Source organism: Sorex araneus, chromosome 1 (assembly GCF_027595985.1).
Source record: "Sorex araneus isolate mSorAra2 chromosome 1, mSorAra2.pri, whole genome shotgun sequence".
In the NCBI taxonomy this organism is placed as follows: domain Eukaryota; kingdom Metazoa; phylum Chordata; class Mammalia; order Eulipotyphla; family Soricidae; genus Sorex; species Sorex araneus.
Genome location: NC_073302.1, coordinates 71,854,793 through 72,098,585, shown reverse-complemented (window position 1 = coordinate 72,098,585; position 243,793 = coordinate 71,854,793). Strand labels below are relative to the sequence as shown.

Below are 243,793 nucleotides of genomic sequence, written 5' to 3'. Positions count from 1 at the left end.
ATTGCATGGAGGGTGACACCAAATAATTGTGTAATGTGCATTTTTGTTTGTTTGTTTGTTTTTACAAAAAGGAGCTTTAAGCTCTTTGCCATCTTTGGTCATCCCAGGAAGCTGCAGCTACAAAGATCAGGCTGTGCAGTTTCAGTGGGGACAAGATGGACCCTGGACATGGGAGGTGCCACACCAAAACCCGCGGGAAGGGGGTCCAGTTTCTTAATGCAAGCTTGAGTCTGCACTCCTAGGCAAGAGGAATCCTTGACAATTAACATGAAACAGAAGACGAAATAAACTGAAATGGAAGACATTCAAATGAAAATAACTCACTGAATAGTTTCCAAAAGACCATCAGCATTATGTCTCTTGATGATGTAATAACCAAGGAAACATGAGCCTGAAGTTAGAAAGTCTTGAGAACCAAAGAAGCCAAACAAGCATCTCAAAGGACAACTGTGACTGCTGCTAAAGCAGTACTTGCAGAGGCCGCCACACAGGCAGCCACAGGACCATGACTGTCAGGCCCATGATGGTGTCTGCTTCTGAGTTGGAGGAAATGCCGAGCTGCCAGAGTTGAATTTTAAATAAAGATCTGACTTTTAAAAAATTTTTTATTTAAAAAAAATTGATTTTATTGAATCACTGTGAAAAAAGTTACAAAGCTTTTAGGTTGACTTTATTTTTTAAATAAAAAATAAAAATAAGTATTTTAAATATAGCTTAAAAAAAGCTTATAGCTTTAAAAAAAAGCAGTGAAAAGGGGCCTGAGGTAAAGTTGCTCTAGTCTGAAAGTAGATATCCACTACTTTCGTACTATGGAAAACATTAAGTGTTCATCTATTCTCTCTTGTAAAAGTATATGGCTACCAAGTTAAAGAAATGTACTTGAAAGGAAACTATCAAGGCAGTGCAAAGACAACCTTCAGAGTGGTAGAAAATATTTTTAATGAAATATCATAGAAAGGATATTTATCAGATATAAAGACTTCTTGGGGATGGTTAAAGAGGTAGTCATGGGGATAAGGCACTTTCCTTGCATGTGGTCAACCTGGGTTCGATCCCTGGCACCACATATGTTTCCTCAAGTATCACCAGGAGTGACCTCTGAGCACAGAACCAAGAGTAAGCCATGAGCACTGCCAGGTGTGCCCCAACTCTCCCCTTGGTCCTCCACCCCCTCAAACCCCCCTCCCCCGCCAAAAAAATACCTTTTTACAATAAATGCAATGAAAAGATATCTCATGCCAGAGGTATGGCTTGGAGGTAGAGCATATGCTTCACATATGCCTCACATGGAGGGCACTTGTAGCTCCCCTCTGTGATGTATACCAGCCAACTCAACATGAATAAAGGATTTGAACAGACATGTATACAAAGAAGACATCCAAATGGCTAATAAGGATATGATAGATGCTCAACATCATTAGTCACTGGGGAAAGGCACATTAAAATCACAGTGAAATACCTCTTCATATCCACTAGGGTTTATATAAGTGCATAATATGTAATCATTGTATCAAGATGACAATACAACTGTTGGTGAGGATTTGGAGAAATGTGAGTTGTCATGTATTTTTGATGAGAATATAAAATAGTACAGCTATTTTGGAAAAAAGTTTATTCCACAAAATATTAATCATAGCTAACCTATGGCCAAGAAATTCCACTCCTAGATAGTCATCTAGGAGAAATGAACTTGTGCATGCCTGTTCATAGCAGCTTCATTCATCAGAACCTCAAAGTGGAAAGAATCCAAAGTGTCCACCATTGTAGGAATGGAAAAAGAAGTGGTGGTACCCACACAATGGAATATTATTTAGCTATAAAATGGAAGGATGTGCTGACACATGCTGCAGCATGTATGAACTCCGCAAATGTTATGTTAGGGTTAAGAAGCCAAACAGTGCTAGAGAAATAGAAGGAATGTTATGGCATTTACCTTCTGCAGCTGCATGCCAGGTTGAAATTCTGGCACAACATATCATCGCCCAGCATGACCAGGACTGGCCTCTGAGCATAGAACTAGGTGTGGCCCCTGAACCCCCCCCCCATGTGCCTCCCTCCCAAAGACTACATATTCTGTGTTTATACTTTGAGAATTGTCCAGCATAGGCAAATCAGTGCAGATGCGAAGTAGATTAGTGGCTGCCAGAGGCAAGGGTGGGGAGCTGGGGAGTGCCCACTGATAGGAATACCCTTATTGGAATGACAAAAATGTTCTGGAATTATCTAGTAATGGCTGTTGCATAAATGAATACATTCAAAATGACTTGATTGCATAATTTAAGAGTATGTCCTGTGGTATAGGGCCATTGAAAAATGACTCGAGTGGAAGTTTTCAAGTATAAATCTACTAAAATGGATGGGTTATCCTCTTAGTGGGGTAATTTCTCTTGCTCTTAAGGCGGGGGTCTCTTCATAGTAAGATAGACAGTTTGTAAAGTGGGGAGAATTTTGTGGATTCCTATTTAGTGCATGTGCCCTTATCTACAGATGAAACCCAGGCAGCTTGTTGACAGGCACGGGTGCGTTGGCACAGAAACTGAGGCTAAACAATGCCATCTCCTGTCCCCACATATCTCGGAGCTGTCTGCTCAGCAGGCAGGAGTCATCAACTTCAGGAATTCGCAGGTGTGGGTGCAGGGAAGCATCCATCTCACCGGTTCGTCTTCCCAGAGGCCAGCGTTGTGCTTTGCTCACTTTCTCCATTCTCAGCTCCTTGCAGGATATTGAGAAAGGTCCCTGGGTCCCTCAGGAGGGTGCGCCCTGCTGGAGAGCTTTGGGGAAAGGACGTGCACCATTCCACCCCCACTTTTCTTTAAAAAATGTCAGCAATTGGAGATCTGACATTTCAGTCCCTGTTATGGTCACACTTGAATTTCATCAAGTCGGCCCTCCCGTCCTTTCCCATCTCCAAGTTCTTCCTCGGTTTACCAGAAGCATCTTCGATAGGAAAGAAGACCTAGACCATTGTCTCTCCTCTCTGCTCCTCCCCCCTACCCACTTCCTGCCCTTGCTCTGGATCCAGTGCCACCCCTGCTTCGGTCCTCCGTTCCGGAGGCAGCCACTACGTCCTTGGAGTCTCGGAACACTTGGATCCATCTCGTTACGCATCGTCTGCTGTGCGCCGACCTCTGTCCCGCTGCCGAACCGGAGCGAACTCACGGAGGAAGCTGGGCGACAGTTTCCGCGCCCGTCCCGGCCAGGCACCTGCAGAAAGCAAGGAGCCTCGCATGCTCTAGTCCTCGCTCGCACTGGCGGCGGGAAAAAAACCCCACCAACTCACAGCCGGGTGCAGAGAGGTGGTTGTATGAAGTGAGCGCTCCTGGGGTGCTGCTAACCGTAGTGCCCCCCTCCCGTGTCCAGGTACCCTACCGGGTCACCGACTGAAGCCTGGGACTGGGGGTGGTGGGGGCACTGGGTTTTTATTTTTTCCTCCCACGGGGGTCAAAAGTAAACGCACGTCGCTGGACCGAACGTGCTGGGGTGGAGGGAGCGCGGCCGGCAGCCGCTCGGGGTGCAGGAGCCGGCGGGCCGCGGGCGGAGGAGGAGGTGCGCGAAGGTGCCTCGTGGACCGGGTGGAGGGGGAGCGGCGCGCAGGCGCACTGGGGCCCGCCGCCGTCGGCTCCCGGGTACAAAGAGAGCGCCGCCGGGGTAGCGCCCGGGTGCCTGCAGGTCTGCGGGACCGTCGAGGCTCCGCGGGCCCGAGCCGTCCCTCCCGCCGCCCCCGGGACCCAGCCGCCGCTAGCCGAGGGCTGCGGGACGGCTCTGCCCGGGCGGTGGCTGCCAGCCCAGGTGGCCGCGGCGCGTTTCAGGGTTTAATTCTGGCGCTCGCCAGCCTGGCCGGCTCCGCCCCCCGCGCTCCGCCCCCTCCGCCGAGGTCCGGGAGCCCCGGGCCGCCAGCGAGCGGCGCGGCAGGTTAGGAGCGGCTCCTGGAGGTGAGTGGGGCCCCCGGGCCGCGCGGCGCCCTTTCCCCCTAGCCCCCGGGGCCCTGCAGGGTGGGCGCGGGGCTTCCTGCCCGACTCCTGCGCCGGCCCTGGCCGCCGCGCCCGACTGACTTGGCGATCGCCGGGGACGCACGGGGTCCCGTGGAGGGCAGCTTTCCCGCGGGGTCCCGCGCGCCCGGGGCTGCTCCGGCCGGGCCTGGGACGGGTCCTGGGGCTGCGTGCGCCTCGGGCCCCGGCAGAGCGCGCGCGACGGCGGGTCCCGGAGGGGAGCGGCGAGCCGGGCCGGAGCAGACGGCGAGTGCGTGCGTGCGGCCCCGGGCCCCGGGCCGGGGCGCATGGCCCTCGGGGGCCACGGGGGCTCCCGAATCCCCCGGGTTGAGCTTGGTGACTCTTTCCCAAGCGTCTCCCCGTGAAGTTCTGGGCTCCGATCCTTCGCCGGGAGTGGCGGTCGGACCCCTTGATCTAGGTCTGTGAGCGGCAGGTGGTCTCACTGGCCCTGCGACTGGTCCGGAGGTGGCTCCCACCCGGCCGCAGGGGATGGGAGGTGGCGGGGAAGAGGGGATCCCGGGGCCGGCCGAGCCCGCGGAGAGGTCTGGGCTTTGGGGGCCGGGGATCGGCGGCGTCCGAACGAGGAGGGTGCGAGCACCCCCGAGCGGACTTGGTCCCGGGCGCCCTCTCTCGCCCGCCGCTTCTGCAAACGCGCCAGGAATCCTGCGCTCGCGGCAGCCACCTTCTCCTGACCTTTCCTCCCCTCCACCTGGGTCCCCGAGGAACTTTCCGAGGCGACGCTTCCTGGCGGGTCGCGCCGTGCTGCAACGCCAGGGTGTCCGGGCTCCTCGGCCGAGTTAGCGCAGAAATAATCCAAGGTGTCCCCGGCGGCGCTGGCTGTGCGCCGACGTGCAGCTCTGCGCGCCGCTCCCGAGCCTACGACACCCACCCGAACCCGAACCTGAACCCGAGCTCGGCCCTAGCCAGGTGAACCCAGCCCAGCTGCAGCCGTGCGGGGTTTGGCCCCCGCCGTCATGCCCCGCCACTAAGTTGGATGGAAATCAGAGCCTGTTTCCTCATCTGTACGTACGTCGGTGCCCTCATCTTTAATTCATAACTTTATGCAGCTTGGATTTTAGATGCTGCTGAACTCTTCATCTGCTCTTTCCACTCAGCTCCCTCTAATGAAGTGTTGGACACATTTTACCTTATTTTGTTGGGTTTTGGGTCACTTCCGGCCGTGCTCAGTTTACTCCTGGCTCTGTGCTGGGCTTGGGGGGACCTTATAGGGCACCTGGAATCTAACCTAGCATCTGGGTGGGCTACGTGCAAGGCAAGCTCCCTACCTGCTGTACTATTACTCCGACCTGTGTGTGTGTGTGTGTGTGTGTGTGTGTGTGTATTGTGTGTGTAGATCTCTCTATCTAATATGTGTGTATATGTGTATGTGTGTGTGTAGATATCTCTATATAATATGTGTGTATGTTTTTTATTTTGTTTGGAGGCCACACCGGGCTGTGCTCAGGGCTTACTCCTGGTTCTGTGCTCAGGGATCACTGCTGGTGGGACTCAGGGGTCCAGGATGGAATCCAGTCAGGAGCATGCAAGGCAAGCGCTTTACCCTGCTGTACTATTTCTCCCGCTCAGGACACATTTTATTTAATTAAAAGTAGCGTAAGAGCTAATGGGCCCTCAAAGTGTATGTAACAGTGGATTTTGGTATCATCACAAAGCTATGTAGTCATCACTCCAGTCTCTGCAGAATGTTCTTCTAAAGGAATTCTTACACCCTTCAGCAGTCATTCCCGATTTCCCCTCCCCAGTTTCCGACTCTCAGTTTTGGAAAGTTTCCCTGGATAGTGAGAGAAAAATGGAGAGATTATTGATTTGGTCCTTTTTCAGTTAATGGATTTGGGGCAAGATACTGCTGTAAGACAGTGTGTATATGTGTGGGGGAGATGAGGGGTGGGGAAGGAATTGAGCGCTGACCATGATGTGGTGAGATTTGGCTGGCTAAGGAGGAGTGACCCTCCGTGGAGTATTAACTGTCTCTAGTAAAGACACATAAATTAGGAATGCAAATATGTGCCCGTAAACTTTTGAGAATGCTTTGGGGCACTCTTCCTGCACTTCAGATTTGCGAGGTCCATAGACCGCTTTCCTTGAGGTGCTGTCTCTGCAAAACTGAGTTATGGAGTGCGTGAGTTGAGCTTGCTTAGGGTGGAAGGAGATGTCAGAAGAGAAGGAATACTGATTTAAAAATAGTTTTGTTTTCTATCATCCCATTTCCAAAAGAAACCACAAGCAAAACAAATGACCGCTAGAATCGATTATTTAAGACGGGTTCATTTCATGGGTATCAGCATCTGTGCATAAATAGTCTGTGAGCTCATGTCTTGCATTAGCCCTGTATTCCAGGGAGGAGGCAGGAGAAAGGGCCTAATTGGAGAGAGAGCAGGAGAGCTTAAAGGTGGGCTTAGAACAGATGAAGGGGGTGCAGATTCAGAAGGAGGAAGGGGGAGTGTAATGACACAAAGGCCCTTTACTGGGCCTTTGTTGGATTCTTTGTGCTTAAAAAAAAAAACAAAAAACCTTTTAGTGAGCAGACAGTCTCAGCTCTCCAGATTTTGCAACATCCACACTGCACTTCTGCCCTCCAATCAAACTTGCTTTCAAATGTTACAAGAAACGTGGTGCCTCTTGCACTGGCAGTTTGACTAACGCTGCTTTGGAAAATGTTACCACTGAACTATAACATACATACAGATCTTAAGAGTACACTCTGACACGTTTTCACAAAGTGCCCATAACCATGTAATCTGCACAAAGACCAAGAAACGGGACACTGCCATTTTGAAGAATTTCCCCATCACTGTCTCTCCCCTAGAGATACCCCAACTCTAGGTTAGTTGTTTTTACCTCTTTCCATGCTCTCTAGAGGTGGGATCATATAGTCCCTATTTGGTATCTGGCTCATTTCTCTCCATATGATGTTTATGAGCTTTGGTCAATCTGTTTGAAGTTCAGTAGGGTAAGTAGGGTTGGTAGGATTTTCTCCAGTGGATAGTGTGATAATGAACATTAATTCTGGATTCTGTTGTGTACCCATTTACATTGGGCACATATACTCCAAAACTCAGGAGAATTCTTAGAGGGTGTGGTTGATACCTGTCAGAGCCCTCTCTCAGAGTTCTGCCCTCTCTCCTCTTACGTGGTGAAAGCAGAAGATAGTTTGGCAAAGGGGAAAATAGTCCCTATTGAGCATCCTAGAGACTCGTTATTTCTTATTTAATTAATTAATTAATTAATTAATTTTTTTGCTTTATGGGTCACACCCAGCGATGCACAGGGGTTACTCCTGGCTCATGCCTCAGGAATTACTCCTGGCAGTGCTCAGGGGACCACATGGGATGCTGGAAATCGAACCCGGGTCGGCTGCATGCGAGGCAAACGGCCTACCTGCTGTGCTATCGCTCCAGCCCTGAGACTGGTTATTTCTGTTGTGTTCACTTGCACTGCTTTGCCAGGTCTCTTCCTATTTTCATGAAGTCCACACAATTCAGTGCTGTACTTTATTATGAAGTTCTAACACTCAATGCTGTACTTTATTACACTATATCTTAATATTAGTTTCAATAATTTTTTGGGGGGCTATTAACTAGAGTTTGGGAGCCATAGGGCCGCTCCTGGTGATCTTTGACCCTGCTGTGTTGGCCAACCTGCTCAGTGCTCGAGCCCATGGTGCTCAGGCCTGCCAGGGCCATCCCAGTCATGCTTTGGGCTATGTGGAAGTTCTGGGGACTTAAACTCAAGAACATTGCACCTGCAAGGTATGAACTTTGGTCCTTGGTGTGTTTTAGTCTTTGCATATTCACCATCCTATAAATAAGTTTTCATTTAATGATATTCTGTATTGGAAATGTATGTTAATTTCAGAAATTTTATAGTGTGTTTTGTAAAAAAAAAAATGACCTTTGTGTATAGCCATTTCCCCTTTATTTTCTTTTTTACAGGGGAGTGCAGGTAACACATCTGGTGGTGCTCAGGGCTTTACTCCTTACTCTAGGCTCAGGAATCACTCCTGGAGATACTTAGGGACCATATGCAGTGTTGGGCAGAATTGAACCAGGGTCAGGTACCTCCAAGACAAGTGCCTTAATTCCTGTGTTGTCTTTCCCCTCCACCCTGTCCCTTCACTTTTGGATTATTCCATAAAATAGCACTTTCCTTTTTATGACTTTAGATTTTAAAAATACTCATTTTAAAAATACTACCTGAAGAATCACACTGCTTTTGAATCTATTTCAGAACTGATTAAAGGACTCTTTAAGTTCCTCATATGTCATCTAAAAAGGGTGCTAAATTTATTTAAATTGCAATTCTCAAACCAGCGGTAAAATCAACATTTTTGTCTTTACAAATGGTGTAAATGGAACTCTTGTTGCAAGGCCTTTTACCAATTGCACGCTATAAAATTATTCTTTACATGATATTTTCAAAAATTATTTTTGTTGATGCAGTGACCACCAGTTGCACAAACATCTGGCTGTGCTGTTCACACATTTTTCCAGTGGTGCTTGCCCACTCAGCCTGGTTGCTCAGCATGGTTTGCACACCTTTAGCGGCAGTGCTGGCTACTCTAGTTGAGGCACAGAAGCCATGGTTGTAGAGGACTTTTGGGCCATGGTGCTCACACACTGTTTCGAGCTTTCTGGGGTTGTACCTCTTTTTGTGGTGCTTACACAGCTGACTGCAGCATGGCCAGAAGTTGCTCGAAGCACCAGGGATCGAAGGTAGCAGACCTACTAGGAGTGAGCAGAGACTTATGTAGGGCCCAGGATTAGAACTTGTGACCACATACTTGCAAGGCAGCTTCTCAGCTGCAGATACATTCCTTTAGTTGAGATGGCACTCTCTTTGCAAAAGCATTGACCTAGAATCCTGAAGGGACATAAGACGGAGCATCATTTTAAGGATTGGTTTTTTTTTTCAATTTCCCAGGAATGATCTGTATAAATTAAGAATACCAGTTCAGCAGAATCATTGTATGTGATAAAGGAGTGTTTGGTTCACTTAACAAATATACAATGCTTATATGAGTTCAGGTTCAAAGAGGAACGTTTAGGCATCATTTTGCCGAGGTGGTAAAAATCGGCGTCCCTAAAAAGTAAGGCTTGAAGCCAGGGATGCAGCTCAGCAGGGCACAGGCCCTACCTGCACGAGGCAGCCCGGCGCCTGCCCCACACACAGCCACGACAAAAATGCAGGGCTTGGACTGGGACAGGAGGACTTGAGGTTGGACCTTGAAACAAATGTCCAGGAGGGGATTAAAGGGCATTGCAGTTCAGGTCAGAACATTTGAAGAAGCAGCCCAGCCGTGCTTGACACATAATAGTGTGGTTGGTCACAGGACCCAGGTGAATGGCCCTGCGAGATCCTATCTGCATTCAGCAGCTCGTGACTGCTGAGCCTGCCTGGCGATCTTAGTGGAAATGTAGCTCTGGACCCAGGCTGGCGACTTTGGGTGTAGGTTTGCTTGGTTCCTCCCTTCCCCACTCTCTTCCTCTCTTTCTTCTTCTTTCTTTCTTTTTTTTCTTGGGGGACCATACTCGGTGATGCTCCTTGTTTTGTTTTTGGGTCACACCTGGGGGTTACTCCTGCCTCTAAACTCAGTAATCACTCCTGGTGATGCTCATGGGATTATATGAGATGCTAGGGATCAAACCCGGGCCGACTGTGTGCAAGCAAATGCCTCACTCACTGTACTATTTCTCTAGCCCCTATAGGCTATGTTTCTTGCCGTGTAATATTTGGCTTTGTTATTGAAACTCTCTGTTCTTTGATTTTTCAGATACAGAGAGGGAATAATAAGTACCCTTCATGTGAGGACTGCATTTTTTTTTTAAAAAAAGGACAACTCCTGGAAAACTAGTACATTAGTAAGAGATAAACGTTTTTAAAATCTTTGTTTAATTTTCCTTTTAGTTTTGGCTTTAGGAAGGTAAAATCGGCAAATGAAATGGGAATGTATTTGAAGTAGGGACCTGAGAAATTTTTAGGGGGGAAGGCATGAGGGTGGCTCTGGTTCTAGCCCCAGCACTACATGGTCCCCTGAGCATCGCTGGGTGTGTTCTTGAGAACCCCAAGCATCTATCTCTGGGTGTAGCCCTGAAGGCCCCAGAGCATCACTAGGATAATCCTTTGCACTGGAGGGCACTAGCAGCACCTTATCCCGGGGACCTTGCTTTGAGCTGCCAGCCTGGTTGGTCAAGAATCTCCCCCAAGTCTCCAAAGTGCTGCTTAGGAATCCCCCTCACAGCAAGAAAAAAAAAGATATTTCAAGCAGTACAATAGGTTGCTTTGATACATATATACATTGTGAACAATTTCCTCCCATCCAAGTAATACCCCCTTCACTATGTATGCACCTATGTATACTTGTAGTATACAAGTTCAGAAACTGAGTAGCACTATTTATAATTAAATACTTCACTTTTACTCTTTGCAAATTTCCCTTTTACAATGTGGTATTTTTAAACTTATGAAGCAATATTTGCACATAACAAAAATGAAATAATGTGAGAGAAAGAAACTTCAGCCTGAGTGAGAACTAAAACCTGTCACTCCTCTCTGCTCCTGCCTTACCTGAGTCTCCTTAGATGCACAACTGCTGACTCCTGGTGCTTTTACTCCCAGTAGTTGTCTTTGAACGAAACATCTCTCGTGCTCCAGCTGTGTTTCATGGTGCTGTCGGTTCTAAGGGCCAGACGTGCAGACAGGGACTCCTGAGCCTCAGCCCTCGCTTTCTCCCTAGCCCCGGCTGCTGTGTGAATGGGCAGATTGGGAGCACCCCAGGAAGTTGTGACACAGAGTACACAGCCCCTGTGCCGTGTACCTTGTTGAGATGGCTGGACTCCAGACTCGGTGTGGACTTGAGTGGAACGCCCACCCAAGCAGACCCCCGAAAGTCAGGCTGCACTCATGGCCACCCTCTCTATGCAGGTTTTAGCAGGTTGATGCCAGCGATGGCATCTGCATTCATTAAGGTACTTCCAAGTGTGAGCTCCCATGGCACAGGCTGGCATCAGCCTGCTGATCAGGGCTCTCGAGGGCAGGGATTCTCATACTTTGCCCACTGGGGTCTGCTTTGTGCCTCAGAAGCTTGAACAATATAGATATCTAAAGTAGGCATTGCAAGGGCCTGAGAGAAAGCACAAGGGCTAAGACGCTCGATTTGCATCCTGTCAACCTGGGTTTAAATTCCCAGCACCATATATGGCTTGCCAAGCACCGACAGGGGTCACTCCCGAGTCAGGAAGAGCCCCTGAGCAGCACTTGGTGTGCCCCTCTCCTCCCACCCCCCAAAAATCCAAAAGGTCAGAGTGATAGTACAAGGTATAAGGCCTTTGCCTTGCACACAGCTGCAGCTTTCATGCTGGTTCAAATCCCAGCGTCTCATATGGTCCCCTGAGCACCACCAGGCATCTGAGTGATCAGCCGGGTGTGGCCCCAGCAACAACAATAACCAAGTATATACAAAAAACATTTACTAGGAATAAGTTGTGGTAATTTTATTTAATTTGTTTTACTTTTTGGGTGACACCTGGCAATGCTCGGAGGTTACTCACGCACTCAAGAATTACCCCTGGCGGTGCTCAGGGGACCATATGGGATGCTGGGAATCGAACCTGGGTTGGCCACGTGCAAGGCAAACGCCCTACCCGCTGTGCTATCGCTCCAGCCCCTCAAACTAATTTTAAAGCTGCATGACCTTATATGAGATTGTGAACTACAGGTTGAGAAACAGAACCCAGAGAGATGGCTTGTCTGTTTATAGAAAGAAATGGTTGGAAGGAATTCCTTCTGTGGCGATTATCTCTCTGATTCAGGGAGGCCAACATCCAGTGGCCAGCTTGTAGGCTGGAGACGAGGAGAGCGCGTGCTGCAGATAAAGAGCAAAGTCTCATTTGCTGGAAGAAAATGTTTTCCCCATTTTGGAGGGGAGCCTGGTGTTTTGGTTCTCTTCTGGCTTCAACTGGTTTTTGGCATGAGGCTCACTTGCATTAGAGAGTAATCACTTGCACCAAAGCTCACCAGTGGAAATTTATCTTCACCCAGATGATTTCTGGGCTGGCAAATGCAATTTGTGTATCGGGCACCTTTCGTGAGCCGGTTTGAAGTGTGGTGGCCTTTTACAACCCAGCCTGAGAAGTTGCTTGTTTTGCACAAAACTACAGTTGGTGTGGTCACAAAGCCTGCTGAGACTCCAGGAGAGGGGACTTGAACTTGCCACTGGATGGGAAGCATGTCCGAGCATGTACAGATTTTTTTTTTCATACCGTCATTACTTTTGATTCCATAGGTCTGTTTTAGCGTCCTGATCAAGAGCGGATTCGTATTCCCTCCTACCTTCCTTCTCTTCCGCCGCCTCTCTCCCTCCCATGGTTCACTAAGATCCTGTTATTTCTGGTTCTCTCTTTTTTCAGTTACCTTCACCATTTTGAGTAAAGCATTCCCTGGAGAGGTGGAGAAGTGAGGTTTTCTGGAGAGAGAGAGAGAGAGAGAGAGAGAGAGAGAGAGAGAGAGAGAGAGAGAGAGAGAGAGAGAGAGAGAGAGAGTGTTTGTGTGTTTTGAGGAGGGGCAATGGAGGACAACAAAACTGGCTTGAGTAGGGGAGTCCTGGCAACAAGGCTCTTATTAAAATCTCCAGCCACTTGACATGTGAATTACTCTGAGCGTATCTTAGGCACATGCATAGCAGGTGGCAGTCTCTCGTTTTTGTTTCCTTTCTCTACCTTGTAAACTTACATTCTGGGTTGCCATTTCCTTTCTTGAGCTTTTCATTTCGGGTATGGCTGCTGGAAGCAAATGACATCTCATGGTGGAGATTATTAGAAACAGAGCTGGGGGGTGGTTTTTGGGTGAATAGGCTGAGGAAAACCTATCAGGAATAAGTATTCTTGTGCTTTTTTCATTACAGAAGCAATCAGGTAATTGCAAACAGTTATATATGTAAACAGTGGCGGGAACTCTGTAGCTTTGTTGGAGGGGTGTGCGTGTATGTGTTTGGAAAAATTCATTTAGTTAATGGATTGAGCAATGGGGTGAGTTTAACTCTCAGAGGACATACTAATCCCTTTTTCTAATTATCTGATCCCCTGAGAAACACACCAGAACACAGCTCCTGTTAGCTGACATTTATTGTGTCTAGCAAAAAAAAACTCCCTTTGATATTTTTATACAACTATTGACTTGATTAGAGGCAAGAATGTGATAAATGTATTACAGTTTGGGGCTACATTTATTCAGTACTTCTGTTGGTAATTCTGACTGGTTCAACATTCAACCTAGGACAAAATATTTTAAAAAATAAGAGCTGCTGAAGCGATCATTCCCTTCCTTCCTTGCCTGTCCTGGTCTGATTTTCCTCATTGCCTCATGTCTCCCCCATCTTTTTTTCCCAGCAGAATTGCTCTTTCCTAGAAAAATAACTGCTGAGTGGTTCTTTTTAGGGACTTCAGTTGTTCCTATTAGGTAGTAACAGGACTCACTTTTTGGGCCAGCTGCTCCCTTATCGCCATTCCCCGAATAGAGGCCTAAATCCTGCGGAGCCAGTTCGCACCACCCCTCACAGCCATCGCCCTTGACCCAAGAAAAGCCTTTGCCTGGCATCACAGATCACTTGTGTCCATTTCTGCGCTGTGCTGTATACAGAGAATCATAGGGCATGCCTCTGGGTTCTCTCCCAGCATGCCAGATTCATCTGGTCGGTCCTTGCTCTGGCGATAGCGGGTCCTTCTCCTTCCTGTTTGGGGGTCCTCTGGGTGTGACCTGGCTGCTTCCACTCTCCCTCCTCTGCGCACACTCTGCCCTGAGCTGTTTTGTGCACGTTTGTTCGGTCTGTATCTAGGAGGGAATTTGTTGCTCCACACTGTTCAGCTGGAAGACTGTTAGCCGAGGGCTGGTGGCAAGATTGAAACCTGGGTGGTGTACCTGGAAGGTCCTTGGAGAATGCAGTTGTCTGGCCTTGAGTAAGATTTCCCAGCCTGCAGAGACACGGCATCCTGAGCATCCTGAGCACTTTTCAGTGCTCTGAGGGAGGAGGACCTGCAGGTCCCTTTTAAAGAGAGGACGTTGCTACAGCAGTGCTTACAGTTCACTTTTTTAAACTCAGTTTCCTTATCCTGTCCAGATTCCAGGAACAGTAAGGAGGATTAACTCAAAGTTAGCTATTTCTGGAAGTTTTTATATATTGTTTTTCTTCTCCTCCCCTTCCCTTCTCTCTTTTTCCCCGTCCTCTCCTTTCTCCGCCCTCCGCCTTTTTGTTTTTGGACCATACTCAGCTGTGCTCAGGGCTTACTTCTGGCTCTGCACTCAGGGATCTCCTGGCTGGGTTCAGGGAACCACATGGGGTGCTGGGGATCGAATCTGGGTTGGCCACATGCCAGGCAAGCACCCTGCCCACTGTGGCAGCACTTTATTTATTTTTTGCCTTTTGGCGTCACACCTAGCAATGCACAGGGGTTACTCCCTGGCTCTGCACTAAGGAGTCACTCCTGGCGGTGCTCAGGGGACCATATGGGATGCTGGGACTTGAACCCGGGTCAGCTGCCTGCAAGGCAAATGCCCTATCTGCTGTGCTATTGCTCCAGCCCCTCTTTCCTTTCCTTTTTTTGTTTTTGGGTCACACCCAGTAGTGCTTAGAGATTACACCAGTTGGGATCAAACCCGGGCCAGCTACATGCTAGGCAAGTTCTTTCCCCACTGTATTTTCTCTCCAGACCCTGTCATTGGAGTTGGAATCATTTTCTAGGCTACTAAAAGAAGAGAACTGTTTCTTTGGTCTTTTTAGATTCTTTTTAGTCAACTACAGGGAACAAAAGGGAACAAAAGGCTCCGGTTAGTCACACCAGGAGGCAGGGGCCTGAACAGAAGGGCTTCATCTCCCTCTGGGAAGCCTTTTCACACCCTGAGAACGTTAGTCTGTCTCACTCTTTGGTTCCATAAGAACACAGTGGTCAGAAGCAGATTGGGGGTCAGGGAGATGGATCAAAGAGCCTGCAGCCATGTGTCACGTGCAGGTTTGAGCCTCAGCATCCCACGCTACCCTGAGCACTGCCAGGCGTGGCCCTGGAGCAGAGCCGGGGGTGCCTCCCTCAGAGGAAAGGTTGGGGGTGTGGGGCATCGTGGACATCTGCACGGGCTGAGCACTGCCTTCCCCTTCAGAGACCCACTTTTCCTTCTTGGTTTCTCCCCCTCTCATGAGACCATGCTTTTTGATTTCTAACATTCTGTTGGCTTTATGTTTGGACTTCACCAGTTGGCACTCAGGGGTCATGCTTGGGGGTCTGTGTTGGGGACCTCCCTTCTAGCCAAGCAAGAGCTCGGCCCTTTGAGCTATCTCTGGGGTCCCTTAAATGTTGTTTTTGGATTTAAGGGGGGGATGGGAAATAGCCATGTGTAACGCTGTAGTTAGGAGCTGGGTTCTGGGCGCTCAGCCTTGCTGCTTCCTGCTGGGCATGTTGTTTCCTTGGCTGGCATGTGTCTGTCAGCAACATGAGTGTTTATATGTCATGGTGTGTTCCTGTGTCCAGGGTGGGGGTGAGGGTGGAGGGAGGAGGTGGGGAGAGCAGGGAGGGATGATAAAGAATTGACATCTGGCATCTGGTTTGCCCCAACTGTGAAACTCCAGAGGAAACATTTTCTAAGTCACTGTCACGGTTGCTTATGGCCAGAGGAGCCGAGAAAGGGCAGAGCGCAGTAGAAGTGAGGCTGGGAATGGTGACAGGGACGGGACAGCCTCAGGGAACCTCACAGTACACCTTGACACCACTGAGTGCCACCATGCTGGTCCCTTCTCCGGAAGTTGTTTGCCTGCTTGGCTTGAGCAAGGACCCCCTTCCTGCTGGAGAGCCCAGGAGATACAGCAGCGAGGGGCTGAAAGCAGCCTAGGGGTAAGGAAGGCCCGGGCCTTTACTGGAACTTCCTTGAAAGCAGATCCCTGGAGAAGCCTCTTGCCCAGCTGTGGCCCCAGGGAAGGAAACTTTCATTGGTTGTTTAGTATTGGGATTCTTGTACGCTGAGTCACTGCTGGGAAGGACTTAACGTTGGGGTCCTCCTGTCTGGGGTCATGGGAAAAGGGCGAGATATGATCTTAAAACTCTCAACAGCTCCTCTGTGGAATCTTCTACAAGACGCTTGGTTATTGCCAGTGGTGTTAAAAACTGCTATGTCTAGGGTCTGTGCTGGCAAAGAATTCCATTTATACAATGTTTCCAGGGAATAGTGTGTAAATGCCGGTGAGAAAGCTAGACTCACTTCTGGTACACACAGGTAATTCCTTGTATCTAATGTTTTAGAAAATTGAGGGTAGTAACGTTGTATTTATTGTTTAGGGTCTGAGTCTCTCTTTCTTTTTTTGGGGGGGTTGGGTCACACCAGCGATGCTCAGGGGTTAGTCCTGACTCTGTACTCAGGAATCACTCCTGGTGGTGCTCGGGGGAACATATGGGATGCCAGGGACCGAATCCAGGTCGGCATTGTGCAAGGCAAATGCCCTGCCTGCTGTACTATAACTTCAGCCCCAGGGTCTGACTCTTGGGGGACATGGAAAGGCTGGGTCCCACTCAGCCAAGTTACTTTTCCTTAAATCAGCCTTATTCAGTGATGTGGGCTAATATGTGGCTCCAGGGCATTGGGTCTCTTTGGTCGGTTTTCAAGTTCATTTAAAGTAAGACCTCCACTCAGTAGCATAATCTAAGAATGAGAAAGCAAATCACAAAGTAGAAATTTGCTGTTTTTATCCAACAAACAACTAGTCTGGGATACGTAAAGAGCAACTAGAGCTAGTAAGAATAACAGCAAATCTAATTTTCAAAAGGAACAAAAGTGCAGAGCAGGAGAAGTAGTACAGTGGGTAAGGTACTCGCCTTGCATGCAGCAGACCTGGGTTTGATCCCTCACACCCCATATGGTCCCCTGGGCCTCACCAGGTATGCTTCTGAGCACAGAGCCAGGAGTTAGCCCTGAGCATTGCGGGTATGGCCTCAAAATAATAGCAGAAAGTCATTCAACGTTATCAGACATCAGAGTAAAACATATTAAAACTGATTGAACATGCCAATACTTGTATAAACTCTTAAATTCTGGGTGGGAGTGTGAATTGGCTGAACAACTTTGGGAAGATGTTGGAACTTATCTATAAAGCTGAACAAACACGGTATCTTATGACTCATGTAGAAATAGATGCCCAGCGGAAATGAGTATGTATGTTTATCTGAAGCATTTGCAATACCATTCATAATAGAATAATAGAAACAATCTAAGTGTCAATTAACTGGTAAGTGAACTGTGGTGTAGTTGTGCAGTAAACCAATGGAATACTACAAAGTGATCAAAAAGGGAGAATTACTGCAGAACTGATCCTGATAAATCTCAGACATGCCATGCTAAAAGAAGTCAGAAACAAGTACCTATAAGATGATATAATTTATACAGGTCAAAAGAGATACAAGAGATTTATTGACTTGGATAGGGTTTAATGGGGGCTTCTGGGGGCTGGGAATCAAAGATCAAGATGCTGATAGCATGGATATATATTTGTTAAATTTCATCACAATATTTATGATTTCTGTAATTTACTGTGTTTTACTATAGGGTCAGTTTGGGGGCAGTGCTCAAGGGCTACTTCTGGTTCTGTGCTCTGGGATCACTCCTGGCTGTTCTTGGGGCAACTTATGTGGTGCCAGAGATCAATCTGGGGTCAGCTGTGTGCACGCCAAGTGCCTTAATCCTGTACTATCTTTTTGGCCCTGTGTGTGATTTTTTTTTTTAAGTTTTGCAATATTAAGCATTTAAAGATCAATCAGGATTTAAAATCAATAAGATTTATTCTCTGCACAAAAGAGAAACTCATTTCAACAAACCAGCATCCACAGTAACAGATTGAAAGAGCCCAGTGAAAGCTCAAAGTTCGGCTAATCCAACCGGCAAGTGGGAAGTTAGGAACTGAAATTTATTTTAGTTTTAGGCTATACCCAGCAGTGCTCAGGATTTGCTTCTGTCTCCGTGCTATGGGTTCACCCCTGGCAGTACTTGGGGAACTATATGTCAGGTTTGGGAGACCATAAGCGGTGCCTGGGTTTGATTCCAGGTCCACCATGTACAAGGCAAATGCCTATATCCTACTTGCCCTCCTGCCCTGTAGCATTGCCCTCCTGTTGTTCATCGAATTGCTCGAGCAGGCACCAGTGATGTCTCCTTTGTGAGACTTGTTGTTACTGTTTTTGGCATATCGAATACTCCACGGGGAGCTTGCCAGGCTCTGCTGTGTGGGCAAGATACTCTTGGTAGCTTGCCAGGCTCTGTGAGAAGGACAGAGGAATCGAACCCGGGTCGGCCGCATGCAAAGCAAACGCCCCACCTGCTGTGCTATCACTGCAGGAAGTCTCACTCACATGGAGGCACTCAGTTCTTTGTATTTGCCCCATTCTTTGGCTTTTCTCTGTAGATCCTCTCTCTCAGACATTGCAGAAAGTGGCCACCTTGTGTGTTCTGAGCTCCCATGTAGCCTAGTTCCTTTAGAGTTCACCACCATCTCTTTTGCTTTCTGCTGATCCCCCTGACCTGTGCCTCCTTCCCCACCCCCAGGGAATGGGAATCTTTCAGTGACCTGGTCAGTTATGGCCAAAGAGACAGGGACCATAGAGGACACAGAATAGCCACGACAAAGGATGGGTGGATTCTCCCCCAAAGTGACAGGTTTGCCACCCTGCCTTTATTTCTGCTCAGTGTCTGAGCATGAGAATGAGTCCCCAGGAAGTCCTTCCTCCCTCACAACCAAGCCAGACTCTCCTGTCTGTTTCCCAACTGGATATCGCAGCAGCTTTAGAATCCTATATTTCTTGGGACCCCAAAGTGGGCATTTGCCACGCATGCAGCTGACACAATTTCCACCCCCAGCACCCCATAGAGTTCCCAGAGCACTGCCAGGATGTTCCCGTAGCACAGAGCCAGGAGGAAGCCCTGAGCAGCTCTGGGTTAGCCCCCTCCCCCCGACAAAAATAAAATTAAAAAATAAAAAAGAAATCTTATATTTCTCACTGAGTCTACCACTTTTTAGCTTTACAGGAATGTGTTATAAATTTGTCTCACAGAGGAAGCTGTGACCTGACAGTATTTGGGGATTATGAGATAATTTCCCAAATGTGTACTAAGCCGTGTTCCTTATGTGTATAACTTTGTAATACATTGCGTGAAATATTATTTCTGTTTTTTTTTTTTTTTGGTCACACCCAGCAATGCACAGGGGTTACTCCTGGCTCATGCACTCAGGAATTACTCCTGGTGGTGCTTGGGGGAACATATGGGATGCTGGGAATTGAACTCGGGTCGGCTGCGTGCAAGGCAAATGCCCTACCCGCTTTGCTATCACTCCAGCCCCAATATTATTTCTGTTTAGCATTGCAAATAGCTTCCCTGATTTCTGTGGTTTGGGGCCTGCAGAGCATTGCAGAGAAAACTCTGAATCCTTTCAAGGCAGAGTGTAGCATTATCTTTTTGCCAGCCTCTGGGTGAACTCTGGCTTGTGAACTTTGGCTCCTTATGGTGTGCGATTCCTAGCTTTACCTGTGTCCTTTCCCTGGGCCCCTTCTAGCTGTGTTGTTTTCATTTATTGTTCCTAGTTGTAAACGCATCTCACCATAGCCTCTGGTCAGGACAACCTGTCTGCTTAGAAAGCGTTCCGAGTCTCTCTGGCTGGCACTTGGTCAAGACCACATCACACATTTGCAAATGGTTTTCCTCCAGACATTAAGTTTTATAAGATCCCATGTAAATTTTTATTTGCTTTTTTGGTTTTTGAATCACATGCAGTGGTGCGGTATGCCCAGCATAGCACCTGGGGATTTCTCCCAGCAGTGCTCAGGAGAAAACATGGTGTCAGAGATTAATAGGTCCTTGCTTGCAAAGCTTAGGGTCCAGACCTTTGAGCCATCCCTGGCCCCATGAATTCAAGCAGTTTTTATTTTTATTTTTTTAAATTTTTTTTTATTTTTTTGCTTTTTGGGTCACACTCGGCGATGCACAGGGGTTACTCCTGGCTTTGCACTCAGAAATTACTCCTGGCGGTGCTTGGGGAACCATATAGGATGCTGGGAATCGAACCCGGGTCGGCTGTGTGCAAGGCAAACGCTCTACCCGCTGTGCTATTGCTTCAGCCCCCCAAGCAGTTTTTTAACCAAGGAATCTATAAAGCAAGTAGCTTTTATAAGTGGATGCTGTTTTTCTTTGACTTCTAGAGTGGAAAAACTAATTTTCCTCCAATTCTGTTTGTCCATTTGAAAAACAATTTGCATCATTAGATCTTATATTGAGAAAATTTCCAGACAACCACTAATACTAAAAAGTGAAAACAAAACCTGAACTCTTGAGTTCCATAAAAATCCTATACAATTACGTTTTCTCATTTTGCTGGAAGACAGGCATGCCAGTTGAGTTTATAACTTTGATTTTTTTTTTTTAATCCTGTCCCATACTCTTCCATCAGTTAGAGATTAATGACATGACTTTGGAAGGGTTGAGCTGTTGAACCATATCCTCTTTGATCTTACCATTGTTCTTAACAAGGTCTTCTAATGGTCAAACCATTCAGATTTTACCTCTCCCCCTAAAGTACATATATATATATATATTTATATATACAATAAAATATCTTATTAGGAGAAGGTGGAAATTATTTGAAATTTATTATATTATGCAGATAGCTCATATTAAACGTTAGGGACAGTAAGATATCTACCCTTGTTAGGTAGCTCTGCATATTAATTATCTCACTGAACATTAAGATTTTTTTTTTTGCTGCGGGGCACACCCAGCTGTATTCAGGACTTTCTCCTGGCTCTGCACTCAGGGATCAGGGGGTCATATAGTTGTTGGGGACCCAAGCTGGGTCGGCCACTTGCAAGCAAACATCCTACCTCCTGTACTGTCACTCTGGCATCCCCATTAAGGCACTTCTGAAAGGTCTGGAGAGACAACTCAAAGGGCTGAATGCAAGCTTTGCTTTCATGAGTCCTTCATTCAATTCCTGGTACTACATGGTCCTCTGAGCACTGCTGAGAGGATAGTGCACAAAGCTGCAAGTAACATCTGAGCATGATAAAAGGTTTCATTACTCAATTTAGACTAGATGATGCTCTGTGGCTTCAAAAGGTTTCTTCTGTAAAGTTTCTCTTTTTATTTTTTTCATTTTTAGGGTTCTTCCACAAGCAGTGTGCAGGGTGCCTCAGGAACACCCCTGGTGATACTTAGCCAACTGGGGTGATGGTTGGGCTCACTGCTCTGGTGAGGTGCTACTGCTCAGGCCTCAGTGGTACTGGGCCCATCACAGTCATCTCGAAAGTTTGGGGGAAGTAGGGGGAGCATGTGATGCCAGGGATCAAACTCGACAGGTCAGCAGATGTAGCTAGGTGGATCTGTAGATACAATAACATCACATGGCACTCAGGGATCGAACCCTATACAGGAAGGGCAACTAATCATCCAAACAACCACCTAATTCACAGCAGTGGAAACCATCGTTAATTTAAGAGGCTTAATTTGCTGATTCAAAACATTTTATGTTGGGGTTGATTTTGAACAGGTTATACTCAAAATACCCTATATTTGTTTAGATATAGGGAATAAATGCTAGTTTTTGCACAGGATTGGTCACTCTTTTATGAGCTGCAAAGTTGGTAACTGCTCATTTATTGTTTCTTAGAGGTCTAGATCTGTATTTTAATAAAGAATTTATTTTTCTGACAGTTTTGAGCCTTTTACTCCTGGTTGTTCTTCCATCCCTGCTGTCCTATTGATCACTCATTTTTTAAAAATCAGCGTGGTTTATTAATAATCATTAAAATAGCCTCATAAATCCACCATAGTTTTTTCTTTTTGAAATGGAATTGCTGAACTGTGGCTATGATTCCTGATTGGGAGTTTCTGTATTATCACTTGAAAAGTACAAAAGAAAAATCAGAATCTTTAAAGAAAGATAGTAAATTGTAATCATTATTACTGTGAGATGTAGAACCTGTCGCCTGGATTGGTGATGTCCCAGAGATATGTTAGGTTGGGGGTATGTGTTGGGGGATCTCATTGGTTACGACAGATGTACCCTCACACCACTTCATGTGTTGTGGAGCTCCTCTATTTTGGCAAAAGTCTTGAGTAGATCTGTGATTTTATGATACTGTTGAATTTTCTTCTGTTGGTTGACTTTGCCACCTGCCTGCAATAGAATGTTGGCATCTGGGTTCTTTTTGTTTGTTTTTTGTTTGGGGACCACACCCAGCAGTGCTCAAGGCTTACTCCTGGCTCTGCACTCAGGAATTAATTACTGCAGGTGGTCCTTATGGGACCATGTGGGATGCAGGATCGAACCTGGTTTGGCCCTGACCAGTGTACTATTGCTCTGTCCTTAGGTATCTGGGCTCTTCTGAGCTGCTGATCTGCTCCAAATCATGGTGAGAACTAATATTTGAAAAATGGTATGTGAGAAATTCTAAGACACCTTTGTACATCAGTTTCTTCAAAACTCCAGAATGCTGCAAATCTTTTCCCCTCTTTATTGAGTTTGCACTGTTTTTTTTTCAGAGTGTAGATCCTTAAGGAATTTTTTCAAGAGATGATTGCGGGGAAACTCTCGCACCTTGTGATTCCCTCAGAGGCCCTTTTGGAAGAACCTTCAGTAAAGTCACTCTAGGCCTGAGAGAAGGCAGTTGTTGAGATTCTCTTGAGAAAACCATTTGAGCAATGGTGAATCTTGAGAGAGAGGGTTTGTTCTTTAATGATTACTTCGGCACCCTAACTTTTGGTTTAGAGTTGGTATTTTCTGGTGAGTAACTTGGCCATGTAAACCAGCTCATTCTCCAAATTCGAATGCTTGCTTGCCCGTGTTCTCCTGGCCTCCACCTTCTCACCTGCCCTGCCTGCTCTTCTCTGCCCCTTGGTGCTGGCAGCTTGTCATGGCCAAGCCAGAATTGACCCCAAGTCAGATGGCTGGGCGGTGGCGCTGCAGCGCCTCAAAGCAGTGCCTTGCCTGACTTGGACTTGATGTTAAACTCACTGCTCATACAAATGAATAATAGGAAGCATCATTGTATCAAAATTTTTCTGTACTTGCTGATTCTCCCGCTTCTTAGCTTCCTTTGCGTCCTTTGCTTCTTTAGTTTTGATTTTGGAGGGTTTAGTCCTGGACCCATATGTTTTCTGTCACTCACTCCTGTGGTGAGGGTATACTTTATATTTTCTTCTCAAATTGTATTATTTTCTTTACATTTTATTTTTGATTGCTCTACAATATTATTTGATTGCAGAGTTTAGCTTTTTCACCTTTAATGTGGGTTGGACTCACTAATCCCACCACATCTAAAACACCCCTTTGCCCATTCCTTTACCTTCCTTCTTTTCCTTCAGTATCCACGTAGTTTTCAGAGTCAAGGAGTTTGTTTTGCTTTTTCTTATTTATTTGCTTTAGTTACTTTTATTCCGCATATGAGCCAATTGCCTTTCACTTCCTTTGTTTTCTTAGTATATTCACATCATCCTGTATCCATTTGGGCAAACTTCATCTTTTTAATTTTACAAGTAAGTGGTATTCCACTGAGTATCTATAAACAAATGCGCGCGTACACACACACACACACACACACACACACACACACACACATATACTCACCATAGCACTTTGTCAGCACCAAGGAATTGAGAAGTTTTTATCATTGGACTTTTGAGCTGATTCTGTTTGGCTAGTGGAAATCATTGTGCTATGATCATAAGAATACAAACATCTTCCTTTTGAGTAAGTGCTCTCATATTTTTGGGATAAATCCCAAGGAGTGGTGCTGCTGGAGTATGTGTTACACAAGTTTTGCTTTTTAAAGGCAATTCCAAACCTACACCAATTTACCTTCCCACCTATGGTGTCTTGGTGACCTCATTCTACCGCAAGGATGGACTAGGGTTGAGATTCCAGTTATTGTTACTTGTAGCTCTCTGGCTCTAACTTCAGTTGGGGACAAGAGGGGACATGCCCCACAGTGCTGGTGACCTGGATCCAATCTGGGCTAGACTTGACCCAGTGGTGTGGGCCTGATGGTGTGTGCTGGGGAGGACACAGCAGAAACGTACCCCGTGGTGCTGGGGATCAAACACAGGGTTTCCTGGGTAACGGCATCCCTTCTACTCTTTTTTTTTTCTTTTGGGTCACACCCGGAGATGCACAGGGGTTACTCCTGGCTCTGCACTCAGGAATTACTCCTGGCGGTGCTCAGGGGACCATATGGGATGCTGGGGATCAACCCGGGTCGGCTGCGTTCAAGGCAAACGCCCTACTGCTGTGCTATTGCTCCAGCCCCTCCCCTCTACTCTTTAGAGTTGTTTCCTGCCCTTCCAGACCTAATTTTCCCTCTCCTCCATGTTCAGAGTTCACCTGTTGCCCCTCAGACTCAACGTTTCCAAACACAGTTCCACACACTTGCCTTCTCCCCCAGAGCCCTCCCTGTCTTCATAGGTGACAGCACCCCAGAACTCTGTCATCTTTATTTTCTGTCTCCCACACACCATATCCAGCTCATTAGCAAATCCTTTAGAATCTGTTCTGCTTAGGCCTCCTTCTCGCCCTTTCTCCCACCGCTGTCCACAGACCCGGACTAGTGCAGCAGTCTTGGAGCCAGTCGGCCTGCCCTTGCCTCCCTCCCGCCTCTCCCCTCACCCCACTGCACCCACCCAAGATCATGCTAGGCAGTGGTCCTTCCAAAGCAGAAGCGGGTCTTCAAAGGGCTACAACTCAGGCTTCGCATGCAGGAGCCCCGGATTCCATCCCTGGCATCACATGGTCTCCCAGCACCACCATGAACAGCAAACCCTGAACAACCCTGGGTGTGGCCCAGAGACAAACAGAAAAAAATGAAGGCAGGAGTCAGATTGTAACATTGACGTGCACAGACTTCGGGTGCTTTAAATATTTATGGTTTTATTTCTTTTTCTTCCTTCCTTTTTTCCTTCCTTTTTTCCTTCCTTCCTTCCTTCCTTGCTTCCTTCCTTCCTTCCTTCCTTCCTTCCTTCCTTCCTTCCTTCCTTCCTTCCTTCCTTCCTCCCTCCTTCCCTCCCTCCTCCCCTCCCTCCCTTCTCTCTTAATGAGTAAGATGTTTGACATCAAACTTTGTGGCTTTCTTGACCCTTGTTCTCTCCTTCCTCCTCGCTGGCCTCCTTGCGCGTCCATAAGCAGCCTGCTCAGTGCCCTTTGGGTCTTCCCACCTGGCTGCTTTCCCTGACTCACGGGCCCGGACCCTCTCCCCTCCCCCATCCTGCTCTTGCCAAGCTTTCATGTCTCCACCTCAGCACTTACCCACTCAGAATCATGTCTTCTGCCAGTCCCAGTTCCCCTCATGCAACTCTTCTTTCTTGTTTGCCCTATAGCATGATCACATAGTATGTAATTTACCGAGTATACCCATTGTTCATTGTCCATTTCCTCCAATAGAATATGGCCTTCCCCAGGGCAGGGATCTTTATCTGCTTTGTTGGCTGATAGATGACAACTCCTAGAACAGAGCCCAGACTCATAAAGGCACTTAATAGGTACTTGTGAATGAACCACTGCGAGGATTTATCCCCATCACAATCCCTCATAGGAGGATGTGTATGTTTCAGTTCATGGTTAGTAAAACATTTATTTCCCTGAAAAATATGGACTTTAAATTTTTCCCCCAGTTATGAAAAATTATATAATACATCATATTTCTTTTTCTGCTTTGGCTACCATGGTGCCAGGAAACTAAGTTTATGCTCTTGTGCTTTTACGTTGAGGTAGTGATTCTTTAACACGGAGTAAAATAAAACAAGCCTGCCCTTCCTTTCCCCTTTGTCCAGGCTTGATTTGGTGAAAACTTGTGCGGTAGTTCCTTTGATTTACTTCTGATACCGACTGTGCCTTTTATTGAGTCTGCAAAATAGCTTTTAGTAGTGACATGTGCAAGAAGTCAAATGGGGGGCCAGAGCGATAGTACAGCGAGTATGGCATTTGCCTTGTATTCGGCCAACCCTGTTCAGTTCCTGGAATCCAGGAGTAATTTCTGAGTGCAGAGCCAGGAGTAACTCCTGAACATCACTGGGTGTAGCCCCCAAACAACAAGAAGTCAGATCTGCTGTACAAAGAGGCAGTAGTTTATTAATAACACCTGTTTTATGTAACTGGTCTTTTGAGTTTCAGCCAAATCAGCACCATTGCTTAAGGCAGCGTGCCACTTCATTTTTTTTTTTTTTTTGCTTTGGAGTCCATAACAATGGTGCTCAGGGCTACTCCTGTCTGCATTCAGGAATTTCTCCTGGCAGTGCTCAAAGGAGCATACGAGACGCCAGGGATTGAACACTTTACCTCCTGTACTGTCTCCTCAGCCCCCTCTCCAAATTCCTGATGCGTGTTCTGGTGTAGCAGTTTGGTGGGATTTCTCTTTTTGTGGATACTTTCATGGAATTCTGAATTACACATACACAAGCGTTAGTATTCAAGTCAGTTTAGTTTCCTATTCCAGTTGCTTTTGGTTACACTCTAGATATACACACACACCTGTCCAGATTCCTCCACTCACCCGAATAAGGTGTTGGAGGCCGGGAGCTCTAACGTTATGCTTGTGCAAATAGTAGAATTACGGCAGGCAGGAGAGAATCTGAAACGTTCCGAACTATTCCGGGGGTGAGAGCCCCCAGACACGGTGTCTGAACACGATCCCAGTGAGAAGGTCAACACATGAGACCTTGGCCCCCATCCGCAGGAGGATGCTGGTGGGGGTAGCAGCAGCAGGAGGCTCAAAACTGAGGTGAACTTAAGTGCTCTTTAAAATGTGACTTTTATTGCGGCCCAGTGCAGATAAGCATGCTACCGGTTCTCATGGGTGAAAATTAACGGAAGCTTCTAACGTATACTTTAAAAAGTCAGAGTAGGTGGGACCAGAGAGATAGCACAGATATTAAGGCTCTTCCCTTCCATGTCCCATTCTGGGTTCGAATCCCCGGGACTGCCTATGTTCCTCTGAGCCCCACCAGGAGTGATCTTTGAGTACAGAGCCAGGAGTAAGCCCTGAGCAACACCAGGTGTGGGCCACACCATCTCCCCCATGAATGTTTTAAAGCCCATTTGTTCCATGATATCTGTGAATGAAAACAGTACCTCTCAACTTCATCCTTCCCACCATGGTCCCCTCCTTAGAGGTAACTGTGTACTGTCTTCCATGTTTTTGATCCACAAGAAAATATTGTTACTTGAAAAGTTTAGGCCCATGAAATTAGCAATATTTTAAGGAAATTGGCCTAATCTGTCATTTTTTTTAATTAAAAAAATCCAAATTTAGATGTCACTCTTCATTTTGTGGAAGATGAGATTATAATAACACTTCTCTCAAGAGACTTTTCTCAAATCTTTCTAATATAAACATAGTTTTAAATGTGATGAATCGTAAAATCTGTGTCATAATAACCAAATCAGTTTATAGGTGAGATTTTCTCAATTTTTTTTCTCACTCAGAGTAAACAATTGTTTTGTTAGCATTTTGTTCCTCTCTCTGATTCTTCCCTAGTCTGAAACCTTGAGTGAAAAACCTTCAGGGTGGCACTCTGCTTCTTTCACTTGAATCATCCCGGCGGCGGTGAGAGCTCCTTCATCTCTCTTTCCTGCGCCCTTTGTGTCCCTTGCCTGGTGGTACCTTCATTTTTAATTTTGGTAGAGAGTACTGGCCAGCAGCTTCTGCAACAACAACAGCAGCAACAGACTAGTGTTCTGGTTTGTCTTGGAGTTACACTGATTGTGTTTGGGGACCACGCAGAGCCAGGGAGCAGACCTGGGCATCCCGCTGCAAAGCCTGCACTACAGCTCTTGGAGTGTCTTCCTGACCTTGAGCTATTTTCCTTCAAAAGTTGAAATTTTGTTGAAATTCTGTGTCTAAATCCATTCCAGGCAGCCTTAATATTTTAACTAAGTATACAATTCTAGGTTGGAAATCCTTTCCCCTTAGAATTTTAGAGTTGATTTTGTTAAATTCTCTTTATCAGAGCTGAATTCCACCCCCCCCCCCCACCTTTGCAGGGAGGAGAGACTCCTGGGTTCTGGCCAGAGACTCAGAGACACTCCCAACTTTATTCACTAGATGATGGGGGGGATGTGGTAGGGTTTGAATGCCGGGGTTCATGCATGCAAAGCAAATGCTCTGCTCCTTTGAGTTATTTCCTCCCACCCCTAGTTTTCTTCCTTACTTTTCTTTGTTCCAAGTATTTTTGTTGGGTTAGGTGTGTTTTGGGTCACACCCGGGGGTGCTCAGGGCTTACTCTTGGCCATGTGCTGAGGGGTCACTCCTAGCAATACTTGAGGACCATGTAGTATGATACAGATCAAACCCAGGTCAGCCGTGTATAAGGCAGACACTCCTTACCCACTGTACTATTTCCCCATCCCTATTCTAAATACTGTGATTCATATAATTTTTTTATTTTTCTGGATGCAAAGAGGTCTGTCCAACTAGAAAATTATGTTTTTAGTTATTGGATATTTTTGGAATCATCTCTAATAACTCTTTATTTCTTAGTCAAATTATTTTCAAGTCCTGATATTTTGGAAGTAATCCTAATTTTCTTACAATTTTCTTTCTTTTTTTTAGGTCTTAATTTTTAATTTTATTTTCTTGCATGTTTCTTCAGTTTTACTTTCAACGAGTTTACTACATTAAAAAAAAAAAGTTTTCGGGGCTGGGGCATTAGCACAGCGGGTAGGGCGTTTGCCTTGCACGTGGCCTACCCGGGTTCGATTCCCAGCATCCCATATGGTCCCCCGAGCACTGCCAGGAGTAATTCCTGAGTGCATGAGCCAGGAGTAACCCCTGTGCATCGCCGGGTGTGACCCAAAAACCAAAGGAAAAAAAGTTTTCAAGTGAATGACTCATGATTCAAATTTAAAGGCTATAATAGGTTGACACTAGAAGCACCTTAATCCATGTGATTAGCATCATATTCCCTCTTTGGAGACAAATCAGAGTTTTCCAGAACTGTTGTGCTCATATATTTACAAAAAACAACCAACTGTATGTATACTATTATGTTTTCTTTTTTAAAAAATTTTACATGTAATGACAATATTCCTGATATTTTGTTTTTTAAAGTAACCAAATGTCTTGGTTTCTATGTAAGTCCAGTTCTTATATTTTTATAGCTTTAAGCATAAAGCACAGTCTTTCTTTTAACAGATGCAGATGTTTTTTGAATGAACTTCCTATTGATTTTGCCATTTTCAGTGATGCTCATGAGATAATTTTGTCCGTACGTGGTTGTGCTAACGTGATATAATCCTAATATGGAATTACTGGGTGTGCATATGTATATTTGTACTTGTGATAGATCCTGCCCGCAGTGCCTCCTGTGAAGCTGTGCTAGTATACACTCATCACCAAGGTACAGAAGTGCTTATTTCTTTACATCCTGGCCCATGTTGTTTGGTATGAAACTTCTTAATCTTTGCCACTTTAATTAAGTGAGAAGTGACATATCCCATGTGGTTTTTATATGCCTTTCTTTCTGGGTTCTGAGTCTTCATGATTATAGGAACGATTTGTATAAACTTTACAGTGAACTGTTCTTGCTTTTGCTGTTGGACTGCTCAGTCATCAAGTTGTACTGCATTACATGGGAGGAAATAAATCCCTTATCTGTGAGAAGAATTTGAATTGCTCTCAGTTTATTGTTCATTGCTAGGAAACTTATTCAACAAATACCTGGAATATATTTTCTTCAAGTACATATGAAAAGAAATACTACACTGCTGTGTTTAGAGCTATAAAATACAAAATTTAAAAAAAATACAAAATTTTTATTTCTCCATTAAGATTGATCAGTTTATCAACTATTTATTGTAAAGCCTTTGCATTTAGTGGCAAATAGAGAAAAGTTTTGAGTAGTCCAAAGGTCTCTTTGATACTTATTGCTGTTGTTGTTTTGGGGTCACACCCAATTGTGTGGTATTCTTGGCTTGTTTTTTTGGGGTCACACCCAATTGTGTGGTATTCTTGGCTTAGTGTTCAGGAGTAATTGCCGGTGGTGCTCAGGGGACCATGTGGTGCTGGGGATCAGACCTGGGCTCCAGCATGCGAAGCCTGCGCTGCAGCCCTTTGAGCTACCTCCTCAGCCCTCTTCTCGTACTTCTTTAATTTCAGGGCTTTGTTGCTTTTTTGCTTTTGTCTTTGATGCTGAGGACTGAACTGACAAGTCTTACTTAGGAGGCACGTGCACTTTGCCAACACAGCATGTCACTCCCCTGTTTCAGTGTGTGAACCCCCGAACCTCAGCCCAGAGCACCGTCAGGCCAGAGCAGAAACACCTTGCCTGCACCAGTGTCACCAGCAAAGGCCCCTGGGGCACGCTACTGACTTACAAATCAGGACACTTGCCTTGAGAAAAATGATTAAATAGGTCCAAGATTTAACAGCAATTTTTGTTATGTTTCACTCAGCTGTGATCAGGGCTTGCTCCTGGCTCTGTGCTCTGGGATCACTCCTGTAAGAGGACCATATCTGGTGCTGGGGATCGAACCAGGGTACAAGACATGGGTCTTACCCACTGTACTATCTCTGTAGCTCCAGCAAAACTTATTCTCCCCACTTTCTTTGAACACTGTGGTTTGCAAAGTTGTTCTTGATGATTTGTTACAAGCAGTATTCTGACGCCAATCCCACCACCACTGTCACCTTCCCGCCACCATTGTCTCCATTTCCCTAGCCACCCCTCAAGCCTGCGTTGGGGCATGACCTCGGTTGCTGGGGCTTTGGTAGGGGAGGTGCTGGCCTGCTCCCCTGTTCCTGACACCCTCTCAGCCAGGAACTGGTATCTGAGAAATTTTTGCAGCTCTTGATCTTTTTGGAGATTTATTTTGAGTCACTGGACCAAGGCCCATCGATAAACCAGCAGGATTTTTGAGTTTGAGAATTGAATGATAAGGTTTGATTGTGAGCATTGATTGATTTGAGCACTTAGCTTGATTGTGAGTACTGAGTTGACTGTGAACACTGAGTTGACTATGAGCATTGAGTTGATTGAGCACTGAGTTGATTGTGAGCACTGAGTCCACTGTGAGCACTGCGTTGACTTGGTCCTTCTCAGGTAAAGCGAGTGTTTGCACAATCAGTAGTCAGCTGGAGTGCCTCAGCGCTGGACCCAACCTTCAGTGAAAAGCCTTCATTTGTCTAAAATGAAGAAAGAGACTGCAGTGAAGCAGAGACCATGCATTCTGAACTGTGACATCCCTTTGGCATATCCTCCCCATGCTTCTCTGAAATAGAGTGGGAAAGAGTTGCCACGGTGCTCCCCATCCCCCCCTCCCAGCCGTGCTTGGCTTCACTGTGAGATTCTATGTTAGCAAGAGGGAGCCTACCCCGGGGTAAGACATTACAGAAATCTTCCTCTTCTAAAGCTAATGAGCAGAAACGCTAATGAAACATGGATGCAAGCAGTTATGTAAGAAGTAGGCTTGTCCAGTTTTAACAGAAATACTTGTGCTTAAATAGACACTTATCATAGACATCTTTCTTTCTTTCTTTCTTTCTTTCTTTCTTTCTTTCTTTCTTTCTTTCTTTCTTTCTTTCTTTCTTTCTTTCTTTCTTTCTTTCTTGTCACGCACAGCAATGCTCAGGGGTTACTCTTGGCGCTGCACTCAGAAATTACTTCTGGCAGTGCTCAGGGGACCATATGGGATGCTGGGAATCGAACCTGGGTCGGCCACATGCAATGCAAACGCCCTACCCGATGTACTATTACTCCAGCCCCGACATTTATTTATTTTTTTTGGAGGGGTCATATCCGGCGATACACAATGGTTATTCCTGGCTCTGCACTCAGAAATTACTCCTGGCGGTGCTGAAGGACCATATGGGATGCTGGGAATCACTCGGGTCGGCTGCATGCAAGGCAAACGCCATACCCGCTGTGCTATTGCTCCAGCCCCGACATTTATTTCTTAATATACATTTATTTGTTATTTTCTAGAGGGTGGGAAAACTGAGGATGCCAAATCTAGGAATGCAGAGGGAGGGTTCTGGTGAGGTCTGCTTCCTGGTTGGAAGAAGGCTCTCTCCTTGTTGCTTCCCTGGAGAGACACACTTTCTTGTTTCTGAGGACCCTAACCCCGTCATTGGTGCCCCCATCATGACCTCATCTAAGCCTGATTGCCTCCTGGAGGCCCCCACCCGCTCTATGCTGAGGATTAGGGCTTCCACATGGGACTTAAAGAGGGATGCACAGTCAACATAACAAGGCTCTGTGCTCCATCCTCTCCACTTAGACACTGTACAGAAGATCTTTAGATGCTATTTGGTTTCGCCTCATTTCATTAGAAAGAGGAAGAACATCCTTGCTAACTTGGGACAGAAATGTTACCCAAGCACCTATTTTGTTATATCTCTTTGTGATTCAAGTTGCCGTTTCTGATAACCCATTGCCAGTATGAAAGTGAAAACTTACTCGATAGTGATTTTTTCCCCCCCATGGGAGGGGGTTATGTGGATCAAATGCTTGGATGATTGGCTTAAAAGGTGCTCCAGTGGTCTTATTTTCCTGTGTAACTGAGATGCCTCAGTGGGGGTGAGGGGGAGAGGAAAGGGCAGCATTCTTTTGTGTTGATGTTTTTGTGTTTTGAAGATAGATTTGGAGCAGTGGTACCTGTGGGAAGTCTTAGTTTTTAGCAGGGGCAAAAACTGGAAGGGACCCTGAGAACATTGGCAGAGGGAAGCAGCCACCCTGGGAGCTGTGGTGCTGGAATGATCGATTCATGAAACCATCATTAACAGCATTGTGAAGCACGATACTGCAATTTTTTTTTCTTTTTGGGTCACACCTGGCGATGCACAGGGGTTACTCCTGGCTTTGCATTCAGGAATTACTCCTGGCAGTGCCCAGGGGACCGTATGGGATGCTGGGGATCGAACCCAGGATGGCAGTATGCAAGGCAAACGCCCTACCTGCTATGCTATCGCTCCAGCCCCCGATCCTGCAATTTTTAAAAAAAGCAAAAGAAAAAAAAAAAGAAAGAACATGGAAGACAGAAAAAAAGCCACATTCATTTGAATGTAGCACTAAAAGTTGCCATTTTAGCAATGCTGAGAGCCCTGAACAGTGACGTGCGTTTACTTTGTACATTTATATTGCGTGGCCACCACCACCATGTGCATCTGCCCAACAAATCGTAGTTGTCAAATAACTCACCACTTTCCCTTTTCCCTCCCACCAGCAATCACCATCCTTCTGATTGTTCTTTATGTCTATAAAATTGAGGCTCCAGACCTAAACATTCCTTATTTTTCATGTTTTCATCAGGCTTCATTGAGGGGGGAGGGAAGTGGAGGTCGAGGGAACAGATTAATTTACTGGGATGGCCTGGCACTAAAATGCAGTCTCAAAACACTAGCCAAGCCGATAATGTTTCAGTTTATTATGAAGAAATGTGCTTCGAGGCTTCAGGAGTAGGTGAGAGATTTCCTTACTAAGGGCAACATCTCTGTCTACCCTGCTTTTCTTATCTCTTGGCTGGAAAGCAGAACTAGCCATTGTGGGGCAATAAACCTTGTATACACAGCTGCAGGAGCGAGCAGGGAGGTGACGAAGGGAGGCTGGGGAACTTGCCGGAGATAATGGGGCATCTGGCCCCATGCAGTTGCTGGTCAGGACAGTTTTGGAATTGGATTTTGTCCTGCGGTGATGGAGACTCTGAGGAAGGCACTTTGGAATATTTGCATTGCTTTGAAGCTAGTGCCAGGGAGATACTGTGAGTTATTGCCAGGAGGAGACAAAGCTGAATGTATGAGGTTTTCATGGGCAGAACAAAGGTTGTTGAAAAAAGGAGATAATCATTAATTTTGTCAGTGAAATTTGTTGAAGCCACAGGGCAATTTGTGGAGGAGTCATAGCCATTTGTGAAGTCTGTTGCTAATCACGGTACATTATGGATGCTAATCCCGGGCTAAGAGCATGAATTGGGGTTCACCTTGGGATCCGCTCATGGGTGATTTCCGGAGCATTTAATCCTTCTGCGTTGCAGTTTCCTCAACTGAAGAATGAATTCCAAGACTGTTACTGCATTCTTTGTGAGGAACAGATCAAATAATGTGCAGTGCATTAAAAAGTGGCACACTCTCAGGTCTTAATATTTGAAACCTCTTTTGCATGTAAAATGGAAATTTTCTTTTCTTCCAAAAACCCTTAAGATACTCCAATCATGAATTATTTGACTTACTCAAACCGCAAATTAAAAACATTTAAAAAAAAAAATTTCGACACTGTTTACAAAGTTGTTTCAGGTGTACAGTGTTCCCACCTTCAGTTCCACACCCCACGTCTTCAGTCTTCATCCGTCCACCTATAACCCCAGATTTCTTCGTACTCCAGACCTGAATACTTGACAGATACATTTTACATTTTTTTAATTTAATTTTTTGTAGTCTGGGTCCCCAATGCTTTCTGTAGCATTGAGTCTGTGGTTTAGCTGTGTGCAGGCACCTCACCTCAGCACCACACACAAGCACCACACACAAGCCCTGTCCCTTGGCCCCTGTTACTTCAGATTTCCTGGTTTACGTGCTGTTGTCTGGGCCATCCTGGTTGAAGGTGAACACTACTGGGGATAAGTCAGGGCTGTCTCAGAGACCGGGTCAAAACCAGAAAATGTGGGGAGCCACTCCAGCTCCTAGTAGAGTGAGGCCAAGGAAAGGTCACAGGGTTCCTTGCTCTGTCTCCCCCACCTGCTCACTTCCCTCTCCACAAAGTAGGCTGGGGTGTTTGCAGTAGCTGAGCTCATGAACTGCCTTCCAGTCTTACCTCTCCTTTCTCTTGTTGGTGAAGAACAGAACAGACTCACGGGGCACCGACATCCTTTCAGGACCATCTGGAGATTTACTAGCAGACACTCCCAGATTCTGCAGATTTGGGCGAGGTGCTGAGAGAAGCACACGGGTCCTCTTCTCACCCACTTTTGTTTTTGTTTTCGTTCTCAAGGGTTAGCAGCGCTTTGCAGAAAGGGGAGCAAGGAGCAGGGGTGGCAGAGGGAAGAGTCGTATCTCAGGCACCCAAATTACGACTAGGCTTTGATGATCGCCTATCTGGGCTGATGGAAAGGGCATTGAGTAATAAATGGTGGGAGTGTGAAGAAAGCGCCTTTAGAACTTCCCAACTCATGGAAATTCAGAAAATGCAATGCAGAAATGTATGTTTTTCCAGCTTGCGAATCTGAAACAATGGGATTGTTGGAAGAACTTTGCAATTTGTTCTCTCTCTCTCTCTCTCTCTCTCTCTCTCTCTCTCTCTCTCTCTCTCTCTCTCTTCTTCAAAGCATTATTGTGTTCAGTGGGGACATGTGCTTTGCTCATAAAAATTTGTGTCTTAATCATGTATCTGGGTTGGGGGAGGTTATTACCCACAGACCATAATGACAGATGTGTATCTTCTCAGCTGGGAACACTTCTAAAAGAAAAGGGGAAATTTCTGAAGCAGAAAACACAATGTGTGCAAACATCTATATCTTGCCATACATCTATATCTAGCAGACTATAATTGATTTCTCTCTCTCTCTCTCTCTCTCTCTCTCTCTCTCTCTGTCGGTGGTGTTGGGAATCAAACGCAGGGCCTCACACATACATCACAGGTGCCATACCACTGAACCATGTTCCTGTCCCCCCTTCACCCCCCTCTTATTTCCTTACTGTTAGATTTTCATCTCAGTCGTTTCAAGGGTAACTTTCCCCCTTCTTGTCCAGCAATGGCCTGCTGGCTGACCTTTCTCTATTGACTACTAATCTTCAGGAATGAGCTACCTTTCAAGAGTACAGCAAGATTATTCAAATGCTGTAGTCCCTTTTTTTTCCTACCCCAAGATATCTTCTCCCAGGAGCTTTATGAAAAGCACCTAAACGGAAAGAAAAGGAAAGATAACAACGGGGGCAGGGGGGGTAGGGGGGGCAGGGGGAGTGGGGTGTGAATCACCCTTCTCACGAAGAAAGTTCTGTGAGTTGCTGAAAATTTTTGCTTTGCCTTGCCCATGTAGGAACAATTGTGATCTTTTAATTTTTGTTGTGTATTATAATTCCATGGATAAAAATGGGAGGAGGCGGGCAAGAGGGGAGGCTGGGGTAGGAAGCCGGCTAGAGAATTAAAAATCTCTTTCTTTGAGGGTGCCCCCTTCACCCCCTCCTGCTGGCTGCTGGATCGTGGGAGCCAGCCGTATCACTTCCTGTCCAAGTTGGCACTGCCAGTGGCTCAGTGTTTCTGCCCAGTGTTCTCAAACTGTGCTTGGCAAGTGCCCAGCAATAGAGTCGCCTGAAGAAACAGCCCAGCCTCCTCTCTTGCTTTCTGCCACTTTCCACAGCTTCCCCCGGCCTCTGTCCCTCATTGGATCCCCAGAGCTTGCTTTTGACTTATGTAACATGACCTCCTGTCACCTTCTTTCTTTCCTAGGGGACACTTGTCACTGGCTTTCCTGGGGCAGAAAGGTAGAAACGTTCCTGCCCAGGTATTTTTTCTCATTAGACTGGGTCAGCGAAAGAGCTGGTCTGGGCTTTGGAAAGGGAAGTGGGGTTCTCCCAGGGGACCCGAAGCTGCTGCCAGCAATACTTGACCAACCAGGTGGTTCAACGCAAGGGCTCCAGGATGCGGTGCTACCGGGCCCTGTGTGCCTGAGGTAGCTGGGCCAGCCCAGGGTGCTGGGGGGTCTCAGGGCCACCCGTGGCTGTGGCCCGCGGCCTCCAGACCTGCAGCTGGCAGTGCCCAGGAGGCCTTGTGGTGCTGGGATCAAGCCAGGCCGGGTTTGTGCTAGACTCACGCCGGAACTGCAGGGTACTGTTCCCCAATCCGAGCTGACAAACAAACCACAATTGGACACAAACTTTGGGCACCTTGATTCACAATACCATCAAGAGTAATGTTTCTGCACACTGCACTGCTACCCTGCGCCCAGCACTCAGGGTGCCAGTGTCCCTGTAACACTGTCTCCAGGTCCCTCTCATCGCCCCTGCCCTGCTCCACCCCACCCTGCCGCTCGGCAAATTCAGTCCTGCAGTCCAGCTCTCAGGCTCTGCTGCCATTGTTGATGCCCTTACTGACTGTCTTTGGACTCCGCCTCTGAGAGAGGTCAGTGGGTATTTGTGTTTCCCTGACTCACTGCGCTCAGCACGGTCCCCTCCGGGTCCCTCCGCCGTGTAGCAATCTGCAGGATTTCATGTCATCACACGATTGAGTATTCCCTTGTGTGTCACTCCATTGTGTGCTCACGCTGCGCTTTCTCTGTCCACTCCTCTGTTCCTGGGCACTTGTGGTGTTTCTAGGTCTTGGCTCAGGTGAATAGTGCTGCAGTGAACAGAGGCATGCAAATACTTCTCCAGTAAACGCTTTTTGGGGGAAAGCTGGCAGCTCTGAGTGGCTGCTCTGCGCCTGGCTCTCAGCTGAGGCTTCCTGGGGGCAGGCCTCCGTGTGCCGCCCCCCAGTCCGAGAAGCCAGGCGCTATGTTCATCTCTGCCTACAGTTTGGAGAGGGCCGGGCCCAGTCACCTGGGTCCCCATAATGGAGAAGCTGCAGGAAAGCTTCTGGGCACAGCGCAATCATCTTTATCTGGGAGGGGGCCTTCTTCCATGTTGCGGGTTTATTTATTAGAACTTGGATAGTGTGTGGTAGAAAAGTGGTATTCTGTGGTTTCTCTGTCTTTTTGGGGGGTGGTGGGTGGGGTTGGGCCACACCTTGCAGTGCTCAGGACTGACTCCTGGCATTGCATTCAAAGATCACTCCAGGTGGGGTTCAGGGGTCCATATGGGATGCCAGGGATAGAACTCAGGTTGGTCGCTTACAGGGCAAGCTCCCCAGGCACTGTGCTATAGCTCTGGCCTGGTTTCTTTCACCTTGGGTATCCTTTAAGGAGAGTTATGTTTTATCTCTCATGCTCTTCTCTGGATCCATTCCAACAGCTTTTAATGCCCATATGTTATGAATATGTCTGTTCAAAATAAGCTAGACTTTTCCTACCATTCTCCTTTAAATTCACCTTAAAATTTCATCATCCACCCACTGCCCTATTCCAAAGCTGCGTCCATACTGGTTGCTGTTTGTTACAGCAACATCTCACTTCCAGGGGCCAAAATCTGTTTAAGTTCCCTATGTCTTCTGTATCCAAACCCACGAATTTCATGCTTAAAACAACACAGATGTGTTGTCTTCCAGTTCTGAAGGTCAGGAAATCTATGCAAGTTTCAGTGGAATCAACTCCAAGAGCTCAGCAGGGCTGGGTCAAGGAGAGAATTCAATTTCCTGTGCCCAGTTTCCGGAAGTCCCAGTGTTCCTTGATTTAAGTCCTCCTGTCCCTTCTTAGTTGGCAGTTTTTACGTGGTTTCCACTCACAGCTCCTTTCTGCCCAAGAATTTCTGCGAATTGGGTATATAGGTGAATAAAATGGAAAAAAAAATCAAACATTTACTGATAATAACCCTTAAGGGGATTTATTTCTAAGCAAGTTTTTTAGATTTGTCATGATTTGCATATGCAGTGACATGACCCCGGTGGGTCATGACTGTGGGGTCATGACGCACAGTCTAAGAAACCTTAATGATCCCAATCCCTTTCATGCTTCAGATTTCACCTGTGGCTTCTCCTGCCTCCCATCAACCTCTGCCATCCCGGCCCTGTGCTTCTGATGACTGATCGACTGATGAGAACAGTGGTCCAGCCCAGACGACTCAGGTAAATGAACCTCCGCACTCAAAGGACCTTAACTTCAAGTCTTCTTTGCCATGTAACATAACCTTGTCATGGGTTTGGAAATCAGGAATGTGTGTGTGTGTGTGTGTGTGTGTGTGTGTGTGTGTGTGTGTGTGTGTGATAATTCCCTCACACAAGCTAAGGTGAAAACACGGAACAGTTAGCTCTCTGGTCTTAGCTGGCCCGTGCACTGCTATAGGCCACACATGTGGGGTCTGAGAGAGCAAACATTTGATTCAGGACTCATTTCTCCTATCTGGCTGGCAGCATCCTCCAGACAGGACAAGTCAGTGATAAGCAAGAGCTGCTAGAAGACTGGCAGCCCCCCTCCTCTCCTCTTCTGGGGACAGCAAGAACATCGCTGGGATTGTGACTCTCCTCATGGAGAAAGTCAGAACTGACATAAAACCAAGCAGTAAAATGCTGCTGTCGTTCCTGAAATACCAGTGCCAGCATGTGAAATGAGCAGCCACCTAAAAATCTCTTTCTCCTTTGAAGACAAAACTAAGATGCAGTGTCAGTGGAACCTCTTTTTTTTAACATGGGAAAATTGGGCTGGTCCACAATACTTGGTGTGTTATCCAGTAGGGTACCCCAAGCGGGGGAAGGGGGGTTGGCTGGTAGCCCCCTCTCCGCTTGCCACCTGGAATCTGATGCTAGTTCCGCTCTGACAGCTGGTTAGCCTGGCGGGCTCTCACAAGTCAAATCTTGTCTCAGGAAATAATTTGCTGGAAGATCAAAGAATGGTTGGGATAAATTAATTTTTCAACAGATCCACAGGTCTGGGAGAATGTAAACACTGTCTCTTTGGTAATGCTAATGGCCTTTGGAGAAATGAGAAATGGGGGGAGGGGCGGGCTCTTTATTTTCTGGTATGATTATAATTTTGCATTTAATTGTTCGTGTCTTAATATGCTAAAGTAGAACTCTGAAAGCATGCACTGAAGGACCTGAAATGCCTGGTTATTCTATGCACTACAGCACCATTCTTCTGAGACCAGTGATTCTTGGGGTGGGGTGGGGATTTAAGAGGAGTTCCACCCAGAAGCATCTGGCACTGTGTGAAACATTCTTGATCATCGATTCAGAAGAAAGGTGCTACTGGCATCTAGTGGCTTGAGGTCAGGGGTGCTGCTAACGACTCTATGATGTGTAGGACCACCCCCCTCCAGGCATTTATGGAGCCCACACAGTGGTTGTTCTGAGCTGAAAAGTCTCCATAGGGACTGGTTCCCCCCTCCTTCTTCTGACTTAGATGTGATTTTTTGTTGTTGTTGTTTTTGTTTGCTTGGGTTTTGAGCCACAGCTAGCAGTACTCAGGGCTTACTCCTGACTGCACTCAGGAAGCACTCCTGGCTGGGCTAGGGGAACCACATGGGGTGCTGGGGATCAACTCGGGTCAGTGGTGTGCAAGGCGAGTGGTCTGTTATTTCCGTCCTTGGATGTGTTCTTGCTGCAGTAGATAAAATTTCTTCTCTGCATGTAGATTTGCTTTCTTTGAGAATCGTTCCTTTGTCTTCTCTCACTTGGCGCAGCATCTCGTCCCAAGTAGTCTCTTGTGTATCTTTTGAGTTTGGTTATCTGGAGCAGGAGCACTGACCTGCAGGCAGTAGCCCCGAGGCAGGGTGGGAGTGATGGGGAGAGGAGAGAACACAGGCTCCCGTCCCCCACCTTTCCCGCTCAGCTCTCAAGAATGGATGTCATAGTTGCATCTGAGGGTGTTGAAGACAGAAAACTCTTTGACCTGTGATAGTGCTGAGGAAAGGTGTTTTCTCAGGGAACTAGGTGGGAAATTGGGTGGGACGCCCGGGAGTCCCAGGGTTCCCTCCCACCCCATCCATGGAAAAAGTGGCTGTTAAAGGAGAGACAGACATCAAGCAGACTGGGGTTGTTGCCCGTGTCCAGGAAGACCTTCTGCTCCTTCGCAGCAGCGGCTCTGTGATTGACAAAGCAATCTAAAGCACCTCAAGAGCCTCAGGCCAGGGCTATTTTTAAAACCAAATTGACAGCAAATAACTCCAGATGGAACATTCCTGACTTAATTATAGATACCTATGGAGGTCCCTGCCAGCAGGTGGGTTTCTGCCGGTTGGTTCTACGCTTTTCCATGCTCAGTTGGTTGTTTGAGAGTCAGTGTGGAACCCAGGGCTAGCAGGCTGACTTGCTGGATCAGTCTGTCTGAATTGGGGGTGGAGGGTCTCAGTTTGCCTCTATGTAAAGTGGGCACAGCCCTCCCCTCAGTGCTCTGAGGTCCCAGAGAGGGCATCCCTGCTGAGATACCGGGCATCAGAAGTGCTGGTGGAAGTGTTTCCTGTAAAGGCTACTTCCTACTTCATTCCTGGTTGACTTCCCCCAGTCTTTATTATTTTTTTGTTTGTTTATATTTTTTCTTTCCTTTTTTTAAAAAAAATTTAATTAATCACTATGAAGTACAGTTACAAACTTACAAACTTTCATGATTATGTTTCAATCATACAATGGTCGAGTATCCATCTCTCCACCAGTGCCCATTCTCCCCCAGCAATGTTCCCAGTACCCCTCCTGCCACCCACCAAGCCCCCTTCTCCCAGTCATTAAATGTTAGCCAGTAGTGCCACAAAAAGTTAACTTTTCACCCTGACTCATGATTAATAATTTTGTGTAGTTATATCTATTTGGGGACTTGCCCCAAGTCTCCATCTTGCTGCTGTTGTCTCTTTATGGGGGTGTCTTGGTGGTAGCTGGGTGTGTGTGTGGGGGGGTGTCAGCCCTGATCTGATTATTTTTCATTCTCAAGACGCCGAAGAGTTCATCATTCCAGGGACAGTTCACAAAAGGGCCACTTAAAAAAGCACACTAACTCCCAATTGCTTCAACTAAGGCACCCGGATGTTTCTCTGGTTAACTTCTACTCCTGTCAGTTTGCTCCTGGACACCTGCCCAGCCTGGGCTCCCCGGCCTTTTCTGCAGAAGGCGGCTCTGCATGGTCTCCTCCATCCTGAGGATGTCGTATCTTGCATCGTCTAACCACCCCTTTGCTAAGGCTGCTTTGCTCATTTGCATTTATAGTCATATTGCTTAGTAAGGTCATTCTCCCCGAGGTGTTATTTCCCTGCCTGCATCATTTATCTTACAGGCCTCCCATGTTTTACAGGTTAGTCCCATATGCCCAGCTACGCAAGCTCCTGTGCAGAGACGGATCCTTAGGGGCCTCAGCTCTGCCATCACTGTGAACAGTGAGCTTCAGCTATTGGGGGTGCTTGGTTTTGGCTCTGGGTGGGAGCTCTTCATTTGTCAGTGCTGGGGTTGGTGGTTTCGGGGAGCAATGCTATGCCGGGTATCAAACCCAGGGCACTCACATGCAAAGCATGTGTTCCAGCCCTACAAGCTGTCTCGCCGGCCCCATTTATAAACAATTCTTTTCAGTGTTCTTGGGCCATACCTGGATATGCTCAGGGCTTATTTCTGGCTCTCTGTTCAGGGATTACTCCTGGCAGTGCGCAGGAGACCATATGTGGTGCTGGGGATTGAACTAGAGTTGGCTGCATGCAAGACAAATACCTAACAGTCTTTTAGCTCCCCAACCCCCATAAAATTTTGAGGGTGTCTCCCAAGCAGCGTTCAGGGCATCCTGGTCCACTCCCAGCAGTATTCCATCAGCAGGGCTGCATGGTTCAGCACTGTGTCTGCTGGTGTTCAGGTACCACGCGGGCCACATCCAAGGGGCTCACTGGCCTCCTGGGCTACATCCAGCAGGGCTTGGGGGACCACAAGATGTCAGGGATTGAACTTGGGGCCCAAGCATGCAAGGCTCCAGCCTTTGGAGCTTTCTCTCCAACCCTAACTGTAGCAGATTTGAGATTAGTAATGAATAGACCCAGCCAGTGCTGAATGGAAGCATAAGTGAGGTTGCTGGTTGGGTTGGAAGCAGAAGATACAGCATGAGCAGATAAGGGACCAGGCAAGGGGCAGAATGTTCTGAGGGGAATAATAGACAATTATGAGTGAATCAAGTGGGAAACATGAGTGGAAGAAGGAGTCAAAGAAGCTGGGCGAAGTGACTGAGCAAGTGATACATTAGGGGAACAAGGGAGCCTGACTTCAGAACAAGCTGGAGAGTAAAAAAGCAAGTAAGAACGAGGGTGAATAAAAGCGTTTTGGAAGGAGTAAGAACCAGGGAGAGTAAGAGCCTCGATAAGAATAAGAGCCCTGGAAAGTAAGAGCCCAGGAGACTAAGAGCCCGGGAGGGTAATAGCCAGGAAGAGTTAAGAGCCCTGGTGAGTAAGAGTCGGAGAGAGTAAGAGCCCGGAGATTAAGAGCCTGGGAGAGTAAGAGCCTGAAAGAGTAAGAGCCCGTAAGAGTTAAGAGCCCTAGTGAGTAAGAGCCCGGGAGAGTAAGAGCCCGAGAGTAAGAGCCCTAGTGAGTAAGAGCCCGGGAGAGTAAGAGCCCGAGAGTAAGAGCCCTAGTGAGTAAGAGCCCGGGAGAGTAAGAGCCCGAGAGTAAGAGCCCGGGAGACAAAGAGCCCAGGAGAGTAAGAGCCCGGGAGAGTAGGAGTCCAATGAATTAGTTAGAGCCCGGGAGAGTAAGCCCGGGAGAGTAAGAGCCCGGGAGAATAAGCTTCACAGGAGTTGGGGGTGAGGGGGGCTGAGAGAGGGATCCTGTCAGGTGCTTTCAAGGAGGGAAGCCACCAGTGTCCTGTCCTGTGGTGGACTCGCATGGCAGTTTTAAGGACCCGGTCACTGCTGGGGCCCGAGGCAGGGAGGAGTGCGGGAGTGAGGCAGGCCAGTGCTCCTCTAGCAGCCCTTGGAGTCCTTGGCACAGAGCGCTTTGCTCTGGGTACACATAGTCCTGAGTGTGGGACCTGGGGACACGCCTGCTCTGCTTTGCACCTTCACAGGCGCCCTTGTTTAGTGCCCAGTTTGCTTCCCCGAGTTCTATGGGGTTCAGGGTAGATGAGCAATTCTCAATTTGGGACAGTTTTGCTCCTTGAGGACATTGGACTGAGTGGACATGGTTTTGGTCATTGACTAGATACTGACGGCCAGTGATGCTGCCCCAGGACAGCGCCATCCAAGACTCATCCAGTGCAGATTGTCATCCAGAAGGAGAGGGTGCAGGCTGAAGGAGCCCCTGGAAATCATTTCTTTGGTTTAGGAGTGACAGGCTTCTTGGCTGGTGGCAATTTCCCTCTGGCTCCCCCACCCTCTGTTGCCTGTATCCATTGGACTGTGGCTTTTCCATGGTTTATTTAATTTTAATTTTTTTTTTTCTTTTTGGGTCACACCTGGCAATGCACAGGGGCCACTCCTGGCTCTGCACTCTGGAATTACCCCTTGCGGTGCTCAGGGGACCATATGGGATGCTGGGAATCGATCAAACCCGGGTCAGCCGCATGCAAGGCAAACGCCCTACCCACTGTGCTATTGCTCCAGCCCTTCCATGTTTAATTTTTGCAGTCAGGTTCCAGCCCCTGCTTCCCACACAGACTGCTATACAAGGGATCTCGGGCCCGCATTTCTGTCCCTGGGCACAGGGCAGGGTATCTGTGCTTTGATACCATCGTTCGGGACATTCTCTTTTTGGCATTCGAGAGACAGATGTTCCTTTGGCTCATCCAGAGGAGCCCATAAATCAGTGTTCACTTGGTAAGACTCGAGTGCATGCTCTGTCAGCAGCCCCTGCACCATCAGGCTTGGGGAAAAGACAGGAACTATTCCTTGCCCCTGGACAGGAGCCTGGCTTCTGATGGGGAAGAAAGGAATACAAATGGTTCTCATCCGGGTTGGGTTGCAGCCGGTCTCCCAGAAATCAAGTCATTACCTCAACAATGTCAAAACTGTGTTCCCACACCAGTGACTGCCTGAAACATTTGGGGCTGATGAGGAGAAGAGTTAATTAGCAACTCCCTCTCTCCGTATCCTTTTTCAGCCTTCTCAAATTGCAGGATGAGACCGCTCGGACATGCTGGCTGCTCTCTTGGGAATCTGTCTTGTGTTGTGACACAAAAGGGTGCTAGCTAAATTTTGTGAGCCCCTTCTGATGTGAGGCTGGCCGGGTCCTGAGCCCAATGAACAAGAAAATCGACTTTAACGGACTGTCAATGGGGAAATACTTGAACTCAAAGAACAGCCCTGGAGAGTCTTGGGTGAGTTTACAGAGCAAAGCTGCCTGTTTGCTCTCAGAAATACCTTACCCTGCGACTGTGGGTCAACCGAAAGCCTGTGAAAGAATGAAACAAGCGTCATACTGAGTTTTTGCAAAGAGTGTGTAAGACAACACAAATTTGGGATAAGAACAGGAAGCATCACTTTTTCAGATGATGGATGGTAAGAAGGGATGGGTTAAATGGAGCAACTGAAAATATTGAAGGTGAGCCATACCTTGGTGGTTGGCATGTTCTTTCTGAATGAACTTCTGCCCAGAAGGACCTATTTTATATATATTTTTTCTATTACATTGCTGTTTTGTCTAGTTTAAAAAGATAGGATTGGTGGTCAAAATTCTGTTTCTATACATTTGCTAAGCTTGCTTTCTGTGTTTTTGTGTAAGGAATCCCTAACTTAGTCTGCAGCCTGAAGAAACAGTATCATACACTGAAGCTTTTAAATGCCCATGGCAGGTCAAGAGGTAAAAGAGAAAACTGGTGGTGGGTAGTGAGTGGAAAGTTTTAGGCTAAAAAGAGTTGCTATAAGATCTTAGTTCTAGTAATGGCAGAGCCAGTGATCACCTCAACGTGAAAGAGCTTGAGTTCTCTGCCTAATTTTCTTTTCCCTGGCAGGACTATGGGAAATACAATAGTGTATCCTCTTCTTCAAGTTTTTCATGCTGTGAAATTCATATTTTTTTTACAATGACAAAAGCATATGAGTCTTTAGAGTTAAGAAGACTATTTCTTGTGTCTTTTGGTTTAGTCAAATCCTTTTATAAACTAAAAGGATTAGGTTATAATCCTACTAAGCATTCTTTATGGTAGTTCCTGGAGGAAAGAATATTCTGTTGGGAGGGGGAGAAACAATCCAGGGAATGTAAGATAATCCTTATGTCTTCAGGATACCAGCAGTCATCGTGAATCCATATTGCAAAACCTCAGTAAAAATGACTTTTAAGTGTTCTTCTCACTTCAGGACACCAAAATAGAAGACTTATTGAAGCATTTGTCAGTGATATCAGTTATCCCTATTTTTGTGTTTGTTGCAGGTCAGTGTAGACTACTGACCTTAGCAATACACATGGCAATCCTATTTACTTTCTAGGACTACTTGAACAGTAAATAAAAGAAATATCTGACAAGAATATATGAAAATAGAATGCTAACATATTTATTTGGATAAATATTTATATGGATATATTCCTGTAAATATATGTGGAAAAAGGAAAAGTACAAAGATATGAGTAGCATGAATTTTATAGCCTGGTCAAAGAACTAGGCATTGCATAAAATTATGGGTGTGATTTTATAAAGTCCTCTTCATGTTAACCTTACTAAGAATTCCAAAGAAGTTTCTTTCCTCATTGCCTCCGACTTGGGAAAACAAACAAGGTTGACTATATGAAGATTCATCTTTTCTCTCTGATTTTTCTCCTTTCTTGCTCTTAATTTTGGTAGTTCTTCTGCCAAGTATCCTGCTCCAGAACTTTCTGAAGGAAGGTGGAGAATCGCCCTGTCAAAGCACTCCTTCGGGTTTTGTTCCCCAGTTTGCTATAGGTCTGTTGGAGGTCTGCCCGCCAGGGACTCGGGGGGAAGAACCCTTCACACAGCGAACAGTGGTGGCGCCTCCCTCTGCTCCGGCTCCCTTTTAAGTTTCTTCCACTATGTCAGAGAAGAGAATGGCCGTGGAGTTATTGGTGAGAGACCAGGACTAAATTGGTAGGGGGACTTGCCAGTGTCTCCAGACAGTTTCATGTTTAACAACTTTGATTCTCTTTGGAGAAGCGGCTGGGCAGTCACTGGAATGGACTGTTTCCTCCTTCCCCTTCCTCACTGGACTCCAAAGGTCTCAGCACACAGCTTAAGGCTTCCCCAAAGGCCTGCAGGCTGCCTTGTCGGGGTGTGGAGGGAAAGCCTCCCTACTTCTCCCCTTTGTCTGTGCCACCTGGCTCCTTTGTTTCCTTCTCTGTGTCCTCTGGGGTACAAGTGGCAGTGACTCCATGACACAGGAACTCGGAAGCCAACGCACAAATCCCCAAGCAGGTGGCTTGGCTGCCTATTGTGTGGGCAGGAAGCAAGCAGGGCTCTCCTGGGCTGCTCGCAGCCTCTGATCACTTCTCCTGGGTAAAATGATCCTTAATTGGGGCTGGGAGACTGCACGGGAGCTCAGGGGGCAGAAGCTTCCCCAGGGAAAGCCTCCCGGGTGCCTTTTGCTCTTTTCTTCCCTCTGAACTCTGAGGCCTTTCAGGACAACTGCTGATGTGCAATGTCAGCAGTCTCGGGACCCCTGAATGGACACAGAGGCTGGAATAGTGACAGAACAAAACAGAGCACCAGAAGATCAGCCTCACCAGCCGAGTTAAAGCAGTGAGCTGCCCCATCACCACCACCGCTAGTCCTAATTATTAGTATCTTTGTAGATATTGGTAATTCCAAAGAGAAACACTGATCTTGAATTGGTTGATTGCCATTAGGTGTGTATTACTGGAAATACATTCGGCATTCTCTCTTTTTGTTTTGTTTTGCTTTGTTTGGTGTCACATCTGGTGGTGCTCAGGGCTTACTCCTGGCTCTGCACTCGGGGATCACTCCTGCTGAGCTTGGGGGACAATAAGGGATGCCGGGGATCAAGCCCAGGTCAGCTGCATGCAAAGCAAGTGCTCTACCTGCTGTATTATATCTTCAAAGCCACATTGCACATTCTTATTTAATAGCAGAGTTGGTGCTACCCGTTCCTTCCAATGCCCATATATAAGCTTGAGGTGAATCTTTAATGCTCTTTTTCTCTGATTGAGCTGCAAAAGTGGATAAGTCTCCTACAAACAGCTACCATAGAAAAGTAGCACGTGCTCTGTGATCAGATTAAATTCAGAAGTGGGAGGCAGGGGCTGGTAGCGGTAGACTGAAAAAATTAGATTTCAATCCCAGGATTTTGGGGTTTTGAAGAGGAGGAGGTCAGCTAGGAAAAGATTTAGCAGCAACTGATTCATTTCATTTCATTGCTTTTTGCCAGTTCCCGCCCCTCGTCCCCCAAATTCCTTTCTCCCCATCTCCCAGACTCCAGAATCACTTCTGCCACATCTTGAGAGATTTCCCCAAAGGTAATGTCGCTCTAGGAATCTGAAAGTCCAACCACCCTGTCTCTCACGCCTTGGGAAAAGCGGAGTGGGAGAGAGGAAAAGAAAGCTGGAAAAGAACTGAAATGAGGGTTAGGGAAACGGAAGGAAACGGGAGAGGAATCTGACAAGAATGTGACTCAGCAGAACCAGGGTTTTGTTTTGTTATTTGTTTTGGGCCACACTCGGTGTTACACAGGAATCACTCCTGGTTTAGGACCGGCGACCACATGCAGTACCAGAGCTTGCACCTGGGTCAGCCATGTGCAGGGCAAGCACCTTAACATCTGTTCTATCTCTACAGCGGGTCCTGCACACGGCCGAACTGGGTTTGATCTCCTGCACTACACATGGTCCCCCGGGCCCCTCCAGGAGTGGTCCCTGAGCCTATGAGGACTTAGCCCACCCCTGTCTCCCAAAAGCCCCAGATGAAAAAACACCTGGATTATATCTCTGGCCCCGAGAACCAGGCTTTTGCTGAGAAGACTAGCAGCTTCTTCTTCACAGGGCTTATCCCAGGTATACTAAACAAAGGTCAGGAGATGAGGTAAGAAGAGAGATCAGACCACCAGAGCAGGAGAGAAACGGAAATTTGCCTGTTCTCCTCTTGTATCCAGACTAACAAGGTGGGAAATGTTGTCATGCAGGATAGAACTTGGGGCCACATTAAGTATATTGGGTTATTGAGTTTTAAAACATGATTCCCAGAATTTTGTTTTTGTTTTGGGGTTCACACCCATCTGTGCTCAGGGCTTTCTCCTGGCTCTGGGCTCAGGGGGCCGCTCCTGGCTCGTGCCCGTTGGATCATATGCTGGGGCTTGAACCAGGGTCAGCTGCATGGCGCAAACTCCCTAACCCCTGTACTATCGCTCCAGCCATGATGATTATTTAACCTGTGCTCTAGGCCCTCCACTTGCTATTAGAAACATAGCAGTGAACACAGTGATTCCTGCATGCATTGGAGCTTACTGTGGAAACCTGTAGATTGACATTAAAAAAAAATTACAAAGGAGCAGTGAATTTGACAAAAGTTATAAAAACTAAGTATCACTGTCATCCCGTTATTCATCAGTTTACTTGAGTGGGCACCAGTAACGTCACAATTCGTCCCAGACCTGAGATTTTAGCAGCCTCTCCTTACTCATCTTTCCCAATGATTGGAGGCTCTGTTCAGGGTCAGGGGAATGAGACTGTTATTGTTACTGTATTTGGCATATTGAATACACCACGGGAAGCTTGCCAGGCTCTCGAGTTTGAAGATAAAAAAAATAAATTAAAAATTTATTAATTTTTTTTAATTTTAAAAAGTAAGGAAGATATAATAGGAGAATCTGATCTAGTGTAGTCTGGGAAAATGTTCTTAAAAGTGCCTTGAGTACTGAATTGAGTTGTCCGGGTGAACCCTGGGCATGGATTAACAAGGCCCATGCTTCCCAGTTGAGTACTACCACCCCCAAGGGATACCGGAACAATCCTGGGGGAAGGTAGTAACTTTGGGTGCAGCTGAAGGATGCTTTCTGTTTCTTCACTTAAAGAAGATAGATTGGGGATGGGCACGGGAGAGGAGGGAGTCCTGAGTAATTTTTTTTTTTTCCTGTAAAGGCAGTAGTAGCTCAGATAAGTTTTGAAACATCTGGTCTTGGTGTAAGTGGGAGTCAGGTAGTCATGCAGAGTGGAGGGGTGCTGTGGCAAAGCTGCATATGCAAAGGCCCTGAGGTAGGAAGGGAGCTTGAGTCCAATTGAAGAACAGATTAGGATCCAGTGTTAGGATCCAATGTCTGCTAGTGGAGAAGGGGCTGGAGAGAGAGACACAGGTAGATTAGGAAGCGCAGGGGTTTTGCCCCAAGTCAGCTGGGAAATGGCTAAACCAGACCTCAAACTCAAGCCTCTGCAAAGACATAGGGATCATCAGTATTTGTTAAACAGTATTTGGTGATGTCAGTTCAGGCACGGGTATAAGATTCCTAAGCGGGGGCTGGAGATACGGCTCACATGGAAGAGCGCAGGTCTGCAGGCTTCCGGACTGGGCCCGTTCCCTGGCACCACACGCCCCTTCACTCCCTCTGCACCTTTGGGTGTGGCCCCGACTGCCGTGAAAACCCACCAGCCCAAAGAGAACCCTAAATGACAGCTTTATTTCCACATAGCTCAGTGATCTTTTAAATATAACATAAAGTGTGTGTGAATATTGTTAGCAGCTGCAGAAAGGAAGGGGAGTGCTCTTTTGAATGAGTGCTTGGAATTCTGCCTGCCTTTCTCTTCAGCCTTGCCAAAATGTAATTTCTTTAATTCATCCAATCACATTCTTGACTAATCTGCTCAAGTCTGTACTATGCCTTGGCTTTTTTCCCTGTAACAGCTTAGGGATTTTTAAAGAAAATATTTGGAAATGTTTGCTCTTGATCAGGGTGTTTGCGGTTAGGTGTTGTCCTCGCCGCTTTTATTGTGGAATGATCTGTTTTTCTATCGTGGTAGCCTTTGTTCAGGATAGGTGTTGTAATTTTGTCACTTTTACTTGAAAAAAAAATCATTTATCAGGTGCTTTTCTATAGAAAGTCCCTATTTTCTGGAAACTGAATTACATTCAGGAATATTTAAAATGAAATAGTTGTTAGACAATAATGATTAAATTACTGTTGTGTGTTGAGGTGCTATTTTGTCCTAAGTGATAGCTTTAAAGCCCCATTTCTCATGATTTACATAAGTGAAGGTTGTCCTGTGGTTTTCATTTAATGTTTGTTTGGGAAACTGAAGCTTAAAGAGACTGAGTGACTTTCCCAAGAGGACCCAGATGGGTAACAGCAGAGCTGGGACCGGAACCCAGGTCCTTCCAGTCTCTCTTTCAGGATTAATTGTGCTTTAGACCGTTATGGGAAGTCCTATCTTATGTGAAGAAGCAATATAACATAAGAGACCAAGTAAATGTGAATAATTGTAATGAAATCTCTTTTATATGCTATTATCAGGATTTTGTTTCAGAGGAGAAAATAGAAGCTAATTGCTAGCTTTCACATTCATCACTCTTAGCTGATTGGTAAACTCAAAGTTTCCCTCTATTTAGCTTTATGATTGCCCGCATGGCTTACACAACATTAGTCATATGAGCAAACACCAAGAAGAGTTCAGAACCCAGTTAAGTAAAACTATTAACTCTGATGCATGTATTATGGAGCGTGTCCATCACAGCACAATTCAGTGCCATATGCTTTTGCTGGGTTTCTTCTTACCTTGCTGTGACTGAGAATTAATTGCACTAACCTAAAAGTTAAAAATTCCTATTTGGCTGGAAATTAAATCACATAGTCTGGGGATCTTAAGTCCTTAAGAAATTCTTTCAAATTTGATGTGTCCAGACTTGTCCTGGAATATGAAATATTTGATTTAATAAGATCTGTGGGTTCCCAGTGCACAACTGTTTTTGAAAATATGTTTCTCAAAATATAATTAGGGAAAAATTCTTTTGAAATGTTAAAATTACCCTATAGTGATGATAAAGATGCTGGCAGACCCCTTTGTTTCAGGGAAGCAAAACCAAACTCCTGACCTCCATGCTATTCTAGTAATGGCGTTAGTGAGTAGACAAGCATCACTGGTCATATTTCAAGTAATCATTAAACTTTTTCAAAGCTGTGCTTAACTACTTCTTAATCACACTCCTCTCAAACGTTACTGCAAAGCTGTTGAGGAGAGACTAAGTTGAAATTATTATTTAAAAAAAGTTTAAATTATAGTTTAGATAATATGGTTACAATACTGATAAAGTTTATGGGTTTTACTTTTACTTTGTTTTGTTCTGTTTGGGGGCCACACCTGGTGGTGCCCAGGGCTTACTCCTGGCTCTGTGCTCAGGCACTAGGTGATCCTCTGTGGTGTCAGGGATCAGAATTGGGATCAGCTTTGAGCAAGGCAAGCACCTTGGCTCCTGTACTGTCTCTCCGGTAACTTCAAGCACATGTTCTTTATCCAGTCATCTGCCAGTGGATATTTAGAGTGTGCCCATATGTTGCCTAATGTAAGTGAGGCTATAGTAGACTTAGGAGTAGGTCTATCTTCCTTAAAATCCTTTTTTTAAAATTTTTTACATGAATCACCATGAGGTACAGTTACAGACTTACAAACTTTCGTGCTTATGTTTCAGTCATACAATGATCGAGTACCCATCCCTCCACCAGGGCCCATTCTCTGCCACCAATGATCCCAGTATCCCTCCCACAACCCCCACCCCTTCCCCCACCCCACCCAGCCTCTGGCAGGACATTCCCTTTTGTTCTCTCTCTCCTTTTGGGTGTTGTGGTTTGCAATAGAGGTATTGAGTGGTCATCATGTTCGGCTTATAGTCTACTTTTAGTTCACATCTCCCATCCTGCATGGGCCCTCCAAGCACCCTTTACTTGGTGGTCCAGGAGTAGGTCTATCTTTTTAAATGAATATTTCGATAATGTTAGGGAAAGAGTAGCTAGAACATACTGGAGTTTTGTTCTTCTTCTATTTTTTTTTCTTTTTGGGTCATACCCAGAGATGCTCAGTGGTTACTCCTGGCTTTGCACTCAAGAATTACTCCTGGAGGTGCTCAAGTGACCATACGGGATGCTGGGAATCGAACCCAGGTTGACCACGTGCAAGGCAAACGCCCTGGCTGTGCTATCGCTCTAGCTCCTAGTGTTTTGTCCTTTTTTTTTTTTTTTTTGCTTTTTGGGTCACACCCAGCAATGCACAGGGGTTACTCCTGGCTCTTCACTCAGGAATTACTCCTGGCAGTGCTCAGGGGACCATATGGGATACTGGGATTTGAACCTGGGTCGGCCGCGTGCAAGGCAAATGCCCTACCCGCTGTGCTATCGCTCCAGCCCTAGTGTTTTGTTCTTAATTCTTTGAGAAAACATCACACTGTTTTCTGCAGAAACTGTCCCAGATGACATTCCCCCCCCCCCCCCGCAGCAGTGCTCTGGGTTCTTTTTACCTTACTGGGAATGTTGGTTTCCTATTGTGCTCTCTCCTGATTGAATGTGGGCAGTTTTAGGATCTCCAGTCAGGCTAGTTTCAGGGACACAGAGTTGCCAGATACTGGTTATGTTGTTGTCTCCTACCTTGTGTCAGGGTCACACACACGTGGCTGTCGCTCTGGGCTCACGCTGGCAGCTCTGCCGAGGGGAGCACACTTGTGGGGCAGTGTCATGGGGTCAAACCCAGGCCTCTGCATACAAGCAACTCTCTGCCACTGAACCAGGCCTCCAGGAGCTGATTTCCTGCTCCTTCGCTGGTATCAAGTCGAATTCATCCCTCTAGTATCCTTGTTCTGCCAAGATAATTCAACCATTTATCCAGTTACTCTCCATATTTAAAGTGAGTTCCTAGCTCCTGATTGCCCATTTCACGGCTTTCTCAACTTTTCATGACCTTTTCTCTATTGCCCAGTTCATGACTTTCTCAAGTAGTCTTCAGTTGTATTTATTTTTCCACTTTAATCTTCTGATTTAGTCTTTTGGTTACATGAGCTTCTCCTTTCTCGTTCCAAAGTTACTCAGACCTCATCCTTCAACTGTAAGTAACCTCAAATGTGATCATAGCTAACGAGTAGCAATGTGAGAGCCATTTACAAAAACACTTTTGAGACAATCCCAATAATATCAGGAGGGGTGAAATCCTGATGATAAGAAGTCATCAATTATTTTAGAGGTTGATAATATGATTATTTTATTTTTTTAAATTATTTTTATTACTTGCTTTTTGGGTCACACCTGGCAATGCTCAGGTGTTATTCCTGGCTCTGCACTCAGGAATCACTCCTGGCGGTGCTCGGGGGACCATATGGGATGCTGGGAATCGAACTCGGGTCGGCCGCATGCAAGGCAAATCCCCTACCTGCTGTACTGTTGCTCCAGCCCCAAATTGTATGATTATTTTAAATGGATATTTTTATTAGTTATAAATATACACTGAAGTTTCTATGGGTGAAAAGAATCACTGTCTGGGTTTTGCTTTAAGGTCTCAGCAAATGGGGAAACAATAAAAAGAGAACTGGGGATTCTTGGAAAAGACAAAATGCTGGCAATTATTGAAGCTTAGTGATGGTGACATTGGATGCATTTTTGAAATCTTTCCATTCATTTACATATTTGAAGTTTTCCTTTATAGAAAGTTAAAGTCATCATCATCATCATCATCATCCTGTTGATCGTCGAATTTCTCCAATGGTCTCAGTAACGTCTCCATTTGTCCTAACCCTGAGATTTTAGAAGCCTCTCTTTACTCGTCCTTCCCAATGATGCTGCATTGGAGGCTCTTTCAGGGTCAGGGGGATGAGACCTAGCATTGTTACTGGTTTTGGCATATGAATACACCATGGGGAGTTTGTGAGGCTCTCCCATGTGGGCAGGAAACTTTCTGTAGCTTGCCAGGTTCTCCCAGAGGGAGAACTAGGCTATTAGATGTTCTGGAAGCACGGCGCTTCCAGAAGCTTGGTTTTAAGTCTCTGAATGTTGGCCATTGGTGGGATTGCACAGCGCTGGGGCAGTCCCTGGATGTGACCGCCTAGCTACTGGAAAATGGGAAATCTGGGTGGAAGAGGCCCAGTCCTGATCCGAGCAGACTTGGAGGTCTCAGTCCCGGGTTCCACACACCTGGGTTCCTCTGCCGGTATCTTCATGCATGAGGCTCATCTGAATGTGTGGAGAGGATCCTTGAGCATGGCTGTGGCTAAGGCTCTGGAGGTCTTCGGCCGTGGGAGCTCTGTTCGGGGCGGGGAGGGAAGCTGGAGCCCATCCCCTCCGAGGGGCCCTGGGGAAGACAACCAGGCGTGCGGGCAAGAAACTCTTGAGAAAGTTAAAGTAAAGTATAGAAAAAGTTAAAGTATAATAGGGAAAATTAACATGGGTTTTCTGGTTCCTACCAGATATATTGATTTTTGAATGACAATTGTTTTATTTGGGAGATATAGGAGGAAGAGGGAGGCACTTAAGAGACAATGCAGCCTTCTTCAGAGAGGAGAGAGTGAAGGGAACTCCATCAAATTAAAGCAAAGAATTACATATCCCCAACGTAAGGTGCGAGTGACCCCAGAATGTGGATGTGTCCCACCAGATGTTTTTCTGAGGCACTTTTATTGATAATGGGAGGAAATGTCCATATCATCCAAGAATTTTAAGGCCAGGAATTTGGAGGAGGTGGCTTAAAAAAAAAAAAAAAGGAAAAAAGGTAGGTGTGTTTAAGTGGCTGAAGAGTGAAATGTAGTGAAATGTAGGGGTCGATAAGGTTTTCTGTATCCAGTAGTGAGACCTGACAGAAAGGTAGCCTTCAGGGGCACCCAGGCCAGCAAGGCCTGTAGGCGTCAGTGCTGTTTCAGAAGGAACCTGCACAAAAGAAGTCAGGATTCAGAAAAAGGCCACGCCTGGAGTGGGCCGACACTTCTGGGCAATTTCCAGGGGCAGAAATGTGCAACATGGCGAGGAGGGATGGATCTAGGGCTGATCCTCGGCCAACGGGGCTGGATCTGCTTTAGATTTCTTTGAGCTCAGCTCACGTCGTTTTCTCCTGCTAATCACTATTTTGCCTCACTCCGGTGCCTTTGTGTGGAGTGAGTCCTGTTTCTGTGTACCTTGTTGGCTTATGGAGCTCAGGGCTAGCAGCTCTGACAGGCCATGCCTGTCCCTCATGCCTGAGCGAAGCTTCCTAACACACACACTTTCTCCACAAGGCACAGCCCAGCTTCTGGGGATTTCCAGACAGCACGTTAGCTTTGTGCTGAGGAAGGGCATTTGAGTCCACAATAAAAAGCACAAAAATGCAAACATTGTAGAGCTAAATGACAGTGAGGAGGACACGCTTATTTATGGAATGAGTTGAGCTGAGAAAGTGGGATATTGAAGCATCAAATCTCCACCCCCTGCATGCCCATCAGTGACCATGGTTTTGATTTGAGAAGCTGCAAGTACCGGTGAAGTGGTCAGTTTGCAAATAGATAATCCGTGAGTAATATGAGAGTCAGCTGTATAAGTTTGGGGGCTATTGCAGCAATGCTTGTGTGTGTGTATGTGTGTGTGTGAGTGTGAGTGTGTGTGTGTGTGTGAGTGTGTGTGGCGGGGGGGGGGTGATGCTGGGAATCAAATTTGGGGCTCCTTGCCTACAAGCTGCGCACTCCAGCCCCTTAGGCCATCTTGCAGGCCCCTCTGTTGTTTTCCAGTGGGGCGCTTTGTGCCCAGGACCAGACCCAGATCTCCTGCACGCAAGGCACGGACTCTGTCCTGGAGCCACAGCCCCGGCTCCTGCCCCAGCTGTATTTTTAACAAGGTTTTTTTTTTTTTGTGGAGGAGGTAGCTTAGCACTAGGCATTGTCTGTTTTTCCAAAGTTTGATGACTTTATTGAGTTGTCTTGTGAGGTCTTACAGATTTTAAGCTTTCTGAAATATGAGGTAGTCATTATTTAGAATTTCTTGCGCGTATTTTTACAGTAGCCATCCGTTTCTCTGTCTGTGTACTTGCGCAGTGAAGTTTTTAATTACATAGTTAAACCACCACACACGGGGGTCATTTCTTGCTAACTTTTTTGAAGCTTAGAGTGCTCGTAGATGATGTTTTAATTGGAATTGGCAAAATAACTGGGTATAAGTGGGAGGTTGCTTAGACTGAAGGTGACTGAAAACCCATATGTTGAGTGGGACCCAAATTCATCTTCTCTTAAAATACTTCAAAAAGCCTTGTTCAGAGCTAATCTACTTGAAATACTCTGTGAACTTTAAAAAATGAGATCAGAAGTATCAGGATGTCATGTTTTCTAATTTGGAGATTTCTCTTGACAGTCTTAGAAGACTGGAGGAAGGCAAATTCAGACAAGGTGGTAGTAATGCCAGTTGTTATTGTTTTTCAGAAACTGTTGTTGTTTCTCAGAAATCCAGAGTTCTGAAATGATCTACATGTGAATGATAAATTCTTCCAAGCATGACTCAGAAAGGTCTAGGATGAATCCCTGACAAAGTTAGAGGTTTCTCAGGTTTGCTTTGTCTGCGGCTCTCTGCCATATGCCCTGTTGTTTTGGTTTGGGGGCCACCCCTGATGGGGCTTACTGGCCTTGCTCTAGGCTATGTGCTCAGGCATCAGTCCGGGTGGTGCGTGGGGACTGTATGTGACGCTGGGAACGCAATCTGGGTCTGTACCTGCAAGGCAAGTACTTTAACCCCAGTACTCTCTCTTTCCCCAGCCCAGGTGCCCTGATCTCACCTTTATTACTGTTCTTCACACATTGTTGCCCCTGCAGTAGTAGAGCTGGTCCAGCCTGCAATCTCCTGCTTCTCGGTTCCCAGACGTTCTTGTAACTTTTCCTATAGCATTTTTATCTTAGGTTGGAGAAATTTTCTTTCTTTTTTAAAAAAAAATTTATTGATTCACCATGAGATAGTTACAGGCTTTCATGTTTGCTTTACAATCACACAATGATCACACATTCATCCTTCCACCAATGCACAGTCCCCACCACCAATATCCCCAGTATATCCCCCCCACCCCAGGTTGAAGTAATTTTCATGTGTGTTTTCTTCTCCTTCCTAGAAAAGAAGGTTGTTGTTTGTTATTATTATTATTATCATCATCATCATCATCATCATCATCATCATCATCATCATCATCATCATCATCATTAATCTCTTAGCCCTTGTTCGGTGTCTTCTAAAAATTCAATGAGTAATAAACTCAAACTGCAATGGTCTGTGGTTACAGAGTAAAGACAGTGGTGTCTGAGTGTCACAGAGTTTCCCAAGAAAAGCTTGTTGTCCAGCTAGCCTCATTTCTTTTACTTATATCATGGATTGAGGAGAGAGTTTAAATGCTTTCATTGTTAGAAGTCACAGGTAGAAAAGCCAGGTGTTTGAGTGCCTTTTTTAATGGAATCTTCCTGGGATCTTCCTATGGAAAAGTTGGGGAGATACAGAGATGTGAGGCAAGTTGGTTCACTGTGTAATTTTGCACTGTTTTCATCCTTGCTAATCAGTTTAACCTGATTTCCCCCCCCCCAAAAAAAAAAAAAACGCCATGAAGAAGAAAATTTGCATGCTTTGCTTTTGGATGGCGGTAGAGTGCAAAGTACCAAAAGTTGACCCTCAGGAGGGGTGGGGTCTGGGGACACTTCAGAAGTTTACTGAGTTAAATGTCTTTGAAGTCTGGTATTGTGTAAAGATGGATCTATTTCATACTTTATTTTATTTGGGGTGGTTGCCACAGCATTGCAAAATGAGCCTAGGGGCCACTCCTGACGCTATTTGGCCTGGCTGCCTGAGCCTCGGGATTGAGTTCTGGACCCAGTGATGCAGTGCTGATAACAGTGCTGGCACTGCCAGGGCCACTGGGGTTACTTACACATGGCAGTGCTTGGGGACTGAACTGGGGGACCCAAGCCCAGGACATGCACTCTAGTCCTTTGAGCTGTCTCCTTGGCCCCAGACATGAATTTCTACCACACCTGTATTTGGTTTCTGTTGTTGTTGCAGTGCTGTGGATTTCACCTGATAGTGTGAGCAGTTCTAGGGACCAAACCCAAACTCAGGGTCTTATACTTGTAAGGCATATGCCCTAGCCCATAGTTTTCAGACTTTGTTAGTTTGTTTTTGAGTCACCTGGCAATGTTCAGGGGTTCCTCCTGGCTCTGCACTCAGGAATTACTCCTGACAGTGCTCAGAGGACCATGAGGGATGCCAGGAATCAATCCTGGGTTGGCCACATGCAAAGCAGATGCCTTACCTGCTGTTCTAGATCTCCAGCCCCTATTTTTCATTTTAATGTAAAAAATGTTTTAAATTACCCTAAACTAGAATGGTTCTAGCAAGAACCCTTCCAAAAGATGTTCTCCTAGGTGGAGAAAGTGGTCTTTGATCAAGAAAAATATATCCGAGTCCTGTCTGTTCCCAGTCTTGGCAGGGAAGATACACAACCAAACATCAGAAATCAGGAAAAAGCTCCCAAGACCTGAGTATGCTCAACATGACCAAATACTCAACTGAACTTTGCAGAATGCAACTTTCTTACTGTGAGAATAGGAAGAAAGGGAGTTTTTGTATTTGTGTTAGTAGCTACCGTTCGCACAGTACACTTGACAGGGCTGGCATCTTCTGATTCCTTTACAATATTAGCAATCGCAGTGGTCCAAACAAAGGAGTTGATCATCTCCCCTGCTTTCTTCCTCGCTCAGGCCTAGTTTCCGATTCTGAGCCCTGCATTTTAAGAGGGCACATGTGGAGGTCAATGGACTAGAAACTTCCAGGCCAGGTATAGTGAAAGGCTATTGGGTAGAAATGAGAGGAAGCTTCATTCTCAGCTTGCAGGGGAGCAGAATTGGAACTTTCTGTTGGATATCAGAACATTCTTTGTCTTGCCAGTTCATTCAAGTTTTTGGTGTGTATCTCTGCGCACTGGAACAGATCACATATTTCTACATATTAGTGAGGAATTACTTTTCTCACTAGAGATGTATCACTTCATGTTAACATTTAGAGGCCTATTGTATCATTTCTAATGTTGCATGGCATTCCATTGTGGGAATGTAGCCTTACTTTGTTAAAGCCATCCCTTGCTAATAGTAAGTTTGCTTGTTTCAATGTCTTTACATAAATAACAATACTATAATGGACATCTTTGAGATATGCTCACTACCATGCACTTGAACTAGCTATGTCAGTTAGTTTTGGTTTTTTTGCCCCCAAAGACTCTAAATACTTACCGCCAAATTACCTTACCAGTTAAACTGGAAGAATTAAAATAGTTGGATTACCCCATCAGATGTTGTAGAAGGGAACTTTGCTTGGCTTATATGTTGAACATTGATATAAGATTCAGGCAGGGCTTTGCATTGGACAGGTGATTATTTTACTTATGCTTGTCAGGTTTCAGTCTTATTGTGTCCATAGTATTGTTTTACTGAACTAAGTGTTAGGATTTCTGAAGAAAATAATTCTGGACCAGGGTAGTAGTACAGTCAGTAGGGGGTTTGCCTTGCATGTGGCTGACCTGGGTTTGACCCAAGCACTCCAGATGGGCTGCCACGCCTGCCAGAAGTGATCCCTGAGTGTCCACTTACCTATAGTATGCCCTGAGCATGGCCGGTGTGTGTGTGTGTGTGCCTACCACATCCTCCTCCCACACACAAAATTCTGATTTCAGCAACCAAAAAGCTCTATAAAATCAAAACAAGGCTGGAGTGATAGTACAGTGGAGAGGACATTTGCCTGGCACATGGGTGGCCTGGGTTTAACCCCTGGCATCCCATATGGTCCCCTAAGCACCTCCAGAAGTGATTCCTGAGTGCAGAGCCAGGAGTAACTCCTGAGTATCGCTGGGTATGACCCAAAAAGACTCCCCCCCCCCCACACACAAAAAAAAAAAAAAGCAGTGAAGAGTTGTTCTTAGACTAGGACTCAGTGAACTGAAGTGATCAGAGAAAGAACTGGGTGACTAGGACCTACCGTTGCATCATTTGTAAATTAGATATTTTATAACTTGTATTAATTCAGATTCTCTGCAAGTAAGTCACACTTTCTTCACAAGCATTTCTTAGCGTGTAAAATGATACATATAATTATCAGTTATCAGTATTTGTTAGCAAGTTATTTTGAGGATTAGATGAGATGGTGTAGTCTGCAAAATGCTGTATAACAGTTAGCTGTCACAATGAGGTAATGGAACTTCCAGCCTTAAACCTTTCTAATATCTGAAAGAGCCAGTGAACATAATTTAGGAAGAAATTTGCTGTTATTTTTCTTTTTTTTGGCCACACCTGAAAATGCTCAGGGCTTACTCCTGGCTTTGCTTAGAGATCACTCATGGTAAGGCTCAGGAAATTGTATGGGGTGCTGGGGATAGAACCTGGGTTGGCCACATGCAAAGCAAATGTCCTGCCCACTGGGCTATCTATCTGGCCCCTGATTCTCTTGATTTTTATCGTGTTAATATTTAGTTTCTAGAGGCAAATATTAACAACAATATTTGTTAAATGAATATGAAAAGCAACTTACATACTCTAGGCTGAGTTTTCATTGAACAGTATTTTCCCTTGAAAACAGGTGCCTTTCTTTCTGGAATAAAGTAGTTATTTCTGGGTTATAAGATGGGGAAACTGAGATCCAACCGCTCTCACAGCTCCACTCTTCCTTTTAGGAGTATTTCAAATCACATGTACAACAAGACCTTTTTTGTTGTTTTGAGGTGGTGGGGGAAAGAAAAACAAAAACAAGCCTCATGCTGTTCTTCTCTGGTCTTATTTATTTATTTATTTATTGTTGGTTAGGCCGTTGGTAGGTGCCAGAGAGATCATACAGCAGACAGGGCGCGTGCCTTGCATGAGGCTGACCTAGGTTCGATCCCCAGGGTAGAAACTAACTTCTTGACTTCTCATTTAGCTCCCAGTGTGGATATACATGCACATGCACACATCACCCATGGCCCCTCCAAGCACACATCACACACAGCCCCTCCAAGCACCTCCAGGAGTCATCCCTGAGCACAGAGATTAGGTGCCTCAACACAAGCAAAAAACTTTAGGCCCCACGGCCAGCAGTGCTCAGGGGCCATACCCGGGACTGCTGGTGGAGCGGAGGGTGCTCTCCTGGGGACTGAGTTCAGGCCCTCACGCGTGCTGGGCAGGTGCTCTACCATGTGAGCCATCTCAGAATGATCTCCCTCATGTGGGATGCAGAGAAGCCTCCTGGGGGTTATCCAGTGCCCAATGGATAGAAATGAAGAGCCGGAGAACTGGGCTCCAGTAGGAAGCCTGGCACTGGAGCAGGGCTGAGGGGATACGTTAGGGGAGGGAACACTAGGACAGTGGGGGAGGGGAAAAGTGCCCGTCACAGAGGCCGGCTTGTGGGCAGAAGGGAAACTGGGGACATTGGTGGAGGGTACTGGGAGCTGGTGAAGGGGTTGTTGTTGGAATAGTATACACCTGAAACTCAATCCAAAATTTCTTTGTGATTTTGTAATTTACAATGATTCAATAAAAAAGAAAAAAATTAACACCAATATTGGTAATAGTGTAACCATATTACCTCAAATAAAATTTAAAAAAATGAGCTGTCACCAATACTCTTCCCAGCAATTCTCAGGGAGCCCCTAGGCCATACCTGGCACTGTATCAGGGCCGATGATATACTGGGATTGAGCTCAGGCCCTCATACATGCTGTATGCATGCTCTGCTATTTGAACTATCTCCCCTTTACCCCATACTACTATACCAACACCACCACCATTTCTTCTCTCCTCCTCTTCCTTCTCTTTTTCCTCCCCTTCTTGCTCCTCTTTTTTCCTCTTCCTCTTCCTTTTCCTCTTCCTTGTCCTCCTCCTCCTCTTCCTCCTCCTTCTCTTTTCACTCTGCCCCCTCTTTATGTTGGGTTCTGGGCTACACCTGGTGATGCTCAGCAGTTACTCCAACGGTTCTTGGGGGATCATATGGGATGCTGGGATTGTACCCAGATTGACCACATGCAACACAAACACCCAACCCATTGTACCATTGCTCTGGCCCCATTTCCCTATACTTCTGTTGTTAAAACCATTTAAAACAAACCAATGAAATGCTTCATTAGATATTTTTTTTGGGGGGTCACACCCAGCAATGCACAGGGTTACTCCTGGCTTATGCATTCAGGAATTACTCTTGACAATGCTCAGAGGACCATATGGGATACTGGCAATCAAACCTGGGTTGGCTGCTTGCAAGGCAAATGCCCTACCCCCCGTGCTATCGCTCCAGCCCCATACCTTATTAGATTTTATTTTTATTTACTGACCATGAATTGAAAAACACTTTTGTTTGTTATATTTTTGTCTCACCATCATCTCAGTTGCTAGGAAGCTAATTTTGTTATCCCAGCCCGAATGTACAACTTTGTCTGGTTTTCTCTTCTTTGTGCATTGTGTTCCCTCTTAAACTGAATATTCCATTAACTGAGCGCACTGAATAGCCATTGTGTAACTGGAGAGATACTCTGTGTGTGTCAGTTCCATGCATTGTTTGAGAATAAATGTGCTGGTATATTTCTGATGGGACTGTTCTCATTGCCACTAATAATAGTGATGTTATTGAAAAGATAAACCTATGACTAAATCCCATAAGTGCTTTGCATTGTTTGAACACTCTTTTCACTTAGAAGGGTGTGTGTGTGTGTATATGTATGTGTGTGTGTGTGTGTATGTTTTAAGTCAGAATCTCAAATTAGTCTGTAGTCTGGGAATATTTAAGGATCACTGACCCAGCAAATTCAGTTAAATAATCCTGGTGATGTGTTTGATCACAGTAGCTATATGTCTAGAAAGTGCAGTGTATCTTATATCCTAAACAGATATTTGTTAGAAACCTGATAAAAAATCAAAGCTTAATTAATTAATGTTTTTCCCTTTTGACTGAATCACTATGACATACAGAGTTGCTCCTGATTGGGTTTCAGTCATGCAGTGTTCCAAAACCCAACCCTTCACCAGTGTACATTTCCCATCGCCAATATCCCCAGTTCCCCCCACCTCTGCCACCCTTCCCCTAAATTGCTTCTGTGATAGACACTTTTCTTCTCTGTTTCTCTATTTCTTTTTTTAAATTTCAAACTTGATGAGTTATGAGCTCCTGGAAGATACTGTCTGTGTTGTACCTCATTCTCTAACTTCCTAACTTCTCATTTAGCTCCCAGTGTGGAAAAAAGAAAGGAAACTCTACATCTTTGTGGAAGTTTGAAACTTTGCTAGGCATTGGAGCAATCATGCTCTAAGCAGACAGATTTATTAATAATACATATGCACACATATGTGTTGAGAGGATACAGGCAAAGAATGTTGAGACTGCTATAAAAAACACATGATAGCAGAAATGCAAAAGATGATGCACGATTTAAAAACTATATTGATGGGGGTCATCAGTGAGATGGTTCAAGGGGCTTTGCATGCGGGAGGTGTGTTTTCAATCCCAGGTACCTTGTGGTCCCCTGAGTATCCCTGGCACCAATAGCTGACCAGCATACTAGGAGTAGCCCCTGAACACATGCTGGATTTGGTCCCAAGCCAAAGGGTATGTTAAAAGTCGTATCTGTTAATAACCAGGATATTATCATTAGCTAACTTCCAGAAAGAAAGATATATATTTCGCTCTGCTCCTTCCTACATGGCCTCCTCATTGTTTGAGGATTCCCTGTGCTTGTGTGTGGCTGCCCTCTCCCCTCCGGACACCTTTCATTCTGTGCCCTTAATTGCTTGTTTTCTGTGCTTAATTGGAATTCTTTAGGCTCTGCCCCCTCAGGAGCAGATTTCAGGGGGCGGGGTGGAGGGCAGTGGGGGTGGGAGAAGGAGAAGCTGTTAGGATTGCACCTGGCAGTGCTCAGGACTCTTCTGGCTCTGTGCTCCTGATGGTGCTCAGGGGACCATATGTGGTGTGGGGGATTGAACCAGGGACCTCCAAGTGCAAGGTAGACCCCAAACCTTTTGTACTATCTGGCTCTTCTGTTTTTAAATTCTTAAATTTTTAAAAAATTTTTAATGAAACACCATGAGATAGAATTACAGACTTAAACACTTTCGTGATTACATTTCAGTCATACAGTGGTCAAATACCCATCCCTCCACTGGGAACATTGGTGTTCCTAGTATCCTTCCCCCCACCCCCATCCCACCCTCCTACCCCGCCCCGCCTCTGTGGCAGGTACATTCCCTTTTACTCTCTCTCTCCTTTTGGGTGTTATGGTTTGCAATTCAGGTAATACGTTGCCATCATGTTTGGTCTGTAGTCTACTTTTGGCACACATCTCCCATCCTGTGGCTCTTCTTTTATTTGGGCACTATGCTTTCCAATACTGTTACTAGTAGCGTTCCAGGCATTCAGTTTTCCAACACTACACCCAATGTCCCTCCACCACTGTTCTCAGATCCTCTCCATTTCTCCATTCCCTTGTTCCTTCCCCTTGGCAAGCTCACTAGGCCAATTCTCAGGGTCTGTTTCCATTGACAGATAACTCCATGCCTGTCCATCTCTCTCCGAAGGCGCTCAGCATGTTCCCCTCTAATTCTGTATAGCAGGAAGCTGCAGGATTTCGTGTTTTTCCCTAGAACTGAATTCTCGGGACCCAGCTTGCTTCTTCATGGCAGGACGACTCAAGAAATAGATTGTTGTTTGGAAATTTCTCTTGAAAAGTCACTCTGGTCCTTACAGAGTGGAGCAAGTGGTAGAAGGGGACTGCGTAGGCAGCCAGGAGTGAAGAGGGGAGCGTTTCACTGTGGAGTGACCCAGCGGAGGCTGGAATGGTGTCACACTCGATCATCACACAGGTCTATAGCCAGAACAAAGCTGGGTTTCTTTTTCTGTTGCAAATTTATGTTCACCACCTTTGGAGGACCACACCAGGTATATTAATGAACACAAATTGCAGTGCAAGTGGTGGTATTAGTGTATTCAGCAAAGCTTCTGTAATTGAAACAAAGAAAAGAGAGACAGACAGACAGACAGTGACAGAGAGAAGGAGACACAGAGAGCGAGAGTGAGAGAGAAAGAAAGAGAGAGAGGGAGGGAATTTAGTCCTGAGAGGCTCTTCCCAACTAACTACCTTTCTCCCCATAGATTTTGGAAAATGAGAACACATGATTTTGATCTTATGCCTGTTCAGTCTCTGCAGACAGAAGCAGAATGAGTTTTTCTGCAGAACATGACATTTCTTCCAGACCCATTAAGGAGGAAAACCTTTGCAGCATTTTCTGTTTTGGAAGTACGATAGATACGAAGTGCAGTTTGGGGAACATGAAGCCTATTTTTGCATCCATGGAAATGTTTTCTGTTGTATAGCAGCAATCACGTTCCCTTCCTTGCAGAACTTAAATGCAGAAATGACCTATTTTATAGTCTTTTACTTTTTAGCCTGATTAGATAAAATAGTGCTTATTATTCCCCTCCCTAAAGAAGAAAACTCAGAAATTAAGTGATTTGAGGGTTGTCATAGAGCAGTCAGTTGGGAGGGAAAAGGTGATTCTGTGTAATCACAGCTTGCATTTCTTGCAATGCCAAATGTGACAGTAAGACTTTTAACATCTTATCTTTTTCATCTAACCACATTTAAACCTCAGAGGTTTTAAAGTCAGTCTCCCAAAACTTTTTAGACTGACACCAAACTATTAAAATGACATATTTCCTTCCATACATTGTTATATTTTTATTTAATCTCTTCAAAGTCATGCCCGATTTTCAGTTAACTTTATAAACTATTTCTTCATCTTTAACTCTTCATAATTCTAAGTAACGTCTGTATAATAATTGAATACTAATTCAAGTGTCTGACTCCTTTGCTTTGCTAATAACAGGAAAGTAGATCTATTTGAGCATGAATCTGTGGGTGGTTTTATTTTTAAACATACTTTAAGTCAGTATGTATAATTATAAGCAAAATTATAGAGAGGAAAGTCATGAACATTTATTTGTAAACCTCTCTCTACAATCCCTGGTGAGTGCTGAACCACTCTGGGGATGGTGGGGAGAGGCTGGATGGAACCAGTCCTGCACCCCGCCTGCCGTGGACAGGGTAGTTCCTCTGTGGAGTGTTGGTCCAGCAAGGTGGTGTCATGTGTCTTCTCCACAAGAAAAGGCATTGTTACCAAACAGTGACACCTGATCCAGCCCTGTGTGGGCCAGAGCCCAGCCAGCCTCACTAGCTATATTGTGGACCGTCACTGGAGGTAGCAATGATGCAGAATGGAGCCCTATTTACATGAAAATTCTCAGCACCTACATGGGGAAATGGAATCTGTAGCTTTAGTCAGGAGTGCATTAAGGGTTAGGCAAAGGCAATTCCGTGCTGTAGTTTTCTTTTCTTTTCTTTTCCTTTCCTTTTTTTTCTTTTGAAATAGGTCAGAAAATTGCCATATTGCCATACTTTTAGATAATGAAATACTTTATTCATTTCCCCCCCCCTTTTTTTTTGAGGGAGTTCACACCTGGCTGTGCTCAGGGCTTACTCCTGGCTTATTCCTTATCTCAGGGATCGCTCCTTGCAAAGCTTGGGGGAGCATATGGGGTGCCAGGGACTGAACCTGGGTCTGGCATGTGTAAGGCAAGTGCCCTATTTGCTAGACTATTTCTCCAGTCTCCATATTCTTTCTATAAGAAAACAATGATCAAAATATGCTTTCTGGCCCTCAGGCATTTAGACTCTTCTGTCAATTTACAATTGCAGATTGACACACTTTGCTTTTAAATTGGATTGAATGCCAACACACCGTTGGAATAGTCTTAGCTGAAAAGTTTAGACATACAGAATGAGATGCTTCATTATTTGTAAAAAAGAAATATTTAGACATGGGGTGAGAGAGATAGGACAGTGTTTGCTTGGGTAGGGCACTTACCATGCATTTCACCCACCCAGGTTTGATATCCAGTCTGGCATATGATCCCTGCATCCCCTCCAGGAATGATCCCTAAGCACGAGCCAGGAGGAAGCCCTGAGCATAGATTGATGTGGTCCAAAAAGTAATAATAAAAAAAAAAGGAAAGGATTTGTTTTGTGAAAGGACATCTGTGTCAGGCAGAACTTTGCTAGCTTGTAGCTGCTCCTGGCTAAGTGCTGTGCCAGGGATCCATCTTCCAACTCTGCATCACATGTGCAAGGCAGGTGCTCTCCCCCAGGTCATATCCTCCCCAGTCACTCAGATTTGTTTCTTCTTGTTTGGGGGCCACACCTGGTGGTGCTCCGGGTTTACCCCTGACTCTGTACTCTGGAATCACTTATGATCGTGCCTTAGGGGACACTATGAGGTGCCAGGGATGAAACTGGCACCTCATAGTGTGCCAGTTTGGAACACCTTAACCCTTGTATTTTCTTTGACCTCCAAGCAAGGATTTTTAATATGCCAGAAGAGGCATTCTTTGCATCTCATTAAACCAATGAAATGATGGTGGCTCTCAATGGCAGAAATATCTAGAATTTGGTCTTTATATTAGAATTTCTGGCATATGGTTTCTCATTGGGCTGGAACAAGGACATTATATCCATGATAGGTTTTCTTTCTTTCTCTCTCTCTCTCTCTCTTTCTTTCTTTCTTTCTTTCTTTCTTTCTTTCTTTCTTTCTTTCTTTCTTTCTTTCTTTCTTTCTTTCTTTCTTTCTTTCTTTCTTCCTTTCTTTCTTTCTTTCTTTTTCCAGAATTTTATTTTATTAAAGCATCATGAATTACATAGTTGGGTTTTTGACATGCATCTTCCATCACCAATCCCACCATCAATGTGAACTTATTTTTCCCCATTTTATTTAAACAGTATAGCTTACAAAGTTGTTCGTGATGGTTTCTTATAGGCATTCAACATTCCAACATCAACCCCCCCACCACCACTGTCCCCTTCCCTCCACTATTGTGTCTGTTTTCCCAACCATTCCTCAAGTCTGTGTCGAAGGCACACACTAATTTATTTTATGTTGCTTGTTACCAATAACAGCTAATGGGGTGATCAAAAAATATTTCCGTAGAAATAAAGTTTGTTAATTGTTATATCTAACCATTGGAACATTAAGCCCTTGTCTGAGATTTTACTAAGCTGTTGCTTCAAATTAAACTTTCTGTGTTAAGAAATTAAACTAGCTATGTTTTTGTAGTTGAGATTTGGTTGACTTTTGCATTACATTCCTATCCAGTCTGGTGTGCTCGTACTGGGATGTTAGTGTTGTACAGTTTGGATTTGTCACTCCAGAAAATTCAGAATACTTAACTGGGCAGTTCCACCAGAGACATGGAGGCAGCTTAAGGTATGGGAATGGCTGCCAGGGCTTTGTTTGGGCAGGAGCTGTGCCCTCCCGCCTCCCAAGGTGACTGCAGAGGCCTCAACCAGGTATGGGAGCATGTGTAAGAGAAATTTTTGTGGCCAGTTGATCTCTCTTGAGATTTACTTTTGCGTCTCTGGAACAAGGCCAGTAGATGAGTTTCCATGGTGGGAGTAGATGTGGGTGTGACTGCCGGAGCTTTAGGAATTACAGGGAGGTGAGGCTCTTGTTTTTCCACCCTTTGCAATCTTGTCAAATATTATCAAATATATGTTATAATTTGATAGGGAATTATTATTCCTGTCTAGCATTTCTTTGAGAAAGCTATTTGGACTGGTTGACATATTAATTACTGTTAGCATATCCGAGACTGTTTCCTAGAATCCACGAGGGAAACTCATTGTTGCTATAATTGGTCAAGAGTTTCCTCATGTCCTGAGTTCATGCTGTTTCTAAAGGACAGTCTACAGTCAAAGAATAGAGGATGAATGATAAATGTTGAGAGTCTAGATCAGTAAAGTTTATGCGTTAGCTAAGCTCTAAATTTATTTAACAAATAACAGTCAGGGATTAACAAAAGTAATATAAATTGTAGTGAGAAAAAGAAAGTTGGTGAAAGTAGCAGGGATTGCAGAAGTCAAAGATTTTGTTTTGTTTTGATTTTAAATAAAGAGGTATGGATGGTTGACAGCATTCTCTAATCCACTCTCCCCTACTCTAAGCCTAATTCAGGTTTGCTTTAAAAATCCTGAAAGAGGGGCCAGAGAGATAGTACAGCAGGTACTTTGACTTGCATGCAGGCAATTGACTTGCATGCATCTGACCTGGGTTCCATCCCCAGCATTCCATAAGGTCTCCCAAGCACCCTGTAGGAGTAATTCTGAATACAGAGCCAGAAATGAGCCCTGAGCATTGCAAGGTGTGACCCAAACAGCAACAACATCAACAGCAAAATCCTGGATGAGAAGACAAATGTCATTGTGGTCAGAAGGACTGCTGGAAGAATATCCATCTTCTCCAGTTCACGGTTACTGAGAGACAAACATACTCTGAAAGTATTTGACAGTAGACTGGGTTGATTAGAGGCGTGATGCGCTTGTTTTGTAACTGCCACTGGTTTTAATCAGAGGCTCTAAGTGGAGATCTAGTTGTGGCTTAGGAAGAAGTGTTACGGAGCTCTAGCTTACACTTCTAGGACTTTTGTCAGAGTAGCCTGGGTTTGTCTTTGGAGTGGGTAGGGCCAGCTACAGAGAAGATGCATCCTAGCATTTCCCAGTCTGTGGGCTAAAAGTATTCAAAAACCACTGCAGGCCCTCTCCCCTCTAGGGACTTGTGGCAGAAGGTCATTGCTTGAATAATTCCACTAAAAGTAAGTGCCTGGTGAGTGATCAAGTGGTGCACCAGCTGTTCTTGCTGAAACATCAGTGCCCGGACTGACCATTAATGGGTTTTGAGGAATGATTTCTTGGCAGGCTTTGCTCAGGGCACTCTGGGAAAACAGGCCAAAGTTCCACTCTTTCCTCCCAGATTCAAAGATGGCACCGATGTGATTGCTAATATTGAAATGAACACCCATACAAGCCTAGTCCGAGCAGGGAATAGAAATCTTTATATTCGGTAATTCTTTATTAAAAGACTCTCTTTTAAAAAAATTTTTATGGAGAAATTATATACATAATATGTAGATATACTTTATACATCACTGTCACTGTCACTGTCATTCCATTGATCAATGCTTTGCTTATGCGGCCCAGTAACATCTCCATTCATCCTAGCCCTGAGATTTTAGCAGCCTCTTTTTACTCGTCCTTCCCAATGGTACCACATTAGAGGCTCTTGAGGGTCAGGGAAATGAGACCCATCATTGTTACTATATTTGGCATATGAATACGCCATGGGGAGCTTGCCAGGTTCTCCTGTGCGGGCAGTAAACTCTCCGTAGCTTGTCAGATTCTCCAAGAGGGAAAACTAGGCTATCAGCTTTTGGGAGCTTGGTTTTATAGTCTCTAGATGTTGGCCATTGATGGGATTACATGGCACCGGGGACCGTTTTTGGGGGTGACTGCCTAGCTACTGGAAATTGGGGAATCTGGGTGGAAGAGGTTCAGTCCCGATCCGAGCAGCCTTGGAGATCTCGGCCCTGGTCCCACACACCTGGGTTCCTCTGCCTGTTCCTTCATGCGTGAGGCTCGTTCGAACGTGTGGAGAGTGGCCTTGAGCATGGCTGCGGCTGGGTTCTGGAGGTCTTCAATTTATACTTTATACATACAATATGTAAATTTATACATATGTCTTGTATAAAAATATATCTATAGCTCTTCACTGTATCACAGTTATCCTGTTGCTTACCGATTTGCTCGAGTGGACACCAGTAACGTCTCCATTGTAAGACTTGCTGTTACTGTTTTTGGCATATTGAATATGCTACAGGTAGCTTGCCAAGCTCTGCCATGCAGGCGAGGTACTCTCGGTAGCTTGCCAGGCTCTCGAAGAGGGGCAGAGGAATCGAACCAGGGTCGGCCACATGCAAGGTGAACACCCTACCCGCTGTGCTATAGCTTCAACCCTCCATAGGTTTTATAAACAAAAATGTTGTATATTTATAAAAATTAAATATGTGTCATTTTATGGAGAATTATATGCATAAATATGTAGATATCTAGGTGGCTTTTTATCTGTCCTACTGATTCCAATTAATGGCGAGGGAGTCATAGGAGGTCACCAAGATTAATTTAGAGATTGCCAAGAACTTGTTTCCAAGATTGATTGAAAACTCTAACATTTAGGGAAAATTGTAAATATACATGTATGTGTACTTTAACTGTGAATATTTAAATAAAAATCTGTACTTACGGCCTTTTATATACAGTGAAAGTTTTGATTGAAATATTTTTTTAAAATGAGGAAGAATTAAAAGCAACTTCTCAAGATTATTCTATATTTTGAGGTGTAGGCTTTCTTCATTACAAAGGTTTGTTTTGTTTTGTTTTTCTGCTTTTTTGGGTCATACCCAGCAATGATTGCACAGGGGCCACTCCTGGCTCATGCACTCAGAAATTATTCCTGGCGGTGCTCAGGGGACTATATGGGATGCTGGGCATCGAACCCAGGCCAGCCTTGTGCAAAGCAAACGCCCTACCCGCTGCACTATCACTCCAGCCCCTTTCGTGATAAAGGTTTTGCCCATCTTGTTTAGTGACTGAGGGATCATTGATAATTAAATGTTACAAATTAACTCAATTTAAGCAATCAGCAAAATTCTAAAAGACAAGATGGCCACTGACACTCAATAATATCATGTGTTAGTTTGTTTAGGGGCCATACTCAGCAGTGCTCAGGGTTCACATCTGGCATTGCTCAGGGGACCATATGGGGTGATGGGAGTTAATCCTGGGTCAGCAAATGCAAGTCAATTACTCTGCTGTACTATTTCTCCAGCCCCCTTAGTAATATCTTTAAAATGACATAGTAAGAGGATCAGATGTACAATACAATGAAGGTATGTATTCACAGTTTAGCTGTGGAAAGTTAAAGCACAGAGAAAATAAATACGGTACTTGACCACAGTAAGCCACCAGAGATTGTCTTTTAAGTTGCATTCTTCATCTTTTAGCTAAGATACTCTTCTATTTTTGTCTGATAAATTAATTGGAGAGCACAGCATTTTTAAAAATTTTTTTAAATTTTTTTTATTTTTTATTTTATTCTTTTATTGAATCACCATGTGGAAAGTTACAAAGCTTTCAGGTTTAAGTCTCAGTTATACAATGCTCAAACACCCATCCCTTGAGCACAGCATTTTAGGTAATAGTAACAAATGAGTTGCCTTCACAAGTGATTCTGAAATAAGAAAATTGGCCTGGTATTGTTCAAATCATCTGAGAGCTTCTTAGAAATTTAATTTTTTTGTCTACTCCAGACCTACGGAATTCAACTTGGCAGGTGTGAATCCAGCCATGTGTATCATTTAAAAGCCCTTTCTGTTCATGAGATGGGAACTGAAGTTTAAGAATCATGCCTTGGAGCTGGAGAGATATATAACATTAAGACATTTGCCTTGCGCCTCTAACAGTGTGCCGTTGGCACTGCAGTTTGTGTTAATTAAACCGCATTCAGTGTGAACTACTGGGACATGTCCGCATTAATGTGTTCAGATTATAAGGCCCTACATGGGGTGGACACTGAGAGCAGAGCACTCAGAACTCAGAGTTTCGGTGCTATGTCTTGATTTAGTAAAATGCCTGTAGCTGAAAGTGGGGATATATGACTGCATGCAGGTTTGAATAGAGATGGTCATGGCAGCTAAAGTGGAGTATTCTGGCAAGCCTAGGACAACGGGTCTGATAAGGCCACATGCAGTAGGGACACCCAGCTGCTTCCTTCTCTTCCTCCCTTTCTCCCTTCAACCCTTGCTCTCCCTCCCTCCCTCCCTCCATCCCTCCCTCCCTCCCTCCTTCTCTCCCTCTTTTTCTCCTTCCTTCCTACCTTCCTTCCTTCCTTCCTTCCTTCCTTCCTTCCTTCCTTCCTTCCTTCCTTCCTTCCTTCCTTCCTTCCTTCCTCCCTCCCTCCCTTCCTCCCTCTCTCCCTCCCTTCCTTTTTTCTTTCCTTCTTTCTTTGTTGGGCCACAGTCAGAAGTGCTCAGGACTTAACTCCTAGCCCTGTGCTCAGAGGTCACCCCTGGTGGTGCTCAAGGAACCATATAGATGGTGCTGGAAATCAAACCAGGTCGGCCGCATCAAGGCAAGCACTATACTGTTGCTGGGGTCCCACCCCTCCCCACCCAGTTCTGTTTCTGATCTGACTGAGTCCAGTCTGCTCCCACGGTTATGCCCACGCCAGCATGTTCACAGGGGAAGGCAAGTGAGCAGGGGGCCTTCTGCAGCTGTGAGGCGAGAACCACCTGAACTCATCAAGATGCCAGTTCATACCACCAGTGGCTCACGCTTGACTGGGGTTTAATTCCCAGAGGACCGGCACCCACATGTTAAAGAGGCTTTATAATCATTCTGCCAAAGTACTCCAGGAAATCTGGATCCTCCCAGAAGAACCTAGCATCAAAAACCAGAAAGCGTAGCGGTGGGCGGGGCTCTGTGCACCCGCCGCTCCTGCTGCATCAGGTCTTCCTCCGTAACAGCTCTGTCCATGGCCTCCGGGGCCCACTGGGGCCCAGTGCCTGGCCAGCAGCTCCTTGGCCCACATTGCTAAGCCCTAGGAGAGAAGCAGCTTGGCAGGGCTTGGGGAGGGAGCACTAGTGAGGTGGTTGTGTGCGGGAGTTTGGCTTCTGACCCCATCTGTGTGTCAGGGAATTCCAAAGAAGGGAGTAGTTTGCACGAGGGTCAACACCTTTCCCCGATGCATGCCATTGACACGTCGCTGTGTTTATTCATTAACCCACACTCTGGGGGAGTGTCTTGGGCTCTTAGAAAATCTGAATGTTGACTCTGAAATGTCTTAGTCCAAGCCGAATCAGTCATGGATCGTTATGAATTTTTCCTACTGTGACTCCTCTTTAGGAGACCTTGTCACTATCAGCCCTTTTCCTCCTGGTGACACTGATCTTTGTCAGCATGGACCCAGACATCAAGACAGGAAGTTCTGTGCGCGATTTGCCCTAAAAACACTTTTATTGTTTGTTTTTGTGCCCCTCCTGACAGTGTTTGGGGACCATAGTCTGTGCTTGAGCCAGGATGGGCCGTGTGCAAGGCAGGCAGCTAATCCCTGTACTCTCTCTTCCTCTCTCATTCCCTAAAAGCATTCTGTATTCTTTGAATAACACCCTGACCCATCAATGGAAGCCAATGAAGTTGAACATAAGCCATTAGAAAATATTAATTTAGGTTATAGGATGCAACCATTCTTCCTGCATTAGATCATTTACCTACTCAGTTTTATCTGAATTGGAAATAAGTCAATCTGCAAATTCAGAGAAGCCAGAAATAGTGTTCTCACGTTCTTCTAAGTCAGTGTCATTTTGACTCTGACCTCTACTCTGCAGGGTAGCAGGAAGGTCCACTTGGTTGTTCTTGGGTCTCATACACCCCATCCTCTCAGTGTGGGCGTAAGGCGACACCCTCTCACGGCTACTGACATTCCAGGTTCTTAGTACATATCAGGAGAGAATAAAGGGTCCCTGCCCTCTCCCCCCCCCCACCTCCTCACTACATGGGAACCACATTTGAAGAGTGTGGTGGATGCTTTGCCACAGCCCAGGTTCTAGCAGTCCACGTGGGCTCCTGTACATCTGAGGGTGCCACCTCAGAGCAGGGTTCCGCCCTCTTGACCTGCCACTCTTATTCTGGGGGAAATCGCCATCTTTTGAACCTTTTTTTCCCTAACACACTGATGCCAGAGCTTACCTGCTCACAACCAAATTTGGTTTAATTAGCACAAATCACAGCACTGACATCAACAGACTAACAGAGCCTAGGCACAGCCTCCCAGACAGGACAGGGCTGAGCACTGCCCACAAACCAGCGTCCATTCATGTGCGGGCCACTGCCCAGTGGCATGAGTGCATGAGTGTGTGTGTGTGTGTGTGTGTGTGTGTGTGTGTGTGTGTGTGCGCGCGCGCGTGTGCACGTTTGTCTGAGTGGTATTATGTCTGTTCTGCCCTGCAGTCAGGAGCATTAGAGGACCTGTGATCATGTCCCCTTTGTGGTAAAATATGTCCTTCCTGATAGCCTTGATGGACAGCGCAATTTGAGTTGTTAAAGGTCAATGTTTGGCTTTGTCCAGAGGTGCTTTGGGAGCTGCTTATTCGCGAAGAGTAGATTTCCTAAGCATTGCGTAGACATCTCCAGTGCAGAGAAGCACACGGGGAGGTTTGCCTTTCCCTTTTCTGGCCACTGATCCCTTGGTTCTGCTATCCATCCTGCCGAGAACCTCCCCTGGCTGGCTCCTGCACCCTCTGCTTTCGCCCCTGGGTGCTCCTTCACTAGGCTAATTGTTATCAGAGTTTAGATGCTGCCTTGCTGGCACCCCAAGTAGTGCATGAAAATAAAATGCCCTTTTGAGGGCTGAGGAAAGACACCCTGAAGGGGTATCTTGAAGTGAAGGCACACACAAGACTTGCCGATGGTGTTTATAGCCACGGGCCCCAGCAGTCAGCATAGCACGAAGGAGGAGCTGTGAGTGTCTGGTCATCTAGAATTTCAGCCCAGGCTGTCCATAAAATATTTATACAGCGCAGGGCAGCTCCGCCACCGACAAAAGCACAGGTCCAGGTGTGCGCAGTTGCCCTGACGTCACGGACACATAAGCAGCTGAAGCACCATTAAGGATATTTGGAATGCTAGAAAGTCAAGGGACATTGTCAGGACGAATCAAGTGACCTCCAGTTCCCAGGAAGAACGTTTATCTTTCTACTGAAACTGCACTTGATAGTGAAGTCAGGAGGAGAGTTGTTTACTGACTTAAATGAACGGACGCCCCGCCTGATGGCTGTCTTGTTTACTGTTGGCGGAGAAATTGGAGACTTCCCAGGAACGAGATTTTGAAGGGTGGGGAACTCGCCCCAGTGGTGCTCCACCCAGGTGAGACGGGGTTCGGTGCTGGGTCAGTGCAGTGCTGCTCAAGGCTGGTGTTGCTAGGAGCCCCCAATCTCACCCCGGCAGTGCTGCAACGTGGGGTGGGGTGGGGGCACATGCCCCCCAGCCCTTTGGCCAGGCCCTGGGATTACTCTTAAGAAAGACACATAATGAAGAACAAAGTGGAAAATCATATTGCTACCAACTATTTTTCAAAGATGATCAGTACAGTTACCTGTGAATAAAAATCAGACTCCAACGTTGTCTGTACATGCTTATTTCACTGTACACAGGACAACAAATGACGACACCTGCTAAGCGGTTTGTTGTAAGGATAGAATGAGGCACCTTAGTTTGGACTTAGTAAATACCAGCAATTTTCCATCTGCTCGTTCTTTTCAGTTTTTTGCTTCAGTGGAAGCAATAATGCTTCCACCTACGACTTTTCCTGTATTTCCTTTAGACTTTGAACTGGGGAGTGTCGCATAGTGTTGTTTCTATTTTAGAAAAAAGTACTAAAAATTGGGGAGGAGCTGGAGAGGTTACACAGGGGTTAAGGCACACATAAGGCATGTGCTTGGCTCTGGGTCAAGCCCTGGCACCACATGGTCCCTCAGATAATGCTGGGTGTAGCCCCGATCACGGCTGAGATGATCCTGGTGGTCCCTGGCATGCAGAGCTGACCAGCACTGAGTCCTCAGTCCCTACCCTGAATGTTGGCCTGGTTGGCCAAGAATTGCCAGGAAAGGTTCATGGGCCTCCCGAGCTCCACTTAGAGGACCCCAACCCTTAGATAAAGAAATAATATTTCTAAATTGGGGAAATTGTCAGCAACACATATGAAGCAAGATATATAAAGGATCTTATATGAAGATCCTTTCTCACTCCTACTGATAAACTTGGTTTCATTCATGATTGCTGAGATTCCCAATTCAGCTGCCACCTCTCCATTGTGCCAAGAGTGCAGTAATATCCTTGGTTGATGAATAGATGTTCCATCCATAAGATAAGCAATCTATAAAAGAATAAAGAACTTGTATAAGAAATACCAAAAACATTTACTTCAGAGATATATTACTACAAATGAATATATTTTATTTTATTATGGTTTTTGAACCACACCCAACTCTGCTCAAGGCTTGCTCTTTGCCCTGTGCTCAAGGATCACTCTGGAGGTGCTGGGGGACTGTATGGGCTGCCTGCTGTCAAACCCAAATGGGCAAGCAATAGTCTTGCACATTGTGAGGCTGTGGGTCTGGTCTCTGGCACTGCAATAGAAAAATTAATAAAGGTACTGGAGATTATTAAATTATAGAGTCTTTCCATCAGAATGAATTGGAAAGTAGATTAGAAAGAACACCTGCCAATTAAGTATTTCCATTTGTGTCTTATGTTTATGAATGTGTCATGTGCACAATGAAAGGGGATTCAGCATAACACCAGCTGTGCTTGTTACATTTTTATCTTTCGCAATTTATTTTTTATTCTCTGATGCCAGGTATGCCTGGTTGTAGTGTTCACATTTTTGGTTTTGTGGTTGCTGTTGTTATTGTTTGTTTTTGTGCTATACTTGGCATTATTCGATCTTACCCCTGGCTCTGCAACGAGGAATCACTCCTGGTGGTGGTTGGAGGGACCATGTCTTGTTGGGGATCAAACTGGCCAGCATGCTACCTACTGTTCTCTCTCTCTCTCTCTCTCTCTCTCTCTCTCTCTCTCTCTCTCTCTCTCTCTCTCTCTCTCTCTCCTTCTCTCTCTTTCTCTCTCTCTCACTCTCTTTTTCCCCCATTGCATTTTTTTTAAAGCTGTGGTGCTGTGGTGCTAACTGGGGTCACTGTCTGGTGCTCACTCAGTTGTCATGGTGGTTTGCACTCCTATTCTCGATATTTACATGAATACTAACCAGGGTCAGTGTCAGTAGGGACACAGTGTTATGGCTGTGCTGACTGGGTGCTGCTGCCACACTCCCCTGTCCTCCCTAGGGGTCTCACTTCCGGGCCATGTTTTGTGCACATACACACAAACACGCACACACATATCTTCCCCACTGTGATGCTTGCCAGGGGTCACACCCCTTTGGGGGTACTTTCCCATACCTGGTGCTGGTGGTCATAGACTGCTTGTAGCGCTGGGGATCTTAGGCAGCAGGGCTGCTGGGATCATGCGTAGCACATATGGGGCCTCAGGGATTTGTACTCATGATCTCCGGCTTGCCATGCAGGCACTTTGAACCCCCACACTATTCCTTCAGACCCATTTTAATGCCTTTATTTGCTCTTACTTGATTTTTTGAAACTTAAAATCAAGAGCAAGGATTCCTCGAATAGAAGAAAGGATACTCAAAGTGACCCATTTGACAGTTCAGCGTAAATGACCTAGGTTACCCAGAGGTGCTGGTATGGCGTCTGCCCTGTGTCTCAGCCTTTTTGTTCTGCTGACAGGACATAGTGTAGTGTCTTGTTTTCTTTGCCTCTGTTATTGGCTGAAACAGGGACATATAATTTAGATGTTTAGATTTGGGACCGAAACCAGCATTCACGGTGGTGTTGGCAGAGAGAGGTCTTAGCAGTAGACCTTCCAGGGAGAGGCCAGGAGTCCCGGAGCGAGTGAGAGCGATGGGTTCTTAGTGGACTGCAAGGCAGGCAGTGCTTGGCGGGGTGTCGGTGACGACGCTGAGCAGCGCCCCCTTCCAGGATAGATAAGGTTCCTGGGTGGAAAGCAAGGAAATAGAAATGTTTAACTTTGACAACCGCTGCTCTTGCCCAAAAAGTCTTGCTTGTCTCTTTGCTCCTTCCAGTGACTCCTCGGCCCCCTGCATCCTGCATCCTGTGCCGTTCCTCGCAAGAGGCCTCCTGAGCAATTGCACATGCAGGGATGGAGTATTATTGTCCTCCACAGCCCTGGACAGCATACATCTTCCCTGGGCTGCCGTATCTCCCCACTCTCCTACCTCTCACTACCCATCAAGTGTTTCTCCCTTGGTTCTTCACCTCTCTTCCTTGACCCTAATTGGATCTTCTATTCATTCCCTTTAGAACCTTCATTTCGTCTTGACTTGAACCATCATCCTGGTTTGTTGTTGTTTGCTACTAGGGACCAAAGAAAACCAGGGCCTCAGATGTGAAGCATATGTTCTACCACTGAATTCCCTGGACGTCAGTATTATTGCTCTTATTATTGTTGTTATTATTTGCTCCTGGAAGTACTCAGGGAACCGCCTGGTGTCGGGGATCTAGGCGGAGCCCCTGTGTGCAGAGCAAGCAGTCCAGACCACTAAGCGCTCTCTGGTCCTAGCCCTCTATTTGTCTTTCCTTGCTATGGACCTGAGACCCCAAGTGGTCAAGATCACATCAACATATGCAAGGAAACTGGTGGTTAAGCTTATTTGCTCAGGAACCTTATCCACGGAGCCTTTTTCTGTTCCTTTCCTTTTTTCTTTTTTTTGCTTTTTGGACCACACCCAGCAGTACTCCAGTCTTCCTAACTATGTGCTCAGGGATCACTCTTGGCAGGGCTTGGGGGACCATATGAGGTGCTAGGGATGGAACTCAGGCCAGCTGTGTGCAAGGCAAGTGGCCTACCTGCTGTATTATCTCGCTCCAGCCCTTCTGGCCTCTTCTTGATGTGGGAGCCCTACCAGCAGAGCTGTCAGATCTCTCAGCACCTGCAACAGTACCTGAATTTGAACTCATGACCTTGTCTTTGTGGGGGAAGTGCTTTAAACCACCTGGCCCTGTTCTGGGCTCTAATCATCATCTTGTATCTTAGCAGCCAATCATCTTTCTTCACTGAGAGTCATCTCAGTGGCTCTGTTGCTGCTAAGAATTTGGGTTTGTTTAAAAACAAACATATTGACATTGACACCCACTTAGAATTTTGAACACACTTAGAGTTTGTTTCCTGGCTCCATGAGAAGAAACCTTGGTGATTTAGAAGTAGTCTACTCATTGATGAAGGAATATGCCTCTTGCATGAGCCTTTCTACACACACACACCCACATGCAAATGAGGGAATTAACAAAAGAATCTTACCTCAAAGCATAAAAACTTATAATTTTCCAAAAGCCTTTGCATCGGCGATCCAAAACATACTAAGTTTATAAAAAAAAACAAACAACTTCTCATGTCATCCCTGGTGCAGTGAAAAAACTAACTGCATAGCTTTAAAATTATTAGAACAGTCCCTCCCAGCTGAGCCCCGCAAATAAATCCCAAGCAAGGGCCAGTGCTGTAATGATGTTGTACGAGGGTGAAATGGCTTGGCAGTGAACATTCCCACGGCTGTGGACTCAAACTGGGCCTTGACACCAGAGATAAGAACAGCATATCTGCTATGGGAACCGATACTCTCAGAAGCAGGGAGGAAGCGTATGTGCATTTCAGAATGCAAGATTTGGGGGCTGGGGGTGCGACTCAAGTGGTCAAGCACAAGCCTTGTCTATGCAGAGTTCCAGGTTTGATCTACCACGAGTCCCCCACCTCTGGGTACTGGGTACTGGGACACTGCCTGTGTCCCCCAGGCACTGGGTGCCCCTGGGAGTGGTCCCAGGTCCCCAATAACGCTGGGTATTCCCCTCACAACAATAAGATTAAAATAAGGGATCAAGGAGGTAGGTCACAGGGTTGAAGATGTGATTTCTATGTGTGCCCGGGGACCCGATTTTGTTTCCAACTACTGCATGTCTTTCTCATGCCAGTCTCTGTGACCCTGCTGGCCCTAGCGAAGCTGTAGGGTAGTGTGGGAATGTCTCCTGTTAGAGATCAATAAAACTAGAACATAAGACCTGAGTAGAATAAACAGAGTTGGTTGGAAATTAGAGGACAGTAAGAGAAAGTCGAGCTAGATTATGGAACAAGCTGGAACTCAGTTTTTGTTTGCTGGAAGTGAGCAGTTATTATGAGCATGACTATGGATGTCAGAGAATGCTAGATTTGGAAACTAGAAAAATGGAGAATTTGAAAGTGGAAGCATCCAGTAAGATGGTGGCAGGAGTAACTGTGTTTCTGTTGAGTACCACCTGTATTTCAGATGCAGGATGTCAGCGTTCTGTTCTGACAGCAAACTTAGGGGTAGATGATATGATTCCCTTTTTATCTCAAACAGTTGAATGTCAGTGAAATATAACTTGTCAAGATTTTGCAGAGTGCCTGAGCCAGGATTCAAGCTCCAGCTCATCTGTCGAACTTCCAAGCACAACAAGAAAGGAGAAACTGATAATCAGTCCTTGACTTAGCTAGCAGTCAGGAAAAGGCAAGATCCAAGATTTAGGGGAGTGGGAGAGTCTGAAAGCAATTGTTCTGGGGCAGGGAGGGTGTGGAGAGTGCTCAGCAGAGAGGGGCCAGAGAATCTGGAGGTAGTGCAGCAGAGGACGAATAGACAGAGCTAGAGAGCATTCACTGCAGGTGGTGATGGGCTCATCTTGGGAATGCAAATGATGAAGAGAATTGCCAACAAAGCAGTCCTGAGCTTTTAATTCCAGGTGCTTCCATTCACAGGGAAAATCTCTAGAGCCACTATTCTTAGGGGAAAAGTCAACCAGTTTCTTACTCAGCTAATATATATTCAAAACATAAGTTGACGGGGACTCAGACCATGGAGCACATTTGGGAGGGTGAGTTCACCCAGGCACCACCACCACCACCATAACTACATCAAATGGATGGTTTTTGTGAGCTGACTGCATGTCTTGGCTGATACAGGAAGACATTGATAAGGGAGTGAAAGGCTGTGAGGCGCTAGTTCTTTTCTTAGAAGTGATAGTGAGTGACTCCAAGGCCATGCTGCTAAGCAGACTGTTTTCATGATATCTTAAAAGATCCTCCCTACCCCCCTTTTTTTTCCAGTAGGGAAAGGACTTTACTGTATGCTGGTATCTGAATGGCACAACTTCTCCATGAGTGATTTCCCTCCCCTGGTGCTCTCACATTTAGAAAGCAGCCTTGCTCCATCACCCCGACCTCAACAAGGCTCCTTTTTCCCTTTCAGAATGCTTGTCATCATACTGGATGGGCCGCTGACCTATTGAATTGCTTCCGTCTTTCCACCACATTAGGAAGTTGTCCGTGCTGCTGAGATATTTGTTGTGGTCATTTGGGGCCTTACGTCATTGAGGTAAGGTATACTCTTTTTTTCCCCCCGCCCTTCTGTATAACTCTCATGAAGTTGTCATGTTTGTCTCCTTTCACTTAGCTTTTTAGAGGACATTAATCCATTCTCCTCATCTGAATTTTATGCTCCAGTAATCCCTTCAGAGTGCTCTTACTCTGCAAATGTATAAGACTGCAGAGAAGTCTTTTAAAGGATGAAATACAAGCATGCTGTTTGACACTGAAGAATAAAGGTGAAAATGTATTACTCTCCAGTTAAATCAGTAAAAGCTGAAAACCCTATTTCATAAATGCAGTATGCATAGACAGGATTATACTGGAGAAATTTCATAGATTGAAAGAAATATTAGTAAGCCTATCTTAAAAAAGTGGAGATACTTTAGTATTGCTTGCTATATTCAAGTAAAGAAACTGTGGAAAATAGCAAGAATTTATTTTTATTTTTTTTTTATTTTTATTTTTTGATGAATCACCATGAGATACAGTTACAGACTTACAAACTTTCATGATTAAGTTTCCGTTGCACAATGATCGAGTACCCATCCCTCCACCAGTGCCCATTCTCTACCACCAAAGTTCCCAGTATCCACCCCCACCCCCACCCGATCCCATTCCCCCCCCACCACCACCACCTCTGTGGCAGGCACATTCCCTTTTACTCTCTCTCTCCTTTTGGGTGTTATGATGTGTGATACGGGTATTAAGTGGCCATCATGTTTGGTCTATAGTTTACTTTTAGCATGCAGCTTCCATCCTGAGCGAGCCCTCCAAGAACCCTTTACTTGGTGGTCCCTTCTCTATCTTCTCTACCTGAGCTGCCTTTTCCTCCAGCATGTGAGGCCAGCTTCCAAACCGTGGGGCAGTCTTCCTGGTTCTTTTCTCTACTAACCTTGGGTGTTAGTCTCCCATTATATTACTTTATATTCCACAAATGAGTACAGTTTTTCTATGTCTGCCTCTCTCTTTCTGACTCATTTCACTTAGTATGATATTCTCCATGTCGATCCACTTATATGTAAATTTCATGCCTTCATCTTTTCTAACAGCTGCATAGTATTCCATTGTGCAGATGTACCAGAGTTTCTTTAACCAGTCATCTGTTCTTGGGCACTCGAGTTTTTTCCAGGTTTTGGCTATTGTAAACATACAAGTGCTGCAAGAAACACACAAATGCAGATGTCATTTCTACTACACTTTTTTGATTTCCGGGATATATTCCCAGAAGTGGTATTGCTGGGTCAAATGGGAGCTCAATTTCTAATTTTTTGAGAAACATCCATACTGTTTTCCAAAAAGTCTGAGCTAGTTGGCATTCCCACCAGCAGTGAAGGAGAGTCTCTTTCTCCCCACATCTGTGCCAACACTGGTTGCTTTTGTTCTTTGGTATGTGGGCCAGTCTCTGTGGTATGAGATGATATCTCATTGTTGTTTTGATCTGTATGTCCTTGATGATTAGTGATGAAGAGCATATTTTCATGTGCCATTCTGCCATTCAGATTTCTTTGTGAAAGTTTCTTCTCATTTCACCTCCCTATTTTTTGATGGATTGGATGTTTTCTTGTATATCCTTGATATTAACCCATTATCAGATGGGTATTGGGTGAATATCCTTTCCCATTCTGTAGACTGTCTTTGTAGACCTGTTTCTTTTGAGGTACAGACGCTACTTGGTTTAAGATAGTCCCATTTGTTTATCTCTGTTTTCACTTGCTTGGTCAGTGGTGTGTCATCTTTGAAGATACCCTTAGCTTCAATGTCGTGGAGAGTTTTTACTACCTTTTCTTCAATGTACCTTTTGGATTCTGGTCTGATGTTGAGGTCTTTAATCCATTTTGATCTGTCTTTTGTACATGGTATTAGGTAGAGGTATGAGCCCACTTTTTTACATGTGAAGTGGAGCAAGGATAGCCTCTTTAACAAATTGTGCTGGCAGAACTGGACAGCTACATGCAAGGAATTTTTTTTAAATGTTAGGAAAAAGATATAGTACTGTATAGTATAGAGCTTGCCCTGCATACAGCTGACCTTGGTTTGATTCTTGGCACCCTGTGACCTCTGAGCACAGAACCAGGAGTAAGTCCTGAGCACCACTGGGTATGTCCCCAAAACAAAAAATCTATTATTATACTCAGAGATTAATGTGTTAAATTTTACTGCAGTATTTTAAATACTTTATTGCAACTATTTACAATGTTACAATGAGATACTTTTCATAAGTTACCTCCCTGTATTTTTGTGAATAAATAACATCACACGCTTGCTCCACACCAGATTCTGTACTATGCTCTTGATATACATTAATCCATTAATTTTCATAAACCATTGGGAATCATACTTTTTTTTAAATTCCTTTTTGTACTCAGAGGATTGAAGCAGGGTTTAAACTTCTTCCTCCCAAAACTCCTTTTCACCTGAGGTACTTGTGTGCATCCCAGATGTATAAAATAGGTATACGAACCAAACATTTACTGGTGCTAAGTTGTACAGTCATTCTAAAATAAAACTTCTTGTGACCCCCGTGTTCCGTTATGTGGCACACTGTTTAAGAGCCAAGGATAAAAATGGCAAAGCTTGGGCTACCACAGCTAGGGAACCGGTTGAGAACTGGAGCCAATCTACTACGAAAAACCTCAGCCAGTGATTTTGTTGTCTTTTCTCTCACAAAATGCACATTCCTATTTTCTACAGCATCATTTAATGATTTTAAATTTATTTTTTCTGAGGTCACATTGGCTTCTAAGCGTGTGATTTATTAGGGTAAAATGTTGTCAGATCACCTCCATCACTGAAGCCAGTATCCCTCCAACACAGCATGTGGAACACTTTCAGCCTGCTGCCCACTCCCCTTAATTCTGAGGGCTGACCTCAATTCTCTGGTCAACATCTAAAATTTTATTTCACCGACCATTGTTTAGTTTCCTTAAGTGCCATCTAGGAGTGAGATCCCTTGGTATTTTTGTATTTCTCGTGTAACTTACTTTGCTTTGCAGGATCCCTTCCAGTTGCATCCATATTGTAATATAAGACAACGTGTCATATAAGGTTTAATCTTTGCTAGGCCGAGTTGAGTCCGTTATGCGAGTATGGCATCACTTCCTTTCACACCCGTGTCCATGGGCATTTGGACTGTTTCCAAGTCTTGGCTATTGTAAATAGTGCTGCAACATAAGAGTTGCATATTTCTTTTCAATTTTATGTTTTTGCGTTCTTTGGATATACAAAAATTCCTAGCGGTGGAATTGCTGGGTTATATGCTAGTTCTGTTTTTTTGAGTGGGGGTGTTGGGGAAATCTCCCAAGTAGTGCTCAGGGGCCCCAGAGCCACTCCTGGTACTACACAGCCAGTTGGACTGGGTGATTTGGTGCTCAGGCCCGGGATGCAGTGCTGATTGGACTCTGTGGGGCCAGGGACCACTGGGGTCAACAGTGATGCTCAGAGGCCTCTTGGGCTATGTCCTGTGATGCTAGGGTTCAAACCATTGGGCTACCTCCTTGGTTGCGCCATTTTTTAAATTTTTTGAAAAGTCTCTAGACTGTTTTTCAAATAAATGGGTTCAATTTATATTCCCACCAACAGCAAACAAGGGTTCCTTTTTCTCCACATTCCTGCCAGCATGTGTGATCCCTATTATCACGGAGAGCTGTGCCTCCTGGCCAGAATCTCTCTCCATCCTATACCCCAGCTTGCCTCTAAAGGACAGAGGGTGAGAGCATGGGCTCGGGAGCTAGATGTTCGGGTACAGTCATAGCCCAACTTAGTTTTCCCTTTAGTAAAATAGAAGTGATGACAGAACCTCTCGTTGGGGACTACTAGGTGATCTTTAATAGGAAGGACTTCAGAGCAGGGCCCGGCTCTTGGTACAGACTCAAAAGTTGTTGACTATTGCTATTGTCTTTCAGAGACAGATGCTCATGGAATCTTAAAAAATAAAGCTTATATTTGTTTTGAGTGGAATACGATTATTATCGTACTAGTGATGCTTGGTAGAAATGGAGACGCTGACATTTCAGTATTGTTAGTGTCAACACTGCACCCACCCAGAGGTCACAGCGAGCCATCCCTGCCTCAGTTGACCCGAGGTCAGGAATAATGAGGAGAGAGTAATAACAGGAATAACTGGAATGTTCACAGAGCACTTTCACACGCATTATCCCGCTTTGTCCTCACAGCATCACTGAGGGAGGCGGAAGGTATCATTAGCCTCATTTTACAGGCCGGGCAGCCCATGGATTGACAGGAAGCAAGTGACTTGTTTGCTGAAGGGTGGGGATCGGTCAGAGGCAGAGTTGGGGTGTTTCCTGGCTGCAAATCTTGGTCCTTGATACTTTGTGACATAGTAGTTACAAATGCTCCAGAGGTGCAGTTCTGCATGCCTAGGTCTAGAAGCACACGGGGGAAGGAAAGAACAAAGCGTGTATGATCCGGAAGAAGCAACGGAGATGAGAACTGGAGATAGGGAATGAGGACATTGGGCTTGAGGCCATCCATGCAGGAGCCCCAGGCTCTGTCCCTGGTTTGGCTGGACCCTTGGACACTGTCGGGAGAGACTGCCAAGCACTCCCCAGCTGGTGATGCCTGAGCAATGCTGAGTCTGTCTGCCCACCATCAACCCTAGCGACTGCTCCAAGTTCAAAAATAAAATTAAATTGCTTGGAAGACTGAGCCAGTTCACAATTTCATGATGAGATATGGGATGGGAATCTCATTTCCTCTTCTGAACATCCAATGATAGAATTGGGGGGAAAAAAAGCCCCAGAATTTTAGAGGTTTTTTTATTTTGGGGGGGAGCTGGGGGGGAATGAATATTGAGCATGTGCTTATGAGTCATTTTTATTTCTTCTTTTGTGAATTCTGTTCCTGCCCTTTGTCCATTGCCCTGAAGAAGAGATGTTTTTGATGTTTTTGATGTTATTGATTTCTAGGTGTTTTTGTTATAAAATACTTCCTTTTTTTTTTTTTTACTTTTTGGAATAACACCCGGTGATGCACAGGGGTTATTCCTGGTTCATACACTCAGGAATTACCCTGGCAGTACTTGGGGAACCATATGGGATGCTGGGAATCGAATCTGTGTCGGCCACATGCAAGGCAAACACCCTACCTGCTGTGCTATTGCTCCAGCCCCATAAAATATCTTTTATGAAAAAAATAAAATTTTATACCCGTTGCCATTCACTACTTAGAGTGTTTTAAACAGTAAACAGCTATTTCATTTGGGTGGGGGCAGTGAGTCTTTTTCACTTGGTTTCCAGTTAGACTGGGCTGCAAGAATCAGCATTGTGTTTCTGCAGTCTGCTGTCCACAGAACTGTGTGCGCTTTGTCAGGTAACCCTCTTGGCACACCCCTGCTCCAGCCTAGCATGGCATTCTTCTCTCCCTCGCCTGCAAGGCCCAGCATGATCTAGCTTGGCCTGCACTCCACCCTCATCTCTCACACTTGGTCTCGCACACTGTGTTCCAAACCAGCTGGCTGCCTTCCAATTCCAGGGATATGCCAAACTCTTTCCTGCCCCCAGGAATCTGCAGGTACTGTTCCTTTGCCTGGAACATATGCAGGTGCATGTGCATGCAATACGCGTGCGCACACAAAACACACACACACACACAGAGACACACACACACTTGTGACTGATGCCTTATTCAGAGACTTTTGTAGTGGGAGCTCTGGAAGAGAACTTCCCCTTTCCTGTCTTGTGTCCCTAGGCAAGTGACTCCGCCTTTCTCACCAGTAACATTGAAATCATCATCCTGGTATTACGTGCTTTGGGGTTGTTGGGAGGGTGACATGGATTAATTTTTATAATGCGCTAAGAGAAGTGCCCGGTACCCAGAAGTACAAATCAGGTCACCATTTCCATTGTCATCTTTCAGGCTTCCCCTTCAATTTCACCTCAGACAAGCCTGTGGCCCAGCTCATTCCCTCTTACTTGCTCTCTCTCCTAATCCTTATTTTTTCCCTGTGGCTGTGATAATTTAACTGACATGTGATAATTTAGTTCAGTTTTCCTACCCCCCAGGGCCTAGGATTCCCTAAGAACCAGGTGCTGAGTCTATCATCCCCAACAAGCTCTCCATTGCTAAGCAGAGTAATTGTAGAATGAACAAATGAATAACTAAATAGTATCGTCTCAAAGCGCAAGATTGCCTGGAAATGCACAGATTTCCTTACTGTAGTTTTGTTTTTGATTTTTCCTAACATTTCAGATATGAAACTTAGAGCAATGATGAGTGAAAACCTTTTTCATAAAGCAGTAGTCAAATGTGACTTTTGTAATTTTCTTAGAAAACACTCCAACCCAAATCACAGGCTAAGGGACTCTGAGGTTGTTTTAATTCTTTCGTGTATTTTTCTCCTCTGGGAGAATCCTTGATGCAGAAAATAAAAGACCAAAAATGTTCAGTGATGTGAGTTATGTTCCCAGTGAGTGTGTTGGCCCTTTACCAGGGGGGATGTTTCTGGAATCACCCACCATGGCCTTGCTTCTAGGAGTAGCAAAAACATCATGGCAAACTACCCGTGGCGTATTCGATATGCCAAATACAGTAACAACAAGTCTCACAGTGGAGACATTACTGGTGCCCACTCGAGCAAATCGATGAACAGTGGAATGGCAATGACATTGCTACACGTTCAACACTGGGCCATCCATAGTTTGTGCAAACCACCAGACGTAATTTTCCAGAACTTGGAACATCGGGGACTCTATAGACCCCAACAGTGACTTCTGTCTCACTACAGAGGAGGAAGCGGAGTGTTAGGAAGGAAGCCAATGGAGTGGGAGAAGAGAAAAATTCTTCCAAGTTCTTGAGGATGAGCATTTGCATTTTGATTTTTTTGTTTTGGGGGTCATACCTATGATGCGCAGGGAGTAGTCCTCGCTCTGTGCTCAGGAAGCACTTCTGGCGGTGCTTAGGGGACCATAATAGAATGCCGGGGATCAAATCAGGGGCTGACTGTGTGCAAGGCAAGTACCCTACACATTGTACTTTCACTCCAGCCCCAGGGATGAACATTTAATAAATGTGTTTTTACTAGATTATAACCAGTCTTTGATTTCTGGGGAAACAGAAGGGCAGGTGGGGTGCTATCAGGGTAGAATCTTTTTCATAACTTTGTCTCTAGTCATTCCTTTCTACTTTTTGTTTTCTCTCATGAAAATTGAAGATAAATTTGGGGTGGAGTGGGGTGGAGTGCGGTGACTCACTGGGCCATGCCCTTCACACTGGCATTAGGAAGGAAGCGCACAGCCGACTGCCCTGGGTTCTGATCTATAGCCCTGCAGTCCAGAGAACCCAGAGGGTTTCTGTAAGTGATGGGGGTCTCTGGGCTTATGCAGAATTGCTCCTGACTGAGATTTTTACAGTGCTCGCCTTCATACACTAGAGAGGCAAGTTTCATTGCTTAAGGGGACAATTTATGACAATGGGCTTATCTCCTTGTTTTAGCTCTTTATGTTTTTTTTCCTGCCTCTGAATAAAATGTGAAGTCACAAAGCAATTAAATAGTAGTGTAGTTTTCAAACCAGAGGTGGGGAAAGGCTAACCAGGGGGAAAGGCTAACATGATTGACAGAGGCTGGCTGGAGATTTACATTGAGAATAACTCGTTCTTCAAAACTTTCTTCATTTTCTTGTGGGCATTATGGGGTAAATCATACCCTAGGAGGATGGATGATTAAAAATATAGGACTTATGATTTCTTTCTGACTTTGTAAGTCTCTAAATCCTCCCTAACAGAGAGTTCTTATTTCAAGAACTTATGATGGAATGATGGAAACTTGCTCTGCCAACCTTTGAAATGAAGCAGAAAGACTCTGAAATCTTAACTTGTTAATAAGCTTGGGCTTATTTTTATTTTATGAAGGCTATAAGATTCAATAAAATTAAATAGAGAATTCATGAGTGTTTTTCTTCTATCCCTTAACCCACATACGCAAGCATATAATGTTTTGGATGTTTAAGAATATTGAACAAGGCTTTAATTTAATTTCTAGAATTTGAAATTTTTCACTGATAGTTTTTAAGATAATATTTAAAATGAGAAAGCTGAGCATGAAAGCTGATTTGGATTTAAGAGTCCCTTTTCCTTCTCTAGTATTTATGTATATATTTTTTCATTTAGCCCCTTTGTATTGATGATTTTCTTATTCAAATCAAGAGAATCTTTAAAAAGATATAATGTATCATTGTTGTCACTTGTTCTTATTATAGAAATAGTTTGTTTTTTAGGAAGTTTCACAAGGCTGTCCCTTGATTTGAAATTCTCTCATTTGTTTTCTAATGATTACATTGAAATGCCCAAGCAAACAGCTAAAAAGCAATTATTGGTACCTGGTGGGTGGATTGTCTAAGAATTAATATAGCCAAAAAATTAAGTCGCTCAAAGCATTGAAGTTCTGTTGCCATAAAGGAGACGATAGAAATGCCATGGAGGAAGCACAAATACAACCACACACAAAGAACTTGAGCCTGGAGAGAAAACAAACTGTAAATTCCTTTGACTCGGTTTACACTTTTGGTAGGCTACTTGTGAGAGTATCTGTGCTTAGAAAAATACAAGTGTTCATTTCTAAGATTGGTGAAATTGTGCTGGGGAGAGGTTAGAGCAAGTCAGGAAATCTTTCCAACTCCCTACCCAGACGCTCTGCACCTGCCGAGGGGTCAGCCCTGGTCCAGCTTCCTTGCCTGAGTGAGGTGTCTCTGCTGTGGACAGAGTTTGGCTGGCGCAGAGACTGCGGCGGGCCAGGGCTGCCCTCCCAGCCTCATGCTAAGCAGACACAGGTGTTTCTCAAACAGGGATCATGTTGCTGCCCTGTAGTCAGGGCTGACTAGTGACTGCCCTTGGTTTTGATTATGTTTCATTTACCCCGGGGACAGTCTTTTATCTAGAATGTTCCACAGAGAGGCATCTGGATGCAAAAGATGCCAATCTCTGCAGGTACCACCCTCACTGCTTCATGATAAAGTGATTAATTGGGGGACTGGGTGTTCTGGTTTGAACTGCATGTTATTTTTTAAATTGCATTTATTTTTTAATGAGATGAAATTCATGTTAGTAACCCAAAAATGAACAAATTAGAATTGGACAGTTTTATGGCGTTTAACAAGCAGCACGCAGGTGGTGTATCTATAAAGTGAAGTCCCAGCAGATTTTCTGTTGCCAAAAGGAAGCCCCACGGCCATTCCTCCTCCGAGAGCCCCTGTTTTCAGTCTGTTTCTCTTCAAATTTCCTGATTCTGGGAAGTTCATGTAAATTGGATTAGACAATATGTACCCATCTATATCTGGCCTTTTAATTCTTGGCATGTTTTTAAGGTTTTTATACATGTGACATCTGTCAACCATTCTATGGCTGACAAACACTTGATTGTATGGATACACAATTTGTTTATCCACTTGTCTTTGATGGTGTTTTCCCCTTTAGTGACTGGGAATAATAGCACTGCTGTGTGGATGGAGATGCAGTTTTCAGTTCTTTAGGGTATGACCCTGAAAGAGCCTCCACTGCGGCACCATTGGGTAGGACAAGTAAAGAGAGGCTTCTAAAATCTCAGGGCTAGGACGAATGGAGACGCTACTGAGACTGCTCGAAAAATTCGACAATCAATGGGATGATGATAATGATAATGATGGGGTATGTAAGACAGGTAAAGTTGCTAACTTATATGGTAATTTTATTTAACCTTTAGGTAAAGAAATTTAATAAAGAAATAAAGAAACTGCCAAGATATTTTTCACAGCAGCTGAACCCTTCAAAGTCCCACCACCAGCATTGCATGATGGTTCTAGTTTCTCTACATTTTTTTTTCTTTAAGAAAAACTGCAGCCATTCCTGGGGCCAGGGAGATAGTACAGTGGGCAGGGTGCTTGCCTTGCATGTGGCTTACCCAGATTCAGTCTCCCCACCCTGTATGGTCCCCTGTGCCCCACCAGGAGTGATCCCTGAGTGGAAAGCCAGGGGTAAGCCCTAGCATAATCAGGTGTGGTCCCTAAACAGAAAAAGAAGAGTGCTATTAAGACTGGAATGATAGTACAGGGGTTAAGGTACTAGCCTTGCATTCCACCAACCCCAGTTTGAATCCCTGGCATCATATATGATCCCCCAAGCTCCACCAGGAGTGATCCCTAAGCACAGAGCCAAGAATAAACCCTGAGCACCACCAAGTGTGGCCTCAAAACTAAAACAAAATACAGCCAGTTTTCTGAGTATGAAGCAGTGTTTTCTTGGAATGAAGATACCCTTATGCTTTCTTCTAAATTTTTTTTGCTTTTATTTCATATTTGGTATCTTATGAGTTAATTTTTTGAAATGGCATGAAGTAGGAAATTTAAAATCCAGTTCTGACACCACCATTAAAGATATGATCTCTCTCCATTAAATGGTCTTTTCACTCTTTTAAAAAAAATTGAGTTGATCATCTCTGTTAAGACCCTGGGTCTCTGTATATTCCTATGCTTCCTTTTATTTAGGTCTTTAAATTTTGTTTTATTTTGATTTGTTTGTTTGGAAGGCACACCTGACTGTGCTCCGGGCTTATTCCTGGCTCTGCACCCAGGGATCATTCCTGGTGGGGTTTGGGGAATCATATGGGGTACTGGGAATCTAAATGCGTTTGCTGCATGACAAGTGCCCAACCACTACTATTTCTCCAGTCCCAGTCTTAACTTTTAGGACTATTTTACAGTTTTCAATGTGCATACTTGTTGCTTCCTCCATTAAATTTATTTCTGAGTAATTGGATTATAATTGTAAATGTAATTTTTTTTTATCGCCCGTACAGCAGAGCCTGGAAAGCTACCCGTGGCGTATTCGATATGCCAAAAACAGTAACAACAAGTCTCACAATGGAGACGTTACTGGTGCTGCTAGAGCAAATCGATGAGCAATGGGATGACAGTGATATTTTTATTTGCTTTCCAGATTTTCCCAATTGTATAGAAACACAGCTGCCTATCTTAATTTTAATTTTTTTAAGTAAAAAGTAATCTCTGCTGGTTATTTTTAAAATAAAGTAAGAAAACCTTTAAATATTTCTTAGCCTTGTCCTTTTAAGTTTGATTTATATCTTTTTTTAATAAAAGATTTTATTTTATTGAATCACCATGTGGAAAATTACGATGCTTTCAGGTTTAAGTCTCAGTTATACAATGCTGAAACAACCATCCTTTCACCAGTGTCCATATTCCACCACCAAAAAAAAATCAAACCCAGTATACACCTCCCATCCTGCCCCCCCTTCCCCCATAACTGATAAATTTCACTTTACTTACTCTTTACTTTGGTTACATTCAATATTTCAACAAAAACCTCACTATTATTGTTAGGAGTTCCCCACTAGAGTCAGACCTGTTTTGAAGAGATATGAGGTCGCTACTGCGGCCTTGTGGTTTTGGATTTCTGTACTTTAGTAACTAAGTCCAGGGAGATTTCTTCCAGATATTGGGTCACTGCAAGCTTGTAACTCTCATCTGTGGTCGTCATAATATGGCGGTCGCCACGCCCTTCACTCCGGGCAAGGAAGAGGCAAGAGAGAGAAATACCTTTTCCCTCCTGGGCAGGCATGGGGCCGCGGCTTAGTTCTCAGTCTGGAGACATTCTGCAAGGAGCCGCCCATGCCGAAAGTAGTTTAGCTGGCCTCTGGAGTCATGCTTGTGCAGCTGCGGAGGGTTCGCACACGTGTGGCCCCCGGGATCACGTCTCGCCAGTTTGATTTATCTTTCCACATATTTTCTCTGCACTGTGGCACTGTAGCACTGTTGTCCTGTTGTTCATCAATTTGCTCGACCGGGCACCAGTAACTTCTCCATTGTCAGACTTGTTACTGTTTTTGGCATATCGAATATACCACGAGTAGCTTGCCAGGTTCTGCCATGTGGGCGAGATACTCTCGGTAGCTTGCTGGACTGTCTGAGAGGGCAGAGGAATTGAACCAGGGTCGGCCTTGTGCAAGACAAACACCTTACCTGCTTTATTTGCTTTTTTATTTAAATATTGATTTCATTTTAAAGATTTTGTCCGTTCTTTTAGATCCAGATTTATCTTATACCTCTTATGCTATGTACTACCCTGTTATACAAAGATTTTTCTTTTAATGAGAATATAGTTTATGTTTCCAGGTGTTTTTATAAGCAGTGTAACAATTGTGTGCCTATGCTAATGTATTCTCTATACTCATGTGAGTATGTATTCAAGATATACATTCTTAAGATTCTAGAAGTAGAAATGGTGAGACAAAGGAAAATACTCCATTTAGGGGGACAGTAAGATCTTGTGACTTCTTTCTCTGCAGTATCAGGAATTGGACTCAGGCCCTAACATACTAGGCAAGGGCTCTGCAGCTGGGCTGCATCCCTGACCTCTCTTTGTGTGAATTTTTTTTCCCAAGTGCCTATTCATCATGGTTATGGATGCTATCCACTGTTACCTAAAAACACTAGTGACTAATTGAGACGCTTGGAGAAAAGAAGGGTGTGTCAAATCCTTTTTAGTTCCATACAAAATGGATACATATATATTAATCAAAAATAGAATGCAAATAATAAAATCCTTTCAGGTATGCGTATGAGCTGTGTAAATAGGGTGATTTTAAAACGCATTGTTAATCCAACCTAATATTGTTAGGTGAGGCGGCAGCTGCAAGCAGGCGTGTGTCTCTGGGGCTTTTCGTTCTCTTTTCCGGGGTACACTCCACCCAACTCCTAATATATCTTTCATTATCTCCCCCACTCCCACCCCTTGTTGGCAGTCACTCTTTAATGGCTTTGGATTTTATGCCAAAAGATCTTATGCTTGTTGAAAGAGTCTGTGAACACCCAATGTTCTCTTCTCGGCACCATCCAAGAAAGACCTGTTTGAGTCTTGGATTGCTCATAGAGTCTAAAGTTGAAATGCTTTGTTTTGTTCAGGGCCAAATGAAATGTTTAGCCGAACCGTAGAAGGCAGAGCTTATTTATTCTGAAGGGAAGTCTGTGTGACACTCTGTACCTGAGTTCTGCCACTCACACCTCTCCATGCTTCCCAGAGTTCAGGAAGTAAACTGGAGGAAGTTTTATTAAAATGCTCCAGGGAAACAAAGCCATCTGGAGCTAAAGAAAAGGGAAAGCCACAATTTATTTCCTCCTGTACCCTCTCTTAAAATAGCTTTTGATTTGGAAATAATTTTAGATTTCGAGAAAACTTGCAGAGGTATTCCAGAGTTTACATATACCCTTCAGCCTGCATTCTCCAGCATTCTCTACGATTAACATCTTGCAGAACCATAGTATAATCTTGAGGGCCAGGAAATTTACAATGGGAAAATGCTTTTAGCTAAACTTCAGACTTTATTAGCATTCCATCTAGTTTTCCACCTATGTTCTCTTTTCTGGACTGGAACGATAGCACAGTGAGTAGGGCGTTTGCCTTGCACGCGGTCGACCCGGGTTCGATTCCTCTGCTCCTGTTGGAAAGCCCGGCAAGGTACTGAGAGTATCCCGTCTGCACGGCAGAGCCTGGCAAGGTACCCGTGGCGTATTCCATATGCCAAAAATAGTAACAACAAGTCTGACAATGGAGATGTTACTGTTGCCCGCTCGAGCAAATCAATGAACAACAGGAGGACAGTGCTACAGTGCTACAGTCATCTTTTCCAGATCCACATTGCATTTAATTGTGTCTCAGACTCCTGCAGTTGTTGACAGTTCCTCCATCTTCCCTAGTCATCCAATATCTTGATGCTTGGAACAAAATTAGTCAATTATTTTGTTGAATGGCTAGGAATTTGGGTCTTTGTGGTATGTTCTAATGCTATTTTGAGGTTATGTACTTTTGAGAACACCACAAAAGTGATTATGTGTCCTTTTTATTGAGCCATTGTTTTGTGTTGGTTAATTTTTTTTATTAATGTCAATGCACTAACTTTGCTCACTTAAGTCAAGTATTAACTCCTGCATTTTCCTACCATAAAGTGACTACTAATGCATTTTACTGCATACTTGTGGCAGATTGTATGCTTTATTTATTTATTTTTCACAAAAAAAAAATGTGTGTGTGTGTTGGGAGGTGGAGGGGGACTTGACCATTTGCATGAAGTTTTTAATTTTTTTAAATGTTACGATATTACTTAAAATGATGCAAATTTATACAGCGAAATACATTGTCCCTTGTATTTAATCTCCTTCCTCAAGCTTTCACCCTAATTTTGTTATATTATTTAGTTAAAGCAAGTATTTATTAAAAAGTTAAAGGCGGAAAGTGAAGCAAGCAAACACCCAGCTGGGAAGAAAGTCTTTAAGGAAAATAGAAAATATTGAAGACACTACCGTAAGCACAAGGAATCGGGGTGGGGTTCAAGGGGGAACAGGTTTCACCCACTAATTTTGTCATCCATTAAGAACTCTTGCCTTCAGTAGTTATTTCCATATTATTTCCTGATAGTGATCTTATAGCTCCTTCATTCTTTGTATGCTTACCTAATGGAATTTCATTGTAGGGAAGAGCAGTCTATCTGCTTAGTATGGACTCAAGGACTCAAAGATTGTTATTTTACCCATGTGTTAATATCTAATACTCCCGATAATCAGTGTATTGTTCAAATTATAGCAGCTTTAGCTATTGGGCATTCCTTCTGATTAACCCCATTGTTGTTTGGAAAGCCTGTCCTTCCTCTGAAGCGCCTCCAGCTGTTTCAGATTTATCTTACATTTTCTTTGGAAATCAATCACTTTTAGCCCTGCATCAATAATAATTATTATTTTTTTAAGGAACCTACCATCTTTGGGGGGGGGAGTGCTCTTTACAACTGAGGTGTCACTGCTTCTGGTCTAGTGGCTTTATATATTTAATTGAGGTTGGAGCCTCCCAAGAAGTGCTCGGAAGACATCACCCCTCCCCCATGCCCAAGGATGCTATGCTCTCCAGACTCCGTGGTGCTGGGATACCTGGACCCTTGAGAGTTGCTGGGGACGGTGGGCTGGGAGATGGACCTTCTGGTGCCAGAAATTGAACTCAGGTCAGGCCTAATCGCTGTGCTGTTTCGTGATCCCCAATTTTAAATGAGCTCTTTTCTCTGATCATGAATGTCATCGACCCAAAACTTGCTCTTGACTCTGGTAGGTAGTAAGTGATTTTGATGTCAAGTCACTTTGATCAAGCCCCTTCGGAGTGGGTTGTACCATTATTGGGTATTATTGTATATGGAGCGGTTTATAGATACATAGGGCTTTTAGCAATAAGTGAATGGGCGTGTGTGTGTGTGTGTGTGTGTGTGTGTGTAAATTGTTTTGTAGTGAAAGGCTTACATCAGCATCCAGATGTTCCTGGCATTCTTTTACTAACCTCAGATGGATTTTTGACGGTAAGTATTTGGTCCATTCCTCAATTTAAGATGACGAGAGTAATTTTTGCTCTCTGTAGTAGAAGGTAAGCAGGACTTGCTATATTTCTTGTTGAGTGTTTTATTCCATAACTTAGAGCAGATTGATCATCCTATAATTAAAATGGCTTCATTTATGCATGCATTACCCTGTGGCACAAGACTTTTGATGAATTATTTATGTCCTTATAATTTTATTTATCAAGTCTCATAGTCAGAGGACACTGATAAAAATCTCTCTTAAAAGCATCGATGGCCTCTTTTCCTTGGAGATTTAGTATAATTAATTTCTTTTGATGGCTGCTTTTATCTCTTACAAAATAGATCTTATCTAGATGAGATTCTAATGTGGCCCACTTTTTCATTTTTCCTTTTTCTGTTATTATATCTCTTTTGACTAGCAGTCTCCATGAAAACAAACATCAGGGCACTTCCGTGGGCAAATTATTGAATGAGGATGTTTATGAAGCATTTTCATCTAAATTGATAAGACACAGGAGATTAGATTGCTTGTGTTTTGTTCTATTCAAAACTCATTCTTGGGTCTTAACCGTCTATTTCTTATGTGTGAAGAAAGAACCTTGTTCCTCTTTTCAGAATCTAGATAGAAGAATAGAACTATCTAAACGTTTTATTTTATTTTATTTTATTTGACTTTTTGGGTCACACCCAGTGATGCACAGGGGTTAATCCTGGCTCTGCACTCAGGAATTACCCCTGGCGGTGCTCAGGACCATATGGGATGCTGGGAATCGAACCCGGGTCAGCCATGTGCAAGGCAAATGCCCTACCTGCCATGCTATTGCTCCAGCCCTAAACATTTTAAAGATAATGCTTTTCTCTCATTTTTGGCCCACTCCTGGCTCTGTGCTCAGGGATTAGTTCCAGCAGTGCTTTGAGAAACTATATGTAGTGCTGGGGATCAAGCATTGGTCAGCCGCATGCATGGAAAGTTCCTTATCCCCGTACTATCTTTCTGGCTCAAAGGTGAATTTTTTTAGGGAGGTCTTCCTTTTTGGCATTTGGAAAGAAATTTCCAAATTCTTTTCAGGCCCTGTACTCATAAACTGGAGAGTAGGCTTAGCAGTGCTATGGTAAAACCCCCACCTGGAAAATAAAGCTATTGCTGTAATATTCTGAAAATATGACTGGCTGACTCCTCTAAAACCATAAGTTATAGGGGCAAGAGCAATTGTGCAGTGGGTAGGGTACTTACCTTGCACATGGTCCACCCAGGTTTGATCCCCTGAAGCCTCATATGGTCGACGGAGCCTGCTACAAGTGATTCCTGAGTGCAGAGACAGGAGTAAGCCCAGAGCATTGCTGGGTGTGGTCCAAACCCTCCCCACCCACCCACCCCAAAGAAAACACAAAAGCATGAATTATAATTGCAAAAATAAGAGATTTAGGAGAGCTTAAAGTAGCTTTGATATGTAATCATTGTATGATCATTCAACCAGAAGAATTTACTGAGAACATTTTGTGTTTTCCATTCAATTTAAATACTAATTTATTTATAAAATTTGTTCCTAACTCCAGTTGTGTAGGAAGCATCACATAAGCATTTAGTATTTCTTTATTCCTAAGATATTTCTTATATAAGTCATCATCTTTACCTTTTCATATTTAAAAAAAGAGGGCTATTTTACTTATCATATTATTAGGTACCAGTACTAATATGTAGCCTGTTATTAATAGAGTTAGTTTCTCGTTTAAATGTTTGCTTTTTAAAATTCCCAAATTACTGTCAATTTAGTATGCTTGATTTCCCCACAATTAAGTTCTGTTTGAGGAGGCAGGTATTGTCAGCAGTAATTGATTTGCAAAATACCTTCTCATCCTATAGAATCATGACCTGCTGGTACAGATCATAAATGCATCATGTCTAAGATAAAAGTTAGAGCTAATATTCAAAGCATGAAGCAAGTATTGTTCTGATCATGCTGATTCTTTTTTTACCTTCTTTCTCTTTCCTGGATAATGCTAATAATAACTATTTATTGGATGAGAACTGTGGGGCACTTGTTGAGTAGTTTGAAAATACCCATTTAATCTATCCATGGATTTTTCTATCTTCATTAGAAACCTAATTTTTTTCACAAACAGGGAGGGTTAAATGACTTATTCCCCAAGGTTGCACAACCAGTAGACAAGAGAACTGTTAGGGTTTTATCAACATTCATTCCACACGTTGATTTGTTTGTTTGGAAGATACACAAGTCAGTAAACTGAGACTGTTAGGAATACTTTTCCTTCAGGGTATTTCAAATATTTAAGAATACCTGAATATTTAATTCGATATTAGTTTACTGATATATTTCAATGTTATTTGGGGGATTGAGTTATTCGGACCTTTGGTTCTAGACATAAAATAGTAGATACGAAGCAAAGTAATCGTAACTTCTTGCCTTTTATTGAAGTTGAATATAGATTTTCTAAGACTTTCTAGCATTCTAAACTTTTGGCTAGTGGAGTATTTTATATTTAATAGCAGAGCAAATGAAGCACTAAACATGAGAATGCATAGGTCAGGGGTAGGAACGTCTCACCCAGGGGCCCTAGAAGGCTCATGGAATCCTGTGGTCTGGCCTTGTTACATGACAGGGCAGACACAGGTCGACTGCCCACAGTCTGTTTACCTGAACTGTAAGGTCTGTGGGTGTTACAGATATTCAAATGGCCCTTGGCACAGAAAAGGTGCCCCACTCCCGACTTAGACTATAAACACAAATTGTTTGTAGCCTCTTGACCTTTTGCTTCACCCAGCACACTGTGACATTTGGATTTAGGAAGTCTAGCAAAATGTTGCAGTGGAGAACTTCTCTAGGAAGAATAAAAGCCATGTCTCTGGCCCCCTTTCCATTTCTGATCATACTGGGCTACGATGAGACCTTTCTTTGGAAGTTTTGATAAAAGAAGGAGAATGGATTTTTATCCAGTGTATAATTAAAAACCTGCCTTACAAGTTCTCAAAAAGGAGGGTCAGAGGTACTGGGCTTAAGGTATAAATGGATTTTGTTGTGATGGATAATTTTGGATTTAGAAGACTCTCCAGCTTACATCATCTGAAGATAAATGTTGGAGATCATAAACACAGCAGTCAGGTAAGTTAAACACTATAAGGCATTATTTGGCTCTTAGGTTTCAGTATAAGAAGTCAGGGGACTGTGATTGGGGTGATGCTGAGACTTTGGGATGGGAAACTAATGTCAGTGCACATGGTACTACTGTGTGTGCGCCACTGAGTGGATGATAAGACCTCCTACTTCGTAGGACTAATCTCTCAGAGAAAGTTCTTGTCATTGTACTAACAAGCTATTAAAGAAAGGGCCATGTTTGCATGAAACCATTCTAGTTTGGTTTTTGGTTCTTGCTAGAAAGTCCTATCACCACTTCTTTCTTCAGTCACACCTTAAAAAGTTGAAAGAAGATGAAAATAGCAGGGTGGGACTGTTAATAATTGACTCGGTGCCATTTTATAGATTCTAAATTGGCATTAGGAGAACGCATTGGGGGTTGTGCCCCAGAAGTCATGTACTTTATGACGCGGGAGACAGCTCTGTTGGCATTTCCTTATTTTGGAATATTTGGATTTGAGCAACCCACTGCAGTGAAGACTTTGGTGCTCATGGAAGGAGAATGGATTCTGCCCCCTTGCCGCATGCTGGCACCTTGAAGGCAATCACAGAAGAATAGAAATCATCTCTCTCCATCCTTCTTTGGTTCCCACAACTTTCTCTTTGGACCTTTGGACTTCTTGGCTTGGCCTAACACTGCTCCTTGTCGAATCCACGGCTTTTTAAAAAAATGCAAGTACACAGAAGTCAGATTTGAAGGAAGGTAGATTTTTTTGCTCTAACATGGTTTGCTAGTTTCAGGGAGGGTGTTTCGGAGCAGGCATTTCACATACGGTTGCTTGATCAGGAAGACTTCCAGCCATTGGCCCTGGAACACTTTTTGATTATTCCTAACATAATAAGGCTTGTCCAGCTACACATGAGCAATGCAGGTGAATTCCAGGTTGTGCCATGTGATATTCTGGATGCATGCTTAGAAATGCTAATGTCAAGTCCACTTGACTTGGAAAGACAATTTCAGTTTAGTGGCATTTCAAATGTTTATTTTGGAGGATTCAGCTATTCAGACCTTTGGTTCTAGACACAAAATACTGGATATGTAGCAAGGCAATGGTAATTTCTTGCCTTGTTTGAGGTTATATACAACTTTTCTGAGACTTTCTAGCTTCCCAGAATTTCGGCTTCTCCCTTCTGGCAGGGAACAAAGTGGATGGATAAGGATGCTCTTCAGGAGCCACTCTCCATTGCTTGCTTTGGCATATGGAGAAATGAACCAGCGTAGTCAAGAGAGGTCTCCTGCCCAGAACGGGGTGCACATATAGTTGGGTCATAGATGGCAACTTTATGAGAATATTTTATTCAGGACTAGGCAGTGATCAGGAAGGGAGGGACAAATGGAACGGGCTGAACGTCTCAGTGGACCCCACATAGCACTTGGGGAAACCCCAGGTCTGTGCTGCTGTTGGAGTCTGTATCCTGACTCCTTCTAGAGAGGGTGGTGGTTAAACAAACCCAGAACACATTTGTCAACCACTTTGAGCAAATTAGAGCAAATTAGTATTTTTTCTCTTTGAAATATAAGTTCACAGGAGGAGAAAAATAACAGTGCTTTCCCAGGCATAGAGCAGTGACTCTTATGGATGATTTAAGTGTGTCACATATAAAAATAAGACATAGGGTATTGCTTTCATTGGACCACTGTTGCTGGAAAGGAGGATGAGAATTAGTAAGCCCTTAATGCATACTCACTCACTTGAGTAGCATGCACTGAGCACCTGCTGGATGGTGGGCACTTCTCTCCCTACTGTGGAAGTCGCAGAGAACTAAGCTCACGGGAAGGTTTGTGAATGTACTTTCTCCTAAATTTGGATGAGATTAGACAGGCTACTGAGTTGTTTTTAAACTTAAGAGGATTGCAGTATTAGCTCTTTTTTTAAAAAAACAAAGCTTTATTTTTATTTTTTAAAAATTATGTATTAATTTATTATTTTTGGCCTTATTTATGCTCAGGGGTTACTCCTGGCTCTGTACTGAGGAATTACTTCTGGCAGTGCTCAGGGGACCATATGGGATGCCAGGGATTGAACCCCGGTCAGCTGCAAGCAAGCAAATGCCCTCTCCGCTGTACTATCACTCCGACCCTGCAGTATTGGCTCTAAAACACAAACTGAGAAGAAGCTGGCAATATATAATTGTTCTCTCAAGACTTTTACACTCCTCAGAGTTCGGGGGCCCCTTTTGGAAAAGGGTTGCAGTGCTCAGGGGCCACTTCTGGCATGTGATCAGGGATTTGAATCCGGGCCTCCTGCCTGCCTGCCATGCACTCTAGTGTTGTTTTTGCTTTTTGGGTCACACCTGGTGTTGCAGAGAGGTCACTCCTGGCTCTGTACTCAGGAACTGCTCCTGGCGGTGCTCAGGGGACTATATGGGATGCTGGGAATTGAACCCAGGTCGGCCGCTTGCAAGGCAAATGCCCTATCCGCTGTGCTATCACTCTATCCCTTGTACTCTAGTTTTTTTGAGCCTTTTCTCCAATCTCCAGTCAGAATTTTTTGGAGTATTTTATGCCCAGGGAAAACTTTTAATTCAAATTTGTGGGTCATTCTTTCTGCTTCACACTGACTCTGAGATTGGTCATTAGTAAATGACCCCCCTCTTTCACCACCTTAATTCTTTTGTGCTCTGTTGGGCCATTCAGAACGCGGTACTAAGGCCCAGCACCTTATGCCATCAGCCCCTTGAAGGTAGAGGGTTAGGTCTGGTAAACACACGTTCGATTGCACGCCTCTCCTGTGGACTTGTTGGTTCTTGTGCAGATTCCTGCTTCCACCCAGTTCCCGAATCAGCTGCCCATACCTGCTTCACCCCAGTCCACCAGGGCCAGCCTTGTTTTCTTTACCCAACCCAGAGGTAAAGTTCTAAAACAACAAAAAAAAATTTTTTTGCACCCAGGGAGGTGAAAACTTCTTGAGGACCTTTGAGTCTTCACCTCTTTCCTTATTCCCCTAACTTTCACTGGACTGGAAGAGAATATCATGGTAGGAGGCGTGGAATTTTAGACAACGACATTTTGGTATTAGGCTAATCTCCAGGAAATGCCAGAGCAGCACTTTCCTAGGTTCCTACCATTTTTACGTGGTTGCTGGGGGGTGATATTTGTGTTTTTCTTCTCATAATACTGGGTAACTGATCTTTGAAAGACGAGGTATAAAGTTTTCAAAAATGTGACTTTTGAATAGTGCACTCGATGTGTATTACATTCCCCATGGCAGTAGATGGATTCTTCTATATTCAAAGAAAGTCTAAGAGAAAGAATCTGGCTTTTGAAAAGAAATTTCCCTTCGCCAGTGTTGTAGATAGATAGATGTTCCGGAGCAAGCTGGGTGAGGGTGGTTAGCTTAAAGGCATTTGCACATGGCAACTATCAAGAGAGCTGGAGTTTACTGAGGAAGAAAGCCTAGCTCAGGGTAGTGCAGTCATCACCGGGAATAATACGGTCAGCCTGTCATCCTCCAAGCCCAAGGGATAAACAGACTTGAAAAATTGTCCACAAAAGGCTGTCAGTTATTAAGGTGGAGCTGCTGAACCACTCCTGAGAAGCTACCTAGGTGAGGCCAACTCATAAAGTTGCTTCACAGCCTCCACCCCAGTTGATGGTCCTGATTGTCTCCAAGGGAGGTGAACTGAGGCAGTGTTAAGACTTTGAGTGGGATAAGGCAGTGGAGATAAAGGATAATGGATGTATTCATAGACATCACTTCAGCACAGCCCTTTCTTGGATGGAAGCATGGGAAATAGCACCGGAGGACACACTCACGCATCTCGTTTGCTTTTTTGGGTCACTTTTGGCCTCCTGCTATCCTTCCTCACTCAGCACCTCTGGGACTTGAATAAAATCATTGAAAATCGTTATGTTCTGAGAACTCAAACAGCGGTGTTTTCTTCTTTCCTGAGAAATGTTTACCTAATCTCTAGCCCTTCAGAAGGTTAGATGAAATAATTTTTAAAATATTTTAAGATAATTCATATACATGTGGCGCTGACTAGAATAATTTTCCATGTTATTAAACTCATAATTATTGTGGTGTTGCCATCCACATGCCACTACAGTATTTTAATTTAGAAAGCACTCTGATCAAAGTCTATGGCTTATAAGTGAAATTGATTTGCTTGTAAATTCTTACAGAATGCTTTAAACCTCTGATTGTTTCCCCAAGTTCATTTCAAATAGATTCAGTAGACATGTTGCCTTTACCCCATTGGTACTCCTTTCATTTCCTTTAGTGGATTGTACTAAAATTTAGGAAGGCTTCCAGACTTTATTTGTGAAGTGGACTCCAAATAAATGACAAATAAACCAGTGTCTTAGTTTTAGGCTATGGCAAAATTAATTTTCCTTAGAGCCTTGTTTGCAAGAAATTTATATTTATTAGAGAAAATTCACATTGAATTCTATCACTCTAACAGAACACATGTTTTTATTACATTTTATTTATGTAATCTATTTTTATATGGAATACTATTTCTTAGGTTGCCAGTTTTCCATTCATATACCATTCTAACATAAATAACATTTAATCAGGACCTTAGGGATAATACAGTGGGTAGGGAGCTTGCTTCTCACGCGTCTGGCCTGAATTCTGTCTCTAGCATCCTATATAGTCCCTAAAGGCCCACCAGAGGGGATTCCTGAGCACAGAGCTAGGACTAAGCCCTGAGCACTGCCAGGTGTGGCCCCCAAATATACAGACAAATAATCAGGCTAATGTTTCAATTATTTTTAAAATATAACATTTTTAAAAAAAATATATATATATATATATATTTTTACTTTTTGGTCACACCCGGCAATGCACAGGGATCATTCCTGGCTCATGCACTCAGGAATTACCCCTGGCTCAGGGGACCATATGGGATGCTGGGTATCGAACCCGGGTCGGCTGCGTGCAAGGCAAACACCCTACCCGCTGTGCTATCACTCCAGCCCCTTTAAAAATATTTAAAGTATAACAAATTTCAATATACCTAGTTCTTTTTCTACTTTAGACTGCCACTGCAGTGAAATATTCAGCCCAAGATAAAGTTTTTCTTTGGGATAAATTCACAAGTAAAACAAGGCCAATTACTATGCTCTGGTTTGGTAAAAGAAATTATATTAGCAGACTTTTTTGATGACAAGAACAATACATTGCCTTGCTAATTAAAACGTACAGAAGCAATTAAGGTAAAATAAAATTTTCTATAGGATTTTCATCCTCACTCTTCAAAGTGAGCCCAAAGAAGCCCATCAGCAAAGGTCAGGAAGCACTGAGAGAAGACAATTCCCATGTGGGAAAATGGTGACAACGGACTGTGGAGTGAAAAATAAAGAATCTGGTTTGTTAGTTTGTTAGTAATCTTAAAAGATTGACTCTACATAGTTTCCCCTGTGGATAAAGCATATAGGCTAGGCTGCGCAGTTTACAATAGTACTGGTTTGACAAAGTGCAGTCTCCTGTACCAGGTAACGAAAGTTAAGTGATGTCCATGCCTCTCGGCTCTGATCAAGAGATGGCTGGAAGCAGTGGGCCTCAGCTTTCCTGGGCTTAAGGGCCATTGAAGAATCCTTGTAGATAAGAGAGGAATTAGAGATTCTGGGCCATGGAGTGATGAACGGACATGAAAGGTGAGGAGTGTTGGGGGCCAGTGGGCTCGTCAAGTATGCTAAGGGAAGGTCACAGGTGTCCATGACCTGAACATTTTTGACATTTGATTTAATCTTCTAGGCCTATAGGCAGAAATCAAGGGTGTCGTATTGCCGTCTTCTCTGAGGTTTGTGTCTGAGCAAAGGAGAAAGGCTATAGATAGATAAGGCTGCTTTTGACAAATAGATTCATTTATTTCGTGAAAAAATGAATAATGCAACAGTCTTCTCCCGTTGGTTAGTTTCATTGGATTGTTTTGTGTTAACTTGTCTCTGAAGGGAGAGACCTTCTGTGTCCTGTGTGCTCACTCCTTGACCCTTCTTGCCTGCCATAAATATGTTGTCTTCCCCACTGCCCACTAGCCCTCTCTCTGTCCCTCCATCTGCAGGGCAGGTTGTTCGCTGGACTGTGGGCGATTAAAGAAGTTAAGCTCTCTCAAATAGGCTAATCTCTCATTCTTGAGGACTGTTTCTCAGCCTTTTCCCAACTTCATCCGCTTCTGACTTTGTTTCCTTCCTGTGCATCTTACCAGTTGGCCTCCTGGTCTTGCGCTGAACTTCCTACTTATGTAGTTTCCCCCGTGGCTCTGTGGAATAATGGTGACCCACAGGAGGCCATATGGTCCCTGAATAGGACATGCCGTCCCAGAGTTCCCTTTGCCAGTTCACAGCTGCTTGTCTATCAAAGCAACAGAAAATACTGGGGATCTTTTTAGTAAGTCACAGATAGTTGTCACTGGGATGAGGCTTCTGCTTGGATGGTTGATTCCCCACTGCGCCTGCGCTCAGTATGCACTTCGTTAAAGCGACTGTCTGGACTAGCTCCAAGGTTCTGGCTAGAATATAGTTAGAAAGAGGCAAAGGTCACAAGTGCTAGATGAAATTGGGATGAAAAAAAATCACAGGGCCAGAGGGCCAGTGATGAGGCTAGTGGTCAAGTACATGCCTTGCTAGTTGAAGGCCCTGGGTTCTATCCCTTGCACCTCAAACCTCACCTCCAGCACTGGCATGTGTAGCTCCTGCAAACTAACAAATGAACACATACGCACCACGCTCCACAACACCTGTCTCCTCCCATTTGTCCATGCTTTTGGTCTTGTGTTAATACTTACTCCCTGCACAGAAATTGAATGCTAAACAAAGAAACCACTGACGGACACTTATGCTGCCCAAGCCCATGTGTTGCTTGTTCCCACGTGTCCGAGCACATTTGGTGCCTGAGCACATGTGTCACTCATATCTCCCCTCTTGAGATGTGTACTTTCCTATCTCATGCTGGGGTGTGTGTAGGGCTCTCTCCACCCTTCGAGAAGCCTGATTCTCTTTTGAGCACGGTACTCTCCACTCTCTCCCACTCTCTCTCTCTTCCCTTTCCTAGAAACCTCCAAATAAAATCTGTTTTACTTAAAAAAAAAAAAGGAAAAAAACCACTGAGGAAGTTAGATTTTATTTCATTTTTTAACAATTAGAGTAGACTGGAGAGATAATATAGTGGGCAAGGGGTTTTTGCCTTGCACACAGCTGACCTGCGTTTCATCCTGGAACCGTATATGGTTGTCAGTGCAGTGCCAGGAGTGATCTCTGGGTCTAGAGCCAGGAGTTAGCCCTGATCACAGCTGACTGTGGCATCAAAACCAAAAAAATAAATAAATTAGAGCATCTATTAGATAGGAATCTGTCTAAAATTTAGGACCTCAAATACTAACTCCCAGATCTTTAGTTGATACTGTTGTTTAGTCTCCTAGAGATTATTGATAATTAATTATCCCAGAATTATTTCAGGTATGTTCTGCCATCATGACCATCTAACTTTTCTGTACCCGTGTCTGTACATATAATAATACTATGTTTTCAAAGATGCTGCAAGGATTTAATGGGAATTGCTAAGATGGACTAAGATGACTTTGACTTTCATCCTAAAATGAAGGCATGTGAGGAGATTGGCTTGGAATGAAAATAAGACTGAAGTTACATGAGAGTACTGTCTTTAATGAGGGCACAGATTTGAACTTGGACCACCAGCTGATGGCAATGAGTGAACTGCAAGAATCCCCAGCTGCAGTCACCAGGCCCTGTGAGATGCTCGTTGGTGTGGTTGGGCTCCCTGATGATAATTCCAGCAGCAGCCTACATACAGAAAATAACAGGAATGGATTTAGTATGTATATATGCAATTTTGTTTCAGAAAAAGTATGGCAGCTCTTAAGACTATACTAAATAAAGTTAAAAACCAGTAGGCAATAGGGGCTGGAGCAATAGCTTAGCAGGTAGGGCATTTGCCTTGCATGCGGCCGACCCAGGTTCGATTCCCAGCATCCCATATGGTCCCCTGAGCACCGCCAGGAGTGATTCCTGAGTGCAGAACCAGGATTAACCCCTGTGCATCGCCAGGTGTGACCTCCCCCCCCCAAAAAGCAGTAGACAAGTGAGCATAAATAAGTAGGTGACCTAGCAAAGCAAGGAAGGGAAGAGGGAGAGGGAATAAAATAGAAATGGAGGGAAACAAGAAATGAGTGAAGGTCAGTATAGCGTTCCTGGTGTTAAGTCTTCTCTGGGCACGGCCACTGATCGGTTCACACCCCCACGCTTTCTAAGAGCCAAGACAGGGAGTGTCAGGTCACCTACCTGGTTCATGGGGTCTTGGTGACTCAGCAAATGAGCTGCTGTAGAGAGGCACCAGTTGCTCATTGCCCAGAGCACAAGCGAGCAGCATGTAGATGCTGCTGTGCGCTCAGCTCCCATCCCTGCTGGGGGAGAGCAGAGCTTCAGCGCTTTCCGAGGAGGTAGCCGTTGCTTGTCTGCCACTTTCGTGCTCATTGGAAGTTTATTTCAAAGGGGAATTCAAGCTGACTATAGGCTTTGTACTAAGAGCTCTCCTGCCCCCTACCCCCGCCACAATTTTCAATCAGTGATATTTCCCAGGGGATTCAAACCAGCACACTTCTACTCTGAGTTTTGTTCGCCTTTGGAAGAGTGGACCCCTGAGCTCTTAAATTTTTGTGACCGTCTGCTGTGCAAAGAACTGCGTTCACTAGGTGGCACTGTCAACAGCCTTTTGGGAAGTGAAGCCTGAATAGGAATTTCTTCAGTACGAAAAATTCCGGATGATCTCTCTGGGAATGATCACTCTGGAACAAGAACTGAGTGCTGAAAGTAGGTAAAGGAATATGCGTGATAACCATTCAGTACTTGTATTGCAAACCTTAATACCTAAAATGAGAGAAGGAGAAAGAGAGAGAGAAAAGAGAGGTGCCTGCCATAGATAGACGCAGTGTGGGGTGGGGGGACTTTGGTTGCTGTGAAGTTTCACTGGTGGAGGGTTGGGTGTTGGAACATTGTATGACTGATACCAAATCATGAACAGCTTGTAATACTCTATCTCACAGTGATTCAATACAAGGAAAGAAAGAGAGAAAGAGAGAGAGAAAGAAAAGAGAGGAAGAAAGAAAGAAAGAAAGAAAGGAAGGAAGGAAGGAAGGAAGGAAGGAAGGAAGGAAGGAAGGAAGGAAGGAAGGAAGGAAGGAAGGAAGGAAGGAATAAAGAAAGAAAGGAAGAAAGAATGCAGGAACATTGGAGATCTACTTAGCTGTACTTTATTCGGGGGTCAGGGAGAAGGTGCTGCTCACCACAAGTGCAGACTTGCCAGGGGTCCCCCAATGGGCACTCACCCCAAGAAGCCAGTCTGCCTTCCCCATGCTCTGTTCAATTGCATGCCCACAGCCGCTGCTGATTTTCTCTTGCTTCTTTCTGCAGCCTCTTCATGGGGCCAAGATTTGTTGCTGGTAATTCTGGAACCAGTTGTGGCATAATAGTTATTGCTGAAGGCAAAAAAATTTGTTTTACTTATTAAGTAAAGAATATTTCCAGCCTTAAAAAAAAATGAGTTGTGTCTTTCAGGAAATAAGATGGGCTTTTTTTTATTTATGTAAAAATATCTTGTCTGTTTCCATCTTTGAGATGACATTCTTTTAAAGAGGTCTATTTTTTTGTAATGGAAAGGTGAAAATCACCTTAAAATCATCATGGTATAGAGGCCCCACAACAGTTCACCTCCAAGGGGCCGTCCTTGAGAGTATGAGGCCCAGCACCAGAGAGGTAGGTAGGGCTCTTGCCTTGCATGCAGATGATTCAGGTTGCTCCCTGACTTACCGTATAGTCCCCTGAGCACCTCCAGGAATGGTTCCTAGGTGCAGAACTACAGTAACCCTTTTATTTTTTTTTTCTAATTGAATCACTGTGAGATACAGTTACAAAGCTTTCATGTTTGAGTTTCAGTCATACAATGATTGAACACCCATCCTTCCACCTGTGCACATTCTCCACCACCAATGTTCCCAGTATCCACCCCCATCCCACCTCTCCCCCTGCCTCTATGGCAGACAATTTCCCCCATACTCTCTCTCTACTTGGGGCATTATGGTTTGCAGATACTACAGATACTGCGAGGCCATCATGTTTGGTCCTTTGTCTACTTTCAGCACACATCCTCATCCCGAGCAATCCCTCCAACCATCATTGACTTAGTGATCCCTTCTCTATCCCAAATGCCTTCTCCTCCAACTCATGAGGCAGGCTTCCAACAGTGGACCAATCTTCCCGGCCCTTGTCTAGGTTTAACCCTTGAACATTGCCGGTGTGGCCCAAAACACGTAAGGAAAAAGAGAAAAAAGAAAGAAAGCACGAAGCCCGTGAGGCCACGAGTTGGGTCCTGAGCAGGGTCTCTGCTGCTTGCGATGCAGCCACCGCAAGTTGTCCCAGCTCTACTGTGCCTTGGCCACAGTTGTGCATCTCCTGACCAGTTAGAAAACAAAAGCAAGGAAAGTAGGGGAGGAAGTCATAATACATGATTGTTTTAAACAGCTCTTTTTAACCGAATCACCATGACCTTATGGTTGGTTACTTTACCTCCTTTCAGCACCCAGTTTTTTCTCATCCAGAGTGGCCACTTCCCTCCATTATTGTTGTGGTGGTCCCTTCCCTATTCTAACTTCCCTTCCTCGACAGTGGCAAGTTTCCTACTAAGGACCAGTTCTCCTGCCTGTCATTTCTATTGTCATTGGGTATTATTCTCCTGTTTCTTTATTGTTTCTTTAAATCCCACAAATGAGTGAGATCATTCTGTCTCTGTCCATCTCCCTCTGACTTATTTCACTCGGCATAATATTCTCCAGATCTATCCATGTACCAGCAAATCACATGACCTCATCCTTCCTTATGGTTGAGTAGTATTTCATTGTGTATATGTGCCATAGTTTCTTTACCTAGAGTCATCTGTATTTGGGCACTTGGGTTGTTCATGATGTTATGATTTGATGATATTAATAGAATTCATGCTATTTGGTAGAATTTGGGGATGGTCAGAGTATATCCTTAGCGTGTAAAAAGTCTCAGAAAAACATAACTTTGTCTTTTTCCTTTTCTATTTCTTTTGAAGGGGCCTGGGGGGAGATGCAGTTGTAAATAGCGGTCAGGGGTCAGAGCCCTCTGCTAGAATTCTTGGCCAGCCAAGCTGGCAGTTCAGTGCAAGAACCCCAGGAGACAGAACTGCTTGGGCACGGCCATGTCAGGGAGTAGCTGACCATCCCAGCAGTGTGTGAGCACCTCCGAGGTCACACCCGGCAGTGCTCAGAGGACAGTGCAGCGTGGGGACAGAACCAGGCTCAGCTGCACGCAAAGCAAGCACCTTGGTCCCTGTCCTCTCCCGCCTCCTGGCTGTTTCTCAGGGACTGTGCTGCTGGTGTTCTGAGTGAGGCTAGGTCGTCACAGGACGGCACAGCCCCTGAGAAATAGCCAAAAGGCAGGAGAGGACAGTGCCTTCCCAGGTATTCTGCATCTTGGGCCTTGCCCCTGAAATGCTGGAAGTGTCATGCAGGCACATGACAAGGTCCTTGGCTGCCATGTTTCTCCCAGGGAGTGGGGGAGAGGTGTCCTCTAGGATGAGGACCATGGACTGGAGGTTTGGGTGCAAGTAATGGAACTTGTGGAATTTAATTGGTACCATCATTGAAAACAGTAGACATTAATCATTGGCATTTTAAAATATCATAGTCACAAAATAGTCCTGTTTTGCATCCCTTTTGCATTTATTTATGGGTTGTGATTTCAATTAATACAACATAAATACAGCTTTTACACAGTCTGGCCTATTTTTTCTCTAATGTTCTCACATACTTTTCCTTATTCTCATCATTGTCTTTTTGTCTTTCTGTTTAACCTAGATATCACGTCAGCAAAAGCCATTCTCCACCACCCTGCTGCCCCTTCCCCTATATATTTCTTTAATTAAATATGTTTTCCGTTTGAGGCGCAGTGATTTACAATACTGCTCATGACAGGGCTTCGTGCACACAAAGTTCCAGCACCACACCCGCTACCAGTGTGTTTTCTCCACCGTTGTCTCGGGGTCCCCTCTCGTCCACCCCCTGCCCTTCATAGGCCAGTTCTCTAGACCAGTTCTCAGATTCTGTTGCCTTTGACCATTTGCAATAACATTGAAATGTAATTGTTTAAAACGTTTCAGCGATGTGATTTTTACCATCGTTGTCATGATCTGTAGAGTATCATTTTGCACTTTTGTTGAAACTTGACCTACAGATAATTTAGGGATGAATTCTGTGTGCTGCTGTTTGAGTCTAGCTGGCAATGACTGTTCCTCCGTTTTGCTAGACTTCCCTCCTTTCCCGTCCACAGAGGGAGGAAGCACTGCTCTGCTCTCTGATTTCTGTCTTTAAGTGACAATGGTGCCTGCACCCTCATGCTGAACATTGCTCAACCCTGGTAGCCGATAGGAAAAGGAGTGATCTTGTTTCCTTTCTCTTCATTTTTTTTTTCTCAAGGGAGTTTTTAAAAGCCACTGGAGCTTGGACTTCAGGATCACTCTTTGTCCCCAGTGTTCCTACACTAGGCCACTCCTAGTCTCGAGAGCATGCGAGGTAAAGCCTTGATTAATGAAGGGAGGCTCCCAGTTTGCTTTCTCCTGTCTTTGCATTCGTGCAGGCAGTGCCTACATTGGTAGGTGAGGGCATCAGCAAATGGGTCCACGGCACTCCATTCTGGAGTTACAGGCATCCCCTGCTCAGGAGCTTAATTTCTCTTCCTTTATTTTATGCAAGACCCCTCTACTTTCCTCCTCTCCCTCCCCCCTTTTTCTTTCTCTTCCCCGCTTCCTCTCTTCTCTTTTCTCCTCTCCCTCCCCTCTCCTCCTCTCCCTCTCCTCCCTTTTCTTCTTCCTCTTTTCTTCTCTTTCCTCTCGTATTTCCTTGATAAAACTAAAATTTACTTTTTTTTAAAAAAGTATTTCCAAGATACAAGGAACAGATAGTATTTTTTCCTTCCGTTTATTGTCTGAAGACGAGACATATGGGGAGAGGGGACCCATGTGGACCTAACAGAACTACAGTGAGTAATGAGAGAAGCGGCTGCTGAGTCCAGGGGGAGGGCTCCTGGCCTACTTCTGGTCCTTGGTACATCTGTCAAGGTGACATCCAAAAGTGATGCCAGCTGATAGCATATATTTTGCACCTGAGCTGATGCCAGGTGCGTGCCCAGACCTGCCTCTTTAGGCACAAACGCCTATGGAAAGTTTCTCCCATCCGAGAGACGCAGGGCCGCTCTGCGCCCATCTGACCAAGTTACCTCCCCTCCCAGCACTGTCCTCACACCACACCCGGCAGAGGTTCGCTAGCAAATACTGTTTCCTGCTTCCAAGTTCTGCCAAGCAAGATGGAATTGTAAGGGTAGGTCATCCAGAGACATCTGGGTCGCCAGGTTTTTTTAGTGTCAGTCTGATCCCTAGAAGGACCTCACTGCAAGATAGGGGAAGTCAAGTGAAGCTGTTTAGACAGTTCCTTCACTGATTCCCCAGGGGCTCATTGCTATTGTATCTGTTCCTGTCTGGAACAATTGGGCTAAAGATGGCAATCTCAGGCTGATGGGCTAAGTAGACACATTACATGATGATTTAATTCCTAGTCTTCGTTCTTAATTCCAAGCTATGTGACTCAGACCTTTAATCTATAAAACTCTTATTTTTGTTTGCCACTCCTCCCTTTCATTTTATCGAACAAACGCTTGTCTCCATACCCTGTAAATAAATATTTGGTTTCTGTTTCATTGATACCTACCATGATACATCATTGAACAGAATTCTGTCATCCATCTATCCAGTCATCTCTCTAAGCTTTATTATGTGCCCTGTGCGAGGCAGGAGAGTGACTATTCCCTGTGACCCCAAGTCTCAGTGGCTTGCAAACAAAATATGATTTTTCACTTGTCCCATGTGTCCCTTGTAGTCAGCAGCAGGCCTGCTCTGTGGGCATCAGCGCTGGTGAAGGGAGCTGCTCCCGACATCACCGTTACTGCTCAGAGCAGAGTTTGCAAAAGCCAGCGAAGTCTCCTGCTTGCTCTTCAAGCTTCCTCCTTTAAGGGCTATGCGGTGGTCATGGCCCAAAGCACAGCATGTGGCGCCCTGCAGTTCAACAGGGTGCAGAATATGCCATTCCCTATAGGAAAAGGGATAGGGGGTTTTAGTGAGTAGTGGTGAACCTCCCATGTCGAAAGAAACAATCCCTCTCTGAGAAGGCCTTAAGAGTTCTAAGCCACCACGTTTTAATTTCCAAGCTATCAGTAAGCGGTAGGCCAATAGGGCTGATTTTATTTTTCATTCTTGCAAGCCCTTTGTGTCAAAAGTCAAGAGGACTTGATATAGTTGAGCTGTTGACGTTATGCTCCTGTGACTCAACTTTTCATCCAACCTTAGCTTTATGTAACCGTTTGGGATCTGCTGCCGTCATTTGTTGGCTTTCCTGATAAGCGTTTGTTTTTCAACATGGAACACCTTTGTTTTTAACAAGTGCACGATGGCTTGAGGCTGAGGCTGTAGCAAGAGAAGCTGATGCCTTGGGAGTATAAAGTCCTGGGTTGATCCCCGGCACCACAACAGTAAACAAGAAGTTTTAAGGGACAGTGGGATCAGTTGGGGGGAAGGAATTGGTTTTACTTCCATATGAATTTTCCCTAACCATCAGCCTTGCTCCCCTGGGTTTCTATGGCCTAAGTTACCTTCACGCATGGGCAGGAAGTGCTTAGGGTCCCCTTTGCAGCTCCTAGGAGTCCAGGGTGTCGATAACGTTCCAGCTTCTCTTCTTTCCTTTGGCTGGAGGTTGGGGGCCGGCACAGTGCAGTGGGCATGAAGGGAAAATTGCTTCCTGGGGTGACTGTTTCCTGCCCTCAGTCAGGGCTATAGGCGTCAGCCCCGCACCTATCTCCTTTGGCAGAGACTCAGATCAGTGGGCCGACTCCCGACACGTCCCTAGCCTTGCTTTGAACGGCGGGTTCTGTTTCCCTCTTTCCTGCCCAGGTTTGTGTTGGGAGCGGGCTGTGCTCAGGACATTTTTTTAGTGTGTGCAGAAAGACAACACATATTTATAGGATGGCATGTCTTCCAGATAGAGGGTGTGGGCAGAGGAGAGGACACAATGAAGCCTGCCTGTTGTCAGCCCACAGTATTTCTGTAGCCACCTCCGGGGCCACCCTCACTGTGGGCAGCTACCAAAGAAATGTCGGGCCACCAGCCTCCTGCTCCTTATTGCCACGCTGCTGGCAAGTCACTCACTGTCCTGGAGATGATTCCTGCTAATGCTCGCTGCGGGCGTCAGCGTCCCCCGGGTGTGGATGGTATTCGAGCAGACAAGCTCCAGGCCCATGTGGAGTAAATCTGCTTTCATGGAGAAAGGTAGAGTGTGTCCAGCTCACATTTTTTTTTTTTTTGGCTTTTTGGGTCACACCTGGCGATGCACAGGGGTTACTCCTGGCTCTGCACTCAGGAATTACCCCTGGCTGTGCTCAGGGGACCATATGGGATGCTGGGATTCGAACCTGGGTCGGCCGCGTGCAAGGCAAACGCCCTACCCGCTGTGCTATCTCTCCAGCCCCTCCAGCTCACATTTTTAAACATTGTTTTATTGGGGGACGGGGCAGGGGGCGGGGCAGAGGGAGGGAAGGACCGAGTCATGCGCTTGGAGAAATTCTCCTACCGTTTAGGCTTCACGGTTCAGTGCTTGGGCCCCATACTGCACTGCTGTTTGGCGGTGTTTTTAGGGGCCAACAGGCCAATGTGTTGGGGGGCACATGGCATGGGGTGTTGCTGTGCTAGAAGTGGAACTCAGGGCCCAAAGCATGCAAGCGGTTACCCTCAGTCATTTTGAGCTCTGTGCCTGGGCCCCAGGTCATATTTTTATTGCAAGAATTGGGTTTTGTCTCACTGTTAAAATCTTGGATCCGAATGTAATTATTCTTTTTTAGCAAATACTGTAGTTAAAAAAAAAAAAAAAAGAAAGAAAGTCATAGTTAACACCGAAGCCCCTAGAGTCACACTTCACAGGGAGTAGAAATCTGTTAGATAATTTATTTAAACATTCATTTATTGAAGTCAGACTAGTTGAACTGAATATAAACGCTTGTAGGTCTCAGGGCAAGTGTTCCGTCAGCAGACTGCCGGGCAATCGTCCTTTCCATTCTCCACTTCCTCCAGTAACTCAGTTTTGTTGATAGAACTAAGATTATGTCCCCCTAGACATAATCTCCTCCCCTGCTTTACTTCTTTATATACTACCTGTCAGTGAGATCATCTGGTATTTGTCTTTCTCCTTCTGCCTTATTTTGCTTATCCTGATACCCTTCAGTTCCTCCCATATTGTAGGGCAAAGCAAGGTTCCATTGTTGTTTTTTCTTATAGATGAATAGTGCGTGTATTTTCACAATTTCTTGTTTTGTTTTGTTTTTGTTTGAGGGCCACACCCCATGGTGCTCAAGCCCTGTCTTGGCTCTGTGCTCTGGGATTGCTCCTGGTGGGGGTTGGGGGAGCATATGTAGTGCTGGGATCAAACCTGGGTCAGCTGCATGCAAGGCAAGCACCCTACCTGCTGTACTCTCTATTTGTCCCCACAAATAAATTAATGAATTATAAGTACTTGCTCAATTTTTGAAATAATCTCCAATCATAACACCCAAAATTTTCACTTGTGAAGAACAGCTGAGACGCCATGGAAAAGTTTGTGCACACTGGGTGAAGAGGCAACCTTTTGTCTTTGGCTCCAAACAACTCATCTGTCCTGAAGCAAAATTTGTTCCACCCTCTTATCCCAAGTGTAATCTGCTGCTTCTGGTATCTTAAGCAAACTTATCAGCCACCATAACAGAACAAACTTGTTGGCAAAGCACTAAGCATGGGTACCTCATGTTTTAAGAAAGTGTTTTTCAATGCAGGCTTAGTATTTTCTGAACTTATCTTCACTATCTGTTCTTGAAAATCCACAGCATCCTGAGCAGGGGAAAAAGTGACCATAATAATTATGTCCAAGCCTCTCTTTCTAACTAAGCTGCCATGAGCCCAGGTCAGGTGAAAGTCCTCTTAAAGGGCTGAATCTTCAGTTCTTCAGAGTCCATAGTGGTCTCAGGGCAGTGGGGAGTAGGAAACTGACTTCCAGAGCTCTTGAATAGACTTGGGTGTGGGTTTTTTTTTCCATGCCTTGAGAATAGTTTTTTAAGATAGATAATACCTAGAGATGTAGCAATGCTTAATCTAGTTGAGTGGAAGGTAAGCAAAGAATGAATGAAATCCAGGCTGTGGCACAAATATAATGAAAAGATACTTTCTCCATTGGTGTCAGTATAATTTATCACTGTCCTTTTGCATATCATTGGAGCTGAACTGACCAGTTGCTTAAAATCTTGAAATGCGTGCTTCTTATTTTTTTATTATTATTTTTATTATTATTTTTATTTTGGGGTCACGCCCGGCAATGCTCAGGGGTTACTCCTGGCTCTGCACTCAGGAATTACTCCTGGCGGTGCTCGGGGGACCATATGGGATGCCGTAGGTTGAACTTGGGTAGGCCATGTGCAAGGCAAACACCCTACCCACTGTAGTATCACTCCAGCCCCAAAATGTGTGGTATTTTTTGTTTTTTGGGTCACACCCAGTAATACACAGGGGTCACTCCTGGCTCTGCACTCAGGAATTACTCCTGGCGGTGCTCAGGGGACCATATAGGATGCTGGGATTCGAACCTGGGTTGGCCACGTGCAAGGCAGATGCCCTACCTGCTGTGCTATCACTCCAGCCCCGAAATGTGTGCTTTTTAAAAGATGTGTGACTAACAAAGATGAACTGACATATGCAGAATGACTTTCAGAATGGAATGAGAGAGCTTATTTTCTTTCTCATAATCATTGAGGGACACGGTAGATGAAGGTATTTATTGAGCTACAAATGATCCCACCTTTAATTTGTGACAGGCACAGAATATAGAGAGCATTGTCGTAATTTTCAGGGTTTTACATACAATATATTTTCTTATGAAAATACTAAAATGTGGATGAGGGTTAGGCAGCAGCATAGCTCAGCAGTTGAGCATCTGCTTGCTTATATGAGCCCAAATTTGATCTCTGGAAGCAAAATAAATAAATAAAGGAAAATGTCCAAAATATCAGTAATTTGCTATAATTTAAAAATACTTTAACCAGAATTTCCTCATGGCAAACTCTTTTTTCCGAGTGTATTTAGTTGGTCTAAAATTTTCTGTTGTCTTCTCAGTTTTCTAGTTCAAATCTAGGCAGGCATGAGTGTCTTTAAAAATGCTCTTGTTCTCTGTTACTCATGTCATTGCCCACCTTCCTGCCCTCTCCCACCCTGTCTTAAAATGTAAGGATATTAGCTAACAGTAAATCACTTAAAACCTGTTGTCATTGGCCAGCCCAAAATGAATTTTCCTTTCTTCACTGGGAAAGTGCATGTGCGCGCGCGCGCGCACACACACACACACACACACACACACACACACACACACACACACACCCTTCCCAAGTATTAAGATATTAGAATTAGCAATAAAACATTTGAGGGAATCTGAATTGGCATTTTATAGTGTTTAATACCATGGTCTTATTAACTATTTTGCTTTTGACCCAAGTGTAGGTCACCAGTTGCTAATTGAATTGATCCGATTCCATATTGAAATGAGTTATATTAGTTGATTTATCAGAGTTAAATCTTGGGTCCAGATCTCTAATTTTTTTTTTTTAGCATGAGCTACCCAGAGGAGCTCAGGGGGCCTTAGGACCATGGCAGGCGACACTGGGCCAGCTGGGGTGGCAGTGCAGTGCTGGGGCTCCAGGATGCGGCCCTGCCCAAGTCCTGCAGTGCCACAGGCCACGGGGCTACCAGAGTGGTGTCCCCTGGCTTTAGGGCCTCACTTTTTAGTGCTCAAGGGCCACCCAGCTCACATGGTGCAGGGGATCCAACTTGTGTGAATGCTTTGCCTGTACCCTCACTCCTGTACTCTCTTCTGGCCTTAAATTCTCTCATATGCTCTAAATCCGCATTAACGGACCATGCTGTCAAGATTTTTCCAGCGCAGACTAGAAATCTAAGGTATTTCATTCAGTCTTTCTGTCTGGGGGATTGTTACCTGAAATGTACACCGGGCCCACATCTGCAAGGGGTGACTGAGCTACTGACCACTGTCAGGTAACATGCAGCACACTGACTGATGAGTAATCGCAATTAAAAGCAAATTAATAATTTTGTGCTGTTTCTATTAGCTCTGTCAAAATGATACCATTAAACTTGAGCTTTATGAGCATCAAACGGGTATGACCTAAGTCTCCATGTGTACTTGAGTCAGGCTTGAATTCTATTTCACACTGAGCTGGCAGATGTGGAAACTCTTACGCCATCAGAACAAGAAAGCATCTGAGTCCACACAGGGAACTTTGACACTGTGGCTCATTGCGGGAAGGGGGAAAGGAAGGAGGGTGGAGACTCCAGTCATTTCATTCTGATCTATCCCTCTTCTCCTAAGTCAGACTCTTTGCATGCCAACACTTCCTCCTTACTTTCTTCTTACAGTACTTTTCAATTATTTCTCACTTTCCTATCTAGACTCACCTGGTGTAGACTGAGGTTCCCACGCTTCTTTTACCTACCACCCTCTTTCCAGAAAAACAAAATTATCAGTGCTCTCCTAGAAGTCAACTTTCTTTAAGAGAACAGTGGAAGTGCCTCCCAACTCCATTTGCACTGGAAGCTACGGCCCCCATCCCCCACGCCCCCACCAAATAATTCCAGCAGCCCGCTGGGGGTAACCCCCGCTTTGGGAAACACTGCTGTAGGCAAATAGAGATGAAAGGTTTGAAACCCAATGCTTACCCGTTCTTCCTTTCCCATACTAACAGTAGCATTCTTTCAGTTAAAGTTAGTTTCTGTTGGTGCCAGAAAGATAGTACAGCTGGTAGGGTGCTTGCCTTGCACATGGTCGATCTGGGTTCTATCCCTGGTAACCTGTATGGTCCCTTAAGCCCCTTTAACACCGCCAAGAGTGACCCCTAAACATCATTGCGTGTGTAGCCCAATAAGCACCCCCCAAAAAAGGTTTTGTCTTTGTTTTTCTTTCATTAAGAGCATAGAGCAAGGGATGTGGCTTAGTGGTAGATCAGTGTGCCTTGCATTTTGTAGGTTCAGTCTTCACACACACACACAAACACACACACACAAAAGCATGCCTGGGCTGGGCTCTCCCTTCTCCTAAGCATACCCTACCACAAGTCCAAGCCATACCCACTCACGGTGCAACCCAGTTTGCGTCCTCTCTTGCCTCTCTACTGCCCGTGTGACCTCCTGCTCTCCATCTTTTCATTCCTGCTGTGTGTTTGCTGATGAAGGCAGTGCAGTGCAGACACAGGGACAAAGAAAACCCAAAGCTCTGTCAGATAACTTTGGTTTGGCCTGGGAACCCCTAGTATCATTTAAGCAATAAACAGTCAGGATAATTATTATCCCCCTCCACCCCCACCCCGTTGCTAAGGGTCCCAGATAATGAGTGGGGTTGTCCTGGTCCCGTTGGTGCATCCGGTGGTGGTCAGGTTTGAACTCATGGTCTCAGACTTGCTGGGCAGGCATTCAAACTCACGGCCTATAAACAGTAAACAGCTAAGAAGGAGAAAGAACAAACTCCAAATGCTGCTTTTAGATATTAAGAATAAATTATAGGCTGGAGTGATAGATAGTACAGCAGGTAGAGGAAGGCACGTGCCTTGCATGTACATGGCTGCCCCGGATTCAATCCCCAGTGCCACGTGTGGCCTCCTGAGCCTTGCCAGAAGTGATCCTTCAAGTGCTGAACCAGGAATAAACGCCAAAGCACCACCAGGTGTGGCTCAAAAATCAAACCCAAAACCACTTTTTTTTTTAATGGAAAAGTTGCTGGGACCATGCCCAGCACTTGTCGCCAGTGTCAGGGACTGAACTCAGGCACTTGCACTTGTAAAGCAAGTGCTCTTTGCCACTGAGCAATAGCCCTGGGTCCCCGACTTCTACTTCTCTGTTCCCTTGAGCAAACTATTTAATGCATTGTTCTTCAGTTTCTAGGAATCTCACATTGGTCAGTCTCCGAGACTCACGGGGTCTGAAATTCTGTGCAGGTTACACAGTAGCAGCGATTGTTAACACGGGCCAGACGCACAAACCCTTGGGGCCGTCTCCTCCTTGTCAGCAGTCCTGCAAATCAGCAGTCCCAGCCAGCAGTCCCAGGAGGAAACAGTGCTGTCACGGGAAAGGTTGTTTCAGCATTTTTCATCCCATTTTCCAAAGTCCTTATCTATTGGGACTCTAGATAAGGACGCAAGAACCTTTCCATATGTGGCTGTAAGTCAGAGGTTGAGAATAGGAAATATTTAAGTCTTTCAGAGCTCGAAGCCAACAGAAACACAGGCTTAACAGCCTGACGGAGCTGAAATAAACCTTGTTTCCAAGTTTCCCAGAAAATGTGCTCATGACCAGGCAGGGCTCAGGCCGCCGGGTCTTTGTTTTTCCTTTCTTCGATCCACAGGAAACTTGGAGGTTGGGTCTTTGGATAATTAACCATTGTTAACTGTTTTCTATCTCTGCATACCTGCTTCTGCAAGGAGTGTCTGGACGGGGAAAATAGAGTTAGAGATTAATGAATCACTCTTTAAAATCAATGTTTTGCCAAAACCATAAATGTCAACACCATTGTAGACACATTACCTTAACTATAATTAAAAATTTTTTTTTTTAATTTGGGGGCCACACCCAGCAGTGCTCAGGGTTTACTTCTGACTGCTCAGGGATCATTCCTGGTGAGGGCCTCTTAGGGGACTATGGTGCTGGGGATTTGAACCTGTTTTGGTTCTGTGCAAGGCAAGTGCTTTACTCACTGTGCACGCTCTCTCTCTCTCTCTCTCTCTCTCTCTCTCTCTCTCTCTTTCTCTCTCTGTCTCTCTATTCTCTGTCTCTCTCTTTCCCTCTCTTTCTCTCTCTGTCTCTCTATTCTCTGTCTCTCTCTTTCCCTCTCTTTCTCTCTCTGTCTCTCTATTCTCTGTCTCTCTCTTTCCCTCTCTTTCTCTCTCTTCTCTCTCTTCTCTCTCACTCTCTCTCTCTCTCACTTTTTCTCTCTCTCGCCCAATTTTTTTAAATTGTGTTTTAGGAGCTGGGGAGAGAGTATAGGGTTTCAGTCCCTGGCACCAGCATGGACTCCCAGACCTTGCTGGGGGTAGTCCTGGAGGCCTGAGCACCACAGGGCAAACCCTGGTGGTCCCTGGAACTGCTCGGCCAGAGCAGCATCACATCTGCAGGTTCTGGCCCTGAACCCCCAGGCCTGTTGACTGACGCTCACAGGGAGCAGCCCCTGTCACCACTTTGGAGGTAACCCCTGGAACAAAGGACACTACATGTTCTCAGGGCCATCGATGGGACTCACATGGTCACACACATTGGCAGTCCTGAGTGCTGCCTCCACCCCTGAACATGACGGGGCACCTTCTGGCTCACTGTCTGATTGGGACACATTTTTCAGCCACTGCAGAGCATCTGCTTCGTTTTGGTCTTTAGCCGAGTTGTCCTTCCTAACCTGGCCTTCCTGTCCCGTGTCCCTGGCGGGTGCCCTCAGAACACCAAGAGAACAACTCTGACTCCAGCCCCAAGTAAGTCCCTATAGGAGTTAGCAGCGGGCTGAGTCCCATCAACATCGACATCACCAGAGTTTTCTCCTTCTCGTGGTCCCTGCTACTTAGCATTTACCCAGCGCCCTAGTACCTGCGGGTCTTTTTTCTATTGCTTTGACTGTCCAATGTCAGTACTTGCATCTTTCTTTATCCTTCTGTGGGTTATTCTTTCCTTAGTCACCATCCCTTATTCCCAGCACAGAAAGGAGGTGGACAGCATAAAGTGAGCCACACGGAGGACTGTTCCCTGGACGCTGCCGTCCTTACACATCTAAAGCCATACACATAAAATACAGGTTTTCAGCAGACACATCTGCCCAGGAGCAGATGAGAGATGAGCCTGGGTAAATGCAAGCCTGTGCTTCCTCCTGGTCTCAGCCCTCGGCACTGGACCCCTGAACGTCAGTAACCAGTTTGGAAGTGGAATCGCTCGTCTTCCTCACACCCAGCCAGGATCCTCCCCGGCCCCTCCCAGCTCAGGCACATGCCTTGGCAAGAATCTCCTTTCCTCACGAATCCCCGATGCCAGCAGATTCCAGGAGATCAAATCCTGGCTCTCCCCTCCCAAAGCTGTTCCTCGGTGAGGCCAAGGGTCTTTTTGCCAGTGATGGAACACCCCTCCCATTCTGAGCCTGCTCTTCCGACCTGTTTGCTCCTGTTGCCATGCCACCTCCTGGAACCTGCCTTCCGCTTGTTGCTAGGAAACACCAGATCCTCCCTGCCAGTATTTTGGTTTTGTTGTAGGTGTGAGTTTCACGAGCCCAGGGGTGGGGGCTGTGTACTTGTCTAAGCATAAATACATCGTGTTCCGGACTGGGGATGTTTGTCTCTTCTCCCTTTTGGATTGCCAATGGTAATGGCAACCATCGCTCAGGAATTTAGGGCCAAGTGGGGCTGGGGCCAGAAGTCAACTTTATTTATTTATTTATTTATTCATTCATTCATTCATTCACCACTTAGTATTTGTTAAGTGGCTGATTTATGCACAACCCTCTGCTGAAAAAAAAGGAAGAGAAAGCCGTAGAAAACACAGGATCTGGGGCCTAGAAAGATGTCCCAGAGGGTCAGACACTTGCCTTGTATGCAGCCAATCCGGGGTCGATCCCCAGCAGCCCATGTGGTTTCCCAGCCCTGCCAGGAGTGATCCCTGAGTGCAGAGTCAGGAGTCCACCCTGTGCACTGCCAGGTGTAGCCCCCAAACAACAACCAAAAAGAGAAAATGCAGAATCTGACTCGAGGTCTTCCTCACAGTATTTCTATAATTTCTACTGTAGCACCGTAGCACTGTCATCCCATTGTTCATCTATTTGCTCAAGTGGGCTCCAGCAATGTCTCCATTGTGAGACTTGTTACTGTTTTTGGCATATCAAATATGCCACAGGTAGCTTGCCAGGCTCTGCCATACGGGCGGGATACTCTCCGTAGCTTGCCGGGCTCTCGGAGAGGGGCGGAGGAATCGAACTCAGGTCGCAAGGCAAACGCCCTACCCGCTGTGCTATCACTCTGCCTATTAAGTTTGTTTTTAAAGTTGAACCCAGTACTTTTTTATGTGCAAGAGACTAGGTTGTTGTTTCATTGTCCAGGGGTCACAGACTTGATTGTGGTGTATTGGGATCATGCTTGGTGAGGAGGGGCAATGCCAGAGCCCAAACTCATGGCCTCCAGTACACCGGCAAGTAAGTGCTCTACCATTGAGCTACATCCCTGGACCTACAAAATTTTTCTACAATGCAGTTGCATGTGTACTTATTTCTTTTTTTGTTTACTTTGGTTTGGGGATCACGCCCACTGGGGTTCATGGCTTACTCTATGCTTTGCATTTTAGGGATCACTCCTGCTGGTGCTTGGGGAACCCTCTGCAGTGCCGAGGTGCTGGGGATTAAATAGGGGCTGGCCACAGGCAAGGCAACTGCCTTCACCTCTGTTCTGTCTCTGACCCTGGATGTTTGATTCCTTCAGTGATCAAGAGGTATTTTCTGTGTCTCATTGATGAGGCACTGAAGCTGGGAGACGTTCTGTGCTGGCTCTGGAAGTCACGGCAAGTGAGCAGATGCCCGTTTGCTTGCCTGAGCGTGCTTCTGGATGCTGAGCCCTGCGTGTCCTGCCTCCTTCCCCCACCTTCATCCCCTGCAGCCCTGCCCCTCGTTTGCTCTTTGGACCCTGATGTCTGCCTTGCCTTCTTACAGCTGCAGACCCTGAGCAGCTCCCAGTCTCGGCAGTCTCGTATTGATGTGTCCCCGTTCACACATTTCTGTGTGTTCAAAATTGGGATTCGTCTGGGCGCGGGCTCTTCTTGGGAGTCTGCGCCTGCTATCACCACGAGGAAACAACCACCCTGAGATCGAAGTCTCGGGTCCCTTCTGAGCACAACTGAGTGATAACTAGCTGTGTCATTTGGGAACACGAACCCACCCAACACTGCCCAGTGACACAGAGGCACAGGGGACAAGGGCAGAAAGAGAGCAGAGGATGGAGCATGTATGAAGGACATGTGTAAATTAACTCTGCAAGGACGAGATGACTAAGGGCTTTGTCAAGACTAGGAGGGTTGGGTTTTCTTTTTCTCTTTGTATAGTTTTATTTTTTTAATTGAATCACCATAAGATACAGTTACAAAGCTGATCATGGTCAGGTTTCAGTCATACAGTGTTCCAACACCCATCCCTCCACCAGTGTACATTTCCCACTACCAGTGTCCCCAGTTTCCCTCCCGCTACCTTCCCCCCAGCTGTCTCTATGACAAGCACTTTCCTTCTCTCTCTCTCTCTCTCTCTCTCTCTCTCTCTCTCTCTCTCTCTCTCTCTCTCTCTCTCTGTTTGTGTGTGTGTCTCTCTCTTTGTCTATCCATTTCTCTTTGTCTCTCTCTCTCTCTAACCCCCCCACTCCAACATTGGGACATTATGGTTTGATAGACAGGTACTAAGAGGTTATCGTGTTTGTTCCTTTACCTATTTTTAGCACACAGTTCTTATCCAGAGTGATCATCTCCAGCTCTCTTTGTCATGGTGATCCCTTCTTTATTCCAACTGCCTTCTCTCCTGGCACCTGAGGCAGGCTTCCAACCATGGACCAGTCCCCTGGCCCCTGTTTCTACTGTCTTTGGGTATTGATCTCATATTATGTTTTTTTTTTTTTAATAGCCCACACATGAGTCCAGTCATTCTAAAGACAAGGAGTTTTGAGCTCATTCTTAAAGCAGCAGGAGCAACTGAAAGTCACTGGAGCATAGAAGCCAGGGGATTAAGTTCTTCTTTGAGAACTGCTGCCCTGGTAGAAGTGAGGCAGCATTTTCCTCTCCCAGAGATAGGCCTTGGAGTCTGTTACCTTCAAAATCTTCACTTGGTTACTCACATTCTTGTGATACCAGTACAACAGGTGGTGAATTTGCAGCATGCTTGTCTCACGGTGCAACGCACAGAACACCTCACTGAAGGAGAATTGGGAGGCCACCTGGGACTCCCACAGGGAGAAGAGAAGACCCACATCATGTCTCCTTTCTCATTGCTTCAAACACCCACCCATCCTCTCTTGGATGTTTCTCTGTGATGAGGCATGGGAAGCATTCTCACTGAGTCAGCAAATGTTATCGCTTTTCCTAGCACTTTGCCATAGCAGACGGCCAATGATGGCCTCTTTGCTTTGCTTCTCTAATACGCATGGAAACATTGACTGACATTGCATTTCTGTCCCATGTGCCGGCCAGCAAGATGCCACAGGAGGCAGCTGCTGGGAGGGCCGGAGCAGAGGCTGAGGGGGGGGCGCATGCTGGCTTTTGTCTGAGACTAAGTGGCAGAGTTAGAGTTTGACCTAGAGTTTGGAGCACAAATGACACTCGCTTCTTTCTCTAAGGCCCAACTGCAGTGTTATTTGCTCTCCGCACTCCAGGCCAAGGCTCTGTCACTCACTCACAGACCAAAGCCAGCATGTGTCCAAGGAAGCACCTGCTTCCCTAACTTCAGATGTGCCACCATCACCAGAGGGACGCAAAAGCATCCGAAGATGGGGAGTTGAACAGGAAGCCCCTGTGAGGAGCAGAGGGCCTCTATGGCCACAGAGAAATCAGCTCATCAGGCAAATGAGAGCTCAGGCAGAATGTTCCCAAGTCTTCTATGAAGACCACACTTCTTCTTCCACACACCAAATAATCTTACTCATTTAATACCAAAAAAAAAAATCAAGATGATGCTTCTGATAATCAATACTTTCCCACATCCTCCTTCGGCAGACTCCCAGCCCCCATGGTTCCCTGACTCAGCTCACACCAATAGTCAGGAACGGACAGTTAAAGTTATCTCCTACCTTCTCTCCCGCCCATCTGGGTCCTGTGGATATCCAGGCTGTAGTTTCCCTAGGAGAATCATTGTTTCCAGCCATTGTTAGTTCCTCAATAAAGGTTTGAATGAAAGGAAGTGACATTTGACCCTCATTTGAAGGGTAACTAATGATTGGGTAAGCCTTAGAAAGTAGACAAACTTCTGATGAAGTTGGATTTTGTGTTTTCCTTTCTCATAAGTTATACTATCAGCCAATTTCTCCAAATTCCCAGCCAAAATTATTATAGGAGTTCCATCCTCCTAGATTTTCATCTCTGGGATGATACATTCACAGCATAATTATTTGTTTGAATAATTGTGCTTTCCCTTGGGGTTCTAAGAGGCTAAAGGAATCCATAGTTTAGCAATTGTATTGTTCATCTTAAAAGGTAAATTGATTGGGAAGTATTTTTAAAATAGGTTGGAGACAATAATTATTTGGAACATCACTGTCACTGTCATCCCATTGCTCATTGATTTGCTTGAGCGGACACCAGTAACATCTCCATTTTGAGACTTGTTACTGTTTTTGGCATATTGAACATGCCATGGGTAGCTTGCAAGGCTCTGCTGTGTGGGCGAGATACTCTTGGTAGCTTGCCGGGCTCTCCCGGGGGGGGGAGGAATTGGACCCGGGATGGTCGCGTATAAGGCAAATGCTATCGCTCCAGCCCTATTTGGAACATAGAGAAGATAATTACTTATTGCAATTTTTTAATAAAATTCTTTCATCTTAGGTATAACAACCTTGAGGATAAAGAGAGGGTAAATAAAATGTGCCCTTTGGATGGGGGCTTTAGAGTGAGTCCTGCAACTACACATCAACTTTCTTTGTGTATTAGAGGAAGGAAAGGAACATTCCATTTCGATGAGTTCTAAGGAGGGTTTCACTTTAATTGATTTTCCCAGGAAGGATAAGGAAAATGAAGGTGTCAATAAATGAGCAAGATAAGGAAAATGAAGGTGTCAATAAAGCACATGGGCAAGGCTAATTCAAGCAAACCCATTTTATGCAAGGACCCACTGACCTTGCATATAATGGAGACCCACTGACTGGGGGAGGACCAATCTCATTTCCTAAAATGGGATCTACGAGCTTCCCAGGTGAAGGGGAAGCCCGTTTAAGCCTGGTTGAGTTTCTGTGGTGAGTGAGCAACCTGGTTGGAAATCCCTCTACAAAAACATTCTTGCAAAGAAGTATCAAAATTCTTTCCTCAACATCTTAGCCACGATCACACTGTTGCTCATCACAGGCATATCTAATTGCTCTAAATATGTGCTTATTTCTTGGGTATTTAGTGTCTGAACACAGTAGTCCTCTAGATCTTATCTGCAAGGATACATTCTGAGATCCTTAGTGAATGGCCGAAACTATGAAGATGGGGGAACAATGTTTTTCATCAGGCTTCAGTGCTATACAATTGTGATGGAATTTTTGCTTGACAGTTCTCTGAGTTTGTTTCTCAGCTCTCTTCATCTAGGAGACTACTTTTTTGTTTTAAAAAATGCATAACTTGGGGGGCCTGAGTGATAACACAGCAGGTAGGGCGTTTGCTTTGCATATGGCTGACCTGGGTTCAATCCCCAGCATCCCATATGGTCCCCCAAGCACTGCCAGGAGTAATTTCTGAATTCCTGACTGCAGAGCCAGGAGTAACCCATGAGCAACGATGGGTGTGACCCAAAAAGCAAAAAAAAAAAAAAAAAAAGCATAACTTGGGGCTGGAGTGATAGCGATAGCAGAGTGAGTAGGGCGTTTGCCTTGTGCGCGACCGACCCGGGTCCAATTCCCAGCATCCCATATGGTCCCCTGAGCACCGCCAGGGGCAGTTCCTGAGTGCAGAGCCAGGAGTGACCCCTGTTCATTGCTGGGTGTGACAAAAAAAAATCGGGAAAAAAAGTGCATAACTTGATGCCAACTAAGGACCAGCATTCAATGGTTGTGACTGATGTTGAGTTTTGGCTGAGGTCACAATAGTGTTTCACTATGGTTCTTAAATTTTAGAGAACACCAGAATCACTAGGGTCTCTTACTCAAACAGATTTCTGGGCCCTATTACTAAAGAATTTCTGATTCAACAAGTCTGGAGTGAAGATTAAGTGGTTGTATTTATGTTAAATTCTTTGATGAGGATGATGTTGTTTGTCTGAGCACCATCTTTTGAGAACCATTGTCCTGAAGGACTAAGAAATAACCCGGGAATAAATTTATTCATTTCAAGTGAAGTATGTAATAGAAAAGTGTTTAGAATTTGGGGTGGATACTTTTTAGAAAATTTTTCTAAGAGGGGGTATTCAAAGTATTTCATGTGGGATCATCAATATATCATAGATTGGAAATGGAACTTTGAAGTTGGGACAGATAGATAGAGAATTGTCTCAGTCATATGAAAAGTGACTTTTTTTTTGTAACAAATCTAGAGATCAGTTACAACATAAATCTAGAGGGCAGTTTTAGGGACTGATGATAGTGGTTTGGTGATCCCCTCAAAGACCAGGTTTTGGGAGTTTTGATTGTTTTTTGTGTTACAGCTGGTGGTGCCCAAGGCTTACTCCTGGCTCTGTGTACCAGAGATGGTTCCTGATGGGCTTAAAGGAACACATGGGTTGCTGGGGATTAGATATGGTTCGGCTGCGTGCAAGACAAGTGCCTAACCAATGGCATGGTCTGTCTCTCTGGCCTGGAGATGAGTTTTTTCTTCTCTGCCATTCGCTATGTGTGATGTAACGGTTTGTTCCTAGACTGCCTGGTGACAGAATGGCAGCAGAAGTATAATTTATTTCATCTAGATTTGCTATTCTATATCCTAGATGTCTAGCAGTAGTAATTGTTGGGGAAATCAAAATTGAAGATTCAGAGGTTCTGATTAAAGGTATTGATGAAGGTAAGAACACAGCAGTCTGGTGGGAATGCCGACTAGTTCAGCCCTTTTGGAAAACAATATGGACGATTCTCAAAAAACTAGAGGTTGAGCTCCCATTTGGCCCAGCAATACCACTGCTGGAAATATATCCCAGAGGAGCAAAAAAGTATAGTCGAAATGACATCTGTACTTATATGTTCATCGCAGCACTGTTTACAATAGCCAGAATCTGGAAAAAACCCGAGTGCCCTAGAACAGATGACTGGTTGAAGAAACTTTGGTACATCTATACAATGGAATACTATGCAGCTGTAAGAAAAAATGAGGTCATGAAGTTTGCATATAAGTGGATCAGCATGGAAAGTATCATGCTAAGTGAAATGAGTCAGAAAGAGAGAGACAGACATAGAAAGATTACACTCATCTGTGGAATATAGACTAATACACTAGGAGACTAACACCCAAGAATAGTAGAAATAAGTACCAGGAGGTTGACTCCATGGCTTGGAGGCTGGTTTCTCATTCTGGGCAACTCAGAGAAGGGAACACCAAGTAAAATGTGGTCGGAGGTCATTCGGGGGAAGGGTGATGCGTGCCGAGTGTAGACTAGAGACTGAACACAACGGCCACTCAATACCTTTATTGCAAACCACAATACCTAATCAGAGAGAGAGAACAAAAGGGAATAATACACTGCCATAGTGGCAGTGTGGGGTGGGGGGAGACAGGACTGGGGAGGGTGGGAGGGATACTGGGTTTACTGGTGGTGGAGAATGGGCACTGGTGAAGGGATGGGTTCTCAAACTTTGTATGGGGGAAACATGAGCACAAAAATGTATAAATCTGTAACTGTACCCTCACGGTGATTCACTAATTAAAAATAAATAAATTATATATATATATACATATATATGTATATATATATATAAGAACACAGCAGTCACCGAGAGGCAGGTTAGCGGTGCTTGTCATCATTGTGGCATATCAGGATTGCTTCTCTGAGACAGTTCTTACCTCCACGTGTGCTGCAATTGCGTCTTTCCATCAGCCCTCAAAGAGCTAGATATTTTCAAGGGATAATGGAGAATCTCCCAGTTTCAGGAATTCTGTTGTCAGACCAGTATGGAAAAGAAAGTGACCAATATTACCTCATGCTCTGAAACCCTGAACTGGCAGCTTGAAGCAAGAGTCACCCCTAACCTCTGTGTCAGCAGCTTGTCACAGAGAGGGGGGTTTCGGAGGTAGGGGGCAATGAGTTTATTTTTATAACCCAAGTCTTCATTGTCTGCTGCCTCCTGGAAACCTGGAAAGCTCTTGCTACATTTCCTACCTGTGGTGTCAGGGAACCCTCTCAGGCTGCAGTCTCGCTTCGTTTTGCTCTCTTGGCAACTGTCTTGCATTTCTAGAAGGCAACTCTAACTTGGCTCTCTCTGCTGGGTTAGGGATATTCTGGTTTGGTTTTGTTCCAGATATGTAACATTCTCTCTCTCTCTCTCTCTTATTCTCTCTCTCACTCTCTGTGTATGTGTGTATTTGGGGGGCCAGACCTGGTGATGCTCAAGGGTTACTCCTGGCTCTCTACTCAGGAATTATTCCTGGCAGTGCTTGGAGGATCATATGGGATGCTAGTGGTCAAATGTGAATCAGCATGTGCAAAGCAAATGCCCTACCCACTGTGCTATTGCTCTGGTCCCTGAATGTTTCTTGACAGTTAATGCGGATTTATATTGCACCAGTTTTGCAAAGTCTCTTGTCAACTAGAGATAGAGTATTTGGCAAAGAACATTCTAATTTTTACTCTGTCAGGTTCTGGGCAGACTTCGATTTCTCCTTCCTTCTCAAATAGATTGATTTTGTTGTCTTTATAAACTCGTTTGCTTTTGACTTCTACTGAAGAACTTGGTTCCATATAATTCTGTTGCATAATTCTAGTCGTTAGTGTATTGAATTGTTTTCTTCTGACACTTCCACAGAATCATTTCTTCCTTCCCATCATTTTTGATTGGTATTATACCCTTCTGCCTTTCCTCTGTGTGTGTGTGAGCCCTTCTGCCTTTCCTCTGAGTTTAGATCTTATTGTACACAATTCAAAACTTCCTCATTTTTTTTGAGCAGTATAAGGAATCAAACCCAGCACCTCACATGTGTGAAGCTTATATTCTCCTGCTGATGCACACCCCCAGCCTACAGCTTCCTTTTAGAATAACTCCACATCTAAGTTAGAGACCAAACATTTTCAACCCCATCCTGTGCTATTAAACACTGTTGACTGATCAAATTCATTTTAACTACTACTATGGGGGAGGGGAGTCCGTCTGAATGGAGACTCCTTGGGAGAACAGGGTCACATACTAAATTTTAAATGTGTTCCTGTGTTGCAATTAAATTTTTAAAGGGAGTATTAAATGTTGATGTCAGATATTGAACCAAGGGTCTCACACTTGCAAGGTGAATGTGCTATTGCTGAGCTAAGGCTTTGCCCCCTTGATGCACATTTTATTTTGTTTTACTTGTTTATTTTGTGGTTTGGGGCCACACTCAACTGTGCCCAGGGCTTACTCCTGGCTCTGCACTCAGGGATCACACTTGGTGGGGCTCAGGGGACCATATGTGGTGCTGGGGGTGGAATTCAGGTCAGCTGAGTGCAAGACAAACAACCTACTCACTGTACTACCTCTCCGGCCCCCCTTGATGCCACATTTTACATAGATTTTGCCAAGACCCATGTTGATAGGCCAGACCAATTTTCCATTTACTACCAGTTTGATACTTCCAACCTAAACAATGAAAAATATTGTCCTGTGAGGAAGAAAACCTTGCAGAAGTGAGAGATTTTGCTACCAGAAACCAGGTTCCCCATGGAAGTGATAATTAATACAGCTGGATTTGTGCACTGTTTAGAGTAGTCTGGGCACGTGTGGGTGTATTCTTTTCATCAGATAAACAACAGACAGTTGACAGTTTTTGCTTGTCTCCTGTGCCAGAATCTGCCTTATCACAGGTTCGATTTGATTATTGGAAGGGAAGTAGAATATCGGTTTTGGTCATCCTCCCTCTTTGTTTCCAAGAGATGAAATTGTTTGGACTAATCAGATCATTTGTACCACCTTCATTTACTCATAAAGGAGCCACAGTCCTGGTGTTCTGAACATCGGGGTTCTTCAGCCTGTGGCCCTGCATTTCAGGGGCGCCTGGAGCAGAGGGGTCCTTAATTGACTCTTGTTCTAGAGGCACTGCCTATACCCTGAGTTCATGGGGATAAATGATTCCACAAGAAAAGCACTCATAGAAAAAGCAGAAGTGTGCTCTCTCTCTCTCTCTCTCTCTCTCTCTCTCTCTCTCTCTCTCTCTCTCTCTCTCTCTCACACACACACACACACACACACACACTCTCACTTTCTCTCTCCCTCCCACACATGCACTCAGGGTGGGTGTAGTACCAGGGATCAAACTCAGGGCCTCACACATTCTAGGCATGTGTGAGTCACTTTACCACTTGAGTCACATTTATAGCCCCTTTGATGTTTACTCCAGTCTCTATGTCTTAATTTCACCTCCCTCTCCCACTTTTTAAAAAAATTTTTTTGGCTTTTGGGTCACACTTCACAGTGCTCAGGGCTTACTCCTGTTGGTACTTAGGAATCATTCTTGGTGGTACCAGAGACAATATGCAGTGCCAGGATCCAACCTGGTCTGCCATGTGCAAGGCAAATGCCTTCTACTGTACTATCTCTCCAACAACTCTTGCCATTTTTTTTCTAGTAACTTCTTTAAAATGCTATAGCTTAATTTTCTCTACCAATTTACTCAGGTTTGTTCATCAAGGACATTCATACCTGTCAACATCAGTACTGACATAAATTCAGCTCACCCTTTTTAACTCTGGTTTTCAGTATTTTCAGATAGTTGTGCAATAATACTAAAACATTTTCAACTTCCCTTGAAGAAAACTCATAGCAATCAGACCCATTTTCTCTCAGTTCTAGACAATTTTTGATCCACTTTAGATCCAGTATACTCTGTTTGGGGAGGGTGGAAGGAGGTGTGATTAGGATGCCTGTGCCATTACTCCGAAAGGCTGGACCCAAGTGAACAGTCTACCTGGATTTCTCTGTGGGTTAAATCTTTCCTGAGGAAGTAACTGCTAGACTCGTGATTCCTTTTCTCATTGTCGTTCCCAAACTTGCTTCTGTTATCATGATAGAGTGTATGGCTCTGCAGAAAACGGCCTGATTCATTTGTGCCTTACAAAGAGAATGTCGAGGAACTAGCTTTTCTCTTTGAGGGGAACATGCAAAGAGCCATTTCTTAATCCTCCATGACCTGAATAACTAGGCATTGTTCTAACTGCAGCACATCTGAATTGACTTACATTTGAGTAAAATGAAAACCCAAGGGGCAGTGAAGTGTACGGCAGACCTGGATTTGGACAGTTTGATCTTGCTAACCCTAGAGGTACATAAGCTTCCCTTGATAAGTTTTCTGCTCAGAATTCCTCTATCATGCACTCAGTGAGCTGCACAGTTGTGGTACTGTGCATTTCTTTGCATGCAGACTGGTAGAATTCTCCATCCAGAAAGGGAAAATAAAGTAGTCAAGCAGCAGGTAATTCTTACTTGAAATGTACTTGAATTTCTGTAAAGCAAATTAGTTGCTATGTCATTCATGAGAAAGAGCTATTTGTCAACATTTTTCCTTCTCTATGTGGTAAACTTCTATAGATGGAAGAAGTCATTGCTTCATCTCCTCCTCCTCCTCCTCCTCCTCCTCCTCCTCCTCCTCTTCTCCTCCTCCTCCACCTGATTCGTGGTTCTACTCTGAAGAATCACTCCTGGCAGTATTCAGGGGACCAGATGAGGTGCTGGGAACTGAACCCAGGTCAGCCATGAGCAAAGCAAGCATGCAGCCCACAGTACTACTTCTCTGGCCCTGCCTACCTTTTGCTGATTTATTTTAACATTCAATTTTACACCTTATTTTAACACTCAATTAAAATAAGCGAAGGACTGAGACCGGATGGTAGGCCCTTTCTGTGTGATGATACAGCCCTGAGCTAAGGGTCCAGGGAGAATGAGCACCTGGAATGTCAGTGCTCTGTTCATTGGTTTATTTACTGCTGTGGTTTTCTAAGTTTCTTTTGGAAACCTATTTTAAAGTTTTCTTTTTATTCATTTATTTATTTATTTATTGAATCGCCATGAGATACAGTTTCAAAGGTTTTGTGACTGAGTTTCAGTCATACAATGATCAAACCCCCATCCCTCTACCAGTGCTCATTTTCCACCACCAATGTCTCCCACCACCCCCATTTCATCCCACCTCCCGCCTCTGTGGGGGGTACCTTCCTTCTTACTCTCTCTTTACTTTGGGCATTACAGTTTGATTATGGTTGGCAATACAGTGACTGAGAGGCCATCATGTCTGGTTCTTAGTCTACTTTCAGCACACATCTTCCATCCCATGCAATCCCTCCAGCCATCATTGACTTAGTGGTCCCTTCTTCATCCCCACGGCCTTCTCCCCCAGCTCATGAGGCAGAAGCTGGAAGTGGTATATGTTAACCACTTTTACCTTCTTTACAAGAACCAATCAGCTGCAAGTAACAGGAGTTAAATAAAACTGAGCTTCAGGTATTTTTGAGTGTAGGAGGAAAGGATATCAACGTGTTTGAAATCCATTTCTTTTCAACATAAGATGGACAGGAGGTGTTTCACATAGGCAGTAGACATAGAGTTTTCACATTAGAGAAAAGAAAAAATATGACAGTTTCTGAAAAACAGCCACTTAGTCCTAATTTTTTATGTCTGTTCTAAAAAATTTTATGAGAAGTACTTTACATAGGCAGTGATGTGGGAGTGAAGGAAAAGAAACATATAAAATCCAGACCCTGATAATGTAAAAGCCCTTGCAGAATTAAATGTATTTAATATATATTTCAGGATGAGTTGGAGTTCAAAGAATGCATTGCCAATGTTTAAGATAACAATGACATTTGTAGATATGAAAATACTTGCTTGCTGATAATATTGTAGATTGACATTTGTCCCAGATGCCAAAGTTGTGATGAACGTTTGACTTTTTTGACATCTCTTCCACATAGGAGGCTGTTTTCTCTAGTTATTAGAGTCCTGGATTTTGTTACTGGGATTCCTGACTCAGTGTCACGTTGTTTGTGTGTTTGTTTTGGAAACCTATTTTGATAGTTAAAATATTATAGTTAAAATTTTTTCAATACCTTTGAAAAAATATGTCTCAGGGGCCAGAGAGAGTACAACAGGTAGGACACTTACTGTGCGTGCAGCCAACCTAGGTACCCCATATGATCCCCAGGACTAATCCCTCACCACAAAGCCAAGAGTATTCCCTGAGCACCAGCATGTATGGTCCCAAACCGAAGAGAGAAAGAGACTGAGAGAGAGAGAGTGAAAATTTTTTAATGTACTACAAATAAATTTTGGTAGTTTATTTTCTGTTATATTAGTGTTCCATAGTGATTCAATGAGCAGTTTCAATCTTTTTACAGGTGCAGCCTATTGAAAAATATCTTGTGAAATGCTAAGGCAGGAAAAAACACCATTATTTATAACCCTGTGTATATTTGTTTTTAAAGCTAGTCTTATAAAATGGAATTGCTATAAAAATATGAAAAACTGGACAGTAACCTAAACTGCTGGTCATAGAACATCTTGAACTTTAAAAAATTTTTTTTTAATTGAATCACCATGAGATACAGTTACAAAGCTTTCATGTTTGAGTTTCAGTCATACAATGATCGAACACCCATCCCTCCACCAATGCACATCTTCCACCGTCAATGTCCCAGTATCCCCCCCGATCCCAACCCTCCCCTTGCTTCTATGGAAGACAATTTCCCCCATACGCTCTCTCTACTTTGGGGCATTATGGTTTGCAATACAGATACTTAGAGGCTATCACATTTGGTCCTTTATCTACTTTCAGCACACATCTCCCATCCTGAATGATCCCTCCAACTATCATTGACCTAGTGATCCCTTCTCTATTCCAGCTGCCTTCTCCTCCAGCTCATGTAGAGGCTTCCAACTATGAAGTAATATTCCTCGCCCTTGTCTCTGCTGTCCTTGGGTGTAAGTCTCATATTATGTTATTTTTATATTCCACAAGTGAGTGCAATCATTCTATGTCTGTTCCTCTGACTCATTTCACTTAGCATGATATTCTCCATGATCAATAAGCAAATTTCATGGCTTCATCTTTCCTAACAGCTGTGTAGTATTCCACTGTGTACATGCACCAAAATTTCTTTAACCAGTTGTCTGTTCTCAGGCACTTGGGTTGTTTCCAGATTCTGGCTATTGTGGAAAGTGCTGCAGTGAATATACAGGTGTAGATGTCATTTCTACTGTACTTTTTTGCACCTCCAGGATATATTCCCAGATGTGGTACTGTGGAGTCCTATGGAAACTCAATTTCTAATTTTTTAAGGAATGCCCATATTGTTTTCAAAAAAAGGCTGAACCAGTCAACATTTCCATGAACAATGACTTTCTCCCCACATCTGCACCAGCATTGGTTGTTCTTGTTCTTTTCATTGTATTCCAGTCTCTGTGGTGTGAGATGATACCTCATTGTTGTTTTGATTTGCATCTCCCTGATCTCCCTGATGACTAGAGAGATAGCACAGCTGGTAGGGCGTTTGACTTGCACGTGGCCAACCTGGTTCTATTCCTCCGTCTCTCTCGGAGAGCCCAGCAAGCTACTGAGAGTATCCAGCCCGCAAGGCAGAGCCTGGCAAGGTACGGTGGCGTATTCATATACCAAAACAGTAACAAGTCTCCCAATGGAGACGTTACTGGTGCCTGCTCAAGCAAATCGATGAACAACGGGATGACAGTGCTATATTGCTAATTATTAGCGTAGCATCTTGAACTTTAAAGCAGTGCTTGACTCAGATCCTCTTCCTGTGAACTCTGCTGCTTCTTCTCTCCAATACTGGCTCACTTGTGGCTGCAGCACGGGATCATTGGTGCTTCCAAGCACTGCTTTTACATCCCTGTAGTTGCTGTCTCGGGTTTTATCGCCTGCGCTTCCTTAAATGTTAAGTGGTGAAGACTGTTTCTTTAGGCCCACCGGAAATGTGTGTGGACCAGCAGCAGTTACAGGGCAGCAGCTCAGAAACATTGAGCTAAACACTGTGGTCATCACTCGATGCTGTTTTGTATGACTTGATGTTGCAAATACGTATATGTCAAGTTGCACTTCGTTGTTGAATCCATGAACTAAGCGATTAGAGGGGTGTTAATTTAGGAAGACGTTAACTCTACGTCTGTGTTTTTCTTTGCCCTTCCTTGATGTTTCATCGTGACAGATTGTCTCTGTAGATGTGAAGTTGTCCTCACACAGTAAATGCTGCAGAAGCAAGGGCCACTTTCTACTCTCTACCTCTTCCCTGCATTATTTCTGCATTAACTGCGTTTAGGCATCACTCTTTTTAAATTACTTCCAGGTTTTGAGAAAGTGGGATTAAGGAAAAAACTCTTAATTGTTTGTTTGTGAGCCACACCCAGTGGTGCCCAGGGCTCACTTACTCCTGGCTTTGTGCTCAGGAATCACTCTTGGGGGTGCTTGGGGGACCATGTGCCGCTCAGGATCAAACTCAGGCCCGTTGAACCATGTACAAGACAGCTGCATTTACCCCTGCACTCTCTCGGCAGCCCCCCAGGACAAAACTCTTAATTTAGTAAGTTCGGAGTCAAGTGAGGAGAAGCGAGGCATCGCAAGGGAAATGTTAGAAGCAGGAGTTCTTGCCATAATCTCATGAACTCTTCCAAGCTATTTTTCCCTTGTTGACTCAGAAGAACAAATATACTAAAGAAGGTGTAACGACCTCAGTTTTCTCTCTATCCCTCTCTCGCGCTCTCTCTCCTCTCTCTTCCTTTCCCTCCCTCACTCCCTCTCTCTGTCTCTGTCTCTCTGTCTCTCTCTCTCTCTCTCTCTCTCTCTCTCTCTCTCCCTTTCTCAGGGGGAGGGCCATGTCTTCCTTTCTCTGTGCTCAGGAATCACCCCTAGTGGGGCTTAAAGATATATGGCGCACTGGGGATCACACCCAGGTCAGCTGGGAACGAATGTCTGAGAAAATTTTGTGGCTAAGTTTATCTATTTTGAAATTTATTGATGAGTCTCTGGAACAAGACCGGTGGGTGAGCTTACATGGAGGCAGTGGTGGTTCGTGGACGTGACTATCAGAGCTTTGGGAAGTGGGGAGGGGGGTTGGGGGAGGTCATGCACCCCAACTCTGAGGCCTGGAGTTTTCAGCCACAAGGACCCTTGTGCCTTAAGTTTTCAGCAGATTAGGTTTCCTATAGTGCTCATTCCTGAGCTTTTGGTATCCTGCTTGACGAAAGACAGCAACTTTGGTCTGTGGGAGCACCCACAAGGACTTTGTTTGGGCGGGAGCTGGCCCACCCCCCCTTGGAAATTGCCAGGAACAGGTGTGTAAGAAATTTCTGCCTAGGTATGCTTTTTTCGCTAGTTGATTTTCGCCAGTTGATCACTTTTGACCAAAAGTTTTTTAAAAATGGGTTGGAGCAGGGCAGTTGCTCAAAGGGATCATGTGAACTTCCCTACTGGAGGCCCCCAGCACAACCCCCAGCACTCAGTCATCTCCCAAGCACCAGTCCTGCTGGGAAGGGCCCACCTTAAAAGCCATGTTGTATGTAGAAGACTCACTTTCTGTAGGCCATGAAATGACAGCATAGATATGAACATTAGAATATGCCAATTAGAAATTACTCATTCCTTCAAAACTTAAAATAATAATGTTGATAATTGGCTATTTGATGTTCCGAGCTCGAGATTCTGAGAAAATGGAGTTGGCCCATCACTGCTCTTGCAGAGGCCAGAGCGGTGCATGTGGGAGGCCAGCCCGGCCAGTCCATTGCTGCTGCTGGTTTCACACCAACCTGCACATGCCTGTCCTTTGCTGTCACAGAGCGAAAGTACCTCATGAAGCTGTTTTGAAACTTAGCTACGATAATGCATGTGAAAACACTATAGATGTGTACAGCTGAGGACGTGTCTGTTGCCCTGTTTCATTTAAAATAGAAGGTGGGAAATGGTTTCTCCTGAAGCCAGTTAGATAACCCAGTAGGAGACTCTATGTACAAGTGAAATAGTGCACTTCAGTGTTGAATGCAGTTCCCAGGAGGAGATTTGAGATTATAATCTGAGAGGCCCTGTTCCTAGAAATGATATTGCTGACATTTATGCCATTAGGTGGTGGCATTGGAAACGTCACAGCTTCCTTTGACATCAGCTTTTGAGGTGCTCACTTGTGTGCACTTCAGAATCTCAGGATTGGAGCTATAGTACAGCAGATAGGGCATTTACCTTGCATGTGTCTTACCCGGGTTCAGTCCCTGGCATCCCATATGGTACCTTGAGCACTGCCAGGAGTAATTCCTGAGCACAGTTTCAGGAGTAAGCTCCGAGTATAATTGGGATGTCCATCCCCACCCCCTCCCTGCAAGAAAAAAGCAAGAACTCAGAACCCTGTTGCATTGGGATGTACAAAGGTCACTCTTTTATAGTTGGCTTGCATTGTCTTTTTTAGCAGTCACCCACTATTCCCATTTATTATTGTTCTCCTCTCCTTTTTAGTATTGGTTCTTTAGAAGTAAGTGAGAGAAACAGCTCTGTGGACTGAGCTCATGCAGGAGGCCCGGGTTCAATTCCTGGTACCGATTGGTCCCCTACCCACCTCTGGGAGTAACTCAAGCACAGAGCCGGGAGTAGGGGCTGAATACGCCCAGGTTTGGCACTAAAACAATAAAAACGAGTGAATTAAGTGTTCCAATTTGTCCCATTTTCCCATCTGTTGAGCTTGTTAGCACTCTTCAGAGCCTCTCAATTTGGATCATAAGCTCTGTAGTTCCCCTGTCTCAAAGCCTAAAGGAAAATGAAATGAGGAATCAACACATTAGTGGAATTGTGAAGATCTGTGATAACTGAAGTCAGCCACTGAACTGGCAGAGTGTGGATTCAGTCCGGTCTGGAATGAACTTGTGGATTTAGTCCGTCGTCTCTGATTATTGGTTCACATGCAACCCGTTTCCTAACGCCCGCCCATGAAGACCACAGCACTCGGCCCATCGTGCAGAACAGTGGCGCTGGCACTTCAGAAGTTTCCACCCCCTGCGACTTGTTGAAGGCTCAGCAAACTGAAGTTTCCACTCAGTGGGAACATGTGCTTCAAAATGCTCTTAACCCTGTTTTTTGGCCAGCCTATGCCTGTGGCAGCCAGCCAAGGCAGCTGTAAAATGTGTCCGTTGGCCACGCCACACTTGGGCAGTGCTCAAGGCTGACTCAGAATGAGGGAGATGCCATTCGCGCAGAGCCGTCCAGACTTAATTTGGCCTACCACTGCCTTTTCAGAACAACGAGCACTCCGAACTCCCGGAAATCAACCTTTAAATAAACAGAAAGCACCCCCCAACCCCCCCACCACCACTTGCACCCAAAGCTACTGCCAGCTCACTAGACCTCCCAGCCCCCGGAGGAGATCCAAACTGGGACTGGATCAGAGCAGCATTTCCTAACTGGGAGGCTCTATGGGGTATCCCGAGGGAGCCACAAAAGAAAACCATCCAGATGGGGAGGGTCGACAGTCTGAAACTAGCAGGCCCAGTAGTAAAGCAGAGTAGTCAGAAGGGGCCACAAAGAAAGGTTGAGAAACACGGGGTCAGAGGGGGGACAAGTCTGGATTGCCGCCCCTTCACTATTGCTTCCTCCCTTTTCAGAAGCAGGAGGCAGAAGAGCCCAGGAGAAATTCTGCACCAGGGAAGGTGCCACCTGGTGTGTCGGCTCACAATTTAGTGAGCTGATAGCTTCCCTTTATGTTTGCAATCATGGTCAAGGGGATCCTTGGCTGTTTCGGCAAGCACAACCTCAGAATCCCCGACAGCTCGACGTTCACCACAGTGGGGCAGCACGTGTGACCTCTGGCCGATGTACTGGATGAAGGCCTCGGTGCTCATGCGTGTATTATTTGGGTCTTGGAAAGTGAAAGGGGACAGCGAGGACATAGGGGGAAAAAAATTCATGGACTGGTTCCATTGACTTCCCGGCTTCTCTCTCTCTCTCTCTCTCTCTCTCTCTCTCTCTCTCTCTCTCTCTCTCTCTCTCTCTCTCTCTCTCTCTCTCTCTCTCTCTCTCTCTCTCTCTCTCTCTCTCTTCTCTCTCTCTCTCCCTCTCTCTCTCTTTCCTCTTTCTCTCTCTGTCTCTCTCTTCTCTCTCTCCCTACCCCCCTCTCTCTCTGTGGGGGGTGGGGGTTGTTGGAACAGTGCTCCTGACCAGACTGAGAAGACCGAGGAGTGGGTAGCCCTGACCTGATCTGGGGGAGGTTGCCAGCTCCCATCACGAGCTGGACTCGTGGCTCAGACTCTGGATGTCACTGTTGCACCGCCAGGCGAGGCGACCAGACACAACTCTGCTGTCAACGGGAGCTGCACTCCCGCCAGAGATTGAGAGGAGCTGTCTGCTGAACGCTGAACGGTCATTCCCAAGCTCTAGGGTCTCCTGCTAGTGAGAAGAGAAAACAAAGTTTCCAGAGACCCGGAATTCCAGTATAGGTCTCCTTTTCCATCCTTGAAAGTGACCGGAGGAGGGGTGCAGAAGGCTAAGGAAATAAATAGAAAATTAGAGGCAGTTCAGAAAGCAAAGTTCCATTCCCTCCTCCTTCCAACCTCAGGGGAAATGCTGTTATGTGTCTTCCTCCCTTCGTGCCTCTAAAGACACGAAGCCACTACCAGCTAGTTTATGTGACAGTGTTCTCACTTAATTTGGTGGTGTGTAGGGGCATGAGGGGAGACAGATGATGTTCTGTACCGCTCAGGACTACCCCTGGCTCTGTGCTCAGGGGTCACTCCTGGCAGAACCTGGGGCACCACGTGGAGTGTCGGGGATAGAATGGGGTCAGTTCCATGGAAGGCAAGCACCTTTGCCCCTCTGCTAGCTCCGTTGGCCTATACACTACTTGGTCCGTACTCTTCTTAGTCCATGTTGCTAAGTGTCCTCATCTACAGAAGGAAACCTTTCCATTTCAGTGATATTCAGAACCCTTCTGTTGTTCACGTATAACAACTAAGTTTTTTTAAAATTATGCAACGCTGTATAGAATATATATATATGTGTGTATATATATGTATATATATATACACACACATACACACACACACACATATTTTAAGTGCAGGCAGCCGACCCAGGTTCGATTCCTCTGTCCCTCTCGGAGAGCCCAGCAAGCTACCAAGAGTATCCCGCTCGCATGGCAGAGCCTGGCAAGCTATCCATGGTGCATTCGATGTGCCAAAAACAGTAACAACAAGTTTCGCAATGGCGACATTACTGGTGCCCGCTCGAGCAAATAGATAGAAGAACAACAGGATGCAGTGCTACAGTAGCACCAAAATATGTGTTAGTTACGTACGAATTTTGTTCTCCACTCTATACTCCTGGCTCTCTTCTGTTTCTTTGCTTAATAAGTTCCAAAAAACTTTTTTTTAAAAAGCATATACAATTCAGCTGTCTATAATAATTTCTGTTTGTATGATACTAATTTGAGGAATCTGGCAGCAACCACTAGTATTTTCTTTGGTTTACCAGCTTTTTCCCTAAGCATGTGCTTACTTGGGCGTTTGTGTGTGCTTTAGATATCTCTTTTGAGAGGCAGAAGGCATACTTGTTCTAGAAGGAACTTTGGGGTCTGAGGATGTGTTTCCGGTCAACTTGTTTTCTGTATATTTACTACATTAAAAGCATTCTGAATGGAACGACCTTGTTAATCTAAGGGCAGAAGTCTGGGTTTATTCACACCTTTGTTCTGACTAATTTATTCCATACTAAGCCCCATAAAATGTAGTGGGTGATAAAGCTTTCTTTAAGCGGATCACAGATTTCCCATGCTCAGACTTCCAAATGACAGACTTTTAAAGTTTTTTCTACTAAATTTGCCCCCAGCATTTAGTATGAGTTGCATTTTGTAAAACTTACGTTACCTGAAAGGATAAAAAACATATTATCCCATTTTTATAATTAAAATCACTATGTTAAATTTAAATTCAGTATCTCTATGAACATGTGCATACAGAGAGGTTCGGGTGGGGGCCCGAGAGATAGTACAGCTGACAAGGCACTTTGCCTTGTATGTAGCCAACCTCGGGCACCTGATATATTCCCCAGAGCAGCTTGAGGAATGACTTCCTGAGTACAGAGCCAGGAGTAACCCCTGAGCACTGCCAGGTGTGGCCCAGAAACAAAAAACACAAAGATGTTGAGATGTTCAGATGAATACTGTGCGTGCATTGTTTTGGGAATATGGTTACTCTGTGGCAGTGGATTCAAAAGCCTTTGGCCTTCCCACACAGTTTTGCTGAGACTTTAAATCTAGCAACCTTCCACAGAGCTTATCTGACATCCTTCAAAATGTACAGGCTCTCTTCTCACAAATCCACTTCTTGGAGTCGATTCAGAATAATGTATAAGTGCACAGGGCTGCGTGTAAAAGTATATTCCACGAGGGGCAGAGAGGAGTAGAGACTCTGCATGCAGGAGGCCCAGACTTGATCCCCAATACCTCGTGGTTCCCTGACCACTGAGCTAGGAGCAGTCCCTGGACTCCAGTGAATGTGGCTGGAGTAACAAAAGTATATTCCTCAAGTCATTTGTAGTTTTCTTTTTTAAGTTGGAAATAATTTCAATATTCCATAACAATGGGAGACCAAATGGAATATAGCACAGATATAAAAGGGGAACACTTAAAAGATGTATCAGATTGCCTTAGAAAAGAGGGCTCTCAGTTAAGGTAGCCTGTTTGGGAAAGCCTTGCAGGTTTATACTTGGACATATAAACATGGGAAAGAATTGGAAAGGCTGGGATTAGGAGGTAGGGCATTTGCCTTGCACTCAGCTGGCCCAGGTTCAATTCCCAGCATCCCATATGGTCCTCAATCACCACCAGGAGTGATCTCTGAGTGCAGAACCAGGAGTAACCCCTGGAGCACTGCCGTGTAGCCCCCAAACAAAACAAAACAAAACAAAAATAGAACTGGGAAGGCAAACACCAAAAGGTTTATGGTAAAGGATCATAATGGATTTTTTTCTGTCTTATGTTGTTATGTTGTGCAAAAATAATGACTTTATTTGGAATGTATAGGGGGGCACAGTGGCTCCTCGGGGAGCTGAGCTGAAGGGGAAGCAAAGCGCTGGTTCCTTTGGACCTCTCTTTGGTGCTGCTTCTAGAGATTCCCTGACTGGTTGTCAGTGACCAGAGGGCTGGGGAAGGGGGCAGAGAGATGTGTATCCTGTGGACCCCTGCCTGTGTCCATATGTATGACCTTACCTTATGTGGCAGTAGCTACCCAGAGAAGTGTTGTGGTCCCCTCGAGCCTGGGAGTTAGAGCAGGGGCTGGGGAGTGTCTAGTCCATGAAATCATGTGGCTAACATGATGGGACGACACGTGTGCTCCTTTATCTCCTTGGCCGAAGCCTATCTGCCAGCATTGTGAGGCCCGTGAATGTTTATCATACAGTAGAAAAAAATGCTCCCCAACCCCAGAGGACCCGACGTGTAGAATTTCTGCCTTCAAGGTGTCTTTGGGGCTTTCTCATCCAGCTACATGGAACCTGAGGCCCAGGGAATGTGTCTGTGCCAGCACCCTGGAGGTATTGACCAAAAAAATGCAGTTCCCGGGCTCCCAGTCTTGGCTGTTCCTTGACTGGTCCCCACACTTTATTACTGTGGCAGATTCTAAATTTAAAAGCAGCTAGATTTAAAAGCAGCTTTTAAAGCTGGAGGGAAAGAGTTTTCCAGGTAAGGGAATGGGTTTTCTATCTATCTGGAAGCGTTAGCGATACCTCTGGAACAGGCCTGTGTCTCTTGGATCTTAGAGGAATTGCAGGGGTCATCCAGCAGCTCTTGCTTTTCTTGGGTTCAGTCTCCTTGGGATACATGAGAAAGACAGTCAAGCCTCCCCCAGGAGCAATGTGTGTGCTAAGGCCACAAAACTTGGTTTGGGGGTTTTAGGAACCCTGGAGGGAGTCCTTCCTCTGCGTTCTAAATGGTCTTTGTTCTGTGTCTCTCAACTCAAAGTTGTCTCTTCTTGTAGTAGGACTAGAGGGAGTATGAACTAGTTTTCAGAGCTTTGTGGTAAATGTTTCTTGCCAAAACAATCGTTTGGGATGAGAGAAAGGACAGGAACCCGGAAAGGTGAGTGAGCCCACTCACTCCAGACACTGTTTTCTCTGCATTCGATTGTTGTTCAATTGGCTTTCCAGCAAAAGTGAGAATCTTCTGTGGCAGTAGCTACCCAGTGTGATATATTTTTGTGATATATACACAAACTTCCTCAACACTAGCTTTCTTTTTTTGCAGCATGTGTTGCTTTATCCCTGCCCACGTGAAGAATCGTTATCCCAGCCAGAAACTGGCATGTCCTTCACAGGTCATTGCAGGAGGGCAGTCCCAGAACAGAAGACTCGGGCAAAGGTGCACGTAGGCTAACGTTCCTTTGTGCTTCACACCCCGAGCCCAGCCAGGAGTGATCCCTAAGCACAGAGCCAGGAGCAAGCCCTGAGCATAGCCGTGGTGGAGCTCAAGGGACCACATGGGGTGCCAGGATTCAAACGGGGGTTGGTTGTGTGCAAGGCAGAGCCCTTGGCTGCTGTACTGTCTCTCCAGCGCCGAGCTTAGTCTCAGTCAGTGGAGGAAAGCAGGTGCCTGTCTAGCAAATTCCGTGGTGACAATGATGCTTCGGGTCCCGGAACCACACTTTAAAAAATGTTAAAACTGTAACATTGGTTTTAACATCTAAAGTGATGTTCAACACAGCACATTGGAGTCTTCTGGGGGAGCTTCAAGGGGTTCTTCTCCCTGGGTCCCATCTACAATGAGCTGTTTAAGTGGCCTCTGGTGGGTCCTGGCCAACTTGGCCACACACCAGCCTAGCTGTGAGCCCCTCAAGTTAGAAGGTCACAAGGAAGGGAGCTGGAGACCTAATGAGGAAACTAGGGCCAAAGGGCACTTCAGTGTTCCTGCCAGTCCCCGGGGCACTGTTAGGATGCAGATTCTGATTCCACAGGTCTGGGGTGAGGCTTCTGATTCTACTCTTTGTAACAGAACAAGTAGACCTGAGATTAGTCTGGGGACCACATTTTGTGTATTAAGGGGGTTAAGACTCAAACACTGGGAAATTAAACAAAAATAAATTTTGAAAGGATTTTCTGCATCATAGAAAAGAAGAAACCTAGTAAGGGAACAACAGATGTCCTAAAGCAATAGAACTGGAGTGTTTGGCCCCCAGCACTGAGTCTTTGTCGGGGGTGGGGGGGCAGGGCCCTCAGGACACTGGAGGACCAAAGCGGCCACTTCGGGAGTGGGATGGTGTTGGGGTGATGAATACATGAAAGTGGCATTCAGGATATTGTAAATCACGGTACCTCAGTAAAAATGGGAAAATGAAAGGCACAAAACAAGTAAGTGCCTATCAACACTGTCACTGTATCACTGTATCACTGTCATCCTGTTGTTTGTCAGTTTACTCAAGCAGGTACCAGTAACGTCTCTATTTCTCCCATCCCTGAGATTTTAGCAGCCTCTCCTTACTCATCTTTCCCAATGATTGGAGGCTCTTTCAGGGTCAGGGGAATAAGACCTATCAATATGCCACTGTTTTTGGCATATTGGATACGCTACAGATAGCTTGCCAGGCTCTGCCCGTGCGGCTGGGATGCTCTCAGTAGTTTGCCAGGCTCTCCAAGATGTCTGTTATTTGTTGCCTACTGTCTGAACTCCATCAAATATGGTGTGGTAGTTATGGAAAATGGGTAGGAAGTGTCTTATAATGTGCAATGTGGCTGTGAAGCGGCCGCAGTCCGGAACGTGGCAGCGGTTAGGTAGTAGAGGTCAGTTACCGGGGCTGGGTCCCTTAGGGCGGGGAGAGTTCTCATCCACCACCCTCTGGGGCGCCCCAAGTGCAAACAGCCTGGCGTGGAGTCCAATCGCATGGCTATGGGGGCCTCATTTTATACTCCCGTCTGAGAGGAGTAGCCATTGAGATCTGGAGGGTGGCCAGTGAGGAGGCAGGGTGTGGCAGGGTGTGGCTAATGGGTGTGATCCCTGGGTCACTGGAGATTGGGGGATACAGAGAGGATCTCTGCTTCGGGTCCAGTTGAGTCCAGAGTCCAAGGTTACAGTGTTCTGCTTTATCTCTGTTCCTTGGGACTTCATTCATGCGTGAGGCTCAAGCGGCCTGGAGTGTGGCGTGGTGGCAGTTGGTTAGTGGAGGTCGGCTGCCTGTGGGGGCTGGATCCCTTGCGGGGGAGGGTTCTCACCCACCCCCCTCTGGGGTGTCCCAAGTGAAAACAGCCTGGCAAGGAGTCTGACATATATAAATATACAAATATAAATATTAACAAAGCATTTTAGGGGCTGGAGCGATAGCACAGCAGGTAGGGCGTTTGCCTTGCACGCGGCTGACCCGGGTTCGAATCCCAGCATCCCATATGGTCCCCTGAGCACTGCCAGGGGTAATTCCTGAGTGCAGAGCCAGGAGTAACCCCTGTGCATCACCGGGTGTGACCCAAAAAGCAAAACAAACAAACAAACAAATAAATAAACGAATACCAAATGTTTGTAGACCCTGCTCCCCGCGCCCCCCCACCCCGGAACTTTAGAAAAAAAAAAAAGCATTTTAACATTCACCCTTTGCAGCATCATGTAACAGATAAAGGCATGTCTTTTGAGATGATAGACACCGTAAGTGAGGAATAATAGTTTTCCATTAATGAACATTTCACTTCTGTTGGTGACTAAGAAGCAAACTTGATGTTTGCTTCCCCCTCCCCCCCTCCCAGCATCCTATGGCCAGCAGAGGCTGGGCATAGGAGCATCCATGGAACTTTTGCAGAGTCATAAGCAAACTTGATGTTTGCTTCTCCCTCCCCGCGCCCCCCCACCTGTCATTCCAAAGAAGAGCTTGTAACTTAATCTTGCTTTTCTGGGCTGCGCTCATGCGCCTTTTTTCCCCTCACCTCTCCATCCCTGTCCCTCTGGCTTTGCAGCCCTTGCCTCCTGCTGTCATCACTCCCTCTGCCCCTGCCCACTGGGCTTTATTCCTGGGACGCTGAAGTTGACTCATGCCTGGGTCCTCGGGTTCTTTGTTTTTTGGTTTTTCTTGGAATCAGTGACCTCTGACTCAAGCGGCCTGTGATTCTGGCTTGAGCCCAACATTTCCACCCTGAAGGGCTGAGGTGAAGCCGCTCCCCCTGGGTCAGTTTCCATCCTCCGGGACTTATCCTCAGGGGTGGAGCGGCGACATGGCTGTGAGAAAGCGCAGGCGGGAAAGGATTGGAACCCCAACAACCACCTTGGCTTCTCCCAACCTGCCCCGTGTCCCAGGCTGAACTGGCAGAGGGTTGGGCAATTGATGCTTCTGATGGGCCCTCCCAGGACTCAGCTGTGGCCTTGAATATTGAAAGAACCTCCAGGACTCCCTCCTTCTCTCGCCGACCCAAGGACAGCCTCTCTCTCCGGGTGTGACAGGGCATTGCTGGGGCACTCCCTCCACTGCCATTATTCAAAGCAGGAAACAAAGATTTTCAGTCATTTCCTATTTTTGAAATAAATTCTCCCTGGCGTATGCCAACAGTCTCACCCTCCCCCTGTGCCCCAGGATTGGCCGGCAGAGGCTGGGCATAGGAGCATCCATGGAACTTTTGCAGAGTCATAAAAGCTGGGGGGGAGGCGGGCGGAGAGATTCTTTTTTTAAAAAATCAAAGTTTAGTCTCCTGCGGTGGAAAAGGGAATGCTTGTGAACTTTATTTCAACTAAAGGAAAGTGACAAGAAACTTTGCGGAAACAACTTGCAGGGCGTGCGAGGGCAGTTTGGATTGGCGTGTGATCGGGCGTAGTGAAATCTCTGGGTTCACTCTCCCCACCGTGAGTGCCGATGCTCTGCTGAGAACACTGTGTTATGTTTTGAAGACTTTAGTTAAGCAACAAAATGATAAAGTACCGCCTGGGTTAGGCACATGCCCTGTTTCAGCTTCTTGGAAATGAAAAGGAAGCTGTGTGTTTTGGGGGGAGGCTCAAGAACATCTGGGATGTTTTTGCTGGCCCTGACTAAGCCCTTCTGCTCTAAATAGTGGAAAGTGAAAGTGTTTAAATCAAAGTGAAATCCAGGGGCTGGTTATGTATCCACAGTGAAATGCTCTAAGTGAAGTCCAAATGAGCCACGCCTGGAAGTCAGTCCAAGGCTCTCTCCCTGAGATTTTTATCATGAAAAAAGCCCCATCTACTTCTTAGGTGACGAGCAGGACCCTTTCAAATAACAATTGTGTGGCACAAGTCAACTTAAAACACCCTGAAAACCTTGCCTTTGAGCTTAGAATGAAACCCCGTCTCCTTATCGTAACCAGGTTCTCTGTTCACCTCTCCCCTTAGCCCACTCAGTCAACTCAGTCTCAGCTCTAGTGCTTAGAACGCTTACCTGCCCCAGGGCTTTTCGATCATTTTCCCCCTTTCCCTTCCCTTTGTGGGTCCTGGCACTTGTTTACTGTTCTTGCCATGAGTCACACACACACTTGGTTGCAGAGCTTGCACCCTTGGTAGTAGTACCCACTGGGGGTTGCACACTTGGAGTGCTCACACACACTTGGTTGCAGTGTCTGCCGGGTGCCCCACACTGGTGGTTCGAGGGATCATGCAGAGGATGGAAGTTCTGGTCTCAGGCACACAGGCCAGACTGCCCCTGAGCCACACCCTCAGGGCTCTCAGACCTTTGTTTTACAAGGGGAAAAATGTTTTTTAAAATTTTGATGATGTCCTTCACTGTATCAGAGTTTACTTTGGCTGATCCTGTGTTGTTGTTGTTTTTTTTTAAGATTGTTTTTATTTTTTCCTCCTGCTTCCTTTTGTCATTGGTGTTGTGATGACTTTGCTGGTCATCCCAGCCCTGAACACTAACCATTGTTTTAAATGTGTTTGGGTGGGTGGGTGGGGGGAAGGGGGGACGGTGCCACACCTGACCTTACTGCTAGCTTGTGCTCAGGGATCACTCCTGATAGAACCTGGGGGGACCATATGTGGTGCTGAGGATAGAATCTGGGTCAGCCATCTGCATGACAAGTGCCTTGCCCATGTACTATCCTCCAGCCCCTGGATCCTTCTCAAAACTTGAAGAGTTGAAGCCATTTGATAGGTTTGTTGTTTGATGTGTTCTAACCATCTGATAGTTGTGTGGGTTTTTTAATGTTTAGACTGATTCATTTTATGAATTAGTTTTTGTCCAGGGTGAAAAGCTAAGCCTGTTGCGTGAACGTTCTGCAATCGGAGGCGCTGAGATAGGAACGCGGAAGAAATAATCACTGATTGGAGGACTAAGGCTCGCTCTGGCTCTTAGCAAAGGCAGATGGCCTCGTGGACCTCCTTTTATTGATCATGGTACCTCTAAAGGGCGCAATATAGTGACGTCACCAAAGGCATCAAAAAATGTTACAGGGAGAACATTGAGACAATGGAACATATTGTTTCCTTGGATGGGTAGGCCTATAGCCTCGGGAAAAGAATACAGAATTGGGAAGGGAAAGATACAAAACCGAAACTGAAACCTACAGGCACCTGGATTTACATCCCAAAGACTAGGCGGTGCTTGCCACTTCAAATACAAACTGGGCAGGCACCTGAAATCTGCATCCTAAAGACAAAGCTGGGCCTGCACCTGAAATCTACAATTTACAATATCAAAGGTCAGGCCTGGCTAACACCATCTGCATGTCAAAGACCAGCCAGGCTTCTGTGAGAGAAGGAAATACTGCTCTTTTCAGTATTCTGAAATTATTTTTCTGAAGGCAGCTTGAAGGGGGAAAATGTTCAGCTTCATCCAAACCAGTCAGGACACACGAGAAGTCTCGCCCATTTTCATGGGTCCCTATGTTCCTGTCCGTAGCACGGTACAGTATACATGGGCTCGCCCTGATAGCTCAGTCCAGCCCCAACATCTCACCCTTTTTGTTTATGACGGATTTTAACCATCGTAACAATTCAAGCAGCCTTTCATTTCCCTTAACCTTAAAATAAAATGCTAGGCACAAAATGGCCAATAACAAGAGCAGAACACCTATTCTCACAGATCTTCCCAGCAGTTCCTTAAATTAAAGGAACTTAACTTGTCAAAAAATGCTTTATCATTTTTTCTGAAAATCTAATACCAAAAGAATAGTTATTACAGGTACCATGAGTTTACAAATCCATTATCTTAGTTGTTCATATGTATTTTATGAGCTATCAAATGATTTTAACCTTTTCCCAAATAAGAATTTAGTCACATTATACAACACAGATGTTATACAGAATAAAGCAGTATTTCAATCACATTTTACAATGGTAACTCGCTGACCAGTCACCAAGCAAAGTAACAGTTCAAGGAACATCAGCCAATTCAGACTGCAGTTCAGAGTCCATTTATCTTTGAGCAGTCCATAATTTTTCAGAATTCTCACGCCATTTCTGGCCGAATACCACAGTCTATGTCCCTTGCTTCAGAGCTATGTCTGCCACAGCCATTGTTGTCGCTGCAATGATCCCCATGATAGCAGCAATGAGCAGGCTAAGAAATCTCTGGATCCATCAGAGAAGATAGATGATCAGTTGACAACGCGCTTCAGTCGTTGGATTCTTCTCCCATGGTCGATGAAAAGCCACCAGCATTCAAACACCTACTCAGGCTCTGAAAAATAAAAACTTCCTTCCTCGAGGAATCTCATAGATTGGTTAATACAAGTATAGATGGAACACTGTCTACAGGAAATCATTCCTTCATATCACATAAGGAAAGGGCGCACATGCTAAAACAGAAAGGATTAAATTTCTGTTGAAATACATCAGGTTAATAGTATTCTTAGTTTGGTTTCCCTGCCATAAGGCATACTCATACAGAGCAAGGCCAATTTTACATCAGTAAATTTACCTTAAAAATCCAAATTAAAATGATGCAGTAAGAAAAAAAATCTATTGCATCCATACACTGATTATCTTTAAATTGCCATACCAGGCTTATTTCTACTCTTTTGTCTGTATGAATAACATAACTTTTAGGGCTCCAATCAATTTTAACAAAATCATAATATAAAATTTTGCAACTAATCCTCTACAATTTTTCCAAGAAATCTAATAACATAAATTTTTCTATACTCTCCAGATAGATATATTTGCAGCCAAAATATTTCCTTATTTTAAAAAGGTAACTTATCAAGACACACCCCTCAATAAAGTTAAACTAGGAAGGCAAACCCAATAGGTTAGGCTTTGAGTAGAGGGACTTATTATTTCATTAGAGATATGATAGGTAACAAGAAATCTTCTGGAGTTTTCTTTGTGTTAGTGTCATACAATACCTTCTCAGCATTGTTAGTCAGGGCCTTAATATCTTCTCATGTTGGAATCCCCTCTTGCTGTGTTGTTGGAAGGCCTCTTAAGTTGAGTGAGTGCATTCCAATCCAGACTCAGATCACTGATCCTGAATTTTTTCATCTTTTTTCATAGCCAATTCATCTGTTTCTTCTTAATCAGGTTCATGGACAAAGTTAAGCCTTTTTGTGGAACACCAGAAACATTCTTTTTCTGTGGAAATAAAAGCGAAACCTCGCCCCCATCTTTCTGCCCGGCCTAGTATCCAATTTTCAGAGACTGGGTCCCTATAAAGAATTTTACATTTCTGAATAGTTTTATCAGAGTTATTTCTGTTTGCATTAAAACTTGCTTCTTTCGAGCTATTTTGAACTTCCCGATGTTTTTCTGTAGGTGTTATGTTATCAGAGCAATTAAAAAAAAATTTAAAGAAAACTGTGCTCTGGATAACTGCTATCTGGGAGAATCCGTATATATTCCCCCTTTTTGTTTAAGCAACATTTCCTTAAGTGAGCGATTTGCTCTTTCAATAATAGCTTGTCCTATACTATTATAAGGAATTTATCATTTTGCATCAGTATAAGTAAACTTTCCTTCTTTGCTAGCATCTGAAAAACGTAACCACTGATTCAATAGGTTCAACTTTTATAACGCTAGGCCAAATCCAATCAGTAAATTTAAGAAATTGAAACATCTTTTGCTTTGGAAGGCTGCTACGAATTTTTCCCAAATCATCAGTGCAGGCAATTCGTTAATCCTAATCAAGTTCCCATAGTGCTTGGATTTGTTCATTGGTCAATGACATAATTTCAGCAGATCACTCCCTATTGTCTAATTGTTTTCTTCAAGAATTATATGAAATATTTTATACAAATAAGTGGCCAATTTTTTAGTAGGCATAATGTTTTAAAAAGGACTGCACTCCACAATATTAGTTCCTTATACCAGAATCAAAGTGGGAGAATGTTAAGTGTGCAACACTATCAGATTTAAATTTTCTAAAGAATCAATTCTATCTAGTTGAGCCTTATTTACAATTTCCTCAATTAATTCCAATTCACATTCAGCTGCAAGGCTGAGTTGCCTTGGACTCTTAAAAGAATCATTTTCCAATGTATGGAACAAGTTTTTTAAGGCATAGTTTGGGATGCCTAAAGAAGGATGTAACCAATTTATATTTCCCAATAGTTTCTGAAAATCATTTAAAGTTTTTAACTCATCTCTCTGAATTTGGACCTTTTGGGGTGTAATTTTGCTTTCCCATATTATTTGTCCTAAAAATTCCCAAGGAACCTGGAGTTGAATTTTATCCTGTGCAATTTTTAAACCCGTGACTCTAATTCATAAATTAGTTTCATAAATCTTCTGCAAATTTGTCTGAGGTGCAGCAATAATTAGAATATCATCCATATAATGGATAATTTTAATCTCAGGGTATTGTATCCTTATTATATCCAATATTGGCACATTGTTGATCTGTTGATCACTCCTTGTGGCAAAACAGTTCACTGACATCTTTTAGTAGGATGCTCATTATTTAAAAAGGGGACAGTAAAAGTAAATTTCTCTCTATCCTCTTCCCTCAAAGCGATGTTATAGAAACAATCTTTTAAATCAATTATAATAATATTCCACTTCTTTGGAATTATGGCTAAATTAGGCAGGCCCGGCTGTAAAGGGTCTATTAATCCATACGGGACATTGACTTTTCTTAAACCAGTTAACATTCTCTATTTACCAGTCCTTTTCTAAATAGCAAATACAGGTAAATTCCAAGGACTAGAGCTAGTAATAATATGTCCCAAATCAAGCTGCTCTGTTACCAATTCATGCAAAGATTTTCTTTTGTCAAGGGCCACCGCTTGACCCAAACAGGCTGAAGCTGTTTCCAGACTATTGGGAGGGCTAGTTTTCCAGCAGCAAATCCTTTTGAAAATGCAACCAATACCCGTTTGCTATGGGTCTTAGTCACATCAACAGAAGCATTAAGTTCTGTAGAGATAGAATATCCAGTTTAACATTATGTCTAATTAAACCTTGATTTTTAATTATCTGGGCGCACTTTAATAGGAGTCCAGATACTAAAACAATTCTGTAGATATAATTTAGCGTTCTTAAGATTGCTAATCATTCTCATTCCCAACCATGACTAAGTTGTACTCTTCAGTACTTTCAAAAGCATTACATTTATCCTATATATCTTCAAAAGATTACAATACTCATAATCAAAAGATCTTATGATATAGAACTCCAGACTGTAGGAGAACAGATAAGAGGGTTAAAATGCTCACAAAATTATTATATTTCATCCACCTACATGCTTCTCCAATCTTTGCCCACTTCATCACCTCCAGTGGACTGCATTTTATGTTTTATTATATCCAATGTCCCTAACCTCGATTTTTTATTCTCTCCAAATATAGAGTGCAAATGGTCATTTGCGCACTTTAGACTTGTATTTTAAACAATCCTTGAAAAAAAATTACACAATATAGAAAAAGGGAGCAAAGTTTTAGATGAAAGCCAAATATTCTTTCCAATTTCCTGTTTTATTTCCTATTTCTTTTCATAATTTTTGAGATAAACTTTTAAAATTTAAATTCTCTTTTACCACAAATGCATATTTTCTTTTTTGGATATACCCAATTTGAAAAGCATTAAAAACTTTTTAACACTTTAGATATTAACTTCCTAATTTCAAAACTGAAATCAGAAGGCTGAGGAAAGGCAGGGGAATAAGAAAAAAAAAGGTGGGAGGAGGCCACTTCCTCTCTTCCCCTGCAAGATCACTAAAGCACAAAAAAGGGCGGTTCTCAGCAGCTTCAGGCTATCAGGCTGATATCTGAGATTAATCCAATCTTTAGGAACTCATGTTTTGAACCAAATCAGTAACTTTTGAACCTGTTTTTTGGTGACACTATTATTTCAACTCTCATTTTAATAATCTAATGCAATGCAGATGTAAATAAAACAAAATACATATAGACATAGTAGCATAAGAATAACTTGAAACCAATTTTTATAAAGTATGAGGGAAACCTCTTTTGGCTTAATTTCAATAGTTCTTATACCTTAGTTATTTCAAATCATGAGCTTTGTACACCAGATACAATCCTACAATACAAACATGCTGAAAACACTTGAACTGCCAGTGTTTATGGAAACATAAAACCTTTTTGTTTACTGATGGTGTCTGTGCCTCTATTTTATGTAAAACAGCCTAAATTCTGTACTAAAGTTGGCTGAGGCTTGTAAGATAAGGCCTTAATTCCCTGAACTCTTATTTCACTTAAGTTAAAAAGAATTTCAACTATTAATAAGCATTAATGTTTCTCCAATAAGATTTTAGATTGAGAATTTCAATTTCTCTGTAGGCGCCACATTCTGATTATTAATCTTTGTTTAAAACTTTGTCTAACAAGTTCCAAAAACACCTAAACTTTTTAAATTGTTGGATGGTTTAAGGATTTCTACTTCTGATTTTAGCTTGACTCTAACACTTGAGTACTCAACACAGACAGACAGAAAGACAACAAACACCACACATGCATGTGCACAAATATATACCTGATCGATCAATCTGACCCTTCAAGAATGGCAGGGAAAAAACCTGATAGACTGAGAAAGGAAGGGCAGTCCCCAGGGCAAAGTAAGCCCCGTCGGCCGATTGGGAACATCGCTCCTCGTTTCCCTGCCTAACCAGCCAGTTTCCTGCTTGTTAAAAATGGGTCAAAAAAGCGCTTTTGTTACTATAAAGCCGGCAAAATAAGTTATGAGTTGTTGTAAACTTAAGATGGCAAAATGTTGGCCGATTCTTTTACTTTGATTTCAAAAAGTTCTTAATTACCTTAAATCATAAAATCTTCACACCAGACCTGGACACTAACATTTTTCACACTACAAACACACTTTCAGATACATACACACAAGTCACTGGCACTCACTTAAGTTTTAAATAGCAGCATAAGAAAACACCCGAACAAATTTTATCTCTGCACTGTTTTACACAAGCTCTTGTTTTAAACTAGGCCGGTTAAAAACTAGGAGTTCAGCTAACTCCTGCCAGGCCACGATGTCCTACCAAACAGTGCCCCGTTTCTGGAGTGTCCCGGGGGCAGTGGGGACGTCTCCCACACTCCCCGACCAGCTACCCTCCAGCTGGCCGTGCATTTTGCATTAACTCTCACCATCCACTCAGGGAACAAAGAATCAGGCTCACTCTGAGGAGCCTCTTCCGACTTGGTGTCGGACTGGAAAGAAATCAGGGCCATGGTGATTACACCGTAGGCGTCTAATTCCTCTGCGGGGATCAAGTCCCCTTTCTGATGGGCATGAGACATTTCTTTCCCTCCTCTTTTCCACAGTTCTAAATACTCATGTACCCTCTCAAGGAGGCGTCGCACTACTTGCTTCCTTAAAGACAGACCAGCTGCTTTTGTCAGAGTTCAAGATAAAAATAAAACTCCCTCTGCGACAAAAAAGAACTGCCCATTGCCCATCACCCCTTTTTCTCCAATCTCCGAGAGGCTATGCAAGCTCGGTGCAACGTGATCCCTCTCGGTTTCTCCCGTACCGGTCCTTACCTTCGGGCCCCACATGTTGGGCGGCCAGATGTTGCGTGAACGTTCTGCAATCGGAGGCGCTGAGATAGGAACGCGGAAGAAATAATCACTGATTGGAGGACTAAGGCTCGCTCTGGCTCTTAGCAAAGGCAGATGGCCTCGTGGACCTCCTTTTATTGATCATGGTACCTCTAAAGGGCGCAATATAGTGACGTCACCAAAGGCATCAAAAAATGTTACAGGGAGAACATTGAGACAATGGAACATATTGTTTCCTTGGATGGGTAGGCCTATAGCCTCGGGAAAAGAATACAGAATTGGGAAGGGAAAGATACAAAACCGAAACTGAAACCTACAGGCACCTGGATTTACATCCCAAAGACTAGGCGGTGCTTGCCACTTCAAATACAAACTGGGCAGGCACCTGAAATCTGCATCCTAAAGACAAAGCTGGGCCTGCACCTGAAATCTACAATTTACAATATCAAAGGTCAGGCCTGGCTAACACCATCTGCATGTCAAAGACCAGCCAGGCTTCTGTGAGAGAAGGAAATACTGCTCTTTTCAGTATTCTGAAATTATTTTTCTGAAGGCAGCTTGAAGGGGGAAAATGTTCAGCTTCATCCAAACCAGTCAGGACACACGAGAAGTCTCGCCCATTTTCATGGGTCCCTATGTTCCTGTCCGTAGCACGGTACAGTATACATGGGCTCGCCCTGATAGCTCAGTCCAGCCCCAACATAAGCCCAAGGTTTTGTTACTTCGTCTATAAATAACCTGTTGCCGTGGAAGCATTTCTTGAACAGACTTTAGACTTCCATTCCTTTTTCTTTTTCTTTTTTCTTTTTGGGTCACACCCAACGATGCTCCTGGGTTCCTCCTGGCTCTTCACTCAGGAATTACTCCTGACAGTAATTCCTGTCAGGGATGCTGGAGATCAAACCTAGGTCGGCTGCATGCAAGGCAAACGCCCTCCCCCCTGTGCTATCACTCCGTTCGTGCCCCGCCTCCCTGTTTCTTTTTCTTCCCTTCTCAGAAGTCACCTGCGAGTGTTGCGTCATTCCGTTTCCTGGCTCTGTTCTGTACTGAACAGTTCCCACCTCCAGCACAAACCCCAGCTCACTTCTATTCACCCCCAGGTTTTAATTCCAGTATCCCTTCCCTAGAGGAACCTTTAGGAACCCCCACTCCCCTCTCTCCATAACCCCAGGGATGGGTTGTTACCTCCACTGAGTGATTCTTCTCACTCACTACCCACTTTTTCCCCTCATGGCACATAAGCATAACTTGTTAACAGCCTGCCATTGCATGTGGTAACATGGATTCAGTTCCTGATTATAAGCCCCCCACATGATAAGTACATGTTTCATTTCCATTGCAATGCCCCATAGTATGAGTATTACAGGCTGGGTTCTTGGTGGGGCTTGGGGAATCACCTGTGGTTTTGGGGATTAAACCCAAGTAAGGCTGGTGCATTAACCCATCTCTCCAGTCTACTAATGATCAATTTTTTTAAAATAAGTCAGTGGACAAAAGCCTCATATTTCTGGGTAATATTTTCTAAATCTCTAGAATGCCATTTTATTTCTCTCTCCAACACCACCACCGCACCCCACCCCCACTTTTTTGTGCCAGGGATCAAACCCAGGGCCTCAGAGACGCAAGGGAAGTGTACTGCTGAGCTATACAGCCAGCCCGTCATCCCATTCTCTTAAAATCGGAGGCTATTCCTGACTCTCAGAAGCGTACTGTTTATTTTTTCTAATTAAGCCCTTTTGGGTTTGTTTGGGAGCCCCCCTAGCTGTATGGCAAGATCCTTTCCCACTGTACTGCATTTCCAGCCTCATCAATGAAGCCCTCTTTTAAGGCAGTGACTTCGAGACCACTGGGCCTGTATAAAGCCTCAAAGAGACCAAAAGACTGTGTCAGAGGGATTGCTGGGTCCCTTCTCCAGCCTCTAGCTCTAGTCTGTCTGGAACAGCCTGAGAAATTTGCATGTCTAACAAATTCCCCAAAGATAATTCTGCTGCTGGTGTGGGGACCACACAGTGAGAACGAGCACCTGAAGCTCAGCAACTGAGCATGCGTCCCGATCATTCTACTCCCAAGCCCAGGCTCCCTGGAACATGTCATTACAGTGGTGATTGATTTCAGAGTAATTACAGATAATATTGCATAAGAACAGATTTCTGGAAGAAATTAAGAAAGAATGTCGGAGAAAGCACAGAATAAATAAGACCAGCACATTTAAAATAATTTGAATAGGTAATGAACAAAAGTCAATGACACTAATTGAATTCTCTTTCCTCTGTGGCTATTTCATTTTGGTTCTGTGATATTTGATTGGGTTAAAGCATGGCTATTTCAGGGCCAGAGGAAAAGTACGGCAGGTAAGGTGCTTGCCTTGCCCTGCTGGGTGTGGCCCACAAACCAAAACCAGAAAAAAAACCAAAGCATTGATATTTTAATACGTGCGTTATTGCTAATAAAACTCTTGCTCAGTGAGTATAAGATTTTAATTAAAATGGACATATTTATAGAATTAAGGCTTAGATTTCTGCTGTGATCTTTTTTCCCCTAAAGCTATCTGAGATGAACCAGAGAAAATCGGTAAATACCATTTCATTGTACCTCTTCTGAATCATAAAAGTGACTTCCTTTGAACACAAGAACCATGAGCATGGTAAACGTAAAGAAAACTTGTTAGTAATTCTGATTTTCGTCTTCTGCTCTTGCTTTTAGACAGTTTTACACCCCTTCTTAGTAAATGAAAAGTTGGCTCTCAGCTTAGCTTGTTAGATCTGAAAAGCTCTCAGCACAGAGAATTTCCTGGAAAGAGCTTTTGTCAGTTGTCTTTTAAAGTTCCGGAAACTGCATGGGTCCCAGTAGCACACCTGGAGCGTTGCCAGGCAGCGCGCTGGAAGCATTGAGCAGCGCCCACTCAGTTTTTAACCAGTTCCATGTCGCAGTGCCTTGAGACAAGATCCTGCTATATCTCCCAATGCAGAGTGGATGGGGATGGCCAGGGAGGCCTGTGGAGCAGCTGGACACAGCAATGTCCCCATTGTGCTCAAAGGAACCGATTCTAACATAGAAGCTCTATTTCAGATAATACAGGAAGAAGAGGTATGGAATTGGACCCAAAGCACAGACTTCGTGTTAAATTGGGGTATGGGTGGAGGGGTTGTCTTTGTTCATGGATGCATCCTCGGGGCTAAAAATAGTGCCTGGCACATCACAGGCATTTGTTAATTGGAGGAATGAATGTATTTTCTCTTGCTTCTTCCAAGTTACTCCCTATTGTCTGCATTTTGAGGTGTGCTTGTGAGTCGTGCCTCTAAACTATTAAATACATGTTTTCCCAAAAGTAAGGTTGCAAATATAAATGTTCGAATAAACATAGCAAAAATAATTCTCAGTGCCCGAGAAATAGTACAGCGGGTAAGGCACTTGTCTTGCATACAGCCAACCCTGGTCCAATTCTCAGCATCCCATATGGTTCCCTGAACATTCCTAGGAGTAACCCCTGAGCATTGCCAGATGCCCAGAAGTGTCCCACCCTCCCCCAAAAAAGAACTATTCAAGAAACAAGACCAGAACTTTTCCCTACATTACTAATTAAAACCAGGGTCCAGGTAAGATTATAATTTAGATCTTGATTGATAATTGAAATTTCTCTCCATGCCTACCAAGAAAATGATCTTCTATATTTAAAGAGGTCAGATGTGGGGCTGGAGAGATAGCACAGCAGGTAGGGCGTTTGCCTTGCGCGCGGCCGACCCGGGTTCAAACCCCAGCATCCCATATGGTCCCCTGAGCATGGCCAGGGGTAATTCCTGAGTACAGAGCCAGAAGTAACCCCTGTGCATTGCCAGGTGTGACCCAAAAAGCAAAAAAACAAAAAAAAAATTAAAAAAAAAATAAAGAGGTCAGATGTGATGAGGTCGTAATTAGGTAATTTGGTTCCAAAATAAGAGCTGCTTCTTAGTGTTACCCTCACAGTTGTTGTGTTAGAAACCAGTATTAGAGTGCACTGGAAAAAATGAGTGGTGACTAGAATACGAAGCCAAACACTTTTTAAATTAAACTACTTTTAATTAAATTCTTGACAAAAGTATATGGATAGTCATAGATGTCTTATAACAAATTAGACAGTTTCCGGGGTGTCTGTTTGAAAGATTAACTTATTTAAGAAAGTAGATGTGTTTTACATTTTCCATTAAAGATATTCAAGTGGGGGTGTGTCCTGTAGCTTGCTTTCTGCAGGCTCTAATTTCTTTTGATTTTTCCTTAGCACCAGTCTTTTCATGTTACCCTTCTTAGAAGAAGATCACTTCATGTAAGACAAAGCCCTCATAGAAACAGACAGGACAGGCCACATCCGTGCCTTGCTATTGATGGGCATGGAGACGGGGTGGCATGGGGCTGCCTCCCAAAAAGTGCTCATGGGGCCTAAGGGCCATCCAGTGACATTTTGCTAACTTGGCTTCATGGGTCAGTCCTAAGGTCCAGTGATGTGGCACTGTGGACACTAGGGTCACACCCTGAGATGCACAGAGTTGGTGGATGGTTAGCACCTGAAATTGAATCAGGTTTGTGCTCCTGACCCCACACCATCCATCCTGTACTTTCTCTCTCGTGCCTTGGCATATTCTGTTCCCTCTGCCTTGGATGTCTTTCCATCTTTCTTAGCCTGAAAAACACTTATTTATCTCTTAAGACAAATAGCAAAGTGGTCTCTAATAGATAAGTTTGGAGGTTTATTGTTTTTTGTTTCTTTTGTTTTAGCCTTCCTTTCATTTTTTGGCACAAAAAGATCCCCTTAGTATAGATTGGATTTGAACTATGTATGAGCTGTTATTCTAATGTCTCCTCCTTTGTCTCTCCTTCCACTGTCTGGACTTAGGGGTATGGAAGAGAGTTTTAGACTCTCATGTTTCAGATAGAAGCAAAGTATTGCCTGAGTGATAGTACAGAGCTTAGCGCACTTGTCTTGAATGCAGGCAACTGAGGTTCGGTCCCCCAGAGCCCATATGGTTCCTGGAGCCTGCCAAGAGTAATCTGAGCACAGAGCCAGGAGTAAGCCCTGAGCAGTGCCAGTTATAGCCCAGACACACCTCACATGGCCCGCAATATATTAAGATAACTATTCTCATTATAAGATAAATATTCTCATTATCACATAGTAAAGAAATAATTTCAGGTGTTAACAATAGCTGTGTTGGTATTATGAGATGACAAATGATTGCTTTCTCTGTGTGTGTCTTTTCCTGATTGCAGATACAATTATTTACTATGTTGCTTCCTTAATCTCAGTATAAATGAATGGGAAATACCATGATGTATTCTAAAAGAGACCCCAGAATTTGTGCATTTAAATGGTTATTTCCACATTCATAATTAGTTTGAGCAATCAGAATCTGTCTAATAATGCCCTAATTCTGTACATCATTAAAACTGCTACAATTACACTAAGAGGCATCTACCTGTGTTTACTTTGGAAAGTTTTTTTCAGTTGTAAAAGCACTTAATTTTGGGGAAGAGTCAAGTAACTCAAGTAACGTTCATACTAATGCCTTAAGGTTAGTATCCAACCGACGAGTATGACAAATAGTCTATAGGAGAGTGTGAGAGTTAAATAGTACTGCAATAGTTCCTGTTTTATCTATGTACCTCCTCAAGTTTATAGACATAGAAAATGCAGGGATGAAGTTGGAAATATGGTTGCTTTAAGAATAGTGTTAGGGGGCTGGAGTGTTAGCACAGCGGGTAAGGCGTTTGCCTTGCATGCGGCCGACCCGGGTTCTAATCCTAGCACCCCATATGGTCCCCTGAGCACTGCCAGGGCTAATTCCTGAGTGAAGAGCCAGGAGTAACCCCTGTGCATCGCCGGGTGTGACCCAAAAAACCAAAAAAAAAAAAAAGAATAGTGTTAGAAGCAAAGTAAAGTAAATCATTGTGGGCTTGTTAGGGAGGCAGGTTTGAGGGGCGGTTGAGAAAATGGAGACAGTCATGGAGGGAAGGTGACAGTAGAGGTGGGATTGGTGTTAGAATACTGAATGCCTGTAACAAATCATCATGTACAACTTCGTAAACCACAGTGCTTAAATGAAGTGTGTGGAGCAGAGTGCGGGGAGAGAATAGTGTTAGTGGGACAGGTCTAGGATTCAGTAAGAGAGCACGTGCCTTGCAGGTGTGAGGTTTCGATCCCCAGAACTGCATGCTCTCCACACCACAGCACCACTGGGTGTGGCCCCCACCACACCAACAGTAATGACAACGACAGAGCTTATCTTAAAAAAAAAAAAAGTATCACATAAAATTCTGAAGCATAACTTTCAAAATAAAAGGAATTTGAGCCAAGTGTCTTTGCACAAGAGTGTTCTAAAAGGGTCCCGCTCGTTTAGCCTACGTGTTCGTAGGTGTGAAACCGGTGGCGCCCTCACTCAGTCACAGAAGCATGTCAGCCAGAGCGCATCCTCTCCACTGTAACCAGACTGAAATGATTGGGGCGGTGCAAGGTGGGAGGGGTTACTATCAAGGGTGGTTTTTCTTTATTTGATTAAAGATGATTTCCAGGGTGCCCTGAGTGATTGTTTTTCTGGAAAGGGGATAGTAGGACAAATAAGTTTGGGAATCTGTTCTAAATGTAGCTCTCTCACTTACCAGCTGTGTGTGACCTCAGCAAGTTCTGAACTTCCCTGTGCCTCAATGTCCTAGCTGTAAAATGGAGAAAGGCTTTTTTGCTCTTTATAAGGTTCCTGTGTAGTTTGAAGAAAGTAATAACAACTAGGGACTTTAAAAAGTGCCTTGTTGTAACAATGTTGTCAACTGTAGGATGCACATTTTTCACATTTTAACTTGTCTGAACTGAGAAGCTTCTTATGATTTTTCAAAATCATTTTATCACCATTTAATTGGCAACATCTTTTTTTTTAGTCAATGGTGCTTAAAGTAATGACACTTTAAATTTCAATTACTGATAATAGTAAGACTCAAAAGGTTATCCTCATCAGTATTGTAGCCATCATCATTATCCTAGTTCTAACCAAGAGAGGCATATATAGCTAGTTGGCAGTACCAGCCAAGAGTATATATCAAATCTCAATTTTATCTTATTTTCATTTCAATTTACTGATTCACTCAGAACATCTAGTGAGCAGGGTTTTTTTTTTAAAAAAAATACTTGCTTCATATTTAAGCTAATGTAACATTTTTGATAGGGGTAATCAACTACTGTGTTCTGCATAGAGATCAGCCTCTGCAAGTAGGCAAGACAAAAGTTCTTTATTTTTTCTATTTGAAGCCTCTCAAGGAAATGCTTCTCTTAGCTAGCAGAACTAAGCAGCCATTGTCTCACCTAAGACTAGCTGGTTTGCAATCTTCTCTGAAGGAGAAAAAGCAGTTTATTGATCTATAACAGAAAATGGATTGATTGTGGCCAAACCTGCTTGCATTTATTCAATATACTGCTCTAGAATCTGCATCTGATTAAGAAGACAGAGCCTTGGCAATGGAAGGCCACCTGACAGGCACGAACAATAACTAGGGAAATCAATGCTAATATATAACACTGTTGTCATTACACAGTCCCAGGATCCCCGCCCAGTGATTCTCAAGTCTCCTTGTTTTATCAGTGGCATGCTGGGTGATCCTCATTCTAAGCTTCCTCCTCATTGTGATTCTGCTCTCCAGTTTTGTGGTGAAAAAGGAGCCCGATTGGCATGAGACAAAGACCTTTTCACTAGCAGAGAGAGGCTCAGTACCAGGAGAGAGCCCTGACCCGAGTTAATGAAGCACTCTTTCAAATACCTCGACACATTCTTCATTCCCCAGGACACCTCTTGCTTGTTTCTTCTTGCCTTCTCTTTGCCCTCACGAGTTGAAATGAAGGTATTTCTGAGCCCTGATGAAGCAAGAGTACAAACTCAGAGTACTAGGAAGAGGCCAGTAAACAAGCCTTTCCCCTAAGTTCTGGTTGTCTGTGGCTTTGAAAAGTATAATTAGTTGAATAATCCCAAACCTGGGCTTCTTGCCTTCACCACTGCATCTCCTGGCTTCTCTTTCAGTCCTCCTCGTTCTAGCACTCCTATCATTTCTTTCTCTCTCTCTCTCTCTCTCCTTTCTTTTTTAACAAAGCAACATTTGTTCAACATTTATTCAACATTTATAGCCATTCCTATTCCTAAAGATAATGCTCCCTTGAAGAGAATGCTTTTGGATTCAGCGGGTTCTGACCGCACACCAAGGTTATTGCTCTCCAAGTTCAATGCCGTGGACTTCAATCAGCATTTCCAACAAAACGTCAGGTGATTGCCACACAGTGAGATTAGAGCCGGCCTGTCATCCTGGTGTGCTGCCAGCCAGAAACTGGGGACCAGCTGGGAGTGGGTGGAAGGGTTGTCCAGGGGGCAGGTTGAGAAGCGGTGCTGTGAGGGTGCACTGAGCGGGGGATCAGGAACAGGCCTGTCAGAAGCAGCCGTGAGAAGTCAGTCCTTTCAAGTTTGCACTGAGTTCTTTGCACAGTAACCAGCTTTAAACTGGCCTGTGGCACAAACCCTCTCAGACAGTGAGGAGACTTTTCACTAGCTGAGCAGCAAAAAATTCTCGCCCTGTGTGATCAAAGACATTAGCGAGGTCCTCTTCTTTCCTTTTTATTTTCTTACATTTCTTTCCCCCTTATGTTGTCCAGTACCATCCCTAATACTACAAAAACTGGATGTCACCTAAAGTTTATCCCACACTGGATTTTAGCAATAGAAGATTCTATTTAAGGAGGGGCACTACCAAGAATGCTCTGCATTTTAGAAGACGGTTTGAGTGTAAGACTTGAGATATGTCTAGGATAATTTGCATGAAATTAATCTTTTGAAGATGTGAACATTTGGGGGCGCAGGGGGTAGCTCAGAGATAAAACCCTTGCCTTATAAGCATGAGGATAGTGAGACCACAAATTCAACCCATCACTACCCCCTATGCCCATCGGGCATCCTTGTTATTTGGGTTGCCCAGGACCACAATCAAGTCTACCAACTCCAGTCATCTCAGAAACAACAACAAAGGACCAGGGAATTTTTTTAAAGAATTTTTTTTCTTTTTGGGTCACACCCGGCGATGCACAGGGGTTATTCCTGGCTCTGCACTCAGGAATTACCCCTGGCGGTGCTCAGGGGACCATATGGGATGCTGGGAATCGAACCCGGGTCAGCCGCGTGCAAGGCAAACGCCCTGCCCTCTGTGCTATCACTTCAGCCCCTTTTTAAATAAAATTTGAGGACCAGGGAAATAGCTCAAGTGATAATATGTGCATGACCTTGACTTTTATCCCCAGCACCGCATGGTCTTCCAAGTATCATAGGGTACATCCCTGTGACCCCATCCCATACACCCCTTGCTCCTAGGAGAGTATCGCTGGTGGTAACCATAGTAAAAGCAAAAAGAAGGGGCCATGATTAAGTAGCCAATCAGCATTCGATTCCCAGATCACTTAGTCCCCCAAGCATCACTGCCTGCAGGCCTGGAGGCCTCTGAGCTGCACTGAATGTGCTGAATGTCCTGGACCACCCCCAACATCACCAGGGGGTCCCTGGGGAACCCCTGCAGCATCGCAGGGCCCAGACAGCATAGCATCCTTGGACCCTTGTATTGAGCCATCAGTCAAGATGGCCAAGAATCACCAGAAAAGACCCTGGCCCCCTGAGCATCACATATTCGCACCCCCACACACAGAGACACCCAGAAAAATAAAGGCAAAAATTAGCAGTGATGGTGGTTGTTTTGGTTTGGGGCCATTTGAAAACAACCTCCTCGAAAAGTCAAGTTTTACATCCTAGGAGATATTACGTGGGGGATGAGCCCCTTGGTCAGTGCCCCTCTCTGGACAACCTGCTCTTCATCCTGAATGCCCAGGGCTGGCGAGGCCACCACTGTTACTCCCTTTCCTGTTTGCTTTCTCCACTAGCCATCATCTTTGTAGATAGAAGTTGAAGACTCAGTGCTCCGCATGCTTTGCAGTCATCTATTTGACGGGACTCTCTTTATTGTTTCAGGTTGGATACATCTGGGAACTTGATGCATAAACTCTGCATGACTGCTCATCCCCTTCTGCATCTGTCTCTGGATTCACGCCAGCATGGCTCACAGCACAGAGCTTAACGGCTGTGCCCCAGGTAACTCCATGCTCTGGAATGTGTGTGTGTGTGTGTGTGTGTGTGTGTGTGTGTGTGTGTGTGTGTGTGTGTGTGTGAGAGAGAGAGAGAGACGGGGGGGGGGGGGGGGGTGGAGAGAGAGTGAGGGAGAGGGAGAGAGAGAGAAACAGAGAGGGAGAGAGAGAGATAGGTAGGGAGGGAGAGAGAGAGAGGGAGAGAGAAAGTGTCTTTGCTCAAACTAATTTCTGATTTCTCTTTTCATAATGGATAAATAATAGCAAGACTAGATGACTAGGTTTTCAAAGCAGTTTTTAGTTTTCCATTGAAGTGGGTTTTGTATCTTTTTGAAGATTTGTGTGTGTGTGTTTTGCTTGTTCTTTTTTCATCTATTGGAGAATATGCTTTTATCTTTAGAGTCTGTGCAGAAATCAGTTAGGTAAATTATTACCTAGGTCAATTCTATTGAAGTGTCGAAAGATAAATGTAAAATCCTGAATGCTGATGCAAGGATAATGTGTACTCTGCATGCACTTCTTTCTGGGGGGTTGAACAATGAGAGAGGAAAGCAGTTTGGTTGCTTAAAACTAGTTGTTAGTATCTACTTCCAGTAAGCTCTTGTTCGATGTTTCTAAACAGAAGAAGGGCGAAGTGAGGCATATTCTCTAAAAGTGACCTTCTATAGAGGAGACTATACAACGAGCCCTGTTAGAAATATTAAAGACATTATTCTTATTCTTACCTTAGTAATTTTAGACACCTGTATAATTTGCATGTATATTCCAAAAATGCTTTTGTAAGATTTGGGAGAAATCTGTACAACAAATACAGAAGAAAAATTTCCTGAGTGATGGTATGACAACACAGCCTACCTAAAACTTGCCACGTGCTCATTCCTCTCTGGGGTGACAGTCAAATCACAGAGCAAGACGTTTTTGCAAAATGCCAGTCTTCTCAGGCTGTGCTGGCTCCAAGCACTGTCTCAGGGAGATGACATGAAATTGGAGTCAGATTCCCAGCCTGAGCCCTAACCATCAGAGAGGGTCTTCTTACTCCCATGTAAGAGATCAGTAAGAATGTCCATCCCTAGAATTAGAACTGGTGAGAGCTCCGGAATTGTACTTACAAGTGCTTTTTATAAGTTCTAACATACTTTGAAAGACAACAGCAGGAGAAGCCCTCTGAAGTGGCCACTCCCAGCCCATGGACGGGATTTTTCTGCTCTAGCACACCCATCTGAGAGTATCACTTCAGGCAAAAATGCCCTAGCTTTCCCAAAAACCTAATGCAAATAAACTTAAGTGTTTATTGTGGGGTAATTGATCTTGCTTGTCCTCTCGACTGCCCAAATCCTCAAGGCTTTTATAGATTCTGCACAGGGACTGCTGTCAATAGTTAACTATGAATGACAGTTTCCAACATTGGATAAACAGTGTGCCATGGTGCCTACGATGATGCTCTGCCTACATTATCATACATAATGCTCACAGTAATCCCATGGCATTATGCTATCACTGCCACTGTCATCCTTACTTATGCGGACACATTCAGTCTAACCCAAGTGATGGAGGCAAAGTCAGTATTATTACTCCTTCTCTAGTGAGTATATAGTGAGGGAAGAGGTTGCAGGTGAGGTTTTGTGAGTGTCGTGGTGGGTTTCATGAAGCTCCACTTCTCATCTCCAAGGGCTTATCCACGCACTGTTTTTCTCCTAATTTCTTTTCAACTTCACCATTTTTCATTTCCTTCTGAAGACTCGCTTGTGCTGTAGCCTTTCCTCTTCTTTGTTGTCCTCCTAACAGATCTGAGCCCTACTTTTGAAAGCAGAGTTTTCAGATAGATGGCTTCCAGGATGTTCTAGGGTGATGTGAATTGTTCTGTTGACAAGAGTCTAGACCAAACTAGGGAAGAATTTTTGCTTATTCTAGTCACCAATGTCTCAGGAAGCCTGTAAGCAAATCTGATTAGAGGTTTAGTCATTCATAATTAATTATATACATATGTATACAGAGAACAAAAATATATGTGTGTGCATATATGTTTGTGTGCATGCATACCAATCTATATATATATGTTTATATATATATAGGTTGGATAAGTGTATATGTGCATTTATGATTATTATATAAAATATTGAACTATAGTATTATACAGAATAATTATGTAAAATCACTGGTACTACCATCACACAGAAATACAAATATTGTGTTGTATGTTTTGTTTTGATTTTCCAAAAGTAAAGTATAAAAAGAAAAGAAATAAGCTTTTATAAAGATGATACTTCCCTTAGATGTATTTTGTCCAAAAGGGCTTTTACCATTCCTTACCCTGAAAAATCACGGCTTTGAGCTCATACAACTTGAAGGGAAAACCTATGTGAAGGTGGAGTTAGAGAGTTTGCCAGAGAAACACTTTACATGGAGTTAGTAATAGATCAGAAGCATAAGAGGAGTAACTGAGATTAAAAAAAAAAAAGCTAGACTGGGCCCTCGGCTGGAAAATATATCCAAGGACTGATTACTCCATGATGTTCAGGTCCCTGTTTAGAATTTACACTGGATAAGGAAAATTCACAGGTCCTCTTAACTCTGACTTCACCACTGAGTCCTTCAGTTAGACGCAGAAAATGTTCTGATTTGAAAATAAAGTTAGTTAATGGTGCACTTTGGGTATCTCAGGCCTACGTGATATATAAGGTTCTACAATAAGCACCTGGATACACACTGCCTTGCTTAAAATATAGAGTTTTCTAGATCACGACAAATATTATTGATATTTACTATGTGTCAGACATTGTGCTAGGGGACACAGCAGGGGACAAACAGCAAAACTCCCTGCCCCAAAGGATGGTCTCTTCTAGTGGAAGTGGACATCAACAAATAGAAAACATACTAAGACTTAAAAGTGTGTGTTATCTATCTGCACTGCACGGCTAATTAGGCGCCCTCGGTTTTGCTTTATAACCCTGCCAGCCTCCCTGTGGATCCATCTCTGACTGCATCTACTCCCTCCCACCACCCCATCCTTCCTGTCATCCGTCAGAGTGTTGTGTATTTTTCACCTGGTCCTTCTTCATAACACACTTTTATTTTTATTAATTTAGAACATTGGTTACATTATTACTAAGAGTAACTAAAGCAGTTTGTTAATTAAATGAGATGTGGGCATCATAAATTACTCATGCCTATTCTATTCCCTCAGGACTAAGTAGGGAGCAAATGGGGTTGGGGGTGGGCGTTAGGTAGGAAAACTGCTGAATTTCTGTGGCATTTAGGCACGGGGACTGTCTACTTTTTTTCCAAGTTTCTGAATCATATTGTAAACTGGATGTGCTGATTGATACCTCTCTAAACACTAATTAACGTTGTGAAACTTTAATTAGAGCTTAGAATCTCTTTAGAAGCCAAATAACAAGTGGCTTATTTGTCAGATGAAGATAATAATACCCGTCCTGTCTTCTTCACAGGATTGTGGCAAGGGAAAAATAAAACAATATGTGTGAAAGAAAACACTTTTAAAAATGCAAAGCGCTGCTCAGATGTCCGTGAAAAATCACCATCCTTACCCTGCTATCTTGAGTTCCTAATCTAGTGAACACCTGCTCTGGTGACTAGCTCAGGGCGAGCAGAGTGGCAAAAGCTGTTATTGCTGCCCCACTTCTGACAGTTAAAGAAAATAAACAGCCGGGCATGGTGGGGTGACTTGCTGTGCCGCCATCATCTCTGCTTGTGCTAATACTCGCCTTCTAGTTCATTACAGTTTTCCTTTCTCCCGATTGGTCCCCTTTCACTTTTCCCCAGAGTACAAGATTTACTTCTTTAAGTTGTCTGTAGAACTGCATTAAAAATTTGGTTGCCATGTTCAATGACTAAAAGAGCGTTCATAACATTTGATAAAGGAAAAACAGGGAAGAACTACTTAAAATTCTACGGTAAGTATTATTTGTAGCATTCCCTTTTCATGGCTGTCAGGCACACCAGTGCACTTTCCTAATAGAATGCCTGCATATTTTTCCAGTTCCTTTGAGAAAACAGCTTTCAACTGAGTATTTCTAGTGACTGTCATATTCCATTCCTAGCAGTTGAATGATTTTTCTTCATATGGCCATTTGGGGTACTCCCACCCGCTCTCCATTGTAGATAATGCTGGAGAGAATAGACCTTTTCTCTTCCGTTTATCCTGATTTGATTGTTGTTTTCCTTATTCTTTTCGCCTTTATTACGTTTCTCCTGATTCCTTTTCTTTTTGTGATCTGCTGATTATTTTTCTCTGACCATTGATTGTTTTGGTAGGATAATATCTCTCTCTTTCTCTCTCTCTCTCTCTCTCTCTCTCTCTCTCTCTCTCTCTCTCTCACACACACACACACACACACACACAGCATAGCATAGGACATGCACACATTAATTAGGTCAGAGGCCATGACTGTTTTCATGGCTGGGGGTAACTGTTGTAGGACTTGAATCTTACCACCCTGCCAGTTATTTGACTCCAGGTTTTGTCTCCATGTGGATCTTAAGTGAGGTCCAAAGGCCGCTGATAAAACCTGGTCACTTGGACAGACCCGAGACGCCTGGCAGAGCAGATAGTGAGCTCTGCCGTGCAAGGCAGCCCAGTCTCTTGGGTAAATATTTTTTCTGGGCAGAAGCATTTTTCAAACAGAACTCTGAGCCCACTGTGATGAGCTTGACAGCAGAAATTACGTGCTGCTTGTCAAGTACAAGATCCATTTGCTTGGATTGGTCTAGCTGGAACCAAACTGGTGTTTTCTGAGGCCACCACCAAAGAGACTCATGGTGCAGGAGGCGGAGAAGTGTTCCAAGGGGTGAGTCTTAGACCTGTCTTCTGAGTCAGTGTTTCTCGAAAGGCAGAAGGGAAATGGATTAAAACTGAGGCTGCTTTAATTTATAGATGCCTTCCATGAGTGTCCAAGATGTCCCAAATCAATCTGAAGACAGATCTGTATGAATACTCTTTTTTTAATTTTAACTTTTTTGAATTGTTATGCCACACCATTTGGTACTCAGGGCTTACTCCTGGCTCTGTGCTCAGGAATCACACCTGGCTGGCTCGGGGGATCATATGGGATGCTGGGGATCGAACCCAGGTCAGTTGCATTCAAGGCGAGCATGCTACCTGCTGTACTTTCCCTCCGGTCCCTGTGTGAGTATTCCCATCTGTGCTTTGCGTGCTCCCTTCGGTATTGTGCTAGTGATAGAATAAAGAGCTGAGGTGGCAAAACTGCAGTTTTGGTTTTGCCTAACATGAAAACCTAGATAAAAGCCAAAAAGGGAGTTTCTTTTTGGTTCCCTCTCTCTAAGCACCCCTTCCCTACTTTAAGATGATGAAACACAGCTTGGCACTCACGGTTCATAGCTAAGCCAGAAGTTGAGTAGGGAGAGGCCTTTTCTTTTGTTCATGGCTTTCTGTTTATGTTAAAAATTACAAATGTGGGATGTGTGAAGTTCTGATCAAACAGATCAAAGGGTAAACATGCATTTCAGAAAATGACATAGAACCTAAAAGTAGAATGGCCAAGAATGAAATTCCTCGCTTATTATGGTTATATTGATATATGATTGTTTTCTTGATGTAAATTATTTCATAGAACCAGGTCAACAAACACCTTTTATGTACCTTTTTTATATTATATTTATCTCCTCATACAGATTCATTGTTTAATGATTGGGGTCAATTAGATTCTGTGGGGTTTTTTCCTTTCTTATATCTTCTTTCTTTTGTTTTGGGGCCACACCCGGCAGTGTTCAGGGGTTACTCCTGGCTCTGCACTCAGGAATCACTCCTCATGGATTTGGGGGACCAGATGTGATGCCAAGGATCAAACCTGGGCCAGCTGTGTGCAAGGCCAGCCACCCTACCCACTGTCCCATCTCTCCAGCCCCTAGATTATGTATTTCAACTCCAAATGTAACCATTTATTAAAGACTAATTTCATTGAAGTTTATGTTTTCAATAATTTTCTTAAGACATAATGTTTGACAAGATAATTTCATAACTGTTAAGATTCCAAGAATGCCTGCATGTAGGGGGCTGAGGGTTTTGCAGTCTTTTTTTTTTTTTCCTTTCTGGGTTCCACTCGGCAACACACAGGGGTTTCTCCTGGCTCTGCACTCAGGAATTACTCCTGGCAGTGCTCAGGGGACCATAAAGGATGCTGGGAATCGAACCCGGGTCGGCTGCATGCAAGGCAAACGCCCTACCCGCTATACTATCAGTTCAACCCCGGGTTTTGCAGTCGTACTCTCTGGTTCTCCAGAATCCCAGAATTCATCCTGCCACTGGAGAAGTTTTGAAGAGAGATATTCCTGTTTTAAAAATATTTAGACTTGGTTTTAAACTGTTGCCAGCTTCCCCTTAGATGTTTGCTTGCTCCAAAGCTTGAGGAGTCCTAGTTGGTTACTCATGAGATCTCAGACAGGAGACTAGCCTGTTAGTTCTGGGTGCTGAGCAGAGATACCTTTTGGTTGGACATTTCTGCCCAGATGCTCTGAGGATGCCAGTGAGAAAGGAAAAAATGTACAAAATAAAGTTCCATCAGAGAGATTTGCAAGGCAAAGAATCACGGTCTGTTGCTTTATCCTGAGACTACATGATGAGGAGTTCGGATATTCTGTACACTGCTCGCCAGAGGACGGCCTGTTTGGCTGGAATTTATTCCTGGTTGTGCACTTTCCCTCTGGTTTAGTTTTGTGGTGGTGTTGACTACAGGGGATTAAATCCAGGCATCACACAAGTAAATTGTGTACTCTGCCATGGGATGTATCCCTAGCCCTTCCCCTCTCAAGAGCCTTGGAGGACATGAGTGAACTAGCCAGGCAAATAGCTCATTAGTTGGGTTTCCATGATTGGCCTTCCTGTGTCCCAGATCACCAGTTCCTCCCTTGTGCAGTTTCTGAGGGACATTTTACAGTCTTGGAGGGACATGGGTAACTACACCTCACTGCTTTGGGTTCCTTTTCTATAAAAGGCTGCTTGTTTGATCTGACTTGGAAAATGTGAACATAGTTCTCAAGTTCAGAAGTAAGAAATTCTTAGCTCTTCCTTGGCAGGATATGTAAAATTGCATGTAACAGAATTCTCTACTAGAGATAGATCTCAGAGAAGACCCAGCTAGAAAATCAGATCTCATAAGCTTTATTCAAAAGCTTGTGAAACTTTTAAGGGGGGAAAAAGTTGGTGACTCTTTTTCCTCTCTTGGCTGCTATTTGGATGTTTTGGGATGAAGTTCTAACTGATTTACTCATTTCACGAGACTTTCGGAAAAATAAACTCACCTTTTAGAGGCTCAGCCTGATTTTGCTTTCAAGTTGCAATTCATTATAGAGCCTGAAAACAAGAAGTTTTGAAATATGTAATCTCTTTGTTTATGTGATATTCACAACCTCAGGTGGTAGTTCTATATGGACAAGTGGTCAGATCACCTAAAATTAAGTATCAGCTATTTCGAGGATTTTATTTTATAATAACAATAGAAGTTCATGGAGCAAGCTTTAGCCCCAAATTTGGATTAAAGAACTTTATAAAATATTTAGGAGACCTTTCTCACCAACAGATGGAAAAACAGAACTGTAGACATGAGGGGAAACGAGAATCTGATTTAGGCTCTTATCCTAAAGTTAAATTTTTGGACTTTTTTTCCGTCTAGTTTGAGACAAGCAAGAGTTGAGTCATCAAGGACATTCTCCTAGCTTGATCCAGAGTTGTGGCCTGTTTATGATTTGTCCCGTGACCTTTTGTTGAAAAGAGGTGGTTACTAGAGTAACAGTTTATGGAAGCAACTTGCTATTAATAGTCAAAAAATACCAAATGTATTGATGCTCTTTCCACGTGAGTTTGATTTTATTGGAAACATCTGAAGCAATCTTTTGTATTTTGGACATGCCTCTGTCATAAACAATAGCTGACCGTGTGACATTTTTGTCTCACAATGTTTGGCTTAGTTGATAAATCCCATCATTTTGCAAATCATTTTGGAAAAACATTGATTCAGCTTGTCAGGACAAACTTTACCCAGCTTGTCAGGACATCTTTTCCCTGCCCACTTTAGGGAGGACCTTTTCTCTCACATCAACTGTTCCCGGGGCTGAGGTATTTTCAGTGTTTCCACACGGCGGGGACATGTAACAGTTTCCCGGAAAGGAAAAGAGGAGCATGTTCTCAGACTGAAAATAGAAAAAGAGGGAGACAGCTGGACTAGCCCTGAGAGCGCCTCAATCCAGTGACTTCCGGTCTCAAGAGTCCTACTCGTCAACTTTTACTTTCTTTTAACTATGACCAACAAAAGCCCACTTTTCCTCTGCTCTCGGGAGTCTGCCTCATCCAAGTCCATCCACCCACTCAGCTGCAGCTGGTATATTTTCTATCCACCTGCATTTTCGGCTGATGGGTGAGGGTGTTGCATTCAAATCAGCAGTGCCCCATGGAAAGGTTTCTTTTTTACTGAGGGCGGCTCATCTGGCGAGTTCCCCCTCAGTCCAAGCAGGAGCACAATGGCCGATTTGTCTTCCTATGACCTCACTACTGAGGCAGAAGTACCTGCCGCCTGGCTGGCTCAAGTCAGTCCCCTCTCCCAGGCTCCGCCCTGCAGGGGTGAATCAGCCCGATGATGCACTGATTTTGTAGCATGGCAGGGTGGAGACCTTGGGAGCCTGTCGGCTGCCTGCCAGGGGAGGAGGAAAGAATTTGCCTGTCATACCAAGACAGAGGTGCAACTTACAAGGAAAAAACTTGCAAAACCCCAAAGCCCTGCGCCACCAGCTTTTCCCATGAGCACCACACTCCACAGCTTCCAAACCTGCCTCGGGGACAGCACTTTGGCAGAGTGAGGAGAAGCATTCGCCTCCCAGGATAAGCTGTGTGGTTGCTTCCCTGTCAGCCTGTCCGATAAGGAGTCCCCGGGCGGCTGCACAGAGCATTGGCTGCCTGCCTTTTGTGCCTCACACACATCGAGGCACTGTGCCTTCATGTGATCACAGCAGCTGCAGTTTCCACCAGGACACGACACTGGTTTTTCAAATGAAGAAACCTCGAGAGAGAAAAATCTCCTAGAAAGGTAAAGGGGGTGCAGGTGGGGGTACTTGTAACTTGGGAATTTGGTGGATTTTGCTCTGGGCCAATACTCTATAGTGTGACACTTAGAGGATGTAACAGTAGACTTTTCTTTTCTTGCAGCAGTGAATTTGAATTAGCAGGTGGCTCTGGAAAGGGAAAGAAATGAGAGAAAACTCAGTGGAAGTCCTTGACTTTCATGAGACCATTCCGATGCTGTGGCTCGCTTGTAACTGACTATGCAGAGGAGAACAGGAGTTTCTTCTCAGTCCTGTAAAAGCTGGTCTTTGCTTTATTCTCAGTGTCTTGTCATTTCTTTTTACCCAGGTTGACTGGCAAAATTGTCATTGAATTTTATACTATTTTATTCCTTTTCTGCCCCTCAAATATTTTAGCTGAAGCTCTAAGCTTATTCTCTTAACTGTGAACTGAACTGAAATTAGGGTCTATTTTTGTTTCTTTGAATTTTGTTTCTCATGATTCTGCAGAATCAGAGTTCCAGCTGGTAAGAGATTAACTATGTCCAAAGAGTTTTATAAGAATTGGGCACTTATGGGCCGGAGAGAATGGACAGGGGCTAAGGTGTTTGCCTTGCACACACTCCACCCTGGTTCAATCCCTGGCACTGCCTATGGTTCTCCCAAGCACCACCGGCAATGGTCCCTTAGCTCAGAGCCGAAAGTAAGCCCTGAGCACCACCGGGTGTGCCGGAAAAACAGAAACAGAACAGCAGAGCTGGACACCTGCACTGTCCCAGCTGCCCTTCTTCTAATTCCTTCCCACACTCTTCTCCTCACTGTGGCTTCACTGCAGTCAAGTCAGCAGTGCCCCATGGAAATTGTGTAGACTGGGCTGCTCCATGGTTATTACTTGAACAAAAGGCTCAAAGAGGTCTATCATAGATCTCAAGAGGTCTATCGAAACCTTAAAAGGAACAGAAAACTAGAGGAAGTGGGATATGAAGCTTCATAAGGTAGATAAACCCTTATACTGGATTAGCACCACGAAGACTGCAGAGGCTGCCAATAGCAGAGGGAAGGACAAGTGTTCCACCCGAAAGGGCCATGGGACTTCAGAGATGAGAGTAATATCTTTACCTGGATGTCTTTCTTGATCTATTAGTATAAGCCCTTTTGTCTGTCCAATCTGCTTCCTTTCTTATCACCTACAGCAAATGTTCTCAAATGCTTTTAGGAGGAATTAACTGCTTCCTCATCTGTTATTCCTAGAGTGTTTTGAATCATATGCGATTTGGAATCGTTGCTTTTACTTGCTGTTCATTAAGTTATGCTTATCTCTCTCGCTGACCTGTAAGCTCCGAGGTCTTAGGAGACAAATTTCATTTCACCGTCCTCTTCGTAAGCTCATTCTGGCTTGCTTCGCACTCAGTGTCTTGCCAGCAGGTGCAATGTTCAGCCAGGCTCTGCAGGACACTTGCTCTGGATAGGCATAATGCAAGACAGAGAAAGCATCAGTGTCTGCCAAAGGGTTGGTAGGATTGGCGGGTCTAGGTGATGACTGGGGGCTGTATCCATCCCTGACACTTGGTGGCCCCCAGCATTATCAGATTTGGGCCTGATGGGCCCCAGCACTGCTGAACTTTAGCTTCAGTACCTTGCCAGAGCAAGCACCAAAGCATCTACCCAGCATCAGGTGTGGCCTGGAACTCCTGGGCACGTTGGGGAAACGGCCACACCCTTGCCTTCCCAACAGAATTGGTGGGATTGGACTGGCAGTGTTCCCCAGGATATGTTTTCCTGAGTGCACAGGTAGCCTACACTTTTGCATCTGAACTCCCTTGCTTTCTTCCCCCACTGAGCTCACAGCAGCTGGGAGTGGTGGTGCCTGCCTTATCTCCATGTGTTCTAGATAGACCGAAAGCATGGCATTATCTGGCAGATGCATTGGGTATCAGGAAAGAGTGATCAGGTATGTGGTTGACTGGGAAGGATTATTTTGAGGCCATTTTGGAAATTCTTTTACTTTCCCACGGCCTCTTTCTCAGCTCCTCTCACCGCTCTCAGCAGTCCAGCCGGAGAGGAGGAGGCACCCGGTCTTCCTCCTGCCTGAGGCTTCTTAGCCTGTTAGGCTTAGGTGGGTTGGATGAAACTGTAGATAAGCCCCAGAGTGGGCAGCTCTGGAGTGGGAGTGGGACCGATCGAACTGCCTTCCTTCCTCCCATGTTACTCTCATCTCCGAAGTCCCATGGCCCTTTCGGGTGGGGCACTTGTCCTTCCCTCTGCTATTGGCAGCCTCTGCAGTCTTTGTGGTGCTAATCCAGTATAAGGTTTTATCTACCTTATGAAGTGTCATACCCCAGTTCCTTTAGTTTTCTCTTCCTTTTAAGGTTTCGACAGACTCTAGAGATAGTCTTTTATTTAAGTCAAGTAATAACCATGTAGCAGCCCAGGCTACACTGAGAGCTTCAAGTGTAGAAACTCAGTATGACTCCAGCATTAAGTCTTTGTAAGTGTTCGAGGAAATGTTCATCATTGAATTAGGTTAGAGTGAAGGCAGAGGATTTGGGCTTTTTGTTCCTAAGAGAGGCCTATCATCTCTCCTGTCACTTACTAGAACCTTCCCCACCTCTTGGGGGCACACCCTCCTGAGGTTGATTGTGGACTCTCCTGTGGAACAGATTCTTCTTGCCCAGGCACGGAGAGAAGCATTTTGAGAACACCACCCAACTCTGTACACCCTTGGCAGGATGAGAAAAAACTGGAAGCCCTGGCTGGACCTGTCCTTTGAATTCCCATCTGGGCTGGTCCTGTCCGCCCCCTGCAGCTATGCTGGAGGTGTGGGAGAAGAGATGGCTTTGAGGAAGGGATCACACCCATCCCCTCCTCTCTCTCTCCCCTTCTTCCTCTCTCTCTCTCTCTCTCTCTCTCTCTCTCTCTCTCTCTCTCGCAGTCACCTCTCATGTCACTCCCTGTCTCAGGGCTGAGAAGACCTGTGAAGTAGCAACGGGAGAGGAAATCTCTCACGTGGGGCAGAAATCAGGCAAACTCTCCAAGAGAGAGTAGAAGATTCTGTTTCCATCTCCTGATTTCACACATAGATCATTGAGTGAGGGTTTCCGCGTGTGAAGTCTGCCTCTGAGAGAAATGACCTTAGCCTCTTCATGTTGTCTGTTGTCACCATCTTTGTTTTGTCATTGATGAGATCTCTGGCAGTGAAACAGCCCAATTTAAACATGAAAGAGATCCCAAACGTGTGCAGTTTTTTGTTTTGCCATTTTCTTATGGCCAACTCCAATAAGGAATCTTGCCACTTAAAATGGGCAAGAAAAATTGGGAATGGGAAGGGCTAAAAACAAATTCTCCTGGTATTGGGGAAAGGAAAGGATAGAAGGAGGAATGGAATCGGAACCCAAATGGAAAAGGGGAGGCTCTGCTCACTTTCAGGGAGCACCCTGGAAATGTGTTCTATTTGATCAGTCCCATATTTTGTTTATTTAATTTGAATTAACTACTGTAATTTTAAAATTTGATAATTTTATATGTAAAAAATGCCTACTTCTTCATCTTCTCTCCTAAAGTTCAAAAATCCCAGGGCCATGGAGATGGCTCTAAGGAGGGAGCACTTGACTTGCATGAAGGAGCCCCAGGTCTGCTCCCCAACACCCAGGGCTCCCTAAGTCCCATCACCAGGTGTGGCCCAGAACAATAAAGCAAAAATTCGAACATCTGGCTCATTGAGGCTTTGCTTCCATGGGTCACAGGCAACTACAGAGGAGAGAGGTGCCCTCTGGTCCCCCGCACCTCTTTCTCAGTTTCTAACCCTGAATGAAGTTTGCATTTGTTCTCTAGATCCCACAAGTACTTGGCTTGTGGAGGGACTGCTCCCAACTTGGCTTCAAGTTTTCTTTTGTGTGTGTGTGTGTGTCACACCCAGCAATGCTCAGGGGTTACTCCTGGCTCTGCACTGAGGAATCACTCCTGGAAGTACTTGGGGGACCATGTGGGATGTCAGGGATTGAACCTGGGTCGGCCGCATGCAAGGCAAATGCCCTGCCTTCTGTACTATCACTCCAGCCTCAGCTTGAAGTTTTCTAGGAGTCAAAAATGAAGAACCTGGTTTTGAGTTGCCAATCGTGCACTCCAGTTCTCCTCCCTAGATTCACCAGAGGAGTTTCTAAAAGTGATGATGCGGCCCCCTTCCCCACCAACTCCTGTCCCATCCTAGAGTAGCTGACTCACTGAGATGCAAAGGTGACTCGGCCTTTTCTTCAAACATCCCCAGGGAGTTTTAGTTGTACTCCGGGTGTGCAGACTTGAGGCACAAGGGACCTGCACCAGGAGGTGCCAGCCTGGGCTCCTCCACCTTGACTGGCAGGGGTGCTGACCAGCCGAGCCGTGCTGTCACAGGACCCTGAGTCCTGATCTGCTGTGAAAGGAGTGTGGGCTCAGCCCTTGGCTTTTTCATAAAAATCTGTTATTGTTGTCATTGTTGTTGTTGTTGTTGTTGTTGTTTGGGGGCCCAACCATCAGTGCTCAGGTCTTACTCCTAGGTCTTCATTGAGAGATCACTCTTGCTCAGGTGAGGCTCAGGGGACCATATGGGGTTCGGGGCTTGAACCCGGGTTGAGCACATGCAAGCATCTTACCTGCTGTGCTCCAGCTCCTCTAGAAGGAATGAACCTGACAGGATGTGCCCCGGGAACTTACAGTGTGGGGTGCACTACACTCGCAGGGATGAAAAATGGAAGGATTCCCTCTCACTCTCGCGCAACTACTAGGAGAGGTAGCCAGAACAGTAAGGGATGACTTTAGTTCAAGCTGATATTTTATTTGTTCTTATTGTTGTTTTGATTTGCATTGGGGAAGGTGGGGGGGGGCAAACGCATCTCTAAGGGTGTGGGGAAAGGATGGACCATACCCAGGAGTGCCTGGGGGCTATTCCTGGCTCTGTGTTCAGAAGTCATTCCTGGCAGTGCTCAGGGGACCAGTGTCATGCCTTAACCCAGTATGATCTCTCCAGCCCTAGAACTGATATTTTAGCAGACCCAGGTAGACAAGAAGAATTTTGTCAAAGAGGAAGGAATGGCACAAGCAAGAGCAATGAAATGCCCGCATTGCTCTTTCTCCTCCCTGTCTTAGAGAAATGCCAACTCCCTCCCCTGCCCCAAGGTTCACTACCCACTAAAAGCCTCAAGAAAGACTGTGAGTGGCTTTCAATGCAATGGCACTATTAGGATTAGCAGGGGGATTGGGCATGGAGGCACGCCCTGCTGTGCTCAGGGACTCCTCCTTTCTCTACACTCAAGGATTACTCCTGGTCATGCTTGGGGGATACCTGGGATCCAGCTTGACTGCTTGGAAGACAAGCGCCCTACCCACTGTACTATCTTTCTGGCCCCAGTAATTATAGTTAAATAGCAGGAAGCTCATGGATGATATAAACTTCTCCTACAAAATGCTGAAAGAATCAGCCCTCCTAGAGTTGTTGAGAAAAAAGGAGTCCATGAGTTTATTCATTTATGAAGAAGCACAGGGAACAGTGAGGGCCAGAAGAGTTGTTTAAGGTAGATCATGGGGAGATGGGCAGGAAACTGGGTGAAGAGGAACATATCAGGGAGGAGAATCCAATCCAAACTCTTCCTCCTCATCACCTCATTGTACTTTGGTTCTGTTTCTAGACTCTGGGATCGAGCCTTCTGGGGTGGGCCAAGGGTATGAGGATCACGTTGTAAGTAAGCCTGAGGAAAAGAGAAGTTCAGAGGCATTTGATTGAAGTGACAAAGTTCAGCAGCCTCCACAGGGGGCCAAGAGCAGTGGTGCCATTCCAACTACTCCATCCCCATGCGCACAGGAAGTCATCTTTTCAGAAGAAAGGGCTTGAGCGCATCTTCCTTCTCCCAGATCTCCCAGGTTTCCTTTGTCTATAAACTAAACATCAGGGCAGGCAGGTGTGTCTTTCACCCTCCTGGGAACCGCTCACATTGCTGGTTTCCAGGCACAGGGAGCTCCCATTCTTCGTTCTTCTCCCTTCCCTACCTTTGTCATCCATCCTCCTCTGGGACTAGGCACCTATTTTGCATACAATGACTTATTCTGCTCCACCTCACTTTCTCCAGGTTCAAACACTTGGAAAAGTGCCTTCGACAGCCATATAAAATACTCTTCCCATATACAAGATTTATGAAATAAAAATATAGGTTTTGGGGGCAAGATTAAGAAACGCTGCATTGAGATGATTGCCTCAGTTTCATCCTTAAGAACAAGACTTTTAATATTTATTGATGCTTAGTTTGGATTCTGATAATGTGTCTAAGTAATGGAGAACTTTCTCAAAAGTACAGAGAAGAGAGCTTCTCTATTCAAAGCAAATGATAATACATGTCCAGTGGAATCTTTAGGATGATGAATAGATGTTATGTAAGCCTTGTAGTGAGATACAATCACATTTTTGAAGACACATCAAACCCAATGGGTGTGTTTTTTGCGTGTAATTATCTAAAAGTTGTTTTAAGTCAGCCAAAAATTTTCTAAAAATGGGGTAAAGGTGCAATAAAAATACTGAATGCCCTGAACAAACATGGCCTCTTAGCACCCATGTTGCATACCATAATGCATAAAAGGAAAAGGAGAGAGAGAGAGAGAGAGAGAGAGAGAGAGAGAGAGAGCACAAGAAGGAAAGTGCCTCCCATAGAGGGAGGTAGGGGGTGAGAGGTTGGGTGATGGGGGTGGGGAAATGGGGGACATTGATGATGGGAAAGTGTACACTGGTGGAGGGATGGGTGCTAGATGATTGTATGACTGAAACCCAATTATGAACAGCTTTGTAATGTTCTATCTCACAGATGCCCAATTAAAAAAATTTTTAAATAATGTGGAATTATACCCAATTCAATCATATTAATCAATGGCTGGATAAATAGCAGTACTCTACATTAAAAATAATAATAAGATAAATAAAAAAGGGGTAAGGGTAGGGTGATAGTACATCAGGTAGGGCACTTGCCTTACAGGCAGCTGACCTACGTTCAATCACCCCACATTGTCCCCTGAGCCTTCCAGGAGTAATCCATGAGTGCAGTCAAGAATAAGTCAGGTGTGGGCCAAAAATAAAGTTTAAGAAAATAGGCCAAGCTAAGTTTCCTGATCTAATAAGTTCTTGTTGGTTTAAAGTAATTTGAGGTTATCTGAGCCTGATAGTTCATAGTGTGAGACTAGAACTTTATCCTTAGTTCATTATTGAAATTAATGAATTATTGGAAGATAAGTCCAGCTAAGTCTCAAAGTTAAAAAAAATTAATCTTTAGAACCTCAGAGGGGGAAAAGAAGTCTAGAGAAAAACACTTTTAAAGAATCCAACCACTATGTATGGAGGTAGAGGAATGGAGTGAAATGGAGTGTGTGCAGGCACCAAAATGACATAATCAGACTGGGAAAATCCATTTGATTCTTGTTAAACTTTTCTCTTTCCAAACTACTGGCCATTAAAGTCATCCCTAATCTTTGTTAATCTCTGTTTGATTGTTTAGAACTTGCTTTGCTTGTCTGTCCTGTAGACAGAGTTCAGTAAATCTTGTTACACCCGTCACATTCATCCAATATTCTTATGCACAGGGCAATAAGAGTTTAAGAGAACTTTTTCTTTCTTTCTTTTTTCTTTTGAGATGATGAATTAAAAGTATTAGAGGGATATAGATCTCTTTAGCAGCTTTTAAAGATAGATAGAAATGGTTGTTCAGTATTATTACCTAAAAACATAATATATTTGTTTAGAGAACTAATTCTGTGTGTTTGAAAGACACATTTTAATTCAGATAAAATGTGGAGAATAAGCAAGGGAGCTTGAGGGTACAATTGGGAGCATTTTAGGGGCCTGGAATGTATGTAGCTCAGTGGGAGAGTACTTAACTCACTTGTATAATGTATGCAAGGCCTTGTATTGATTTCTTAGTTTTAAGGGAGAGGGAAAAGGCAAACGAGGCGGGTGACGGAAAAGATACAGGAGGGAGGGTGCTTGCCTTGCTGCTGACACATGTTTGATCCCTGGCAAGCCACATATGGTCCCAGGAGTAAGGCCTGAGCCCGTGGTGCGATTCCCCCCTCCTCCCCCCCCCAAAAAAAAAACCAAAAAACACAAATGGGAGTGTTTTTAGCTAACAGATTGCACACAGCATAAAGCTAAGCCCCGGTTAGGAAGCGTCCACCTGCAGCCCTGACCCTGCTCATCCTCAGCCTGAATCATTTCCTCCCGAAGCCTGCTGGGGCACTGTTGCTCCGGTTCTACCGGGAATCCTCCCTGCTTTGGATGGTTTGGCGGGGAGGGAGTAATTCTGCGGGCAGATGGGGGAACAGTCGCTGCCTTTTTCTCACCCAGCTTTCTGGAATTAGCAGGTTGATAGCTATATTTCTAGTTTAGGTTTTCCATGTGTCTCAAGGGTAGGAAGCTAGCTTGTTGGAAAAATGAGAAGGCTTCTGGGAGAAGTCTGTTTTGCCTCTTTCTGATGCTAAGATCCTAGCTTGTGACTCATTCATTCGTCGTTTTTGCTGTCTCACTCAAGGAGAGGCCCAATATTAAGCCCGGTGGCCAAGAAGGCTCTTCGTGGGTCAGGAAATTCCAAGTGGATATAAATAAACCCTCTGCAGCGGCTGCTGGGCCTCGCCGGCTTCCGCGGGTTCCCTTGAACTCCAAGGGAAACCTGCCTGAGACTGGCTTCCTGCTCACTGAAAATTGCTTATTTTGTTTTGGGGTGGGTAAGAAATCCCAGAAAAAGAAAAATAGAAGAGAATTTGATGACTGGTGGACCATAAACCCAGACTCTGTGTGTGTTATGAAAAAAAGAGTTGGGTTGTTTGTTGGTTTTTCCAGTTTTTTGCAGGCTGGGAAGGAGAACTCAGCACTCGGGTTTTGGATCTATGAAAATGTTCACCTTTAGCTGAGGCTTTCACATAAAGAGATCACTGTTTGTGGGAGTGAAAGGATGTATGCATATACTAAGGTTTAAGTGTTGTGTTTGTGTTTTATTTTAAATTTCAGAATTCCCTTTCGAGAGCGGGAGCTGGGGGGGAGGGAGGTGAAGTTTGGGTCATACCCAGCAGTGCTCAGGGCTTACTCCTAACTCTGTGCTCAGGGATCACTCCTGGTGGGACTCAGGGGCCCCTGTGTGGTGCTGGGGTTCAGACACTCGGTTAACTGCATACAAGGCAAGTGCCTTAACCCCTGTACTATCTCTCCAGCCCCCAGAATTTCCATTTTTATTGCTAAATCCATTTGGTCTTTTTTTTTTCCCCCAGCTCTGTTTTTCTAATGGGGAGCTGCTTGGAGTGCTTAGAAGCAGGGTTTTCTTTTTCTGATGTAAACACTATAAAACAAAATAAAGACAGGAATTCAGACAATTGCTTCAACTCTTCCTCCCTCACAAAAAAAAAAAAAATAGCAAAAAAAATCCAGCCTGTAGTTTTGTTAGAAAAGCTCTTTTTGCCCCAAAAGTACTGGCATCTGTTTCATTACTTTTCACCAAATTGCCCTTTTAACTGGAACCTTTTCCTAGAGTTGTTCCATGTTATTTTGGAATTATTAAGTCTAGAAAATAGTATTTTGTCTCCAATCTGCTTCTCTTTCGCATTTGGATGGCAAATTTAGGCTGCATTTCAGCAACGATTCCTTCTAGTCCACAGCAGACACGAAAACAATACGGCCTAGGTTGGTGAGAAATAAGTACTACAGTATCCATGTGACATCTTGGCTACTTTGAGACAGATTTGGGATAAAGAGTCACTGCCTCTTGTCGCTGCTGGCACTGAAAAGTGGAGAAGAAGGCCATTGTGTAAACCTCAAGGCCTCTGTCATGTCACATGACTCCTTAATACAATGTGCCCTTTATGAAGACATAGCCCCTTCCATTGGGGGGACAATAACCTTCTCCACTTTCTCCCCCTCTTCGCCACTCACCTGCAGCCTGGCTTCTGAATGCTCAGTCCATGCCCAGAGCATAGCTGGTGACACAGCAAAGGGAAGCTGTGTTGCAGGGGAGCTGGGGGGGTAGGGAGGAGTGGGGAGGATTAGACTAGGCCAGTGGCTGGGCCAGAAAGGTGCCACTGAGTGGAGTGGGCAGCGAGGCCCTGGGCTCTGTCGGCCTGAGCTGCTCTAGCCTGAGAGCTGCAGCAATTCGTTTCTTTCTTCATCTGATCACACACATAGCATGTCGTGTTGTGCAACTGTATGTGAAGCGTACTCCGAAAATCACAGTCTAGAAGCAGCCTTTGGAAATCACTAAGAAGCACCCACCCTCTCATTTTGTGCATTAAAAATCTTGCTACTGTCTTGTGCAATTCCAAACCTCCACTGCCCACTGCTGACCTATAGACGAGGAAATATTTATAGCTCCTGTTTCTGCCCTCAGAAAGAAAATTATACCTTTCCACAATTAAGGCAAGTCCTTCCAGATGCCTGCCGAGGTGCAGTCTGTAACTATGACACACAAATCTCTGCAATGTGCCACTCTTGCCTGATCCATTCAGAAATGTCTGCTCATACTTTTGTCCTCTTACTGGAAATGGGAGATATTTTTCATCTGGCCACGATATATTTTAAAGAATGGGGGGTGTCTACTTTTGCTTTTGTTTATTTTACCTCCTTCTGCATAATTGATGCTGGGGACCGCTTCTCATTTAACCTGCGCCCTCTGTATACATAGGGGCTCGCCAGCAGCTCCTTCATCCACTCTGGCAAGCAGGAGCCAGGTTAGGCCTCAAGACTTTAACACGTTCAGGAGCCGAAGCAATGGTACAGTGGGGACTGTGTTTGCCCTGGATGCAGCCAATGTGGATTCAATCCCCAGCATCCCCATAGGGTCCCTAGAGCCCCACCAGGAGTGATTCCTGAGTGTAGAGCCAGGAGTAAGCTCTGAGCACTACTGGGCATGGCCCAAAAATAAACCCCAAAAAAGAATTAAACACATTCATTTGTTTTTTGAACAAATGTCACAGATGCCTCCAACCCTCATGTCAAAGGAGAGAAAGAAAAAGCAGTCAGCCTGGAGAGGAGCCCCGGATCCTCTCAGGCATGGCACCAGAAAACAGGGGTCCCCAATAAGGGTAAGTTATAATACTGCTAGACTGCAGGCGTCCTGCTGCGTGCACCCCAGCAACCCTCAGAGGCAGGGTGGTTATTTTCCCAGTTATACAGTTGGAATAGAATCCACGTTGCCAACAGCTGGAAAGTGGCAGAGCCTGGTTTTCCAGGGCAAACCCAGGCGGTCTGGCCCCAGAGTGCCTGCTGGTAGTCACTGCATCTCTTCCCCCACTGGGCTTCCCTAATCTGTAGGCCGCTTTACAGAACATCTGTAAAAGAGTTCCCCAACCTCCTTAAGCTGCTCTCCTGGTCTCCAGCTGTTAACATCTCACCACACGGCTCATTGTCAGTTGGGTCATGTACATCTGTGTCTAAGGACATGCTTTTATGTCTCTTTAATCTCTTTCAACCTATAACAATAACCTTCCTTCTCATATGGTCACAATCTTGGTAGGATACGAGTTTGTTTTTATGATGTTTTTAAATTTAATTTTACAACATTAAATTTATGTTTATGACTGGGGCCATAAGCACTCCTGGTGGTGCCCAGAGGAGCAGGTGTTCTGCCCATTGAGCTATCCCTCCAGCCCAAAAGTTTTACTTGTTGGTTTTTGGTTTTTGTTTTGGGAGCCACACCTGGTGATGCTCAGGGCTCGCTCCTAGCTCTGAGCTCAGAGATCAGTCCTGGCAAACTCTGGGGTGCTGAGAATCAAACCCAGGCCAGGTGCATGTAAGGCAAATGCCCTACTCACTGCGCTGTCTCTCCAGAAACTGGGCCCAGCACTTTTCAGGAGAAAGGGTGACCGTGCTATAAGATGCCTTTCAGATATGGACCATCTCTGTTTGCAGATTCAGACCATCCTGAGCAGGGACGCTGCAGAAATGAAGGACTTTTCTGTAAACATGGCACCTCCTGCATGTAGTACTATCTTAGTGCCCTGGTCCAGGGGACTCTCTGTGGGCTTCCTGTACCTTAGAGTTACCCATTTTTCCTTTGCTTTGGGGAGATATTCTGAGGCCAAGCCAGCAGCCTGCTCTTCAGGGAGAAGTAAATTCCTAGCCTTAGCAGGCACGTCTCATCTGGCCTCATCGACTAGTGATGGCCATTAAATGGAGACTTTCTATTTCTATAATTCTCTCTACATTAGTTGGCACTCTGATGTATATTTATTAAGTACAACTGACTCACAAATATTTACTCATTGATAATTGCACTATGACTAAGCCAATTAGTTTCATGCTCAGATTATCCCAGTTTGAGAAAATGGGTGTCAAAAAAAAAAAAAAACGAAAAAGAATATTGGTTTGGGTTGGGGGGGGGCACACCCCGTGGTGCTTAGGGCTACTCCCAGCTCTCTGTGTGATGCTCAGCAGGATTGCTCCAGGCAGTGAGGGCTTGACACCCTCCACCCCAACCCCAAAGAAGTTTCTGAGCCAAATAGACCCTGGAGACTGTCTTGTAACAGCCCGTGTGCTATGTGCTTAGCTACAGAGATAGTGACTAGCCGTAGGGGCTGGATTCGAACCGGGTCCCTGCAACACGAGAGCTCATTCAGGAGGCTCCACAGGCTTCTGGGAAGACAGGCCACCTTAGAGAAAGCCAGCTGGAAGATCGGCTGGTCAGGGAACATCCAGTGGGCAGAGAAGTTTGAGCGCCCAGCTCACTCGGCTTGCTCTGCCCAGCCCCCCTCTGTCTTTGCCTTTCCTTCTCAAGTGAGCCGGCCCTGGTCATGCTGGAGACGTGTGCGCCGGGCCGAGAGCACTAAGCTTGGCCACAGCAGGCAGCCCCACCTAGCTGTCTTCTTCTTTGCACTGAGCAGCTTTCTGGTGCCAGACCAGCATGGGCTTTGCTTCATGGACACGCTCGGTCCCAGCTGTTCTCATCCAAGTTTCAGATACCAGGCAACGTGCTCTCTGTGGCTTAAGGCGCTAAATCAGAGCCTGAATCCTCCAACGCCCTTCAGAGCTCTCTTCCTGCCTGCACCCTGGCCACACCTGTCTCTCTCTGATTAGATTTCTTTTACTTAGGGGCTGGGCTGCACAGCTGGCAGTGCTCAGGGTTTACTCCTGGCTCTGCGCTCAGGGATGACTCCTGGTGGGCTTCAAGGGATCATATGGGATATGGGGGGGTCATACCTAGGTTGGCTGCTTGTCCGGCAAGTGCCCCTACCCACTGTCCTGTCTTTCCTGACAGATTTCTTTTACTTGAACAAGTTTGAGAAAAGCAAATCCCATCGTTTTCCTCTGCGTGGAGTTTTCCCTCAGTTTAAAGGAGGGAAATATATATATGTATGTATGTATATATCTTAGTAGAATAAATTCACAGCACTGAGAACAGAGTACCAGAGGTTTGTTGGGGCTTCTGTTTCTTTCTCACTGTTTTGGAACAAGGTAGAGATCACAGGCTCTCCTCAGTGCAGCATTTTGCAAATTCCGGTGGTGTTATCACTAAGGTTAGTGCTGCAGTCCAACAGATACAACTCACAGATGCTGGGCCAAAGAGATACTACAGCAAGTAGGGCATTGGCCTTGCAAACAACTATACCAGGTCTGGTCCCCAGCATCTTAATATGGTCCCCTGAACCCCACCAGGAGTGCTCCTCAGTGCAGAGCCAGGAGTCAACCCTGAGCACAGCTGAGTGTGGCTCAAAGTCCATCTTCCTACCCCCAGAGAATAAAAATAAACACACAAGGTAAAAAGGAATGAAAAGGAATGTGTGAAACTATGAGAAGAATTTACAAGGACTTGGACAATCCGTGAAAAACCTACAGGAATACTCTGAAGAAAAAAAATTTTTTTAAATACAAATTTAATACAGTCTCCTGCCAAAGTAGTCCCATTAAGATGCAAATCTGATTAGTTCATTTACTGTTTAGAACTCTACATGCTGCCCAGGGCACTTAGGGACCTGGCCTCAGAGCCCTGCCTTGCTGGGGTTTAACACCCTCTTTGCATCACTTTAAGGCCCAGTTCCCCAGAATTCCAGTACTTGCAGGTGCTTTTCTCCCTGCCTGCAGGTTTTCCTGGCCCCCTCTACCCCCTCATACGTACACTGCTCAGTGCTTCCTGGCACAGAACATCCCTGTCTCAACTTATGTCAGGCCCTACTCTGCCCTGGCACCTCCTGTGTTTCCCATTGTCACAGTGATTTCTACAGCCACTGACCTGTCTCCACTGCACTGCTCAAGCCTGGGCCAGGAAGGCACTATATTTTGCTCAGCTCTTGGGAATGTTTGGCACATGACAGGTACTTAATACTTATTAACCTTTGTTTATGAATACATGCAGATATTTCATAAGTAATAAATATTTATTAATCTTTTCCCTAGGTGAGTATCACCTGTGTGGCATGTGGGAATGGGTCCTGAGAATGTGGAGCCAGTGTGAGGAAAGGACAGTGATGGGAGACAAGGGAAGACAATGGAAGGTGGAAGCATTCTGCCCCTGTCTGAGGGGCCGGGTTAAGAGAGGTATAATGGACTCAACTGATTTATTCATGGGAGTGCAGTTTGGTACACTTATTTGAGCTCTGTGAAATGGTCTGAGAGGGAAAAAAAACCTAAGGATTTAGCAAGAGAAGCAAAAGGAATTATGAAGAGGTGCAGTAGTAAGAAACAACTTAACCGTCTAAACAAACGAGGCCTCCACAGCTGCAGTCACACTGCACATGTCTTGTCAATTGACCTGGTGTCGCCAATGAACTTGTAAAACACACTTTTTTTTCTTTCTGTATTGCTGTGATTTTGTTTGTACAAAGCATTTGGGTAGCTGTTTAAAATAGCTACAGGTCAAAAGGAGGGGGTTAGATACAGAATAATCTCACTCATACATGGGACTCACAGATATATGGCAGGGTAGCAACAAAGGGCCAAAGACATCACAACAAGAGAATTAATCCACAAAACTGAGTTTTTTAGGGGTGGAAGGTTGAAAGAAAGGGTCATTGGGGCCTGGGGGAAGAGGTGATGAGTGTGGTGTTGGGATTATGTGCATGGGGAATCATCATTAATAATATTGTAAATCACTGAACCTCAAACAATTTTTTTAAAAAAAGAGAAAAAGAAATAAAAAAGAGCTGCAGCATGGAAGGAAGTTCAGGAGACATCAGGCAGGTGGTGTCTGTTTTCTCCTAGATCCATGCCATGGAACAGGATTTCATAACCTGTGGAAAAGTCTTGAGTCCTTGTAGGTGTTCATTATACATTGAGTGATTAGAGGGATGAATTTGTTAGATGGGGAAAGGGTACAATTTTTAAGAAACTGGCATTAAAATAAAAATTTCACGTGCTATACATTCTGCTGAAGCTGAATGAGAAGCTCTTGCTTCATCGTCCTTTGGATGCATGCTCCAAACGTTTTGTCTCTCACATAGATTTGATCCAGGAAAGCTCTCCGGCTCTCAGAGTCTCCGTGCTCAGTGCCAAGGCAGTGCCTTCCGGTTAAACCTGTTCAGGGGGCCTGTTCTGCTGCGCTCGCTTCTTTAGCCCCAGCTCCGTGCTTAACGAAGTTCTGCTCACTCAATTACTTTCATACTTAGAGAGTAATTAACTTCATGGGAACTTCTCCCGCCTCCTGGTTTTCTTTCCTGCCTGCCGGCCTTCCTGGCGGGGAGTCTTCACTGCTCCCAGCAGCAGGGGCTTATACTCTCCTGCTTTTAAAACATGGGGATCCACAATAATGCCTCTTGAAGGCTGAGTCACCGTTTTCAGCAAAATTTCGTTCTTGGTGTGAGAGGGTACTCTGAGGTCATGGGAATCAGTCAAGTCCTTCCGCCTTCACAGTCGGGTACTGTATCTGGTGAAGGAAAGCACGGAGTGTGTGGAAGTCGCGGTGCGTGGTGCAACCATTTTCATGGCGCATTAGTCAGTAATTGTACCTAGGATGTAGCAGTGTAACCAGAACAAAGAATTCACTGTTGCCTAATTAATAAAGTAATTCATCAAGGTTGTGTGTATTCGTCTTAAATCCACCAGGACATATAGTTTTAAAAGCCTCTATTGCTTTTATGCTTTTTTTGTGTGAGTGATTTTAATCACTTACTGTGGTAGAGTGTACGTCCTTAATTTTCTTACTCAAAACTGGCATGTTGGTTACCCAGTCACTTAAGTGTGGCCTTATGGTTCCATGAAATTAAAAAGTAGAAGCTTGAAGATCTCAGCTTATATGGCCAGATGCTCAACTGCCGGGTTTTCTCTCTGTTCACTGTCCTTAGCATGTGTATATTCCCAGTCTGGGCACTGTTGACCTTTAGGACGGATGCTTCTTTTGGGGGGAAGTGTGGAACTGTCCTATTGCCCTGTAGAAGGTTTAGCAGCATCCCAATCCTTTCCAGTTATGAGAGCCAAAATGTCCCTAGATATTGCCAGAGGTCGGGGGGGGGGGGGAGAAGGTTTAGCAGCATCCCAATCCTTTCCAGTTATGAGAGCCAAAATGTCCCTAGATATTGCCAGAGGTCGGGGGGGGGGGGGGAGCGTGGGGAGTTGGGAGAACAGTGCAAAATTACTTCCAGTCGAGACCTAAAACGAGCAGCTTTGAACCTTCAGACAAGTTTCCTGCCATGTAATCTACCTCCATTGAATTTCTTTTTGTCTTCCCAAACAAATATTATTTTTTCACATCAAATTTGGTTTCCTTGAAAAATTAAAGTCATATACTACTCTGTGAATCTAAATAAGATGAGTTTTGAAATAGCTGTCTCCATTTTGCTGTATTAAAGCAGAAACGCTGCAAGGAAGCTTCAAATTCTTCTTGAGACCATACACAGGTGCCTCCCCACCCTGTCCCCTACTCAGAGCACTGTTTTAAGTCGTAGATATCTCTATGAAAAGTAGAGTTATCATCAACTTGTAACTTATGTTTCTCTCTGAACACAGGGGTATTTGGCCTGGACTGGTATCCAAATAGCACCTTTGGCGGGCACCATCTGTTTGGCATTGTTAGCACACATGTTGACCGATGTACAAACTGTATGTGGAGTTTAGAAGGAAAAAGAGGAACTCTTATAGGGCTTACTCCTGACTTTGTGTTCCAGGATCATTCCTCGATGCTCAGGTGGCCCTATAGGTGCCAGTTATAGAACCAGGATTGTCTGTGTGCAAGGCCAGTGCCTTCACCCCTATGATTTAACTCATCTTGTGGAAATAATCTCTGCCTAGGCTAATTCACACATAGTTGCCACAGTCTTCGCTACTACCTGTGAGGCCCTTGTTCGGCCAGCGTGCAGTAAGCCTGCTTAGGGACCTGGCCCCTGCTTTAGTTCGTCTTCCTCTCCTGCCCTCATCTTTCCTCCAGCTGCACCAGCAGGCCCTGCCCTGGCTCTTCTCCTCCACCTTCCTCTCTTCGCACTTCGCTCTGTCATCACTTCCCTGTCCCGAAAGCTCTCCTAGTTGGCACCATTGTTTGGATCGCTTACTCACGTGCTACCATAGGATTGCTGTTGATAATACGCCTTTGTAACTGATCTCAATTACTGTTATATTTAGGGTGTTTGGAATTTCTATCCTAGCTAGACTGTGCCTCATTTTATTTCTTATAAATCCTCCCTCCTACTCTTTCCACTGAATAGGGCCATTTCCTGCACCCAATTAAGCTTTCAATAAATTCTATATAATGAAGGTAGAGGCGGTGCCGGGAGCCGTCAGCGCCTGGATTTCCAGACATCCAGAAAATTCTTGTAAACACCCAGGACAGCCCTCTGATTCCAGGGTATTTAGTTGGAAGCTGTTACTTTCTGGATTCCAGTTGGGTTTTGGCTGTGTATAAGCAGGCATAGCCCTGTTAGCTAGAAAGGTATTTTAGGCTATTAATCACATTCTTGTAACCCATTGAGAGGTTTTTTTAGCTGTTGTTTTTCTACTTTCTCAATTATTCTTGGACTTACCAAGCTCTTAATAATAAAGTACCTTAATGTTTCACTTTTCTATTTTTTATACATATATCCTGAGAGAGACTGCTGTGTTAGAATTCAGTTTAATTCCGACTAGCAGAGACACAAAATAAACCACAGGGAAACAAAAGGAAAATTTACGACCTTTTCCCCACAAAAGTTCAGTGCTAGGTTTTCCAGTATTAGTTATAGCGGCTCTGATCCACAAAACCTCAGAGATCTTGGTGCCTTCCAGCACATTGTTCCTTCATTGTTTTGTGTGACTTCATGGTTCAGGATAGTGGTTAGTGTTCCAGCCATCACATCTGCATTCCAGGCAGCAGATAAATGCAGTAACAGAGAAGAAAGGAGATGAGTGGATTTTTTTTTTTTTTGCCTTTCCTACAGGAGACTCCCAGGACTTGCTACATTACATTTCTGTTAGGAACAGTGAAGAGTTTGTTTCCTCAGCCTTCGTATTTGCCCTAAAGAGAGGGAGTTCCGTTGGTCTAGTAGAGGAGTAACATGGTCCGAGGGATTCCATGACTGCCCAGTTCATTCCTCTACCCAGAGAACTTTCTCGGTGTTTATTTCAATACATTCCTTTTGTTTTCCAGTGACTTCTTATAATAGTATTTTAATGAATATCTATGCTTATATATATTTTAAGGATGCTATATTTTTATAACATAGTTATAAAAGTTACAGAACATAAAGAACCACATAGAATTGCCCATATCTCCGTGATCTCAAGACAACCATTAAGGCCCTGGGCTGCAGTTCAGTTGTGTGGTCTCTGCCTTGCATGCAGGAGCGCCCAAGAGAGATCTCCAGCATCACAAAAACATACAAACAAAAACCCACCAAAACAGCATCATGTCACAAGTGGCTGTAGAACAAAGAGCCTGGGAGGCAGGTCAGAAGGCTGGAGCACCTCCTTCACATGCAGGAGCCCAGGGGTCCAATGCCCTGGCCACCTGGTTACCCAAATATCACTGGCAGCCAACAGGCGTGGCACCAGAAGGCAACAGAAACAGAACAGGCAACTTCTGTCCACAGAGGATTCAGATATTTTCTGAAGTTCATTATGCTCTCCCACAGAGTCAGTTTAGTCATCTTTCTTCCCAGCATCCTAACTGATGTGTGTGGCCAGGCAGTGACAGCAGTGGAGGGAAGCTTAAGAGTTAACTTTGTTGCTCCCAAGAAGCATTCTAAGCAGAGAGATAGTATGTGTGTCTGTGGAAATAGCTGGAGCCCTGAGCAGGAGGAGATGAGCAGTAATGACACTTGAACTCAACTCTAGAAAAACTGATGTTGTAAACAGTTGTTAGTAAAAGTGACTTGTTGGGAATATAGCTGCCTATTTTAGCTGCTGGAGAATGAAGTTGGGATGACAGGTCCTGAGGAAAGTGTGATTCAAGCAGTCTTAGGAAAGAACCAAGCCATACATGGCCAAGTTCTAACATCTCCTGACTCCCAGATTTAGAAAATTCAAAGTTCACAGGAGGATTAGTCAGTAAGTCCCAACCCTTTTTTGACATCCAGAAATAACTGAAGGGCCCTTTAGAATTTGTTGGAAATTTTCATTTATTTCATACGCTGGATGAATCCTTACCTTGAATCAAAACAAACTTTCATAAATTAATTTTTATAAAGTTGTGCATGATTACATCCCATGTTTCAACACCAATCCCACCACCGTTCAAACATTCTTTTAAGATAAAACAAAGTAAAATCAATCTTTTCTGCTGAAATGCTAAAGTGGGGGGCGAAATGTTCAGAAATGCAGAGTATGTGAGGAGCTCTATTAGATCCCTAGCCAGATGGTCCCAGCTCTCTGCCCGGAGAGGTCCCCCTACCCTAAACCGGCCACTTGCCAACTGTAGACCCTAAACTGCGCTGGGTCACCCCTAAACCCCCTATTAGGCGTTACACAGAAATGCCTAATGATTCAATTAAAATAGTGCCACTATTTAATGAGAGGTAGTACAGCACGTTGGGTGCTTGCCTGCGATGTGGGCGGATCCAGGTTTGATCCCCAGCACCCTATACAGTTCCAGATCCCCTCCTGGATTTTGAGCACAGAGCCAGGAGTAAGTTCTGAGCTCTGCTGGGTGTGGCCTCCAAATAAAAGAAGATACAATAAAATTGTGCCACTAGATGGTGAGATTTCTTTAGTCTACACAGGACATTAAGCATATAACTACCTTTTTCTGAAAACTGCGTCCGTGTCTGTGCCTGTGCGTGCGTGTGTGTTGGGGGTGGGGGTGGAGGGCTGATGGAGTGGGGCCGCGGGAGCCACACCCGGTGAGTAGGGGTGCGTGGGGGCGCCTAACCCAGGGCCCGCCCGTACACTACCACCTGAGCCACATTCCTGGCCCAGGAGGAAAAAAAGAAGGGTGGTTCTGTTCTCAGTGTCCCAGAGGCGCGGGCGCAGGGGAGATGCACGTGAAGGGCGTGGCCCGCGTGACGCGTTGGGCGCCCCGTGCCAGGCCGGTGCCTGCGGGTTCTCCGGGGCCGGGGCCGAGAACAGTGCGGCCGATTGTGTGGCTGGTTCCCTCCGCTGGCGGGCAGGGCCCGTTCAGCGTCCGCGCGAGCACCGCGGGTCGTTCCGGAGCCAGGTGCGCGGTGCGGCTGAGGCCGAGGGGCCCCGCGGCGGCGCGCCCCGTTTTCAAAAGCTCCGGGTTTCCTGTTGGCCGGCGGGGCGGGGCGGGGCGGGGCCGGCGGAGCGCTGGGCGCTCTCATTGGCGCGCGCGCCGGCCAATGGCGTTTGCGCGAGGCCCGGAGGCGTGCCCCGCGGAGGTCGCGCCGTCCGTCTTCTGGGGCCAGCGGGGCGGGCGGGCGAGGCCGGGCCCGGCGCGCGGCGATCGCAGGCGGCGCGGGGGCAGGAGGCGCGCGGCCGGCGGGGACCCCGCGGAGGAGGGCGCGGCGTGTGCGGGACACCCGAGCCGGCCGGAGTCTCGCGGACAGCCCAGCGGACAGGTCGGGCTGCGTGTCTGGAGTGAGTGTGTTGTCCATGTGGAGTTCGGAAGGACGCGAGGAAAGGCTGGACGCGGGATGGTCCAGCGCGGGCGCACGGCGCCGCCCGGGCTCCTCGCACGCTCGCCCTGTCTCGGTGTAGAAGCAGCCGGGTGCCCAGCCCCGCTTCCAAAGAGAATTCTCTCCACGCGCGTGGAATGGAAACCCGGGGACTCTGTAACAGCTGGAAGGATTTTAAATCGGGCTCCAAGCATGCACCACCTTTGAAAATTATTGTAACTATTATTATTTTATTATTGTTGTTATTATTATTCCTGTGCTTGACAGTCTTTTTTACTACTTTCCATCATCTCAGAGGAAAGCGGGCTCATGCCTTCTGCATGGGTGATCAGCCGACAGTTTGAGTGACCAGCCTGGGGGGATGGGGCAGGGCCGGCTGGCAAATATGTGCAAGAACCAGCACCTTGATACTATTTAGGAGGTCTGGGGGTGGGGGTTCATGTCCAGGATGGGGGCAGGGGTGCTGATGTCCTCATTGCTGGTGGATCCTTTCCATCTCTCAAAAATGTAGAGTTTGTCGTGGCTGATGTTTAGGAAACACTTTTCTGCCGCTGGAGAGAGAAAAGGAATCAAGCCAATAAGGCGCTTGCCTTGCTAGCTGTTCACCCAGGTTCTATCTAGGCACTTCCTGAGAGGTCTCCTGAGTCCCACCAGGAGTGGACACTGAGTGGAGAGAGTCAGGAACAAGGCCTGAGCACAGCCGGGTGTGGTGCAAAAACTAACTAGAAAATTTAAGAAAGAAAAAAAGCAAAACACATTACTTAGTCCTACAACTTTAAACAAAAGCAGCCTTGCTTCGCAACTGGAAATATATACATAGCTCAGGTCAGCAGCTAGTCTGCCTTGAAAGGCCCTTGTGTTTCCTTTTCTAAATGTTTGGTTTAGCCAGAAGTAGCATTTACCGAGTGCCACATGATCCCCTGTTTGGAGTATAGGTTTACCCTTATTTTCATTCTCCTTTGCATCTGTTTGGATATATCACAAACCCCACACTAGCTATTCTTGGGGTCAGTGAGTGTCCAGAAGTCAAAGTGAAGAAAATTTTTCCTCCCATCAGACCGGGGTTTGACTTGATCTTTAAGTAAAAAAGACACAGGGTAGAGTCGCAGTCTGTCCTCTGACCGTGTCCTTTCACCCACGCAGCTGAGTTAATCATTTAATGTCCCTGTGTCCCAGCCTTCTCAGCAAGGAAGGTGTCGTGGCAAATTGGGATGTGGTGGAAGCGGTCAGACCTTGGGCTGTCTTTTTCTACCACCAAGAGAGGCTCAGTGTATAGAAAAAAGCAGGTGTAGGAACTCTCACCCCAGACTTTCTGGATCTGAGCTGTGTCTACGTCAATTCATTTGTAGTGCCTGAGTGTATACACTTCATCATAACACAGGCGTCTAAGACTGTTGTCTATCGGAAGGACCTCATAGGTGATGATGAAAATGATTTATTTGAGTGCTTTCAAGTCTTTAATGCATTCTCTTTACACGGTGAAGTATTTATTGAGGATTTGCCGTGTGCTTGGATCTTTACAATAGCTCTCATTACATTATATTCTTTTAACAGACTTAGAGGACAAATGCTTCTGTGTTCATTCTTCCAGGGATAATGGAGGGCACTGAATTTCTGAGGAGTTTATAAACTCACTCACCCAGCTGTTAAACTGTAGACCCAGGATTAGCACATAGTCTGCCAACTCTTAAATCATACCAACTTGCCGCAGATCCTAGTTTTGCCTTTTCTGTGTGCTATGTGGCGTTGTAATACTGTCCCTTTCTGTCCCCTCCCCAGGTAAAGCGGATAAGGTTCTGAATGGAGACCATGACAAGGAGCAGAAAGATCCTTATTTTGTGGAGACCCCCTACGGGTATCAGCTGGACTTAGATTTCCTCAAATACGTGGATGACATACAGAAAGGAAACACCATCAAGAAACTGAACATCCAGAAGAGGCGGAAACCGTCTGTGCCATGCCGGGAAACAAGAGCCACAGCTGGCCAGCCAGGGCTGTGGGCGTCCACTGAGTCCCTCTCCTCCTCCAACAGCGATGAGAGCAAGCAGTGCCCCAGCTTCCCGCCAGCCAGAAGCCAAGTTACTTCCACTCCAGTCCCCAGACTCCCAGCCCCTCTAGAGACCTCGCCCACTTTTCTTACCATCCCAGAAAGCCGGCAGTTGCCACCCCCCTCACCCCAACTCCCAAAGCACAACCTTCATGTCACCAAGACGCTGATGGAGACGCGGAGAAGACTGGAACAGGAGCGCGTCAGCATGCAGGTGGCCCAGGGTGAGTTCCGAAGGCCCAGGCTGGCTAGTTTTGGGGGCCTGGGCTCCACGAGCTCACTCACCTCCTATATGGGCTCTGCAAGCCACAATGCACCCGCCATGCACCAGCTTCAGAACGGCTATCAGGGCAACGGGGACTACGGTGGCTATGCCCCCGCCCCTGCTACCACTTCCTCCATGGGGAGCTCCGTGCGTCACAGCCCCCTGAGCTCAGGTATCTCCACTCCAGTGACCAACGTGAGCCCCATGCACCTGCAGCACATCCGAGAGCAGATGGCCGTGGCCTTGAAGCGCCTGAAGGAGCTGGAGGAGCAAGTGCGAACCATCCCCGTGCTCCAGGTCAAGATCTCCGTCTTACAAGAGGAGAAGAGGCAGCTGGCCTCCCAGCTGAAAAGCCAAAGAGCCGCATCTCAGAACGACGCATCTGGTGTGCGGAAACGCTCCTACAGCGCCGGGAACGCCTCCCAGCTGGACCAGCTGTCCAGGGTCCGCAGGCGTGGCGGGGAATTGTACATTGACTATGAGGAGGAAGAGATTGAAAGCGTGGAGCAGAGCACGCAGAGGATCAAGGAGTTCCGGCAGCTCACTGCAGACATGCAGGCCCTGGAGCAGAAGATCCAGGATAGCAGCTACGAGGCCACCCCGGAGCTCAGGGAGAACGGGCAGTACCAGGCTCCCGAGTGCCGGTCTGTGGCTGTGGGCCCCGACGAAGTCATGGACGACGTGGTCGTGTACCACAGGGTCTCCAAGGGCCGAAAGGATGCTGCTGTAGGGACAGCCATAGACTCGAGGGATCTGGGGGTCGGTGTGACCGAAGCCATGCTGGGGGTGACGACCGAAGCGGACAAGGAGATCGAACTGCAGCAGCAAACCATCGAAGCCCTGAAGGAGAAGATCTACCGCCTGGAGGTGCAGCTTAAAGAGACCACACACGACAGGGAGATGACGAAACTCAAGCACGAGCTGCAGGCCGCCGGGTCCAGGACAAAGGTGGACAGAGCCGTCCTGGCCCAGCCTCTCGTCTGCAGCAAGATGGTGGAGGCGGTGGTGCCGACCAGAGACCAGATGTGCGGGGAGCACGTGGCCATGGCAGACGCGTGTGTGGGTGCCTCCGTGCAGCCCCGCAGCGTGGGCGTCTCCTGCCAGCCCGACTATGAGCACAAAGCCGTGGGGCCTGCGCTGCCCATGGACTCGTGGATTGTGAAGGAAAGGGTGGAAACACACGATCGAGGGACCGGGAGGGCCCTGGAGACCTGCGAGAAGAGCGTGGGCGTGGAAGTCGGCCGCTGCGAGACAGGCAGCAACACAGACGAGCCTGTCGGCAGCCTGACGCAGCCTCAGAGCCACCCGGAGCTCAGGGACGTGCGCTCGGTGGGCTGCGGGGACTGCTCCGTGCAGGTGACCGTCCGGCCTCTGCAGGCATGCACGTCCCGGGCGGTGAGCACGGAGGCCGTGGGCCAGGTGGAGGCGGCCGTCATGGCCGTGCCCCGCACCGCTAGCCAGCACACCAGCACGGCCGCGGTCCAGGCAGACCGCGCCACCAACACCGAGACGGCCACGCTGAGAGAGTCCTGCACCAGCACCACCCTGAGCACGCTGGACAAGCAGACCAGCACCCAGGCCGTGGAGCTGCGGACGGTGGCCGTGGGAGAAGGCCGTGTGAGGGATGTCAGCCCGGCCGTGAAGACACGCTCCGTGGGAGTGGGAACCGTGCTCTCGGGCCAGGCTGGCTTCGACAGGCCATCGGCCGCCAAGACCAAAGAGGCAGGTGTGGGGCAGATAAGCATCAGTGACAACTATCTGGTGGGGCTCAAGATGAGGACCATCGCCTGTGGGCCGCCCCCGCTGCCCATGGGGGCCCCCGCCAGCAGGAGGAGCGTGGGCGTGGGGGACCAGCCTATCGGAGAGTGGCTCGGAGACCCTCCGCCCCCAGCCCCGCCGGGAATGGTGACAGGTTTGGATCACTACATCGAGCGTGTCCAGAAGCTTCTGGCAGAACAGCAGACGTTGCTGGCCGAGAACTATAGTGAACTGGCAGAAGCCTTTGGGGAACCTCATTCCCAGATTGGTTCCCTCAACTCACAGCTCATCAGCACCCTCTCGTCCATCAACTCCGTCATGAAATCGGCAAGTACCGAGGAGCTGAGGAACGCTGACTTCACCAGAACCAGCCTAGGTAAGGTCACTGGGAGAGGACATGGGCGTTCTCAGGGACCTGAGGGCGGGGATAGATGGGGACAAGGCATTTACAGGAGGGTGGGCTTTGCGCAGCTGCTGAGACTTTGTCTTTGAGACTGTGGAGAAAGCTCCAGCGCGGTGACGGTCGTGTGCAGAGCAAGAATGCAGTCTGGAAGCAGCTGTGCATATTCCTGGGGTAGCCTCCTTGGCCTCTGGCTGAGTACTAGAGCTAGGAGAAACAGCAAAGCAGTGTAAGCCGACTGCATATCTGCCCACTTGATTGCTTCTTTATTATTTATGTTCTCAATTGATACAGTGTGGCATCACCACAAAATAAAGTCCCATATTGCTTGTACCCACAATTACCAGTACTTTAGACATTGAACAAGCTGGCTTATAAAAGCGTTTTATCGAAACTCATGAGAGGAGAGTCACTCCACTGATGAAGCAGTTCGGCCAAGGGGGCTGAATCACTGCTCTGTTGCCAGCAGAGGTTTCAGAGAGAGTGACCCAAAAGCCAGGCAGAGCCCCTGGCCTCTCTTGGTGCTTACATTCCAGGTGGGTACAGGAAGAAAGCAGTCCTCTTAGATGGTGACAGGTGGGGATATGTGTTATCAAGAAAAGGCTCTTGGGACTGGAATGATAGCAGGTAGGATGTTTGCCTTGCACCTTGCATGCGACCGACCCAGGTTCGATTCCCAGCATCCCATATGATTTCCCGAGCACCACCAGGCGTAATTCCTGAGTTCAGAACCAGGAGTAACCCCTGTGCATCGCCAGGTGTGACCCCCCCCCAAAAAAGAAAGAAAGAAAAAAAGAAAAGGCTCCTGTTTAAGACAGCAAGTGGTGGCCATTGTGAGTGGGTGCCTTTGAGACAAGAAGGTTCCGGAAGGTTCTCTTAAGGGCCCTGATGTGAGAATTCTGAAAGAAGAGAATCCTTCCTCACTGTTCCTTTTACTTGGTACTGACTTTTCCCCTTCGCATTCTGTCCCTTGCTCATTGAGTTTCCTGCTCAGCCCTGCTTCTCTTTAAATGGGAGCCAAGACGGGGGCCACAACGGGCAGGGCGCTTGCTTCGCATGCAGGCAACCCAGGTTCTGTCCTCAGTACCACATACAGTTCTCGAGCACCTCCAGAGTGATCCCTGAGCACAGAATCAAGAGTAAGCGCGGAGCACTGCCAGGTGTGGTCCCAAAGCAAAGTTAAATGTTTTAAATTCAGAAATGAATAAATGGAAGCAAAGAATTGAGAAATCACTCTGGGAGATTTTGTGACAGGTGACTCTTTCCTTGTCATACTAATTGAAAGCCATTTTCCCTGCTATCCACTGCCTATATCCACTGCTTACCCACTGCCGAAGGGATAGTACAGTGGGTAGGGCACTTGCCTTGCACATAGCCAACCCAGGTTCGATCCTGAGATCCTGAGGTCCCCAGAACCCCACTAGGAGTGATCCCTGAGCACAGAGCCAGGAGTAAGCCCTGGGCACTGCTGGGTGTGGCCTCGGTGTCTCGTACTTTCACCCCAGAGCTGGCCCTGTACGTGACTCTCCTGCTCTGAACCAGTGTGACTCGGGGAGAAGGGCAGGGAGCCCCCTTTCTCAGCACCTCATTGGCCAGATGGGATCAGAGGGGTCCCCCTCCCCGGCCGCATGGGTGTTCAGCCCAGGCATGCAGCCAGCAGCGCGTGGCCCTCTTGTCCTTGGTGGCCTTGGTGGTGGTGGTGCCAGCAGCATTTCAAGTGTGGTTTCTGATGTCAACATACCACACGACAGTGTGAGGTTTAGGGAGCTATGAAAAACGAACGCTGATCAGCTGCTACGTGTGAAATGAATACAGTGCTGCCCGAGATTGGTGTGGTGCAGCGTGAATGGAATTTTAGGAGAAAAAGTACATACGATGACATCTTTGAAAGACTGTGGCCTTTTACAGCCTAACAAGGTGGTGCTGGAGATACCCTGAAATAGATGGTTTTCCTATCTTCAGCGCTGAATTAGCGTTCCTTCCCGGGGTCTGTGCTGGGAGACACGTAGTCTGTGAGGCAAGAATAAAGGGTCCAGACAGTGGCAGCTGATGTGTGGGGTTTTGCCTTTAGAAGTCTAATGAAGAGACAGGGGAGTCATTTTAGGTAAACAGGATTAAAATGACTTGTGGACCAAAGCAATGTCTTAAGGAACTAATAATATGTCTGTTTCCACTTCTGTTTTAAAATCATGATGTCAGATGGTGAAGTCAAAGACTTACAGACACAGATGGCACAATGGATCAGCCACCAGAAAAGCCTTTTCCTGCTGTCCTTCCTCCGCCTCCCACCCCCAGCCTGGGGTTTCTATTTCACATGCTTGCCAGAAATATTCCACTGTAATACCGGAGTAGTCAGCCCAACCCCCGAAGCACGGAGACGGGGAGAAAGTCTTGTCTGGCTGTTTGGGAGTGTTTTTTGGTCCATTTCCAGGCACGCTGACATTCCACACATTGCTGTTTAAATCTGACCCCACAAACGGACACCTAATGCATCACCTAAAATGCGTAAGAGCTACAACGTTTGTGAGCAAACATTTAAATACTTTCAATTGCATTTACGTGGTCCATCATGCCAGCCCTGCAGAGCATCCACAAAACCTTCTGTATATTTCTATAATTCACATTGCGTTTATATTTTAAACACTTTGCTTTAAAATTCTAACTAAGGGATTTCGTAAGAAATGCCATCTGGGGCAGTACATTTTTGTTTCCTGATGTTTCTTAACATGGGCTCAAAATTAAAGCAGCTTGGTGTAGTAAAGCAGAGATTCTCAACACGTAGAGCCGTGAGGAAGGCTCGTCTGTCGAAATGCCCTATGGATGGGTTGCTGTATACACCACACAATATCACACATTGGTCACACAGTCTAGAATATGTTTCCATGGCAAAAGGCATACTAGAATATAGAAGGGCATTCATTTCCAACTTTTCTCTCCAAATAAAGCAGTGAGGAATTTGGGCTTGACTTTTCCCCCTCCAAAAGTATATAAATATATTATTGTTTATGTGAACCTATGCAAACAAAACAAGACAGTTGATTTAGACTCTGAAGCCAAACATTCTGGGTTTGAATTCTCTCTCTGCCACTAGGACAATTTTTCTTTGTTCCTTCACAAGACTGAAATAAAGATCTAGTGACTCGATAAGAATTTAACATTGGAAGTGGTCTGCAGAGTACAGGCGCTCAATAAACACTGGCTATCGTTGCTATAACTGTTCTCAACACCTCCAGATATGGAAATGTAGATTGTAGATTGGCAAGTTGCCAAACAGAAATTATATAAACATTCTGTGCTTGTAATCTTAAATTTTTCTTTTCATTATTCAAGCAGAGTATTGCTTCTCCCCTCCCCACATTATCATGCCTCTCCAGTCAATAATTACTCAAGATTTTTTAAATCACGAGACTTAAAAGAGAAAACAAAGTTAGAGTCAAGTTTTCAGTCACTCAAAATCTGTATCAAGGCTAAAAACTTTTAAAAATTTAAATTGAGTTGACTCTATTAATACCTAATTTGTAGAATTCCCTTTAGTTGTTCTAGAATTTAAGATTTGATAGGTATCTTTTTTTTTCTGCTTTTTTTTGGGTCACACCGGCAATGCACAGGGGTTACTCCTGGCTCTGCACTCAGTAATCACTCCCGGCGGTGCTCAGGGCACCATATGGGATGCTGGGAATCAAACCCGGGTCGGCTGTGTGCAAGGCAAATGCCCTACCCACTGTGCTATTGCTCCGGCCCCTTGATGGGTATCATTTTTTACAATGCAAAAGAGTGTTGTTCTCTTTTCTTTTTTTTTTTTTTTTAAGAAATATCACATGCCTGAAACTGGCCTCTTAAAATCATCACAATGGAATATTTGCTCATAACAAATGAACAGTCCAGAACAGAATAAAATCATGAAGCCCTCCCACCTGTTCCCACAGGCTCTCAGGAAGTAGCCTAGGGGCGAGTGGGGGAGGATGGATGTGTGTGGGGATCTAAATTTTAGAGACACGCTTGTTTTTAAACAAAATTTGGTTCCTGCACATCCTGTGTACTTTTCATTTAAAACATTGCAAGTATTTTTTTTAATGATTTAAAAGGCATAATTTGATGCAGCTGGAATCAGGGGGTGACCCATGAAGTGTTCTATAAAGTATTTTTCACTTACATGCAATTTTTCATACATATAATTATTTTTCATGAAATAAAAATGGTGAGAACAACTACATTTAGGTTATCACAGAGCTTGGGGGAAAAGTGTATATTTTTCCTATAGATCAGTTGAGTTATTTTGACTTAAGAAGTATGCTCTTTTGGAGTTTGGGGGCTTTTTTGTTTATTTGTTTGGTTTTTTTTTTTTCTTTATTGGAGAGAAGAAAGAGCAAAAGAAATTTTAGCCAAGTAACCTTCAGTTAAAAATACTCTTAAGATGTATAACAGTCTCTGAACTGTTAACAAAACTGTAACAGTAGAATTCAACTGCCTGTCACGTGGGTTTTACAGAAAACTCATCTTCCCTGCTAAAAGAACTGCTTTTTAATTCAATTTCCATATTTGTACTGTTGGTTATCTTGGGTTTGTTTAAAAGTTTATGAACTTGAGTCATTCCCACAATTGTAAAAGCAATTTTGTTGACAGTGGCAAGAGCCAAAAATAAGACAATGAAAGTCAAACCATTACAGATTCTAGTTAGCTTTCTCCTAATTCAGTTTTTCTGCTGTTTTTTGATCTCCATTGGGACGAATGCTCTATGAGCAGCAAACTGATGCAAATATGCTGTTTCTGGATCCCCAAGTAGCCTCGTGGAAGGCCGCTGACCTCGAGTCCCAGAGCTGACTCCTGGCGCTGGCTCTGCGGGAATGTGCAGGCTCACTTCAAAGAGGGAGGTCTGAGCCGCCGTGTCCGGCGTAATGAGAGGGTTGGATTAGATTTTTCTTGCTTGAGGCCTCTTCTGCAGACTCGCTCTATAAAAGGAGCTCTCTGCCAGGGTGCTCATCAGATTCAGCTGGAAAACTTTTACTGTCCCTAAACTTCATGGATATCCTGCAACCACCCACTACCCCCCTCCCCTCCACACACAGGCCCTACCCCACCCCTTCCATCAGGCAGGCGCAGGCCCTAATTCGGGAGAAGAATCCTTGGGACCAGCAGCCTTAGTTAGAGTGAGGCGTGTGACCTCGGAGTTGAGAGTTCCAGCAATAGTTTTAGAATTCTTTAGAATCTGGGGCGAAGAAAATGCATAATCCAGATGAGCTTCTCCAAAGAAAGAACCGACCATCTTTAAAGATGGAAATTACCAATGAGGGACACACTTGGAACACCAGAGGAGGCCCTCCAGTTCTGCAGAAAATGTATTATAAAGATTGCTTCTCTGCCCACCTCCTTTGAGAGCCCTTGAGGGGGCTTTCGTGTGGCAAGTTTAAGTTTTTAGTTTGGGGCCACACCCATTGGTGCTCAGGGCTTATGCTCCTCGCTCAGCACTCAGAGATCATTCCTGGCAGAACCTTACGTGGTACTGGGGTTCGAACCCGGGTCAAGGCAAGCACCTTAACACCTGTACGCGCTCTCTCTCCAACCCACAAATTTGAATATTTCAAGCAGAAACTTTATCTTTTGAATATGTATGAGTGAGACACATGTGCACTGTGGCTCAGACACATTCAGCCCAAGATAAGCTGCTTGTCTCTGGCTAATGCAGCCGATGAGTCATTTTCAAAACGCCCTGGGCCCAGTCACTAATGACAGAGGTTATTCTGGATATTGGACAATGGTTACCACTGCTTATTTTTCCTCCTAACAGCAAGTCGTTCATGACTTGTCTCTCTCTTTCTCTGCGCGGTCCATTGATAGCTATGCATACACTGAGGGCCACTATATAGTCCACCATATAGGGGGGTGTCGTAACAAAGGAAGATATTAAGTGAATCATGTTTCACAAAACTTACAGTGCATTTGAAAATCAAACATGGATGCCAGAAATATGAATGGTAATAGTCTGTGGTGGTATTTACTCATTCCAAATAATACACCAATAGCAGTGAAAGAGTTCAGCTGAAGCCGAGTGATCTGGGGCCTAGGGAGAAGAAGGGGGAGGCCTCAGATGCATCTGGAAAATCACAAAGCACTTCTGCTTTACCTAACATGAGTTAATACAGCCTGTCAAAGTGAGTGTTCTAGGGCAGGGCTTGGGATTGTGTGTAATTAAATGTGGTCGGAGTTGTAGTGAGGGAGAATCTGATCACTTACCCACAAGGCATTTTGATTTCCCAGTGTCCAGTTTTAGACACATTTGTCGTATGTGTCTAATGTGTTCCCAAGAGGATTCTAAAATCACCCTAGAATGGGAGGCTCGGCTTGGCTGTTTAACTTTTGATCTCAAGATTCTGTTAACTGTTTTTTATCGGTGGCCACCATGTATTGGCACTCAGAGAGTTCCGAGGGGTGATGCTTGGAACAGAAAGGGAATTCTCCTATCTCCATCAAAGCTACATGTAGCCCCCACCCCACTCCAAATTAAAAAGAAAAACTACCCCCCCAAAAAAGGCATTTCTTTATGAATGGTTTCTACTGTCTATTCCCCAAACCAGTATTTGGGGTGATTCATACTCAAGCCCTTTTTCCTGAAGGAAAAACAAAGCATTGTTTTAGATTCCTTTGAATTTTTAGCTGTACTTTGAGAAAATACCCAAGTAGTTGAATGGTCTCCATAATAAACCAGAAATTGATCTTACTCTGGGGTAGGATGGCAGAGGCACACTTGGTGGTACTCAGGGGACCTGTGATTGAACCCGGGACTCCCTCTTGCAGTGCATGTACTCCAGCCCTTTGAACTATCCCCCCAGCCCCCCCTATCACTTTGAAAAATAAGCTTGATAGATATTCCTTTAAAAACAGCCAGGGGTCCAGGCATGTGGTTCAAATATCAGAGCACATGCCTTGCTTGTACAAGGTCCTTGATTTGAGACCTGGTTCTTTTATATACCCCCACACCCCCAACATGCTTAGAAAACATAGTAATGGAAAAAATATCCAATTAGCATGGCTGACAGAAAAATTAGGACAGTAACATTGTTAATTAGTTGACCACATTGTTTATGGTGCATTTTCAGAAAGCAATTTATTTGATCAATAAAGATGCGCATTAGTGTGCCAAATTGGAACTTGTGAACAAAGCAATTTTTAAAACTCCATTTGAGGGGCCAGAGGATTGTATAGTGGTAAAATCATGCAGCCGACTCAGGTTTGATCCCTAGCATCTTATATGGCCCCCTGAGCTCTGTCAGGAGTGATTCCTGAGTGCAGAGCCAGGAGTAAGCCTCAGGATTGCCAGGTGTGGCTCAAAAAAAGATTCCATTTTAACACATTTTGGCAATCAGTTTTCTAATAAATTTAGGGAGACACATTTCTAGATAACACCAACTCTCATCTAGGTAGATAATTGCCAGAGTTTGAAATTGGAAATGATCTCTTCAAAATCTTCAGCTTTGTTTTTCATTGAATTACCTTTCTTACAAAACTGTTTTTGCCTTACACTGTCAAGAATGTGGGTTTTTATTTTGTCGGTTTTCAGTATAGTTCACTTTCTCGGATTATTCATACATTACATACTAAGAATTAGAATTAACACTTCAAAGATAGTCATGTTTTCTCCAGTCTATGATTTCTGTCACTTGCCGCTTCTGACCTCAATAATATGATCAAGTCATAAAATGAGGCTCATGCATGATTGGTGCTAAGGCTACTCTAACAGCCAAAGATTTTGCAGTTACCCACTCCCGTGCTCCCCATCTCCTCTCCCCACAGTTCCTCCTGGTGGAAGGTTTGCTCCCTTGACCCAGGTGCCAGGATTCTGCAAGTGCTCTGTGACTGCTGCTCTCTCATTTGCTGTTGCCCGTGAATTTCTACTGTTAGTGGTTCGGGGATGGTAACCACACTCATTCCTACAAATTCATTTGGTCCACGTTGACAGATTTAAACAACCAGAGAGAAGCATAAACTCTTCTTTGCAGAAGTCAGATTTTATATTGATCCATTTAAATTCAGTAATCACTGTCTGCATAGGAAGATCACTGAAAGGAGCTTGTAAGCAAACAAACAAAAAAATCCCACAAGTACTTAAGCACTTCTGCAGGCAGTTTATTGTAGTTTTTTAGTTTTGTGACCACACCACTGGTGTTCAGGGCTTCCTCCTGGCCCTGTGCTGAAAGATCACTCCTTTTTTTTTTTTTTTAATTTTTAAAATTTTATTGAATCACCGTGAGATAGTTACAGGCTTTCATGTTTGGGTTACAGTCTTACAATGATCAAACACCCATCCCTCCACCAGTGCACATTCCCCACCGCCAGGGGACCATACGTGGTGTCAGGGATTGAACTTGGTCGGCGGCATGCAAGGCAAGCACCTTACCCACTGTGCTTTCTCTCTGGCCCCAGTTCACCATACTTTCCATACTTTTTTTTTCTGGGTTTTTTTTTTTTTTTTTTTTTTTGGTCACACCAAGCAGTTCTCAGGGCTTTTTCCTGGCTCCGCATTCAGGGATTACACATGGTGGGCTTAGAGGACCATATGGGATGCCGGGGAGCAATCCCGAGTCATGCAGGACAAGCACCCTTTCCTCTGTACTATTGCCCTCGTTGTACTTTCAGATGACACGCCCCAGAGCCTGAAGCAGTGGATTACTTGCATCCAAGGTCATGAGCTCATCTCTGATACCATGTGACCGCATTCTCTCAATGCAATTAGGTGTGGCCCTGGTGGACCCCAGCCACAAAACATCAGCCCCACATCCTTACTTAAAAAATGAACCCTTGGCCCACATCAGGTGATCTGAGGGGCAGCAGGACTGATCTTAGTTCTGTGGGTGACCTGACTTGGCCTGCTTGGCTATACCTGTCCTACTTGGCCCAGAGGTCAGTAGTGCATATGTCAGCCCAGATGTCCTTTCTCGCCACCAAGGGTCTTTCCCATGTTTAGGCCATTGTTCACGAGCCACTCAAGAGCAGCCCACTGCAGCGCCATCTGAAAAACTTTCGGGGGCAAAAAAGGAGACCGATACAGTCCCTCTGATTTCAGGAAATTAGAGAACTTTCTGACATGAACACTTAGTGGACTTTGCCTTGCCAGTTAGCACAGTAGAAGCCCCGTGACTATCAGTGAAACGGTGGATATGTGTGGAAGGTTTTCTGGGGCCTGGCAGCGAGAGGGCGCGCTGTAGGAGTAACGTGGCTTGGCCAGGTGGGCCGAATGGACAGACCTACGTTCTCCTGGTGGAGACTCGGGAAACAGAAATCAGGGCTGGGCATATTTTGGTCTGGAAGTGTTGCAAGAGAATGAGGGGAAGCTCTTTCTTCTCAAAGAGCAGTGGGAAACTACAACACCCAAAAGGAGAGAGAACAAAAGAGAATGCCCTGCCGCAGAGGCAGGGTGGGGTGGGGGGATGGGGTGGGGGTGGTGAGAGGGATACTGGGATCATTAGTGGAGGAGAATGGGCACTGATGGAGGGATGGGTAAACGGTCACTGTATGAGTGTAGTGCAAACACAAAAGTTCATAAGTTTGTAACTGTACATCACAGTGACTTTCTAATAAAAAAAAAGAGCAGTGGGATCATGGGTACAGAATTGGGGCCAGGCCTTAAAAGGAGTCTGGGTAGAAGGGCTGGGAATGGTGCTGACATTCTCTGCCTGCAGGACAGTTTAATAAAGATGGGCACAGGGGTGAAGGAGCCAGGAGTAGGTGGAGTGGAGCAGTTCAACTTCCTCGGGGAGGACAGCTCTGTCCACCTCCGTTCGAAAGGCCCCTCAAGTACCCGTGTGAGACAGTACACCCTGATTAGCAAAGCTGTGAGAAAGTCCCAGTTTATGGGACCGGGGATTGACTCAGGGGCAGAGTGCGTGCTTTGTATATGAGAAACCCCGGAATTCACGAACACACCACACCACCCCCAGCACACTTCCCACCACCTCCCACCGGCCCCCGTTTGCAAAACAGGCAGGGTGCAAAGGGGCTGCGTCCCACTGGAGAGACCGGCAGGAAAAGGACAACGAGGGGCTTATGGGCTTCCATGAGACATGTTCTGTATCTAATGAGGGAGATTATATGGGTATCTCCATTTACCAAAATTTACCAGACTTTACTCGTAAACTGCATCTGGTTTTATTGTCATTAAACCGTACTTTAGTTTTTAAAATGTAGTCTTGGGGGCTGAGGGGATGGGCATTGGCTTACTCCTGGCTTTGTGCTCCAGGTTACCTATGGCTCTGTGAGCCTTGAGCTTTGTACTATCTCTCTGTCCCCTAAAAGGAGTAGTTTCAAAAAGAATTTTGCATGTCAGAACTGTTACTAACAGCTTTGTAAACCACCGTACCTAAATATTTTTTTAATTATTTTAATTTATTTTTACAAAGAGCGATAGCATGGCAAGAGAGCTGGCCTACAGTGCTGGTATGCGGACCTGGCATGCCCACAGTCCTGAGTTTGAGCCCCAGCACTGTAAGGGACCCACCAAACACCACTGGGTGTGCCAGGCTGCGGGTCAGAACAGCACCACATCACAGGGCCCCATTACTACTGACCAAGTACTGCATAGGCCCAGCCCCTAGGACTTCTGAGGTGAAACCCCAGAAAATAAGTGATGAAAAAGGGCATCTGGGAAGCTAGCTCAGGGCTAACGGGAGGACACCTGCAGCCTTTCGAGTCCACCGGCCTCTGTTATCCTTGTATCTCCCAGTCCCCATGGCTGGTCTTGGCACTTCCATGTTGTCTGTCCCTGGGGGGCAACTGTCACCAGGACTGAGCTCTTTGTACACTGCTTTTTGGACCTCCATAGGAGAAAAAAATTTCCTTTTATTTTTTTTTTCCTGATTGCTCAAAGATCAGTCCTGGCACTCCTGAGGAACCATATGTGGTGCCAGGGAGGAAACTAGGGTTTGCCACCTGCAAGGCAAGCACCTGTCCCCTCTACTGTCTCATCAGCTCCACTGTTGGTTCCTAAGAAGGAAGATGCGTAGTGAAAGTGTTTCTCTAGGACGAGTGTTCCCGCACTCAGAAATTAACTGCTGAGATGTTCTGGGTATTATCAATGAAGAGGGAGAAATGATGATCAGTGCCTTGTTTACTTTGCTTAGAGTAAGTCAGAACAACACAGGACCATCTGTATTACTATACTCTTGGGGGACAGACACGTCAGGGGATGAGGCATTAAATATTACTCAGAAGACAGCTTTCAGCACAGAAGAGGGAGGTGGTTTCGTAAGCAGTCACCTGGGGCTTCTGCTAAAGGCACCTGCAGAGCTCAAGAAGGAAGCGCAGTTTTGGCAGTGAGAGGACTAGAGGATGTTCACAGAACTCAAAAGTGTTGGTTCCTGTCCAGCTCCGTGTCCTCGGGCAAGTCGCTGAAACTACCCAGCCCTCAGAATTCTCAGCTTGGCTGTTTGAGAATGAAAATTTCGATGAACTCTAAAGTCTGACTTTGAACATTTTGCCTCCCTCCACCCTTTTTTATTAGAGTGGTGGTGTGTGAAACCAGTAGTTTCCAAACCAGACCTCAAAGCATCAAAGTCTTTTGAGGATGGTCAGCAGAGTCAGAAGTGCTGGCACCTGGTCCCCTCCAGAGCCACAGAGTGACCGCCTGGCTAATGCTTAGAATCTGCATTTTAACACATGGCCTAGATCTTTTTTTTAATTATTATTATTGTTTTTTGTTTTGTTTTAGAAGGGAGGGGCAGGGGGCTCTCCAGGAGTCTTCAGGAGGGCCAGTGGCCCCGCTGGCAATTTTCGTCCAGCTAGGCTATCAGTTCAGACAAGGGCCAGAGGCTGTGGTGCTGCTTGGGCCCTGCAGTGCCAGGGAGTGCTAGGAGCCTCCAGGACTGCACCCGGCAATGCCCAGGGGACCATGGGGTACCAGGAACCAAACTCGGACACATGCATGCCCCCTAGAGAAGTCTGTGAATGGTGGCATTGAGGTTCCGTCATCCTTTTTTCTTCTCTCTCAGAATACAGTCAGTGGAGTTGGTTCCCGTCCTGAGGCTGCTCGAGGCTAGAGCTCATGCTGCCTGCAGGCAGTCCAAATTTGATCCCCAGTGCTGCTAGGAAATTCCCCAAGCCCTGAGCATGCCCTGGCATAGCCGCAGGCCACCACGTCCTGTGGCCCTACAAAAACAACTGTGCAGTCAGTGACTGTGTCCCTCTGAAGCCTCCAAGCAGTGGCTTTCAAGGCCAGGTCCGAAGTCCAGGAAGGATGAGGTCACCAGCCGGAAACACTGATTAAGAGGTTTCAACAGTGATGGTTTTTCACTTTTCCCCTTCCCTTCTCTTTCTCTTGTCACTGTGATCAGTGGCGGGGGCTGCCCACTTTTCTTGAGTTTCAGTGCTTGAGGAGTTTCACACGCTTTATGTAGCACCACGGATCCCAGACACTGGCACTGGGGACCAAGTTCTCAGGCTTCTGTCTACAAAACAGGCGTTCTGCCCTGCTCTCTGCAAGCTCCCCAGGCTTTATTTTAAAAGGAAGTTCTGGGGGCCAAAGCCACAGTATAGCAAGGAGGGCGCTTGCCTTGCATGGGTTCAATCCCTGGCACCCTGCATTATCCCCCGAACCCATCAAGAGTGATCCCTGAGTGCAGAGGCAGAAGTAAGTAAGCCCTGAGCTAAGCCACGTGTAGCCCAAAAACCAAAAAAAAAAAATTTTTAATTTTCTTTTTAAAGAAGAAAGTTGTGATCAGATTCCTACCATGTGACATTACCCTGAGTAGATTTTGATGTTTCTATGTGTAGTTTAGGAAGTAGTAGAGACACAAAGAAAAAATGGTGATAATAAAGAATTCCTTTTGGATGTGACAATGATTGGGTGAGATAAGGTAGATGGAAAAGCAGTCTAGAAGATGCAGCGAAGTAGGACAGATCCCATTAGAATGGCCCAGTACTCGGACCGTTTGCACACTAAGGCAGTCATGGCAGTCATTAAGTCTCTCACGGAGGGTGAAAGAGTGGGCTGTGAGGAGAAGGAACTGTCATTTTTAGTTAGAGGGACCAATGAAGGCTCGGGAGAGGGAGTGACAGGTGGGGGAGAAGGGCCAGTCGGGAAAGAAGAGCGTCAGTGAAAACCTGCTGCCAGGAAGGCGAGAGACCCCGACTCGTACCCAGGCTGGCTCCATCTTGTAGCTGCTGGGCCCATCCCGGGAAGGAGCACCACAGAGTGGGAGGTGGGGTTGGGGCGAGGGGATCTGGACACCCAGGCGGTCTACAGTGTAGTGCAGGTTTCCTGAGCAGTGAGGGGGCTTCGGGGGAGAGAGGTGTTTTAGTTGGGGGAACAGAGCAGTTTGTGCAGGGCAGAGCCTTCCAGCAGTGGGTGAGAAGGGAACAGTGCAGGGTCCGGGATGGGCAGAAGGCCAAGGAGAGCAGGTTAGGGCTGTGGGCTCAGAATGCTGAGCTTGGGGTGAAGCTGGCTGTGCAGGGGTGAGTTTGGGATCCATGGCCGCATATGTGAAAAGACAGGGAAGCACTTGGGAATAGAAAAAGGAGCAAGACTCTTGGGAAAACAGTTCATCCCTTCTGGGTTGACCTTAGCGTCGCCTGCTCACGTATGCTCCCTCCTTCCTGCCAGCGAACAATATGCTGCATGTCTGCAAGTGTGGAGTTCTTCAGTCAGGGGCATCATCAAACACCCAGCATTTGGAGGAGATGGGGACCCAAGAAGGAAGGTCTCTCAGCGACCAGAGGACCATAACCTCACAGGAAAATCCTCTGTGTCCCGTGAACCTGACCGACGACCAGATCGCCACTGGCCTCTACGGTAACTGTCCTCACTCACAGTCCATAGGTCAGGATTCTAGCCTTGCCAGCACCCACCTGGTACAGTGTGTGCCTAGGCATTTGCCCAGGAGTGGGGGGAAATGGTGATTACAGCTGTTTGGCAGAAAGGCCTAGAATAGCCTTAAATTCAGATTGCTAAAGAATTGTGTACCACCCCCATCCCCTTAAAGAAAAATTCATTGGATTTTGTGCATTGAAAAAAGATGTATATTTATATGTTTTTGAACAGCATTTCACTCTTCTGTAGTCCGGGAAGCAGACTTTTTTTTTCTTAAGGTTGTCTCATTTGAAGAAAATGAATAATCCTTATCTTAGTGCCTAAATGAATTTTTGAGGGTTAAGTGAGACACGACATCATTTTGTAAACAGTAAAAGCCTGATAAAAATGCTAGAAGTCAGTGCTTTTGTTATGTCTGAGAGCACCAAGGGCCTTTTTTCCCATTAAGAACATTAAGAATGGAACTTTGAGTTACTATTTTGGTATGCTCACAGGTTTCCATTGCATTTTGTGCAAGTTCCTCCTAAGTAGCCAAGACTTATATTTACATAAGTGAGGGGAAAGAATCAGTATGTAGACAGATTACACTTTTGTTTAACTCAAGTATGTGAATTGTGCTCATTTTGGTCCCCTTACTTTGCTTTTTTTGCAGCATGTACAAATAGCGAAAGTACACTGAAGTCCATCATGAAGAAGAAAGATGGCATCAAAGACTCTAATGGAGCGAAGAAGAATCTTCAGTTTGTTGGCATCAATGGAGGGTAAGGAAAGACGGTGGTTCATACATGATCTGTCTGTCTCCTTTGCCTCCTGCTACTCACATCCTATTTCAAGGTGCCTACTCTGGAACGCTGCCACGTCTCAGCGATGGAAGAATCCCTCCTCAGGAAGGTGCTTTGGGCTTCTCCTCTCTTCCGCTGTCTTTAAGGATCTGGCATTCTTTAAAGGATACCTGGTGAAGCTGAGTGATTTACATCTTCTCTCTTCTTCTGATCTGGAAAAACAAAAGTCTTCAACCAAAGGAGCAGGCGGCAGGTTTCCTGTTGGACAACTGGTGCTTTCTTACCTCAGAACTCTCAGAATCAAAAAAGAGCCGAGAGCCGGGCTCCGGGAGCAATGTCGGTCATCCTCTCCTTTACCTGGGTCATCCCGTTAGCTCTTCCTGTTTTCACATGACATTGTAGGCTCTTTCACTGGAAGACTAACCCAGTCTTGCCATCCATCCTCCTCTTTCTAAATAGGATATTTAGTAGTTTTCTATTCCTTCCCTTCCTATTGGTCCAGATCAGTAGATAAGCCCGTTTGTCTCCCTACAACCAAGTCAATTAATTGTTTAATTGAGACATGGCAAGGGGAAGAAAGCAATGGTGCAGAGTGAGTTAAGATACTAGAAAGGATCAGGGGGATGAAGCCATAGAACAGTGGAGAGCACACTTGCCTTACACGCAGCTAACCTGTGTTCAGTCCCCGGCACCCTGTGTGGTCCCCTGAGCCCCGCCAGGTGTGATCCCTGAGCTCAGAGCCAGGAGAAAGCTCTGAGCACTGCCATCTGTGCACCCCCTGCCACCCTCAAAAGTAAAATAAAGAATCACAAAGATTTAACATAATGGTTTATTTATCAAACCTTTGATAAATAAACCTTATTTATTTATTTATTATCAAAAAGTTTATTTATTTATTTATCAAAAAGTTTATTTATCAAACCTTTGCAATTCTGTTAGTCAATGGGGTAAAGACAGTTTTAGAGGATGTGTGCCAGAGGAACTATGGTTACTTAAATAATCTGCTCACTCTGGGAAGTAATGGTGCATAACAGGAGGAATGGAGCCCAAAGATGAGTGACTGTAAACCCAGTTTCCATAAAGTCAGATTTTCCTCTCATTTTAACCCAAAGTTTTTCCTCTCAATCTAACCCTTAGATGCCTTGTTTTTTTTTCTTTTGCAAATGACATATGACACCAGTTGGTCACCCAGACACCTTTCTTAAGTCAACCCGTTTGGAACCACCAGACCTTTTCAGCAGACCTTACTCTGAACACTAGTGAATCTTCTGGAGACAGCAGCTTTACCTGGGTAGAAATTTCTGTCACTGGGTCTTTCCAGGCACACCTTGCATCTCCTGAAATCCCAATTGCCACCTAGGTACGAAACAACTTCCAGTGATGATTCCAGCTCCGAGGAAAGCTCTTCTTCCGAGTCAGATGACGAGTGTGGGGTCCTCGAGTCTCCTCCGGCGGAAGAGGAGGAGGAAGCGGAGGACGAAGACATTCGGGGAGTGGCAGAAGGGCGCCCTGGTGTTACGGTGGAAGGTTTCAAGTCCGCCAGGGTGGAAGATGAAGTGCAGGTTCACGACTGTGAACCTGAGAAGGTGGAAATCAGAGAGAGGTGTGGTACACTCCCCTGCCCTCCCCTCCCCTCCTTCACTAAATGTATTTTGGAAATAGAGTCACCATTTAGGATATTTTGCAGTTGTGTCTGTTTGCTTCATCACTCCAAAGGATGCTTGATTTGACCATGTCTCGGAGATGGGTACATCTTGTCCTGGGACTAAGAAACACAGGTGCATGAGGTGCTAGAGAGAAAGGCTTATGATCTAGTCACCTCTGGATTCAGTTTTCTTAACTCCATGCTGCCTGATTTGATCTGTGGGGCCACCATCCACAGAATCAAATAAATACCACTCGAGTTTCCATTGTTTACCTTATATTAATATTTCTATTAATTCACTTCCTTAGATTTACTTATAAGCAAAAACATAAGGGGTAGAAGAAAAAAATGTTAAGAAATTATTATTAAAGTAAAAGCAAGAAGGTATGCTCAATTTTGCATTATTTTTGAACTTTTCAAAATGCTCAGATTCTCATGTCTATTAAATCCATCATAGACGCAAATGCAACCAATGATACCATTAAAACTATTGCCCAATTGGTTAATTTTCAGTGGGCTCATATTTCCAATTCTTTTCCTTAGCACAGCGGGATAGGGCGTTTGCCTTGCATGCGGCAGACCTGGGTTCAATCCCTCTGTCCCTCTCGGAGAGCCCGGCAAGCTACCGAGAGTATCCCACCCGCACGGCAGAGCCTGGCAAGCTGCCTGTGGCGTATTAGATATGCCATAAACAGTAACAACAAGTCTCATAATGGAGACGGGACGACAGTGCTACAGTGCTACAGATTTACTTTATATTTAAGACATGCTAGAAATGTTTGTTACCAGCACATTTAAGGTTTCATATTTATTTTAACACTAGCCCTTTCCCTTGATACAGGTGTCATCCTGTAGTTAAGGATCATTGGTTGTGAGAGAAACAGATATTTTACTTTAAAAGATAATGTTTATTATAAAGAGGATGCACCTTACTCCATTGTATGTTGATACTGTGTTGCTTGTCGAGTGATAGCATCTCCACAAGAATTTACTTGCTGTGGCCAGAGAAATAGAATAGTGGATAAGGCACTTAGGCACTTACCTTGCGTAAGGCCAACCTAGGTTCAGTGTCTTTTGCTCCCCTGAACACCACCAGGAATGACCCCTGAGCACAGAGCCCGGAGTAAGCCCTGAGCACTGCCAGGTATGGCCCAAAGCCAAACAAACAAAAATTTGCAAATAAAGTATCAGATAAATATTCTAGTTGGCTAGAAAATAAACCTTAAAATGGAGTCAGTGTTTGTAAAATAAGAGAGGGCAGAACAGATGAAAATTATATCATGGTTTGTCACAATTTCAAGTATAAACAGAACATTTCTGTTTCTTAAAAAAATAATAACCTAGCTGTATTTAATTTGGCAAATAGAAGTTTAATTGCATTAACACAGGTGTTTTTAGTGTCTCACATATTTTCAAATGCCTCAAAATCTTGTATTTCTTTTTTTTCAAGCAGCTTTATTCTGAGAAAATTTATATACCATATGTCATCTGACGTTCAAATTTGTATTTTCATGTGAATTAGGCAAATACTTCCTCAGTTAGAAAATGTCAGTTCAGACTCATGAACTGGCCAGCAAATAGGTGGTAATTCAGACTGCTTCAGTCTCTGAAAAGTAAAAACATTTTTAAGTTGAGGGGCAGGGAGAGAGCATGAGGGTCAGGGCACTTGCCTGATGGAGCCCTGTCCCCAGCATGTAGCCCCCGAGCGCTGCTAGGGGTGGTCTGGGTGGTCCCCAATGCTCAGGGCCACAGTAGCACCTAGCATTGATCGGTCAGGAACCACAGGGAAGTGTCCCCTGAGTACCACTTGGGAGTCCCTTGGGAGTCCGCCCCCCAAAGAACAAAAGCAGCAAGATGAGCCCCCCCCAGAAGTCTTTAAATGTTATTGCAAAATATCATTAAAGCCGGGACCAAAGCAATAGCACCGTGCATAGGGCATTTGCCTTGCACGCAGCCACCCAGATTTGATCCTCGGCATCCCATATGGTCCCCCAAACACCTCCAGGAGTGACTCCTGAATACACAGCCAGGAGTAAACTCAAAAAAACAAAATTATAAAAGTCATTAAAGCCAAACCTTCATGAAAATCCCTGGCTGGAGCCATGGGCATGCTTTGGTGGCATCAGTACTCAGATGTCTGGGGGCTCTCGAGGTATATCATTCAACCAGACCTAGCAAGCTCAGCCTGAGGCTGCTTGTCTTTTAAAACAATTAAAGGGTCTGAGAATTTTTTTTTCTGTTTTAGAAAGTCTATTTGGAGGTGCTAATCATGATCTATCTCTCTCTATCTCTCTTTCTCTTTTTTTATCCCCTCCCCCTTTTAGGTATGAATTAAGTGAAAAGATGTTGTCTGCCTGCAACTTACTGAAAAATAATATCCATGATCCCAAAGCTTTGACCAGCAAAGACATGGTGAGTCCACCCTAAGGAGAGTCTATCCAAAGTGCCTGAGTGGTCACCACTGGACACGTTGCCCCAGGCTGCCCCTGACCTCTTCCTACCTACCTAGTGCCCACCAGACTATTTCTAACATCTGTGGGTAGGAGGGAGCAGTGTGCACTGCCTGTTGTTTGCATTGCCCTGTGAACATTCTCCTCGGACCCAACTTGGGATGTCCTTGTCACACCCTGTGCTTTTCGTGGAGCAGAGGACATTTGAGGAGGAAGGGCTAATTGCAGTTGTTGGTCACCCTTCTGTGTGTTCGGCCACTGCTTACAGCACCTTGTGATCCAGGGAGCAGAATCCGCATTTGACGTTAGCATGCGATGTTAAAAGAAACTTATCTGGGCGGAGGTCAACATTCCTTTCGATTATGAAGCTGTGTATTATGTTCTGATGTGGAATGCAGGCAGACACTATTTTTAAATGTGGAGAGGACTGTCCTTGTCATTTTCTCGAAGTTTGAGAGATTCAGAAGCAAACAGAAAGAGAGAGAGAGGGTGGGGGGTGATGGTTTTCTGAGCGAGAAAATGACACAGCTCAGGACAGAGCAGTATTTCTGTGGCAGTGGCAGGTCGAATGTTCCTCTCCCGTGCACTGCTGAAGTTTTGCTCTGTGGCTTCTTTCACAGCTAGAACCAGCTTCTGGATGATGACCGTGTGTGCCAAGAAGCAGCAGCTTCTCGAGTTAATCGAGATGGCACCATGCTTTTGGGTTTTTGCACCATAACAAGAGATTTGCTTTACTTTCATGCCACATAAAGTCAGCAGCTAGTGAGAAAGTTGGTTTACAGGCCCCCATAATTACAGGGCTCTGAGGTCAAAATGCAAGGACTGAAATGGATGGAAGGACTTTCTCTCACCCTGCAGAGAGCAACTGTTTTCCTTTTGTAGAGCAAACACTATGCGAAGAGTGTTTGGTGCTGGCGGCCATGGCAGGAGACGCACGTGGGGGCACGGCCACCGTCCTCCAGGGCCCGCCTGCTCCCTGCAGGCCCCTGGCCCTGGTGCAGCCACTGCTGAGCACTGTGCCTGGATTTTACCTGCCTTGAGTCCAGCTCCTTGTCTTGGTTTATCACCTTACTCTGTGTGCCATATTTTTTGAAATTATGCTATCTTCATATATTTATTATTGCTATGGAAACCTGCAACTGAGCCAACTGTTCTTGATACTCCATCAGTGAGCCGAGAAAGGAGCAGGGTAGTGATGTTTACAGAGGAAGCACTAAATAAAACTCCTGGTCTCGGAGGAGCATAGAATTACATATTGAACTCGATCCATATAAACCAAATGCCTGCCTCTACCTTGGTCACAAATAGGAAAACCATGGACTGTCACTGCACTGTCACTGTTCCCCCGAGGTTTAAACTGAATTTACAGTTTCAAAAGGCTGTAGGTGCCTAGATTTTGCGTTCTCTTTCAACATTTAAAAAATATCATATGACGTGTTCTTAGGGGAGGGTGTAGCATTTCTGCAGCCCTATGTGACCAGCCCTTTTATCAGGTGTATACGGACTGGAGCGATAGCACAGTGGGTAGGGCGTTTGCCTTGCACGAGGTGGACCTGGGTTCGATTCCTCCGCCCCTCTCGGAGAGCCCAGCAAGCTACCGAGAGTATTTCGCCCACACAGCAGAGCCTGGCAAGCTACCCGTGGTGTATTGGATATGCCAAACACAGTAACAAGTCTCACAAATGGAGACATTACTGATGCCCACTCCAGCAAATCGATGAACAACGGGATGAGAGTAACAATGCTACAGTGCTACACCAATTCAGCATATTTTTGTTGTTGCAGTTGGATTAGACTGGACTGGGAGAGAGTGTTGGATGTGCTATGTTGGGAGTGGTGGTAGATGTGGAAGCACAATGCGGGGCTGCCCAGCTCATCTTTTGTAGCAGTGATGGGGTTATTACAGTGCGATGTCATTTCTTTTCTGGGCGAAAGTTCCAGGGAGAGAAATTTGAGTATGTAAAAGTAGAAGAGAAAAAATGAAATTAATTTTCTCCTGGCCACAATACTTTTCATCACGCAAACTGAAATATGACAGATTTGGTTAAAATTACTGAAGATTTAGTAGCTGACAAGCTGAAATCCTTCTAATTCCAATCCCACCTTTTCTATTGAAAGAGGATTGTGTTTTGTGTTTTGATATTTTTTACCTCCTCTTTATCCCTCTCTTGGATCCTTTTTATTTTTTTAACTTTTTAAGAATAAGCAAACACAAATAAAGAGTGTGCTCCTATCAAAGCTAACCTGCAAGTCAGGCTGGAACAATAATACAGCAGATAAGGTGCTTGCCTTGCACTTGGCCAACTTGGATTCAATACCCAACACCCCATATGGTCCATGAGCCCAGCCAGCAGTGAACTCTGAGCACAGAGCCAGGGAGTAAGCCCTGAGCAGTAGTGGGTGTGGCCACAAAACCAAAAAATAATAATAATAAAATGGACCCATGGTAGAAAATGAGAGCTATCCTTGTCACTAGCATTGAACTTGATGGCAGTCCAAGTTTGACCCGATGATCGTATTTGGAACAAGAGTGGGAATTTGTATAATCTCCAGGCAGCTAGGGAAGCCCGGACAGCTCTCCCCCTCACTGCCTGGGTTCAGGTGGTCTCGGACCACTTGCCCAGCCTGGACAGCCCCGTGCCATGGGGCAGACAGAGGAGGGAACAAGGGCCAAGCCAGTTGGTTGATCAGTTGCTGTTTATTCCATTCTCCCCACGCGCCTGTTCTAGTATCTCTGAGCCCCCCATTCTAGTCTCACACTGCCCCTCATTGCCGGCGCCTCCTGTCTCTCCCGGTCATCTCTCCATGCTCCATCTTGCTGCCCTGCTCTCTCTCTTCTCCCCTCCAACTCTCTCATCTCTCTCCAACTCCCTCGCACTCGGGGTAGATGCTACACCCAGTCCAATAGCAAAATCAACATAAGAAAGCCCTTCTGACAGCCCATCAGGCTCAAGGGGGGAAGTACCACCTAGGGGTGTTCCTCTTCTCCTTAGTCCTATAACCTAATCAATATCTTAATTAACATCTTAATGTTACTTATTTTTATATGGACACAGAGATACATTGAGGCTTATAGGGTGGCTCTCCTGGGAACATCTTGCCACAGACTCAGACTACAGTGCTCAAGCAAAATTAATCTTTCCAAACCCTAGCAGGGTCCTAATTCAGTTGCTGCTTTTTGGATCATGACAGCATTTGTCCATGACCAAGCTCTTAACTTACAGTTAAGCATTACAGCACTTTGGCCAGGCCCATTTCAATGCCAGGGTAGCACATAGCTCACGGCTTGCCCTGGGTCCATCCAGTCCCTCATCGGGACCCTGCTTTTGGAAGTAAGGGCAACTTAGGCATAAGTCAAGAGAACAGGTTCCCAAGAGGTAAATATCATTGAGAGTCAATTAACTCCCAAGTTACACAAGCGTAGCATTAACTGTCTTCTTGTGCCCATACAAAAAGAACATTGCTCTGAATTAACTATGCAAAGGACTTAAGAAGAAGAGAAAAACAATATTTACAAGTTAACAGAGCACAAAGAAAGAAGTTACAAATGAACACAGAGGAATAGGAGCACTGAGATGGGAGTAACCCAGTAAATCTAAGCTCCCTGCAGCAAGGCAGAAAGGAGAAACCAATGTTCTCCTGCAGGAATTGGAGAGGGAGGTACATTCTGGCTATGGTCTCCTCACCACATGTCATGGGCGGTCGCAAGGAGTTGGAGCTGGTCAGGACAGGAAGGATGCAGCATATTAAAGTGGTTTAATTCATCTCTTCTGATTACTATGAAAGTCAACGGCAAGCCTAGCATACTGCATATGGTGATAGCTCAGTAACCAGTGGAGCCAGGCCTTAGTGCTTCGCATGTGTAGCCTCATTTGCCCCTAGCCAATATACTAGGAACAGAGGAACAGAATGTCCTACGAGTCTCCCTGGTCTGGTTTTATTTTCTTTTTTTTCAATGGGGGGGTTTCAGGCCCCACCCGGTGGTCCTCTGGGGTTACTCCTGGCTCTGCACTCGGGAATTACTGCTGACAGTGCTTGGGAGACCATCTGGGATGTCGGGGATTGAACCTGACTCGGCCGAGTACAAGGTCAACGCACTGCTGGCTGTGCTGTCACTCTGGCCCTGAGTCTCCCTGTGTTTGCAGATGAGGAAACCAAGACACGGAACTCCCAGCTGGTTGAGCTCCTAACTCAGTCAGAATCTGAACCTCTCTGGGCTGGTAGGGTGCTCAGTGGCCTCCTTCATAGAAGTCAAGCATGTCTGTGATGTCGAATCAGGATTGGGGGTCAGAGAGACAGGGTTAGGGCACTTGCCTTGCATGTGGCTGACCTGGGTTTGATCCCTGGCCACACAGGTGATCCCCAAATACCACTAGGAGTGGCCTCTGAGCAAGGCTGCAAGTGACACCAAGCCATCTATTTGTCAATTACAGTAAGGCTCACCAGGACTGTTCCGGTCTGGGGTTCAGGTTTCGTGAGCTGCTTCTGAGTTCGATTCTAGCTGCATGTGTTTCTGACTCTCCGGAGGCCTGGTGTGTGGGGGGCTTTTAGCTTAGGGTCTCAGAAACGTCCAGAAACAAGAGGAACTGATGGCCATTCCATCGGTGGATTTTTTTTTCTTTCTGCAGCGGTTCTGCCTGAACACCCTCCAGCACGAGTGGTTCCGAGTGTCCAGTCAGAAGTCGGCGGTGCCGGCCATGGTGGGGGACTACATCGCCGCATTCGAGGCCATCTCACCCGACGTCCTACGCCACATCATCAACATGGCCGACGGCAACGGCAACACAGCCCTCCACTACAGCGTGTCACACTCCAACTTCGAGATCGTGAAGCTGCTCCTGGACGCGGGTACGTCGGCCTCCAGGCGCTGGCCAGCCCCCTTCTCGGCCCCGTGGGTCGCTCCTAGGAGACTATTTCAGCAGAGCGGGGGGACATGGTCCCAGCTCTGTGGGTGAAAGGCCCTCGGTAGCCCCATCCTGCTCTCGGGGCTGCCGCATCTGAGCCAGGTTGGGAGCCTGGTCATCTCCCTGACCCACATTCCTCCCACCTGAGTCATGTGGGCTTGGTTGGCGGGTGCTCTCGGGAGGTGGGTGCGGTCCCCAGGCTGCGTCCTGGCTTGGCTGCCTGCAGGCTGCTCTGGGGCCTGGCTCCACCTGCCTTCCAGAAGCGTCTAGTTAGCTGGGACAGAGCAAAGCCATCTCCCCACAGCGGGGTAGGCCTGGCACTGGAATCAACAGAGCAGAGGAAGTGTTATACTTACCTAAACCATCCAAATGAAAGCAGTGAAAATTCTATTTTTGTAGTTGTTTTTTTTTTGGGGGGGTGGCTGTTTTTTAGTTTGTGGGCCACATCTGGTGGTGCTCAGGGGTTACTCCTGGCTCTGTGCTCAGAAATTACTCCTGGCAGTGCTCAGGAGACCATACAGGATGCTTGGGATCGAACCCGGGTTGACTGCATGCAAGGCAAGCGCCCCACCCACTAGGCGCAGTGAAAATTCTTGGTGGTGGTTGGAACCTTCCACACCAGCCAGAGGGTGTAGGAAAGCTGCAAGGAGGGAGAAGAACACAAAAGGGCCCCTTGAGGAAGGGGAAGCATTGGGCTCCTCCAGCAGAACAGGCCAGTGGTACCTCTGTTCCTCAGATCACAACGGCTTTTCATTTGGTTTGGTTTGGGGACCACACCAGCAGTGCTCAAGGCTCACTCCTGCTCTGTGCTCAGGGATCATTCCCAGCAGGATAGGGGTACCATATGCGGTGCCAAGGATTGAACTTGGGTTGGCTGCATGCAGGATAAACACCTTACCCACTGTCTTGTCTCTCTAATCCATTTTTATCTCTAACCTGTGGCCAGGTAGAACCTAGTCTGACTAGGACCTCCTCTAACTAATGCCCGACTTACAACATGCAGCAACATCGTCCAGCTCTCCCTCACTGTCTCCCAACTAGTAAACTCTTTCAATGCTGTTTTGGTACCAGCCAAGCCAACTGAAGCCTTTTGTTTTTTCCCTTCTCAGTTTGCTTAAGCTTAGAGGCCAAGTTAGAATCAATGTTCTTCCATCTTACGAAGAAAGAATTCCAGTCCTCTCTCCCTTCAGACTCCCCAGACTATACACAGAGCTTGTGACATATTGTCAGCCCCAGAAAGTGTTCGAATGGATCAGCAGCTAATGCATGGGGAAGCTCAAACGAGATTGCAGTAAAGCTCCCAAAAAGTCACAATTTCTTCCACCCTTGGAAAATCTGAGTGGGTACAGTGTGCTGGTAAAATAAATGATTTTAACTCCGTTGTTGGATGCCGTGGTCAAACACTTTTCCTGGACTCATTTAGCTCTCGCTCAGCTGCCATAGCTCACAGATGCCACTGAGCCCCAGTAGCCTGGCACTACCTGGCCTTGGGCACTAGGCACAGCCAGTTCCATGGGGTGTGACCCCAGAGGATGTGCTCAACTGTGAACGCCTGTGCCCGGAGTATGCAGCTGTCTGGGAACCCGGGAGTATCTCCCGCTCCCTCCCCCCACCTCAGAGGGAAACAAGCTCAGCCTGGGTTCAGGACAGCTTCCCGGCCGCCCTCGAGCCTTCCATTTATTAGACTGCACTGAGAGAAGTTAGAGGCATCCGGGGGTCATTCAGCCCCAGAAGAGTCCTTAGCCGCAGGACACACAGAGGTCTAGTTGATGGGTCTGGTTCCCTGGCAATTCCTTAGAGACCTACTGTGTTTGCTGTCAGAACGGAAGCCCCCAGAGCTAGGTGTTGTGAGATTGGAATTCTTGTCTGAGGGCACCAACCACATCAGAGGAGCAAATTCAGGGTCTAAGAATGGGACTCTGTGTGTGTGTGTGTGTGTGTGTGTGTGTGTGTGTGTGTGTGTGTGTGTGTGTGTGACACTCTATTCCATGTCCCATGATCTCTACATGAGGCTCACAAATCCTTTCCAATGTAGTGCTCACTGCTGTCTTCCTTCCAAAGCCCTGGTCTCCCAGATGCCACCCAACACGCTAATGCCGGCCTGTGCCAGGGGTGGCTCTCATGTGACTGTGGTTTAATGAACACAGACTATAGTGCCAGCACCAACATGTAAATGCCAGGGTCCCACTTTCAGTTTATTCTTCAAAATAGTCTGACTTGGAGCAGACCTCCACGGTTTTTCAGTCCAGCCCCCATGGGGTGCTGGCAGATGAGAACCGCTATGGAAACTCGCTGCTGCGTTCCACCCACTTTCCTCTGGGATGAGGACTTTTTTCCCATTTCCCTCCAAGTCAGTCCGGGCCCTTGATGCCTTTCCACCGTTCTCTCCCTGACTCCCTGCCTTCATCCCCCGGGGCAGGACCTGTGATCATCAGGCACCCAGCAGAGACGCCTTTGCAGTGACTGTAACCGTGTCCTTGCAGATGTGTGCAACGTGGACCACCAGAACAAGGCCGGCTACACGCCCATCATGCTGGCCGCCCTCGCCGCCGTGGAAGCAGAGAAGGACATGCGGGTGGTGGAGGAGCTCTTCGGCTGCGGGGACGTGAACGCCAAGGCCAGCCAGGTGAGCGCTGCTTCGCACGCGCATGCGTGCCCGCTCCAGGGGTCAGCCTGCATGGCACCAGGATGTCCCCCACCCATCCGCCAGTGACAGTGGCTTCCTGAGCACTGCCAGTTTGTCATGCCATCATTTCCAGCTCGAGGGTCTGCTGAGTTCAGAGCTGAACTCGCAACACCTTGCAAACTTCCCGTCTCCTTGCTCTGTCCCTGGTCGTCCCAGTAGAGGACCTCAGGCCTTGTCACCTTAGGGGCTTCCTCAGCTCGTGGCCCACAAGTCCCCACGGGTCCACCTCACGCCCGCTGCGGTTCCCGTCTGCAGGCAGGACAGACGGCCCTCATGCTGGCCGTCAGTCACGGGCGCATCGACATGGTGAAGGGCCTGCTGGCGTGTGGGGCCGACGTCAACACCCAGGACGACGAGGGCTCCACCGCCCTGATGTGCGCCAGCGAGCACGGCCACGTGGAGATCGTCAAGCTGCTGTTGGCACAGCCAGGCTGTAATGGCCACCTCGAGGACAACGTGAGTGCCGCCCGGGCCTCCGCCAGCTGCTGGGGGCGAGGGACGGGGGGCAGCCAACAGGGCACTTGATGCAGCAGACAGATTCTCTATGACTGTCCCTGGGCACCCTGGGGTGTGGCCCCAAAAGAGAGGGAGAGGGAGGGAGGTTAATGGGCTTCACCTCAGAGCCCATTAAGAGAAGAAAGTGATGAGCATCAGAATACAAAAGGTACAGAACCCAGTTTATTTCTGGCGAGTTCTAGAAGAGAAGGGCAGGGTCTGGGCCACTTGTCTGTGGTCCTCGTGATTCCACACAGAAGCTGGTGGCTCCTTTGGTAGAGAATAGCCAGGGGCTGGAGCGATAGCACAGCAGGTAGGGCGTTTGCCTTGCACACGGCCGAACCCGGGTTCGAATCCCAGCATCCCATATGGTCCCCCGAGCACCACCAGGAGTAATTCCTGAGTGCAGAGCCACGAGTAACGCCTGTGCATCGCCAGGTATGGCCCAAAAAAGGAAAAAAAATAGCCAGCCAATACAGTGGGCACTTTCCCTGTGGCAAAACCAGGGCAGCAGGGACCCCTTCACCTACCCAGTCGAGGCAGAAGTGGGCTCGGTTCTGTCGTTGAAGGTTTTCCTTCTCTGTGAAGCACCAGTTGGACCAGAGTTTCCCCCGGTTCAGAGCACCAGGGGCCAGAGAGATAGTACAGCCAGGACGCTTGCCTTGCACAAGGCTGACCCGGGTTCACACATAGCACTTCTGGTAGTGCTGTAGTGCCCTGAGCCCACCAGGAGTGATCCCTGAGCGCAGAGCTAGGAGTAAGCCCTGAGCACAGCCAGGTGTGACCTAACAGGAAAAAAAAAAAAAACTCAAAACACTCAAAAAGGTAATAGGAAAACATCCCCTTTGCCCTGGACTGGTCCCTGCAGGAAAGGCCATCAGGCTGAGCAGGTGCTCTCTGTCCCCCAGGGGCACTGCACCCAAAACCCTGAACTTCCCCTAGGGCAGGGCAATGGTCTGCAGCTGCTGCTCCTCAAGAAAGGCCCTTGTGTCTTACCTTGTTTGCTTGTTTGTGTTTCACAGCCAGGAGCAGCAGTAAGAAGCCCTGGGGGTGCAGTGATTTGCAGAAACGCTGCTCAGCCTTCTGCTCCTTTAAGGAGGAGAAGGTGCCCGGGATGCAGTTTGGGGACAAGGCCCCGAGCATCCAGCACACGCCGGCACCAGCCCACAGACCCACCGGGCAGCCAGTGGTGCTTTTCGGTACCTGGGTGCTCCTGAACACCCGCAGTGGCCAGGGTGTCAGCATTGACTGGAAAATGTTTCTTTCCAGTGTCTGGTGCTTCCCCTCAGGTTTTGCTGAGCTCTGCAGGTCCTCAGGATTCTGTGCAAACACACACACGCATGTATGCACACACACACACACACACACATCTTCATTTGAGCATTTTCCTGGGAGCTCAGGGTTGGGGGCTCACCTCCCTCCCCAGAAGTCGAGTCAGGAGAATGCCGGCAGGTTTCATGTCAGAATACACAACATGGCACTTGCCTGCCCATTCTGACTCTGAGCCTATTTCTCAGTAGAGGAGGTGGCCCAGGGGGGCACGGTGGGACCTGGGATTTGCTCCCCCGCACCACCATGAGTGCCACTGTTGGCCTTATGTCCAGACTATCAGACCCGCAGCTGGGCAGGGAGTTGTCAGCAGCGGCTCACCCCCAGGTCCCAGCAGTGCTTCTCAGAACGCACTAGCGTTCCATGGTCACGGCTGCAGCCTGTCTTCTCCAGCCCCTCCTGGGGGCGCAGCGCTTGGCTGGTTTCTTCAGGGCAGCCTCACCTGTGGCAGGCCCAGGGCAACAGGGACCCCCTCTCCTACCCAGTCGAGGCAGAGACGAAGAAACGGGGTGATCTTTTCTGGACCGTGCCCTCGGGGTGCGGGCAGGACGTGGCCGCATCTCTCGTGGCGTCCCTCAGGCTTGGTACCCAGGAGAGTCCCCATAGGACTGACACCCTTCGGGGGCTGGCTCCGGCCATCCAAAGGCCCAGCTCAGCGTGTCCCCTCCTGCAGGACGGCAGCACGGCGCTCTCCATCGCCCTGGAGGCCGGACACAAGGACATCGCGGTGCTCCTGTACGCCCACGTCAACTTCGCCAAGGCCTCCTCTCCGGTCAGTACCCTGCGTTTGGCGTCTGTGAGCAGCCCGAGGCCACCCAGGGAGCCCCTTGTCCCGGGACTCACAGGGGGCGCGGGTTCCATGGTGAAAATGGACGTGTTCGCCTGCCTCTTAGCCTTTTTTGCCCCAAGCCCACTGAGGCGGGGCCCGCCTTGTCCCTGGGAGCCTTGATAGTCTCACAGCTCATGTGAAAGATTTCACTCCGGCCACCGCTGTCCAGATGGCAGTGCACGTCGCTGTGTGGAGGGTGACAGCGGCAGGTTGCAAGCTGCTGGGGCAGAGGACAGCGCGACCTGAGATCACTCACTAACGTAGTTCTTTTCCGTCTTCTCTCAGGGCACCCCGAGACTGGGAAGAAAGACTTCTCCCGGCCCCACCCACCGAGGTTCATTTGACTGATTCTGTGCAAATAGCCAGCCCCGAACAGGCCACCGTGAAGCTGCTAATCATTCCTGTGGGGTGACAGCTACTGAATGTATATGTTTGTGCCTGAGCTCACCAGCACACAGCAGCTGGCGGGACGTCGAGCCAGCGAGAGATGGTGGGGGTCAGGCCGCGTCACCTCCCTCGGGCCCACCTCCCGCTGTGTGGGACACACTTGACTCCAGGCTCCGTCGCATCTCCGGCCCTCAAGAGAGGACAGCAGGAGGGCTGGAGACATGACCCGAGCCAGGCAGGTGGGCGGCGCCAGCGCTTCTTCTGCCCAGACACGTCAAGTCTCACTGGCCTGGTGGTCACGACATCTCCACACATATTTCCCTGATTCTGTGGAACCATTGGAAAGCGCAAAAAATCCCACTCCTGACTGGATTGGTTGGGTTTTCTTCTCCTTTTGTCTTTATTATTTTAAGGTAAGAATGTGGTCACGACTTGGTGATCAGTTACTTAGGCCTGGGCCGGTAGGTTTCTGGTGTAAAAATAAAAGATGGAACTCTCAAAAAGAATAAAACTCAAAAGAGGAAATATTTTTTTCAGCTAGGTCTTTTTTAGCTGGATGTACTATATGGCTTTTTCCTTAAGAAGTACCTATGTACAATTGACACAGTATTTTCAACTTTTGTATTCCATAGTAATTAAAGACATGAAGAACTACATGTAACATTATTGTGTTTTTATTCACAATTGCACAGCTCTGTATTGAATGATAAAGGCTGGAACTGTATTAGAGGAATTGGCTTGGCGTGTGCGTCTAGAGGAATATAGTGCCGGCGTTCTCTCTGTATTTATGGACTCCTTCATACCATGTCACATTTACTTTGGTCTTTTGTGTATTTAAATGTTTGAAGTGCCTTAGACTCTTGCCATATTTGCAAAATAAAATTTCATTAAGCTCTCTTGCTTGTCCTCTTCCATCTCTGACGCTGTCTGCCAGGGCCTGTTGACTGACTGTGGTGGCAGCAGTGATGGATGGACTGTGGGGGAGGGGCCGTGGGGGCCGCTGGGGCAGGGGTGGCTCGGAGCACTCAGCCCTAACTCCCCAGTTCCGCTCACCGGGCTTGCACCTTAGCAGACAGTTCATCAGACAGGCACTTGGCAGGGGCTGGGGGGGGGGGGGGGCGGTAGATTGTCCCAAGTGTGTTTCCATGGGCCCGCCCAGTAAGCAGGGTTGTTGCTGGAGCAGTCCTTCGTTTCGACTGCGCAGCTGCTGTGTGGCTGGTGCTCTCCCTTATCGATATGTCGATAAGGGAGAGGAGCCCAGAGCACCTGCACCTGTTTCCACACAGTCTCCTCTTTTCTTTGTGTGTGGGGGAGGGCGGAGGTGTTGGGGCCACAACCGGCAATGCTCAGGGATCATTCCCAGGGGGGTTGGGGGACCATATGGGGTGATGGGAATCGAGTCCAGGTCAGTTGTATGTGAAGCAGGTACCCTACCTGCTGTACTATGGATCACCCCCACCTCCCATGTCTTTTTTTTTTTTTTAATGACAGAGAAGTGGGTCTATTTTCTCTAAATGAAGAAGCCTGGCAGCCCAGATGCAAAAATCTGTGTCAGGACACCATTTTGGCAAATTTTCATTTGGGGTCACATGCAGCATGTGCTCAGGTCTTACTCTGACTTGTGCTCAGGGATCTCTCGTGGCGGGATGTGAGAAGTCACGTGTGGTGCCAGGGAATGAAGCCAGGCCGGCTCCCTGCCCGCCAAGCCCCCGACCCCAGTACGATCTCTCCAGCTTTGGATAAAGTTCAACTCACATCCATTTGCAAGAACCAGGTGCACTGGAAAAATAGCACTGAAGTTTCTTCAATCTTCTTTGCTTCTGTTTTCCTTTTTGCACATGTGTTCATTATTGATCCTGAGAAGAGGCCGGGGGTTAGATTGTCCCAAGTGTGTTTCCATAGGACCGCCCCAATAAGCCTGTTGACTGGGCTTGGAGGTTGGGTCTTGGAGGAGCTGGGAAGAGCAGGTGGGGACACCGGCCTCGCTTGCCTGCTCCTGCATCCTGGCTCCGGGGAGGAAGATCTTCACCATCCTCTCCCCCACCTTCACCTCCTATGTACACACCTGTGAGCCTGAGAAGCCAGGCTGGGGCCAGGCTGCCACCCGCCCCTGCTGCTCCTGGTGCTGGAGGCACTGTGGGCAGGACAGTGCTAGGAGCCCCTGGGTGGCCGCCATCAGGATCTACATCCTGCACAAGTCCCCTGCAGTGAATGTGCCGGTGAAGGCACGGCATGAGCTAGGCCTTCTCACCTTCCCTGCCAACTCCAAGGCGGGGCAGGGCGGGGATTGGGCATCAGCAGAAGCAAATGAGTTCCCAAGCCCATGAGGAAAATCCAGTTCATGAAGATGCGCCCCAAAACAACCCCCAGAAATCCTGGGGAGGCCAAGAAGCAAGACTCCTAGGGGACCAGCAAGGCCAAGAATCTTCCAAGGCCAGACCAAGAGAGACCCCAGAAAACCAGAAGAGGACAAGACAGCTCACCCCAAATTCAATGCAGCCAAGCACAAGGTCCCAAAAGGACTAGCGGGCTGGAGCAATAGCACAGCGGGTAGGGTATTTGCCTTGCATGCTGCTGACCCGGGTTCGATCCCCAGCATCCCATATGGTCCCCTGAGCACTGCTAGGGGTAATTCCTGAGTGCAGAGCCAGGAGGAACCCTGAGCATCACCAGGTATGACCAAAAAAAGAAAAAAAAAAAAAAGGGCTATTGAGACCAAAAATGGACCTTTTCAGTCCAACCCAGGACAGGTGGCATGTGGGTCCCGGAAACCAGGAGAGGTGAGGGCAGCTTGGTCCAAACCACGCACAATCAAGAAGTCCCCCGACCCCACAAAGGTTGCTAGACCAAGGGCCCCAAGGCAAGGAAGGCCCCTCCCAGCGGGAAGTCAAAGACCAAAGCAGAGGAAGCAAGTGGAGAGCCTGGGCTCAAAACACCGTCAGCAAGAGGGAGGATGAGAAACCTGGCAGCCCAAGTGCAAACACCTGTGTCTCCCCTGCCCCTCTGCGGGGCCCCAGGCCCGACGGAGACTAGTGGGACGAAGGAGGGCTGGTGTGAGGCCGGAACCCAAGGGCAGTGCAACCCAGGTGAGGGGCCTGCAGCCCTGGCCATGAAGAGGTTGGACACAAGACCCAAGGCCTTGACATCCACAGCAGTGGGTAGGAAGGCGAAGCCAAGAGCCTGAGGCCAGGTGGGAGAGAGAGAGAGAGTGATTCTGCTTAGTTTTTATTCCCCGTGTACCACCACTGGTTCACTAGAACCTGCTTATCAGCAAAGGTGCTTCTCTCTCTCTCTCTCTCTCTCTCTCTCTCTCTCTCTCTCTCTCTCTCTCACACACACACACACACACACAGAGTACTGTGGACAGTTCAGGCCACACGGGGACACGCACACATACTCTCCACCCTAGTCCTGGGGTGTCCCACCAGAGAGCTGACCTCTGCTGGACCGTGAGGGTCACACCTTCCTGACGCCACTCCAGCCCTTTCTTCTCCTCTCAAGACAGATGTACTGGTCTGTAACTGGGACTCAATTTCCATTCAGATCAGTATTCAGGCCCAGGTTCCCTCAGACCTCAAATAACACGATAAATTCAGGCTGAACAGTGCTTGTTTCTGAAGAAAAGTGGCCCCTGAGTTTTCTGCCCCTTCGTGGTAACACGCTGTTTGAGCAAGAAGGGTGGCAGGTATCTCAGGGGGCCTGTGGGCCTGGAGAGCTTCTTTATTCCATTTGAGAAAGAAAAGCACAAAAATTGTCCACACGTGAGGAGATGGATTCCTGCCCCTGTGTCCCACCTTTTCAGACTTCTGGTGCTATATTCTGAAAAAGGCAACACTGTATGTTTTACCAGGGAGGGAGGAAGCACTCACTCAACATGCATCTGACTTGCGTCTGGGTAACTTCAGCTGACTTGCGCTGTGTTTGCTCTTTGAACACTGGGCGCAGGGAATTCTTTTCATCTCGAATCTTGGCACACTCTATACACAAGCCTGGCTCTCCCCCACGTGGTGCTGCTTTGATTGATCCGAACACAAGTCCATAACGGGTTGGGCAAAGTCCCCAAGTGGGGCTGGCACAGGGCTGGAGACTCCTGGTTTTATTTTCGTGCTTAAATGAATAGAAGGGTTAGCCGATGCTGAAGACTGGAATCCAATGGGGGGCTTTGCGATTTGAATGTGATAAAAGCGAAATGTCACTTGTCCTGCCACCAATAGGACACAATGGTCAAGGACTGTGGAGGTGACTCAAAGGACTAGAGCACCTGGTTTGCATGTGGGACCCAAGATTCCACCCTGGTACCACGCCGTAGCCTGCACCGCCGGGAGTCCGCCCGCAGGCACCACTGCTTATGCCCCATCCCAAGGCAGGGAAACCCGCTCTATGTGCTTAGCACAGGACAGCTCTGCTTCTCCATGGCGTTCCCGGGACCACGCTGTGCAGCACGGGCCCCCAAGCAGATGAAGTCAGGAGCCCCAAACAATAAGTGGCTAATAGCCTGCTGGGAATCACCCTCTCCCGACCCTGGGAACCTGAAATACCACAGTGGTGACTCCAGCAGGGATGCTTAGCTAAAGAGACTGTTCTCTTTCTCCCAGGAAATCATGAGCACAGTACCCACAATGTCTCTCCTTTAGAGAGAGAGAGAGAGAGAAAGAGAGAGAGAGAGAGAGAGACAGCACATGGGAGTGAGTGGGGGAGGGGAGGGGGAATGGGAGGGAGGGAGAGGGAAAGAAGGAGAGAGGGGGAGAGTCCTTTATGGCCTGCAGGTGACTGAGAAATCTGGTGAGGATGAAAAGATGGGCCGTCTTTGATTTGGGGAGTCTTTGATTTGTTCTTTTTCTTTGGGGGTCACACCTGGTGGTGCTCAGGACTTAACTCCTGACGCTGTGTTCAGGGATCACCTGCATCCTAGTGTTTCTCTTGTGCTTTTTGGTCCACCCTGAGGAGTCTTTATTCCTGGGTTACAAAACACTATCCAGGCCTTTTCCAAGCAGGTGGGGCAGGAAGAAATAAATCAAAACATACGAGAGAGGCGAGGGAGATGGTAGGGGTTTAGGACACGTGCCTTAGCTATGTGGGACCCCCAGTTTCATTCTCAGCCCAGTACCTTCTGCTCTTCACATTGAAACATCCAGCCTGGTTGGCCAAGAGTTGCCGGGAGTGACCCCTGAGTCCCCCAAGAGACTCCATAACCCCCAAATACGAAACATCACACGCAGTCTCTTGCCTGTGTGTGTAAGAAACCGCCTCAGTCTCTGTGTGTGGTCTGTCCAGTGCAATGTATCTCTGCATCTCCTGGAATTGTCATCTGCAGAGGGCCAGGGACAGTGGCCGCCAGGACAGGACCCCCCTCTGTGCCTGTGGAAGCACAGGAGACAGTCATCGGCCCCTGAGTGACGTAGTCAAGCAGGCCAGCAGTTCTGCTGGGGAAATCTTCTCAGTTCCTGTCACCTCATGAAGCAGCTCTGTCACTGCTCAGGAAGAGGCTGGGACCCTTGCTTTGGCTTAAAAATAAAAGATTATTTTCCCTTTTACCGAAAGGACAATTCTTTGTGAGCCCTGGGCCTTTGCCAAGATGATTTAGTTCTGTTTTCTGCCATGAGGAAATTACTAATCATGTGTTGACTCTGTTCTGATTCAGCAGAAGGCTATAATTTTGAGGGCAGCCGATTATAAAAAGACACTGGAAGCACATTTGGTTGGAAATGATGACCACAAAAGGAAGTGGCGGCCCCGCTGGCCAGCCTTGCGGGGCAGCAGGAGGGGGAGGCGGGTGCTGTGGTGTCCTTGAGCTAGCTGGCGCAGAGTGCATCTTTGTAGAGACACTGAAAAGCAAAACACTGGGTTTTATGGGCACATTCAGCTGAGCCTGATTTCAAGATGTTTAAAAGAGGAGCTAGAGGGCCAGAGTGATAGCACAGTAGATAGGGTATTTGCCTTGCCTGCGGCCAACCCGGGTTCCATACCCCAGTATCCCATATGGTCCCCTGAGCACCGCCAGGAGTAATTCCGGAGTGCAGAGCCAGGAGTAACCCCTGTGCATCGCCAGGTGTGACCCAAAAAGCAAAACAAAATAAAGAGGAGTTTGCAGTTTAGGGAACAATTGCCCGCTGCCTCTCAGAACATCTAATATGTGAGGGGGTGGGAATATGCTTCCTAATTTTCAGCAACTGGAACCTGCCAAAGAACAAATCTTCAGAGCAACTTTGAGTGAGCGAGAAAGGTAGTTTGGTGGATCGAGCTCTTGCCTTGCACATACCCGCCGCCCTGAGTCTGATCCCAAGCATCCTACATGATCCCCTGAGCCCCACCAGGACTAAGCTCTGAGCACTGCTGGGTATGCCTCTCAAGGAAAAGGCAAAAAAAAAAAAAAGACCAAACTATGTCCTATGTTAGAGTCAAAGTAAGTTTTACCCATGCTTACCACTCCCCTTCTCCGAAAGACAGTCCTCCCAGCATTGGCGCAGCTGAAGGGTGCTGGATGATGTCAAGAATGAGAACTTTTGACACTGTTGAATTCGTTTGGGCATTGTGTAAAACAAATCATGCCACAAACTTTTGTATTTTTTTTTATTTGTTCTTATCCAATTCTTTTTCTTCCTTCTTTTTTCTCCTTTCTTCTCATTCTCTTCTCTTCTACCTCTGTATTTTTTTGAAAAATTATATTTTTGACAAAAATGCCTATTTATTAAAAAGGCATGTACTGATAATATAATTTTAGCAAAATCACATTTTCTAGTTGATGTTATTCATCTAAGTAACAATTGTTTTGCAGATATACATTAATGTAATTGGTGAGTGTTAGCCGTCTTAAGAATAAAATGTAAAATCTATGGAAAAGTCAAAAAAAAAAAAAAGAATGAGAACTTTCGGGAGCAGCAATGCTGCTTGGCTGTTGGAGTGTTGGGCAGCCAGCACCTGGGAATTGCAGGCGACCAAGCGCCAGCAGGGCGGCCCACTGACTTCTCCTGTGTCCGGCTGCCAAGAGGTCCTGGCTGCACTCCCATCTGCAATACTAGGAAGTACCACGTGTGCTTAACTAGACAGGCCGCAGAGACAATATTCACGGATTGGGCGGAGCTCCCGAGAGGCCCGCAAGTTCCCTTCACCACTGCGCCCCAGCCGAGAAGCCAACCTTTTTGATAGGAGTCTCACAAATGTCAGCTCTGGGACCGGGGCCAGGACTGAGGAGTGCGGGTGCCTGGCTGTTGAGCGATAGTGGAATGAGCGAGGGATTCCGGGATGGTGTCAGGATGCAGACGTCTCCGTCCGACACAGTGCAGGAAGTAGGTGCTTGGGACAGACTCCACGCAGGCTGGCTGGTAAGGGCCTGGCTTCCCAGCCTGGGTTGGCAATGAGGTTCTGTTTGTGAGCACCATGCGGCAGGCTGTGCACTCAAGGCCTAGGCTCTCTTCTGTGTGGATATTAAGTGCATTTAAAATTTTCTTAATTTTTTATATTTTTAATGAATCACCAGGAGGTGCAGTTACAGACTTACAAACTTTTGTGCTTACGTTTCAGGCATAAAATGATCGAGTACCCATCCCTCCACCAGTGCCCATTCTCCACCACCAAAGTTCCCCGTATCACTCCCCCCTCTTTCCCACCTCTGTGGCAGGGCATTCCCTTTTACTCTCTCTCTCCTTTAGGGTGTTGTGGTTTGCAATGCAGGTATTAAGTGGTTGTCATGTTTGGTCTATAGTCTACTTTCAGCACACATCTCCCACCTTGAGCAAGCCCTCAGCATCCTTAACTTGGTGTTCCCTTCTCTATCTGTGCTGCCCTCTCCCCCAGCATGTGAGGCCGGCTTCCAAGCCATGAAGCCATCCTCCTGATCCTCATCTCTACTATCCTTGGGTGTTAGTCTCCCATTCTGTTACTTTGAGTGAGGTCCTTCTCTATCTGTCCCTCTCTTTCTGACTCATTTCACTTAGCATGATACTTTCCCTGTTGATCCACTTACATACAAATTTAATGACTTCATCTTTTCTAACAGCTAACTGCATTTCTTTTTTTAAGCATAAAAATATGCTCATTGAGGTTCGAAGCAGCACATGCAGGGGCCCTGGCTCTGTCTCCAGCACGGCTTGGGTAACCCTCACCGCCAAACACCTCGGGAATGACCTTGTGAGCACTGAGTCAGGAGTGGCCCCTGCACGGCCAGGTGTGGTCCCAAAATGAACAAAATTTAAAGATGGAACAAAAAAAGATGACAGGGAAGAACTTAGGTTTTAGATTTCAATCAGCAGGTGTAGAAACAGGATGTAGAAAAATGCAGACGTGGGCCCTGTGTTTCTCTGGCATGAGAGTGTGGATTTGCACTCGAGGGCTGTTCTGGCCGTTGGCAATGACCCTGGAAGATGCTCTTCAGTGCCGTTCCCAGAAGTCCCGAGCTGCACGCTGGAGAGATCGTACAGGGGATGGATAGGACACTTGCTTTGCATGCAGAAACCAGGGTTCAGTCCGTGACCCTGAGCAACTCTGTGGAGTTGTGTCTTTACTGTGAGACAGAAATAAACCTTTTTGCATCAGGTGAGCGAAGTTTGGTTGTGAGTTGTTATCATGGCAGGACCTTGGTTTCCTTGCTTGCTCGGGAATTGATTCCAGGAAGTGGCTTAGTAAGTGATCTGTGGCTCGCAATAACCTTGGAACTGGACACCCAGTCACCAAACCCAGGAAGCGGATTAAATGACACCTCTCACTTCGCCCATCCCAGCTGCTGGGGGTGGAGACAGGCAGAGGGCCCCAAGGACTGAATCTCTGAGGAAGGAAAACGATTTCCTACATACTTTCAGTACAGCTCCTTTCTCAGGCACATGCAGCTCCCAAACAGCACCTCAGACACTCCCCAAGAGGCCGAGACTGCTGTGATTGGGCCGGTGTGCGGAGGGGACTAGGAACAGCCTCTTTATTCTGTTCCAAATGATCTTGATACTAAGAACCATCACTTGGGAGAAGCAGTTATAGGAGTCTTTCTTGCCTCCTCTCACAAGTACCAGCTGGGTAGGAAAACGCAACATCTCCATTCTTTCATCTTTGTGGGGTTCTGCTAGTTTAATATCAGTTTTCAGTGACGAAATCTTATGGTTATTTAGCCCATTCCCTGGATAGAACATTTCATCTCCAATTTAAAAGCAGAATTTAGTGAAGGGGTCAGAGGGATAGTCCAAATGGCTAGAGTACAGACTTTACATGAGAAAGCCCTGGGTTCAATACCAGCATCACACGGTCCCCTGAGAACCACTGGGAGTGGTCCCCCAAGCACTATGGGTGTGGCCCCCGAAACCAAAATGTGAAATATATAAAACCAGAATTTGTTCAAAAATACCATTGTCTAATAGCAAGTTTTCTCTCCACCCAAAGTATGAATAGCTTTGTAAACCATGGTACTTTCATAAAATCAAATTTCAGAAAAAAATCTCTCTACAACTTATTATTTGTAGACGCTGTAGACACAGGCCTCTCCATAAAGCATTGAGTTTTTAAATTTGGCCATAAAACCTGACTTGAATCATGGTAGTCTTGCAAGAAAAATCCACACATTCCACATGGAAAGAAAGACATCTTTATGCTAACCCCAGTGATCTCTGTTTGTGTGGCTCACTCCCTCATGAATGCTCGTCTGAGCATCGTGGTCCCCTCCTAAAACCCCAGGGAGGCACAGAGACACTGTGTCATGATGCCATCCTCTTGGGCACTTCTGAATCCCCTCTCTGTTCTGACTCTGCCGCTGGGCAGAGAGACAATGCTTTCCCTCTTCAGATCTGGGCCAGCCATCACTCTGGCGGCTCATGCCAAGGGCCGCGAGACACAGGCCTCTCTGAGGGACAGCCCCCGGCACTCACGGGACCAGGATCCCACAGGAGGAATCACCCCACCTCACAGCATGGAACGAAACCGTTAGTTCCGGCAGTGGGACAGATTCAAGAGGCCTCAGGAGAGGAAGGAGATATTCGCGTCTTCTGAAGAAACTGGAGTCAACTTGTTTATATCCTTTCTCATGGATAAATCAATCTCTGAGGGACAAGACTTGCTTTCTGGGAGGACACTTGCTGACACTGACTGATGACAGGCCTTGAGGGACCCAAGAACGTTAATGAAGTTCCCCCCATATGCTTCTTTCCATCATTGTCAGGACAGATGCCCGAATATATAACCAGAAGTGTGGTTCCTACCTTATAAATCCTGCTAAGTGTAAAATATTTTTAAATGGAGAACAGAGTAGTCTTATGCACCTTTGTGTGTCAGAACTGAAGGTCTCCATTTCCCAGGGTCGGTAATCCCACATGGCTCGAGCACAGTGACCTCAGATTGGTGGATATGTCTTAACCAGCTTGTAATCTATGTTTCAATCAGGTAAGCCAGAGATTGCCAGTACCCACCCAAAAGCCTTATAAATATTACCTTCACTCATTGGTACAGAAACTGACCTCTCCATACTGAGGAGTTTTATCTAGATGCCAGCCCGAGGAACAGTAACTTTACAGACAACCAACTCCTCTGGGCAGGTGGGTCCCATGTTATCCAGAGTCAGTTGAGACAGAGATAACTGTCCCTCTCCTTGGCTTTGCTGTTTCTACTCTGTTCTTCTGACACCTAATAATGAATCTCTCTGCTTCTTCCTGTTGCATATGATCTGGTTTCTACTAAGACACTCAACATAGCTGCAGCATTGAAGACCAATGAAAAGGATTCTCAGCGGGCCGTGCAGGTGAAGAGGCCCTCTGCAGGCACCCATTTCACTTGGAGATGAAAATTTCTCGCCATAATTCTTTTTTGTTTGTTTGTTTGTGTGTGTGTGTGTTATTTTATTGAATCACCATGTGGAAAGTTACAAAGTTTTCAGGCTTATGTCTCAGTTATACAATACTCAAACACCCATCCCTTCACCAGTGCCCATATTCCACCACCAAAAACCCCAGTATACCTCCCACCCCCCACCCCCCCACTCCCACCTGGTAACTGATGAATTTCACTTCATTTTCTCTTTACCTTGATTACATTCCATATTTCAACACAAAACTCACTATTGTTGTTGAAGTTTCCCCCCAATAAAGACAGCCCTACTACCAAGGAAGCATTTGATAATTAGTTTTCCATTGCTGAGAATGAAGAGATATGAAGTCCCACTGCTCCAAGTACATAACTCTTTTTTTTTCTCCTTTTTCTTTTTTTTTTTCCTCTTTCCCTTCTCACACCTGCT

At 45.6% G+C, this 243,793-nt stretch overlaps 1 protein-coding gene across 5 annotated transcripts; it reads left to right on the top strand.

Annotated features, from left to right (window-relative positions):
* The first annotated feature begins 3,873 nt into the window (after window positions 1–3,873).
* Window positions 3,874–233,486, top strand: KANK1 (KN motif and ankyrin repeat domains 1). 5 transcript variants are annotated; one of them, XM_055118410.1, is made up of 15 exons: window positions 3,875–3,932; window positions 38,607–38,714; window positions 82,237–82,362; window positions 137,697–137,775; window positions 168,721–168,840; window positions 200,598–203,264; window positions 216,877–217,065; window positions 217,736–217,844; window positions 219,226–219,468; window positions 221,835–221,922; window positions 226,589–226,808; window positions 229,348–229,490; window positions 229,806–230,006; window positions 232,048–232,146; window positions 232,489–233,486. In XM_055118410.1, exons 5-15 carry the CDS (start codon window positions 168,804–168,806, stop codon window positions 232,549–232,551), a joined length of 4,059 nt encoding a protein of 1,352 aa, XP_054974385.1. In that variant the 5' UTR covers window positions 3,875–3,932; window positions 38,607–38,714; window positions 82,237–82,362; window positions 137,697–137,775; window positions 168,721–168,803; the 3' UTR covers window positions 232,552–233,486. The 5 variants fall into 5 exon arrangements, with proteins under 5 accessions (XP_054974390.1, XP_054974385.1, XP_054974387.1 ...); XM_055118415.1 differs by lacking the exon at window positions 219,226–219,468 and having other exon boundaries at window positions 3,874–3,932; XM_055118412.1 differs by lacking the exon at window positions 137,697–137,775.
* Window positions 233,487–243,793: the final 10,307 nt, after the last annotated feature.

Excerpts from the sequence above, each read along its gene's own strand:
- KANK1 (XM_055118412.1), top strand. The coding sequence starts at position 168,804 with ATGGCTCACAGCACAGAGCTTAACGGCTGTGCCCCAG. Across the intron at positions 168,841-200,597 it reads GCTTAACGGCTGTGCCCCAG|GTAAAGCGGATAAGGTTCTG; the intron begins GTAACTCCATGC and ends TCCCCTCCCCAG. Across the intron at positions 230,007-232,047 it reads ATGGCCACCTCGAGGACAAC|GACGGCAGCACGGCGCTCTC; the intron begins GTGAGTGCCGCC and ends CCCCTCCTGCAG.